The sequence below is a fragment of the Artemia franciscana genome, chromosome 2 (assembly GCF_032884065.1).
Source record: "Artemia franciscana chromosome 2, ASM3288406v1, whole genome shotgun sequence".
Lineage (NCBI taxonomy): Eukaryota > Metazoa > Arthropoda > Branchiopoda > Anostraca > Artemiidae > Artemia > Artemia franciscana.
In genome coordinates this window covers 57,485,320-57,773,677 of record NC_088864.1, presented here as the reverse complement: position 1 = coordinate 57,773,677, position 288,358 = coordinate 57,485,320, and the positions used below count along the sequence as shown (strand labels likewise).

General features: G+C 35.4%; 4 protein-coding genes across 7 annotated transcripts in view; 2 read left to right on the top strand and 2 right to left on the bottom strand.

The window, feature by feature from the left end:
- LOC136043832 (iron-sulfur clusters transporter ABCB7, mitochondrial-like) overlaps positions 1-49,344 on the top strand; it is a 96,793-nt gene extending 47,449 nt beyond the window's left edge. For both annotated transcript variants that reach the window (XM_065728766.1, XM_065728767.1), the window contains exons 3-11: positions 2,105-2,297; positions 10,919-11,187; positions 13,505-13,856; positions 17,047-17,204; positions 30,659-30,793; positions 39,146-39,304; positions 43,844-43,987; positions 45,592-45,723; positions 47,767-49,344. In XM_065728766.1, the coding sequence (XP_065584838.1) occupies positions 2,105-2,297; positions 10,919-11,187; positions 13,505-13,856; positions 17,047-17,204; positions 30,659-30,793; positions 39,146-39,304; positions 43,844-43,987; positions 45,592-45,723; positions 47,767-47,979 (1,755 nt within the window). In that variant the 3' untranslated portion in view covers positions 47,980-49,344. The remainder of the gene's footprint in view (positions 1-2,104; positions 2,298-10,918; positions 11,188-13,504; positions 13,857-17,046; positions 17,205-30,658; positions 30,794-39,145; positions 39,305-43,843; positions 43,988-45,591; positions 45,724-47,766) is intronic.
- A 2,743-nt stretch (positions 49,345-52,087) lies between these two features.
- On the bottom strand, positions 52,088-83,734 carry LOC136043831 (uncharacterized). Its single transcript, XM_065728765.1, has 3 exons — positions 83,654-83,734; positions 82,498-82,659; positions 52,088-54,705 (listed from the first exon to the last, which is right to left on the bottom strand). Exons 2-3 carry the CDS (start codon positions 82,651-82,653, stop codon positions 52,645-52,647), a joined length of 2,217 nt encoding a protein of 738 aa, XP_065584837.1. The 5' UTR covers positions 82,654-82,659; positions 83,654-83,734; the 3' UTR covers positions 52,088-52,644.
- A 7,573-nt stretch (positions 83,735-91,307) lies between these two features.
- LOC136043830 (bridge-like lipid transfer protein family member 3B) lies at positions 91,308-165,650 on the top strand. The gene is made up of 15 exons (XM_065728762.1): positions 91,308-91,549; positions 100,464-100,665; positions 104,305-104,496; positions 113,936-114,161; positions 121,175-121,341; positions 123,959-124,112; positions 131,803-132,071; positions 133,920-134,115; positions 138,302-138,394; positions 140,535-140,707; positions 145,044-145,296; positions 147,299-148,341; positions 150,995-151,132; positions 161,516-161,821; positions 165,139-165,650. The coding sequence occupies exons 1-15, from the start codon at positions 91,506-91,508 to the stop codon at positions 165,517-165,519; spliced, it is 3,837 nt and encodes a 1,278-aa protein (XP_065584834.1). The 5' UTR covers positions 91,308-91,505; the 3' UTR covers positions 165,520-165,650.
- Positions 165,651-169,791: 4,141 nt separating this feature from the next.
- On the bottom strand, positions 169,792-270,722 carry LOC136043829 (DDB1- and CUL4-associated factor 6-like). Of its 3 annotated transcripts, none has more exons than XM_065728759.1 (12): positions 270,595-270,722; positions 256,269-256,423; positions 252,138-252,437; positions 249,165-249,300; positions 239,664-239,824; positions 222,334-222,496; positions 218,462-218,696; positions 192,584-192,787; positions 187,282-187,419; positions 183,572-183,824; positions 181,210-181,318; positions 169,792-169,990 (listed from the first exon to the last, which is right to left on the bottom strand). In XM_065728759.1, the coding sequence occupies exons 1-12, from the start codon at positions 270,677-270,679 to the stop codon at positions 169,953-169,955; spliced, it is 1,977 nt and encodes a 658-aa protein (XP_065584831.1). In that variant the 5' UTR covers positions 270,680-270,722; the 3' UTR covers positions 169,792-169,952. The 3 variants fall into 3 exon arrangements, with proteins under 3 accessions (XP_065584831.1, XP_065584832.1, XP_065584833.1); XM_065728760.1 differs by having other exon boundaries at positions 181,210-181,315; XM_065728761.1 differs by having other exon boundaries at positions 218,549-218,696.
- Between the last annotated feature and the right edge of the window lie 17,636 nt (positions 270,723-288,358).

Sequence of the window (288,358 nt, the reverse complement as noted above, 5' to 3'; positions counted from 1 at the left end):
TGTTAGACCGCAGTCGTTTTCAGGGAGTAGGGTTATATACTTCTACTGAATGGTGTCTTCACTACAAACACGAGTATGGTTACTGCCCGTTTCTCTAACGGTATAAGTATAAGGCCTACTGCGTATTTGGCACTTTACTAAAAGGAATTATATAACAAACATTTTCTTTTGTTTTTATTACAACATGGTAAATAAAATGAAAATTGCTGTGAAACCAGACCAAGATTTACCAATAGCCCCACTAGGCCCTGCGGCTTTCACTATTCCCGAAGTTTTGGAGATTTCCCCGAAAATCTTGCAAAAACGGGGGGGGGGCGAAAGTGCTTGGGCCTAAAGGCGACAAAGTTTTAAATCCGGCCTGCATGAAACAAAATCTTGAGCTGGTGAGCTCTCAGCAATTAACATCATTATATTCAGTTTAATTTATTATTTCTCACTAAAACTGTTAATTTATTTTAGAATAAAAAACATTTTGAAATAGGAAATTCTGAAAAACTTGAAAATTTGGCAATAGAAAACAAACAGAAATTAATTTAAAAAAACTCCCAAAAAGAACTTTTCTAAAGAAAAGTAAAGAACTTTTCTAAAGAAAAGTAAAGTCCATTTCAAACCCAAGATCAGAAGAAACAGAAACCTACAATAACAAACTAAATAAGACAAACAGAAATTACTATTAAAGAATAAATGAAACCCAAAGCGAACGGAAATTAAGTAAACAATCATAGCATAAAAACATACAACAGGTGCTAATATAAATGAATAAATAAATCTCAAAACGAGTAAAGCTTAAGTTGAACATGCAAATCAGGCTTTAAACAAACAAAAATATTTTGCTATTTTGGCATAAATAAAATCCAAAACGAACAGAAATTAAGTAAATAACCATAGCAAAATCTTACAGTAGGTACTAATATAAATGAATAAATAAATCTCGAAACGAGTAAAGCTTAAACTGAATATGCAAATCAAACTTAAAACAAACAAAGAGATTTTGCTATTGAGCCATAAATGAAACCCAAAACGAACAGAAACTAAATAAATAATATTATCAAGCAAACAAACCATAGTTACTAATAAAAACGAGTAAATAAATCTTAATCCGAGCGAAACTTAAATTGAATATGCAAATCCAGCTTAAAACAAACAAAAATCTCTAAAAGAAGAGATAGGGTTTTGCCTCCCTCTTACAGTGTAAAAGTCTAAAACCTACTGCGTCAGTGGTGCTTTACTGAAAACTCTGTGTATCTTCTACAGTCTTGAAAAGTGCAAATAAAATCAAACTTAATGCTTGATATATAATGCTATTAATTGTTGAAAGATCATCAGTTCAAGATTTTATTTCACTGTAATTTTATTTTCGTTTTCAATGCTGCAATAACTGGAAAAGAAAATATTTGTAGTATAGTTCGTTTTCAGTGAACCACTAATGACGCAGTAGGCTTTAGACTTAGACTTCTAAGCTGGATTCGCATATTCAATTTAAGTTTCACACTTTTTAAGATTTATTTACTCATTTAAATTAGTAACCATCGTTTGTTTGTTTGTTTGTTATGATTGTTTCTTTGATTTCTGTTCGTTTTGAGTTTCATTTATGCCTCAATAGCAAAAATTTTTGTTCGTTTTTAGCTAGATTTGCATATTCAGTTTAAGCTTCACTTGTTTTGAGATCTATTTATTCATTTATATTAGTACCTGTTGTATGTTTTTTTTTGCTATGATTGTTTACTGAATTCCTGTTAGTTTTGGGTTTCAGCTATTCTTTAATAGTAATTTATGATTGTTTTGAGTTTGAGTCATTGTAGGTTTCTATTTCTTCTGATTTTGAGTGTAATATGGCCTTTACTTTTCTTTAGAAAACTTTTTTTTTCGGGAAGTTTTTTTTTAATTAATCGTATATATGGGAACCCACGTTTGTTAATTTCTGAATCTCTAGCTGACTTCATTGCTATTAACACAAATCGAATCCTTTTAGTCTATTATGGGATATTCTTGTCCTCTTTTTGTTGGGCAATTTTCTCATAACCAAAACCCCCTTATTGTGTTAAACAGGCTATTTTTGATTTTATGTCTATGATATTTTAGGGTCATAAAAGATATATTTTAGGGTCAAATGGATATAAAAGCCCGTGTAGTGATGGCGTTGTCTTTGCTGGTGGCTGCTAAAGGAACGAACGTTTTAATACCATTTGTATTCAAATATAGTATTGATTACCTAAATGCTCATACAGGAGATATATTGGCTTTCAGCGATCCTTCGAGCACTGTTGTAACTACTGCCACTGCCATCTTATTAGGATGTAAGTATTCTATTGTAGATAGCTTCTTTTGTACGTCATCGTTCTTTGCTGTACCCACTGCAATTTTTCTTATGGATTTACAGTCTGATTTTATGCAAATTTAACATTTTGCATAAATCATTCATTTTATTTATATAATGTTATGCAAATATAAAATAAAAGCTCTAAAAGAAAGCAAACCATTAAGTTTGATAACAAATATGATATAAATACTATTTTTAACATATAGGCTATGCATACATATATATATGTATTTATTTATATTATAACACATAATAAAATATAATGTAAATGTAATACATTATTATAATATAAATTTTTGCAATCAAATTATATAATATAAAATAATAAGCATTAAAGTTGTGATTTAAATGAATAAATAATATAATCAGGTTTTGCATTTTAATTTTGTTCCAGATTGAAAGTTTAAACAAACAGTTCAAAGTTTAAAGTTTTGTGCGAAGTAGAAACAACGGATTTTGCTTGTGCTACAATTTTTTGGATCGAAGTTGATAAATTAAATCCATGTATTAGTTAATATTTTAAGCAAAACTAAATTTTTTTTTCCCAGTTGGCGGTTTCGAATACAAGTTACCCAAATAGACTATTGTAATACATCTCTTTTTGGTTTTCGGTGTTTGAAAGGATTGTTTTAAATGCATTTGTTAGTTTTAGTATATAATAATATGACACGCGCTTCGATCAGGAGGATTTAGACTTAAAACTTCACTAAGGAAATTTAATTTAAGTGGCTGTAACTTTAATTTGCTCATTTTTTTCTGCGCATTGAAATATAAATTGGAATACATCATGGATGACAATTTGAGCATACCATTTCATTAAATAGATCTTATGAGTACGGTTGCATTTTATGACAGCATATTTAGTTTCATACAGGGTTGTTCTGTGGCACGAAAGTGTCTCTTTGGAATTGCTAATCTATGCAGTCCAGCCTCTACCATGAAAAAAAAGCTTTGGATAGTACCGCTGGAAGACTTCTGTTTTGAAGGGAGGGGGAGTATTCAACCCTTAGCTAAATTTCGAGTGATTCGATGTTGTATTAAACTGTCGAATCTTTATCGCGATTAATAATATATTATTCTATTTGTCACCTAGACCAGGACTCGAATATATTGCGTTGGATAAATACTATTTGCTATAAGAATTAGTCATATTATACGAGTGAACCCATTGCCTTTCGTTTACAAGACTAGTAGTTCTGACCATTGAACTATGGCGGCCCACCTACTGAAGTCATGCGTTATTGTAATTCTACTTAATATTGTGTCGAATAAAAGTGCTGATTAAAGGGAAGTCATACTCAAATTTAAAATTTTCTAAGTCTGAATCGCACAAATGGAAGTATGATGATTTCTAAAGAATTTGTAAATCATTTAGAATCAAAAAACAAACAATTTAGAAGTCACAAACACCAAAAACAAGAAGAACAATAGGGATTTTTTAGATATATTCATATATATATATATTGAAAAGATTCTTTAGATTCTTTTAGAATCAAAGGAAGATTTCTAAATCTAGAAATCACACAGATGGAACTGAGGAATTTTGCAAGAATCGTGTTGAAACCAAAGAAGTAAAGCTTGAAAAAAACTGGTCTATTGCTAGTAGTAAGTAAGAAAGAAACAACAGTAAAGCGAAAATTTCACTTGTTTACAACCAAGTATCCTGAGTGTTGAAAAGGGCAACAAATATAAACCATAACAATTTCAACAAAAAGAGGACTCTAAAATTGCGAGAGCATAAAGAGGAAAAGAAAAAGCCCACAAGACGAACGACATCTATCCAAAAAATGAACGAAGTTTTTTTTTTTTTTATTTCTAGTGTTTTCATTTCTGTTGTTTGTCATCAGACCTTTACGGTTCAGTGCTTTTTTTATCTTTTTTTTTTACGAACAATTTACCATATTTAAGTTTGAGCCATTACCAGTTTTGAAACATTTTGAGTTTTGCTTCAACTTAACCTTTGCTTAATTGATTACAAAGATAAAACAACATTTCCTGTTTAAAAATCAGAACATGATCGATCACCATTTTAAACTATGTTAGAATTTATATACTGCTGGTTCTTAATTGATTTTGATACCACATTGCCATTTCACATACAAAAGGGGGTATCTAAATATAGGTATCCTTATTTTAGCCTGATCGCTATCATCAGCCATCAACCATTTTATTTGTACTAGAGCAATACTAGTAGCGATGCCTCAATCTATTCGACAACACAGTACTCCTTTTGAATTCCGGTCCCGACACCTTTTTTTAAAAACTTTTTCAAGACGCAGGTGCATTTTACGTAATAGGGAATGTTTTCTAAAAGATGCAGGCGTTAAATCGGGAGGTTTGCTTCGGTTGTTATGAAATGGGGTTGGGATGTTATATCATAGTTTTTTTTTATTATCATGTAATAGGACGTGTTAGAGTCCGCAAGTCAAGTTGGCGATTTTTATTACGACGTTTTTCTTCAAGATGTTTTTCAAGATATTCCAGGACATTCCAAAACGTTTTTAAGCCATTTTCTTCAAGACTTTTTACAAGACGTTTCAAGCCATTTTCTAAGACATTTTTCTTCAAGACTTTCAAAATGTTCCAAGGCGTTTTTTAAGACATTTGTCTTCAAGATGGTTTTCAAGACGTTTCAAGACATAGCCGTTTTTCAAGACATTTCAAGACTTTTTCTTCAAGACATTTATCAGATATCTTTAGTTCTTACGTAATAGGTAACGTTTACTTATGTTAAGGATGACGCATTCTAACGTGACTTGTTTCTTCAGGGGCCCATGGGGGGATCCCCGCTTGTAAATCAGGAGGACATACACGTGGGATGTTACATACTTTTAGAGATTTCGTTTTCTTTTGCGGTGTTTTGTTTTTATAAGCGATTTTTTCTTTTTAGATTTAATTTTCTTTCAGTATGTTTTTCTCGGGGAACCTTTATATTCGAAAGATTCTAAGTCCACATTAGGATTCGAAAGGGATTCTCCTTCAATGGAATGGAGCACTAACCAATTGGGCTATGAAAGCCTTTCTAACGTTTTGATTCGGCTAATTCATTCTCCGTGATAAGGTGTTTCCCAATAAGTGAATTCCCTGTCTCGTTTGTTCCAATATGGCTGCAATAATTAACATGCAGATGGGAAAACCGATTACTAAAAATTGCTCACATTTGGTTTGTACTTGCATTTTAAGTAATGCTTTAGAATGTTATCAGATAATATTGGGGCTTGTTCATAACATATTATTTTTTAGTAATAGAGCCTTAATCTATTGGAACTTGAATGTGCTATCAGAAACGAAATAAGAGCGAGAGTATCATTATGGTTAGAATATGGTACGCCTTCATATACGTTGAAAAGTCTATCTTTTCTTCTTCAATACTCAGAATTTTACACTTATATTAGAGGCATTCTTGAATGAGCATACATATGTGCATAGGCTACAAGGTGCTTAAATTGCATAAACGATTACCTATCGAAGTTTTATCCCGGAACAAGAAATCGAAAGAATGAAGGCTTTTTATTACACATACATATTTTATTCATTAAAAAAACGCTATAAAATCACGAAATCACTGAAAAAGCAGTTAAAACTTAACAACGGAAAAACAAAACGTGAAAAAACTTATAAAGGATCAAATATAAGTAAAAAGAACCATAAATTATAGAAAGGTGGGATTCCTACCAACCAATTCTGACGGGGGGCCCTAGCATTTCCATCACAATGAGGGGTCCCTTAGCGAGCAATTCCAACGGGCCCCCTAACCTAACCATCGGGGCCCCTTAGCATCCAATTCCATCGGCTCCTAGAAACCAATTCCAATGGGACCCTAGTGAGCAATTCCAGCGGGGGCACCCTAGCTTCCAACTCCACCGAACCCCATAGCAACCAATTCCAATGGGAGACCTTTAGCAGTCAATTCCAACTAATCAGGTCAAGCAACTAATTAATAGCATCCAATTCAATCAGAAGGCGCCTAGCATCCGATTCCATCGGGGCCCCTTGAAAGCAATTACAGGGGGATTCTTCTTAGAGATAAATTTAAACCTTATTAAGAGTTATTTCTGAAAGCTCTTCATGAAAATGCCTCGTTTCTTTGACCGGGTGTTAGATTTCACTCCTCCGCCAAAAAATTCTTTTGAGGTAATGGTTAACAGAGACAGACGGGATTCGTACTGCGACGCTAGAGGTGAAATTCTTGGACCGTCGCAAGACGAACAACTGCGAAAGCATTTGCCAAGAATGTATTCATTAATCAAGAACGAAAGTTAGAGGTTCGAAGGCGATCAGATACCGCCCTAGTTCTAACCATAAACGATGCCAACCAGCGATCCGCGGACGTTACTTAACATCTCCCACCTTAGCCTTAAGCGGTAGAACATTTAAGTCTAAGTAATTCATGCCACCATTGCAGTATGGGAATGGCCCATGGCATCTCATTGATACATATTATCCTTCCTAAGACATTTTCCAGATATTTTCTTGTTAAAAATCGTGCATTAAAAATATCGGATCTTGTTTTTGCAAGCAACCCCCAACCAGGTCACTCCACCATGTAAATTCGCGCCATCCTGCCACACTATTACTGATTCTCTGGCACACTCTAGCACCCCCTTCATCATTCTTAATTCATTTTCCAGATGCATTCTTGTTAAAAATCACGTGTTAAATCCATTGGTTCATGTTTTTGCAAGTCAACCCTCCCTAATATACCATGTCAATTCACACCACCGTGTCACACCATCACTGCCCCCTCTGGCACTCTCTGGAACCCCTTTATCATTCCTATGACATTTTACAGATATTTTCGTAATAAAATCACGCATTAAATCCAACGGTTCGTGTTTTTATAACTCAGCCCTCCGTGATACACCATGCCAATTTACGCTATCATGACACACTTTGACTGTGCCTTCTGGCAATCTTGAGCACTGTCTCATAATTCTTAAGAAATTTTACAGATATTATCTTCTTAAAAATCTTGCATTAAATCAAATGGTTCATGTTTTCGCTAGCCACCCCACCCCCAACGTGATACATCTTGCCAATTCACACCACTCTGCCAAGCTATTACTTCCCCTCCGGCACCCCCTCATCGTTCCTATGAAACTTTCTAGATATTTTCTTGTTAAAAATCTTGCTTTAAATCCATTTGTTCATGTTTTAGCAACCCACCTCAACGACGTGATACACCATGTCAATTCACGCCACCATGCCACATTGTGACTGGGTCCTCTGGCACCCTCTAGCATCACTCACCTTATTTTCCTGATATTTTCTTGTTAAAATCATGCATTAAATCCATTGGATTATGTTATCGCAAGCCACCGTCAACGTGATACACCATGTCAATTTGCGTCTCTGTGTGACACTATGACAGTCTCTGGCCCGCATTATCATGCCCAACAGTTTTTCAACCTTTTTATAAAAAAAACGTACAAACCAAAAATGACCATTGTTTTTATTTGAACAGCGGAAATTTGCCATTTCATTGTTTAGATTACATCGTTCAATGATAATTCCCAGTCTGTGGCCCTCAATGGCTAGCCTATGGTGCCCACTGGAATGCATTATCATGCCTAAAGCATTTTCAGACATTTTCAACAAAAATAACCGTTTACACTAGAAACGATCATTTAAACTTAAAGTAAAATTTCTAACAGCCTTTCTCCTGATGACTCCTAGCAATTGACGCCAGCATGGCACACAATAGCTATCATATGGCACCCCCTGGCATGCATTATCACACCTAAAACATTTTCTTACAAAAATAACCGTTTACACTAGAATCGAACAATCAAACTAAAAGGAAAATTTCCAATAGTGTTTCTTCTGATGACTTCTAGCAATTAACGTCAGCCTGGCACACTGCATGTTGATTTTTTCTTTGTGAAACTTGTTGTAGGTTAATTTTTCTTCCTAAAACTAGTTGAAGGTTTATTTTTCTTCGTGGAACTTGTTTCATATGTATTATTCCTTCAAGATACTTCATGTATCTTGATTTATGTCTTCGAGAAGCTTGTTATATTCTTATTTCTTCTTCGTAAAACTTGTAGCATGTTGATTTCTCTTTGTGAAACTTGTACATTGATTTTTCTCCTCGTTAAATCGGTTTTGTTCGTGGAACTTGTTGCATGTTGATTTTTGTTCTTGCTGCGTGCTGATTTTTGTTCGTAAAACTTAGTTTATCCTGATATTTTCGTTCATGAAACATGTTGCATGCTGATCTATTATTCGTGAAATATAATGTACGCTGATTTTTTCCTCGTGAAACTTCTTACAGGTTGATTTTTCTTCGTGAAACCTGTTGCATCTTGGTTTCTTTTTCTTCGTGAATCAGGATCCATGCTGATTTTTGCTCGTGAAACTTTTTGTGTATGGATTATTTTTTCAAGAAGCTTAATGTATCATTATTTTTGTATTCGATCAACTTTTTTTTAATTTATTTTTCATGAAACTTGTTTCATGTTGATTTTCCTCCTCGGAAACTTCTGTTCGTGAAACTCAATATATCGTAATTTTTTTTCGTGAAACCTGTTGAATGTTGATTTATTCTTTCGTGAAACTTAATGTGTCATGATATTTTCCTTTATGAAATTTTTTGCATGTTGGTTTTTTCTTCGTGTAACTTGATGTATGCTGATTTTCTTTTCGTGAAATTTGTTGCACACGGATCGTTTCATCAAGAAACTTACTAAGTCTTGATTTAAGTTTTCGAGAAACTTGTTATTTTTATTTCTTCTTAATGAAATTTCATGTTCATTGATTCTTCCCTTCAGGAAACTTGTAAATTGATTTTTCATCTCGTGACACAGTTTTGTTTGTGGAACTTGTTGCGTGTTAATTTTTCTTTGTGAAACTTCGTGAAATTTGTTCGTGAAATTTTTGTTCGTGAATTTATCTTGATATTTTTCTTTATGAAACTTAACGTATATCATTTTATTGTATTGTGAAACGTAACTTACCATTATATTTTGTTCTTGAAACTTGTTGCATGTTCGTTTTTTCTTCGTGAAACGCAATGCATGCTGATTTTTGATCGTGAAACTTGTTGCATATTGGTTATTACTTCGAGAAACTTAATGTATCTTAATTTATGTCTTCGAGAAACTTGTTATATATTTTTATTTCTTCTTGATGCAACTTTTTGCATGCTGATTTTCCTTGTCGTGAAACTTATACTTTGATGTTTCTCCTCGAGAGAAAGCGGTTTTGTTCATGAAGCTTATTGCGTGCTGATTTTTTTAGCTAAACTTAATTCATCTTGATGTTTTTCTTCGTGAAACTTTTTTTATGTTGATTTATTCTTTCGTGATACTTAATTTATTATGACATTTTTCTTCGTGAAACTGGTTTCATGTTGGTTTTTTCTTTGTTCGTGAAACTTGTTTCATACAGATATTTTTTTCAAGAGACAATGTATTTTGATTTATTCTACTATGAAACTTAATTGACCATGATATTTTTCTTCGTAAAACTTGTTGCATACCGTTTTTTTCTTCGTGAAACATGATACATGCAGACTTTTGTTCGTGAAACTTGTTGCTTGCGGATTATGTTGCAAATTTCTTTTGTGACAATTTTGAATTTGTTTAACCATAATTTTAACAATTATTATAAAAATTATTTTAACAACAATTCAATCTCACCATCGAATATAAGTTAAGTCAATATGGGGCTGCCTGCTTTTCTGTTTAATCACAAATCTTAAAAATGGGTTAGAATAGCGAAATTAGCTTTTTTTTTAATTTGGAAGTAAATTAAGTACATATTAAACCTATATATCGATTTGATTTTATAGATATTTAAAAAAATATCAAAGTCCGTGACAAAAAAACTTCCGTGGGGATCAGTCAGGAACCCTTAACAAAAGAAAAGGTGTAATTTATGCTAATTAAAAAATAATTTATCAACAGAATAACTGAAACGGTTTGTTTGTTTGTTGAACTGAAGGTAATGTTTAGACGACATTTGAATTTCATAGAAGTAGCTCATTGGCATATTCGATTATCTTTTTCTTTGTTCTGCTCTTATCTAAACAAGAAATTCGTCTGTTTTACTTCATTGTTTTTGCTATCTTGTCTCTTGATTTTCTTTTACGTTGCGTCTAGTCGCTTATTTAGTTCCTTGATAATTTACACTAGTCCTTCTTTTGTATGCTGGGAACTTAAAGAAGTCCCGTCCGTCCTCGCGGGACGTCTTAAGGCCAGTCGTTTCGGCAAGGCAGGAACCATGGCTCGATACGGAGATCTGTCTTGTTCTGTTCTGAAGGGTTGTATGATGGCTCGGGGTTTGAAGGTATCAACACACCGCTTCCATGGTCTTGCTGCGAACTCTTGATTAACCACCATCAAATATTTGCATTAATTAAATAAACTAACAATCATTATTATTTGTTGTCTTACATGCGTAATTTGTTGTTGTTCATTTATAAAATTTTTACTTTTATAATATTATAATATTCAGTAATTTAAATTAATATTTATTAATTGAATTAAAAATCAGAATATTGACGACACTGTTTTATTTGGACGTCACTGACTTAAAATTTTCTTTCTCAGTATGTGCATAAATATTGCAACTTTCTAACCGTATGTAACTTCACAGACGGTGGAGCTCGTCTAGGAGCTGCTGCCTTCAATGAACTACGGAATGCTGTTTTTGCTAAAGTTGCATCTCATTCTATCCGTAAACTGGCAAAAAACGTTTTTCTACATTTGCACAAGCTTGATCTGAGCTTTCATCTGAGTCGTCAAACTGGAGCCCTCTCGAAAGCAATCGACAGAGGAAGTAGAGGAATAAATTTCATATTGAGTGCTCTAGTCTTCAATATTGCACCTACCATTTTTGAAGTTTCTCTAGTCGGTGCGATATTGGTGAGTCTTTATCTATACTCATGATTCCCAACGCTGCACCGGTCCCCTTCGACTGACTTCACTTTAAGCCATAATAAAAAAAAATGATGTTACATTCATACGTATATAGAGACCAAAAAAGATACATGATTTTATTGCAATGACGTCATACAGTGTGTAAAAAATGTTCTATTAATACAGTGTTTGTAATTAATAGAAAATATACCTGGAGGACGAACTGTAAAAAGATACCAATTAAATAGTTTTTTAAGCTTTTTGAATACATGTAAAATTTTAAGTAACAAACTTCAAATATCACGAGAAGGGTATCTATGCCTAGGTGGAGCATCGCCCAAGATCGGTTGGAAACCTCTGATATATACCATTGGGTACGACAAACATGGGGAGACAAAAAAGGTTGCAGGGGTGTGGAAAATGTATTATGGTTGTGCTTCTCTAAACAGATTCTGTACAATTATCTAATGCAACATACATGAAGCATTATTTTATCAGAAACGTTGTTAAATATGCCAAAGGGCGCTTGAGACCAAGTGACTTAAAGGGATACCAACCTGAAAAAGGCGAAAAATCCTTTTGTAAGAAAAATATTGGGATTGGTGTAGGTCTTTGGAGAGGCATAGAAGGGGCGAGCATAGCTTATCTAAACATATCCAATACATCTACCATTTTTAAAAATTTACTTGTTTTCTTTTTCGGTTCCCCTTTTTGTATATTCACAGCTCCCAATTTCTTTTTTTTAAACTTAGCTCGAATTGTCTGATATTCTGGCAAAATTGTCAGTTAGTCTGATAAAGCAAAGTATCTCATCCCTCTTTTTGTCTTTTTTTTTTCATTCTTCTAAGAAACGTAAACAGAGTGTTTTAATTCTGGCTTATAGTGCAAGATTTCTGGCGAGATTTTCCGGAGTAGAGGGATAAGTATACTACCAACGAGCTATGTTTGAGCCAGGATTTAAAGGGGAGTGTTTGCGTTTTCTCCTTTTGATGTGTTGTCAAAGGTGTCTTGTTGCTTCTCAATGTGGAGGGAGTCATCGTCTTTTGCCCCTCTATGGCGGGGCTCATGTTCCATTGGAAGTTAGGATTCTTTGAGGGAATGCTTGGATCTTTTGCTAAAATATTTCCTTGTTAGATATGTTTCTTTTAAACATTAAAAGAATACCTAGCTTAATAGCCAATTTGGTTACTTAAGCCTGGTTCGATTTACTTTATTAGTTAACTAATAAGTAGATGATGCCGTTTTTTTGTTATTCTTAGATAACTTTTCTTTTTTTTTTTTAACGAACGGATTCTAACTGAATTAAAAAGTGGAGTACGAAACTGCTATTAAGAATTCTTCGTTGTTAGATATCTACAAAGAATTTCTAGCAAACAATTTGAACTCCGGAGCTCATGCTTGCCTTTATTGTAAAAAGGTTTGCTCTTGCAAAACTTGAGGATTCATTCAAAATTTTGCAAATTGAATGATACAGCTGTTTATTAACAGCGCTCATTCGGTGGCTGTATTTTGAATGCTAGAGTTTACGTTTCTTCTTGTAAAAGGAAACAAGAGGTGTCAAGCTTTCATAAAAAGGTTGATTTGTTTTAAGCCAAGATGGTTTCCGCCTATTTCATTATTTTGACTGTTTCAGGCCTCCCCTTCCTAAACCTGAAGGTCTGTTCCTAATGTCCTGTATGGCTCATGTTAAACCGATTTCGAATTTTTTTTTGCCGAATCTTTTAACTAATTTTCGTTAAATCGAACGCAACTTTAATTGTGCATTTCCAGTAAGTGTAAAGAAAATTAAACTTTTCACAAATAAATTTTTAAAAAAGATCTGTTGAAAGGCCATGCTCTTTTGAAGCTTATAAAAGTTTTCAACTAGTTATGTCTAGGGCATTGAAACCATTCTGATTTTTTTTTTTTTATGCTGTATTGTTTTGTTAGGTTGTAAAATATCTTGGTTTCATAACGAAAAAATAAATATTGGAAGTAACTTTATACAACAGTCTAAAATGTGTCATTACGTCAATAAATCTTGCGTTGTTTTCCAAACCTATATTCATGATTTTCCAAACCCATAGAAAACGATAAAGAATGTTTAATAAAAGAATACATTCGAATCTCACAGTCAACAGAACGCCTTGGATGCCCTCTATAATTGGACAGTAGTTTAACCCTCTCTTAATTTGTAATTTCGTGTTGTTATATTTAAACGAAGAAATGTAGAAGCTGGTCCTTATTATATTATTTTTGAATAATTATATTTGTTTAAATATTCTGCTTCGTATTCAGTAGTAAAAATACCTTTTTTCTCTTCTTTTGGCTATTTTTTTTTCAGGGGTACAAGTGTGGGCTTGGATACACTGGTGTTACTCTAGGCTGCATCGGCTTATACGCAGCCTATACTTTGTCAGTAACTCAGTGGCGTACAAAATTCAGGATTGACATGAACCGGGCTGAAAATGAAGCTGGCAATAAGGCTGTGGATTCTCTAATCAACTTTGAAACGGTGAAGTACTTCAATAATGAACAGTTTGAAGCGGATCAGTATGATAAGGTGCTCAAGAATTATGAGAAAGCCTCTTTGAAGACAAATACAAGCTTGGCGCTTTTGAACTTTGGCCAACAGGCTATTCTCTCTGTTGCCATGACGGCGGTAATGGTTATGGCTGCAAGGAATATAATGCAAGGTAATAATTTAAGTATAGTGTATAAACTAAATTGTTTAGTATAAAGGTAGCAATATGAAATATTGGCTTTTACAATAGGACAATAATCTCTTCTATTGTAAAGTTTGTTGAAGCAGAGAAAGTTTGAAAGCTGTTAACCTAAAAAAAAAAAATGCTCATTTCCTCTAAATTGCCAAAATATCGGGCTGAAAAAGAAGCTGGGTTATTTAGGCAAACAGAGAACTACCAGGCTTTCTTTTGCCATGACGGTGGTAAGAGTTATGGCTGTAAAGAATATAAAACGAAATATACTCTTATCCTGGAAAATGTAAAAATTAAGATTAAATTTTTTGTTTAACAAGAATATTTTTTAAATACAAAAACAAACCTGTTTTTGGAGAAATTTAAGTCTCTGGTAAAGCCCTTCGTGTAAATTTCAAAGATTTCCAGGTTAAAATCTAATAACTTTATTTTGTAAAACCTGAACACGTTTAAAATTTGTATAAAATCCACTTGTCCATATCACACAACCGTTCGAAATATAAGGCATGACAATAGAATGATAAAGAGTTAAAAGAGTAGAACGAGGTAACTGATTTTTCAGACGCCGAATCAGGCCAAACCCTCTAGATACCTTAGCCGCCACCTGATCAATATGTGCTTTCCAACTCAGATTTTGATCAAGCTGGAAACCCAGGTATCTCGTCACAACTACTTGTTTGAATGGTCTATTACAAAGAAATATTTTTCCACTTAAATCAACTGGACTTCCTTTCCGACTAAGCAACATAAAATGAGTTTTTAAAAAATTCGCTGATAAACAGCTAATCCTTGTAAAAATTAAAAGACGGCTTAAAGCTTGATTAATTTTCTCCACGAGATCATCAGCATTTCTTGCAGCAGCTGAAAATACCGTGTCGTCAGCCAAAGAAGTATTAACAGCACCAGGAATATAAAACTGCATAGTATCTACATATACAAGATGTAACAAAGGACCCAAAACAGAACCTTGCGGAATGCCACAATTTATAAAAAGAAATTGTAGATATAGCATCATCAAAACATACACGTATCGACCTCCCTATCAAATAAGATTCAAACCACATTAAAATACTACCTGTGACTCTAAGTGACCTTAGCCTATCAGTTAAAATTTCAAAATCAACCGTGTCAAACGTTTTTTTAAAATATATGAAAACCGAAAAAATCATTCCACCATTTTCCATTGATGCATTCAGAAAATCAAAAGCCGCGTAGCATTAACAATAGAGTGGCCTTTCCTGAATCCAAACTGACCATGTGTTGTTAAAAGTGTTTTGTTTGTTAATTTTGTTAAAAAATCATGTTTTGTTAAATGTGCATAAAACCTTTTATGCATAATTTTTTCGTACAAATTCGAGAAAACCAACAGAAGAGAAATCGGTCCCTAGTCGGTCTATCGATCTATCGGTCTATTCGAGCCACTTTTGTGTTGAGGAATCACTCACGCCTCTAAGATTTTGCGGGAATTCTCCCGATTTCAGTGATAAATTAATCAAGTGGACGAGGCATAGTAGAAGGTAAACCATAATAAAGCTTGAAGGTCTTAAGGTTTATACCGTCACCGCCTGAAGAGTTTGACTTAATATTGTTTACAATTTCTTTACACCCCTCAATATTCATTTCTTCGGTCTCCATTATTAGTCCCGGACCTCTATCGTCAATGAAAACTTCCTCACTTGCTCCTTGACTCAGTGGCTGGTCTTTCTTTTGAACCACTTCACCAATCATCGAGAAGTAGGTACTGAAGAGATTCACAATGCTCTGTTTGCCTTCGTAGACTTTTCCATCAACAATTAGTGAAGTTGGCGTATTTTTCTCTTTGTCTACCTAACACTTCTCTCAAAACCTTCCATGTTCCTTTTGAGTCCCCTTTTCTTGCTTCAAGTTTCGATTCAAAATAGCTATTAACACAGGATCTTCGTAAAGTATTCACTTGATTTATTTCTTTTTTGAACTCTTCAAAAATATCAGCACTTTCATTTTGCCCACACTTTCACTTAGGATATTAGGGAATCTGTATATTCTAAATTTAGAAGCGTTTTGCGTATCTTTTCTATCATATCCTCCCCCAGTGTTTGCTGTTTTTCTAGGGCAAAACTCATCAAGTTCACCCAAGCATAACACAACCCTGTAACCTTCCACCATCCAAGGCCCTCTTCCTGAGCTCCACAATCCACACCAAACAAATACTAATATTGCTTCCTAAACTAACCACAACATTTGTACTGTTGTGTGTTCCTAATCGCTTGAAACACTATCAGTTATATTATATGGCTAAAAGCTTCCTAAATATTTTTTGCCTGCTGAATCAGTAGCCGCTCAAGCTCTTCACCCATTTTATAGATAAATCTTTTCACTTTTTTTTTTTTTTTTTTTTTGCTTTTAGAGAATAGTAATGTTCTTAAGGACGAATTCTTTTACTTTTATTTTCACAGGCAGGATGACCGTCGTTGAATATCTCCATGGTTTTATGTTCTTTGATGATATATATTTTTTAAATTCCCTCCCCTCCCAAAAAAGAATGTCCGGCTCGTAAAAACGTAACAAAATGCATAGAAACAAACTTTGAGGCGTTATTTTTTTTTTTTTTTTTTGTTTTTTTTTTTACTTCAAATACTGCGTCAAAGTAATTTTTTTTGCCCCTGAAACCATCCGAAGTCTATTCATAGCTGAAAATCGCGATTATTCTAGGATTTTTCTTTTTTGTCTTAACATTATGAAGTTTCTAGGGTAGTATCACATTTCGTCAGTGTTGTTGTGTTGAATCGTAAAAATAATTAAACTAAACTATTAAGTTAAATTTGACAACTCATTTTGTCCGTAAAAATCCAGACATTAACGATATGTTGCTTCCCAAAGACAACTACGCCTTAAAAAAAAGCTGCACATTTTTCAGCTGTTTAGTGCCACATGTTTTTAGGTTTTTTTTTGCTGATGTTTCAACCATGGTTCTTCTTTTTTAAAGTTGGCGCCTACTAGTACCAACAACTGCATAACTGTCATTTTACATTTTAGATTGAATCCCAGATTTTTCTTTCTATTTTTTAAACATATACACGATCATGTAAGTTTCCAACAAACAGATTGAAGCTATCATATTTCCCTTTCATTGTCCTTGATGCTTTTTGAAAGAATTGAAAAAAAAAACTCATTTTCTTTTTGTCCACAGGGACGATGACTGTTGGTGATTTGGTGATGGTAAATGGACTGCTATTTCAACTATCTTTGCCTCTTAATTTCCTTGGAACTGTATATAGAGAAGTGCGACAGTCCTTAATTGATATGCAAACAATGTTTGCCATTATGCGAGTCCAGCCTAAAATTCAGGTAAGCTGCCAAAGATTTTCCTTTCCGGCCAACCGTCTTGGGCTAAACGAAAAGTGGGTTGTCCTCGAATGGGGCGAGAGGATGTCCTAAGCAAAGTTTTAAGGGAAATGGAAACTTCTTGGGAGGGTGTAATGAGGAAGGCTTTGAATAAGTTGGGATGGAGGAGGAACATACATAGCTGTGGTGACCTATGGCTGCCTAATGTTACAGTTAGTTGGTAGTAGTGGTATGATTGGCTCCTTAATAAGCTATGCTTTACTTTTTTTACTAACTTCATAGGAGAACTTGGTCTTTTGGGTCTTTTTATAGAACCATTGATAATTTTTTTACTGTTAGATTAGCCCTCAAATCAACTTGGTTATTAATAAATATCAAAGTGATTGGGTTAGAGTTGATTAGTGTTAAGATTGGTTGATTGGAAGAGTTTATTGATTAGATTTTTAAAGTTATCAAAAAATTGCCTGAAAGTCTAATCAGTAGGAGAGTAGTTCTGTTTTCTTGCTCTCTATTCATAACGTTTGAAAAAAAGGGAAATTAATTATTGAAAAAAAAAACAAAAAAAAAACAAGAAAACGAAGGTTATTTTCAGCCAGTGGACACAAATAAGCGAAAAGACAAAAGCAAATACTTGGGCAAAAACCAAGCCATAATAAATGAAAGACTATTCACAAATTAGATTGGATAAGAGCTCTCATCTTAGCGATTAACTTAGCGTGCCTACTGAACTGATTTTTATTAATATGTTCAGATGATCTTGGTTTAAAACAAGAAAGAATATTACTCGGTTCTTTTAGTATTAAGTTATTGTAAATTTGGTTTATAGGAATATCTCCAGTATCTCTGTTCAAAGCAATATTTATGCATTTTTAAATTTCAATTGCCTTCCTAAAAGACTTTGGTAAACCATTTGCTGTGGAAATTAAACTTAAATCATCCTCGTTTTCTTGGTTATTCTTTTAATTGTATAATTTATTGTTTTTTTGTGTGTTTTTCTTTAATGTCATATATAGCCAGTGTTGTCTTAGAACGAATTTTTCTATTTATTTTTTCCTGATATGAGTCTATTGGGAATATTCTGCAACTTCAGGAAACACACACAAAAAAAAAAACAAAAAAAAAAAAAAAAAAACGCAACTTACAAGAAAAATAGGATGAATTTCGAAAAACCTAAAAAAAAAAACCCAGACCATTTTGCGGGATGGCTTTTTCTACTGTTTGTGTAGTATTTGCACGCTGAAGTACATGACTAGACTAGTTTAAAAAAAAAAGTACACATTTTGGTTAACAAAAAATTCTTTTTCTACTTTCTTAACCTTTTAGAACTTCAACCTTCTCTATCTTGATTCCTCTTAAAAAAAAAAATAAGACAAACATACAACTTTAAAAAGCATAGAATACTTATAAAGTTATGCTTAAACTTTTTTTTTATTTCTGCAATATTTTCCCAGTCTTTGTAATCCTGTCCTTTTTAATAATAAGTAAGATGAAATGAAAAAATACATAAAAACTGGCGAAACTTGAAGTAAGAGAATCTATATATATATATATATATATATATATATATATATATATATATATATATATATATATATATATATATATATATATATATATATATATCTTCTATATATATAAAAATAAGTTGTCTGTCTGTCTGTGGATGGATGGATGGATGGATCAGGTGACGTCACCTGAAAAAACTGGATCAGGTGACGTCAAAACTGAAAAAACTAAAAAAAGGCAAAAACTACAAAAAAAACTAAAAACTAATAAAAAAAATAAAAAAGCTAAAAAACTAAAAAAACTATAAAGGTAAAAACCAATAAAAAACTAAAAAAAAAAACTGAAAAAACTAAAAAAAGGCAAAAACTACAAAAAAAAACTAAAAACTAATAAAAAAAGAAAAAAAGCTAAAAAACTAAAAAAACTAAAAAAACTAAAAAAAGGTAAAAAACTAAAAAAAAAAAAAAAAAGGGAAAAAACTAATAAATGACGACACTCAAAGAGAAAGCGACCAGGACAAAAGGAATGTTCGATTAGCAATCAACAAAGCACCGGGACACAGGGAGTATAAATGACGACCAGGACATAAGTAAAAAAAAAAACTATCTATATATATAAAAATAAGTTGTCTGTGGATCTGTGGATCGTGGATCAGGTGACGTCACCTGAAAAAACTGGATCAGGTGACGTCAAAACTGAAAAAACTAAAAAAAGGCAAAAACTACAAAAAAAACTAAAAACTAATAAAAAAAATAAAAAAGCTAAAAAACTAAAAAAACTAAAAAAAGGCAAAAACTACAAAAAAAACTAAAAACTAATAAAAAAGCTAAAAAACTAAAAAAACTAAAAAAAAGGCAAAAACTACAAAAAAAATAAAAACTAATAAAAAAAATAAAAAAGCTAAAAAACTAAAAAAACTAAAAAAACTAAAAAAAGGTAAAAAACTAAAAAAACTAAAAACTAAAAAAAACAAAAAAAGGTAAAAACTAAAAGAACTAAAAAAGAAAAAAATAAATGACGACACTCAAAGAGAAAGCGACCAGGACAAAAGGAATGTTCGATTAGCAATCAACAAAGCACCGGGACACAGGGAGTATAAATGACGACCAGGACACAAGTAAAAAAAAAAATTAACAAAACTAAAAAGAAGGTAAAAACTACAAAAAAACCAAAAAGAAAAAAAAACTAAAAACTAATAAAAAAACTAAAAAATCTAAAAATCTAAATAAACTAAAAAAGAAAAAAAAAGGAAAAAAATAAAGGAGAAAAACAAAACTAAAAAACGAATGTATATACAGACCGGTACACCGGGATACAAATGACGACCGGGACACAGGGAATATAAATGACGACCGGGACACAGGGACACAACTACAACGGGGACACCGGGGGAAACAGGGGGATATAAATGACGACCGGGACAAAAAAACTAAAAAGAAAAAAAAACTAAAAACTAATAAAAAAACTAAAAAATCTAAAAATCTAAATAAGCTAAAAAAGAAAAAAAAAGGAAAAAAATAAAGGAGAAAAAATAAACTAAAAAACGAATGTATATACAGACCGGGACACCGAGATACAAATGACGACCGGGACCCGGGACACAGGGAATATAAATGACGACCGGGACACAGGGACACAACTACAACGGGGACACCGGGGGAAACAGGGGGATGTAAATGACGACCGGGACACCGGGACAGGGAATGGTCGATTAGCAATCACCATCAACAAAGCTCAAGGGCAATCATTAGAATCATGAGGTATAGATCTGAATACAGATTGTTTTCCCATGGACCATTATATGTTGCATGTTCAAGAGTCGGTAAACCTGACAATCTATTTATATGCAAAGACAATGGGACAGCAAAGAATGTTGTATATTCGCAAGTTTTACGTAGTTAAAACCATATATATATATCTATCTATATTCACAGGTGGGACATAGGGACACAACTACAATGGCGCGTAACTATTATGGCGCGTAACGACTTACGCGCGCGGGGGGGCTTGGGGGGGGCGCGAAGCGCCCCCACCAACTAGGTGTTGGGGTGGCGCTCAAACTACGTAAAACTTGCGAATATACAACATTCTTGGCTTTCCCATTGTCTGTGCATATACAAAGCCTTATATACTAATAATGACGTCATATGCAAACGCTCTTTTTACAAACAAACAAACATGCATACACACAACTCGTTTTTATATAGATAGAAGATAGATAGATACAATACAAATTAACTGCGTAAAACTTGCGAATATACAACATTCTTCGCTGTCCAATTGTCGCTGCATATAAATAGATTGTCAGGTTTACCGACCCTCGAACATGCAACGTACAATTGTCCATGGGAAAAACAATCAGTATTAAGATCTATACCACATTTTTCTAATGATTGAACTTGAGCTTTGTTAATGGTGATTGCAAATGCTAATCGAATTGGGAATTGCAATCTTTTAAATTGAAAAGGCAGATCCGTTGGAATCATGGGAATGCGAGGAATAAGAACAGCCTCACCCTCAAAAGGCCCTGTCAAGATTGTGGCCTCTATTAGGTTTTCCATTGTTTTTTTTTACGGCAAGTCGCGTGCCATTGCAAAGCTTTGGTGGGTTGATATTTCTTAAAAGTATTATTGGTACGCCTATTTTTAGTTGTAGCACATGTGGTGAAAACCCTGAAAGATCCACGGAATTTAAAAATTCAGATGGATAATTAACCGCTTCATTTGGTTCCAAAACTGTGTCGACTGACTTGTAAAGGACTGCCTGGTCTCGAATCTTGGTCAAAACAATATTGTTGATTTCGTGGACGTCTATATTTTTGGCTGCAAGCATCGCTCTTTCACTTAGCCATTTATTATTTTTATTATTGTTTAGAATATTCGGAAATACTTTTTCAATCAATTCATTTTTGGACGTCACTAAATTACAGAAATCAGCAGGTAGTTGTATACGTCCTGAAATTGAGTCTACTGGGAGCTTTCCGTTTCCAATTGCCAGCAATTGATCTGAAAATGTTTGACCAGAATCATCGTTTTGCAATCGGACACGCATATTTGTAGTTAATTTTAATGTTTTTACGTGTGTCCATAAATTAGAATTTTTCAGGCAAGCATTCATTTCGTCTGCAGGAGTTGATCTAGGTATTATAGGTAATGTTTGCCTGAAATCTCCCGCAAGCAATATTAATGTGCTGCCAAAGGGTTTCGACTTCCGTCGCAAATCTTTCCAGCATTGATCCAGAGCCTCGAGCGATTTTTTGTGTGCCATTGTGCACTCATCCCAAATAATAAGTTTGCACTGCTGCAATACTTTACCCATCCCAGATGATTTGGAAATATTGCACGTGGGAGTTTCTGTAGAATGCAAATTCAGAGGCAATTTCAAAGCGGAATGAGCAGTTCTTCCACCAGGCAGCAATGTTGCGGCTATTCCGGACGACGCAATTGCCAACGCTATATCATTTTTTGATCGAATTGATGCCAGAATCAGTTTTATCACAAACGTTTTACCAGTACCTCCTGGCGCATCCAAAAAGAATATTTCTCCAACGTTGTTATCGACACAATGCATTATCGTATCATAAATGTCTTTTTGTTCCGACGTTAACTTGGAAATGTTATTTTGTACATACGACAATAGATCACTCGTACTGTAACTTTGCTCACGATCCAATTCTACACATGTCGAAACAGCATCGATACGGTTAGGTGAAGGCATTCCCAAATCCTGAAGAGGTTTGTTTGCCATACGTACGCACAAATCTTCTATAATAACTAAAGTGTAGTTATAAATTTCTGATGTAAAATCAAAAGTCATATCTGACGTCTCTAACTGTTTTCGATGGAGTATATCTTCGGACATTTTTGACTTATATTTTTCCCATAACTCTGTAGGAGCTGATGGAGAGCAAGTTGTTAAAATGATGCCAAACAATGCACGAATTTGACTTGGAGTTGACGTTTCGCACGCGTCATTGATGCAGTTATCCCAGTGTTGGTCATTCTCCAATAAATTCAGAGCTTGGCATGCACTACGGTAAGTGTCATGTATAGTACCGTTTACAGTTCTCAAATACTCAAAGGATGTCGGACCGGGTACATTCACCAAAAGCAGGCGTAGAAAGAAGCATTCATGTTGATTGGGGTGAACGGTGTAGAGTCTTCCTATCGTGGTATCTTTGAAGATGGTAGGTTGGCCGTCGACTGACTTACCCTGTTTTCGACGTTCAAATACTTTATTTTTAGTATTCCACGTGTAATACGAAGGTACTTCAGTATACAGCAGTTTTTTGCAAAAGAATCATTTTTGCAAAGCGAAAAGAAACCGGTTAACTTTGTATCCGGTGGATTCAGGGCTCTTTGTTGCACGTTGGTTTCCGAGAAATAAGCACGTTGACCATTCTGTAAATGTACCGCTAAGTGAACAACAGCTGGACTACGTTCATGTATCAGAAATGAAAGAATTCGCCAAACAGCTTCATTACTGCTTATGTATCTTCCAGCCTGATATGGTACGATTTCGTCGATATCTTTGATTTCGGGCTGCATGCCAAAAACTGCCATGTCACTGCCTTTGTCGACGTATTTACATATGTATTTGATTGCCTTTACGGAGTTACAGTATTCAACGTTTATGTGTGCATTAAATGTTTTTGATAATAATGGGGAATATGGAACAACCCACTGGTTATCTGCTTCGATGGTGGTACCGTTACGCTTCTTTATTATTGCTGTTTTACCGCCATCTTCAGTAGATCTTCTTCTATATTGTGGGTAACCATCATTGCCAGTAATTGTGTTGGATACTAAAAGTCGAGGATATTGCTTTGTGCACCTTCCTTTGGCCATGCATGGTGAATTTTCGTTCAGTGCACCGCAAGGTCCATGTATCATATTTTTTACAATAATATCATGTAACCCCTTATCGACATTTTCATCAGGTATTTCAGCGGAAATCACATCATCAATTTCGTTCGAAGTAATTTTTTTATGTAGCCAGATTAGTATATGTGCGTGTGGCAAACCTCGTTTTTGCCATTCCACTGAGTACATCCAGCATCGCACTGACCCAAACACTTCAAAATTTACTATGTAGTTTATCAGTGATTTCAACTTTTGCCGGAAGACACGGGCCGTAATGTCATGTCTATGAACCGCCGATTGTCCTTGAAGTAGAAGCTGCAGTATCTCGTCCCAAGATTGATTACATGTAAATGTAATAAATAAATCTGGACGACCATAGAGGAGAACATACGCAATAGCATCTTGAGCATATTCATGCATATGACGGGGACTGCCAGCATATGACGAAGGTAAAATTGTTAATCTTCCAACGTTTGTGGTGTTACCGTCATTTATAACTGCATCTCGCAAATAAATGTATTGTTCAGAGCGGAGCTTGGTATGATTCAGGCGGATATATAGCAAACGTTCTGATTCAATTTTAGCATACATATCAACGACGAATTGGTGAAACAATTGACGGCATTTTAAAATATAATTTTCTTCATCCTGCCGAATCATTAGTCTATAGGAATAATAATGCATTGCACTGCATTTCTTATTCATTTCTTTGTTAGTGGCTTGATTCATCAATTTAATATTAAAGTGATAGCCGTCGGCTCCATCCCAAAAAATGATAGGATATTGTAGGGCATCGTAGCGTCGATGAGTTTCAGCAATTCTTAACAACTGAGCGTTTCGCTTATGAAGAATAATATGTCGAGGTAAAAACTGATCACCGACCATAACGATTGCCACTTCGTCGATAGTTGGAGCATTGTATCTACGCACATGTTGGCCAGGAGGCGTTTTGTCAGCGGAAATAACAATTTTATGCGTATCATTAGGCATCAAATCGATGGCTGTTTTGAACAGACGCACTAAATTATTATTTTCGTGGAAAAGATGTTGCAATTGGGAAACGATTGTCCTTTCAACGTTGGGAGAAATTTCGCAACGTGCATTCAATTCAGAATTTCTATCACTGATGAAGTACAATTGTAAAAATTTATGATTCTCGCCTGAGAATGGTAGAAGGGACCCTGCTCTATGATAAATTTGCCCTTTTACTTTGAAAGTAGACATAAATTGATCTGGATTTTCGATTTGGGCTCCAAACGACGTCATTTGGAAACATGAGTTATATTTTCTGATTTGTGACAAAAAACGCTTAGATTCTGACGTAGTTCCAGTAAGGAAAGTCTTCAATGGCTCTGGTGGTGTAGCCAATAGAGGATGTTTAGCTTTTCCTGAGGCGCAACACATGCCGATTGTTTCACCATTGAATTTCTAGGCCTTGCAATAGGGACAAATTTTAGACATAGTCCCGATTTGAACACATCTACTCAAGCTATAATCATCGACTGGGCTGTACCTGAATGCCAGGCGATAATTTTCAGGTTGCTCTGATTCCTCGGCACGCTTTCTTTTCTTACTTTCTCTATCAGCAGCAAGCCTGATCTCTTGCTGTTCTTGTGATTCCTCGGCACGCCTTCTTTTTTCACTTTCTCTTTTAGCAGCAAGTCTGGTTTCATGTTGCTCTGGTAGTTCCTCGGCATGCCTTCTTTTTTTACTTTCTCTTTTAGCAGCAAGTCTGGTTTCATGTTGCTCTGGTAGTTCCTCGGCACGCCTTCTTTTTTCACTTTCTCTTTTAGCAGCAAGTCTGGTTTCGCGTTGCTCTGGTAGTTCCTCGGCACGCTTTCTGTTCTTTCTTTCTCTATCAGCCTCAAGCCTGTTTCCTTGCTGTTCTTTTGATTCCTCGGCATGCTTTCTTTTCTTATTTTCTCTATCAGCCTCAAGCCTGTTTCCTTGCTGTTCTTTTGATTCCTCGGCACGCTTTCTTTTCTTACTTTCTCTATCAGCAGCAAGTTTTTTGGCATAGACTCTTTGAGCATCTTCCTCGGCTGTTGCCATTGTAAGTTCATCAGTCATTTTACAGTTAAACATTAATAGATTTCTACGTGAAGGCATGTCTTAAATATCTTTAATGACGTCACCGTCATAACAAAAATGACGACAACTAACTTCATGACGTCAGTCAACACACAAACATGACGTCACCCGACAGACAGACCCACACATCCACAGACAACTTATTTTTATATATATATAGATGTATATATATATATATATATATATATATATACTAGTAAAAGCTTGAATGTTTTGGTTCCACCACTGGAAGCAAAATGATATGAAATAGGCAAAGGGAAATGAAAATATATACAAACGAGTAAAACTTTTAATTAAGCTGGTGATAAAACATATACTGGTAAAAGCTTAAACATTTTGGGTCCACGACTGGATGTAAAATGAAATGAAATGATTTAAATGAAATGAAAATGGATGAAAATAGGTAAAACTTTTAATTAAGAAACTCATCCACGATTTATCAATGGAATAGAAAGCAAAAGTCAAAATTTTTCACATAAAATGGAAAGAATAAGGAATGTTTTGATTTTGTATAATCTTAAAAGGATTTTAAACTGGGGCTATCGTTTTAAACATTTTTATATGTATATGTATATTATAGCTTTTTAAATTCGATGTTAATTACTTTTTTTTAAAGTAATTTTAGGACTTTCTCGGAAACTCAAGGATTCTATAGAACCCATATTGGTTAGATTACTTTTCAAACTGTTGAAATCAATAAAAAAAATATATATGAAACGGAAAAAAAGTATTGAATAAGCAGGGAACACTTGCGAAGTTTCATTAAAAAACAGATTCTTCTCATAAGTAATAATAATAATTGTATTGTAAAGGTATTGTATTGTATTTTCTTTATAGAAAAATTTCACAATAACAGAATATAAATATTATTCAAAAATGAAGAAAAAACAAAATTAAGAAACGGTAAACAGAAAATTTTGCTGAAAAATGAAGAAGGAAAAAAATATGAAAATTTTAGCGTATATCATGTAATGCGACAATTTTATTAAATTGAATGAAAAGTAGACAAATGTGGCAATATAATTTGGTAACGTAGAAGTTAAGACAAATATAAGTAGTTTTCTGCTACTCAGCTTGGATAAACGCCCTTATATTTGAATTTTATTTTATCTATATATTGCAGATAATTTATTCCAAAATTTCAAAAATTAGGACTGTCTCTTAGTCTTTGAAGGTGTTTGTATCTTTCATTTAATAGTAACAATAACAATACCAATAATAGTAATAATAAGTCGTTACCTACTAACAACTAAGGATTACACTACCCGTAACAGTGGCACAGTGACAACTAACAGTAACAACAACAATTTCATACCCTCTGGTCTATCAGTCCTTCGCTATACCGTCGGGTTTCTTCTTTTTCGGTAGTTAAGAAGCTGGTTACCCCATGAAAGTGTTGATAGTAAAAATAACAGTATTGATAATAATAGCAATGACAATAAGCTGTTACTTACTAAAAACCAACAATAACAGTTACACAGTAATAAGCAACAGTAACAGCAACAATAACATACCCCTCTGATCTACCAATCCTTCGCTATACCGTTGTATTTCTTCTTTTCGGTGGTTAAGAAGCTGGTTGCCCCATGAAGATATTTGTATCTTTCAATTAATAGTAACAATAACAGTATCAATAACAATGACAATAAGTTGTTACTTAATAACAACTAACAGTAACACTACCAGTAACAGCAACAATTACTTACCCCTCTGGTCCCCCAATCCTTCTCCATACCGTCAGTTGTCGTCTCTTTCGGTGGTTAAGAAGCTGGTTATCCCAAGAAACTATTTATATTTTTCAATTACTAGTAACAATAACAGTATCAATAACAACAACAACTGACAGTAACACTACCAGTAACAGTGACACATTAACAAGTATCAGCAACAATAATATACCCTCTGGTCTACCAATCCTTCTATTTACCGTCGGGTTTCTTCTTTTCGATGGTTAAGAAGCTGGTTACCCCATGAAAGTGTTTTAATCTTTCAATTAATAGTAACAATAACAGTATTAATAACAATAACAATGACAATTAGTTGCTACTTGCTAACAACTACCGGTAACAATAACACAATAATAAGTAACAGTAAAAGCAACAGTAAAACCAACAGTATCATACCCCTCTGGTCTACCAATCCTTCTCTATACCATCCGGTTTCTTTTTTTTGGTGGTTGAGAAGCTGGTTACCACATAAAAGTGTTTTTATCTTTCAATTAATAGTAACAATAACAGTATCAATAACAATAACAATGACAATAAGTTGTTACTTAATAACAACTAATAAACTAAAAATTTGGACTGTCTCTTAGTCTTTGAAGGTGTTTGTATCTTTCATTTAATAGTAACAATAACAATACCAATAATAGTAATAATAAGTCGTTACTTACTAACAACTAAGGATTACACTACCCGTAACAGTGGCACAGTGACAACTAACAGTAACAACAACAATTTCATACCCCTCTGGTCTATCAGTCCTTCGCTATACCGTCGGGTTTCTTCTTTTTCGGTAGTTAAGAAGCTGGTTACCCCATGAAAGTATTGACAGTAACACAACTGACAGTAACACTACCAGTAACAATAACACAGTAATAAGTAACAGCAACAGTATCATACCCCTCGGGCCTACCAATCCTTCTCTATACCGTCGGGTTTCTTCTTTTCGTTGGTTAAGAAGGTGGTTATCCAATGAAAGTGTTCGTATCTTTCAATCAAGAGTATCAATAACAATGACAATATGTTGTTACATGCTAACAACTACCGGTAACAATAACACAATAATAAGTAACAGTAAAAGCAACAGTAAAACCAACAGTATCATACCCCTCTGGTCTACCAATCCTTCTCTATACCATCCGGTTTCTTTTTTTGGTGGTTAAGAAGCTGGTTACCACATGAAAGTGTTTTTATCTTTCAATTAAATGTAGTAATAACAGTATTGATAACAATGACAATAAGTTGTTACTTGCTAACAACCAACAGTAACAGCAACAACAACATACCCCCCTGGTTCATCAATCCTTCTCTATACCGTCGGGTTTCTTCTTTTCGGTAGTTAAGAAGCTGGTTACCCCATGAATGTGTTGGTATCTTTCGATTAATAGTAACAATATCAGTGTTAATAACAATAACAGTAAGTTGTTACTTGCTAACAACTAACAGTAACACTGCCAATAACAATAACACAGTAATAAGTAACAGCAACAACAACATACCCCGTTGTTCTACCAATCCTTCTTTATACTGTCGGGTTTCTTCTTTTCGACGGTTAAGAAGCTGGTTACCCCATGAAAGTGCTTGTATCTTTCAATTAATAGAAACAATAACAGTGTTAATAAAGATTGCAATGACAGTAAGTTGTTACTTGCTAACAACTAGCAGTAAGACTACCAGTAACAATAACACAGTAATAAGTAACTGTAACAGGAACAATTACATACCCCCCTGGTTCATCAATCCTTCTCTATACCGTCGGATTTCTTCTCTTTGGTGGTTAAGAGGCTGGTTACCCTGTGAATGTATTTGTATCTTTCAATTAATAGTAACAATAAAAGTATCAATAACTATAATAATGACAATTAGTTGCTACTTGCTAACAACTAACAGTAACGATAACACAGTAGTAAATAAGAGTAACAGCAGCAATAACATACCCCCTGGTTCATCAATCCTTCTCTATACCGTCAGGTTTCTTCTTTTTGCTGGTTAAGAGGCTGGTTACCCTATGAATGTATTTGTATCTTTCAATTAATAGTAACAATAACAGTATCAATAACTATAATAATGACAATTAGTTGCTACTTGCTAACAACTAACAGTAACGATAACACAATAGTAAATAAGAGTAACAGCAGCAATAACATACCCCCTGGTTCATCAATCCTTCTCTATACCGTCAGGTTTCTTCTTTTTGCTGGTTAAAAGGCTGGTTACCCTATGAATGTATTTGTATCTTTCAATTAATAGTAACAATAACAGTATCAATAACTATAATAATGACAATTAGTTACTACTTGCTAACAACTAACAGTAACAATAACACACTAGTAAATAAGAGTAACAGCAGCAATAACATACCCCCTGGCTCATCAATCCTTCTCTATACCGTTGGGTCTCTTCTTTTTGCTGATCTAACAATCCTTCTCTGTACTATTGGGTTTTTTCTTTTTCAGTGGTTAAGATTAACTATTAGCAAAACACCAAATTCTTTCCAGATTCACGACGTCGCTGATTGTAAAAAGAAGATTATTTTTGGTTATTTAAAGACTGTAACCAAGTGAGGCAGATATAACAGAAAATCTTTGGCTTATTTAGTTTATAGCTTATGTTTGGATTATACTCAGTTTTAATTGACCGTTCTTTCGGGAATTTATCCTATTCTTCATGACAAACATATCCGACCAATTCGATAATATTGTTTCAGTTTTTCCGTTTTATTATATATGCCTCCTAAAAACATAATATCTGTTTAGGGATTCCTCAATATCGGTTCAAAACATTTCGAAACTACCCCATAGTACCTATAAGTATATGACCACCCATAGTGCATTTACCTTTTTTTCCTTTTTGAAACTGTTTGTTTCATTTCTTTTTGTTGCACCGCTTTTGTTTTCTTCTGACGGGTTATAAATAAGTTATTATTATATGTTATATATTATCATTTTAGTAAGCTGAATAGTAAAAAAAGACAAAGGCGACTATACACATTGACGAAGTTGACGCTAAGACAAGTATAAGTATTTCTTTGCTAAACAGCTGGAATAATCGACCTTATGTTTCAACGTATCATTATTTATAACAGTTTACGTATTATAGATAATGTTTCAATAATATTGTGTAGACACTATCCCATTAAATCCGAAAATGAGCAAAAATAGTTTTCTAAATGGATGAAAAAGATATTTTTATCGTTTCAACTATAGAGTGAGGGGGTTTGCACTGTGTGGTATATATTGTTTTTATTGGAAATCTTACTGATGATAAATCTTTACAGCCCTCTCTGAACTCTATGCCCTTGGTTATTAGCCCTTCTTCAGCAAGTATTAAATTTGAAGACGTTGACTTTGAGTATGTTAAAGGAAAAACTATTCTGGATAAATTGTCCTTCGATGTGGAGCCCGGGAAAAAGGTAATTTTACTTTTTTTTTACTTGTATATGCTTTCTCTCATCAATTGTGGCGAGGAACTGATAATTGAGATAGAAGAATATACTCATGGAGCAATCAGTGAAAAGGCTGACACATATTTAAAAGGCTTAGAATAATATTAAAATTATGTAAACTAAATTTACTCGAGTTTACTAAATATATTACTGAAAAGATTCTATCCAGAAAATTTTATTTATTAGAATAGAAAATAATTTCATTGGTCAATAGTCAATATCTATTGTTTTGTTATGTCTATTTCAATTATAAAAGACAATTATGAGAAACACGAAAAAAATAAAAAAAACAACTGATAAATCAAACGAACAAATCTAACGTCTTAAAAATATATTAGCAAATCCATTTTTAATATTCGTTTGTTGCTTAATATAATCTCTTTGCTATAGGTTAACGAATACTAAATTATTTATGCGAAGTCAAAATTGACCATTTACATAAAAAAAATGGTTTTTAGTAAAAATAAAAGTGAAAGGTTAAAATTTCACGCTAAAGGCCCCACAATGCCTTCGTAAATTAGAAGTAATTTTTTTTTTATGGTTGTCTTGGCCGAATCAGAGTTTTTTTTTTTTTTTTTTTTTTTTTTTTTTTTTTTTTTTTTTTTTTTTTTTTTTTTTTTTTTTTTTTTGAAGAAAAGATAATTCTATTTGCCTTCTTTATGGAAATCGTTTAAATTCTTTAGTTTCATCGCTGCATAATTCTATATAATTCATGTGTCTAGAATCATCTATGCCTTTTTCTAGTCCTTTTTTTTCGATAATGTTTAGTGTGTGCCCTCCTAGTCGAGTGTTTTGCAAACTAGGCTTGAAATCCCTGACTTGAGAACAGGGGTTCGAGTCCTAGTGTCTCTGGTTATTTGGTTTAGAAAGGGGGTCATTGCCGTGACTCTGTAAGCTCAGCCAGAGTCGACCCAGCACTTAATGGGTACCTGGATAAATCCGGGGAAGGTAAACAGGAAGGATGTGCAAAAATGTAGGATTGCTGGCCCGCAACCCCCAATTGACCCCTATATGACCTTGCTGAAAGGTCATGAAACAGGGATTAGAGCCAACGGTAGGGAGCTTAAATTCCAGTTTGGATAATTTCAAAAACCACGCTGCCTTTCCATGACGATAAATAAGAGTTCAAATCGGGATAAAATCCTTTTAATAGCCAGTGATAGATTCCACCAAAGAAAATACAATAGATTTTTGTCACTTATGCTGTGACCGTCGTCTGCATATTTATTACTACTGATGACGGTCACTGCATATGTGACCCCAATATCTAGTATTTTTGTTTGTGGAGTTCATCACTGTCTATTAAAAGAATTGTATCCCTATTTGAACTTTTTTTTTAATTCGAGTGCCGTATTATTTTGTGTGTGTGTTTGTATTCATGTGTGTAAGCGTATGTGCTTTATTCTTATAGTATTACGTTGTCTGATCTATGCTGTATGTGCTAGAAAGGAAGTCATGTTTTTCCGATTTCTAGTACATTTAGCATCGGTTCTTAGGACATGTCTGTGTAACTGTAACTAGACCTCCTTTGCCGACGGCGTGGAATTTTGCAGCAAATCTGAATCATTGGCAACATTTGTGGGGAATTAAATTTTGGTCTGTCTTTTGGAGAAAAAAAAAACTTAAAAGTTGTACGTGGTGTTCGACATTTGGACCGTCCAACCTGCTCCAAAAACAGGGTGGAGGCAATGGGCATCCACAATAAAAAACGCTCGAAAGTACGGCGTTCTTTTGCATTTGATAAATGTTTGGAAGAATAGGAAATTAAGTCTTAGAACTAAGATTAGAATGTAACAGCCATAGTAATGACAGCTGTTAAGTATGGCTCTGAAATGTGGAGCTTCAAAAAGTTGATGATGATGGGTTAGGTCTTCCCAGGGAAATTGTTTAAGGGTAGTTTTTTTTTGTCATTTGAGTGACTGGAAATCAAACAATAAGCTATATGAGAATTTTATGGTTCAAATCTACGCTTTATGTCTATAATAAAAGAAAGATTTAAAAAGGTTAAGTCGCATCTTGTATATTAATGATGACAGGCTCCTGAAAGTTTCGCTTATTTTGAAGTTTGATTAAAAGAAAATCAGGATAACATCCAGGGGGGTTGAATGGGTGTCATAAGGAAAAATGCAAAGGGATTGTGAATGTCGTGAGAAGGAGTAAAGAGTCGAGCATATGGAGGAACGGTAAGGAGAAGAGAAGAAGTAAGGAGCAAAGAGTGGTGTAGAGGAAAGGTGTTTTGTGCCTGGTTCAGACGGCCTCGTGCTGAAATGAGTTGTTCTAGTGAGCTGAAGGAAGCGCTAAAGTCAGCTATTTTAATTTTAGCATCACAACGTAAGAAGTTTCCAAACTTCCCTTTAACTCAACTCAACTCCAATGATTTATTGTCAAACGCCCTATGCGGTCATGCCAATCAATGGCAATTCTTGTTGTAGGCAGCACAATAGCGCTGCCTAAGTAAAGAGTGATGTGGAACGAGTACTTTGTATCGAAGGAGTTGTCGTAGAAACTTGGAAAAGAGCTCATTTGATTGGAAATCGGAAGGGCTAGTGTCCTTTTTCATAGTTGAAAATGATTGAAGGGCAACTAACACCCCTCCCAAGTCTACCATTTAACCAAATACATTCAATTGAATTTTTGAGAGAGCCATTTTGTTCAATGTAGTTGAAAGGTCCGGAATGATGCCTTTGAGTATGACACCCCCCCCCCATACACACACACCTCGTATTTTCCTGAAATGTATCTGATAAAAATTATGTACGGCCATTTGTTGTCGTAGAAAATTCATAAAAGGCTCATACGATTGGAAGTTGAAAGGACTAATGCCCTTTTTAATGGTAACAAGTAATTGGAGGGCAACTAACCTTCCTTTCGTGCCCACCATTTCCCCAAGCATATCCAATCAAAATTTTGAGGTAGTCATTTTGTTCAACTTAGTGGTAAGGTCGGAAATTATGTATTTAAGGATGAACCCCCCCCCCCCCCCCTACAGCCCTCAGGGCAAGGGTTATAAGCTGTGCCCTGGGAACATAAAATGTTTATATAGAAAGAATGAGTGTATAAACTTCGTAGGGGGCTCATTGGGTTGCTAGTTTGAAGTTTTAGTGCCCTTTTTGAGATTCAAGGTGATGGGAGAGTGGACCTCCCCCCCCCACATACACACAACTAGCATTTTCCTGAAATGCATCTGATGGAAATTTGAAATTGCCATTTGTTGTCGTAAAACTTCGAAAAAGGCTCATTTGATTGGAAATTGAAAGGGCTAGTGCCTTCTAATAGTCGGAAGTGACTGGAGTCCAACTAATCCCCCTCCCATGCTCACCATTTCCCCAAACACATCCAATCAAAATTTTGATACAGCCATTTTGTTCAACATAACTGAAAGGTCTGGAAATTATGTGTTTGAGGATGACAACCCCTCAGGGCAAGGGTTGTAAGTTATGCCCTTGGTGCATATAAGGCATATATATATATATATATATATATATATATATATATATATATATATATATATATATATATATATATATATATATATATATATATATATATATATATATATATATATATATATATATATATATATATATATATATATATATATCAGTTGTCTGTGGATGTGTGGGTCTGTCTGTCGGGTGACGTCATGTTTGTGTGTTGACTGACGTCATGTTTTCGACTGACGAAATTACAGACCGGGACATCGGGACACAAGTGACGACCGGGACATCGGCACATAGGGAATATAAATGACGACACTCAAAGGGAATGCGACCGGGACACAGGGAATGTTCGATTAGCAATCACCATCAACAAAGCACCAGGACACAAATGGCGACCGGGACACAGGGAGTATAAATGACGACCAGGACATAAGTAAATAAAACTAAAAAAAGGTAAAAACTACAAAAAAACCAAAAAGAAAAAAACTAAAAAAGCTACAAAACTAAAAAATAAAAAAAAAATGAAAAATAAAGGAGAAAAACAAAACTAAAAAAACGAATGTATATACAGACCGGGACACCGGGATACAAATGACGACCGGGACACAGGGAATATAAATGACGACCGGGACACAGGGACACAACTACAACGGGGACGCCGGGGGGCACAGGGGGATATATAAATGACGACGGGGACACAGGGAATGTTCGATTAGCAATCATCATCAACAAAGCTCAAGGGCAATCATTAGAATCATGAGGTATAACTAAAAAAAATAAAAAAAAGGTAAAAAACTAAAAACTAAAAAAAAGACCAATTCAAAAACGAATGTATATACAGACCGGGACACCGGGACACACATGACGACCGGGACACAAGGAATATAAATGACGCCCGGGACACTCAAAGAGAAATCACAGACTGGGACACCGGGACACAAATGACGACCGGGACACAGAGAATATAAATGACGACCGGGACACAGGGACACAACTACAAAGGGGACGCCGGGGGGCACAGGGGCGAAAATGATTGGAAGGCAACTAAACCCTCCTTCCACGCTCACTATTTCCCTAATAATATCAAATCAAAAATTTTGAGAAAGCCATCTTGTTCAATGTAGTTGAAAGGTCCGTAAATTATTTTATTGAAGGATGACAACCCCTCTACAGTCCTCAGGGCAAGGGTTGTAAGTTATGCCCTTGGGGTATAAAAGTTCTTTATAGAAAGGGGGATTGTATAACCTTCGGAGGGGGCTCATTGGATGGTTAATAAGAAGTTTTAGTACCCTTTTTACCCCCCTTCATCTCGTATTTTCCTGAAATGCTTCTGATAGAAATTTTGGAGATGACCATTTGTTATCGTAGGAACTTCAGAAAATGCTTATTGATTGGAAATTGAAAGGGCTAGTGCCCTCTGTAATAGTCGAAAGTGGTTTAAGGGCAACTAACTCCCCTTCCACGTCCTCTGTTTCCCCAAACACATCGAAACAAAATTTTAAGATAGCCATTGTGTTTAAAATAATTGAAAGGTCTGGAAATTATGCCCTTGAGGATGAGAACCCCCCGGGCCCCTCAGGGCAAGGGTTGTAAGTTATGCCCTGGGGGCATATAAAGTATATATAGAAAGGGTGGTCCTTTAAGCTCCTGATAGGGCTCATTGTATTAGAAATCAAATGTTCTAGTTCCTTTTTTATGAGTCAAAGTGATCGGGGGCGGCCCTCCCCCTACGTCTTATTTTCCATAAAAGTATCCAATAAATTTTTAGGTAGTCATTTGTTCAAAAATCGTTCAGAGATCATATATTAAGTCTTTTGGGGTGGATAGATACCCCCAGAGGCAGGTGGTAAGGGTTAGTTATCCCTCAAGGGCTTGTCAGGTTTTTATTGAAGGGGTGGTTCTTTGAATTTTAGAAGAGGTTCATTTAATTTGAGATGTATAGTTCTAGTTCCCTTTAAGAGTCAAACATGACAGAGAACAACTAGCTCCCCTCCTTGACGTCTTCTTTTTTCAAAACACTTTCAGTTGAAATTGTGAGACAGCCATTTTGTTACCAATACTCCAAAAATCATTTACAAATGTCTTTAGGGTGGTCATCATTCCCCAGAACCCGTGGGCAAGGGTTGCTATTTATGCCCCGGAGCATATAAGGTTTTTTGGGGAACGGGCGGTTGTATAAGCTTTGGATCGGATGGAGCTCATTGGATTACAAGTCCGAAAATCTTGATGATTCATAAGATATGGAGCTGAAGCAAAGGCTTTTTCAAGAAATGCTATCTAGCGTCTCATGGGAAAACAAGCTAGTATTGCTAGCCTCCAGTATAAAGGCCGCACCACAAAGGGTTGAATATTAAATTGGTACAGCACAAGTATTATTTTAAGGTTTATAGTTACTATATGGGCTATTATGGTATTTTAAGTTTTTTTGCAAGTCTTTGGTATGCTTTCTTTCTTTTTTTCTTTTTTTTCTTTTTTTTTTTTTTAGATCTAAGAAGGCTTTGAAATTCCGCAGAAATCAGCGAAAATATAGAAATGTTCCTATTTTACTAAAGAGGTTCAGATCATCCTCTAAGACAGTGTGTTAGCATTATTATATATCTGGCTCGTTGAATGGATAGATCTCAAGCTGAAGAAGCAAAAAATAGAACTGTCTTGTCCCTTCGGTGGACGCTACAGCTGTAGCCTTGTCGCAAAATAGTGTGTTTCAGAGGGATCATAAACCCTAAGTACTTTATAATTTTCAGAATAGAATTTGACAACTTTTCCTTTCCTTACTTATTAAATTTCTTATCTTCAAGGTTTACCAAAGAAGGCTGTTTTCATCTTATCGTTTCGAAATTCGAAGATTTTACTTTTTTTACTTTGTTCAATATTCCAATATTTTATTTCAATATTTTTTTTCAACTTTAAATATCCAATATCTTATGATATGGATTTTAGGAATGTTGTTGTTCTTTTTAATTCATTATCTTTGTTCCATCTTCTCGAATTTTCGTAAAATGCCCTGTTCTACCGCTCGCTTTTAGAGTACCAAGGACATCAAAATGAAAGCGTCTTCACCTCCACCCCTCTAGCTCTATCTTTGGTGTATGTATACCTTAAAATCGGGATTTTCTACGATTTGGTTGTTTTACAATGATTAAGATTTTTTTGTTGCGAAAATTTTCCCCTTTTCTGCCACACTGAATCGTAGAAGGAAACAAGCAAAAACTTTTCTTGCTTAGAAACAAGCCTAACCAGACGGTTATAACACCCAGTTTATCTTCATCTGATCGTCCAGTAGAACAACATTCTAGCAGTAAAAACTCCAGCAGTACAAACTTCTGGCAGCTGACACCTGGCCCTCTATGGTCCGACCTCCCCCTGTCCTCAGAAAATTATTAACGATATTTTTTCCCGGAACTCTCTTGATCTGGTAGTACAAACGTTATGTTCAGTAGGGCTAATGAACAAATATAGGGTAGTGGGAAAATGTAAAAATTAAGTAATAAAAGTGATATTGTTTAAATCAGAAGAAAAGAAAGATTCTACTGATATGCCAATAGTCAACTAAAGGGACAAACATAATAGGATGGGATAGCCAAATTGGGTTTTCTAATAGATGTTTTATTGATAAGTGAATTAATTAATAATTTGAAGTGTTCAATCTAGAATAATTTCAATTGTATCCAAATTAATTCATAGCTTAGATTTATGTCAGTGTTGGTCTTCTGTATAAATTTTTAGAGCTCCATGTTAATATATTTTCTGCTGAGTTTTCGCCCATGTTTCTTATTTTCAAATTTGGTGCCCGCTAAGTGTAAAACAACATAATTGGATATGAGAGTCATTTTCATTGAACATTGAGCTCCCGGGCTGTCCTAATTTTCAAAGACATGTGTAACTTTCCACTTAACCAATTTAGAAAATTATATTTTATTTATTTTTTTTTTTTTTTTGGTAAATTGAAGTACAAACTGCCCTTTAAAAAATAATACTTAATTCGTCCATCCTAAGGGTATATATCTAAAAAGAGAGGGGGGGCGTAAAAACAGCGTTTTATGCAGAAGTCTTTGCTGTAGCATAATTTCAGGGTATTGAGACTTTTGGATGGATCCATATAACTCTAGATGAAGTCTTCAAATGTGATTTTCTCAATCTTAAACTCCTGTTATTTATCAGTGCTTTTCATATGATGAGTATCTAATCAACTTTTTAATCAATTCCTGTTACCTTTTATTGTTGACAATCAACATCAATTCAAGGTGAGCCAATACCAGTGTTTTGGAAAATTTCTGCTAAAGACTGATCCTTACTCACAGAGATGATAGAACCAAGGTTTAGAAGACATTTTGAGGATTCAACCTGACTATACAAACTACATTTTGCCATATACCCGATTTTATACATACATAAACTCGATTCTATTATCCCTGTGAATAGGGATCAGTCTTTAGCAGAAATTTGCATAATGCATATGGAGGGTTGTACATAGTAGGTTTGGAGGGGGGATGGTGTTAAAGTAATCAGAATGTGTTACTACTGATTTAAAGCAAAAAAGGAGGGCTGATCACTTAGAAGAAATGATCCATTATTGTATTTCCTAACTCAAGCCATTTAGTTTAAATAAAATTGAATGATGGTTATCCTTTGCAAGTTCTGTATTTTATATCTAGATTTGAAATATTGACATATTGAAGACTAAAAAAGTGGTTAGACCTGCAAACCCCTGAGTGGCTGAGGCTCAAGGTCGATTTCGGTGTTGCCTTTTTTCAAAGCCTTACCCCTAAAATTTTTTCTCACATCTTTATAGAAGGTCTTAAATTTTTGGATATGTTTTTTTTTTTTTTCAATAAGTCGATCATTAATTAAATCTATCGTTAGTTTCATAATTTTACAGGTTGCCATTGTTGGTGGTTCTGGATCTGGTAAATCTACGATTGTTCGACTTTTATATAGATTTTATGAACCAAAAAATGGCACAGTATATGTTGCCAATCAAGACGTTCGAAAAGTTACTCCCGAAACCCTGAGGAAGGCTATTTCAGTTGTACCGCAGGTAAATTTTCCTTTAAATGACGCCTTCAAGTCAGAGAACTGAGTGATAAGGTAACCCCCTGACATTGAGCTCCTAATATTAAATAGTTGCAATTCAATCTCTTAACATTAATCTCTTAACATTTTTTTTTCAGTTTTTAAGTAGTCAACTCGTCTTTGGCGTAATTTAATCCTAAAGCTATTACATTTTTTGCCGGGCCTGTAAAGTCTCGTATCGCCTGATTTGAGTGCGAGCTGATTAATAAGAGTAATTGGTATAAGTTTGGTTGTTTGCCAGTTACTGACACCTAGAAACATGGTTGCCTCTTGAATGAAGATAAATTGACTTACCGTCTACTAAATTCCAAAAAATTTAGTATTCAGAAGTTTACACAATAAAATTTTGAAAAAAAGCCCTGATGATTAGCTTCTCTATTATTATTATTTTTTTTTTTTTTTTTTTTTTTTTTTTTTTTTTTTTTTTTTTTTTTTTTATGTATCAAACTCTACAGTGACTTTATTTACAAGGTCCCAACATAATATTCGTAAATATATATTAGGTCGTTTGTTAGTTATTGACAACCAAGTTATGATACCTGGTTTTGACCTTAAACGGTACCAAGACAACCCTATCTTTTTGACGGTTGTGGTACCAAATTTTTTTTGAAACAGGGATTATTTTTCCTGATGGATAAGGAAGCTTCTAAGGCTTGTTTAGGCTGGGCAGGTATTAATTAACTAATTGCTCATTTTACGACTAAAAAGTTTAGTGTTTCAGTTATATTAGTACAACTCTACAGTGACTTTATGCACAAGGTCCCAACATAATATACGTAAATATATATTAGGTCGTTTGTTAGTTATTGACCACCAAGTTATGATACCTGGTTTTGACCTTAAACGGTACCAAGACAACCCTATCTTTTTGACGGTTGTGGTACCAAATTTTTTTTGAAACAGGGATTATTTTTCCTGATGGATAAGGAAGCTTCTAAGGCTTGTTTAGGCTGGGCAGGTATTAATTATAGAATACTAATTGCTCATTTTACGACTTAAAAGTTTAGTGTTTCAGTTATATTAGTACAAGTCCCTGTAGAACCGACTGATGGAGATACTAGTGACTGATATGAATTTTACTTGCAGTTACAGGAGCAAATAGACAGGGTACCAGGTAGAAATATGGTGTTTTTGCTAGGAGATTTTAATGCCCAGGTTGGTAGAAATAGGGATAGATGGTATCCTAGCCTAGGTAAATTTGGTGTAGGAAAAGAAAACATTAATGGCTACAGACTGCTGCGATTTCGTAGGTATACCTATCTAGTTGTAACTAATATGGCGTTAGGTCAAAAAATGACCCATAAGTTGTAATTTTGGAAAAACAATTTGTAAAGTTGCTGACGGTGTCTTAGGGAAGAAAGCTTGGAGTGCAGCTTGGAAAATTAGTGAAAAATCTTTGTTTAATAGGCAGGAGAAGGGATTGTACAAGAATTATCTTAGTGATAGACTATATGAAAAAAAAAAAAAAAATGTTAAGAAAGTGGAGAAAGCATTAGAATATGAACCAAGGAGGTCTGAAGTGCAGGCCATGGATACAGTTGCCGAGGATCTGGAAGATGCAGCTAGACGGCATAACAGTAAATATTTTACTGCCATGTTAATAAATTGAGAGGGAGTGGTCAATCCGGACTTGTCCCAGTTAAAGATAGGAACGGGGCCACAGTTAGTGATAAGTAAAGAGTTAAAGAGAGAGGGGTAGAATATTTTGAGATTGTGCTAAACCAAGGCAGAGTTGCAGGAAAAGATAATGAGGAAAATGAAAAAGTCTGTGATACCCTGGCCGTGAAGGAAGATTTGTTTTGTGAGGAAGAATTAGCGAAAGTACTAAAAGGATTAAGAAATAATACGGCTCCAGGTGCTGATAGTGTGTTAAATGAGTTTCTTAAATATGGTGGCTCTGAGGTTAGAAATAAGCTACTGAAGATTATGAATATCATTTTTGAAAAAGAAGAAGTACCTAGCGATTTTAGGAAACCCCTAATTAAACCATTGTATAAGAAAGGTGATAAGAGTGAGTGTGGTAATTATCGAGGCATTGGTCTGGTGTCTGGATATAGCAAATTAATTAGTAGTATGATAAAGCTTTTAGACTGAGGGATGCTGCAGACAAAGTTATAAGAGAAGATTAGTGCAGTTTTAAAAAAGGCAGAGGATGTGTTTGACCAAATTTTAACTCTTAGGTTAATAATTGACAAGTGCCTTAGTTATCAAAAACCTTTGGTCTTTATTTTTGTAGATTATGAGCAATTATTAGATTCTGTTGATTGAAGGGCTTTAGTGAAGTGTTTGATTCTGTTGATAGAAGAGCTTTAGTGAAGATCTTATCCTTGTATGGTATACCAGACAAATACATTAAAGTGATCAGGGCTATATACGAGAAAAATACTGCCGCGGTTAAGGTAGGAAATGAGTTTAGCAGCTGGTTTCATATTAAATCAGGGGCTATGCAGGGTTGCGTTCTATCCCCCTTTATATGGATCATTTTGATGGAATTTGTCGTAAGTAACACAGAAAGGCGATGGGAGACCACGGAATCAAATAGGAAGGAAAAGCTCTCTTTGGAACTAGATTATGCTGACGATTTAAGCATCCTCAATGAAAGTTTGAGCAAAATGAATGCACTTTTAGAGGTTTCACGAGTTCAGGGAGTTAGAATAGGTTTAGAAATTAATGTTAAAAAGACTAAGTCACTAAGGCTAGGAATAAAAGGTGACGTTGGGTAACGAAAAAATTGATCAGGTGGACAGCTTCACTTACGTTGGTAGTATCATTAGTAAAAACTGTGGGAGCTGTGAAGATGTTAAAAATAGAATAGCGAAGGCTAAGGGTGATTTCACAGTTAATAAAAAATTTGGAAGAATAGGAAGATAAGTCTGCAAACCAAGATTAGAATTTTGGGAGCTACAGTGATGACAATGGTCAAATATGGCTGTGAAGCGCGGGCGCTCCGAAAAGCGGATGAAAATTTGCTAGATGTTTTCGAGAGAAATTGCTTGCGGATTTTTCTGGGTACTCGGATGACTGATCATATTTCAAACAGTAGGCTGTACGATGTGTGTTGTCCAATTCCACTTTTTGGAGCTATAATGACAGAAAGGTTTAGATGCCTAGGGCATGTTTTGCGGATGAAGGAAGACGGATTGCCGAAGATTGTCCTTTTTGGCCAAGCGTCTTAGGGCTAAACGGAGAGAAGGTTGTCCGCGGTTGGGATGGGAGGATGTTATAAAGAGAGATTTAATGGAGGTGGAACTTCCTGGGAGGGTGTAAAGAGGGAAGCTTTGGATAGATTGGGGTGGAGGAGGAGCGTGTGTAGCTGTGTAGGCCTCAGGCGGCTTGGTGCTGCAGTGAGTTGTTAGTAGCAGTAGTAATAAGTTGTACTTCAGAACCAAATTTTTTGACGTTTTCCTAAAGTGCTTAAATGACTCTTAATATACTCTTTAACAACAATGATTTATATCCCAAATTGAAAAATTGTTTCGGGTGGTTAAAACTTAATAGTTTTTTGTAAAGCCAGTCTGTGTAATTTCCTATTAATACTTGCTTTTTAGATAATAATATACAGTGTAGTTGAACATAAGTATAAAAACTAACATAAAAATTGTGTTCTTTCTAATCAAACAAGCGATACATTTTCTGGTGAAAAGTGGGATAGGCTCACTTTAACACTAAACCCTCCTCCTCCCTCTACCCAATTACAATTTTATTCTTTATTCCTGCTCCCCGAAAGCGAAAGAAAACTGAAAACCTAGGGAGTGAGAAAAGGGATTAAAACTGTGGCCTAATTGCGTTTTGTTTAACTAGCACTTTTCAAACAACTTCATTTGTGAAATAGGGATGATTCATGTGTATAGATTCGTATTTAGATACATTTTTTATCAAGTTTCAATTGTTTTTTATTTTTTATTTATTACGAGTGAAGTCGTGTTCAAATTTTATCAGGATTCAAACATTTTTATTTTGATCAAAATTCAAAGATGCTACTGAAGACAATATCCCACCCTCTTTTTTACATTTTCAAAGTAAGTATGCCCGAGCATAGTGTAAGATCCATATTTTATGTGCAATTTTGAGCTAAGTTCTAATTACCCTCCCCTCCTTCCCTAAAAAAGAAATAAAAACAAATCTTTGCAAGGGATTTTCCCCGAACAAAATTTTTGTAGTTCTTCTTACTGTTTTTCAACTTTACTGTTCTGGTCAACTCTGTTTTTCATTATTATTCTTAAATAAGAGAAACCCACCTCCACTCCTCTCAGTGACGACAATGTCAATGTCAATCTGTTATTGTAATCGGACAGTAATAAGAACAGCAATATAAGTTGTGATTCATTTATTGTCCCCATTTATTAGTAGAATGGATTCCTCTTTATATTGCAAATAATCTAGCTTTATTGCAATTTAATTTCTGTTCTATTCCTCATTTTATCACTTTTCATTTTTTTTTTATTTTTATGTTTTGTTATTTTGTTTTATCAATGCTATTATTTGTTGTCTTTATCAATTTTAGGACACGGTGCTTTTTCACAATACTATTTATTATAACTTGGCTTATGGTAACTTCAAAGCATCGCCCGAGGAAGTTTTTGCTGCTGCCCGTATGGCGGGTATTCATGACTCAGTCATTTCATGGCCAAAAGGATACGATACTGAGGTGAATTTTCTGTTAAATAGGATTTACAATCCCCTAAAGTTTGTTCTCTGCGTTATCGTGCGCTTTAAATATCCCCTGAGAATGTTTTTGGAAAATTTACAGTGCTTGGATTCCGCACAAAACTTTATCTTAACTAAAACAAGCACATTAAGTTCGACGTTTCTCAAAATGTCATCATGGTATTAAGGGTGCCCAGTTGTTATTTTAGGAACTAGAGGAGAGGGGCACGTGACCTGAGTGCCTTGGAAAGGGATTGCTTATTATACGCTTGTATTTTTAATATACAACATTTTCGGACATTTTTTTTAAGACAATAACATTTTCCAACACAATCAAACATTGTATCGCCTCTTTTTTCTCCTTTTTCGTTTTTGTGTTCATGCTTGTCTTTTAGCGGAATTCGATTATAACACTCAGTTGGTTTCTCTTCTATTTTTCTTTGTTTTACTCTTTATGTTTTGAATACATAAACAAAACTGTGTTGCCCGTACAATTTTCGTTTTATTATGTATATTTATGGTTGGAAAAATGATATGACGTTTATGTTTAGATAGTTAGAAATAGCTCAGGAGACTACGTTTAAATCCTGATTAGGGGGTGGGACAGGACACAAATTTGAAGCAATATAAAAATGGCCAAAATACCAAGATAAATGAAGAATTTGTAGGAATAAATCTCGTAATTCAAAGTCTCCAGGCTGAGAAAGCCTGGAAGTCTGCAGGAAGTGAGAAAGCTGAGATAGTCTCCACCTGCGTAACATGACGTTTATGTTTGGATAGTTAGAAATAGTTCAGGTGATTACGTTTAAATCCTGATTCGGGGGGTGGGACAGGGCACAAATTTGAAGTAATATAAAAATGGCCAAAATACCAAGATAAATGAAGAATTTATAGGAAAAAATCTCGTAATTCAAAGTTTCCAGGCTGAGAAAACCTGGAAGTCTGCAGGAAGTGAGAAAGCTGATAAGGTCTCCAGCCTGCGTGACATGACGTTTATGTTTGGATAGTTAGAAATATTTCTGGAGATTACGTTTAAATCCTGATTGGGGGGTGGGACTAGGCACAAATTAGGAGTAATATAAAAATGGCCAAAATACCAAGATAAATGAAGAATTTGTAGGAAAAAATATCGTAATTCTAAGTCTCAGGCTGAGAAAGCCTGGAAGTCTGCAGGAAGTGGGAAAGCTGAGAAAGTCTCCAGCCTGTGTGGCGGAATTTTTCTTCACTTATGTCAATTTTTTAGCTTGCCATGGATGATTATGGAGATTGTGTCTCAAGCCTTGATTATTATGGTTAAAATTTGGCTGAGAAGGAAAATCCAAAACTCTTGAATTTGTTTACGATTATAGTCATTTAGTTTACGAATTTACGAAATAGAGAATACCTCCATCTACCGTCAATTGCCAAAGCTGCAGCAAGTAGGGAAGAATCACTTGAGTAGTTGCATCTTTCACATACCGGTATCTTTAAAAGAAAACTTATGCGCACGGTATCCAACTACTTTTTAGGAGATTATTCCACTTTGCACGTAGCTTATGGCTTATAATGTCTTGTGCGTGCAGTCAGGATAATGAAATTTTAGTGTCTCATATGGATTTTATGCAGGTGGGAGAAAGAGGACTCAAGCTGTCTGGTGGAGAAAAGCAGCGGGTTTCAATTGCAAGAGCTATTTTGAAGAGTTCTCCAATTCTCATTTTTGACGAAGCTACCTCCTCATTGGATTCGATTACAGAAAATGTAAGTTAAATGCCGAGTAGTTAAAGCAAGCATATAGGCGTATGTCTCTTCCATCCTTTTGAGAGTTAACTCCTGTTCTATGCAAATTAACTCACTTTTTTTGCAAGTATATATCACTGCTATTTTTTTCAGTTTGTGTGTGTGTGTGTGTGTGTGTGTGCGTGCTGGGGGGGGGGGAGAAGAACTTGTTTAGATTGAGTCAAATTATGAATCACCTTGAGCGACAAAATTAACCTACAGACTAAAGACGTTGTAAAAAACTGTTGACTTAGCTTTTGTTGTGTTTTTTAAATGGATATGCTCTGTTGAGCATGGTATGTATCCAACATTTTGATTCAGGGATTGAAAGGCGGGGGCTGAGGTATACATTTCAAACTGAAATATTTGTTGAGGGATTTTACATTACTGTTTCTTATTTGAGATCGTAGGAAGCTGAAAAAAAATAAATCTTGTAGTGCTTCTTCTGGTCTTGTAACTAAATAATCTTCGTGGTCCTGGCCCAGATCTTGACCGGAAATGTGTGTTCTTTAACAGCTTTGATAGCTCGGGTTTTCAATGCCTTTCTTAAATAACCCTAACTAAAAGGGCGTCATCACTTCGCTAGCTGCAGCTCTTGAACTTGGGGAAACAGAAATCGAAGAAGTCAGCGAATTCAAGTATCTAGATAGTTCACTACCTCAATACGGCAGCTGTGCTACAGAGATTGTCCTTCGAATTGCGTATGCAGGTGCAGCGCTCTTCCGTTTAAATAAATTAAAAACTTTACTCAAGACAAATTTTTTAAAGAGAAGTAAAGAGCTACATCAAGCCAAGAGTGGGCAAAAATAAATTCAAATAGTCTTCCAAGCGTAAAACTACCACAAATCACTATCAACAAATAAGTGAAACTCAAAAAGAACAGAAATTACTATAAATAGCCGAGTCAAACTCAAAACAAAATAAAAAATTAACATAAGTAGGGTTGACAACCCCTATGCCTTCTCAAGACGAACAATTTGCGCTTTACTGAAAAAAAAAACAAAAAACTAACAACAAACAAAATGACCATGGATTGTCAGTTAAATTGACATATACTGACATTTTAAGGTTTTGATAATTTTTATTTTATGAAAGTAAGAAAGGTGAAAACATTTCAAACGTATTTTCTATTCATTAAAGCGCAAATATTGCCCTTCAATCACTTTTGACTAATAAAAAGGGTAATAGCCCTTTCAATTTCCCATTAAATGAGCATTTTTGAAGTTTCTATGACAAAAAATGGCCATCTCAAAATTTCCATCAGATGCATTACGGGGAAATACGAGGTTTAGAGAGGTGGGGTTATAAACCCTCCGATCGTTCTGAATGCTAAAAAGGGCACTAGAACTTCTGATTAACAATCCAACGAGCCCCCTCTATAGTTTATACGATCACCCTTCACGTATATACCTTATATGCCCTCAGGGCATAGCTCAGCTTGCTCCAAGGGCGCGGGGGTTGTCTCAAAGACATAATTTTCTGTTATTTCAATTATGTTGAACAAAATGGCTGTCTCAAAATTTTGAATGGATGTGTTTGGGTGTATATATATATACGACTTACGCGCGCGGGGGGGCTTGGGGGGGGGGGGCGCGAAGCGCCCCCACCAACTAGGTGTTGGGGTGGCGCGAAGCGCCACCCCAACAGCTAGTATATATATATATATATATATATATATATATATATATATATTAAGGGACCCGAGGAAAAGGAGTAAGGATCTGTTTCTAGCCTTGCATTACCTGTTAAATTGACAAATGAATCAAACCTGACTGTGAAGTAAGTTAAAACTATTGTCTTCCCACAGGTATCAGCCAAGCCTTATTGAAGTCGCCCTTTTTTCTACTTAACTCACATGCGTTTGTCAATATAATATTCTCTCCAAGCATTGTGTTGCCCTAAAATAAAGTGAAGAAGCCTATATTTTTAGTATGAACCAAGAACTGGACTAAGTTTGATGCATTATTATGCAGCTTCAAAGGGTTTCTAAAAAATCCTAACTTATCCTTTCTACCTGTTTTTTAGACAATAATGGACGCCTTGAAAGTGGCCACATCAGGTCGTACTTCCATCTGCATTGCTCATAGACTCTCTACTGTCGTTGATGCTGATGAGATACTTGTATTAGATAAAGGCCATCTTGCAGAAAAAGGAAATCATAGAGAACTGTTAAGCAGACCGGATAGTGTTTATAGGAAACTATGGAATGCTCAACACCAAGCCGCCCTTTCTTCTTAGGTGTCCATGGGAAAAAATATGGAAATTTTGTTTTTTGGTTGATAACTATGGCATAGGTGCCTCTGGTTGGTGGTAAATGGCTTCTGCAGAGAGTATAGGAAACTGATGAGACGGGAATTTATACGAGTTTATGATATAATACGAGTTTAATAGGAATCAAGAACTGGTGCTGGCCCCACAGCGCAGTGTTACTTGACAGAGTTAGAAGTATTAAAAAGAAGCTCAATATTAAAATTAAGCGGCTTTTCCGGCTTATCAACTGTTTTACTGGCTATAAAATTGTCAGACGTAGGTTAGTAAGCCGAAAAAAAGAGCTATAATTTCATTTTGTTTTTTTATGAATTTCTTGGACTACGCCACATGGTGTTCTTTTTTCCTTAGTTTCTAATCTTCTATCAGACTCCTATACTTTTTTTGCTGAAGTTAAGGTGGCTGTGATTTGTGGCAAGTGGCTATTGCAGCGAGTATGGGAAACTGATGGGATGGCAAATTCAGTTATTTTAAATGGATTTATTAGGAACTAAAAACTACTGGTATCGCTCAAACCTCAGTAATACTTGACCGAATTAGAAATCTTCAAAATTTTGCTTGTTTTGATTTATGAACATTCGGGTTCCAATTCAAGACATAATTTTATTTGAATCTAACCTTTAATTTCCTAAAATTAAGCAGCTTTTCTTGTTTTTACCTGTCTATTTTATAAATTTTCACTTTGTATAAATTATCATTTATTGCATAAATCGGATTACAAAATGGTGAGGCATAGGGATTGCCTCACGTGTAGCCTGTTGCCTCACAGTGGGATTCTTTTATTTTCGGCTCAGTATAAAGCAAACTTGACAAAAAACAAGCAACGAAAATACATTTTTTAGGCGAAGAGCTTCAAAATCTAAGTTTGTATCATGCTCCTGTGCTCTTCATGGCGGCCTAGGTGGCTGTGGTTAGTGGTAAGTGGCTATTGGTTGTGAAAAATGGCTGCTGTAATTACTAGGTGGTATTGTTGGATGCTTCAAGGATAATAAAATTATTTTAAGCCGTATTGTAAGAGCAGAAAACTATTTTAGATATAACTGTGGCTTTAAATAAAAGTTTCTGCGTTGGAACTCAGAAGAGTACATCTTTTGTCAAAGATTTAATTGTAGATGATAAGCGTGTCGATGGTTCTTTAGATGTTTAAAGTGCTATTTGTCAGCGACGTAGTTTATAGTTGAGCCTAGTTGATTCTATGAAGTTATATGCTTTGAAATACGTGCGTAGATCTGAAAAAAAGAGTTGTTTTTATAGTTCAGTTTGACGGGTTCAAGATGTTTTGTTCTAGATGCACTATAAGATTATTTTTTTGATTAAAAATTATTTATGTATAAACCTTTTGCTATGTGTTTTTATAGGAATGTTGAATCGATTTGACTGGCCATAAGATTGTTCTTTGTGTGTGCTAAAAATGGGCTAAACATCAATACTGGTTCCCATTTATAGTTTGTTTCAAAATAGTATGGAATTGACAATCCTTATCTTACTTTATCTTTGACTACTCATCCCTTGAAATCAGATGGCAAAAGAATATCATTGATCATCTGATCATTTGATCATGTTGGAGTTGCCACAAGACTCACCTTTTTGTACGTTTTTTTTTTAAAAATATGTTTTTAAACTTTTTGTTACTAGGGCTGTTTTGAGTCAGACATATTCATTGACATACTCTGCATAGAACTAAGAAGCACAAAAAATAACCTGTTTCCATGGTACGTAAAAATTGCACTAACACAAACTACAATTACTGTATGCTGTTAAAAAGACTAATGAAAAAGTGAATAAAAGTATGCTGATAGCGCGTTGTATGGCAATAAACTGGTTCCAACTTGTTCTGTCCTCTCATAAATGTGTCCGGGGGAGAATACACCTGTGCTTTGAGCTTTCTTTAGAATGAATTATCCAAATTTGATTAGAAGATTTTGACGGCGTTTGTGGAGGGACTTAAGTCCCAGTAATGGTGCAGCAAACATCTACCCCTTTTGCACGTGCAATAACAATTCTTTACGGTTTTTTGCACTCTGGATAGTAGACGGCTGCCAAAATAAGTCAGGAGAAACACCCGGCATAGTCCTTTAGGCTTGGTATAAACCCACAAGGACTCATAGGCGGGGTCTTCAAGTTGGGGCAGGAACTTTTGGGGAATGTTGTTTCTGCAGAATATTGCTACGCCACCGTCATTACGACTTAGGTTTTTGTCTTGCCGTGTGATTTTCCTAGTGGTAGAACCTGAAATAGCATAAGTTTGTTCAGTATCGTTCCAGTATTCTGTAATAGCAACAACTAACATTCTATTCTGACGCAAGACTTTTTCCAGTTAATCCATATTGTTCGAGAGTGACTGGGTGTTGCTGAGTAATAGATTCGGCATAACTCATAGGATTGCGGAAAGTTTTTTGTCGCAATAAAGAAGGTTGGTGGTGTGACTAACTAATCAATGCAATAATGGCAGCCGGTTCCAACTTTGAGGAGAGCTCAATCAGTCAAATAGGTACTAGGTATCGTTGATTTTGGGGTTTTGGCTTGCTTATGGGACACTCCCTGTTAGTTATATCCACAGGAAAGGTTTTAAACACGAGTAATTTTCTCCTTTTTGCCTTGGTGCCGGCCCTGCAGCCACGATACCACAGACTCGTTTTGTTTGCAACATGTGCGCGATTTGTTTCAGGTCCTAAAATACAAAATGAACGTAATATTGTTTGAATAGATAGCGCCAAAACACGTGAGTTATAAGATCTAAGATTGAGCAGGCGTAACTTCTTCATGGAGGCTTCTAAGGGCATGATCGTGGTAGTAGTCACAACTTAGCCAAATAGTGTAAATCAAAAATAATTGCGAGTTAGTGCACACACATCCTGCCATTAGACTATGATGAAATGTTTCCAGAACATAACATGGGTTTTCAGTGAGTTTTCTAGAAGGCAGAAACTTTAGTCAAGCGGAAACGATCAAGCGATGTCGTTATGTTAATTGTGGCTAGGATTTCCCTAGAAAGTTTCTTGAAGAAGAAAAAGAAGAATACTGAGTTTAAAAAAAGAGAATATATAAATACCTGTTTAAAATAACGACTGTGCAATTTTCAGTATTGTACGTAAACAAAACTCTACCGGCCGAATAACCAGCTTTTCAATTTTGTTCCTAATATTCACCCAGATTAATTTATTTCGTTTCATTGATTGTAAATTCAATCCCCGGAACGAAATACAACTCCTGTCAGAACATGGCTTACGGGCCCCGTATTGAAAGGGGTCTGGTTGCTAGTCTTTTTTGCGTCATATATGTTTGTCCAGCAGAGCTTAGACTACTTGTTTCTAGCCTTTTTTTCTGGCTGGACCTTTCACTAAATTTGAAAAAAAGACCTGGAACCCTAAATATCAAAAAGATATATATAAATATGTACTTATATTTTATCTTCTTTGATACTTGTAGCATCCTGGAGCTTTTATTGATTTCTAGTTTATTTTGATTTAATATAAAAACAGTGCTGATATACAGTTTAGGACACAGTTTTTTATTACGCTGTTAACACCTTAAAAAAAAAAAAGACAAATATTGTCTATACAATATGACAGGTAAAAGAATATTTTCGAATTCTTGAATTACAAAAATAGTAAATTTCTCAAATACATAGGCTCTGGAACTTAAATAATTTGTAATTCATTAATTATAAAGACGGTATAAAAAAAGTAAATAAAACTAATGTATAACCCCGGTTCGATTGCCTGTCTCTCTAGATTTTGTTCAGTAGCTTTTCTTTACGAGGGGGGGGTTCCATTAGAGAGGTCGAAAAAACCCAAACATCTCCGCCTCTGGATTTTGATAAATGCCTTTTTTTCTCTCCGTGTATTCCGGGTATTACTCAAGGAATAGTCCTAAATCACTGACTATTAAATAATAAAAAGTATTAAAATTGATTATTAATTGAGATTGTACTTGACTGCTTTTTTATAGTATTCTATGTACTCATTTGTCGATAAAACTTTTTGGGGTCTGAAATATTTTTGTTGAAAAATCTTTTTTTTTTTTTGCCCCGTTTCCCCCTCTAATCAGGCAAAACATAAGACAAAAAATATTCAGATTTTGTTTCATGTTTCCTTGCCACTGTAACAAGAAGACTCTGGTTTGGTATTATGTAACTACTTTGGTAAAGTTGAGCAAAAAAAACAATTTTTTACAAACTTTAAAGCGGGGATTTCCCTCAATAATTATCCAGAGTACCACTCCCCTGAGAACATTTAAGCCTTGATTTTTTTTTTTTTTTTAGTCTGCTCCCTATCCCCAAATCCCATTAGGCAGAAAATACTCAGTTTTTTTCATATTTTCCCGGGTGTTTGAATAGGGAGACTCTGAATTGGTAAAACTAAGCTATTGAAACTTAATGAACTTTATTTATCCTGGAACTAATTTATGGCCAAACTAAATATCATTTAGGCGAAAAGGTACTACACCTTTTATTGTGCTTCTAGAACCCATCATAAATATTAGTCAATTTTGAATAAGTCTCAAAGCCCTGCGTCTTACCCAAATTAAGGATCCTTAGGCGTCATAAACATGCCCAAGGCTTGCGCAGGTCAAAAATTTACCCAAGAGTGTAAGCTTTTAGGTGAGAAAACTCATGAAGTTTGAGCTTCACTGTTATTTCGCTATATTTACACTGTATGACGTCGGATGGAATGTTCCATTTGATGTTGTCCAAGAAGAACTGACTGGTTGCGATTCCTTACTGTGGCCCCATGTCTTTCTCCACCAGCTTTTTGCTGTTTTAGCGTTGAAGGTGAATGCAAGAAGAATAAACACTCCTTGGGAAGCGCACAAGGCCACAAAAAAATACCACATAAATGGAATATCTGCCAGACCTGCTACTAATCCAGAGGTCCATGATAGGCCCATTAGTACAGCTAGTCTAAAAAACAAATATGCCTCCTTTCTTGACTGAGGGCGTCTGATGGAATTTGACCTAATAACATATAGAGACCAGAAAAATAAAACAAAATTTGCTGTTAAGATAATGGCAAGCGGTATTGCGAAATATACTACCAGCGCTGTCTTATTTTTTATCCAGCATATATCAGTTCCGTATTCAGGACACAACATAACTGAACAGTCACCAATATTGTCAATAAGCATAGCGATACATACAATAATAGCCGGGGAAGACCACGACCAAAGAGAATAATATATAAATCGATGGGATTTCTTGTGAGGACTGCGTAAGCGTGTCGTTGCGAGTCGCAGCGTCTTTAACAAATCAAAGGCTATGACTGATGACCAGAAGAAAGCGCTTAAGAAGAAGTAATGCATCAGTGCAGCAATAGATGAACATTGAACTGTGTCTTTGGGGATGATGGGCAAGAGGATGAACATACCGAAGGCTATTAGTAGAGAGAAGCTCAAAGAGAGCAAACACCATCCTGATAAGTTCCGAAAATCTGATGTTTTGAAACTGAACGCGATATGAATTAATAGACAAACTTCGGACAACAGTAGACAGAATATAGTGAAACCTTTCAAGAATTCACTTTCGTCATTGTCAGGTAAGCTTTTTGCACAAATCAGTATAGAAGCGTTCTCAATTTCGTACTGACCGACTTCGTAAAAACGGTTGTAGGTTTTTACAAATATTGTTCTATTTAAAAATTCTAAGTATTCTTCTTTTTCTAGCTTTAATTTCGGGCATGTTGTACTAACAGGTTTCTTTTCAGATTTTAGAATCATGGTATTGTTTTGGAAACTCAAAATTGAAATATTGCTTTGTTTATCTGGAGCTCTTGCAATACTTTTCCCCTGACTTGAAGCAACATTTGAAATACCTACGCACACTTCGTTTTGAAGGATAGTACCTTTGGGACAGTAAAGAGTTCGGCATTTTTTTAAAAAAGGGTCGAAAACACTCTTATTCCCGCATTCTTCATCCTTGTCTTCTTTGAAATCAAATAACATCGCAAATGAATTGAAAGCATTTCTTTCGTTAATCTGTGGATATCCACCACACTCAAAATTCAAGTTTTTACTTGTAGAATTACTATACGTAAGATTATTACACATAGCACAATGGACGTTCTTGTATTCTTGTTCTTCTAATATCACAGGTGCGTTGTACGCTTCACACAAACTACTGTCTTGGTTTTCGGCACTGCATTTCGAGATTATATAGTTGTCACAAGGCCGAACAAAACTGTCTATATTTTCCGGAATATATGTAACTTCACATTCGTAGTACTTTTTACCCTCTCCGTCTTGGATATTTAAATACCATTTGGATATCGATTCATTCCACTTTAAGAAATTTCTTAATAATTCTTTTTCCAGCTCCTTTTCCAGGCCTTTACATTTTAATTTTGGCTTCCAAAAATAGAGTTTCATAACATCGATCTCGTTATTACACAACGCACAGTACATATTCTTGTACGTTATATTAGTATATATTTGAGTAATCGGCGTATTTATAAATGGATCTCTGTAGTTTTCATTCTGACATAGATTTGTAACTTCTTTATCCCTCCAGTGCTCTGAACATTTATGGATCATATGATATGCTTGTGCTGAATTCTCATCGTCTGGAATATCGACGCACTGGAAGCGATTTGAATGCCTGTGAGTATATTGTGGGTTTAAGTACTTAGAGTCCCTGCAACAGTCACCGTAGAGTGCGCAACTCTTGTCACATTTACATGGAAGGTCTTCAATGTGATCCTCCTGAAAAATAGTATAGGTTAAATTAACTGCCGGTTAGAAGTTGTCTGCGGTAGAAATTGTCTGTGGTTAGATGACAAGCAAACATTTTTTTCTTTTTTTAGTTTTTTAGTTTTTCCTTTTTTTAATTTTTAATTTTTTTTTAGTTTTTTACCTAATTTAGGTTTTTTAATTTTTCTTTTTTTCTTTTTTTTTCTTTTTTAGTTTTTTTTCTTTTTTTAGTTTTTTTTTTCTTTTTTAGTTTTTTTCTTTTTTAGTTTTTTTTGTTTTTTTCTTTTTTTCTTTTTAGTTTTTACCTATTTTATTTTTTTTTATTTTTCTTTTCTTAGTTTTTTTTTAATTTTTACCCTTTAGTCTTTTCTTTTTTCGTTTTTTTTCGTCTTTTTCTTTTTCTTTAGTTTTTGTCTTTTTTAGTTTTCTTTTTTTTTTCTTTTTTCCTTTTTAGTTTTTTCCTTTTTTTTATTTTTAGTTTTTTTAGTTTTTCCTTATTTTTAGTTTTTTTTTCTTTTTTAGTTTTTTTCTTTTTTTTAGTTTCTTCTTTTCTTTTCTTTTTTTTCTTTTTTACTTTTCTTTTTTTTCAGTTTTTATTATTTCTTTAGTTTTTTCCTTTTTTTAGTTTTCATTTAGTTTTTTTTCTTCTTTTCAGCTTTTCATAAAAGATAGTTTTTAATTCTTTCAAGTTTTTTTTAGTTAGTTTTTTATATATTGACGTCATACTTAGAGAAAGACAGACGGACGGACAGACACTAAATTTGTATATACATAGATATACTAGCTGTTGGGGTGGCGCTTCGCGCCACCCCAACACCTAATTGGTGGGGGTGCTTCGCGCCCCCGCCAAGCCCCCCCCGCGCGCGTAAGTCGTTACGTGCCATTGTAGTTGTGTCCCTGTGATATATCTATATATATAAAAATAAGTTGTCTGTCTGTGTGTCTGTCTGTGGATCAGGTGACGTCACGTTTCTGTGTTGACTGACGTCATGAAATTAGTTGTCGTCATTTTTGCTTTGACGGTGACGTCATTAACGGTATTTAAGACATTTGTTCACGGAAAAATGTTTAATTATAAAATGACTGAAGAACCTACAATGGCAACAGCCGAGGAAGCTGCTCAAAGAGTTTATGCCAAAAAACTTGCTGCTGATAGAGAAAGTAAGAAAAGAAAGCGTTCCGAGGAATCACAAGAACAGCAAGAAAACAGGCTTGCGGCTAAAGAACGCAAAACCGCGCAGTTAGATGAAAATCCACCTGGACAGCGAGAGTCAAAACATATCAAAACTGAAAATGATAGCGATGATGATTGGGTTTGGGATTTTGACTTGGATAAGGTCATCAATGCCTACCAGATTTAAGTTAAAAAAACAAAGGTTCGTCGATATGTACTTCATAGTGACGCTGAAAAATAAAGAAGAAAAAGAAAACTGAAAAAAGAAAAAAGGTAAAAAACTAAAAAAAAACTAAAAAGAAAAAACACTCAAAGAGAAATTACAGACCGGGACACAAATGACGACCGAGACAGAGGGAATATAAGTGACGACCGGGAACCTCAAAGAGAAATTACAGACTGGGACACCCGGACACAAATCACGACCGGGACACAGGGAATATAAATGACGACCGGGACACAGGGACACAACTACAACGGGGACGCCGTGGGCACAGGCGGGATATATAAATGACGACTGGGACACAGGGATTGTTCGAATAGAAATTACAGACCGGGACACCGGGACACAAATGACGACCGGGACACCGGGACACAGGGAATATAAATGACGACCGGGACACTCAAAGAGAAATTACAAACTGGGACACCGGGACACAAATGACGACCGGGACACAGGGAATATAAATGACGACCGGGACACATCATTAGAATAATGAGGTATAGATCTGAATACGGATTGTTTTTCCCATGGACAATTATATGTTGCATGTTCAAGAGTCAGTAAACCTGACAATCTATTTATATGCACAGACAATGGGACAGCGAAGAATGTTGTATATTCGCATGTTTTACGTAGTTAAAAACATATATTTATATCTATCTCTATTCACAGGTGGGACACAGGGACACAACTACAATGGCGCGTAACTAATATGGCGCGTAACTAATATATATATATATATATATATATATATATATATATATATATATATATATATATATATATATATATATATATATATATATATATATTCTAAGCCGGCTTAAGCGCTTCGGTGTAGACTTGAGAAGATATGTTGGTCCCCATCCTGCACTGGTATCCGGGATCACTGCTTTTCTTGAGGCCAAAATAATTTCAAAGATTTAAAGAACATGAAAATTGGAACTTGGAATGTTACGACGTTAAAAAATGACTATCGCATCGACATTTTGACTGACGAATTCAGACGGTTTGAACTGGATTTATTAGGAGTTTCAGAAACTCATATCCCAGGGGTAGGAAGCATGAAATTAGGTGACATAGAATTTGTTTACTCAGGAAGGAAGGATGGGGTACATAGACAGGGAGTAGGGCTCATGATGAATAAGGAAGCTGCTAAGTCTTGTTTAGGCTGGGAAGGTATTAATAATAGAATACTAATTGCTCATTTTATGACTAAAAAGTTTAGGGTATCAGTTATAGTAGTATATGCCCCCATTGAACCAACTGATGGAGATACTAGTGACTCAGATGAATTTTACTTACAGTTACAGGAGCAAATAGACAGGGTACCAGGTAGAAATATGGTGTTTTTGCTAGGAGATTTTAATGCCCAGGTTGGTAGAAATAGGGATAGATGGTATCCTAGCCTAGGTAATTTTGGTGTAGGAAAAGAAAACAGTAATGGCTATAGGCTTTTGCAATTTTGTAGGTATAACAACCTAGTTATAACCAATACGGTGTTTGGTCACAAAATGGCCCATAAGTTGACATGGTATTCACGTGATGGTAAGACAGCAAACCTTATTGATTATGTTATTGTAAACAGAAGACTAGCAGGATCAATACAAGATACTAGGGTGTATAGGAGTGCCGTTATTGATGTTAAAAGTAAAGATCACCATCTAGTAGTGTCTAAGGTTAATTTAAAGCTGAAATTTCGGAAGAGTAACTCCCTCCCGGGAAGTTATGATGTTGGTAGACTTCAGGATGAAAATTTGAGAAAAAAATTCCAGGAACAGTTGAGTACTAAACTTGAGGGTTTAAAATTTGACAATGTGGAAGATGGATGGAATAATTTCAGAAAAACAATTTGTGAAGTTGCTGATGGTGTCCTAGGGAAGAGTGCTAAGACAGCAACTAGGAATATTAGTGAAAAAGCTTTAGGTTTAATAGAGAGTAGAAGGGGTTTGTATAAGAATTATCTGAGCGATAGGTCGTATGAAAACAAAAGGAATGTAAAGAAAGTGGAGAAAGCATTAAAATATGAACTAAGGAGATGTGAAATGGAGGCGATGGATAAAATTGCTGAGGATCTGGAAGATGCGGCTAGACGGCATAATAGTAAAATATTATACTGGCATGTTAATAAATTGAAAGGGAGTAGCCGATCCGGACTAGTCCCAGTTAAAGATAGAAATGGGGTCACAATTAGTGATAAGGAAAAAGTTAAAGAAAGATGGGTGGAACATTTTGAGAATGTGCTAAACCGAGATACAGTTGCAGGAAAAGATATAGATGAAAATGAAAAAGTTTGTGATACCTTGGATGTGAAGGAAGATTTGTTTAGTGAGGAAGAATTAGCGACAGTACTAGAAGGATTAAAAAATAATAAGGCCCCAGGTGCTGATAGTATGATTAATGAGTTCCTTAAATATGGTGGCTCTGAGGTTAGGAATAAGCTACTGAAGATTATGAACATGATTTTTGAAAAAGGGGAAGTACCCAATGATTTTAGGAAAACCTTAATTAAACCACTGTATAAGAAAGGTGACAAGAGTGAATGTCGGAATTATCGAGGCATTAGTCTGGTCTCTGTAGGTAGCAAATTACTGAGTAATATGATACTTTTTAGACTGAGACATGCTGTAGACAAAGTTTTAAGGGAAGAACAATGCGGTTTTAGAAAAGGTAGAGGATGTGTCGACCATGTTTTCACTCTTAGGTTAATAATTGAGAAGTCCCTTCGTTGTCAAACACCTTTGGTCCTTAGTTTTATCGATTATGAGCAAGCTTTCGATTCTGTTGATAGAACAGCGTTAACAAAGGTCTTATCGTTATATGGTATACCAGAAAAATACATTAAAGTGATTTGCGCTATGTACGAGAATAATACTGCTGTGGTTAAGGTAGGAAATGAGGTTAGCAACTGGTTTTGTATTAAATCAGGAGTTAAGCATGGTTGTGTTCTATCCCCCTTTATATGGATCATTTTGATGGACTTCGTCTTAAGGAGCACAGGAAAGGCAATTGGAGACCATGGAATCAAATGGGGAGGAAGAACGCTCCTGGACTTAGATTATGCTGATGATTTAAGCATATTAGATGAAAGTGTGAGCAAAATGAATGAATTTTTAGAGGTTTTACGAGTTCAGGGTGCTAAAATAGGCTTGAAAATTAATGTTAAGAAGACTAAGTCACTAAGGTTAGGAATAAGTGAAGATGAACAGGTGACCTTAGGTAACGAAAAGATTGATCAGGTTGCGAGCTTCAGTTACCTTGGTAGTATTATTAGTAAAGATGGTGGGAGCAGTGAAGATGTTAAAAGTAGAATAGCTAAAGCTCAGGGTGTTTTTTCACAGTTAAAAAAAAGTTTGGAAGAATAGAAAGATAAGCCTACAAACCAAGATTAGAATATTGGAAGCTACAGTGATGACAGTGGTCAAATATGGCTCTGAAGCATGGACACTCCGAAAAGCAGATGAAAATTTACTAGATGTTTTCCAGAGAAATTGCCTACGGATTGTTCTGGGTACCCGGCTGACTGACCGTACTTCAAACAGTAGGTTGTACGAAAAGTGTGGTTCAATCCAGCTTTCTGGGGCTATAATGAAAGAAAGGTTGAGATGGCTAGGCCACGTTCTACGGATGAAGGATGACAGATTACCGAAGATTGTCCTTTTTGGCCAACCGTCTGGGGCTACACGGAAAGCAGGTCGTCCTTGTCTGGGTTGGGAGGATGTCATAAATAAGGATTTAAAGGAAATGGGAACTTCCTGGGAGGGTGTAAAGAGGGAGGCTTTAAATAGATTAGGTTGGAGGAGGAGCGTGCGTAGCTGTGTTGGCCTCAGGCGGCTTGGTGCTGCAGTGAGTTATTAGTAGTAGTAGTAGTATATATATATATGTGTGTGTGTGTTTTTAACTACGTAAAACTTGCGAATATACAAAACATTCTTCGCTGTCCCATTGTCTGTACATATAAATAGATTGTCAGGTTTACCGACTCTTGAACATGCAACATATAATGGTCCATGGGAAAAACAATCCGTATTCAGATCGATACCTCATTATTCTAATGATTGCCCTTGAGCTTTGTTGATGGTGATTGCTAATCAAACATCCCCTGTGTCCCCATCGTCATTTATATATCCCCCTGTGCCCCCGGCGTCCCTGTTGTAGTTGTGTCCCTGTGTCCCAGTCGTCATTTATAATCGACAAACATGACGTCATTCGACACACAAACATGACGTCACTCGACACACACGTCCCAGTCGTCATTTGTGTCCCGGTGTCCCAGTCTGTAATTTCTCTTTGAGTGTCCCGGTAGTCATTTATATTCCCTGTGTCCCGGTCTGTATATACATTCGTTTTTGAATTGGTATATGATGAAATAAATTTTTTTTTCCTTTTTTTCTTTTTAGTTTTTTTGGTTTTTACTTAGTTTTTAGCTTTTTAGTTTTTCTCCTTTTTTCTTTTTATTTTTTTTTGTAGTTTTTACCTTTTTTAGTTTTTTTTTATTTTTATTTTTTTAGTTTTCTTTTTCTCCTTTATTTTTCAGTTTCTTTCCTTTTTTTAGTTTTTTTTTCTTTTTCAGTTTTAAGTTTTTTTATTAGTTTTTAGTTTTTTTTTTCTTTTTAGTTTTTTTGCTGTTTTTACCCTTTTTTTAGTTTTTTTTATTTTTTTAGTTTTTAGTTTTTTACCTTTTTAGTTTTTTTTTAGTTTTTTAGCTTTTTTTCGTTTTTTTTCTTTTTTTCTTCTTTTGTATTAATGCTAAAGCCAAGGTTCGAAGCTGGAACCTCTCGGACCTAGAACCTGGAACATAACGCTTTACCAACTCAGCTACTTCGGCTTGAATACATTTACCTTTTTTATTTTTTAATTTTTTATTTTTATTTTTTTTTAGTTTTCTTTTTTTCCTTTATTTGTCAGTTTTTTCCTTCTTTTAGTTTTTTTTTCTTTTTCAATTTTTAGTTTTTTTAGTTTTTGTATTAGTTTTTTTCTTTTTAGTTTTTTGTAGTTTTTACCTTTTTTTAGTGTCCCCTTCGTCATTTATATATCCCCCTGTGCCCCCCGGCGTCCCCTTTGTTGTTGTTTCCCTGTGTCTCAGTCGTCATTTGTGTCCCGGTGTCCCAGTCTGTAATTTCTCTTTGAGTGTCGCGGTCGTCATTTATATTCCCTGTGTCCCGGTGTCCCGGTCGTCATTTGTGTTCCGGTGTCCCGGTCTGCAATTTCTCTTTGAGTGTCCTGGTCGTCATTTATATTCCCTGTGTCCCGGTCGGCATATGTGTCCCGGTGCTTTGTTGATGGTGATTGCTAATCGAACATTCCTTGTGTCCCGGTCGCTTTCTCTTTGAGTGTCCCGGTCGTCATTTATATTCCCTATGTCCCGGTGTCCCGGTCGTCATTTGTGTCCCGATGTCCCGGTCCGTAATTTCGTCAGTCGACAAACATGACGTCAGTCGACACACAAACATGACGTCGCTCGACCGGGACACAAGGAATGTTAGATTAGCAATCAGTTGTTTTCCTTTTTTAGTTTTTTTTTCTTTTTCAGTTTTTAGTTTTTTTAGTTTTTCATTAGTTTTTTAGTTTTTTTTCTTTTTTAGTTTTTTTTTAGTTTTTTAGTTTTTTTTAGTATTTTCTTTTTAGTTTTTTAGTTTTTTTAGTATTTTCTTTTTAGTTTTTTTTGTAGTTTTTACCTTTTTTAGTTTTTTTTTTCTTTTTTTGTATTAATGCTAAAGCCAAGGTTCGAACCTGGAACCTCTCGGACCTAGAACCTGAAATATAACGCTTTACCAACTCAGCTACTTCGCCTTGTTATTGTTATATATATAGATTGCCAGGTTTACCGACTCTTGAACATGCAACACATAATTGTCCATGGGAAAAACAATCCGTATTCAAATCTATACCTCATTACTCTAATGATTGCCCTTGAGCTTTGTTGATGGTGATTGCTAATCGAACATTCCCTGTGTCCCGTTCGTTATTTATGTATCCCCCCTGTGCCCCCGGCGTCCCCGTTATACTTGTGTCCCTGTGTCCCGGTCGTTGTTTGTGTCCCGGTGTCCCAGCAGCTTCCTCGGCTGTTGCCATTGTAGGTTCTTCAATCATTTTACAACTAAAAATTTCTCTTTGAACGATCTTCTTAAATACTTATAATGACGTCATATACTAAGCCTCGTCATAACAAACATGACGACAACTAACTTCATGACGACATACAGCTCAATCCTTATAATGACGTCAGTCGACAGACACACAAACAAATAACTTATATTTAGATATATAGACTAGCTGTTGGTGGGTAAACCCCAACACCTAGTTGGTGGGGGCCCTTCGCCCCCCAAGTCCCCCCGCGCGCGTAAGTCGTTACGCGCCATATTAGTTACGCGCCATTGCAGTTGTGACCCTGTGTCCCACCTGTGAATATAGATAGATATATATATATATATGTTTTTAACTACGTAAAACTTGCGAATATACAACATACTTCGATGTCCGTAATTTATCTTTGAGTGTCCCTGTCGTTATTTGTGTCCCGGTGTTCCAGTCTGTAATTTCTCTTTGAGTGTCCCGGTCGTCATTTATATGTCCTGGTCGTCATTTGTGTCCCGGTGTCCCGGTCTGTAATTTCGTCAGTCGACAAACATGACGTCAGTCGACAAACAATTTCATGACGACATGCAGTTGTGACCCTGTGTCCCACCTGTGAATATAGATAGATATATATATATGTTTTTAACTACGTAAAACTTGCGAATATACAACATACTTCGATGTCCGTAATTTATCTTTGAGTGTCCCTGTCGTTATTTGTGTCCCGGTGTTCCAGTCTGTAATTTCTCTTTGAGTGTCCCGGTCGTCATTTATATGTCCTGGTCGTCATTTGTGTCCCGGTGTCCCGGTCTGTAATTTCGTCAGTCGACAAACATGACGTCAGTCGACAAACAACTTCATGACGACATACAGCTCAATCCTTATAATGACGTCAGTCGATAAACATGACGTCAGTCGACACACAAACATGTGTGTCCCAAGTTAGGTCATCGTATTTGAAGACTCAAGTGTTGTTTTTTTGTTTTCTAAGTTGAAAGAAACATTGAAACTGCAATAGCCCCGCTCGCCCTTTTTTCCCAAACCCATTCGATAAAAAATTTTAGATAGCCATTTTTTGTTTAAATTAGATAATAAAAACCCCGATGTTGCCCATAGTAAAGGTCATACGGCTCCAATGTTTTATTACTTGTTTTTTTCCCATGGGCACTTCATATAAAAGAAGTGTTCATATAAACTTCGGAGGGGGCTCATTCGATTGGAAATGGGAAGTTCTAGTGCCATTTATAAGAGACAGAACTGATCGGAGGGCAAATAGCCCCCCCCCATTCTTTCCCAAAATGCATCCAATAAAAATTCTGAGGTAGTCATTTTGTTAAAAATAGTTCAAAGATCCGATAACAAAATTTCTGGTGTCAACACAACCCTCCAGGTCCCGGGGGTAGGGGTTGTAACTTATACCCTGGGGATATATATGGTTTTTATGGAAAGGATGCTCGTATAAACTTCAGAGAAGACTGATTTATTGGAAATTGGACGTTCTAGTTGACGTTTTAAGAGTCAAAAGAGATCGAAGGGCAACTAACCCCTCCCCCACACCTTTTTTTCCCCAAACCCATCCGATAAAAATTTTTAGATAGCCATTTCGTTAAAAATGGTTTAAACATTAGATAAAAAAAACTCCGGGGTAGATACAAACCCCTAAACTCGGGAGAAACTATTTTAAAATATGCCTCGGGGGCATGCCAGGTGTTGATGCAACGGCTGGTTGTATAAACTTCCATATATATATATATATATATATATATATATGTATATATATATATATATATATATATATATATATATATATATATATATATATATATATATATATATATATATATATATATATATATATATCTATATATATAAAAATAAGTTGTCTGTGGATGGATGGATGGATGTGTCAGGTGACGTCACCTGAAAAAACTGGATTAGGTGACGTCAAAACTGAAAAAACTAAAAAAAGGCAAAAACTACAAAAAAAACTAAAAACTAATAAAAAAAATAAAAAAGCTAAAAAACTAAAAAAACTATAAAGGTAAAAACCAATAAAAAACTAAAAAAAAAACTGAAAAAACTAAAAAAAGGCAAAAACTACAAAAAAAAACTAAAAACTGATAAAAAAAGTAAAAAAGCTAAAAAACTAAAAAAACTAAAAAAACTAAAAAAAGGTAAAAAACTAAAAAAAATAAAAAATAAAAAAAAACTAAAAAAAAGGAAAAAACTGAAAAATAAGCTAAAATAAAGGTAAAAACCAATAAAAAACTAAAAAAAAGGAAAAAACTAATAAATGACGACACTCAAAGAGAAAGCGACCAGGACAAAAGGAATGTTCGATTAGCAATCAACAAAGCACCGGGACACAGGGAGTATAAATGACGACCAGGACATAAGTAAAAAAAAAAAAAACTATCTATATATATAAAAATAAGTTGTCTGTGGATCTGTGGATCGTGGATCAGGTGACGTCACCTGAAAAAACTGGATCAGGTGACGTCAAAACTGAAAAAACTAAAAAAAGGCAAAAACTACAAAAAAAACTAAAAACTAATAAAAAAAATAAAAAAGCTAAAAAACTAAAAAAACTAAAAAAAGGCAAAAACTACAAAAAAAACTAAAAACTAATAAAAAAGCTAAAAAACTAAAAAAACTAAAAAAAAGGCAAAAACTACAAAAAAACTAAAAACTAATAAAAAAAATAAAAAAGCTAAAAAACTAAAAAAACTAAAAAAACTAAAAAAAGGTAAAAAACTAAAAAACTAAAAACTAAAAAAAAACTAAAAAAGGTAAAAACTAAAAGAACTAAAAAAGAAAAAAATAAATGACGACACTCAAAGAGAAAGCGACCAGGACAAAAGGAATGTTCGATTAGCAATCAACAAAGCACCGGGACACAGGGAGTATAAATGACGACCAGGACACAAGTAAAAAAAAAAATTAACAAAACTAGTTTTTTTTTAGTTTTTAGTTTTTTACCTTTTTTTAGTTTTTTTTAGTTTTTTAGCTTTTTTAGTTTTTTTTCTTTTTAGTTTTTTTTGTAGTTTTTACCTTTTTTAGTTTTTTTTCTTCTTTTGTATTAGTGTGAAATAATTCAGACGTCATATGCGGACAAACACGACGTCACTCGACAGACAGACAGACAGACATAACCCACAAACAACTTATTTTTATATATATTTATTCATATTTTTTTAGTTTTCTTTTTCTCTTTTATTTTTCAGTTTTTTCCTTTTTTTTAGTTTTTGTGAAATAATTCAGACGTCATATGCGGACAAACACGACGTCACTCGACAGACAGACAGACAGACATAACCCACAAACAACTTATTTTTATATATATTTATTCATATTTTTTTAGTTTTCTTTTTCTCTTTTATTTTTCAGTTTTTTCCTTTTTTTTAGTTTTTTTCTTTTTTAGTTTTTAGTTTTTTTAGTTTTTTACCTTTTTTTAGTTTTTTTTAGTTTTTTTAGTTTTTTAGCTTTTTTAGTTTTTTTATTAGTTTTTATTTTTTTTGTAGTTTTTGCCTTTTGTTATTTTTTTCAGTTTTTTTTTAGTTATTAGATTTTTACCTTTTTTTAGTTTTTTTTAGTTTTTTAGCTTTTTTAGTTTTTTTTTCTTTTTAGTTTTTTTTTGTAGTTTTTACCTTTTTTAGTTTTTTTCTTCTTTTGTATTAGTGTGAAATAATTCAGACGTCATATGCGAACAAACATGACGTCACCTGATCCATCCACAGATCCACACACAGACAACTTATTTTTATATATATAGATAGATAAATAAGTTGTCTGTCTGTCAGGTGACGTCATGTTTCTGTGTCGACTGACGTCATGAAGTTAGTTGTCGTCATTTTTACTATGACGGCGACGTCATTAAAGATATTTAAGACATATATGTTCACGTAGAAATCTATTAATGTTTAAGTTTAAAATGACTGATGAACTTACAATGGCAAAAGCCGATGAAGATGCTCAAAGAGTCTATGGCAAAAAACTTGCTGCTGATAGAGAAAGTCAGAAAAGAAAGCGTGCCGAGGAATCAAAAGAACAGCAAGGAAACAGGCTTGAGGCTAAAGAACGCAAAACCGCGCAGTTAGATGAAGATCCACCTGGACAGTGAGTGTCAAAACATATCAAAACTGAAAATGATAGCGATGATGATTGGGTTTGGGATTTTGACTTGGATAAGGTCATCAATGCCTACCAGATTTTAGTTAAAAAAATAAAGGTTCGGCGATATGTATTTCATAGTGAAGCCAGTCAGTCGACGGCCAACCTACCATCTTCAAAGATGCCATGATGGGAAGACTCTACACCGTTCACCCCAATCAACATGAATGCTTCTTTCTACGCCTGCTTTTGATGAATGTACCCGGTCCGACATCCTTTGAGTATTTGAGAACTGTAAACGGTACTATACATGACACTTACCGTAGTGCATGCCAAGCTCTGAATTCATTGGAGAATGACCAACACTGGGATAACTGCATCAATGACGCGTGCGATACGTCACCCCCAAGTCAAATTCGTGCATTATTTGGCATCATTTTAACAACTTGCTCTCCATCAGCTCCTACAGAGTTATGGGAAAAATATAAGTCAAAAATGTCCGAAGATATACTCCATCGAAAACAGTTAGAGACGTCAGATATGACTTTTGATTTTACATCAGAAATTTATAACTGCACTTTAGTTATTATAGAAGATTTGTGCGTACGTATGGCAAACAAACCTCTTCAGGATTTGGGAATGCCTTCACCTAACCGTATCGCTGCTGTTTCGACATGTGTAGAATTGGATCGTGAACAAAGTTACAGTACGAGTGATCTATTGTCGTATGTACAAAATAACATTTCCAAGTTAACGTCGGAACAAAAAGACATTTATGATACGATAATGCATTGTGTCGATAACAACGTTGGAGAAATTTTCTTTTTGGATGCGCCAGGAGGTACTGGTAAAACGTTTGTGATAAAACTGATTCTGGCATCAATTCGATCAAAAAATGATATAGCGTTGGCAATTGCGTCGTCCGGAATAGCCGCAACATTGCTGCCTGGTGGAAGAACTGCTCATTCCGCTTTGAAATTGCCTCTGAATTTGCATTCTACAGAAACTCCCACGTGCAATATTTCCATATCATCTGGGATGGGTAAAGTATTGCAGCAATGCAAACTTATTATTTGGGATGAGTGCACAATGGCACACAAAAAATCGCTCGAGGCTCTGGATCAATGCTTGAAAGATTTGAGAGGGAAGTCGAAACCCTTTGGCAGCGCATTAATATTGCTTGCGGGAGATTTCAGGCAAACATTACCTATAATACCTAGATCAACTCCTGCAGACGAAATGAATGCTTGCCTGAAAAATTCTAATTTATGGGCACACGTAAAAATATTAAAATTAACTACAAATATGCGTGTCCGATTGCAAAACGATGACTCTGGTCGAACATTTTCAGATCAATTGCTGGCAATTGGAAACGGAAAGCTCCCAGTAGACTCAATTTCAGGACGTATACAACTACCTGCTGATTTCTGTAATTTAGTGACGTCCAAAAATGAATTGATTGAAAAAGTATTTCCGAATATTCTATAAAATTATAAAAATAATAAATGGCTAAGTGAAAGAGCGATTCTCGCACCCAAAAATATAGACGTCCACGAAATCAACAATATTGTTTTGACCAAGATTCGAGACCAGGCAGTCCTTTACAAGTCAGTCGACACAGTTTTGGAACCAAATGAAGCGGTTAATTATCCATCTGAATTTTTAAATTCCATAGATCTTTCAGGGTTTCCACCACACGTGCTACAACTAAAAATAGGCGTACCAATAATACTTTTAAGAAATATCAACCCACCAAAGCTTTGCAATGGCACGCGACTTGCCGTAAAAAAAAACAATGGAAAACCTAATAGAGGCCACAATCTTGACAGGGCCTTTTGAGGGTGAGGCTGTTCTTATTCCTCGCATTCCCATGATTCCAACGGATCTGCCTTTTCAGTTTAAAAGATTGCAATTCCCAATTCTATTAGCATTTGCAATCACCATTAACAAAGCTCAAGGTCAATAATTAGAAAAATGTGGTATAGATCTTAATACTGATTGTTTTTCCCATGGACAATTGTACGTTGCATGTTCGAGGGTCGGTAAACCTGACAATCTATTTATATGCAGCGACAATTGGACAGCGAAGAATGTTGTATATTCGCAAGTTTTACGCAGTTAATTTGTATTGTATCTATCTATCTATCTATCTATATAAAAACGAGTTGTGTGTATGCATGTTTGTTTGTTTGTAAAAAGAGCGTTTGCATATGACGTCATTATTAGTACATACGGCTTTGTATATGCACAGACAATGGGAAAGCCAAGAATGTTGTATATTCGCAATTTTTACGTAGTTTAACACCTGCAGACGAAATGAATGCTTGCCTGAAAAATTCTAATTTATGGGCACACGTAAAAATATTAAAATTAACTACAAATATGCGTGTCCGATTGTAAAACGGTGACTCTGGTCAAACATTTTCAGATCAATTGCTGGCAATTGGAAACGGAAAGATCCCAGTAGTGGGAAAGCTAAGAATGTTGTATATTCGCAATTTTTACGTAGTTTGAAACACATATATAAATCTATCTATGTTCACAGGTGGGACACAGGGACACAACTACAATGGCGCGTAACTAATATGGCGCGTAACGACTTACGCGCGCGGGGGGGGGGCTTGGGGGGCGCGAAGCGCCCCACCAACTAGGTGTTGGGGTGGCGCGAAGCGCCACCCCAACAGCTAGTATATATATATATATGATATATATATATATATATATATATATATATATATATATATATATATATATATATATATATATATATATATATATATATATATATATATATATATATATATATATATATATATATATATATATATATATATATATATATATATATATCTTTTTCTTTCGTTTATTGCTCCGTCTTCCGCTTTTTTTGTGTGACGGGTTTCCCAATAAATGATAATAATAATAACAATACACATATTTTAGCAACTACCAGCCATTAGGCCCTGGGACTCGGCACAGGACGTCCAATTTCTAATATCAATTTCTACTAAGCTTCAAACTTTTGGTTTTCATTTTTAATGTTTTTGAATTGTTGTAATCCCCTTGTTAAAACATATACACATATTTTTTGCAATTACCACCCATCAGACCCTTGGACTCGGCAAGCGACGTTCAATTTTCAACATCGATTTCTACTAAACTTCGAACTTTTGGTTTTCTTTTATAAGGTTTTCGAATTGTTTAACCCCCTTCTGAAAATATATGCAAATCTTTTAATCGAAAGTGAACAGATATAAAAAATTTTAACTGGATATTTCGAACACATATACAGTGTTCATCATCAGCAGTAAAACTAAAAGACATCAATAAATTCAAGAATAATTCCATAATATATAGATACTCTCCGATAACTTTTGACTCTTAAAAGCATAACTGGAACTTCCAATTTCCAATCGAATGGGGTACTTCTGAAGTATATACAATCACCCCTTACATAAAAACCTTATATGCCCCGGGCCATAACTCAAAACACTTGCCACTGGGCTTTGGAAGCTCTATCGACCCTAGAGTTTTATTATCTGATGATTGCACTATTTTAAATAAAATGGCAAATTTTAAAATCTCAAATTTTATATCGGATGGGTTTGGGGGAAATGGGCATGTGGGGGGGGGCTTGCTCACCTCTTATCTCTTTTGTCTCTTAAAAAGTTAACTAGAATTTGTAGCTTCCAATCAAATGAACCCCCTCTAAAGTTTACACGAGCAGCCCTTCCATAAGAACCATTTATGCCCCCTGGGCGTAACTTACAAGGCCTGCCCCTGGGCCCTCGGGGTTTGTGTTGACCCCTGAGTTTTTGTTATCTGATCTTTAAACTATCTTCAAACTATTTATCAGATGTATTTGGGAAAAAGGGCGTGGGGGTATTTGCCCTTCGATCAGTTTTGACTCCTAAGGAGGGCATTATCATTTCCAATTTCCAGTTTGAATGAAACCCCCTCCCGAAGTTTATGTGACCGTCCCTTCCATATGAAGTGCCTTTGGTGAACAATAAATAAACATCGGAGCCTTATGGCCTTAGGGTTGGTGTTGGGAGGCTACTTGTCATCGGATCGCTATTGACTCTTATTAAGGGAAGTAGAACTTTCAATTTCTAATCATTTGAGCCACTTCGAATTTTATACGACCGCCTCTTCCATAAAAACTGTATATGCCCCCAGGATATAAGTTAAAACCCTTCTCCCGGTTTTTTTTGGGGCGGGGGGTTATGTTGACCCTGAAGTTTTTTTGTCATCTGATCGTTGGATTACTTCAAACAAATTGGCTATCTCCAAATTTTGATCGGATGTATTTGGGGTAAAGTGGGTGTGGGGAGGGGTACATGCTCGCTGATCACTTTTGTGACTCTTAAAAAGGTAACTAGAACTTTCAATTTCCAATAAAATGAGCCATTTCTAATGTTTATACCGCCACCCCTCCCATAAAACCTTATCTGCCCCTGAGGCGCAACTTACATTACTTCCCCTGGGCTCTGGGGGGTGTCGACCCCTAAGTTTTATTTAGTTGATCTTTAAGTTATTTGGAAAAATGGCTGTCTCATAATTTTGTTCGTATATATTTGGGAAATAAAGGGCCTTGAGGGGGGCTGTGGAAGGTTGCCCTCTGATAACTCTTGACTCTTAAAAAGAGCTATATAAATTCTGATTTACAATCAAATGAGCCCCCACTGAAGTTTGTACGACTATCCTGTTCATAAAAACCTTATACGCCCCGGGGCATAATTTAGAACACTTACCCCCTGTTCTGGGGGGGGGGGACTTTGTCATTCCTAGAGTTTTTGTTATATTATATTTCGTCTATTTTGAACCAAATGGATATAAAAATCCGATCGGACGCATTTCGGGAAAAAAGGGTTGGGGGGAGGGTCTGTTGCCATTGAATCAGTTTTGACTCTTAAAAAGGGAATTAGAACTTTCAACTTTTAATCATTTGAGTTCCCTCCGAGGTTTATAAGACAACTTCTTTCATAAAAACTTTATATGCCCCCAGGGCATAATTTATAACTCTCCCTTCGGACCCTCAGGGGATGGGTTATGTTGACTCCGAATTTTTGTTATCTGATCGTTGGACTACTTCCAACAAACTGGCAATCTCAAAATTATGATCACAGGCATGTAGAGAAACAAGGGTGTGTTTGTGGAGGGGTGGGGGTGTAGATATCCTCTGATTTCTTGTGACTGATAAAAAAGCATCTAGAATTTCCAATCAGATGCGCTACCTCTGAAGTTCATACGACCAGCCATTTCATTAACACCTGATATGCCCCCGATGCATAACCTAAAACAGTTTCTCCCGGGTTTAGGGGGCTTGTGTCTACCCGGGAGTTTTTGTTATTTAATGTTTAAACTATTTTTATCGAAATGGTTATCTCAAAATTTTTATCGAATGGGTTTAGGGGAAAAAGGGTGTGAGGGGGGGAGGGTAGGTGCCCTTCGATCTCTTTTGACTCTTAAAAAGTGAACTATAATTTTAAATTTCCTATCAAATTAGTCCTCTCTGAAGTTTATGCGAGCATCCCTTACATAAAACCATATATACCCCCCGGGTATAAGTTACAACGTCTACCCCCGGGACCTGGAGGGTTGTTTTTACACCGGAGATTTTGTTATTGGATCCTTGAAATGTTTTTAACAAAATGACAATCTCAAAATTTTTATCGGGGTACTTGGGGGAAAAGAGTGAGGGGAGGGGCTCTTTGCCCTCCAATTTCTGATTTCCGAATTCTGACTCTTAAAAAAGGCACTAGAAATTCCGATTTCCAATCGAATGAGGCCCCTCCGAAGTTTATGCGAACACCTCTTCCATGTGAAGTACCCTTGGGAAAAAAACAACAACAATAAAACATTGGAGCCGTATGGCCTTTACTTTAGGCAACATCAGGGTTTTTTTTATTATCTAATTCTTGAACTATTTTTACACAAAAATTACTCTCTAAAATTTATATCGGACAGGTCTGGGGAAAAAGGGTGAGGGGGGCTATTTGCCCTCCCATGTCTTTTGACTTTTAGAAAGTGAGCTAGAACTTTCAATTTCCAATCAAATGAGCCCTCTATGAAGTTTACACGAGCATCTCTTCCATTAAAACCATATATACCCCCAGGGCATAACTTAGAACCCCAGTCCCCAGACCCTGTTGGGTTGTATCGACACCAGAGTTTTTCTTATCTGACCTCTGAACTACTTTCAACAAAATGGTTATCTCAAATTGTTTATTGGATGAGTTTGGGGAAAAAAGTCGTGGGGGGGCTATTTGCCCCCCCAGTCTGTTTTGACTCTTAAAAAGTGAACTTGAGTTTTCAACTTTCAATCAAATGAGCCCAATGACCCCCAAGGTATAATCTGTAACGCCAGCCCTCGGGCCCTGGGGGTTTTGTTAGCCCCAGAGTTTTCGTTACGTTATCTTTGAAGCCTTTTTGAAAAATGGCTACCTCAAAATTCTTATCGGATGGGCTTGAGGAAAAAAGCGTGGAGGGGATCGGGGCTAGTTGCCCTCGGATCTCTTTTAAATATTAAAAATTGAGCTAGATCATTCAATTTCCAGTCAAATGAGCCCTCTCTGAAGTTTATACGAGCATTCCTTCCATAAGAACCGTATATGCCATTAGAGGATAACTTACAACACCAGCCCCCGGGCCCTTGTGGTTGTGTTAACACCTGAATTTTGTTATCTGACACTTGAACTGTTTTTAACAAAATGGCTATCCCAAAAATTTTCTCGGATTCATTTTGAGAAAAAGGAGCAATTGGGGGGGGGGGGGGGTGGTGGTCTAGTTACCCTCCAATCTCTGTTGAAACTCAAAAACTGAACTAGATTTTTGAATACCCAATCAAAAGTGAGCCCTCTTTGAAGTTTATACAAGCATATACTTCCATAAGAACCATATATGCCCCAGGGAATAACTTACAACGCCGGCCCCCGGGCCCTGGGGATTTTATCGACACTGGAGTTTTTGTTATATAATCTTTGAACTATTTTTAACAAATTGGACATCTCAAAATTTTTATCGGATACATTTGGGAAAAAGGGGCGTGAGGGAAGGGGGGGCTAGTTACCATCTGATCATTTTTACTCTTAAAAAGGGCACTAAAAACTTCCGATTTCCAATCGAATGAGCCCCCTCCGAAGTTTATGTGATGACCCCTTTCATATGAAGTGCCTCTTGGAAAAAAAAAACATTGGAGCCGTATGGCCTTTTCTATAGGCAACGCTACGTTACCTCTGATTGTCCCAGAATAATTATTTGGTACAACTTTTGGTTTACCATTCAAATTTCGTTAAGCATAATTTCGTTATTTGAAGGATTGACAATTTTTTTTCCTTTTTTTGAGAGGGAAGCTCACGGATAAGGGTTTATATTTCAGGGGCTATCTTACCAAATCAATGCTCATAGAAAATGGCGAAACGACTCATTCTAATGGAAATCGAAACTTTTATTACTCTCTTTCAGCCACCAAAAACAGTCTTAATCCAATTTGCTATCAATTGAAAATTCTGAGAGAGCCAGTCAAATTAAAATTATTGAAAACTATTTATTGACCTATCAAGTTCAAGGAGCATTAATGCCGCATGAGGGCACATTTGTTTTTAAACAATAAAGTAGTCCATTAAAAAAACAGTTAATTCCGACACTTAATTTAAAGTAACATTTAATCAAGCTGATTCACTTGATGTCTAATAAAATTACGTCAAATGATCAATAATTTTGTAAAAGCTAGTTCGGAGGAGGACCAATGGGTCATTACGTAGGGTGGGGGGCTAATGCCTTTAAAAATGCATTTTAACACCCAAGTCTCTAATATTTCATCAGTGTTGAGGCATATATAGAAGAAAATCTGGGGGGCTGGGGATGCATTACATAATATTTAATATTCGTTCATTCTGAATAAGCCTGAATATAGATAGCACTCTTCTTATTGCAAACAAATATTTTCATTGCATCATAAGATGTTACATTCTAATAATAGGTGGCGGGCATCCTCAGAATTCGTCAGCTAATCTACCAGGAGAGGGGGGGGGGCAAGTGTTACCAGAAACTTTTTTTTCGATTTTTAAACAGGGCTGCTGGGTTTATGTTTAACTTTTATTACTTAATTACTTTACTTTTATTACTTTTATTACTTAAGAAACAATTATGCGGGAACGAACTGTGAGCAAGGAGTGATTCGTGCTTACAGTATCCAGAACTTACAAAAGAGATTTTGGTAACAACATCATACTAAAAGAATTAGTTTTTGTGACAATTCCAAAGATATAAAATTCATTAAGTTTAAAATGATCTAACAAAAGTTACGAGCCTGAGCAAATATGCTCCATTTGTGAAAAAAAGAGGAAAACACTTTTGCAACTGTGTTCTTTCATTTGCAATGTTGATTTTCTTCTGCTGTTGATTTTCTTCTTCTTCTTTGTTTCAAATGCGTCCGGTCGCTTTAACTACTTCTTACTACATATGAAACAAAAGAAACATTTTTTCAACTGAGAGTAAGGAGCAACATTAAAACTCAAAACGAACAGAAATTATTCCGTGTTTCAAACGGTGCCCCCCCTCCTCAATGCCTTGCTTATTCACGCTAAAGTTTTAGCTCTTTTAAAATAGCTTCCTATTCTAATTAAATGGTCCCTGTGTTTCAGGAGGTGTTCTTCAAAAAATTGACAAACGGTCAAACAATAGCGTAAAGAGCAAGGTATTGAGGAGGGGGCAAACCCTCCATGAACGGAATAATTTCTGTTCGCTTCCTTCCGGGCAATTCTATTCTCGCTAAAAATCCACTCCCCCCTCAGTAAAATTTCTTGCAGATGATTCAGCCTGAAAAATTCTCTTTAGCATACTTCCATTTGAAAAAAAAACTTTAGGTTCTAATTACTTTTCCGATCATTCCGGAAATCTCCCTCTCTGTGGAATTAATTTCCCAGAAATCCAAAGACGCTGAAAATTCCCCCGCAACATTGACACACATAAAATTGAGTATCCAAAGAGCAAGCAAGATAAATCAATTTCGTGTAGGGTTCTGTCAACCCCCCCCCCCCAGTGTAAAATTTTCCCTACAAAGTTCACCCAAAGCTCACAAAAACTTACCGCCACGCGAAAAATTATCCCCATGGAAACCCACTCTGAGCACACACCCCCCCCAAAAAAAAACAGGCCTACATACTTCCCAATAGCAAATACTATACGTAAGAATGGACAAACTGTATAACTTAAACACCTATTCCCAGGTTCTGGGGAGTTCATGTTATCTCCAAAGGCATAGTTTTGGCACTTTTCAACTATGTTGAATAAAATGGCTATCTCAAAATTTTGATCGGCAAGTTGCCCTCCAATCTTTTTGGCAACTTAAAAGGAAACTAGAACTCTCAATTTTCGTTCCAATGCATCCTCTCTCGATTTTCTATGACCATTGGTTCGATACGATCACCCCCCCAAAAAAAGACAAACAATAAACATTTATCCGTGATCCCACATGTTTGCTGGTAGGAGCATGAAGCATGTGCAGTAAAATTCTCTAATGCGAAGAATTTGTTGGTGTGATTTTCATTAACGATCTTCAATTTTTAGGGGGTGTTTCCCCCTTTGTAGCCTTTTATGGGCTAAATCTCATATAAGCCGATCCTTTTGATATACTTATTGATATCAAAATTCCATTTTTTATAGTTTCAGTTACTATTGAGTCGTGTCGCTCCTTACTTACTGTTCATTACTACGAACTGTTTGAATGTGTCATTTCAATTTATTCGCACTTAGTATGTTCAATTGCACGTGTAGCAAGGCCTTATTGCTTCTGAACTTGATTAGACAGGGAAGGAATTATTCCATCATAAAACCAGAAAAGTTTAGCTAATCGTAGTAGTTAAGTAAAGCTAACATAATCAAACAGTTCGTGGTAACGAACTGTAGTAAGGAGCGACCCGGCTCAATACTAAACGAAACTCTAAAAAACGGAATTTTGATGCTAAAAGATACATCAAAATAATCGAATTTTTATGCTGATTCTAGATATATAAGTTTCATCAAATTTAATCTTTGTCATCAAAAGTTATGACCCTGAGAAAATTTGCCTTATTTTGGAAAATAGGGGGAAACACCCCCTCAAAGTCATAGAATCTTAACGAAAATCATACCATCGTGTTCAGTGTATAAGAGAACCCTATAGCAAAAATTTCAAGCTCCTATCTACAAAAATGTGGAATTTCGTATTTTTTGCCAGAAGACAGATCACGGGTGCGTGTTTATTTGTTTTTTTGTTTGTTTTTTTTTTGTTTTTTTTTCCCAGGGGTCATCGTATCGACCAAGTGGTCCTAGAATCTCGCAAGAGGGCTCATTCTAACGGAAATGAAAAGTTCTAGTGCCCTTTTTAAGTGACCAAAAAAATTGGAGGGCACCTAGGCCCCCTCCCACGCTCATTTTTTTCCCAAAGTCAACGGATCCAAATTTTGAGATAGCCATTTTGTTCCGCATAGCCATTTTGAGATAGCCATTTTGTTCGAAAACCATATTAACTATGTCTTTGGAATGACTCACTCCCCCACAGTCCGTGGGGGAGGGGCTGCAAGTTACAAACTTTGTCCAGTGTTTACATACAGTAATGGTTATTGGGAAGTGTACAGACGTTTTCAGGGGGATTTTTTTGGTTTGGGGTGGGGTTGAGGGGAGGAGGCTATGTGGGAGGATCTTCTCTTGGAGGAACATGTCATGGGGGAAGAGAAATTCAATGAAAAGGGCGCGGGATTTTCTAGCATTACTATAAAAAAAAAACAATGAAAATGTAAACACAAAAAAAAATTTCAACTTAAAGTAAAGAGTAGCATTAAAACTTAAAACTAACAGAGATTATTACGTATATGAGGGGTTCTAAAAATACTTTAGCATAAAGAGCGAGGTATTTAGGAGGAGATAAATACCTTGCTCTTTATGCTAAGTGTTTTTAGTAGTTTCAACTACTTATTCCACGGCCTTTCTGATTCAGGGGTCATTCTTAAAGAATTGGGATAAAACTTAAGATTTAGTGTAAAAGGAGAGGTATTGACGAGGGGACAAACCCCCTCATATACATAATAAAAAATATAAGAGCATAAAAGTTTGTTACGCAAGTTAGTTCTTAAGTTACGTATATTTTTTACTAATAAAAACTTTCGTTAAAAATTAAGAGTTCTAGTTGCCTTTTTAAGTAACCGAAAAATTTGAGGGCAACTAGGCCTCCTTCCCCACCCCTTATTTCTCAAAATCGTCTGATCAAAACTAAGAGAAAGCCGTTTAGCCAAAAAAAATTAACATGCAAGTTTAATTTTACTAATTAATGTGCGGAGAGCCAAAATCAAAAATGCATTAATTCAAAAACGTTCAGAAATTAAATAAAAAAACTAGTTTTTTTTAAACTGAAAGTAAGGAGCGATATTAAAACTTAAAACGGACAGAAATTACTCCGTGTATGAAATGGGTTGTCCCCTCCGCAATCCCTTGCTCTTTACGCTAAAGTTTGATTCTTTGTCACAATTCTACTTTTTAAAACAATTAAAACTTTTAGCGTAAAGAGCGAGGGATTGCGGAGGGGACAACCCATTTCATACACCGAGTAATTTCTGTCCGTTTTAAGTTTTAATATCGCTCCTTACTTTCAGTTTAAAAAACTAGTTTTTTTTTTATTTAATTCCTTAATAGGGCTTGAAAAGAGAGGAATGAACTAGAATGACCACTTTAACAAAAACAGGCCTATAGTTTGACGACTGTTATCTACTAAGATGTTGTCTACTAATTGTCTGCATTGTATTGTCTCCGTTGCAGCCGACTGGGTTGTGTTAAACAAAGCAAGGGTAAAGTTACGCGGTTGCAGCAACAGGTGGAACCGTGTAAGGACCAAAACACGGTTCATAATAATCACAAGTTTAAAAATGAATTTTGACGAAAAAGTATCCGGTGAGAAAAAAATGAAATTTGTAGTTGATTCACTAATGGTAATTATTATTTCGATTAATCTAAATATTAAAATTTTGTTTCGAAAATAAATGTATAAGAATTTTGAAAAGGAGCCAAAACCCCGTAGAAAATGGTACCAGATTGAAATAAAAAGTGTACTATTAGAATCAGCAAGGTCGAAAACTCTACTCAAAGGATATCAGAATTCTACCAATATACGGTAAAATCACGAACTAATTGATCCAAAACAATTGATGAAATGCAAAATATTGTTTGTTTTAAGCTCATCACTCTGTACTTTCATCAGAATTCTTTCTTAAAAATTAATGTTCAATTTGGAGTGGACCTATTCAGAGATGTAACATAATTGGAACTGTCCGTTACCTTTCACAAAAGCAGAAAACAGATAAGAGTTAGAGGTAAAACTCCGAAGTTGACTAAGTAAAGTCGATGTTGGGGCCGAAGTTCGTTGATTTTGATTTAAAATCAAGTTGACATCAAGCCATTGGCCAATTAGAGAAAAAGCCAAGACGGATAGTCTGAGTGAGAGGCAAAGCTGGTATGAAGCCTTTTTCGGGATTGTATAAAAATAATGTTATTTTCGCTTGTTGATAGACAGTCTATCATCCATCCATCCATCCTAGGGCAGAACTAAGGTAGATAGCCTCAGAACCTAGGTGGTTTTTTCCCTGGAAACTTCGTATGGAAGGGGTGATCGTAATACTTTGCTGAGATTCCGCTCGACTGGAAATGGGAACTTTCAGTACCCTTTTTAAAAGTCGAAACTAATTTGAGGTAAATCAGCCCCCACCAGTGCACTTTTTTGTTATCTTGACGACCTTGACCCACATGTCTTCAGGTAAAAAATTTTGAAACAGCTACGTTGCTCAAAGTTGTCGGAAGACCCAATAGATATACCTCCATTGATGATATGAACCCCAAAGCCATTGGGATAAGGGTAGTAAATTACGCAAAGTGAAAATTGTTAAAGATAGGTTATGCAGTAGTACAGGGGAGAATTGTTGTGATATGTGTTTCAGATTGGCTTGAAACTTCCAGGAATCGATTCCTATATCAAAGAAAACTCACTTGCTGTATGTAGGGAACGGCTGATAGGGTCCAAAAATGGGCCAAAAAGTGTTTGTCCTAGATCAGTTCAAAATTTGTAGCCGTAGGTCCTTGGCCAAAAAGAATCTATGCAAACAAATTTTGCTTGAGGCTACAGACCCCAGAAAATTGAGTCCAAAATTACCAAAATCTATTTTTCAGTGGGTTCAAAGCTTCTATTTTAAAGTCCTTGGGCTAAGGAGATCCCAATCCAGACAGAACAATAGAGAAAGGCATTAGTTTCTCCAAAGATAGGACCGGACAAAGTGTTTATTTTTTCATAATCGGTTAAAATTTCGAAACTGTAAGGCCCTGGGCCAAAGGGTCCCTATTTTACAAAATAGTTGCATTTTTGGGACATCCTCCCTAAAAAGTGGGCCCACAGGAAAGCCACTTTCCAATCAGTTTGAAACTCGTATCCTCCTTGTCACTTCTTGGGCTATAGGTACTCCAATGCGCACGAAGAAATTGATCAAGGCATTTGATTTCCCAAAAAATGCGGCCTGGAAAATATCAAAAATCTTTTATTAATGAGGGTGCCAGCTCCTAAGTAAGGGGCCCAAGAATTGTAAAAAAAAAACTTTTTTTTCTGATTAACTTGAATTCTTCAAAAGTCATTTTTGGGCTAAGAGGACAAACGCTTTATTAGAATATGGAAAAGCGTTAAGGGGCAAGAAATGAACCAAAATAATTTTTGTCTTTGATCTGCTAGAAACTTACAATCGTAGGTTCGCCGGCAAAACAGAAACTATTGTAAAAAGAAAAAATTATTTCAGGGCACAATCCTCCCAAAAACCTGGACAAAAACTCTTTTGACTTTTCGATCCAAAACCTATATTCTTAAATTTTTTGGTGAAGGAGGTCCCAATACGGAAAGAAAATTAGAAAACAAAATATACAATTGTTTATCTGAAAATGGGACCCAACGAAGGACCAAAATCCATTTCCTATGCCAAAAGGACCTTAATTGAAAAAAAGCTATTTTAGTTTGGGGCACAGGTCCCCGAAAATACAGAGAAAAATGAACATTTTTCTGATCGGTCCAAAACTTGTATCCTCAATTCTTTGGGTCACGAATACCCTAATACACAGTTTGGCCCGATTCTCCAAAAACTGAGGCTGGATAAAAAAGAGGCTTTTATTAGTTGGGGGACTGGTCCTCTAAATCTGGGGAGGAAATTTCTCCATGAAACGTTTTTCTGGTCGGCTTGAAACTTTAAAAATCGTGGGCTTGGTAAAGGGGTAACAGGTTTTCTTAGAAGGGGATATTGCATGGAGAGGGCCCGAAAATGGGTCAAAAATCTTGTTGTCCCTGATCAGTGTGTAGCTTACACTCTTGATTCCTCAGGGCCAAGAAAAACCTAATGTAAAATAAAATTGCTTGGGGGTACGGTCCCCCAAGACCGTGCCCCATTCTCTTACTTCAAGAGAATCCCAACCGCAAGAAAAGGATACAAAAAATAATGGGTTCCCCCCAAAAAAAACCATTCTTTTTCTAGCCGCTTGAAACTTGCACCCATGAGTTCTAGGGTCAAGAGAATCATTGACCATAAAAAAGAAACTTGGACTGGGCTAACTGGGAGGACTAGGATTGAAGAAACTTAAGCTGGTTCACGGGATCCCTAAGGTATGGTGAATTTTTTTTTGATTGGCTTGAAACTTTAATATGAAATTACCTCTACCAAAGTGCTCAGTCCACAAAAAAAAATTGAAATGAAAATTGTTTTCCAGGCAATTAGCCCAAAAACAGCCAGGTAACACTTTTTTCTTAGCAAATTGAATATTAAGACCTTGAAGTCTCTGGGCCAAGTGGATCTTAATTAACAAAAAAAATATTTTGTTTGGAATTTTTGTTTTGAATCAGATGGAAGACTAGGAAAGATTGGCCTAACAAATTGGTCAAATTTTTTCCTAATCTTTGTCTTCAATAAGTTTCTCTTAGTCCTGTATATTTGTAATTTGAAAGGCCATAAAAAAACTGTGTTTGGAAGAAGAGCTTTTCGGAGTATTTTTCTGGCCTCTGTTGGTCCAAACGATTTTTGCAAATAAGGGTGCAACTTTTAAACTGACCAAGAACAGAAAAGGAAAATTTTAAGGCCCCGTCAACGCCTTTCCTGTCCCAGAAAAATATGTGTTTCCTTTAGACCTAGCAGCAGCTCCTAAAAATTTCAAATAAATCGAAACAAGAAGCATTTTTGTCATTTCTTGGATTTCACTTTTGAGAGGAAAACGAAACTTTTTGTCCCTCCTTTCAAGAATTTCGACATATTCAAAACTTCGGAATGTTCAGAATTAATGATAATGAATTCCTGCAAGTCTCAGCAGATTTCTGATTTTTAACATTATAATGATTCAGAGAAACTTTTTTAAAAATATTCTGTTTTCAGTAAAGTGCAAATGGCGCTATGACCTCTTGAGAATTTAGGAGGGGGCAGCCCTTCTCTTAATGGCGTTAATTTTTAGTCGTCTTAAGAGGGACTTGACTATTCACTTTACTCCCTCCTCGGTTTAGGATTCATCTGTTCATCCATTACAGTATGTGTTACCTGCGATTATTCATTTTAGTTTCTTTTAGTTTGGGTTTCATTGTTTCATTCATAGTAATTTCTGTATGCCTTTATTTTTCTTCGTTTTAGGTTTCTATATCCTCTTTGCTTTTTTATATTTTCTATAAATTTTTGAAATCCAGTACAAAAAAATGAAAAATTTAAGTAATAAGGATCTTAATACTAAAAATAAATCTTCCAATGATAGTAATTTCACAAAACGAAATAATTCTCATGTTTTTTTTAAGTTTCGGAAAAAATATTAGATTTGTGTTGTAATGTTATCGATTTCTCAAAACCACTAGTCAAAATGACAAATTCAGCTATTACGAGGTTTCTGATTTGACGATAAAATTAATATATGCCCACAGTATGAACATATTAACAGTAGCGGAAAGTCCTATACTCTTCATTAAAGATTTTGACACACATCAATCCAGACCTCTCTACATGACTTCGCCTTTTGAGCATAAGCAAGTTTTTAGTGCATTACGATGGGATTATGGGAGATCTATTGCTCTGACGTAGACGAATTTTCCGTTTCCAAGCGCTTTGATATATGTTATTTCTTAAGTAACTTTTTGCTACTGTTATATATTTATACTGTGATATCTGCCCTGTAGATCAAATCACTTTACCTCTGTTTCAGTACACGAATCTGCGCATTCCAAACCGAATTCCTTCTTCTGTCTCTCTATTTCTTCCCTCATTTGCGAAACTGTCAACGGGCTGGTTGCCAAAGTTAGAATAGTAGGTACATACGACATCATTCCCAAAAGAATATATAGATGCATTTTTATCTTGAAGAGTAAAAAATTATTTTATGAAAATATTACCAAAAGGAAAACATAGAAGTTTTAATACTAAATTAACTTCTGGCACAATGCTATAAGTTTTATTTAACATAAATAAAGAAACGACATCACTATGCAATTCCTTACTTGCATGGCTTGACCAAAGAAGAGAAATTGAAGGCTGGAAAATGGATTCTTTTTGCCTTGTTTGAAAAAGGGACTAACTGAATATTAACCCAAATGAAAACATTTCTTCTTTAACGAGGTGATACAGAATCCGGTAACCAAAGCAAATTTTAGCTGCATGTAAGCTTATAGATGAAAATTTTTCCACTATCTTACTCTGAAAAATTTTCTACATTTAGCGAAACCCCTTTAAGTCCACATCACGTTCATATTTAAAATTGTTCCTCCAATTGAAAGAATCCTAGGAGGTAAACTCCCCTCCCCCTCCTTCATATTGATATAAAGAAGTATAAAAAAAAATTTTGAACTTTTTATGAAACGATTCTTGCTAAGAAAGAATGTCCATTTCTTTCTATTTCTAAACTTCCTATTTCGGTTTCTAAGAGACCTCTTCCGTTTTTAGCTACTACTGGTTGATGCTTCCAAGGCTGGTCACCTTTGGAAGAAAAAAAAAATAATAAGGAAAAACAATTTAAAGACGATTTTACGCTGGAAAGTCGAGCATTGCCCAGCTTAACAATGCACAGACAAGACACGTTATTGGTGCTGTAGTCAAATGTGATTTTTGTTTCATCCACCAAACTGACTATAATATGGCCTAGGCATATGAACTTTGGCCATATAAGGCCTTGGTTGTTTCGGACATAATATTGTTTAGCATCTCTAAAAGTAAAATCGTCATAAAAAATCACTAAAAGTAACATCGTCAAATGATAAAAAATCCATCATCCTTCTAAATTTTTTCCCATCTGGCATTTGAAGCAAATGTTGAATTTATACCCTATTTTTACTTTAAAGGAAATAGTGTACTTACAGCTTTAACAAACAACACAGTTGCTTTTTGTCAAACTCCTTTTCTTTAAGCTTGCAAGACTTGAACATTCACTGATTTTTTAGTACGGGAAACTTCCTTTGGTAACCACATCCTTTCCTTTTTACTGAATTATTTAGATAAAGACTCTTCAAAAATAGAGTAACAAAAATCCCAACTTTGTCACCTTTTGTCATTTATGAGAAATTTGATAAGACTTATATAATATCATAGGCAGAGCAATACCGGTGTCTAAGTAAAAAGAGATGTGGGGAATATGTGTTATTTTTTTTTACCAAGGCCCTTCGTATTGAAGGATTTGCCGTAGAAACTTTGAAAGGGGCTCGTTCGATTGGCAATTAAAAGTTATTGTGGCCTCATTGAGAGTCAAAAGTGATTGGAGCAAAGCCCCCCTCTTAGCCCCATAGATCATTTCCCCAAACACATCCAATCAACATTTTTAGACAATCATTGTGTCCAGAATAGTTGAAAGGCCCTGCAATTAAGTCTTTGGGGATGCCACCCCACTCATAGCCCTCAGGGCAAGGGCTGTCAATTATACTAGTTGTTCATTATTTACTTTAAGGCTTTTATGAAGCTCATATAAACTTCGTAGGGGGTCATCCGATTGGAAATCATAAGTTATAATGCCCTTTCTAAGAGTCAAACGTGACCGGAAGACAACTAGCCCCCCCCCCCCTCCGTACGTCTGACTTTCCCCAAATACATCCGATAGAAATTTTGAGATCCAAACAGGGCGTTTGGGGTTAAAAAATCTCTTAGAGCCGGGGGGCAAGGGTTGTAAGCTATGCCCCAGGGGTATATAAAGCTGTATGGAAGGGTAGCCGTATAAATTTTAGAGGAGGCTCACCCGATCGGAAATTTAAAGTTCCAATTTTCTTTTAAGAGTCAAAAGTGATGGAGGGCAGCTGGTCCCCCTCCCCCGACGCTTTCTGTTCCTCAAACACATCTGATTGAAATTGTGGGATAGCTATTTTGCTCTAAATAGTCCAAAGAACATATAAAAAGGCCTTCAGGGTTGACAAAACCCCCCACAGCCCAGGGTAGGGATTGTAATTATGACCCGGGGCATATAAGGATTTTATAGAAAGTGTGGTCCTATAAGCTTCAGATGGGACTCATTTGATTGTAAATCGGAAGTTCTAGTGCGATTTTAAGAGTAAATTGTAATAGGAGGACAGCCCCCTCCTCCCCCCACACGCTCACTATTCCCAAAACACATCCAATCGAAATTTTGAGTGAGCTACTTTGTTCAACATTGTTGAAAGGTCCAGCAATTATGCCTTTTGGGATGGCAACCCTCAAAGCCCTCAGGGCAAGGGCTGCAAGTTACACAATTAGTTTATAGTTTACACATAGTATATATTATTGAAAAATGTGGACATGTTTGACCTTTCCTTTCCAAAGGATGAGGATCATTCAGGCAAGTCTTTCAGAGAATGTTAGGGAGTATTGAACTGAATCAAAACTCGTTATGTGCATTCGGGTTGTCGAAAGGGCGTGACTCAGGAATAACTGAGTGTATTAATTTGAAACTTTCAGTAAATGATAATGGAGATGATCAACTGACGAAAAAGGCACTATTCACGCGCTGCTGCTCCCACAACTACAACTACCACTACTACTACTACCGCTACCACTACCACTACTACTTTTTTTTACTACTAGTACCACTACTGCTACTGAAACTACCACTAAACTAAGTTGAACTAAGTCACAACATAGTATGTGTATAAGGATTGCTCGTACAGGCTTATCAGCAATTATTTGGAACTGCTTACCGTATCAGAATAAAACTTTTGGTATATTTCGATTAGGATGTTCAACTGACCAAAAGACAACATGCACCTGCTGCTACTGTCATTAATACTGATGCTACTACTGTTACTACTACTAGCAATACATCACCATTGCTGCTATTACTGCTTCTACTGCTACCACTACTGCTATGATACTAGTAGGCGTATTATTAAGGCTACGCGTATGAAGGTGAAAATTCTACAGAATATAGAGGGATAAACTTGAACAGAATCAAAACACACTATGTGCATGTAGATTGTCAAAAGAGCTTATCTCAAGAATGGATTTGGTTATTAAGTTGAAACTTTTAGATAATGCTTGAAAAGGGAAGATCAATTGAACAAAAGGTAATAAGTGCATGCAACTACTAACAATGCTACCTTTAGTGCTACTATTATATGCTTACTGCTACTATGCTACTCCAACTACCACTCCAATTGTAACTACTTGTAAAGCTAAAAGTATTATGATGAAAAGGGCGGCAAAAGGGTTGTCAAAAGGACACATAACAATATTTTTGAAACGGCTTACTGCATCAAGGTAAAATTTCTGGGGTATCATGAGGGGCATGTTAAAGCGACCAAAAGGAAAAATGTACATTCTACTACGGTCACTAATACTACTGCTACTGCTGTTACTACTACCACTGCTAATACAACACTACTACTGCGGCTACTTTTCCTACTACCACCACTAATACTATCATACTAGTAATATTAAGGCGAAGTATATAGAGGTAAAAATTTGAGAGATTATTGAAGAAAAATTTGAACTAAATCAAAAGACACGGGGGGACAATTGTCCCCTCAGTAATTCGGAGAAAAAATTACTGTATAGCCCGTGCCCATTGATTATACAGACTTGGACCCCTCTTGCCCCTTCTGATAGAAATGCTGGAGCTATGGCCCTGCTTCTATTTATACTACTACTGCTACTACTGCTACTATTATTACTACTGCTAGTACTAAAGCTAAGGCTACTATTATTAGTTCTACTACTACTGCTTCTACTGCTGCTACTATTACTACTGGTACTACTGCTTCTGCTACTAAAGCAAAGGGTAATGAAGCGAAAAATTTGAAGAATATTGAAAATGTATTGAACTAAATCGAAACGCACTATGCCGACACAGGTTGTCAAGATGACGTATCAGCAAAGTTTCATCGTGTGCTGAAGGGGATGTTGAAGAAAACCAAAGGTGTTATGCACATGCTGTTACTGGTTCCATTACTTCAGTTACAATATTGCCACTACGCAAGCTAAGAATATCAAGATTAAGCTTTCAAGGAATATTTAGGCAAATTTTGAGCTAAATCAAAACAATGAATCAGTATGTAGATTGTCAAAGAGGCGATAAAGTAATATCTCAAGAACAGTTTACTTTATTAAGTTAGACCCTTCAGGGTTAGTTTTGAAAATTTTTAAGTAGCCAGAAGGCACTATGTGTATACTATTACTACTGTTAGTATAACTAATGACGCTAACGGAATTAAGGTGAAACTTTTAGGGAAGGTTTAGGGGGAGTTTCAATTAAACGAAAATTCTATATGTATGCAGGTTTTTAAAAGGGCACATAAGCAATATCATAGGCAGCGCTGCTATATAATAGCTAGTAATATCATTGGAACTTTTAATGGAGCTAATTTGATTAGAAATTAAAAGTTCTGGAGCCCTTTTTAAGAATGAAAAATAATTGGAGGGCAAGCAGTCCTCATCCCAAGCCCATTAATTTTCTAAGCTCTTCCAATCACAATTGCTTTAACAATATGCTTTAAAAACTAAATAATGCTTTGAAACTAAATCAAAAGGAAGTGTATGTGTATTTGTTGCCAATAGAACATCTCAGAAATATCCCAACAAATAAATGAACAGGGGCGTGCCTAAGGGGTAGGGGGGGTCTGCCCCACCCCCCAAAAAAAAATCCAAGGTCCCACGCCTTGCTCTGACGGTACCTACTTGTTTGGGCTTTAGTTCAGGGCGTTGAAAGCCAGTATCGCCGTCTCGTCGATCCGAAAACGGCGAGATGTCGGCTTCTTGTCAGTAACCTCTAATATTATATAAACGTGAGTGATTTTCAGTTTTCCCAATTTAATTATTTCTTCAAATTAATCCATGCGACTTGATACACTAAATTAATGTGGTTCCGTTCCCAGCTTATTTGACAAGCCTTGTCAGGTTGTTTTTGAAGTGTATCGAAAATTGCGCATGCAAGGGTAAATAGATCTCTTGATACCAGGTGACATAAATAGATCACTTGATACCATTTAACATAAATAGATCACTTAATACCAGTTGTAAAAGTAACGTAAACTTTGGGTGAAAATTTTAAGACTTTTCCGTCGTAGACACAGAAATAAGTTGAGTCAATTTCTTTCATATGTCAGTGTCCATTTCCTAGTTTAACTGAATATAAGAGACCAATTAAGATTATTTTGACCATCAGTTCTGATTCTGTACTCTTCGTAGGAGCGTTGTTGAGTGCAAAATGGTTTTCTTTTTCAAATTTCTCGTGGCCAGCTTTCTGGATACAAAATCCTTTTCGTCTAAACAGACTTCTGGACAGATCAGTAGTTCTTGCTTTACTGTCTAGAAGGCTGGACAAATGGGGTCGAAAATAACTCGGAATTTCTATATTTGCACCAGATTGCTATTAGGATCACCGCCGATTTGTGCTAAAGATTCTTCTATTTTTTGGCCCCAATCAGTCAAATCTGTGTGGATTTTTCTTATTGTTAAGCCCCGTTCGATTCATCATCTTAAAGTCAGCAACAGAATAACATATTCATCCTGTTGCTTTCAGTTTGATGTCAGTTAGCTCAAAAAGTCGACAGATGCTCGCAAATTGAATAGATTTTGCATTCCCTCCCGTCATACGGCACAAATTCTCTGTCAACGGAACGACGATACGCCTTTTTTCTTTGTCGTTCCTGAGACAGCATTATAGCAAACAGAGAAAGTGTAGATCATTCTATGTCAGCGAGGAAAACCAAATCGAATGGCAAAAAGACGGCAATTATTGCCAAAGAAGCAAATCGAATTTGGCTTTAATCAAATAGTTGAGATTAACTTTTTAACCGAAATTGCTAGCTGCGCATTCCAGACAATACCAATATTTTTGGGACGGACCCAGAGTTTATGCAGTCTCCTTAGTTTTGATCATGTTTTTCTTGTTTTCTTTGTTTTCGTTTTTTCTTTTAGAAAAACTCGCCAAAAACTAGTGGGTGTTTGGAGCCTGTTGTTATAAAGAAAGATAAGCTTGGAACCGGGGATATTTTGTCAGATTTTTAAAACTAATTCAATTTTAAGGCCAGGAAAAACAAACTATGACGCTCCAAAAGACTAACACAAAGATCCCTGCCCCAGTTCTTTTGGCAAATATTTATCTCATCATCAAAAAAGGTAAAGGAGCGGGGAAAACTTGAAAGGCAATCAAGAGCAGTGAACTTCTTTGACGAAGTCACCTTTGCGACCGAGGTATCGAATCTGGCGAATTACTTTCGTGATCAGATTTTCAAACTCGTAGACCAAAGTAAGCTTTTACTGATTTTCAAGCAAGCGAGTATGACAAGCAGATGTGGAACATCTCTAAATACACTGAACAATGCAGGTCTGGCTGTAGAATGCGACCCAGGACTAAGGAAAAAAACAAAATTTTAATTGATCTGCAGAAACTTAATATATCAAAACATGGACCTAACCAGCCTGTAATTGCCTTTCCTTTAGACGAAATAATAAGATCCAAACTCTCTAAACAACAAAACGGTTTTGTTAACACCTGGTACAGCGAACATATTCACATTGAGTACAGCAATGCGAATGATCAGGCTTATGGCTTTACCTGTGTTTTGTTTTTCAGAAGGGAGGGTAGATGAATGAGAGAGATAGCATCTTTTTAAGGCATATGTTCATGGCATATAATGTTCAGTAAAAGTGATAAGCCAGGTTTACTCGCTTCCCACTTTGAGTCAAAAACTCATGAGGCTTCAGTCTTGGATTTCGCTACTTTTACCTGCCTCGAGGCTTCGTTGCCATATTCATTCGACAGTGAAAAGCGGATCAAAGATATTGAAGCAAAGAAAGAAAGAGAGAGAAATCGTGAAAATACAAATAGATGTCAGTATCACACTCCAGAAACAAGAAGATTCCCTTAGAAGAAAATGTAATGACGTTGGCAACTTCATCGAGATTGTTAACTTGCTGGGACATCATTATGTCGAGATGTCTACAATGGCTAAAGTGAAAAAAGGAGAAGCTGCTTATGCGGCTTTATTTTTACTTTATTACTTTAGTTGCTTCTCACAAAACGGTTTTTATAGACCTGGTAGGCAAAGAAGTCGTGACAAAGGCTATTAATGAAATAAACTAATCGAAATTCTACAACTACTTCGCTGGTACTACTACAGCTCTGAGTCCCAAGGAATGAATGGTTGTCTGTGTCAGATATTTTAATTCAAACGGACATGCAAAGGAATAGCTCATTTCCCTCTTCGATTGTTCCTTCAAAAAAGGAGCTAACATAAGTACAGAAACCCTAAAAGTTCTCAGAAAGCGTGAGGTGGATGTAAAAAAGTTAGTATTACAGTCGTGTGACTTTGCTAGCAATATGTCAGGGAGGTTTGGAGGAGTTCAGGCCCATATTTCACGCCAGGTTAGGCATGAAATACCATCTATTTCTTTTCTGGTTTATTGAGGGAATATTATTGTTGAACGTTGTTGCGAGAAAGTGTTTTGACCCGAAACTTGTTTGGTGGGTATGTTTTCTGTATGTAACAATTGTATGTTTTCTTCACAGGTGTCTCTAAGCAGTTTAATGTATATCAAGTGGCTATTGAGTCTATAGAAGGGGAGCTTAGCCTAAAAGGACTGTCAGAGACGAGGTGGTCCGCAAGACACGAATCACTAGATGCAGGATGAGAAAACTTCTTGAAGTAGTTAATGTCTTGTGTGACACAGGAGATTTCGAGTATCTCGACACTGCAACGAGATTGAAATAACAATCACATCTGTAAGCAGAGTTACGTTTAGATTTCGTCACTGAACTGATATTCATAGGAAATATCATGCACTAGACCAACGCCAAAATATAAGATCTGCAGACGGTTGACTTGGGTATTTATCAGCATGGTAGTCAATGAAAGCAACTTGTTCTTCACGTGAATAGATGTGCTTTGTCCCAGAATCACAGAATTTACTAGTCATGTTCAAGCTTATGCACCGATAGCAATAACACTGTTTTCTCTCACAAATCCTTCCGGCCATTTTGACAAAGTCGACAGCTCTTTGTCTGTAATAATAAGTTATTTTGAATTGGAATTCAAAGAATTCACCGTTTTTTTCATCTTCCAAGTAGATTTATTGATGAAGGTGTGAGAATAGAAGCCCACAAGGCCCCAAAAATCAATGATTGGCTACTGTACCAAAGAATCCAAAAGAGAATGTACTGGTTTTTTCATACGAACTGGTTTTTTTCAATTCACTGCTTATGACTATGCCTCTACACTGCAAGTGCTCATAGCCTAAATGATATACAATAAGAAATAAGCTTTTGGATTATAGACGCCTCCCCAAAAGAGGGTGTCGAACCCTCCATAACTAAATCCTTAGGATAAAATTTTGTGAAAAGTGCTTATAAATTTTGTCGTACGTGGGATTACCTTCATATTCATAGTTTAATTTTTTACATGAAATTTTATTTCAATTTCTATTTTTTATAAAAATTTTCATACAAGATTTCATGTTTTCGAGTTTTCTAGGTTCGCATGCTTTTCGGTTTTGACGAAACATTTGACAACTTTTTAAACCTTAACGCTAATTCCCACAGCACTTAATGCGACATTTTTGGAAGAAACTAAAGTGCTGTCATGGGCAGAGTACAAAACTGAAAAGCTATCTTAAAAAGCATGCTTTGAAGTAGATAAACTAATGGAGTGAAGCGTCTAGTCTGTTGCCCCACACCTATTCAACTGCTCTTGTTTTGGGAGTGACTGGTTTTTGACCTTGAGAAAAGTTGACAGTCGGCTAGTCAATAAATGACATGGCATCATTAATCAAAAACCAACTTTTGAAGCATTTGTCCAAGTATGATTATGCAAATAAGCTTACATATTTTAACTTTCCAGTAGGTCATGCCCAGAGTCTGAGCTGCAAGACCAGATTTAATCTGGATAACTTACAATAGCTGATAACCCAGAACATACCAGCCCAGTGTTTATAGCCCATAGAGAAAGTAATTCTTACCCAAACATTATGCCAAATTTTAGCTTATGGGCTTCTTGCTATTTTGTACAATAGCCTAGATGAGTTGGGTGAATAAAACTTGTATGGATATAGGCTTGCCTATCCAGAGCCATAATGATATCATGGGAAAACATTTGAACTACCCATCTTGACTGTCCAGAGTGCACGGATCTTTGATAAACTTAAGCAACATTTCTATGCCTGTTAAAAAGTTTACCTTTTTAAAATAGCCTAGATCTTATGCTTGAATAAGGTACAAGAACAATGTTTTGAATGGTATAGGCTACCTTTCCTTAATCCCAATTTAGGCTATATGGTTTTGCATATGTATTAGGCTAATCTGCTTCTTAAATTAGGGAAAAATCTAATTATAGGTTGAAAGTAGAGGCTTCTACAAAGGAAACTTTAAAAAAAAAATTAATTAATAATGCGTAGAATAATTATAACTAATGCATTTTCACTACAGCTTCACTATAGTTTAAACTTCCACTAATGCACAAATATAGCCCAAGCCATATACTTTCTGCTGCCCATCATTATTGTTTTTCTGATTTTTGTTCTGTCACAGTTGGTTCAATTTACCTTATCTTAAATTACACTTTCTATCAATATGGACAGATCCAGTGTAATTAATAGATCTTTTAAGCATGATATTGGTAAAATTCTACTTTAGTGACTTTTGGCTATCTTGGAAAGGGGTTAGACTAGGAAAATAAAACTTTCAGGGATGGGTCTACAGGCTAAAGTATATCTCGGGAAGGTATTTTGAAGTACCCACCTCCACTCTTTCTCCCTTTAGAGGGCCCTGAAATTTGCCTACATGACATGTCTATGCCTATTGAAATTTTGACAAAGCAACATAAATTACCTTAATTTTCAGTTACCAGTTGCTTTTTCTCTGACTTTAGTTCTGAAAATCCAATTCCTGTAATTTGAGTAGAATTCTGAGCCATATCAATGTTATTTTTTCAAAATTTAGGAAATGTATTTGCATATCTTTAAAACCTTATAAATTGGGATTGAGCAAAGTTGTGAAGCTGAAAACAATTTTGTTGTTCTTCATTCAAGAAGAAGATCTATTTTGCAAGGTTTCACTTTTATAACACACATATTTCTAAAGGTCAGGACCCTCTAGAGGGAGAAGGAGTAGAGGTGGGTACTTCAAAATACCTTCCTGTGTCATAATTTAGCCTTTAGACATCCCTGAAAGTTTCATTTTCCTAACCTAACCCCTTTCCAAGATAGCCAAAAGCCACTAAAGTAGAATTTTACCCATGATGTTTAGCCAATTAAATAAAAATTAATAGGTACTTGGATTGGAACAAGAGAACTACATTGGCAAAATACATAGGAAATATATAATTTGGCTATAAGCCTATATTTGCACATTAGGAGGTGGACACCATTAATTATAGTAGAGCTCAAGTCAAAATGTGTTGGCTAAAATTATTGTATCATTCACTTCAGCAAAATGAATCCTTGTTGCTCTTATTTTTTTTTCAGGCAACCCAATCTCTCCTGTAAATGACAAGTGAGCTCTTAGAGTCACCATTGAAAAGAAATTAAAATTCAGTATTCATTCTAAAAAGTCTGCTGCTGGTAGTATTTCAATTCTTTGGCTGGTTAAGCATACCCTTTCCACTTTTTCTCCAAAAGTCATTAGTATTGTGTATAAAGGACTAGTTTGACCCAAGCTTGAAGTTAGAATGTCTCTAACCTCCCTGTATTTTAAAAAAATAAAGAAGTTTTGGAAGACATGCCACCATAGTGGTATCTGGCATGTGGGAGCTTTCTTAGACTGCAAGAATAGCTATGCTGAAACTCCCAACAGTTGCATGCTAGAGAAATAGAGGTGATGCCATTCTAATTTAAAATTCAATGAAGGTCAACATTCCCAGCATTATTTCCTATTGTTGGTCCTAATTTAAGAACCAGAGGTCATTAACAGAAAGTTGTTAAACAGTCTATCCTAACCAGAGTCCACACTCAGTTCTTTTCCTCAAGAATTGTCAATGATTAGAATAAACTCTCTGGAGACACAGTTGCCATTGATCCAATAGCTACCTGGTCTCTAAACAACTTTAATCATCAACTCTTGGAGCTTCACAAGGAGACATCCTTAGGTTGCTCCAAGCTGCAAATTTATGGTAATTATGAAATAATATTTTTTTCTTAACTTGTTTCCTTCTCAATAGCCCATACTCTAGACCTTTATCAAAAACCTTTGATGTTGCTTAAAATTCTACTGAAATAACAGGAATTGCATATTATATAATTAAACTCAATTAAAAAGACATTAAAAACATAAAATTAGGTACTTATGTATTATACCAACCACACTGCTATTCTTGATCCATTTAAAACCAGTTTTTTGGTGTGCATTTAGAGGCAATCAGCTTAACCTGAGTGAGATAAACTACTATCCAGGTATATTTTACTAAATATTTATTGGATAGAGCTGGTTAGGTATTTAATATAATGTATTCTGGGGGTCCTTTAAGGAAATGTTTGTTTTGACACTTCAGGTCCAGTTGCATTGCACAACCCCACCCACTTCCAATGTTTATGTCAAACAGGGAGGTGAGAACTAGCTAAAATTTACCAGGTGAACTGTTGCTATGCTATGAGGTGACAAAAAACACTGAAGGCTAGCTTGATAGTGGAAAAGCTGTGGAATGAATATAATGTAAAATGGTTTTATAGTCTAGTTACAGTAGTTAGAATGTGCGTTAATGCAGACTTCCGTAAGTGCAGTAAAAAAAATTACAGCCTGTCTAGGGTGGTGATCGCCCCCCCCTGGATCTGCCTGTGATAAGAAAGGTGCTAAGAGTGAATAAATTAATTCTCAAGTCATTAGCTTGATTTCTGTAGGGTGCAAATCATTTTTTGTAATATCACATATCAGACTAAGAGATGCTATAAATAATGTTTTAAGAAAAAACAGTATGATTTTAGTATGGGGAGAAGATACATCAACCAAATTTCCAGTCTTAGATCAAACAGTTTGTGGTAACAAACTGTAGTAAGGAGTGACCCAGCTCAATAGTAACTGAAATCCTAAAAAATAGAATTTTAATACCAAGAGTTACATCAAAAGAATCGAATTTTTATGCTAATTTTAAATATATAAGTTTCACCAAGTTTAGTCTTACCCATCAAAAGTTACAAGCCTGAGAAAATTTGCCTTATTTTAGAAAATAGGGGGAAACACCCCCTAAAAGTAATAGAATCTTTACAAAAATCACACTATCAGATTCAGCAGATCAGAGATCCTTACTGTAGAAGTTTCAAGCTCCTATCTTCAAAAATGGGGAATTTTGAATTTTTGCCAGAAGACAGATGGGTGTGTGATCATTTTTTTTTCCAGGGGTGATCATATCAACCCATTAGTCCTAGAATGTCATGAGAGGACTCATTCTGACGGAAATTAACAGTTCTAGTGCCCTTTTAAGTGACAAAAAAATTAGAGGGCACCTAGGCCCCCTCCCATGCTCATTTTCCCCCAAAGTCACCAGATCAAAATTTTGAGATAGCCATTTTATTCAGTAGAGTCAAAAAACGTAATAACTATGTCTTTGGGGACGACTTACTCCCCCACAGTCCCCATGGGAGGGGCTGCAAGTTACAAACTTTGACCAGTGTTTACATATAGTAATGGTTATTGGGAAGTGTACAGACATTTCCAGAGGGATTTTTTTGGTTCAGTGGGGAGGGGGTTAAGTCGGGGGAACTTTCCATGGAGGAATTTGTCATGGGGGAAGAGAATTTCCACAAAGGGGGCACAGGATTTTCTAGCATTTAAAAAAGAAATGAAAAATAAATATGAAAATTTTTTTCCACTGAAAGTAAGGAGCAGTATTAAAACTTAAAATGAACAGAAATTATTACACATGCAAAAGGTGCACCTCCTCCTTATACTTTGCTTTTTATGCTAAAGTATTTTTAGTAATTTCAATTACTTATTCTATGGCCTTCATGATTCACAGGTCATTCTTAAGGAATTGGGATAAAATTTAAGCTTTAGTGTAAAGACTGAGGTATTGATGAGGGAGTGAACCCCCTCGTATACATAGTAAACACATACGAATATAGAAGTTCGTTATGTAGGTTAATTTGTGGGTTACATATATTTTTACTAATAAAAACGTTCATAAAAAATTAAAAGTTCTAGTTGCCTTTTTAAGTAACCAAAAATTGGAGGGTAACTAGGCCTCCTCCCCTGCTCCTTTTTCTTCTCAAAACTATGAGAAAGCCATTTAGCCAAAAAAAAAAAAAAATGCAAATTTCGTTTTGATTGTTCATGTGCAGAGAGCCAAAATCAAAACATGCATTAATTCAAAAACGTTCTGCAAGTAAAGAGCAACATTAAAACTTAAGACAAACAGAAATCACTCTGTATATGAAAGGGATTGTCACCTCCTCAACGCCTTGCTCTTTACACTATTTTTTTTTTACTGTTTTATAGAGTAGAGTTGAGAGAAAGAGTCAAACTATATACAGAGTAATTTCTGTTTGTTTTAAGTTTTAATGCTGTTCCTTAATTGCAGTTAACAAAAACTTGTTTTTCTTATTTAATTAGTAATTGAGAAGTGGCTGGATCATCAGAGCCCTTAGTCCACAGTTGTATAGAATATGGGCAGACACTTGACTTAACTTATAGAAAAGCTTTACTGAAGGTCCTATCCTTAAATAGTATACCAGAAGGAAGGGAAGTTAACAATAGATTTAGCAGTAGGGGTAAATGACGATGTAGAGATGATGGTAATCAGCAAGACAATGCTGTTGATAGCTCTACCTGTTACATATTACAAATGAAAGATTGCCAAAGAATTTGCTTTCTAACTGTGCATCTTGGGTCAAGTAAAAAGTAGGTTGAGGTAGGGGTAAGCCAAAGGCTTGTATATAAATGTACTATAAGCAGTGTGCTTAATATTGCAGTTTCTGTACTTCAACTACTTTTCTTTCTTGATATTGATTTCAGTTTGTTGTGAGAAAGTGGTAAGGGTCTAATCTCAATAGCTTTTGCAGTTTGTGTGGGCCCCTGGCTGCATTGAGGAGATATTGCATTTTGGAAAGCCATATGTAATTCTTTTGTGGGACCAAAAAGGATGGTTTCTTGCTTTAAAGCCAGAGCCTATATGAGAAGTGGGCCAGAATTTTGAAGTCAATTTCCAATAGATCTAGCTAAAGTGGTCCTGTTAAGCTTATTTTCTTTGAGCCATATTTCTACTTTCAAATGGAAAGCTATGTTTAAGCAGGCATCAGTTTCAAATTCAAATCTAAAAAGCTATTTTGATATACAATAATTTCCTGGCCCATCACTGAGAATTTTGTTTTTGGTCAGAAATACTTTTTGAAAAAAATTATATATCCTAAAAAGGAGCACTTGCTCATGGGTACAAAAATGTTGAAATTTGCATTTATAAGTCATTTCTGTTTGGGAATTTGATTGAGTTTGCGGTTTCATTTTCTGTATTTGAGACTGAGGTAGGGGAATGGTATTTCATTTGCTTCCTAGTCTTCAATAGGGGAATGGTATTTCATTTGCTTCCTAGTCTTCAATAATTTTGTCATTAGTAAATGGATGTTTTACTTGGCACCTTTCTTATTAAGAACATTAGAAAGTTGGTCCATAAAAAGAAATTCAACTTTTGAACTACAATAATTAGAATTTGCTTTTTAATACTCACCATTACTACTTAAAAATCTGATAAGGGTTTACCACATCAGTTGTTTCCCAACTGTTCATTCTTGGTATATACAGTTAGGAAAATTTTTAGGGGTTGACCACTTCTTTGTTGTGGTACACACTAAAAAAGCTTTGATCAAAAGCTAGCTGAACTGATGTACTTAAGAGGAATTTGGAGTTAAAAAGGGGGTCTGCTTCCCCTCTGCCTCCTATCTCAACTTTTTGGCAAAAAGATAAGTATGTTGCACTCCTATGAACCAGAATCACACTGATAGTTTCAGTTTACATGATAGAAGATCCAAAGGGAGGAGGGATTCTTCTACCCAACACATGACCCCCTTTTATCAACTTTTTAGCAGAAAGGTAATCATAATACACCTTGATAAATTAGAACCATGGACAAATTTCCCATTAGGTAAGGCAAAATGGGACAGTGACTATGTATCCTCCATCACTCTTTCTACCAACTAATAACACAAAGGTATGCACCTTGGTTGAAGCAAACCCATAGCCTGTACAGAAACAAATATGCAAGGGTTTTCAACTTGTAGTATTAGAAAGCACAAAGAAGGCCAATGACACCTCCAACACCACCACCCCAATGGTGTACCAGCCCTTCCACTGCCAACTTCAAGTAGAAATGTTGCACCAAATAGAATCATGCAATAATTTTCATTTTACAAGATTGGAGGACCAATGTTGTGCCATGCCACTTCAACAATGCTCCTCACCTCTCTCATGTGCTTCCCCACCAAGGTTCAGTAGGAAGGTAGGCATGATGTACCTTAGTTGAACCAGAGTCCTGCAACTATTTTAAAATCAGTATTATTGTGGGGGGATAATTGGGACCCTTGGATCCATTTTCTGCACCCACTACTTTTTTCTTTATAGGAAGACGTTTTTTATACTTTGTTCAACTGGATTTGTGCAAGATTTTTTATCTATATTAGTAGATGCCTGAAGTGACCCAAACCTTCAAATTTTCAACCAGAAGTCAAGGCATGTTGAAACTTGATTGAATCAGGAGAATATTAAGATTTTAAATTGTTAGGATTGGCTAACCATAGCAGGTTATATGTCCTTTCTATGCACCCACTTACATTTAGAACAAAGGAAAGTATTTGCAACATGATTGAACCAAAATCATGCAAGAATGTTTCATCCATATGATTAAAGGACCAAAGTGGGTCTATGGCCCTTCAACACTCCACGCCCCTCCAACCTCTAATTTATTAGGAGATAGGTAGAAAAGTTACCTCTGGTCTTAATCAAACACATACAATGTTTTCAATCTGAATTATTTGAGACACAGCCTTTTACCTCTCCTTCAAACCTCATCACCTTTTTTAGCATAAAAGTGGGTAGGAGTTTTTCTTTTGCTACTGATTGGTCCTAAATTTATTCGGTAAGTACCCTGGGTCGATGAAACACGAGAACAAAGAATTTTATAGATGTTTTCCCTTTCTCTGACTTCCAATTTGGTTGAAACTTCTTGAGCAAGTAGTGATAGCTAATGAAAAACAATGTCGTAGTTTTATAAGGATTAGCATACTATTTATGTGGCAATTACTTATTATTACACATAGAATTACATTGTTTTTACCATTAATTACATAGAAACTTATTGATAAATGTTATGTCTTGAGGGAAAGTAATACAGCCTGAGCTTAGAGATGGTGAAATTTTAGGAATGAGAACTTGGATTATGATTGGTTGAATGTTTTTGGGCTGAATAAATGACTAGTTTGTATACATAGTGCATTGTAAAAGATAATAAGGTTGGATGTAAGGAAATAGATACCAAATCATGCTTAAAAATGCTGTGTATTTTGAGACTGTTTCTTCAAAGCATATATCATTTTCTCTTTTTTTTTTGATAAAAATGCTCTCTTGATGTGGAGTATTTTTTGTGTTTCAAAGGGGTTAGTTATTTATTTATTGACAAGTACTAATATTTGGCCCTTTTTTAAATTGTAAGATACGGGATTTGACCAACGGTAGACTTCAGCAAAACTGACAAAAAGTTGCTGAAACTTATCACCTTGCCTCAGTAGTCCTAGCTACTAGTTGTAATCAATAACATGTGATTCAGTTTCTATTTTTTAGTCCATGTATTTTTATGGAAAATTTAAGTCTGAAGTTAGTTGACCAGTACTTGAACTATCCAATTATATGTAAAAACATTTAGTTCAGAATTACCATTTTTTTTTCAATATATGTTAATATTTGACCCTAAAATTTTACTTTAAAAAAAAGAAGAGATACAATGTTTAATCAATGGCGAGTGAATAAAATTTAAGTTTTGCTTCCATAGCACTTCAGGACAGCAGACCAAAAGCTGCTGCAAGTCTTCAGGTTGCCTCAGGAGTGCAAATCTATCTACCAATTGTAATCAATGATATCTACTTTCTTTTTTATTACTTGTGTCAAAGTGTTTTTGAGAGAATATATTGGGTTAAAGCTAGTTGACTGGTACTCCAACTTTCCAATTATGCAGTAAAAACAGTTTGTCCGAGTTATCAATTTTTTTTTCAATAGATGTTAATATTTGACTAAAATTTTACTTAAAAAAGAAGCATAAGATCCTACAATCTGGGGAAAAAATATCTCCATGCAAATAAATCTATAAAAATAACCTCCTTTTTTTGCTAAAAATTATTTTCTTAGGGTATCAGAATTCTAAAGCTGATTAAAGTTACTTTCGAATTTCTTGAGTACTGGAATTAGCCAGTTGTTCTCCAGATTTTACACCCCAAAGGTACCAGAAATCCAAATTTTAGTGAGAAGCAGAATTAAATAAAAGACATAAGAACTGAATATCTATTAAACGGTTTTTTATTAAAAATGAAATTTTCACGGTTTTTTATTGGTGCAAAGGTAAAAAGTACAATGTTTTGTGTAACTTTTTATTGAACATGGAATGAACACATTGTGACTTCCTAGCTAACTACAAGAACATCAGGTAACTAGCTTAATTCATACCCCAAAGATTTGACTATAGTACATCTATTCTTTAAGATACATGATTTATCTATGAGTAATGAGTAATTGATTACTTTTTTTCAGGTTTGTGAAAAATCTTTCAGCTGACAAAATCAACATTTCAGCAATAAAAGGAGAGGGGGAGCTAACCAATCTTGAACTTGACGAGAAATTATTGTCAGACCTGCTTGAGCTTCCATCATGGATGGTACTTAAAATGGCATTTTGTAATCGGGTGCTTATTAATATACCATGGACAAAGTTGAAATCTATGCCGATTGTTCTGGTAGTTAACTTTTATTCTATGAGTGTTCATGTTATAAGAACTAATTATTTCTATATAAGCATATTTTGTTTAATATTTATGGTGCTTTCATTGTTTATGTTTATTTATTTAACATTTGTTAATTTAAGTATTTCTATTTATTTTTATGAGCATATTTTTGGTATAACTTCCAGAAAATCTTCTCTATGCTATTACTGTTTTGCCAAAAAGTCATGTCTGACATTCTTCTACTTCTGAAGTAATTACCAAAAACTGTTTTCTAGGCTGTTTTCAAAGGCAGCATTAGTAGTGTAATGTAGATCAAGAGGATTAATGCATGATTGAAATAAATTGTGTGAAACTAGCCCTCAGAAACTCATTTACTGAAAACTGAGCATGATTGAGGTATTTAAAGAATTTAAATTATATCCTAAACCTTAGTGATGTAATGGCTGGCGAAATACTATTGACAACTGTATCAAATAACCTTTTATTTTCTGCAAGCTGGTTAAGGACTTTTCCACTCCGAAGAGGACACTCTTTTTTTTAGTTGTGTTTTGTGTGTTCATTAAAGTGGTGCTTTTTCAGAATTTTATATATACATGAAAACATCAACCGTCAGTTTATATTATCTAGTTTTGTAGATATGTGTTGCATAAACTCCTTAGTGAGTTTAATGATCATACCTGAAAAAAGGAGGGGACCTAGGAGAATTCCCTGAGGTACTCCATTGTGGACAGGGAGGGGACTGGAATAATGATTGTGATAGTTGACTACCTGTGATATACTTGATAAGAAGGAGGCGACCAATTAAACCATGAAATAATCAATATTGAAGGGAGTGATAAGTTTCTCAATTAATGCATTGTGGTTAACAAGGTCAAATCTTTTTTAAAAGTGAATGGAAATTAAATTTAATCAGTAATATGCTTTTCGAGAGTTTTTCCAATTGAATTGATAAGAAAAACAAGTTAAATCACTAGAAAAAACTCCTACCTCTCAAGGTAGAAGTCAATTTGATGTTCCGAAGTACCTCAGGTCACTAAAAGTAAGGATTTTTTCTCCTAGCCAATCTTCAAAGAATCCACCATATAGTTTCGAGAATATGGGAGTGATAGGAATAGGATGAACACATTGAAAACCAGGTCTTTCGTTTTTTGTTTTTAACGGGGTTATGAAGCCCTGTTTCTATGTTTGTGGAAAGTTTCCAGACTCAGTAATATCGTTGAAAAGGACAGGCAAGGGTTTCAAAAGGAAGTCACTGAAAGCACTAATAAGAGGGAAAGGGATATCCAAAGGACAAACGCTTGTTTTTCTTAGTTTCCCAATTTTCCTCTCGATCTCAGACGGAAGGATAGAGGGAAAAGAAGGGGAAAGATCATCTGTTGGTAACTGGTAAGGCAATGCTGAAAGGCTGTGGACGATTAAAGCAAGGAACTTGTTAAGATTATTGGTAGGAATTTGTGGGATTTAGGTAGGTTGAAGTTGGGCTGATCTAGACTCCAGCAAAACAACTTTTTTTTTTTACCTCGGAATATAATTTTTTTTTTGTTTATCAGTAAACAATTCTTCGACCTGATTTTTCTAGTAGGATCGAGTACATAATTCCTTTTGTTTTATATAGTTTATCATTTCTGAAAAGATGAATTTTTATTCTAGTTAACGCTTTTATGGATTGATTTACAAGGGTTTTTCCAGTGGTACCGATTCACAAATGTAAGGGGGGGTTGGCAGCAACGACCAGTTAGCCATGATAAAATAGAAAATAGCTATCCAATAGAAATAAGAATGTATTTTTCAAAGTTGGGGGGGGGGAGTAGTTGCCCCCCTGCCCTCCCCCTTTTAGGTGCCCTAGTGCCAATTCAAAATTCTGGCTTAGGAGGCCAAAATTTTGAAGAGGACAATATAGGTCATTAAGTTACTGAGAAAGAATGCTTAAAACTTGAAGAGCGGGGGGGGGCAAGAGGAGGGAAAGATAATAGCTCCCACTCAATGGGGGTGAAGCTGAAGGGAGACTGAAAAAATTATTCATATTATTCAAAATAATGTCTAGAAAGGTATTTTCCCTATTATTTGATATTTTTAACTATTTGCTTAACTTCAAGAGCGGAGCAAGTTTAATCAATCTTAAGGTAAATAGCATCATCAACTAATAATAAAGTCCAGCGTTTGAATACTTAGAAATAACAAAATCCGCACTTCTATAATCGCTGGATAGGCTAAATTTACGTTTTGCATCAGTATTTTGGTTTGGAGAGTAATAGTAGGCTGCAATTGCAATAATATCATAGGGAAAGGGGAGTACTTTTGGCCTGACACTTAACCAAGGATTTCGTCAAACTCAGAAAGACATGGAACTGTGATAATTTCGGGGTAAAGGTTGCTCTTAGTAAAAGATATAACTCTGCCACCTTGTTTTCCCAAGTGGGTTATCTGAAGCACGGAATCTACTTAACTCTTAGATAGGGTTTTAATTATGGGCTGTGGGACCGATCAGGCAGGTGCAACTGGTTTCTAGTTGATAGCAAGTGAGAACAATTACAAATGAAGCTCTAAGGAGGAGGTCGCAGCTTTTTTGACCTCAGCTGATTTAGTTCAGGGTAATTCATCAGTAGTTGCTGTAGTATCTATCCTTTGATGTGTTCTGTGCTGTGTCACCAGCTCACGACAAAATATGGGTGGGGGGGGGGATCGGCCAAGACTTTTCGACTTCTTATAAATATGTGACAAAAACTACTTTCAAAATCCGAGTTTTCTGAATTTTTTAAGTGACAATACAAAAAAAGGGTACTTTCAAAATGTAAGGGGGAATTACCCCTACTCTCCATTGACTTCCCTGATTCCCCATAGTAAAGCATTCTTTTACTGAATTTTGACATAAAGAAATAAATGGGAAACTAACGAATCGCAATAAATGGTGTTCAGAAAAATTCAGCGCCTCAGATTAGTAGAAGACGCAATACAGATTCATGGATTTCAAATCTCTTTTGCATCAGATTAGTAGAAGAGGGCACAATACAGATTTTTTGCCTCTGATTAGTAGAAGAAGAGGACGCATTACAGATTCATGGATTTCAAATCTTTTCGCCTCAGGTTAGTAGAAGAAGAGGACGCAATACAGATTTATGGATTTCAAATCTTTTTGCATCAGATTAATAGAAGAAGCCGCATCACAGATTCATGGATTTCAAATGTTTTTTGCCTCAGATTAGTAGAAGAAGGGGACGTATTACAGATTCATGGACTTCAAATATTTTTTAGTCTTTATTTCCTGCAAGATTCTCTGCCTAGGAATAATACTGATGCTGATTATCTAACTGTTAACTTTAAACTTTTTTTTTTCATTTGTTTGAATGTTGATTTATCATATTTGATTTATTTTCTTCTTTTTTGAACATTCTTTAATTTGTTCACTCATTCTTTTCGTCTTTATTTGAATTTAATCCTTATCTTTTTTTTTCAGTTTCGAATCATATCAAAACTGTGTGATGTGAAAAATCTAAAATGTGTCTAAGCTAAAATATGGCAGTTTCTAGTTATTTTGGTTTAGTCTTTAACAGCTCGCGTTAAGAGTGATTGATGTATTTCTACACACTTGATTTTTGAAGTTAAAAGCCACGTAAATCTTTTTCGCCTTGTCAATGATCCTTTTATTTTCAGCACCTAGATGAAGTTAAAATACAAATTGAAACTATACCTTGCAGTGCTCGCAATGGCGTAAGTGCAGAGAAACCATCATACGCAACTGGTGGCAAATATGGCTTTGTGGATAGGGTCATTGATGGTATCACTGTTCGAATTAACAGCGTGACTGTTAGTTTTAAGAGTGATAAGTTCCTTGCATCCTTACAGGTGAGTGGTTTCTCAGTGGTTGCTTTGTAAACAATTGGAATATAAAATTTATATAAATTTACCTTTTTTTTAGCAGTCTCTGGGTATTATAATTTATAATGGATGTTACAATATATAGCAGTGTATCTGGTATTACAGTACTGCTACTATCCTAAAATTTCAGCTGTCTCGTGAGTATTTTCTAGCAGTTCCTTGGAATCAAGGTATTACAGTATTATAGTGGATATAACAGTATATCTGGGCATTACAGCGCTGCCACTATCCTAGAATTTTTGGGGCTTCCATAGATTCTCCAAAATTTTGTTTTGGCAAACAGCGGTTGGAACGCATCACTTTGGTCTTATTAATTTTAATCTGAACATTAACGTTAATCTGAACGTTAATGTTAATCACGTTAACGTCGTTAACGTTAATTAATCACTAATGGTAATCACTGATCTTTGAATTTGAGGTCACTATCAAACTGGGGGATTACTTGAGACCTCTCAGTGAGATTGTATTTCGGCAGGGCTGACAAATCATCCGCAAATTTGAATCTTTCTTCAGTATTGTCTCGTAAAACATACTTAATATCGGCTAAAAACAAAAGGGAGCAATTTTAGTGCTTTGTGGAGCGCTTCATGTTATTTTCACCCACTCACAGTCAAGATCCCCTGGAAAAAGTGCATAGACGCACTGATATCGATGTCTCAGAAAGTGTACTATGAGTGAGGGCTTTTTGCCAATACATATCTATCTATCCATCTGTCTATCTAATATTTTATTTATTTAAATAAAGTAAATAAAGTATTAATTAACAAATTAATTAATTTAATAAGTAATAAATAATTAATTAATTTAACAAATTAATTAATTTAATTGATTTAACAATTAATTAACAAATTAAACAAAGTATATACACCATACATAACAATCTGATTCAAGGCTGTAAAAGGGGCAGTCCAGTACACGTTGCAAAACAAATATATGCTCATCCAAAATTTAATTCAATCCAAATCAAACAGTTCGTGGTAACGAACTGTAGTAAGGAGCGACCGGGCTCAATAGTAAACGAAACTCTAAAAAACGGAATTTCGATGCTAAAAGATATATCAAAAGAATTGGATTTTTATGCTGATTTTAAATATATAAGTTTCATCAAATTTAGACTTTGTCATCAAAAGTTACGAGCCTGAGAAAATTTGCCTTATTTTGGAAAATAGGGGGTAACACCCCCTAAAAGTCATAAGATCTTAACGAAAATTGCACCATCACATTCAGCGTATCAGAGAACCCTATAGAAAAAAATTTCAAGGTCCAATCTACAAAAACGTGGAATTTCGTATTTTTTGCCAGAAGACAAATCACGGTTGCGTGTTTATTTGTTTATTTTTTTTCCCCCAGGGGTCATCGTATCGACCAAGGAGTCCTAGAGTGTTACAAGAGGACTCATTCTAACGGAAATAAAAAGTTCTAGTGCCCTTTTTAAGTGACCCAAAAAATTGGAGGGCACCTAGGCTCCCTCCCACGCTCATTTTTTTCCCAAAGTCAACGAATCACAATTTTGAGAAAATCATTTTGTTCCGCATAGTCGAAAACCATAATAACTATGTCTTTGGGGATGACTTACCCCCCACAGTCCCTGGGGGAGGGGCTGCAAGTTACAAACTTTGACCAATGTTTACATACAGTAATAGTTACTGGGAAGTGCACCGACGTTATCAGGGGGATTTTTTTGGTTTGGGTGTGGGGTTCAGGGGAGGTGGCTATATGGGAGGATCTTTCCTTGGAGGAATATTTCACGGGGGAAGAGAAATTCAATGAAAAGGGCGCAGGACTTTCTAGCATTACTATAAAAAAAAACAATGAAAATATAAACATGAAAAAGTTTTTTCAATTGAAAGTAAGGAGTAGCATTAAAACTTAAAACGAACAGAGATTATTACGCATATGATGGGTTCTAAAAATACTTTAGCATAAAGAGCGAGGTATTTAGGAGGAGATAAATACTTCGCTCTTTATGCTAAAAAATTTTTAAATAATTTCAACTATTTATTCTACGGCTTTTCTGATTCAGGGGTCATCTTTAAAGAATTGGGACAAAACAAGATTTAGTGTGAAGAGCAAGGTATTAACGAGGGGACCAACCCTCTCATATATATAATCAAAAATATTAGAATATAAAAGTTTGTTACGTAAGTTAATTCTTAAGCTACGTATTTTTTTACTAATAAAAACGTTTGTTAAAAATTAAAAGATCTAGTTGCCTTTTTAAGTAACCGAAAAATTGGAGGGCAACTAGGCCTCCTTCCCCACCCCTTATTTCTCAAAATCGTCTGATCAAAACAAAGAGAAAGCCATTTAGCCAAAAAAAAAGAAGTAATATGCAAATTTCATTTTAATAATTTATGTACGGAGAGCCAAAATCAGACATGCATTAATTCAAAAACTTTCAGAAATTAAATAAAAAAAACAAGTTTTTTGAAATGAAAGTAAGGAGCGACATTAAAACTTAAAACGAACAGAAATTACTCCGTATATAAAAGGGGCTTTTCCTCCTCGAAACCCCGCTCCTTGCGCTAAAGTTTGATTCTTTCTCGCAACTATACTTTTTAAAACAATAAAAAGTAAGTGTTAAAGCACCAAGATTTTCCTTCAAACAAGTTCATTGACAAAATTAGCGATGACTTGATGCTCACAACTATTCAATTTTAATTTCCTCTCACTCAATTGAACTATCTCTCTTGGTTTCTTCTACAATTAGCCATGACTTGATGCCCACAACTATTCAATTTCAATTTAAAAGCATGGCAACAAATATAGACACATTTGCTAAATTTTCAAAGTAAATAGGAAAGTTTTCCTTGGAGCTTCCCCTCCTCGCCACCTTACAGCACACCCCCCCCCCAGAGGCTGCGCCCCTGACTAGATATTATGGTTTTAATCATTAGAATCTTGGATCTTTCACCCACGCCAGTGAACAACCAATTAAAAAGAAATCTATGGTTTATTTTATTTTTTTTAGCTGTTTTGGTAGAAGTTATACGTTCTTGAGCTCACCATACATTTCAAACATTGCTGCACCAGGAGTGAATTGACAAGAATTCGCTTTGACTTCATTTGTCTCACCTCTGTTGATCTCACCACCATGATCAGACTTAGCTGGGGACAAAAATTAAACCGTGACTTTTCTTGAAGGGAGTTTTCTGGGCGAGATTAAATACAAAAAACAAGTTTTTTTAACTGAAAGTAAGGAGCGACATTAAAACTTAAAACGAACAGAAATTACTCCGTGTATGAAAGGGGCTGTTCCCTTCTCAACGCCCCGCTCTTTATGCTAAAGTTTGACTCTTTCTCTCAGCTCTTCTTTTTAAAACAGTAAAAAACTTTAGCGTAAAGAGCGGGGCGTTGATGAGGAAGCAGCCCCTTTCATATACGAAGTAATTTCTGTTCGTTTAAGTTTTGATGTCGCTCTTTACTTTCAGTTGAAAAACTTCTTTTTTTTTATTTAATTTCTGAACGTTTTTGAATCAATACATGTTTTGATTTTGGCTCTCCGCAGAGGAATTTGTATATATTGTTTTTTTTTTTTTGGCTAAATGGCTTTCTCATAATTTTGATCGAATGATTTTGAGAAAAAAAGAGCGGGAGAGGAAGCCTAGTTGCCCTCCAATTTTTTGGTTAATTAAAAAGGCAACTAGAACTTTTAATTTTTTACGAATCTTTTTATTAGTAAAAGATATACGTAACTTATAAATTAGCTTACGTAAAGAATTTTTTATTCTCATGTTTTTATTACGGATATGAGAGGGTTCGCCCCCTCGTCAGTACCTCTCTCTTTACACCAAATCTTAAATTTTGTCAAAATTCATTAAGAATGACCCCTGAATCACAAAAGCCGTAGAATAAATAGTTGACATTGCTAAAAATATTTTAGCGTAAAGAGCAAGGTATTAGGAGGAGGTGAGCCCCTCATATGGGTAATAATTTGTGTTCGTTTTAAGTTTTAATGCTGCTCCATACTTCCAGCTGAAAAAAACTTTTTCATATTTATTTTTTCATTGTTTTTTTTTTAAATAATGCTAGTAAATCCTGTGCTCCCTTCATGGAAATTTCTTCCCCCATGACAAATTCTTCGATGGAAAGTTCCCCCAGTATATCCCCCTCTTTTCAACCCCTCCCCCCAACCAAAAAATTGTCCTGAAAACGCCTGTACACTTCCCAATAACCATTACTATATGTAAGCACTGGTCAAAGTTTGTAACTTGTAGCCCCTCCCACGGGGACTGTGGAGGAGTAAGTCGTCTCCAAAGACATAGTTATAAGGTTTTTCGACTACGCTGAATAAAATGGCTATCTCAGAATTTTGATCCGTTGACTTTGAGAAAATAATTAGCGTGGGAGGGAGCCTAGATGCCCTCCAATTTTTTTGGTCACTTAAAAAGGGCACTAGAACTTTTCATTTCTGTTATAATTAGCCCTCTCGCAACATTCTAGGACAACTGGGTCGATACGATCACCCCTGGGAAAAAAAAAACAAAACAAAAAAAAAAAAATAAACACGCTTCCGTGATCTGCCTTCTGGCAAAAAATACAAAATTCCACATTTTTGTAGATAGAAGCTTGAAACTTCTACAATAGGGTTCTCTGATACGCTGAATCTGATGGTGTGATTTTCGTTAAGATTCTATGACTTTTAGGGGGTGTTTTCCCCTATTTTCTAAAATAACGCAAATTTTCTCAGGCTCGTAACTGTCGATGCGTAAGACTAAACTTGATGAAACTTATATATTTAAAATTATCATTAAAATGCGATTCTTTTGATGTAGCTATTGGTATCAAAATTCCATTTTTTAGAGTTTTGGTTTCTATTGAGCCGGGTCGCTCCTTACTACAGTTCGTTAACATGAACTGTTATTTTTTCGCAGCAATATGTCTAGGGTTCCGTTTTTCTGAACTGATTTTCCAGAGACAAGCGGTAAGCCTTGCTGTGGTAAGTTGTAAATGCGTGAGTTTTTCCAGGGTGACTTCCTCTCGGACAAACTTTCACAGGGAGAGTTTTCAAGTTTTTGCTTCACGAGCAAAGCTACTTGATGTAGCACAAAAAACTTGATGAAGGTCAAGTTTTCTTTACGAGCATACGAGACTTCTAGGGGGGATGTTATTGCTATAGAGTTTTCCTGGTGCAAGTTTTCTTGAATTGACCTTTCCTGGAACAAGTCTCTTAGGGGATGAGCGTTCCTGCTACGGTCCTACCAAAAATCAAATTGATTGATCAGTTGATTTGACTCCCGTCAGCCAACTCTTCTCTTAACGGAAATAAGAATACAGATATAATTTTTGTTCAGTTTTAGAAACTTAAGTGCGGCCACTGATACGATGACACATTGCCCTTATAGCTTCTGGAATATTCTCAAAAAAAAGGAAAAATTTGCTCTTATTTTTATATGTTTTTGTCCTACGATTAATCGATTCTTCATGACATTTATTAACTCAATTTAGTAATTGTCTGTAGCAGCCAGGCTTTCTTTCAAGCCTCATCTACTCCTTGGTCTTTTATTGAGATGCTAAGAGCATTCCTTAGGGAAATCTCCAGTTGAACTTCCAGGAAATTTCTGGATACTAAAATTTAGTGAAAAAGAGCTAATAGATTCTTTCTCTTTTTTTAACGCTCCACAGGGAAGTCTGTGAAAACATTGTAAGAATTGTAGCCTATAATCTGTTTCTCAAGCACTTTCCTCAGTTCCAGTTAGGAAATAATGAAAAGTATAAATAGTCTATTCTCTTTCGCTATGGAAAGTTTCCCTCTTTCTCAAAATTTTTGACAATAACTTTGCTTTAAAAAGTCATTCGAACAACAATGCTTTTGACGACAATGATATTCTGAGATATTGCGTTTCAATATTTTTTCGACACTGGTTTTCTAAGAATACTTAAAGTTATGCGTCTGATGGAAAATAATTTATTAAAAGGTTAACTTTTAACAGGGTTCAAAATTAGTTATTTAGAATACTAACAGAGTACTAACAGATAAAACTTATTTTTTTAAATTATCTAACTCTGGCTTTTTAATTTTGTTTTTGAAAATAACATCAAAATAACTAGGTCATGTTTAATTTTTGTAAATTGAAAATTCAATTCGTTCCCTTCAGAAAGAGAGTCAGACTTTCAAGTGTTCCGGAGCCCTCATTTTTAATATTCATTTTAAGAACACCTTAGTAAAATTTACTTGAAGCACACACTATTTTGGACCTCATAATTAATAATGTCAATGCCTAATTCTAACGTGAGTCTGAATCAGAGTAATATTCACTGCCTGTCTACCCTATCCTTTCTACCTGGATAGGCCTATTCATCACACTTAATTTTGAATTTCCTAATCCTTGTAGGGGAGTTTCTGAATCTCATGAAAAGCCAATAAAAAAAAAGAATTTGTCAGTAAAAAAAATCAATATGATAGTTGCTTTTCATCGTTGTGACGTTATCATCGTTTGCATCGTTGTGACGATTTTCATAGTATTCAATTTAGCTAACGTTAGACCTTGACAGCCAATATTGCTGTTGGAGCAACAGTTTGGTTTTGTCTCGTTTTGTTTTTCCTATTCCACCGATTTCAGCTTGTTGCTAGGAAGTGACAAGGGCCTAGCCTTTGCGGTTCTTATGGAAAGTGTAGACCTAAAACCAACTTGATGAATATGACACTATATTTTAAAAACTTGCACTTAAGTCAAGTTTCTATAATTCGATAAAACATAATTCAATAAAAGCCAAGCTTTTGTTACATCGAGCCATGTTTCTGCTTTCAACTAGAAAAACCCGTTAAGTAGGTAAGTACCAGTTTTGAATCGAAGTTCGAATAGAATCAGAAAGATACTAAAGAAGCGCTACGGTTGCCAGGAAAAGAAATTGAGCTTTCTCATTGCTCCATCCTATGTAGTGATATTAGGAAGTTGGCCGGCTAAAAGTAAATCAACTTTTGCACCAAGACAGATCAATTTTTTTCAACGCTGATCAATAGTCCTTGGGGATCAAAGTAAACGATATCCCTTTTCTTGTAAAAAAAATTGTTATGACATCAAATGAAAAATACAAGTATTTTCAACTGAAATTAAGAAGCATCATTAAAACTTGAAATGAAGAGTATAGAATAGAATAGAATAGGTTTTATTTGCACAATCTTTCGTAGTCATAAAACTTAATGGCGCTTGTGCTTACAAAAAAGAAAAAAGCATTAAATAAAACGACAAAAAAAAAATCAGAAGGCAAATAGTTTAAAATCAACAATTGTTATACTTTGATACAAAGAAAGGGATGAATGAGTTGGAAAAACGATTTGTGCGTGAAGGAGGTGCTGCTAATCTGTCAAATTTCTTCAACCTAGTACTTCGATGTTTCACTAAAACTGGTGGTAGTATCGATCTGTATTTATCACTTCTGAGAAGATATTGGCCAAATTCAAGGATCAAACTGAGACGACGCTCTTGAAGAGAGGGAATTTGTAAAGTGGATAATGCTAACTTATATTCGGTAAAAGCATCGCACAATATTACTTTGACTGCTCTTTTTTGTATTGACTCAAGCTGGTCACTTAGGTAAATAGTGTTATTGACTTGTGGGCCCCATACGGGACATGCATGCTCTAAAATTGGTCGAATGTAAGTAAGATAGGCTATCCTTAGTTGTGTCACTGAAAAACCAAATCGACGCATTGTGTCCGCATCGCACTATTTGCCTTTTTGATAATTGTATCGACATGGAGGCTGAAAGAGCAGTCGATGCTAAACTTGACACCAAGCACTACTGCCGAAGATTCACTAGGATAAGGAGGAGGAGGGCACACAAAGTCTCTCTTCAGGGGATTAAAGCGAAGGATCTTTAACTCTTTACGCTAAATTTCGAATCTTGTCCAATTCCTTCAGAACGACTCCTGAATTACAAAGACCATTGAACTAGAATAAAAATCTCTTATAATAGGGCTAAAAACAACTTAAGTGTAAAGATTAGGGAACCGTCGAGGGGGGCGACCCTCCTCATATACGTAATAATTTTTTTTCGTTCAAGTGTTAACGTTGCTTCTTACTTTCAGTTCAAAAAACCTGTTTTTCTATTTAGTTTCGCTTATCAACCTATCAACTAACAAAAAGAGTTGACCAGTTACCTTCAACGTAAACCACCAAATACCAATCCTTTATCCTTCTCAAACCCTCCCCCCATCCCCCAGAAACAATGCCTAAATATGTTAAAATCCTTATTTTCTCATCTTCACTGTCCATTTCATTCTACAAAATAAAACCTTTCTGCATAAAGGAATCTTTGACTTGGACGTCATCGCTATTGGAGCATAGGACTTACTCTCCACTCGAGTGTCGTGACAATCAAAATGTAAGTTCATTTGAAAAAAGTACCTAGAACAACTTAGTAGTATACCTCTATTTGTTGATATATCAAAACATGCTAAAAAAAATGATTACCCATGGAAAAATATACTCATGAAAAAATATACTTAGGAAAAAATAATTCATTTGAAAAATATACTCAAAATAGGTCGGCAGCAGACCTCTATTTGTTGATACATGGAAAATATACCTGTAATAAATAATTACCCATGAAAAAGATATATCTATAAAAAATAATTCATTTGAAAATATACCCAAAACAACTTGGCAGTAGATCTCTATTTGTTGATACATGGAAAAATACCCATAAAAAAATATATATACCTATGAAAAATAATTCATTTGAAAAATATACCCAAAATTACTTGACGGAAGACCTCTATTGGCTTATACATGAAAAATATACCCATGATAAATAATTACCCATGAAAAAAGATATACCTATGAAAAATAATTCGTTTGAAAATATGCCCAAAACAACTTGGCAGTAGACCTCTATTTGTTGATACATCAAGAATATACCTATGAAAAATAATTCATTTGAAAAATATACCCATGATAAATAATTACCCATTAAAAAAATATACCTATAAAAAATAATTTGTTTGAAAATATACCCGAAACAACTTGGCACTAGACATCTATTTGTTGATACATGAAGAATATACCCATGAAAAAAATATACCTATGAAAAATAATTAATTTGAAAAATAAACCTAAAATTACTTGGTAGCAGACCTCTATTTGTTGCTACCTGAAAAATATACCCATGATAAATAATTACCCATGAAAAAGATATATCTCTGAAAAATAACCCATTTGAAAATATACCCGAAACAACTCGGCAGTAGACCTCTATTTGTCTATATATAAATAAAAAGATTTAGCTCTGACACTTAACAATTATGTATGTGAAATTAAGCTCCAGATTGATCTACCTTTAAAATGTTTTCGCTACAATTAATAGAATTTACTATTTTATTCCAGAACCTAGATAAGCACTCTAACCTCGCAATATGCCCAATGCCCAATACCCGATATACCCAAAAAATTTTCTTTTGCAGCTTGAAAAATTGGCACTAGAGTCACGAAGCTACAATTGGTTAGCCTGTGATTTGAAATTAAGTCGTTTAAAAGACATGGATCGTGGAGAAGTTCTGATTTTTAAAGAATTAACATGGCAAGCTGTTAGAATAGAAGCCAAGTCCTTGGAGGATCCCAACCTCATACCCCTCAGACTACTGACGAACCAAGCTAAAGTGCGAATAACAGTCAAAAAAAAATTATCAGGTATATTGTTTGTCTAAGTGTTAGGATAAACAACCGCTGTTCGGACAAAGTCCCTTTAATATTTTGAAGATAAGTAGTTTCTTTCTTATTACAATTTAGCCCCTTAAAAAACTGAAAAGAAAACCCCGAAAATTTTGCCTCTGCTCTTGCAGAATACATTTATGATGACTTGGACCATACTATTTTATTTAACAAAGCTAGCTTCATTTTGCACGGCAAAGGTATTGTCTGGCACTAAGACAACAGAGCTTTTACTAGCTTTGAACATGGGTTCTGGTGATTAAGAATAAATTAGTCATATTTCGGTTTTCTCAAAAGAGAAGCTGATACTTTAGTAATCCCTGAAATAAACCTTGAACTCCCTTTGTAATCACATAATCAACCGTGTCATCAACAACTTAGATCTCAAAGGGTGCCTGCAAAGACTGCTATTAATAAAACGAGAAGTCAGATGACTTAGTTCTCAAACTTATTTATAAATGCTGTTTTGTTTGTTTGAGTGAATGAATTTTTCTTTTGTTTCTCAGTTATTCGCTATTTTTTGCGAAATCCAAATTTTTGGATTTTGTGCAAATCGCGGATATTGGTGAATGCCTCGCTTTAAGGTTGTTAGGTATTTTTGGTTTCAATCCTTCTAATTTTGTCTTTTATTTAATCTTATTCATCTTTTAATTTTTGTTTTTTTATTGGCTTTTATTGGGTTTGTTTTTTCACATTGACTTTTGGCGTTTGCTTTTGGTTTTTCTTTGTCTTTTTTTGGAATTTTCTCTAAATGTATTTGTTTGTTCGCGCTGAAGAAGAGAGGCAGTTGTACTCCCGAAATATTCGCTTTTTTGTGTTTTTTTTCCAGTATTTTCGTTTGGCCTTAAAAAAACCATTTTTAAAAAGATCGTTTCTTCTTCATATTACAATTTACTGGACTCTACTCACTGGACTCTACCTTAGCCTCAAGCACTTCATCAGTACAAAGGATCAGTTGGAGTAGGCTCTCTTTGTGGTTTCTACACCATTACTTAATGTAACCAACAGTAATGGCGTCAAAAATTGAGGGACCAGAGAACTATCCCCAAATGACTTTCCAAACCTTTCAAATGTTGAAGGATCCACATAAGCTGCCTTTTGGAGAACATTAATCTCAAAATGAAGGCTTGTCATAAAATACTTTTTTGACTTCTTGACTATGAATCCTTTAAGGGGTGCAAAAAAAGGGACTATCACCGGCTCTACTCTTACGGAGCACCAAGCCACTTGAGGCCAACGCAGCTTCGCACGCTCCTCCTTAATCCCGATTTAATCAAAGCTTACCTCTTCACACCCTCCCAGGAAGTTTCCATTTCCTTAGATCTTTTTTTATGACGTCCTCCAGTCCAAGACGAGAACGACCTGCTTTCCGTTTAGCCCTAGATGTTTGGCCGAAAAAGACCATCTTCGGCAATCTGTCATCCTTCATCCGCAGAACGTGCCCTAGCCAGCTCAACCTTTCTTTCATTATAGCTCTTGAAAGCGAGTTTGGGCCATATTTTTCTTACGGCCTACTGCTTGAAACACGGTCAGTTAGCTGGGTACCCAGAACAATACGTAAGCAATTTCTCTAGAAAACATGTAGCAAATCTTCATCGGATTTTTAGAGCGCCCATGCTTCAGAGCCATATTTGACCACTGTCATCATTGTAGCTTCTAATATTCTTCTCTTGATTTGCTGACTTATCTTTCTATTCTTCTGAACTTTTTTTAACTATGAAAAAACACCCTGAGCCTTGGATATTCTACTTTTATCATTTTCACTGCTCACACCGCCTCTACTAATAATACTACCTAGGTGAGTGAAGCTGCCCACCTGTGAGTTATCACCGACTCTAGTATTACAAAAGAGCTCAAGCCCTTCTAAGACTGTATATGTTCAAATGCCTGTTGGATATGAAGAACCACTTACCATTGAAGTGGTATTGTGCATGGTAGAAAGTGTAGGAATAGCAGCTTTTAGTACAGTTCAACCATTAGACATAAGTCAGAGACTTCTAATAGAATCGTTGCATTCGTTGAATGTAAAAAAAAAAGTTCTAGCTGCCTAAGTTTTTTGTAGACTTAGTCACTTCCAATGCGCTATTCCACCGCATTTTCATGACGAGAGGGATATGAAAACAAAATGTTGTAAGAGGCCACTCTCTTTACAACATCTTCTAAAGTTACCGTGCTGGACAGATGAAATTTGAGCTTTCTAAATTATTTCCCCAGTTTTATCAATGTTCGAGTAAATTTAACGTGTCATCCGATAGTCTCCTAGTTCCCCACTGTTCTTCTCAATTGTTTTCGACACCCTCCTCCATAGACGTTGCATCAGTTTCATCAGATTCCACAGCTAGAGCATCTTTACTTCCGGAGTTTTCAGAACTAGGAACAGATAGGCCATCTGAATAATTCTTACCGTTTTCACCAGTCTTCCGTTTAACTTCCGTTAGGCATAATTTCTGGACCCTTCGACTACAATGAACACATTTGCTATCGCCAAATTTTAATCGGAAGTCTTTGGGGAAATAATGAATGTGGATGGGGGCTGGTTGCCCTCGAATCATTTTTGACTCTTAAAAAGGGTACCGTAATCTCCAATTTCAAATCAAATGAGCCCCATTTGAAGTTCGTACAACCACCCATTCCATAAAAACCTTATATTCCCCGATGTTATATGCTGTTCGGACTATTTTGAGCAAAATTGCTATATCTTAATTTTAATCAGATTTGTTTGATAAGGGGGTTAGTTGGGGGGGGGGGGGGGCTTGCTTTCCTCCAACACCTTTGACTCTTAAAAGGGAACTAGAACGTCCTATTTTAACCAAATGAGTCTCCTCTAAAGTTTGTACAACCATCCCTTCCATTAAAACCTTAAATTCCCCCGGGGCATAATTTACTGTCCTTGCCCCCAGATTCTGGGGGTTTGTTTCAACCCAAAAAGCCTTGCTTTATGATATTTAGGCTATTTTGAATAAAATGATTATCTCAAAATTTCTATTAGATACATTTCGAGACGATGCTAAGTGTGTGTGTATGTGCGGGGGGGGGGGGGGTAGCTGCCTTCTGATCGCTTTGACTCTTAAAAATAGCACTAGAGGTTCTGATTACCAATCCAATGAGCCCCCTCCGAAGTTTAGATGACCATGCTTTCTATTAAAACCTTATATAACCCCAGGGCGTAACTTGCAACCCTTGTCCTGAGGACTGGGGAGATTTGTCATTCTCAAAGACATAATTTCCTTAACTTACAACTGCTTTGAACAAAATGGCTATCTCAAAATTTTAATTGGAAGTGTTTTAGCAAATGGTGGTTTGCTAGTCCTATCAATTTCCAATCGAATGAGCACTTTTTGAAGTTTCTACAAAAATGCTTTCTATAAAAAACCTTATATGCCCCAAGGGGATAACTTACAACCCTTGTTCTGAGGGTTGTGGAGGGTTTTCATATTCAAAGACATAGTTTCCAGATTTTTCAACTATGTTGAACAAAATGGTTATATCAAAATTTTGATCAGAAGTGCTTGGAGAAATGAAGGGCATGGGGGGGGGGCATTCGCCCTCTGATTACTTTCAACAATCAAAAGGGGCACTAGCCTTCTCAATTTCCAATCGAATGTCCCCTATTTGAAGTTTCTATGACAACGATTTCTATAAAACCTTATATGCCCCCAGGACATAGTTTACAACCTTCACCTTGAGGGCTGTGAGGGGGGGGGTCATTATCAAAGACATAATTTCTGGACCTTTCAACTACGTTGAACAAAATGGCTATCTCAAAATTATGATTGGACGTGTTTGGGGAAAGGGTGGGCGTGGGGGGGGGGGGTATTTGCCCTCTAATCACTTTTGGCTATTAAAATTCGTTATATCAAAATTTTGATCGGATGTGCTTGGAGAGATGAAGGGCATGGGCGGGGCATTCGCGCTCTGATTACTTTCAACTATCAAAAGGGGCACTAGCCTTCTCAATTTCCAATCGAATGCCCCCTTATTGAAGTTTCTACGACAAGGATTTCTATAAAACCTTATATGCCCCCAGGACATAGCTTACAACCTTCACCTTGAGGGCTGTGAGGGGGGGGGGTCATTCTCAAAGACATAATATCTGGACCTTTCAACTACGTTGAACAAAATGGCTATCTCAAAAGTATGATTGGATGTGTTTGGGGAACGGTTGGGCGTTGGGGGGGCTAGTTGCCCTCTAATCACTTTTGACTATTAAAAAGGGCACTAGCCATTTCAATTTATAATCGAATGAGCCTTCTTTGAAGTTCCTACGACTATGCTCTCTATAAAAAGCCTTATATGCCTCTGGGACATAACTTACAACCCTTGCTCTGAAGACTTGGGGGGTTTGTCATCCTCAAAGATATAATTTCCGGATCTTCAACTACGTTTGATAAAATGGCTGTCTCAAAATTTTGATTGGATGTGTTTGGGGAAAGGATGGGCGTGGGAGGGGGTTCGTTGCCCTCCAATCACGTTCGACTAGTAAAAAGGGCACTAGCTGTTTCAATTTCCAATCGATTGAGCCCTTTTTGAAGTTTCTACGACAATTCTTTCGATACGAAGTGTCCGGGTCTAAGAAAAAAAAGAAATAAATAAATAATACATTGTGCCATTGTGCGCTGCCTATGATTACGAAGTTGACCAAAAGATTAATTAGAAATAAAAAGTAGAATTCATCTAAGAAAGAGATTACTCAGAAGATGAAAATAAAAAATGAAAGATGCACGAGAAAAAATACAAAACGATTCTATTTCAAACTACTTTTTAGTTACTGAAGGGTTTATTTGTGAATACATTTCTTGCTTTATTATAAATTTTTCATGAGGATTTCAGAAAGAAAAAATAGAGTAACATTCGTATAATTGGATAGCAAGGGATATAAGCCTAATCTAATAAATGATATGGTTTTCTCAGAGTCTCTGAGAGAAAAATTGAACTTCTTTGGATACCTTCAGTTTGATCAAATAAATTTGTTGGGTCTGATGGGTAAATTTGATTTATAAGGTGTCCCAAAGACTAGTTCTTTGTCTACAACTTGAAGAAGACAATGACTCATCCTTCGATCTTTCTCGGCCTGTGGTCATTAGGAGACACAGCGTATACTTAAAGAATACATTTACAGACTGATCAAAAATGACATCTACGTATCACCTACAAAATGTGAGCTAACTAGGAATGATCCTGTCTCGCTAAACCTGAAAGAAATTGGAACAAACATGGATATCTTCCCAGTCATCATATCTAATTACTTCATATATACAATTTAAAAATATATCCAGTTGTCCGTTAAGGATTTGAAATTACGAAGACACCAATAAATAGGGAGATCGGCAAGAATTTCCTAATTCTATGCTCGAATTAAAATTAGCTTGAGAGACATTGTCTGCTTGAACCTTACAACCTGAAGTGTATTCTGACTTCATGGCTAGTTTTTGTACCCTTTTTTATGTCCCCCTTCGAGAAGGTCGTAATCAAAGAACGATAATAATAGACGTACATAATAATAGACAACATAATAAATAATAAAACTAATATATACATATAATAAAACTATATATAATAAAATATAATAAATCTAAGATATAAATAATAATAATATATAAATAATATGCAATTCCATAATAATAATATTATAGAAAGGTTTATAAATAAAATAAAATATAGTAAAACTTTATATAATAAAACTAATAATATACATAATAATAATAATAGACGTGCATAGACGATAATAAGACAGCAGCAGAAACCACCTTCCTCCCTGACTCCCTCTTGCTTACATATGACGCGTGCTGTTTAAGGATACATATACAAAAACTACCTAATTTCAAGTTAAATGAGTTACAATAAGCTATCAATCAGCAGAGGTTAAAAACATTTATGTACAGAAACAGATTTTATTGTAGTTTTGGAGTATTAATAGATAGTATTTGCTCAATTTCTTCTTTTAGAACCAGGAGAAAGTTTCGATTTTTTAAGCCACTTATTTACTGTCTTGTTAAACTGCAACCACCAGGAAAAAATTTCAGTCGATACCTCCACTCAGCCACTCTTGGTAAAAAAATATATATATAAAAATGAATACATATAAAATAAAAAGTATATAGACGAATAATATAGAAACGTAAGAATAAAAATAATAATCAGAAAACTGAGTTTCTGCGAGACAACTTGTTTAGTCTTTCAAATGTGAAAAAAGTAAAATTAGTAATCATATAAAAGCCATTTTTATTGTATTTTGTCTATTTGATTCTTTTTTATAATCTAAATGACTTATTTTCACACGCATGCGTGAAGTCAAAAATTATTTACTATTAGTGTCTACTAGAATGGATAGGTGCGTTTGTTTCCCATCCAAATGATATGCTTTTCTTTCTTTCTTTTCGCAATGGACAAAAGTCAGCATTGCCAATTTTGGAAAGTCAATCTTCATGGTTACCAGAACTATATTTATTTAATGTCAAAATATAAATTATATTTAATTAAAATCAAAGTAAAATCAATCAATTTGTTTTTGAGGCAAGTAAGGAGACTGCTAGTGTTTTGAATGTTGAGGTAACAATTATTTGTCGACGTTATTGTCAAACTTGTCAGTTTTTACTGGAAAAAGATTTATAGTATAAAATAAACGGCAACATTTGACGAATGTTGTTGAATATTTTCATACGTTTTCTTTTTTTTCACTTTGGTAGAAATTTTCTTGTCTACATTTCTGGTGGTCATTCCAAAACAATTGTTTTAACTGATAATTGGTTAATCATTCCTTTCTAACTTAACTTGATCTGTTTTCCCCTAATTTTTCCCTTAATTGTTTAGCTTAGTCCCTGTTACTTTCTTACCTACCGTAGACCTGGATATACCCATGTTATCTCTGTTATCTGTGTCAAAGGAGGATTTCTTGTCCTGATTAACTTGATTGGTTAAATGATAAAACATTTAGCTTAGCAAATAAATGTTTCTAACGGGTGATAATTTAATAACTTTTTTTTTTTACTTAGATTGTTCTGTTTTGGGTGGAAGGATTGTAATACTCTTGGAGGACCTTCTTTGGGTGTTAACAGATGCACAACTTCGAGCAGCAATACTTTTTGCCACGTCTTTACTCGATGTCATTGAACAAGAAGATGAGATGAATAAGAAATTCAAAGCGGTTAGAAAGCTTCAGGTGAGAAAGTAGTAATTGAGCGTGATATTTAGAAATATTGAAACGTATCGGAGGTGCATGTTGGTCAAATTGAGTGAACTAGGTACAACGCCAAACTATGTACTATTATGATAGTCGCAGGAGGGTTTCCCTTGCTGAAACCAAATGTTCGCTTGTTAAAGTCAACCCAGGTTAAGAATACTTAAGCTGATTATTTAGATTTTGCTGGTTGTTTAAAAAAGGTTTATGGCTCATCCCTGAAGGGTGTTTGGAGCTCCAACAATTTGGGACGCCAGAATCCAGTGGTATCTTTGGGAGAGTCTCATTTTCAAATTTTTACCTGTCGTCTGTGGCATCAATTAACGAATGAGTGGATCAATCTTGGATAAAAGCCAAATAAGCTCAGGAAATGTGCGAACAAATTCATTCACACATGCGAATGCTCTAATGAACGAAGCCCCAAAACTGTTCGGCTCCTTAAAAAAAAGAAAATGTACGTTTCTTCTGACATTGACTTGTTTTTTTCTTTTTTTTTTAATAATTATAATATTTGAAAAAAATATAATAAAGAAACCAATAGATCAACCGCCAGAAGTCAGTTTTAAGGCTATACGCCCTTTATAAAAAGAAGAAATTATATTTACACTCCCTATCAACCAATATTAACATAATAATACAATATTCTCTTTTGTAAATTTGTCAGTGAACAGAATAAACAAAATATTTGTAAAATGCATTATAAATACATTCCCCATGTTAGCCACCATTCTGGAGCGCCCAAGAACCTTAAAATTACCAGCTATTATTAATTTTGCTTTTTTTTTCGACGTAAAGAAAATCCTAATTGCATTAATAAAAAAGTGAAAATAACCAAATTTTTAGAGTAATCCCTTTAATCCTTTCAATTTTTCATTGAAATAAAATAACACAATCCTCATTTAATTTCTATGAAAAGAGACTAAGGACATCCATTATGCCAATTATAATAGCGTGTATTCAGAGGTGAGGATCCTTTTAAGATTGATCCCGCCTATTAGAGTTGATGTAGGTGCCAGCTAACCTTTTGTATAAGGTTGTTTAAATAATATCTCGCGTTGTAATAGCGTGCTTGGATGTGATTCAGAACATTCTCAGGTTTATGACTATACGCCTTGGCTTTAGAACTGTGATTCCCAATGTGGGGCACGCACATGACCCGTAGGTGGGGCATGACAATATTTTAATGGGTTATGGGCAGGACGTGCACCCTTCGAATGACTATATTTTAGAGCCTTAATTTTGAATAAGACATTTTTCATGTGAATGACATCATATTCAAATGCATTTAAAGAGCAGAAAAGATACATGATAGAATTGCAATTAAGCTATGTATTGTATAAGAGGTGTTGTATTCAGAAATATTTTTCATTAGTATAAAATGTGCCTAGAGGACAACCCAACAAAAGATACGAAGTTAGGAAATACTGCCTTAGAATTTCAAGTACTATTTCCTAAAGAAAAAAAAAAAAAAAAAAAAAAAAAAAAAAAAAAAAAAAAAAAAAAAAAAAAAAAAAAAAAAAAAAAAAAAAAAAGAACAAAAGACGGTTCAGTTGTGTATTTTATTTGAATGTCTACATAATGCCAAATGGGTCCCTCTTCCCTCTTTTTAACTCAATGATGTTGGAAATGTTTCTACTCATTTCCCTTAACGATTTCCCTTTTTCCAACGTTCAGCCAGACTTAACGCTTTTATTCGGCTAGCTAACGCAAGATGTTTAGAGCCGTATTTAAGCACACGATTACAGGTTGAAATAGTTAAAGGATGTTGTATAAAAGGTGAACTTCCATTCTGCAAAATTAAAGTAACAATAGCAGAACAGAAGGTATTCTTTCTATTTTTTATTTATTTATTTTTATTTTTTGGTTGTACCAGAAAAGTGTTTTGTGTCTCTCAGTGAATAATTCTAAGTAACAAGACAAGAAATTTAAGTCCAAATATGTACTCAGAATATGATTCCTTAGAGAGGGACTGTAGTTCAGGGGGTGGGAGTGGATTTGATAAATCGAAATAAAAATGAGGCGAATTATATCAATAATTGAGTAGAACACCGTAAAATCATGGAATTTATGGGGGTAATCCCATAATTTTTGTCCCTGGTAAATCGATTAGATTGTAAAAAGCTTGTCACGGAAAATACCCCACCTTCGTAAAATTTTCCTGACAATTCCCCCCCCCCCTAAAAAATTTCTCCATATGTGAAATAACAGTTGTATTTTTGATTTAATAGTATTGAAAAATAAGTTTAGGATTGTTAACTTGCCCGTCTTGGACGTTGACTTGGGCGTTGTTTAATAATTAATATCCAGAAAATGTGAATAATGCGAGAAAAAATATTTGAAGGATAAATAGGGTCTTCGGGGGGTGGGGGCTAAAAAAATATTATACCTAAAAAGTTCGTGATTATGTACTCAGAAACTTCTTAAAGTTTCTTTGCGGTCGAATGAACAGTGTAATAATACATACTGGATACAGAGACAGGTATAAATTTGATTTTATTTATTTGTTGTGGTTGTAACGCGTTTTTCTATTTCTATTTGATCTTTCATAAATCCTTAGAGCCAAGGCTTTAATATTTAGTTTACTATGTTCTTTTTTCAGTCATTGAAAGGAAGTTTAGGACAAGAAACGAAAAGGGCGGCTGATTCACGGCCCTCAGTAGCATCGAAGATTTTCGCCAAACATGATGTGATCGAAACTTCTCACCATTTGTATGCTGGGAAAATAGATTTGCACTTCTGTGATGATCCAGGAGGTATGCTTTTTCCTGAAAAATATGGTTTTAGACTTACGTTCTGGTTCTAAACTAATACTAGAAACTCATCGCTTTGTTAACTGACCGAGGCCGACTTACTGGTAAGCCCTCTTTGTACATCTGATCTTGCTTAATTCCTCTGGTTTGGCTGACCACCAAATGGGCTTCGTAAATTAGCTTTTCATTAAAGCACATTGATCTTTCAATAAAGCCATTCCAACCATTGTTGTCATCACAAAAAATGGGAAGGTTTTATTTGGGTGGTTTCGAAACTATGAAGCCTTTAGAGCAATAACACATTTTGTCGATGTTGCAACGTCAAACCGTGAAAAAAAAGCAAAACTAGTTAAAAAATTTGACAACGCTGTTCGTCCGAAATATCCAAACAATAATCTTTTGATTTCCTAATATAACCACACCTTCAAAGGAATTTACATCTTCTGAAGCTGTTAATGCTTTACCTTTTAAGGTTAGGCCTTCCTGTTTTTACCCACGTTACTTTTTCTCAAATTGGTGCCCGCTACCACCAAGAACTGCGTATAGAGTTCCTTTTAATTAAAAAGTTAATTTCCATTTTTTTTTAGATGTGCATGGTTGTGTAAGTTTCCACTGATCTGAACCAATTTAAAGAATCAGATTTCATTTTTAGCGTCATTGGCTCGCATCCCAAACGTAAAAAACCCAAACAAGGTTCGGGTTTGTTGGTTTTTTGTCTCAAAACCCAAAGATTTAAAGCTATATTTATTGTTGGAGCCGGGCTTGATCTGATTTTTTTTGCCGGGCAATTCACAATCGCCTGCTGAAAAAACAAACTTAAATCATGTAAGATACGGCCGATGTGATCAGCTGAAAACCTCTTAGTCGTGTCGGCTACTATTTTTCCGAAAAAATTGTCACGATTAAATTTTTTCTTAATGAAAAAAAAAAAAAAAAATGGTTGTTAGAGAAGATAAACTGTCAACAAGATATTTGTCAACATGATTAATTTTAAGTAAGATACATTGAATTGAAGGAACAGCAAGGAAGCAATACCTGTCTACTTGAATTTTAAGTCAGTTCTTTTGGAGTCAATTCCATTGTTGAGGGGATGAAGTCAACATTGCAGGAATGAAAATATGATATTTAATATTTTATATAATATTTTCAAAATTACAGGAATGAAAACATAATGTTTTTTATTGTTAAATTGAAATTTCTCTTTTCTTTGTCAGAATTACAGAAAACACTCAAAATATACAAATTAAGATTGTTCCATCAGAACATCTTATTCTAAGTCAGTTCTATTGGAGTCAATTCTGGTGTTGAGGGGATGAAGTCAACATTGCAGGAATGAAAATATAATATTTAATATAATTCTTAATATTTTACATAATATTTCAAAATTACAGGAATGAAAACATAATGTTTTTTTTATTGTTTAATTGAAATTTCTCTTTTCTTTGTCAGAATTACAGAAAACACTCAAAATATACAAATTAAGATTGTTCCATCAGAACATCTTATTCTAAGTCAGTTCTATTGGAGCCAATTCCACTGTTGAGGGGATGAAGTCAACATTGCAGGAATGAAATATAATATTTAATATGATATTTAATATTTTATATAATATTTCAAAATTACAGGAATGAAAACATAATGTTTTTTTTATTGTTTAATTGAAATTTCTCTTTTCTTTGTCAGAATTACAGAAAACACTCAAAATATACAAATTAAGATTGTTCCATCAGAACATCTTATTCTAAGTCAGTTCTATTGGAGCCAATTCCACTGTTGAGGGGATGAAGTCAACATTGCAGGAATGAAATATAATATTTAATATGATATTTAATATTTTATATAATATTTCAAAATTACAGGAATGAAAACATAATGTTTTTTTTATTGTTTAATTGAAATTTCTCTTTTCTTTGTCAGAATTACAGAAAACACTCAAAATATACAAATTAAGATTGTTCCATCAGAACATCTTATTCTAAGTCAGTTCTATTGGAGTCAATTCCGCTGTTGAGGGGATGAAGTCAACATTGCAGGAATGAAAATATAATATTTAATATAATATTTAATGTTTTATATAATATTTTCAAAATTATAGGAATGAAAACATAATGTTTTTTATTGTTTAATTGAAATTTCTCTTTTCTTTTTCAGAATTACAGAAAACACTCACAATATACAAATAAGATTGTTGCACCAGAATCTCAAAAGTTTTGCGAAGCATTTGATAAGCAATAAATGAATCTATAGACACATTAGAATTATTTATAGTTAATGCTAGTATATTTGATTTATGATGAAAACTTTTTACAGCTTTGACACAAAGTCAATATCAAATTTAAACTTAATATTTTAATTTTTTCCTGTGATTTTTACGAGGGAAAGCGTATTTTCCGCTCGTTGGTTATCAAATACTGAACATAAATTTTGTCAGTAAAAAACTGGTTCACGATATTGAAAAAGAATTTGTATTTCAGCTGTTTCACTACCATGAAAGAGATTAATGAAATACATAAGTAAAATCAAACAGTTCGTGGAAACAAACTGTAAGTAAGGAGCGACCCGGCTCAATAGTAATCGAAACTCTAAAAGACGGAATTTTGATACCAATAGTTACATCAAAAAAATTGCATTTTAATACTGATTTAAAATATATAACTTTCATCAAGATTAGTCTTACCTATCAAAAGTTACGAGCCTGAGAAAATTGCTTATTTTAGAAAATAGCGAAAACACCCCCTAAAAGTCATACAATCTTAACGAAAATCACACCATCAGATTCGGTGTATCAGAGAACCTTATTTTAGAAGTTTCAAGCTCCTATCTACAAAAATGTGGAATTTCGCATTTTTTGCCAGAAGACAAATCACGGATGCGTGTTTATTTGTTGTTTTTTTTTTTTTTTTTTTTTTTCCCAGGGGTGATCGTATCGACCCAGTGGTCCTAGAATGTCGCGGGAGGGCTCATTCTTGTGTTTGTGCAAATTAAAAGTTCTAGTGTCCTTTTTAAGTGACCAAAAAAATTTGAGGACACCTAGGCCCCCTCCCACGCTCATTTTTTCCCCAAAGTCACTGGATCAAAATTTTGAGATGAAGCCATTTTATTCACCATATTCGAAAAACCTAATAACTATGTCTTTGGGGACGACTTACTACCCCGCAGTCCCCGTGGGAGGGGTTGCAAGTTACAAACTTTGACCTGTGTTTACATATAGTAATGGTTACTGGGAAGTGTACGGACGTTTTCAGGGGGATTTTTTTTGGTTTGGGAGGGAGAGTTGAGGTGAGGGGGGGAGTTACGTGGGAGGATCTATCCATGGAAAAACTTCTCACGGGGGAAGAGACTTTCAGTGAAGGGGGCGCAGGATTTTTTTGCATTATTTAAAAAAACAATGAAAAAATAAATATGAGAAGCTTTTTTCTACTGAAAGTCAGGAGCAGCATTAAAACTTAAAACGAGCAGAAATTATTGCGCATATGAGGGGTTTACCTCTTCGTAATACCTCGCTCTTTACGCTAAAATATTTTTAGTAATTTCAACTATTTATTCTACAGCCTTTGTGATTCAAGGGTCATTCTTAAGGAATTAGGACAGAATTTAAGCTTTAGTGTAAAGAGCGAGGTATCGACGAGGGCCGAATTCCCTCATATACGCAATAAAAATATACGAATATAGAAGTTCGTTACGTAAGTTAATTCGTAAAATACTTATATTTTTTAAGAATGAAAATGTTCGTAAAACAATTAAAAGTTCTAGTTGCCTTTTTAAGTAATCAAAAATCGGAGGGCAACTAGGCTTCCTCCCTCTCTCCTTTTTTCTCAAAATCTTCCGATTACAACTATGAGAAAGCCATTTAGCCAAAAAGAAAATTAATATGCAAATTTCGTTTTAATTATTTATGTGCGGAGAGCCAAAATCAAAACATGCATGAATTAAAAAACGTCCAGAAATGAAATAAAAAACAAGTTTTTTTTAAATGAAAGTAAGGAGCGAAATTAAAACTTAAAACGAACAGAAATTACTCCGTATATAAAAAGGGCTTTTCCTCCTCAACGCCCCGCTCTTTACGCTAAAGTGTTTTACTGTTTTAAAAAGTAGAGTTAAGAGAAAGAGTCAAAATTTAGCGTAAAGAGGGAGGCGTTGAGGAGGAAAAACCCTTTTCATATACGGAGTAATTTCTGTTCGTTTTAAGTTTTAATGTCGCTCCTTACTTTCATTTAAAAAAGACTTGTTTTTTTTATTTAATACATAAGTAAAATCAAACAGTTCGTGGAAACAAACTGTAAGTAAGGAGCGACCCGGCTCAATAGTAACCGAAACTCTAAAAAACGGAATTTTTGTACCAACATATACATCTAAAGAATTGGATTTTTAGGCTGATTTCAAATATATAAGTTTCATCAAGTTTAGTCTTGCCCAACAAAAGTTACAATCCTGAGAATATTTGAGAATATTTATGCATTATTTAAAAAAACAATGAAAAAATAAACATGAGAAGCTTTTTTCTACTGAAAGTCAGGAGCAGCATTAAAACTTGAAACGAGCAGAAATTATTGCGGATATGAGGGGTTTACCTCTTCGTAATACCTCGCTGTTTACGCTAAAGTATTTTTAGTAATTTCAACTATTTATTCTACGGCCTTTGTGATTCAAGGGTCATTCTTAAGGAATTAGGATAGAATTTAAGCTTTAGTGTAAAGAGCGAGGTATCGACGAGGGGTGAACTCCCTCATATACGCAATAAAAATATACGAATATAGAAGTTCGTTACGTAAGTTAATTCGTAAGATACGTATATTTTTTACTAATGAAAATGTTCGTAAAACAATTAAAAGTTCTAGTTGCCTTTTTAAGTAATCAAAAAATCGGAGGGCAACTAGGCTTCCTCCCTCTCTCCTTTTAACTCAAAATCTTCCGGTTACAACTATGAGAAAGCCATTTAGCCAAAAAGATAATTAATATGCAAATTTCGTTTTAATTATTTATGTACGGAGAGCCAAGATCAAAACATGCATGAATTAAAAAACGTCCAGAAATTAAATAAAAAAACAAGTTTTTTTAAATGAAAGTAAGGAGCGACATTAAAACTTAAAACGAACAGAAATTACTCCGTATATGAAAAGGGCTTTTCCTCCTCAACGCCCCGCTCTTTACGCTAAAGTTTTTTACTGTTTCAAAAAGTGGAGTTAAGAGAAAGAGTCAAACTTTAGCCTAAAGAGGGAGGCGTTGAGGAGGAAAAGCCCTTTTCATATACGGAGTAATTTCTGTTCGTTTTAAGTTTTAATGTCGCTCCTTACTTTCATTAAAAAAAAAACTTGTTTTTTTTATTTAATACATAAGTAAAATCAAACAGTTCATGGAAACAAACTGTAAGTAAGGAGCGACCCGGCTCAATAATAACCGAAACTCTAAAAAACGGAATTTTTTTTACCAACATATACATCAAAAGAATTGGATTTTTAGGCTGATTTCAAATATATAAGTTTAGTCTTACCCAACAAAAGTTAAAATCCTGAGAATATTTACCTTATTTTTGAAAAAAAAGAGAAAATACCCCCTGAAAGTCATAGACTCTTAATGAAAATCACGCCATCAGATTCAGTATATCAGAGAACCCTACTGTAGAGCTACCTTCAGGCTCTGATCTGTAAAAAAATGTGGAATTTTTTATTTTTTGCCAGAAGAAAGATCACAGATGGGTGTTTATTTTATTTTATTTTTTTAGCCTGGGGTTATCATATTGACCCAGTGGTCCTAGAATGTTGCAAGAGGGCTCATTCGAACGGAAATTAAAAGTTATAATGCCATTTTTGAGCTCCCCCGATCAAAATTTTGAAGTAGCTGTTTTGTTCAGCATTGTCGAAAAATCTAATAACTATGCCTTGAGGATGACTTGTGAAGTTTGCTCATTGTTTACATATAGTATTGGCTATTGGGAATTATACAGACGTTTTCGGGGGGTATTTTTGTCTGGCGAGGGGGGTTGGAGGAGAAGGCTACGTAGGAGAATATTTCCATGGAGGAATTTTTCATAGGGGAAGGGAATTTTCCATGAAGGGGGCGCCGGATCTCCCAGGATTATTTGAAAAACGATCAAAAGTTAAATAAAAAAAGCAAGTTTCTTCAACTGAAAGTAAATAGCAACATTAAAACTTAAGACGAACAGAAATTATTATGTATATGAAGGGTTTTGCCCCCTTGTTAGTACCTCGCTCTTTACGCTAAAGTTCGAATTATTTTCCGATTCTTTGATAATGATCCCTGAATGACAAAGGCCTTTTAATTAAAATTAATAGCTTTCTTGAAAGTACTAAAAAATTTTAGCGTATTGACGGGGGGGGGGGTGAACGCCCTCATATGCGTAATAATTTCTGTTCGTTTTAAGTTTAAATGTTGCTCCTTACTTTTTATTGAAAAAACCTGTTTTTTATTTAATATTTTATAAGCAGACTGACGATTTTAGATTTGTTTTACTGAGCGAGGGATGAAGGAAGGGTATGGGCTAGATTTCTATACACAAGAATCTTTATTCAGTTATCAGTTCCTTGGCAATTGCAGTCAACCAATTACTTTCATCAATTCATAGTTAGATGTTTTCAAGTATTTCAGTCTATGACTTGATATTTTTATGTTTCAAAGAACTTGCCTTATAAGGTTATTTCAGTTAGGTTATCAGTTCAGGTAGATGAGCTACCCAATAAGATTATCTCAACGACAAAATGCATAAGATGCATCTTCTGCTCATTATAAGAAAGAATTTGCTATTATAGTATTCCCTTCACAAGAGGGCATAGTCAGGATGGCACGGAAAATTAATACAGGCGTTTACCTTCTGGTCAGTGCCAAAATCCAATTGGATTCCTACTAATTTGCCACATATGTTTGTTCTTTCTGTTGATATTAGTTTTAGCTATAATACTACTCCTATTACTATAAACTAGAATCGTAATTGTCCAAACGCTCAATACAGTTGCATACTATAAAAAAAAAGAATTTTGCAGAGACACTGGCTCCGAGAGCTAGAATAACCTTAGAAATATTGTTGAATCCCTTAAAACAGCTTGAAAGGACATTACAGAATAAATAACTGTTTATAATTAAGGGCTATAACTAATAACTAAGAACTCCACAGGAAAAATAATTGCTTGTTTTTAATAAACTCGGTAGGGGTTAAATTCAACATGATAAGCTGTAGCTGTCAAAAAAAGAAAGAAAAAAAGTGCAAACTTAATTTTCATTTACCCCGTACGATGCAACAGAATAACTGACGTTTATTTCGAGCATTTAGAGCCTAGAAGGGGACTAGGGTTAAACAGGAGTCTGGAAAGCAATGTGATGTTAGAATTCATATGCATTTAGTGGGGAAAGGAGGGGGGAATAAAATGTTTTTATCAAGAGGGTGGATCTCCGGGTTAAATCCCCCTTCAAAAAATGTGATAAAATTACGCATAAATACGCGCTTCTGGTCATTCAATGGCTAGAAAAGTACCTTTTCTGTAATTGACCCCCCTCTGCCACAGAAAAATCCTGGGCATGGGTATGCCTATAACTATTTCAAATCGATTTTTATAGAGTATGTCTTGATAGAAAGTCGAGACTAATTTGACATTTTCAATCTTACCCAAATGTCAGGGTCTAGTTACAGAAATTTGTGTTCAAATCCTGCTTAGGATTAGTAATACATTTTTATTTTTAGACGGTCGGTCATGTCATCCTAGTTTGAAAAGTGGTGCATCTCTTCAGTTCAACCTGTCCAAGTTTCAGCTAGATTACTACCCATACCATCTAGCGACAGGTGATAGAAATCATTGGTTGCGTTATCAAGACGGACCTGCTAATCAATGGCTTTACAAAGGACTGCAAGATCTAAGATCAAAAATATTTGAATATGTGGGCGTGTCAGGAAATGCAGAGAAGCAAAAGGTAACACGGAGTCAAGCCATGGGAACACCTCAAGAGACAGCGGTAGGTTTATCCCCTTTTAATCTTTACTTTTTTTGTGGTGGGACTGAAAAGAATAAAAATGGGGGAAATTTTAAGGAGAGGCGAATCGGGGCGAAAAAAGGAAATGATCTAAAACAGCTTTAGGGCTGAAACATTTGAAATTTACGTAGACTTAAGAGCTGAACTTTTAAGTAGACTTAAGTAATTTTAAGTAGATTTAAGTAGCTGACATTTTTAAAGTACACTCCTATCCACATTTCAAAGTGTTCCAACTTTCATCGCTACTATCTATATTGTTTTTTACTTATTATACTTCTATTTATTTTACATTTGTATTTCATATTTGTTATTTATGTTTTGTTTATAATAATAATGATAATAATAATAATTATTGTTACCCTCTGTACACAACAAAAATGAACTAAGTGTTCATTGCCTCGGAAGTGGAGCCCGAGTTGTGTTCATAAGAAAACAGCTTCGATTTTGGTAGCAGAAAAACGCCAATAGGAAGGAAGGAAAGTAATATTTGAGTCAGCAGTGCATTCTCATTTTTTAGATCCATGTTAAAGTCACCATAAATAAATACTGACTTGTTTGATGGCCGAACCCTATGAATGGATTTAGAAAGCGAAGCACAAGCTGTGGCAAATTTACGATAAGAGGACTCATTTCGGTAGTTCGTTGGCTTATATACACATCAAAATAAAAGTACCGAAATCAACTGAAATATATACATCGGAAGATTCAAAAAAAGAGCAACAAAATTTCTTATTCACTGCAATTGCTTGGCCGTCGGAAGGACGACCAGATGTCAGTTTGGTGGGCCCAAAAAAGAACAACTGGTCACGCGAGAGCTCTAGCTGTGAGACATTATAAGCACTTAGAAGGTCTTTGGCGATGCCGACAGTTTCGTACCCCCACAACTACTAAAAAGCCTTTCGAGAGATTCAAGCTTGTCATGAGCACCGTTAATATTTTGATAGAGTAAAAATACGACTGAGTTAGGAATCATCATCACTTAAAGATTAAACACGGACAGATGAATTAAATCTTCCTGAGGCCCTTTAAACGGGGAGGTGCTTCTCTAGCTCCGGACACATTAAGCTATTGCTACGATGATTCCCTCCACACTTAGCGCACTAAACAATCGGAACTGAACATGCTTATTCCTTAATAGTGTGATCACCACATTTATTACTCTTAACAGGGTTCTTACAATCCCTTGCGAAATGCCCAATTCCTTGGCAATTTAGGCACTGCTTGGCAATTTAAATTGATGTCCACTGCCAGCTGTGTGCTATTATGGTTATAAAAGTATTTTATTTATTTTTTATATTATAATTGAAGAATTCTCATATAATCTATGGATTGGCTTAAGCAAAATGGGCAAATAATAAATTAAAAAGGTGTAACTTGGTAATTACTATAGAATGCAACGATGGTATGTACTATACCATCGGTGTACATAGGTTTGGTTCTTAAAGGGGAGTGTGTATAAGGTCGTATCCAGGGTGAGAGGAGGTTTGGGGGTTTGTAACTTCCCCCATCCGAAATGTCTGTCCGACTCATAAAAACGTAAAAAAAATGAACATGACCAATTTTAATAAGTTTTTTAATATTTTTTTTTTTTATAAATACCCTCCCGAATATAATCTTTTTTTAGCCCTCTCCCCGGAGTAAATCCTGGATACGTCCCTTTGTGTATAATAAGTCGGAGTGATTTTTAAAATTTTTCTGTGGACTAGGTAAGATAGCCTTGTATATCTAAATAAGCCCCCAAGTCTTAAGTCATACTGGAAACTAAATTCCCTTATTACATAAAAAAGTAAATATTTATGTATAATAATCAATAAAAGTTTACATTTCAAGGTGCCCAGACAAGGCGATGAGGGCCCTTCTATTCAGAGTCCAACAGAGGAATTGAAGAAAAACAATTTGCGTTCCGCCATTGATAGTCACTTGAGAAAACTGATGTCATCTTCCGTTGTTATGCGGATACATGACATTTCAGTTCATAGAATTGCGTTGCCTGGTTCCAAGGGTGTACCCAAAGAGTTTTTCACAGGTGAGTTAGTCTCTGTTTCTGTCGTAAATGAACGTATGTTGTTACTATCACAAGACCCGACCTGCCGTCCGAATCTAGCAGTAGCTATTTGCGATCTTGCCTAAATAAAATGAGGGCCATGAAAAAACCCACGAAACGATCTTTTTGCTAGACAACGGGCCCGTAGGGTAACTTTGGAGCCAAAAGAATAGCCAGAGGCTATTAATGTCTGAAATATACATATAAAAAAGACGGAAATGTGGCGTCTTAATAAAAATTCGTGAGGGCTCAAGACCCAAGCTACCGACCGAAGGGAGTGGAGTGAGACGACGTCAGGCTTCATTTGTGATGCTTCATATTTAATCCTTTAGCTAGCCGGCCATTTTTTGACTGTTTCACTGATTTCACTAACGTCCATTAAAATGTCCACTGTAAATGGCAAAAACAAAAATCCAAGGAAGAAACTCAAGAAACACACCAAGGATATTCAATTTAGATCACTAATTTTCACCTTTTTCAATTTTTGTTCACAAAATTTTTGCTTTTTCAATTTTTGTTCACGCAACTTTAGTTCAAATAGCACTCCCCTGAATACGACCCCTTACACAACATCGGTTCAACGGCCACCCTCCCAAAAAAGTAGAAAATATTAGAAGGGATAGTAAATTACATACGGTACAACAATAGAAAGTGGTAACCAATCAATCAATCAATCATTTTATTAATACTAAAGACTATTACAAACGTAAAAAAGTTATTAGGCCCAAGAAGCTTTGCTTGTTAATTGACCATACAACACAATAATAGAACACTAAAAGAACCATAAATAATACCCTAAATCAAACAATACATATGAAATGAAGATGTGGAAGAATAAACACTAGCATACAGTAAAAAAAAAAAAACTTGTAGTAATTATAATGATAGAAATAAGTAGAAACCAAGAAAGTAGAGAAACAGGAAAGACGAAGTTGACATTAGAACGTAAGAAAAAAAAAAGGAAAAAAAAGACAAATAAACATGGACATTAAAAGTTAAGAAGATTCCTGAAAACAATTTTAAAAAGAATAAGAGAGAGATGTATCAATTAGGAAAGAATTCCAAAAAGGAGAAACACAACAGGAAAGAGAAAACAAGAGAAATAAAAACAAAGGAGAGAAAGAGAGAAATTACTAAACTGGAAAGACCCGACGAAAAACTGCCTTTGCAGAAAGAAATAGAGGGACATCCGGAGGGATGGAGTTCCATAATAGAATTGATTGATATATAGGAGACCTCTGGGTTGCTGTAGATGATTGTTTTGGTAAAATAAATCGTCGAGAAGAACTACGTAAAAAAGAAGAGCACCTACCTGAGCCTGTCCGAGAAAAACATTGCTGCTGGGGCGGTGGAAGTGTACCTAGAAAAGCAAAATGCGCTAAATAAAGATTACTTTTACGTACGATACGATCCAGTGAAACTATTCCAGTATCATTATAAAGATCAGAGGGAGGGTAAAGCCGAGGGAGAAGAAAACTAGCCTTCACTACCCTATTTTGGGTTCTTTGAAGTGAACAGAGAAGAGATTTATTAGTATTACCCCAGACAGAGCAGCAATAAGAAAGGTAGGGATAAATAAAAGCATAATAAAGAGAAACCATGACATCAAGAAGAAGAAATGAGTTAACCCGGTGCAATATTGAAGACTGGCAGAGGATTAAGGAACGGGTGTGAGTTATATGCGGTTTTGAAAGAAAGAATACAGTCAAAATACACACCAAGAAATTTAACCATAGTAGCTTGTGGTATAATATCGTTCCCAGAAGTCAGGATGATTGGCTCATGTACTTCTCTCATACGGTAAGGGGTCCTGAAATTGACAATGGCACTCTTTCGGCTGTTAAGAGCCATACCATTTGGCCAGCACCAATCCTTTACTTTATCAAGAAGACCTCGAGCTATAGAAGTGGCGGATGGCAGGTCCACTGCAGCATTGAAAAAGTTACTGTCATCAGCAAAAAGAACAGGGTGAACATGGGGATGAAGACCATCAACGATATCATTAATGTAAATCAGAAACAAAAGTGGTCCAGACACAGAGCCCTGTGGGACACCTTCCAATATTGGCAAAATAGAGGAAGAAATACCATTAACAGAAACATACTGAGATCTCCCTGGCAGATAAGACCTTAATCAGTCTAGTGGGCTCCATGTACTCCAAATAAAGATAGTTTAGACAAAAGAACAGAGTGGTCAACTATATCAAAGGCCTTTGAAAAGTCAAGAAATAGACCCAAAACACACAAGGCCTTGTCCAGATTAACGCGCACAAACTCTGTTGCATCTGAAAGTGCATACAAGGAAGAGAAAGAGGGACGAAAGCCATACTGATGATTAATTATGAGAGATTTTCCAGCAGTGGTATTAGTGCTAAATACGAATGAAGAGAGTCTACGATACACTACTTTTTCAACAACCTTAGAGATGACGGGAAGAAGATAAATAGGTCTGTAGTTTGAAATTAGAGATGAATCACCTTTTTTAGGCAAAGGTACAACAGAAGCAACTGTAAATAAATGAAGAAAAATACCCGAAGAAAGAGAGAGGTTAGTTAGATGTGAGATGGGGTTAGAAACAAACTGACTAATTTTTTTAAGGACATTATTACTCAAACCAAAACTATCAACTGAACAACTGCTTGGAAGCTGAGTAATAATACTAGAAATCTCAGTAGCACTGCATGGGGAAAGAAAAAAGACTTCAGCCAAGGGAAAACAACTTACTCTACTCTGGGGTAGAATAAGAACAGAAGGAAGTGTGGTAAAAATATGAATTGAAGGCACTCGCTAAGGATTTTTTGTCCACAATAGAGCCATCAGCTTTCCTATAAAGACATGGGGAAGACTGTTTGAGTTTCTTGCGGGAAAGAGCCTCATTAACTACAATCCAAACCTTGTGCAAATTCCCGTTACACTCATTAATTCGACGCCAAAAATACAGCTTTTTTGCAGCACGAACTGAAGAAGTGAGCACATTTTTATAATGTTTATACTTTAAAATATCATCCTGTGTCTTAGTTTTACATGCAGCCTTGAACAAAGACGCCTTCATATGTGTTGCATCGATCAGACCTCTAGACATCCATGGGCATTTGGGTGTAGAATTCCTTGGCCTCTTTTTAAGAGGAAAATGCTTATCCAACAGAGTTCCCATACGACATAAAAATAATCTAGTTGCACATTCAACATCATTAGGTTCTAGAACACTACACCAATCATTACTCTGAAGACTATGTGTTAAATTAGAAATTCCTTTATCTGTAAAAGTTCTAAAATAAGACTCGCCTTTTTCATCCACAGTAATCTCTGTTTTAGGCACAGATAGTGATAGATAAATAGGGAAGTGATCAGAAAGATCAGTGAAAACAAGACCAGAAGTGAACTTCAAATTAGGAGAATGAAAAATGAAAATATTATCTATTAAAGTGGCAGAAGTTCTTGTAGGGTCAACACGAGAAGGAAAAAAATTGATTGGAGTAGTCCAGAAGAAGAAAGTACATCAAAAAGATGGTCACATTCATCACTTGATCCAACATTTACTATATTACAATTAAAATCTCCCAAAACACAACCATGACCAAACAGGTGATGTCTCCCATTCGATGTCACAAACCTTACTAATAAAGATCATAGTTTACATATAATGTGAAAAATACCCTGGAGACAGACGGATAAGAAGATGGGAGATAAATAAGATAGATAAGGAGTGCATTGGAAATCAAGTGCATAAGACAAATATTAAACTTGAAAATATGTTGCCATTGGAGCATAAATATAGAAGCGCTATTGTTTTTTTTTTTTTTTTCACGCTTCGTTTTAAAACGAAGCCTGGTGATGAACTTCTAAATAATTTTAACCATTTAATCATTTGAATCATTTATTCTAATTATTTTATTTTAGCTAATTTTTTTTTATTTTGTCTTTCATTCATTTATTTTTTTTTTTTACTTTAAGTATTTAATTTATTTGTATGCAAACAAGGAGAAATACTTCTGTTTTTTTTTTGTTTTAAGAGCTTTGCCATCCTTCCTTAATTTATTCCTTCTCTCAAAAAGTTTCATGGGCTAGCTGGCCTATACTACTTTAAACATAATCCTTATCTATATATTATCATATGCTTGTAGCTACACTTAAAGTTGGTGTGTATACAAAATTTTTAACTATTCTAGGAGATAGAGTCAAGTTTGCAACAGATTCCGATGCTCCTCTGGTACACTTCGAATACACTCAATATTTTTACGCAGGAGGAATTAATTTTCCATGTGAGTATGTTCCTTGAGCTGTTTATTCTAGGCTTTGGCTGTAGATAGACTCTTGTAAGTATTCAACTTCAAAACGCGCTACTGCACTGAAGGGGGAAAGGGAAGGATTTGGACCTAAAATTTCTCCTATGACGGTAGTCTATGCTATGTATTTATATTTAATTTTCTCGAATCAATAAATTCTTATAATTCAAGTACCATATGGAAGTTTTAGCATATTGAGTTTGGAATAACTTTGAAAATTTTATCCAGTTTCCTACTTTAGCAGCAATTGAGGTTCGATTCCACAGAGCGAGCCTGAGGAACGGCTACCATACCCAAGAGAGGCAGCAGGTGCGCAAATTACTGATTCCCAGAATGGGGAAGGATTGTAATTTTGTGCATGGAAACCTTATAAGCAATAAAAAATAAGGGGTTTTGCTGGTCAAGCCCCTTAAATATCCCCCTGAAGCCTCTCAGTAAACTCTGCTAAAACTTGACTTTTGAGAATCTCAATCTTGTTTTTAACTTGCCGTGTAAAAACCTGTGCAAAAAAGGATTCAAGCAATTTTGAGTAAGATGAAGAATTACATGGCCTACGGCATGCAACTTGACCTATTTTATAGAAGAATCAGATGGCCTACAATGGCCTATTTCTGTAAGGCTGTAGGCAAATACAAATGCCTCATATTATACATTTGTGAAATTTTTAAATATCAGTAATCATTATTAATAATCCCCATATTTTAGGTATTTTTTAACAAAATCATAAAACGGATATTCTGTTCAGTAAAAAATTACCAATAATAGTATCAATTTAATTAGTTGTGAGAATTGAAACATTCATGTGCAATATTAATTGTGATAATGTTGTAGTTGTCATGCTGTTGTTGTCTGGAATTTTCATATCTCATAGAACCCTTTCCTGAGGTGCTCTCAAAGTGAAGATCCACGAGCAAAATATGTTCAATTCAGACTTTTATCATTATTTTACTCTCCCTCCCCCCTTAGAGAACAACTTAGAAAACAGATTTTGGGAAAAATGTAAGAATATTAAATTTTTAAATGCGGCTTTTAGGGATGAAAGCTATAATGTATTGTCTTATCATCTTTATATCTTTATGTATCTTCCCAGTCTTCATTCATATACCTATTTAATATAGTTTGGTTAACGAGTAGATGATAGATTTTGCGGGATTAATTGGTCAGACCCAAAAGGCCGACCTCTTATTTTTCCAAAAAGGAATTAGAAAATGAGAGAATAGTCTGTAGTAGACCTTAAAATGAAAAAAAAATGAAAAATAGTAGTCGCATTCCATTATTCACTGGTTGAGATTATTCACCTTTTCTTGTCCTTCGTTTCTGTTTCTTGTTTTGTCTCCTTTGCAAAGACAAGTTCGCCTGTGATATATGATGAAATAAAAAAAAGTTTTTTTTTTTTTTCAACTGGGATTAAGGAGCAACATTAAAACTTAAAACGTATTTCGTATATAACGAAAGTTGGCCTTTTTCGATCCTCGCTCATAACGCTAAGGTCTTAAAGTTCTTTAAAAATACTTCTTATTCAAATTCATTGTCCCTTATGTTTGAGCAGTCTTTTTTGAAGGATTGTAACAAGAAGTCAACCTTAAGCGTAAAGAGCGAGGGTTAAGGAAGGGGCAGCCCCCCTAACATAGGGAATAGTTTCTGTTTATTTTAAGTTTTAGTGTTGCTCATTACTTTAGTTGTAAAAAACTTATTTATTTTATTTTATTTCTGACTGTTTTCAAACCTTACCAGGCAATCCCCTTCCACCTGTGTAAAATTCCGTTCGAAAAGTTGCCTCCCTACAGAAAAGTTTCTCTATCAAAAATAACCCCTTTCTCTCCCCTTCTCTCTCTCTCTCTCTCTCTCTCTCTCTCTCTCTCTCTCTCTCTCTCTCTCTCTCTCTCTCTCTCTCTCTCTCTCTTTCTCTCTCTCTCTCTCTCTCTCTCTCTCTCTCTCTCTCTCTCTTTCTCACTTTCTCACATTCTTTCTTTTTTCTCATATTATTGTGTTTGTTTAGTAGTAGCTAAGTTTTTATCCTTAAAAGTTTTTTTCATGTTTACTTGACCTTGCTTAAGTTTCTGTGCTTGAAAAATCTTAAACATGGCAAGTCAGAAAGTTTTATATTTTCTTTTAGTACCGCCGCCGAAGATATTCATGTTTGTGACCCCTTCTAGAGTCCACTTCCATATCCCGACAATACTCTGGCTGAACTCTTTTGGATTAGCTCTAGTCAATTCCTTGCCAAAAAATGTTGTTGAACCTTCAATTAGTTATGTGGATGTCAGAATGGAAGCTCTTATGTTTACTGTAAGTTTTCATCTATTCAGATTTGAAGGTATGGACCGCACCACCGTGGGTGTGGATTGTCAAAGGCTGAAAATATAGAACTTGATCTGTTGGTAGTGATGCTTGTTTGAGGGTAAATATTTGGTCAACTCATATACTAATTTAAGGAATAGTTATGATAGTTTCGACATTGAAGTGAAACAGGGTATGTTACGATACTGCAAAATCCATTGAGGGTTATGGACTTGTCAAAAGGTAATACCCGCCTAATGTAGATAATCAGTTCTCAAAGTGGGCACTTTCGTATCCTAGAGAGCACTTGAGACTCTTTGACTGGATGATGCCAATTATTGACTGAAAGGTTTGCGACGTAGCAATCTGACAGAAAATGTTTTATTTCAAGAATAAAGACCAATATTTTATCAATGAAGAGTTAAATATGACAGATAGCAAAGATTACGGGTAACTTATAAGATTAGAAACTGGCACTAGTGTTGGCAAAAACCGCCAACGCCATATAGCGTATGGTGTCTTTTGGCATTTTTTTCAAGCTTATCAGAAACTTATTACTATCCTAATTTTTGCAATTACACTGATTAGAGTATCATATATTTATTTTTATTACTACACTAAAAAAAAAAAAAAAAAAAAAAAAAAATGCAAATGAACCGCCAAACGCTAGATGCCGTTGATAGTTTTTTTTTGCCGAAGATGATGAGTATTCTTCTTTTAGTTTTAGTGTTTAGTTTATGGTTTGTTTTTTGTGTTGTCCTGTAGACTTTTATCTGTATTTTTTATTTGTTTATCATCACTGAAGACGGTGGCACAAAACAGTTTAAAAAGGTTTGCTTTCCTTTGAATGTGCGCTTTCTTCAACAATCAACAGATTGTTAATTTTTGAATTTTTACGAATGAGAAAAGTTTTAACTAATTAACTAAAATTTAAGTAATTAATTTTGTTTATTTGTTGTCATGGTTCAACGTGGTAACACTAACAAAGGTGATACTAAATACTTTTTAGCTTTGAAATAAACATAATAAAAGGTGTTAGAAAATTGTAGTTTTCAGGTTTTATTAGACCTACGATGGGTCCAGAGGCAAAAATGTCTCTTATTTTCATGTCGTTGGTTCTTTAAGGCTAGTTTAAAAACAATTTTTGAGATTCAGAGTCCAAATCCTAAAAGGCGTATTTACCAAATTTTCATCAAATTGATCACTCAATGCTACTTTCATCAGAATATTTAGAAAACACTTATACAAACATGCCAAAAGAAAAAGGGCAAAAAGAAACTAAACAAACATATACATATACTCGTTTTTTATTATTAAAAAAAAGTCACTTACGTGAAATAAGAACAATAAAGGCCCTTAAAATTGGCTTTTGAGGGACACCCTGGTCAATACTCGATGGTGAGCGAAAAAGTGGATCAACAGAAATTGTAATCATTGTGCAATAATTGTGTAATTAATAATTTTTATTAATAATAATTAATAATTGTGTAATTAATGTGTAATAAATGTGTAATCATTGTAATTAGTTTTATTAATGTATGATAATTATATGTTTATTAAATATATAATTATTTTCCAGAATTAAGGCTATAAACGAATTTTATCAAACTCACGACCTATCGTGAGTTCACGATATGGAGCTTTGTCAGTTTCTGTTTATCAGTGCATAAACAGAAAAAATTGAGACCATATAAAAGAGGCCTTAAGTATAATATACAGTGAAGGCAAGTTCCCTACACCTTCTTCCTGCAATGTTCAAATAATCAAGCCGGTAGGGTCGGGTGGCAGGGGGATAGAAACTGCGCGTTGGATGGGGTAACTTATTTTCATTTACTATTATATGGATTGAATAAAGGTTGAAATTATTTCCTTCGTTAGAATTTTTCCTGATAAGATTCCCAACTATCATATATTTGTGCTTGAACATACCCAGAAATACAATAGGAAACTAGATTATGATTACAATAACAGCCATAGTTGTACATTTATGAATCGGATAAGCACGACCACCAAAATATGTGGTCTTGGCTTATTTTTTAATTAGCTTTAGCTTAAAAGAGGCTAGTGAATTTTTTCTGTTTACGATATAGATATTATCAGGACTGCGGCACATATACCCATACAATTCACACATACTCGTTTTTTAATATTACTATTAGAATAAATTTTTACCATGGCTATTAAAAAAAAAAAGAAAAAAAATATTTGTTTCAAAATTTTTGGATAGAAAAACTGGATAAATCGAGTGAATAAATTAAACAGGGTATAATGGGTATTAAATCTTTTTGAAGTTGTGTTCCAGTAATCACCCTGGAAAAAAGAGGGGGGTAGTGCTTCCATGTTTGTATTCATGATAAACCTTTTCTTTTCTTAACCCTCACCACCACTATCTTTGAAGATGATCAGGAGGTTTGAATTGTGGTTACACCTAAATTTTGCCAATTATAATCCAATTTGTCAACCCTATTTTCCAGTTAAATTTAATCTACGTGAAGTAATTCTGATGAATGGTTAATCAATAATAAAGAGTGTTGTGGTGATTATTCCTTGTCGGCGTATGGGGACTTACGAATGATTGACTATGTTTTAACTCTGGTTTGATTTATGGTCATACTGGGATGGCCTCTGCTCTTTTTTGCCTTGTAGTGCGTATTTTCTGTATTTGTCCTAGTTATCTGTGAAGATATTCATGTTACTTTGTGTTTCGCTTTATAAACGTACTTAATAAGCTAACAAATTGAGCTTTTCTGTGCGTCGGGTAGAGTGTAAATTTTGTTGTATCAGTTTGTATTAAAAAGACCCATTAACTGAATAGTCAATTCAACAGTCTATGCGCCTTGGTGTAAATTACCCCCACTAATTCGAATCGGTTGAAGACTAGTTAATACCAAAATATGAATTAAGATTATTGCCCTCCAATTACTTTTGATTCTTAAAAAGGGAGCTATTATTTTTATTTTTAATCAAACGAACCTCCTCTAAAGTTTTTACAACCACCCCTTTGGGGTCATTGGCTTCCACTCCTTTCAAAACGACAAAGAAATCCAGGAAAAAAGTACAGTGCCAATCAACTAAGAAGGTCAGTGGATTACAGCCAAAGTTTTGTGATAAAAATCTGCACCCTCTTAAGCTCTCCACACTTATATTTAGAAGAAAACAAGGAGATAGGATTCTTGCCCACAAATTTATATCTAATAAATATAAATTTATACCTAATAATATATGTATATAAAAATTATATACGAATAGCGAAGAATGTTGTATATCCACAAGTTTTACGCAGTAAAAAATTAGCACATAACCGTTGTATATACCCATGTTGTACATCCGTAAGTTTTACGCAGTTAAAAATTATTACCTTGCATACTTGTTGCTGGGGCGCGTAGCGCTAAAGCAACCCGCGGCAGGGGTGTTACAACCTGTTGCAAACACCCCCAAAAAAGCAAGCGGTGTAGCGAAAATAGCTTTATTAGATTCATTATATCAGCGAGCCCTACCGTAGAAGTTTCTAGATCCAATATACATTACAATAATTAGATTACAATAAAATTGCAATAAAATAAAATTACAATAAAATTGTAATAAAATGTTTTGCAATACAAGGAAACTTTCATTTCAGCAATTTGCAAAAGCGAAAATTGAGGCTCTTATTAAATTATATTAGACTGTTCAAAGAGTAAAAAACTGCTAATTGTTAAAATATTTGAATATATTTTGACAATGGATTAAAGCAATTCTAAAATCTTAAAAAAGAAAACCAAAAGTTTGAAGCTTACTAGAAATTATTGTTATAAATTGGATTTGCTTTAATAATCAAATATCTTTGAAAAAACTGCAATATGAAAAGACAGCAAATTGTCTGCGGTTAGAATACAAGGGACAATGGGAATCCATATATAGAAGCATGCCGTTAGCTGTCTTTGGCTTTTTTCGGCATACATTTCATAACTATAGATTACGGACAGGCGTTTCACTCAAAAGATAGAAAGGCATGAATGAAGATAATATCATTATATGTTGTTTCGTATATGTATTTTAAAGTGATTTGTGCTCAGGGTTGCCACCCTTGGTGATTTGTCACCATTTCTAGTGATTTTTATATTTTCCAAAAAATCTCTAAATCAGCACATAAATTACTAGATTATTGAAGAAAATTACCAATTCAACTAAAAATTTTTTTACAAAGACCTACTAATTTTCACCGGGTGTCAACCCTGTTTGTACTATGACATGGTATATGTTAAGGTTGAAAATGAAAATAGTAGTTCGTTCAGTTCGGAATCAGGTTATAAGTTGGCAGTTTACTACTATTTTACAAATAGCAAAAAAGTTTGGTTTATTCTAGGTGGTTCTTGAGGTTGATCCGCCACCTGGTCCACTTCATCCAGATCGTCCGACAAGTGCTCAACTTCAAGTATCTAGGGCTATTTTGAAGAACAGACGAAGCCAAGATTGTGGCTCAAAAGCTGACCTTGCCCGATGTCTTGAGTCAATGCAAGCTGGTGGCTATCTCTTCTTTGCTACGGATTTCCCAATGAAAACCGATGACATGTCGCCAATTTCTGAAGATTTTATTCGACACGCCACTGAAGTTGAAGGTAGCTAATGAACAGTGGCAATGTTTGATTATTCGTAATTATTTGCTAAAAAAAACAACCATGGAATAGAAATTATACCGGGGGATAAAACTTTTTTCAAGAACTAGGATGTGTAATTATAATATAACTTTTTGTGTTGAATTCGAATATACAACCAGAAGTTGCTTATTGCATGCAATTTCTGCGTTACTATTTCTGTTAACTTTGGGATTTTGACTCCAAAAATTAATCTTCGTCATTCAAGAAAATTTTTTGATGCAATTTTAATAGTAAATTCGAGAATATTATTAGTTTTTTTTAACACCTCAAACCCGACTATTTTAAGAGTTTTCGTGGTAAAATTTGGCTATTACTGAATAAAACATTATGAAGCCAAAACTATTAGCTTCGGAAAATTTTCATAAGCAATTTAACCTAATTTTTATCATTCTATGGTTATTAAATTTCGCCAATAGTAGTCAATGCAGTTAATGTAAGAAGCTATGCTACAAATTAGTTTTAAAAACATAGATAATTAAAAAAGTATTGTGTTTAAGTATCCCCATGTTCATATACTAAGTTGAAAGAAGATAGAGAAACAAGGATAGGACTAAACCTGATTACAAAAGCTAGATGGCTTGGGTTTAGTCTGAACGGGGAAAAAAATAAAGAGTAGAAAATATAATCTTTTTCGTGTTTTAGTCATTAATGACAAATACAGCACCATCTCTGTGTATTGAAAACCATAAAGAAGTCGTATATTGTTTAACCCTCTATTTCCAAACTGAACATTTGGAAATGGAGCCGTCCTGGCTAAGTGGTTGGCGCGCTGGGTTGACAGTTCTTCGTGCACATCCCTGGCATGGCCATTTATTTTGATTGGGACGGGGGTCAGTGGTGCGACTCTATAAGCTCAGCAAGAATCGACCTACATCTAAATGGGTACCCGGAGAAATCTAGGGAAGGTAAGCAATAAGTTGCTGTCATACTTACTTACTTCCAAACTGAAAATCCGGTTATAACAGTAGCCCTCTCAAGAAATAACCTTGTATTTAAAAAAAACGCCCTTTTATAAGGTTAACAAATTATCAAAAGAGAAAAATAATAAAATCTTTCAAATGCAAAGTCGTCTATAGTTTTACATTTCTAGCGTAGAAGCAATGCTAACTATGTAGACCTATTAGGGGCATTCACTAAAATCAGTTGACTGCTTAATCATCTTCCCCAGAGGACTGCCTAGTAAATTCGCCCACAGGCCTGATCAGTTTCGTCAACTGAATTTTTTGCTGTTCTTGGTTAGTTTGTCTATCTCTTGAATTGCTACCTGAAGCCTTGGTGAAATAAAAAGTATGTATTGTAAGTATTGTGTTAAAAAAAAAGAAAAAAAAGTGGAATTGCACAAACAAACATATAGGAAATTTTGCTATTATGACCCCAATCGAAATGCTGTTTATTGAATAAGGAAATTATGCTGTTATGATTGCCGCAATATAATCACAATTAGCAATATATCCAATGGTGGCAACTCACAAGAATTGGAGGGATCCAGATTGTACTTTTCTATATTCTGGGGGAGGGGATTTTTTTTCAATGAAAATAATAAATAAATACTTTTTTCAATAAAAATACCAAAAAATAAGGCATTAAAAATCTGGGGGGGGAATATGTTTGGCAATCCCCATTTCCTAATAAAATCTTGGAGGGGAATACCTCATATGTGAATGCACTTAAGCAAATTCTCTAAGCTCGAACACATAAATAAATACCAAAAATGTATCACTGGCTAATTACTGAACCAATTTGGCTTCCGAACTGATCAGTTCAATCAACCAAATTATGATATTTGATTTGAAATCTCCTTTTTGTTTGACTAACCTTGAATTAATTAAATCATTAGGAAAATCAGTATATGAGTATTGAATTGAAAAATAGGTATCTACTCTGGTCATGTCATTGGAGCTTTTTTTAAAAATAATTGGTAATTTTGATACTTCTTAATTTTAATGATTTGATATTGTTTAAGGTGATAAGTGGCATGCCTCAACAATTGAACATGAATCAGTAAAGTCAGGTTTATACAATAAAGAACTCTTTTGGACAGATAAACATGACATATGGGATATGACGTTAGACCCCGTTTGGTTTGATTTTGTTGGAAAGCCAAAAAGTAATCCAGTGCCATTTATTGCGCCATTACCTGTTACGTTATGGGTGTACCCCAAGGATACCTGTACATACGTGCTAAGTCATGTTAGTAGCCTATTAAGTATTCAATTAAATCACCACCAGTACCTGTTTTTAATGCGATTGCAAGAGTTAGTGAATGAAATGAATGCGTTTTTGACCGCTGATATGGAACGTTTATGTAATGGAGTTTCTGCAGAAATGTGCATTTCCGTTGTGTTACCACAAGTTGATGTTTCTTTGCTGATGAGTCCAACTGCATCTGATTGTGGCTCTCCGCCATTTGACACGGAAAGTGTCTATCCTGAAACTGCTTCGATGTCTGAATTCAGAGTTGCTGCTCTTGCTCGTTTCAGAGAATCAAGATCAGAGCATCAATTTAGCACATTTTCAGACAATGAGAGTCTTGATTTTCAACCATCTAAAGCGATTAAGGAAAGCTGGATTGAAGCTGAGGGTGTTCAAGAAGTTACTCCAGAGTGCACGCCAGAATTAGAAGTCGCACCCCAATCAACAAAGTTAGATATTAATGAAACCCGAAAAACTATTCAATTCCAGCTACCCAAGTCGGATACATTTAGCTCTGTTAAACGTGGTTTTGCGTCAGGTTTCAATCAGGTTTTTGATACCGTATTGAAAATCACTGATGAAGCTTCGGACACTCTTTCCATTCGTTCTGATAATAGTGATGAAAGTGATGCATTTTCTCTTGTGATGGTAGATGAAAAGAACAGTAGTGATTATCTGTTTTGTTTCAATACCGACCAGGAGACTGTTGAAGTAGCGGACGAAGTTTCTGAAGAATCCAGTGAACAATTATCTTCGGTATCCTCTCCGAAAGAGGCTCAGATGAATTTCAACGGTGATACTGCTAAAAAGATGGTAAGCCCTTTTTCGTATATTTTAATCCCTACTCCTGTTTTTTCCTCTTTCATAATCCTTTTTCATAGTTATTTTTCATAATCCTGTTTTAATCCCTAGTCCTATTTCAATTTCTTAAGTATCAATGACAAATTATCATCAGTATCCTCTCCAAAAGAGGCTCAGAGTCCTATTTCAACGATGATACTGCTAAAAAGGCTGTAAGCCATATTTCATATATTTCAGTTTATGTAAATCCTATTTTAATCTCTAGTCCTATTTCAATTTTTGAAGTATCTAAGGAAAAATTATCATCAGTATCCTTTCCGAAAGAGGCTCAGATTAATTTCGACGGTGGTACTGCTAAAAAGTTGGTATGTCCTTCTTCATGCTATTAGTTGTGCCCAACTAAATCAATTTTACATTAAAGACACGAAGAGATTTGAGAAGTTGTTCGTGAATTGGACATGTTTACGTTTTTTCATAATCAGTTTTGAGCTAGAAGTGCTCAGACGGTCTTAACCCGATCATAACCACCCTTAAATATCTTTATGAGGTAAACACGACCTTGAAAATATGCCTACTTGATAAACATCCCATCGAATGCTTGTCAGTGGACAATTTGTTGTGCACTCTACCTTTTCATCTGCTTCTTCATCACCATGCTAGCAACCTTTAACTCGAAAACCACGCTAGTTACTTAATTTTGCTATAATTAACGGTACATAGACGAGAATGGCGGGAGAAAACCCCATTTCCCCTAACAAGAGAATTCTAGAATGCTCTTTGCGATTGTATCTACAGCAGAAAGATAGCTTAAAACATGTTGTCTACTGGAAGCGTTCATTTCCATTAACATGGGTTTATCACGAGTGTTTTGTTGTGTATTACCTTTAGAAATTTTAAAGCGTTTCGGTATGTCTTAATCGTTTGTAGAGTTTTACGACTGCCGTTGATTCTCAGGAAAAGCTGTGTTCTTTAGTTTTGGAGTGAGAAAGGTAAGAAGTCCTTTTAAGCCCTAAAGCGAAAGCAATTGCTTTTATAAAGTATTATCTATTATCATTATAAAAAACTATTATTTGCAAGGCAAGCCTCGCTAAATAGAAAAATTAGTTTTCTTTTCAATTTCAGCCGGAAATTCTAAGGCATTTTACAGTCTTTAAAGTAAGATCAGTGTTTAATCTTGAATCAGTTATTCATATGAAAAATATAATTTGTGGTTTAATCTTTTGGTGCCGACAAAGGACTCTATAAGATGCTGTCAATGATCTGTCATTTTTAAACTTAATTTTTAATGAAACAGTTTCTTTTACAAAAAAAGTTTGTTTTTGGCAAACGGACTCGGTCGATTGTAATTCAAGTCCGTTGATTTTGAATTAAAATGGAATAGTTTTGGGCATCAAGTCATGGCTAAATGTAGAATAAGCCAAGACAGATAAACCAATTGAGTGAGAAGCAAACCTGGCATTAATTCCCCCTTATTAGGAATGTATAAAAAGGAGGTTAGTTCATTTGTTAATAGATATGTCTATCTATTATCCGTCCATGCGTCATTGCTAGGGCAGTAGAACCAAGGTAGATAGTCATACAGCTAAGATAGTGATAGAGCCTATAGTTATATAGGGGGGTTAATTCGAAAAAATTAGAAAAATTGATTTATTTTTAACATTACGAGTCGGTGACCGGATCTTAATGAAATTTGATATTTAGAAGGAATTCATGTCTCAGAGCTCTTATTTTAAATCCCGACCAGATCTGGTTACATTGGGGGGAATTGGAGGGGGAAACCGGAAATCTCGGATAACGCTTAGAGCGGAGAGACCGGAATGAAACTTGGTGGGTAGAATCAGCAAATGTCGTAGAAGCGTGATTGACGTAACCGGACTGGATCCGCTCTCTTTGGGGGAGTTAGGGCGTCCAGTGCTTTGGCGAGTTCGGTGCTTCTGGACGTGCTAGGACGATAAAAATTGGTAGGCGTGTCAGGGACCTGCACAAATTGACTTAATAAAGTCGTTTTCCCCGATTCGACCATCTGGGGGGCTGAAGGGAGTGGAAAAATGAAAAAAATGAGACATTTTTAACGTACGAATGGGTGATCGGATCTTAATGAATTTTGATATTTAGAAGAACCTCGTGTCTCAGAGCTCTTATTTTAAATCCTGACCGGTATTAAGCCTCTGATTTTCCTTTTAAATCAGTCTATTGATTCTTAGAATTTGCTAGAGCTCATGTCATATGAGCTCTTGACTGTTCCGACCTCGTCACAAGTGCCATATGAGCTCTTAGCTCTTCTTGAACTTAATACCTAATACAACAATTTCATTAACAAAAAAGTATGTTCATAGAAATTCTTCTTGTTTAGTTTTCTATAGGCCGCCATAGTACAATTTACAGCCATGGTAATTTATGTAGAAATATCCCAGTTAACATGAATTCTAGATATGTCATTCTTAAATTTAATATTTAATTCAACAATTTCATTAACAAAAAAGAGTGTTTATAGAAATTGTTCTCGTTTCGCTTTCTATAGGCCGCCATAGCACAATTAACAGTCATGGCAATTTATGTAGAAATACCTTTTATATGTCATTGTCGAATTCTGTGTTCTGTAAAACAGTTTTGTTTGCAAAGAAGTGTCTTTCGCAGAAGCCATTCATGTTTAACTTTCATGTAGGTATCTGTTGTCACGTGGCGTCTTGGTTGTACGGAAGTAATGATGCAGTCAAGAAAGAGTGGTCAGGCTATTATGTGCCTTCAAGTCTCTTCACTTATGGATGAATGCTGTCCAAGTATCTCTCTTGAGGAATTTCAGGTAAATCTACTAAATTGCTTTATTGTTTTGTTTGATCGGATGCTTAACAGCAGGTTAATGCAAAACTTAGCAAACCATAATCAGAAAATTATGTGGACACAAATAGTATGAGCATTTTAGTGTAAAAATAACGGAATAGAAATAGCTGGGGCCATAGAACTGGCTTTAAAAAATGACACATAAGAAAAGAAGTGAGACGTTTCTAAAAATTCGATTGTTCAAAAATCATATTTCCGAGTTTTAGCCTCATTAACTATCATCACCGCTGTTTTTGTCTATCAGGGTAGCATTGTCAGCCATAATATCTTGCTCCATTCCCGGATGTTCCTATGAAGCAGAACAGCAACATCCTTAGCCTCATTAGCTATCATCACCGCCTTTTTTGCCAATCAGGGTAGCATTGTCAGCCATTATATCTTGCTCCATTCCCATATGTTCCTATGAAGCAGGAACAGCAATAACCTTAGCCTCGTTAACTAGCATCACCGCTGTTTTTGCCAATCAGGGTAGCATTGTCAGCCATAATATCTTGCTCCATTCCCATATGTTCCTATGAAGCAGGAACAGCAACAGCCTTAGCCTCGTTAACTATCATCACCGCTGTTTTTGCCAATCAGGGTAGCATTGTCAGCCATTATATCTTGCTCCATTCCCATATGTTCCTGTGAAGCAGGAACAGCAACAACCTTAGCCTCGTTAGCTAGCATCACCGCTGTTTTTGCCAATCAGGGTAGCATTGTCAGCCATAATATCTTGCTCCATTCCCAGATGTTCCTATGAAGCAGGAACAGCAACAGCCTTAGCCTCGTTAACTATCATCACCGCTGTTTTTGCCAATCAGGGTAGCATTGTCAGCCATTATATCTTGCTCCATTCCCATGTGTTCCTATGAAGCAGGAACAGCAACAACCTTAGCCTCGTTAACTAGTATCACCGCTGTTTTTGCCAATCAGGGTAGCATTGTCAGCCATAATATCTTGCTCCATTCCCAGATGTTCCTATGAAGCAGGAACAGCAACAGCCTTAGCCTCGTTAACTATCATCACCGCCTTTTTTGCTAATCAGAGTTCAAGGTGAATGCATCTATCTCAAAATCGGATATTTATGAACGAAATCAAACGAGTAAGCTTTCTCAGTGACCTTATGGATATTAAATTTTAATCCCAGTGAAGCTAGTAGAATTTGAAAAATTTGGCAAAAGATTGGTTTTAATTAAAACTTGTCTGACTGGTTTACTCCAATTCCATTGCTGGATAAAAAGATAAAAAAGGAATTAATTACAACTTTGATTGATCGATATTTCTGAGGGAAAAAGAGAGAAAAGAGTAAATAAAGAGAGAGAGTTGTTAACTTTGGGAACGGTAGAAGCGCCTTATTACGCGATAAAAGGCGAGCAGAAGAGGGAAGTTTTCTTGTCGCAAGGGCCGTTGTACCTGCCGGGAGTGGATTCTCCCTTAAATTGCGGGGATCAGGTAGCAAGAAACTACGCTTCCCTCGCTTATTATTTAATATCCATCGCTCATGATTTAATTTGCATTCAAGATTGCAATCACTGTGAGCCGCATTCAAGTTATTTCACTGCGCATTTCACGCATTTCACTGTGAGCGCGCTATAATTAGTTAACATGCACGGAGGTGATGAGGACAATTTGCATTATTCTCCGGTGTTAAATTTTGTTCAGCAAAATGTTGGAAAAGGAATTGATGATGAGATGATTAAGAAGTTTGGTACAGAATTTTTTGACGTCGATGATATTGTGAATGCGAAGAAGTGGCTTGGGTCCAAGCTGTATCCAGATGCTTTATTTCAGAAGCGAACTGGATTGAAAGCGCCACTAAGTCATTTAGGAGATATACTGGATTTTATCAAGAAGGGCAATACAGATGATTTCGACATCCCGATATTTTGTATATTAAACCCTAGTGAAGTCCCATTGATACCAGCTACAGCTTATCTTTTCTGCTTACTAGCTTATCTTCTTATCTATTCTGCTCTCTTTTCGGGAGTAAACGAGCTACGTATCCAGCTAAAAACTATTTCTAATCAGTTTGATGTGTTTTCCAATCATTTCCCGCCATTACCACAGCCTGGAGCCTCGAAACCTGGCGATAACCACTCTACTATTGTTGTCTCTAAATTGCCACCATCTATTAGAGATCCGACAAGCCGTAAAGACTTTATCGATCAATTAAGTTGTCATGATTCGGTTGCTAGCATTCGGCCGGTGGGAGATACACTGTTAGTAAACATTGAAAAATCGGTAGCTTCTGATTTCTTTGAGTCTGTGAAGTCTGTAGTCTTGGGTATTGGCACGAAGATTCTGCAGAAACGTTACCTTCGAATAATAAAAGGAATCCCGCTATCATTTAATGCTTCCGAATTCAAAATGCACTCAGGAGTCGTTGACGCAAACCGAATTGGTTTGTCCCAAACTATCAAGCTAGACTTTTCAGATTCGTTTGCAAAACGTGACGCTATGAAGAATGGAGTAAAAATAGGTTACGAGATTTTCAGAATTTATGATTTCGTAAGTGTACCGCGATGTTGCTTTAAGTGCAGGTCTCCTGATCACTTTATCAACGATTGTACCAGTCAGGTGGAAAAATGTGCGCGCTGCGCCAAAAATCACATTTTTTCGAAAGATGCGCCCTGTACAAATAGACCTAAATGTGCAAACTGCGGCGATTCTCACACTTCATATAGTCTATTATGTCCAGTGCTCAAGTCTCGTATTGCGACCGCTGTGAAAAAATGATGTCACGAAAATTCTCGGTTATTTCGTACAATATAAATGGAACACGTCAAAAAGAGCACATCATTGACGAACTTTCGAGCAACTATGACATCGTTTGTCTTCAAGAGCATCTTTTATCTTCAGATAATACCAACTTGTTGAAATGGAGTGCAAACCATATTACTTTTGTGAGTGCTGCAAGATCTACGTTTGGTAAACCTTCCGGAGGCCTCGCCTGTATACTGAGACGTAGGTCCTTTTCATCCACGACGCCTGTGCTGTTCCATAGTGACGAAAACCTCTTGGCCGTGCGAATTGCCGATTTAATACTTATTAACGTGTACTTTCCGTGTGATCGTAAGTCGGTTCAATCACTGAATAAGTTTGCCAAGACCTGTTGTGTTTTGAAAAAAGTGACAGAATACGCGTCATCTCTCGGTTATCAATTTGTTGTCGCGGGGATTTTAATGCTGATATAATGAATTCAAATATTCGGTCTGATATGGTCTTCGATTCTTTATCTGAGTTTAAGCTAGTGGATAAGAATCGTCTGTTTTCTTACATCCATCATTCTGGGAGCCTTACTAATATTGATCATGTTCTTTGCTCTCCCAATTTATCTGTTTCGACTGTTTCTGTACATGAAATAGAAAGCGATATAGACCACCTACCAATTTCCTTCATGCTTGGTATTTCTCTGTCGCAAGATAGTTCTAATAGACGTGGGAATCGTAGATGGTCTACCAGACTAAATTGGAATAAGGCTAATTGGGCTCTTTATATTTCTACCCTTACAGCTTTTTTGTCTAGGATAAAAGTTCCTTTTCAGCTACTTCAGGTTGGATCTAAATTTGTAAATGATAAGAATTTTATGAATAAATATTATTTTGATATTGTATCATGCATGAAGGAAGCTGAGAGGGTAGCTGTTCCCGAAGAATGTGTTAAATTTAATACGCGGAAGCCTGAATGGTCTTGGGATCCGGGTCTAAAATCAGTGAAAAATAAAGCCAAATTTTGGCTACGTATTTGGGTTTCTTGTGAACGACCACGTAGCGGTGTAGTATTTCAGCTTAAACAGAAAACTAAATTAGAGTATAAAAAGTATTTACGGTCTGCAAAATCTTAAATTTGCAAATTCCCGTCAAGTAATTTTGATTGGAAAAACGTGGTAAATTCAAATAAAATCGATGACTCTTCGTCAACAAGTAGCCCAATTAGTCCTGCTGCTTGGTGCATATATTACGACCAGATTTTCAACACTATAAACCATTTTGTTCATGCTACTTTTATGAGGTTTCTTATTTCTGCGCTTCCCATATCACTCCACCAGAACCAGATCCTCCCAGTTAATTTAGTTTCGGTGGCACAAGCTGTAAAGAAGCTTAAGTCTAGCTCTATTGATTGTGATGGTATAAGTGTCAAACACCTAAATGTTGATTGTCCAGCTCTAGTCCAACATTTACAACTTCTGTTTCAAATGTGCTTATGCACCTCGGTTGTGCCTGAAAGTTTTTTGTGTGGAACAGTTACTTCAATCCTGAAAAGAGGAAAGATTCCGACTGAGTGTGCATCTTACAGGCCTATAACGGTTTCCTGCAATATAAGCAAAATGTTTGAGTATCTTCTCCTGCCATCACTTAATTCTTCGGCATATTTTGGTGAAAATTAGATTGGGTTTTCAGCTGGGGTAGGTTGCCAGCAGGCTCATCGAGTTTTGGCTAATGTTCTTACTGAGGCTACTAAAAAGGGATTCGAGTTACATTTATGTGCTTTGGATCTCTCCAAAGCCTTTGACACTGTTACGCATTCCCAAGCTATCTTTTCCCTTTTTAGTCACGGTATCAACATATCGGTAATTTTTCTTCTTAGATATTGGTATTCAAATTCCTTTTTGCGGATTAAAATGGATATAAGGGTTTCAGATAGTAAAATTCCAATACGACGTGGGGTCCGGCAAGGTGCTGTCCTCTCCCCCTCTATTTTCAAACTTTGTATACCATCTGTCCTTTCCTCTATCCCGCCTACTTGCATCCTCAATTCTGTAAATATTTCTTATCTTGCCTATGCGGATGATATTCTTTTGATCAGTAGGACTAAAAAAGGGCTCTCTTTGTCTATTTCAACAGTAGCATCTAAACTTCATGCGATTGGACTTTCTCTTAATCTTTCAAAGTGTGAATATCTTTCATTTAATAGAAATATCACTACTCCTCTAATCTGTGGGTCTTTTTCTATCCCGTCGGTTTCTTCATTTCGGTGGCTGGGAATTAACGTTAGTAAAACTCTAAAATCCTTACGGACTCTCACTGTTGCTGATTGCAAGAAGAAAATCCAATTAAGTTACTCTAAAATTGTTGCTAACCGAGATAGATACAATAGAAAGTCTCTTGCTAAATTATACTCGGTTTTTACAGATCATTCGGTTTTGTTTCTTTCTGGTATTTACCCTATTTTTCATAAAAAAGATATCAGTTCAATTCGTTCTTATTATTTCCGTTTTTCACGTTTTCTATTGTATCTGCCTCCATGGTATAGGAATAGGAGCCTCATATCTAGTTATTGTTTCCCGGATATTGGGTCGAAGCTCACAGAGCTTGCTGACAAAATATCCCAGTCTACTTATAAGTATCTGCCCGCCCATAGAGGCCTTACTCGTTTGCTTTAGTTTCTTGTTTTTTCTGTTTTGTGTAGTGTTTATTTTGTTTCTTTTATTGATACTCCGCTTTGATTTTTTGTAGTGGGTCAAAAATAAATTATTATTATTATTATTGTCAGCCATTATATCTTGCTCCATTCCCATATGTTCCTATGAAGCAGGAACCTTAGCCTCGTTAACTAGCATCACCGCTGTTTTTGCCAATCAGGGTAGCATTGTCAGCCATAATATCTTGCTCCATTCCCATATGTTCCTAGGAAGCAGGAACAGCAACAGCCTTAGCCTCGTTAACTATCATCACCGCCTTTTTTGCTAATCAGGGTAGCATTGTCAGCCATTTTATCTTGCTCCATTCCCATATGTTCCTATGAAGCAGGAACAGCAACAGCCTTAGCCTCGTTAACTATCATCACCGCTGTTTTTGCCAATCAGGGTAGCATTGTCTGCCATAATATCTTGCTCCATTCCCATATGTTCCTATGAAGCAGGAATAGCAACAGCCTTAGCCTCGTTAACTATCATCACCGCTGTTTTTGCCAATCAGGGTAGCATTGTCAGCCATTATATCTTGCTCCATTCCCATATGTTCCTATGAAGCAGGAACAGCAACAACCTTAGCCTCGTTAACTAGCATCACCGCTGTTTTTGCCAATCAGGGTAGCATTGTCAGCCATAATATCTTGCTCCATTCCCAGATGTTCCTATGAAGCAGGAAGAGCAACAGCCTTAGCCTCGTTAACTATCATCACCGCCTTTTTGCTAATCAGGGTAGCATTGTCAGCCATTATATCTTGCTCCATTCCCATATGTTCCTATGAAGCAGGAACAGCAACAACCTTAGCCTCGTTAACTAGCATCACCGCTGATTTTGCCAATCAGGGTAGCATTGTCAGCCATAATATCTTGCTCCATTCCCAGGTGTTCCTATGAAGCAGGAACAGAAACAGTCTTAGCCTCGTTAACTATCATCACCGCCTTTTTGCTAATCAGGGTAGCATTGTCAGCCATTATATCTTGCTCCATTCCCATATGTTCCTATGAAGCAGGAACAGCAACAACCTTAGCCTCGTTAACTAGCATCACCGCTGTTTTTGCCAATCAGGGTAGCATTGTCAGCCATAATATCTTGCTCCATTCCCAGGTGTTCCTATGAAGCAGGAACAGGAACAGTCTTAGCCTCGTTAACTATCATCACCGCCTTTTTTGCTAATCAGGGTAGCATTGTCAGCCATTATATCTTGCTCCATTCCCATATGTTCCTATGAAGCAGGAACAGCAACAACCTTAGCCTCGTTAACTATCATCACCGCTGTTTTTGCCAATCAGGGTAGCATTGTCAGCCGTAATGTCTTGCTCCATTCCCATATGTTCCTATGAAGCAGGAACAGCAACAGCCTTAGCCTCGTTAACTATCATCACCGCTGTTTTTGCCAATCAGGGTAGCATTGTCAGCCATTATATCTTGCTCCATTCCCATATGTTCCTATGAAGCAGGAACAGCAACAGCCTTAGCCTCGTTAACTATCATCACCGCTGTTTTTGCCAATCAGGGTAGCATTGTTGGCCATAATATCTTGCTCCATTCCCATATGTTCCTATGAAGCAGGAACAGCAACAGCCTTAGCCTCGTTAACTATCATCACCGCTGTTTTTGCCAATCGGGGTAGCATTGTCGGCCATAATATCTTGCTCCATTCCCATATGTTCCTATGAAGCAGGAACAGCAACAGCCTTAGCCTCGTTAACTATCATCACCGCTGTTTTTGCCAATCGGGGTAGCATTGTCGGCCATAATATCTTGCTCCATTCCCATATGTTCCTATGAAGCAGGAACAGCAACAGCCTTAGCCTCGTTAACTATCATCACCGCTGTTTTTGCCAATCAGGGTAGCATTGTCAGCCGTAATATCTTGCTCCATTCCCATATGTTCCTATGAAGCAGGAACAGCAACAGCCTTAGCCTCGTTAACTATCATCACCGCTGTTTTTGCCAATCAGGGTAGCATTGTCAGCCATTATATCTTGCTCCATTCCCATATGTTCCTATGAAGCAGGAACAGCAACAGCCTTAGCCTCGTTAACTATCATTACCGCTGTTTTTGCCAATCAGGGTAGCATTGTCAGCCATTATATCTTGCTCCATTCCCATATGTCCCTATGAAGCAGGAACAGCAACAGCCTTATCCTCGTTAACTATCATCACCGCCTTTTTTGCTAATCAGGGTAGCATTGTCAGCCGTAATATCTTGCTCCATTCCCACATGTTCCTATGAAGCAGGAACAGCAACAGCCTTAGCCTCGTTAACTATCATCACCGCTGTTTTTGCCAATCAGGGTTGCATTGTCAGCCATAATATCTTGCTCCATTCCCATATGTTCCTATGAAGCAGGAACAGCAACAGCCTTAGCCTCGTTAACTATCATCACCGCTGTTTTTGCCAATCAGGGTAGCATTATCAGCCATAATATCTTGCTCCATTCCCATATGTTCCTATGAAGCAGGAACAGCAACAGCCTTAGCCTCGTTAACTATCATCACCGCTGTTTTTGCCAATCAGGGTAGTATTGTCAGCCATAATATCTTGCTCCATTCCCATATGTTCCTATGAAACAGGAACAGCAACAGCCTTATCCTCGTTAACTAGCATCACCGCTGTTTTTGCCAATCAGGGTAGCATTGTCAGCCATTATATCTTGCTCCATTCCCATATGTTCCTATGAAGCAGGAACAGCAACAACCTTAGCCTCTTTAACTAGCATCATCGCTGTTTTTGCCAATCAGGGTAGCATTGTCAGCCATAATATCTTGCTCCATTCCCAGATGTTCCTATGAAGCAGGAACAGCAACAGCCTTAGCATCACCGCCTTTTTTGCTAATCAGGGTAGCATTGTCAGCCATTATATCTTGCTCCATTCCCATATGTTCCTATGAAGCAGGAACAGCAACAGCCTTATCCTCGTTAACTATCATCACTGCTGTTTTTGCCAATCAGGGTAGCATTGTCAGCCGTAATATCTTGCTCCATTCCCACATGTTCCTATGAAGCAGGAACAGCAACAGCCTTAGCCTCGTTAACTATCATTACCGCTGTTTTTGCCAATCAGGGTAGCATTGTCAGCCATAATATCTTGCTCCTTTCCCATATGTTCCTACGAAGCAAGAACAGCGACAGCCTTAGCCTCATTAACTACTCTGGGTTCGTTCTTTTCACCTGATTTTCTTTTCACTAGTTATTTGATGTGATAATTTTTAGCCTCATTTTGACCCTTTTTTTTTTGCTCAAAGGAACTCTTATCAACAAACTTGTGTTTTTGCTACTCTACTAGCAAGGTATTTTTTAATCCTCCTTTGTTAGTTATAACACTGCAGTCAAGGAAAATGGGAAAGAGTAGAAGAACATCTTATCTAACAATCGAAAGAGAACAGGTAACCAAATTGTTAATAGGTTAAGCCAGTTAGTTTGGTAATTGGTTTAAGTCAAGCCAGTAAGTTATTCTGTTCACATTCTCAGATCTTGTTTGTGTGTTCTTGGTCGCAGCGATTTGATAAAGAACGAACCACGGCCCATAGTAGCCGACAATTTAAAAATATTGCAATTAGTCTCAATCGTGAAAATTAGTTCTGAAAACAAATTTATGGTAATTTCGAAAAGCAGCCTCAAACCCGCCGAAAATGGAAGGATTGAGATGAAAACTCCACCATTGGAATCACCATTTTCCGAAAACTTTTCGCAGGAAAGAGACCGCTTCAATCGTCGAATAACCAGAAAAATTACTTTTTTTCCATATGTAGCACTGATGAGTTCTCTTTATTTTTCTTCTATGTTTTTTTCTTATTTCGTCACCAGTAGTAGGAAACTGGACCAACATAGGGAGTTGTTTAAGGGCTCATTTGAAAGGAGATGTCAATCTCTGTGTTCTTTTTGTGTAATAAAATATAATATTTAAAAATATAATGCAATGGATTACAAAAAACTGCATCTTGACATGCAAGATGATATAATGCATGCATCTTCTTTTGACAAGGGATATGATATCATATTTAATGTATTCTGTTACCTGGTTGTCTGAAATGTCGTCAAGCATGTTTTTTAAATGATGACATCTATGGTAGGTTATAAGCATAAATATTGTAATTAATTAAACATAAAATAAAAATTAGTTTCTTAGAAAACTGTATCTAATGACCCCATAATGACCAAAAATAGCCTGAAACTTCCTAAAAATTGTTTTGTATTGAAACAAAAAGTACACCATTATAAATGCCTTGGCCGAGAAACTTACAGGCCTTTGGCCTGAATAAGAAAGACAATCGATTGACTTGAAAAATTGGAAAGTTACTTTCTTTTAGATGAGGTATTAAAAAGGGATAAGATATTAGTTGAAGATTTTACTCCAAATGGCCAAAACAGGGATTATGGTACCAGTAATCGAGATTGCAGTCGTAGCTGCAACCTAGTTAAAGACAAACCTGTTATACTGAAGAATTACAGCCCCATCTTGAAGAACATGAAAAACACCTTTTATATGGGAAGCTGGGATATCTTCTTTTTTTCAGAGGGTGGTCGTATCGAGCCATGATCGTAGGATGTTGAAGGAGTGCTCATTTGAAAAGAAAATACCATGTCTATAGCTCTTAAATTACAATAATTCAAAAACCAGTATGAAAAGACTTTTCAGTATGAAAAGACATTAAATTTCGTAAAGAGCAAAAAACTGGTAATAGCAAAAATATGTATATATTTTAACACGGGTTTACAACAATTCAACACTTTAAAAAAGAAAATTTTTTTGAACGCAACCAGTTATATAATGTCAGTAGGAAGGCCCATTAAATGAAAATTTACGTTGGTTTTAAATGACGATTCTCTATTTTGACGCGGGTTTAAAAAAATTCAAAAAACTTAAAAAAGAAAAACCAAAAGTTTCAAGCTTAGTACACATCGCTGTTAGAAATCGGACTAGTTTCAATAATCAAATATTTTTTAGATGAAATTTTCCGTCCGAACAAGAGGATGGCATGACTCCATACAAAGTCATTCATTAGCTCCATGTATTCGTTTGAGACAGGAGTCACATTCCACGCTTGCTCCTGGTCAACTCCAGACATTAGGTCGTTTCGAAAACCCTGCCCAATTTTCCCGAAGTCCAATGCACACACTAATTGCTAAGAGTAAAGATACTTTCTTGAAATGTAAGTTGGAAAATGTTAGCATAGAAATTCCTGCATCTGTTCAAATTGGATTGCAACAATTGTTTGAAGATGAATTTGAATCAATATATTTCCCCTTAGAGGTTAGTATAAACTCATATTTTTAATAGCATCATTAGCATGGTTGTGATGCTGTTGCCAAAAGATCTGGGAATACTTAGCATAGTTATGACAATTGTTTTCGGCGGTGACCTAACATGTTAGACGCGGAAAACAGAAATTAAAATGAGAAACAGGTACAAGCTTGCGTGAGGCTGCTTAACTTTGAGTTTATTGCGTCTGTTATTTTACTCGAGATCTGTGGAAGAAAAGATTGGGATATCTAGCTCGGTTCTGCTGTCTCGACAAATCTAGCTATAAAGAAAAAAGACGGAAATAAATTTTCAGTTGTAAAAAAAAAAAAAATCATTCCACGCGTGAATTCCAAAAAGAAATTTGAGGTATTTGTTTAAAGCTCACTATTACATAACATTCTAGCATATAGCTTGTTCTTGGCGGCTTTCCGAGGTACCAAGATGCCACCATAGAAAGAAAAAATTGGCTTTTACTTTGATCCTAAGAATAATCGTTTTAATTTAGCCCTCTGAAGAAAAATTTAGGTCACAGCCGAAAACGACTATCATGACCATGTTGAAAACTTAGGAACTTTGGTAACCATTACGAGGGCTTAGTGTAGAACATGCTTAATGAATTAAGGTTAGAAACAAAATAAATATTGCAATAAATGAATTAGCCCCATAACCTTCGTTGGTTTCTTTTTTTTGACGTGCTGGAGCTGCTGGTGTTATTTTTATTGGTGTCTCCGAACATTTTTTTTACGATTGATGGTTCTTCTTCTTTTAAAGTACGAAAGTATGTTCCTTTTTGTAGTCAAAATATAAAAATTTTATTACCGTTATTATATATGCTTTTCCAACTCTCAGTTTTTTTTAGAGTTTGAGAAACTCTCATTTTCTCAAATGTTATTTCATAGACGATAAGGGTTGCTCTTTATTACAAGAAAAAAAGGCAGTAAAATTAGATGATCAATTCATTAAAAACGAAGAATAACAAATTTCAAACTGTCCTTAAACTTGTTATAGAATGTAACTTCAATGTACTAAGATTTCAATTATATAACTGTCCTAATTTCTATTTCAAATTTGATGTCATATAAAGAAAATTCTTCACTTGGAAATGCTAGACAATTTAACTGTCCTATTTGAGGTTTGATATATTTTCAAACATATTTGATATATGTCACCCAATTCGAAAAGACCATTGTTAAATAATATGAAAGAAAAAAAAACAAAAAACGGTCGAAAACGGTAAGCCAGAGGGTGGCGACTGGCACATACAATCTTCTGGTATATTGATGAGAAATAATCAATATAGAAGTGATAAAGCAAATATAAATTTAATAAAATAAATTTTGATTATTTGATAAAATAATCAAATATAGAATTTATGAGAAATAAGCACTTCATAGTGCTTAGATATTGACGAGAAAGAGTTTATTCAGGGCTTAGATATGCTGCTGTGTCTCAATAACAGCAAAACATTTTCAAAGTGCTAAGGACATAAAATAAATTGCCCTCTAGAACTGTTTTTTCACACCTTAAAGCTAAGATTTTCTAAGATTTAATTTTTGTTTTTTTTTACTGGTGGAGTTTACAGTGGATCCCTATGTTTTCCCAAGTGTTGCTACTCTGACCCGTGAAAATTAATAAGCAAAACTTGATAGTTAAGTCTGACAATGCCTCTGGTCAACAAAGATTCAAAATCGTCAATATCTTGAGTCCCAGAGACAACTTGACTTTCAAAAAAGCTACACTTTCTTAAGCTCTTTTCAGCCTTATGGTATTAGCTTATTTTTTGCTGTTTTTTTTTACTCGCATTTTTTTATTATTACTGTTATTCTTAGCGCCAAACTGCTACAAAAACCATAATAGTGTATATGGAGGTCTGTTTCATTAAGCATGTTTTTCCCCATTTTTTAAGAAATGGATGATCATGTAAGTTTCCATTTGTCCATTTTAAACAATCAGATTACACTTTCACTGTCCTTGGTACTTAAAAAGAAATTCAATTTAAAACTTGGAGAATTTTCACATCATATTATGTCATTAAATGCCTCAAAGTACAAAAGACAAATGTGATTTGTTCCATTTGATACTCATGCGACTTATTGGCTCTGAGCACTTGATTTCACTTGGTGAACTTCATGGGACTTGATCGACTTTGGACGCTTCATGCGCTTATTTGTCCACTGGCTTCCAATCCTTACTTAATGTGGCTTATCGACTTTGTGTACTTCATGTGACTCACCTATTGTGATTTATCAACTTGGCGCTCTTAATGTGCTCATTTGTGCATTCATTTCTAAGGTACACTTCACGGGACTTTATCGACTTCCTGCACTTCGTAAGGAAATTTGCGTTGACTTATTTTTTAATGTGCATTTCATGGGACTATATCCTAGTACTTCGTATGCATGCTTGAACTCTTGTTTTTTACTCTGCACTTTGTGACTTAGTCTAATCATTGTGACTGGTAGACTCTTACACTTATTTGCCCTTTTAAAAACCCTTTTCTTGAAGCGGAGTGTTGTTTTGTTTTGCCCTTTTAAAGTGCCCTTTCTAAGGTACTTTAAAAGGATCAATTTATATACTTTAAAAGGATCCTTTTATTTGCCCTTTTAAAACCCTTTCTTGAAGCAGAGTGTTGTTTTGTTTTGCCCTTTTAAAATGCCCTTTCTAAGGTACTTTAAAAGGATCAATTTATATACTTTAAAAGGATCCTTTTATTTGCCCTTTTAAAACCCTTTCTTGAAGCAGAGTGTTGTTTTGTTTTGCCCTTTTAAAGTGCCCTTTCTAAGGTACTTTAAAAGGATCAATTTATATACTTTAAAAGGATCCTTTTATTTGCCCTTTTAAAACCCTTTTCTTGAAGCAGAGTGTTGTTTTGTTTTGCCCTTTTAAAGTGCCCTTTCTAACGTACTTTAAAAGGATCAATTTATATACTTTAAAAGGATCCTTTTATTTGCCCTTTTAAAGCCCTTTTCTTGAAGCAGAGTGTTGTTTTGTTTTGTATCAACGTTTTCCTGAATATCTAATGTTAGTGTTTTGAAGGGGAAAAGTTTCCTCTCCTAAGATTCATCAATATACCCCCAGGAAAGCCCTATGATAATTTTTTACCGAGGCACAAGTTCTCAATGGAGTTTTTCGGTTACCTAGTTTAGAATCTTCACATGAACGTGAAACATACATTTTTTTTTTCACAAACTTCCATGATTTAAATCACTGCTATACGGAATCAGATAAAGCTGAACGGATGCACTCCTACCATCCTGTAATTATTTCGGTTATTTTATAGTATAAAATTGTGATTGATCTTTAACAGCCAATGTGTATAATTTTAGATTGAATTGGTCGACATAACTGTGGCATTGAAGAACGACCATGGTGCTCATGGAGGTGGAGTTTCTAAACCCACTGTTTATAGAATAAGCCATCTTAACCTAGCACAGAACAGTGAAGGGATATTCACGGTAGGAGAATCAAAGGTGCCAATTTCAAACTCCGTTTTTAAAGATGTAACTCTGGAACAGCGTAAGCTGCGCAGCTTGGAGGAGGAGAATCAGTCTCTTAAAGCTCAGCTTGCCTCTCTTGCAGAATATGGGAATCTACGCGATGAATATCTCAAAGTTGTTGAAGAAAAGGATTCTTTAATGCATACTTTGCAATTTCTGCAAGAGGAACTGATAAAATCTGAAAGACTTCGTAGTGCCAATCAGAAGTAAGGATCATGTTGCAATATCGATTTTTGTTTTCAAGGGGGTTGTTTGTTTTAATTTAGCGTCTGTCTTTTGTTCCCTTTTTGTTTAATTTTTATGTTTTACGTTACGTCAAATAAAATCAAGTTATTTCTTTATCTTTTTTTTTCTTTATCATTGTTTTTTTCCAAGTTAAAATGAGCAACAACTTATTTTCAGTTCAACTATGTCTGAATACATTTTTTGCACATTTCTTGCTGCAATCAAACAGTCTGTGGTTGCAAACAGTAAGTAAAGAGCGATAGTAACCGCAACTCTAAAAAAGGAATTTTGACTTTTCAGCCCAATCCTTTAAGAACCACTCCTTAAACACAATAGCCGTTTAATTGGTATAAGAGCTTTTTAGAGCACTTAAAAATTTCAGCGTAACGATTGAGGGTTGAGAAAGGGGCAGCCCCCCATCATATAGGGAATAATTTATATTTGTTTTATTTCTACTCCTTGCTTTCGGTTAAGAAAAAAAAAAAAAACACTTGTTTTTTATTTATTATATTTATCTAGATAGCAAATACTTTTCATTTTCTTGGAGTTACAGCAACATTGGAAATGCTTTAAAAATCCAGAAAGGGTGAATGGGGCAAACAAATCTGGGGGGGGGGTGTAAATGCCCCCTTTCTCTATCTGCGACCACTGGATGATGGAATCCAGATCCACAAAACTATTTCATTGGTTGTCTGTCCTTTCATAATTCTATGTTAGACACTGATTTCAATTATCTTTGACTTCCTTTTGGTTATTACTGTTACCTGTGACAGGGAATGCGATAGATCTCGTGATATCTGTGTCAATTTGCATGCAGTCCAACTTCTTGATTAGTCCCATTCACTTTATTGTAAAACAGGTCCAATATATATATATATATATATCTATATATATAAAAATAAGTTGTCTGTCTGTGGATCAGGTGATTTCGTTAATAATATACCATTTAAAACACCAAAATGAACATGCTGGAGTAGTCACTCGATGAGAGAGGGTGTCAGAACGGAGAATGAAGGTCCCAGGTTCAAATCCTGGTTAGGCTAAAAAAGGTAAAAAACTAAAAAAAAAACTGAAAAAACTAAAAAAAGGCAAAAACTACAAAAAAAAGACTAAAAACTAATAAAAAAAATAAAAAAGCTAAAAAACTAAAAAAACTAAAAAACTAAAAAAAAACTTAAAAAAAAGGAAAAAACTGAAAAATAGAAGAGAAAAAGAAAACTAATAAAATTAAGAATAAAAATAAAAAAAAATAAAAAAGATAAAAACTAAAAAAAAACTAAATTAGCAATCACCATCAACAAAGCTCAAGGGCAATCATTAGAATCATGAGGTATAGATCTGAATATGGATTGTTTTTCCCATGGACAATTATATGTTGCATGTTCAAGAGTCGGTAAACCTGACAATCTAAATAAATGACGACACTCAAAGAGAAAGCGACCGGGACAAAAGGAATGTTCGATTAGCAATCAACAAAGCACCGGGACACAGGGAGTATAAATGACGACCAGGACATAAGTAAAAAAAAACTAAAAAAACTAAAAAGAAGGTAAAAACTACAAAAAAACTAAAAAGAAAAAAACAACTAAAAACTAATAAAAAAACTAAAAAATCTAAAAATCTAAATAAACTAAAAAAGAAAAAAAATAAAAAAGGAAAAAAATAAAGGAGAAAAACAAAACTAAAAAACGAATGTATATACAGACCGGGACACCGGGATACAAATGACGACCGGGACACAGGGAATATAAATGACGACCGGGACACAACTACAACGGGGACGCCGGGGGGCACAGGGGGATATAAATGACGACCGGGACACCAGGACACAAGGAATATAAATGACGCCCGGGACACTCAAAGAGAAATCACAGACTGGGACACCGGGACACAAATGACGACCGGGACACAGGGAATATAAATGACGACCGGGACACAGGGACATAACTACAAAGGGGACGCCGGGGTCCCCTTTGTCATATAATCGTCATATAAATGACGATGGCGACTCAGGGAATGGTCGATTAGCAATCACCATCAACAAAGCTCAAGGGCAATCATTAGAATCATGAGGTATAGATCTGAATACGGATTGTTTTCCCATGGACCATTATATGTTGCATGTTCAAGAGTCGGTAAACCCGACAATCTATTTATATGCACAGACAATGGAACAGCAAAGAATGTTGTATATTCGCAAGTTTTACGTAGTTAAAAACATATATATATACATATATATATATATATATATCTATCTATATTCACAGGTGGGACATAGGGACACAACTACAATGGCGCGTAACTAATATGGCGCGTAACGACTTACGCGCGCGGGGGGGCTTGGGGGGGGGGGGGCGCGAAGCGCCCCCACCAACTAGGTGTTGGGGTGGCGCGAAGCGCCACCCCAACAGCTAGTATATATATATATACTAGCTGTTGGGGTGGCACTTCGCGCCACCCCAACAAACATGACGTCAGTCGACAAACAACTTCATGATGCATACAGCTCAATCCTTATAATGACGTCAGTCGACAAACATGACGTCAGTCGACACACAAACATGACGTCACTCGACACACACACACACAGACAACTTATTTATATATATATATATAGAAGATATATATATAGATGCGTAATTGCAAGTATTTAAACAAATTTTAATTCCTATTTATATTGATACTTACTTAAGAAAGATTTAATTCTATTAATCCCACCACTGACGGTCATTTTTCTTAAAAAGTCTCAACTGCAAACTCACTACTGATGTTCAAGCTCTCACATACTTTTCCGGATTGGGGCAGAGGAGGGGGTGGTTAAGAATTAAAAGCGTTATCTTCAATTTATATGTATTTGTCTCAAGGAAAGGAAAACGGTAGACCCTGATTTCTGGTAGCCGGACTTTCAAAAGGAAATGGTTCTTTCAATGTATCAAAATATAATGAAAATGTAATAGACCACATTGTATTCATGAAAATTTACCCATCAAACGTGTAAATATCCATTATACATGTCCCCGTTCAGGTGCATAATTTACTTTAAAATAAGATGGGCCAAACAGGAACTGTATCAGATCCATGTATTTTTGTGCACAAAAATATCCTGACAGTTCTTGCCAAATTCAAATGAAAACAAAACACGCTAAATTTCTAATTTAGTACCTAAATCTGGCCGCCAGATGGCACATAATATTTTCCATTCTTTGAATTTCAAATTCACTTAACTATCTTACATACAAGAGGAAAAATAAATAAATTTGGCAATTTCAGACAAACGGCATACAATTGTGTACAGGACAATACGGATAAAAAAAAATATAAAAGGAAAAACTATGCGGAAGGATTGTACAGTCGAAATCAGAATAATGGAAATTTTCTAGCTATTCCTTTTCAATTATTTCTAAGGACCATTTCGACTTTTTTTTTACAATTAAATAGCAAGAACGAAAGTAGGAAATAGATTTTTCCCATCATTCTCTTAAAAAAAAAACACAAAATGTTTTTTTTTCAGTTTTTTTTAGGGACGGGAGGGTAAATCTACAAAATCCAATCACGTATTCTTGGTTTATTTTGTTTTACGATGTTTTGAACAACTTCAAAGGACGCTTTTAAAATGTTTTTTTTCCGGAAGCAGGTAATAACAGGTTTTAAATACAACATATAAATGTACTATTCTTTAGTGAATGTATTATACGTACACATACTATATAGTTGTACATACAATATATCATAATGTATATACTATATGTATATGTACTTAGCTGTGTATAGCCCTAAATGTATTCACCTATATTCTTGGCACTAACTGAATGTTGATTCTGTTTTGCGAGCATTTTAATGTTGCATTTTATGTTGTTCATGGGTGGAAGCATGGTTTTGAACCCATGAACATATTCTTTTCTTATTACACAGTGTTTAATTTTAATATAAACTTTTGAAAACGGACGAAGCAGATAGAAAAGTTTTCGTTTTAGAACATTTAAAATCTATAGTAGAAAACTTCAAAAATAAGAAAATTCCTTTATCTTTGATAAGCTATCCTCCTATCTGACAAACTAAACATAAAATACTAATCCAAAGAACATTTTCTACCTCCAATTTAATATATTTTTTTAACATTACCATTTGCATTTCGAGGAATACAACAAACTGATCTGATACAAAGGTTCTGCGTTTTGCTACGTCTAAAAAAATGAAGCTCTATGAAAAGTACATTTGCCTGCTAGTTTAGAGTATCTCCAAAACAGAAAAATTAGCTTTCAACAAACAAAATTATAATATTATCGAACAAAGCTACAATTCACGCAATTAAAACAAAGAAAGACAAAAGAATTACAGGAACGATCAAATGTGAGAACAGCCATTAAACAGAGAAAAAAAGGAAGAAACTAAAACTTCATTGGAACAAATGATTTTTTTTATCCCTCTTCATTATTGGATGCAGCTGGGGATGATCCTGGAAAAAAAGTATAATTAGTCAACACAATATCATTAACATACCTATCTGGAGAAAAAGCCTTAAATACAAAGTAGAATACTGAGGTTATAAAAAACGCTCACTTAAAAAAACAAACAGAATAGGAGAACAAAAAGCAAAGATACAAAAGGAGGGAGAAAGATGAAAAGAAGAGAACTGCAAAAGCAGAATCGGTAAAAGATATTGAAGAATATAAAGCAGAAAATGGAATATATAACGTCGACTGTCGCCAACAGAACAGAGAAAAAATATTAAAAGAAGAAAACAGAAGACAATCGCATTAGCAAATAGGTAAGCGATGGTGAAGAATGTATGGTAGAAATTGAACATACTACGTAAGATGTCACCAATAGAAAAGAAGGAGAAAAAAAAAGATTATTGCAACACTGAAATCGATAGACGATAGTGAGAAGGAAAGGGTGAAAACAAAATATATTCCGCGGCTTTCCAGAGCTCAGGGTTGACCCATAACAAATCCAGTGAAATGCAACTAAGCGATAATCATGAAATAAAAACACTTAATAAAAGCGTTGATTTTATTATAATTGACGAAATTCGTCCTGTATCTCCTACAATAAAATATATCGATAATCAATTAAACATACTATGAATACATAGTGCTAGTCCCCCAAAGGCTCCTATGTTTGTAAAGTAGGGGAGAGAAATACGAGTCATTTAATCACTAGATCAAAAAGAAAAGAAAAAGATAAAAATATCACTCACAAAAAGAACAGAAGTGGATAGAAGAACGAGGTACATCAAATATATTAAATAGGTTCCAATCAATACACCACAAAGAAAATAGAGAGAAAAAAAAGCAAAGACAAGAAGGTCGAATTTTTTTTTTTATTTATTTGAATAAGCTAAACGAGTGATACCTTCCAGCTGACACAGACATTTTATTTAATACTGTATGATTCGCCGCTATGGCATTCAAATCTGACCTTATGAAGGGAATAAAATGAATCTGAAATTGATTTGTATTGCGAAGATGATAATCATTCTGATCAGAATTGAAAGATGGCGGGGCAATAAGGAGTGGAGAAAAAGTAAAATCACTGGAGAGAATATGTCATTCAATATAAAGTAAAAGGATAAACCCTAAGCAATTAGTTTCTTGAATCAGGTTTAACCCATCAAAAGTTACGAGCCTTAAAAAATTTGCCTTATTTTAGAAGAAGAGCTCATATAGCACTTGTGACGAGGTTGAAACCTAAAATTGGAATCAGTACTCCGGTTTCCCAGATTTCCGTTTCCCCCATCCACTCCCCCCCAATGTCCCCGGATCCGATTCGAATTGAAAATAGGGCATCTGAGACATGACATCTTTCTATACATCAAGTTTCATTAAGATTCGATCACCCATTCGTGAGATAGACATACCTCATTTTTCACGATTTCCCCGATGGTCGAATCGGGGAAACGACTGTTATCAAGTCAATTTGTGGAGGTCCCCGACACGCCTACCAATTTTTATCGTCCTAGCACGTCCAGAAGCACCGAACTCGCCAAAGCACTGGAACCCCCCCCCCCCATCTCCCCCAAAGAGAGCGGATCCGGTCCAGTTATGCCAATCACATATCTAGGACTTGAGCTTGTTCTTCCCACCAAGTTTCATCCCGATCTCTCCACTCGAGGCGTTTTCCAAGATTTCCGGTTTACCCATCTAACTCCACCCAATCTCACCGGATCCGGTCGGAATTTAAAATAAGAGCTCTGAGACACGAGATTTTTCTAAATATCAAATTTCATTAAGATTCGATCATCCGTTCGTAATTTAAAAATACCTCATTTTTTATCCAATTTTTCCGAATTAATCGTCCTTCCACTCCCCCCTAGATGGTCGAAACGAGGAAGCAACTATTTCTAATTTAATCTGGTCTGTCTGGTCCCTGATACACCTGCCAACTTGCATCGTCCTAGCTTGTCTAGAAGTGCCTGAACTAGCAAAACCGGGACCGACAGACAGACAGAAATTGCGATCGCTATATGTCACTTTGAATATACCTAGTGCCATAAAAAAGGGAAAATGCCCCCTAAAAGCCATAAAATCTTAATGAAAATCGCACCTTCAGATTTATGGTATCAGAGAACCCTACTGTAGAGGTTTCAAGCTCCTATCTGCAAAGACGTAGAATTCTGTATTTTTTGCCAGAGGAAAGATCACGGATGGGTGTTTATTTGTTGTTTTCTTTTCCCAATGGTGATCGTATCGACCAGTGCTGCAACAAGTACTCCAAATTTTTACTTAAGTATCAAGTAATAAGTACTTTCCAAATTCTTACTTAAGTATCAAATATCAAGTACTTGCCAAAATTGTACTTAAGTATTACTTCAAGTACTACTTCAAGTATTTATTCTTTATATATATATATATATATATATATATATATATATATATATATATATATATATATATATATATATATATATATATATATGTATATATATATATATATATATATATATATATATATATATATATATATATATATATAAGTAGATAATAAAGTAGATAGTCTTTTTATATAAATTATCACTGGAAGACCGAATCCGAGAAGGCACATCTATTAAACCAAAGCGAGCAATTATTTTTCTGTTTTGGTGCCATCTAGGAAGCCGGAGGAGGAATTTGCAATATCTGAAATAAACCGCACGTAGAGTATGGGGATTTTTCTTACGAAACAGATAAGCCATGCCTGATAAAAACAAAAGCACAGGGGCGCAATAAGCCTTATAAATCATGCACGAACCATTGCGGTTGTAACGGCTTTTGTTTGGCGATATTTTTACGTAAGCGACGGGTAGGTTTTTCACGGCTTGATTCACTAGGGATGAAAAGGTAGTGGAAAGTGCTGGACCGAAAGACAGACCAAGCCAACTAACTAAAGAAGAATATGGCAGAATTGCAGTCCCAGCAACGAATGGAGCGTTGCTGGAGCGTGACTATACGGCAGAAGTTGCAACCTATCTATTTCTAGCAGCAGTTTTCACACCATGAAGTGGCAAAAACCATGAGACTAAGTCGAAAATCTTCTGAGAAAAAAGGAATAAAATAAGAGCTAAGAGCTCATATTGCACTTGTGACGAGGTCAGAAGAGCCAAGAGCTCATATGGCATGACCTCTAGCAAAATTATAAGAATCAATAGATTAATTTAAAAGAAAAATCAGAGGCTTAATGCTGGTCGGCATTTAAAATAAGAGTTCTGAGACACAGGGTCCTTTTAAATATCAAAATTCATTAAGATCCGACCCCCACTCGCAAGTTAAAACTACCTCATTTTTCTAATTTTTCCTCTCCCTTCATCCCCCCCCCTCAGATGGTTGAATTGGGGAAATCAACTTTATCAAGTCAATTTGTGCAGGTCCCTGACACGCCTACCAATTGTATTGTCCTAGCACATTCAGAAGTACCAAACTCGCCAAAGCACTGGACCCCCTAACTACCCCAAAGAGAGTGGATCCAGTCCGGTTTCGTCAATCACGTATCTACGCCATTTGCTTATTCTACCCACCAAGTTTCATCCGATATCTCCACTCCAAGCTTTTCCCAAGATTTCCGGCTTCCCCCACCAAGTCTCCCCCAATGTCACCGGAACTGGTCGGGTTTTAAAATAAGAGATCTGAGACATGAGTTCCTTCTTAATATCAAATTCAAAAATACCTCACGAACGGTCACCCGCTCTTAAGTTAAAAATACCTCAATTTTTTTAATGTTTCCGAATTAACACCCCCTCCAACTCCCCCAAAGAGAGCGAATCCCTTTCGGTTATGTCAATCACGTATCTAGGACTTGGGCTTATTCTTCCCACCAAGTTTCATCCTGATCACTCCACTTTAAGCGTTTTCCAAGATATCCGCCCCCCCCCAAATCCCGCCAATGACACTGGATCCGGTCGGGATTTAAAACATGAGATCTGAGTTATGAGGTCCTTCTAATATGAAATTTCATCCGATGAAATTCAAGATCCGATCACTCCTTCTTAAGTTAAAAATACCTCATTGTTTCTAATTTTTCAGAATTAACCCTCCCCCCAACTCCCAAAAGAGAGTGAATTCGTTCTGTTTATGTCAATCACGTATCTAGGATTTGAGCTTATTTTTCCCACTAAGTTTCATCCAGATCCCTCCACTCTAAGCATTTTCCAAGATTTTAGGTTTCCCCCTCCAATGTCACCTGATCAGATCGGAATTTAAAAAAAGAGCTCTGAGACATGATGTCCATCTAAATATTAAATTTAATTAAGATCCGATCTAATTTTTCCAAATAAACCGTCCTCCCACTCCCCCCAGATGGTCGAATCGGGGAAACAACTATTTCAAATTTAATCTGGTCTGGTCCCTGATACGCCTGCCAAATTTCGTCGTCCTAGCTTATCTGGAAGTGCCTAAACTAGCAAGACCGGAACTGACAGACCGACAGACCTACAGAATTTGCGATCACTGTATGTCACTTGGTAAATACCAAGTGCCATACAAAGTAATTTTTCTCTGGGGACGGAATATTTGGTTGAAGGTTGGCTTCAGTATGACTTATTTTGGAAAAGGGTTATTTCCTGCCTTTGGGCAAGCCATGGGTGGACGTAGTTATAGGCCCTACTAAACTGAATGAAAACTCGAATTTCTTAAAACTTGAAACCCCCTCCCCCTCGCCATATTTTAGATATGGCTTGTGTTATCAGAGCTCGATATGAGCCCTGATCCTAGTTATCTTTGGTCTAGCTTTCATTTGGATCCGTTGCTCCATTCGCAAGTTATACTAAATTAAACCAAAAGCTTGACTTTTTTCAGCACTTAAACCCTCTCTCCCTCGTTCTATTTGAGCTAGGGTTTTCATCTCAAAACTTGATGCCTGTCACGGTCTTAGGCACCTTTGGTTCAATATTCACTGAGATCCATCAATCTCTCGCAAGCTACACTGAATTAAGTGAAAAACTCAACTTTTAATTAAGCTTGGGTCTCGCATCCCAGAAATCAATGCATATCATACTCTTAGGCATCTTTATTCAATTTTCATTGAAATTCATCTCCATATGGAAGTTACAGTGAACTAAATGAAAAACTCGATTTTTTTAACACTTAAAGCCCCGTCGCCCTAATTAAGCTCAATTTTAATCCAAATAGTTCAATTTCAATACGAATCCGCTATACTCGATTGCAAAGACGGACGGACAGACAGACAGATCTCAAAAACCTATCTTGATGGATATTTTCCACTGTCCAAATAGGTGATGATATCTGCATGATGATATGCCATTGTTTTCCTTGTTTTGGATCCAATTAGCCAACATGGCTACCTAAGACGTTGTAAAATCCCTCCGTCCGTCTATCTGTCTGTCCGTCCGTCTGTGTAATCACGTATAGGGGGAGAAACGTTGGTTGGATTTGGATGAAAATTTTGATGGCCAAAATTGGTACCAAGGATCATGAGACACATCAAGTTGAAAGATGAAGACTCTAGCTCAAATAAAACAGGGGGGGAGAGGGCTTTACCTGCTAAAAACAGTTTTTCGTTTAATTCAGAGGAACTTGCGAATGGAGTGATGGATCTGAATGAATATTGAACCAAAGAGGCCTAAGACCATGACACGTATCAAGTTTTGAGATAAAGACCCTAGTTTAAATATAACAAGGAGGAATGGGTTTTAATTCCCGAAAAATTTAAGTTTTCTGTTTAATTTAGTATAACTTGCAAATGGAGTAACGGATCCAAATCTAAACTAGACCAAAGATGCCTAAGATCAGGGCTCACATCAAGTTCCGGTATCACAAACCCTATCTCAAATAGGGCGAGAGGGAGAGGGTTTCATGTCTTAAGAAAGTTGAGTTTTTCTTTAATTTAGTAGGGCCTATAACTTATGAATGGAGTGACAATTCTGAAGTCAGATTCGTCTGAATACCTGAATTTGCTGAAACGAATTTGACAAAATACCACTGCATTGGATCCTACTAGAATTACCTAGACTGGTTTATTGCAGACAACATTTAGATGGGCAAAGATTCATAGCTTCAGTAGTTTTACCAATAATATGGTCCTGAAGAAGATGAAATGGTAGAAATCTGGTTCAGTTGACGAGATGACAAAACTTAAACACTAATGTTAGAAATATAAGCCCAAATGGACTATAGTATGCAACATTTAGCACAAAACAAGGGATATTAGCTCACTGTTGACCAGTGAACTGCGAAATAATTTCAATTTTCTTTGTTATATAACTTTTAAACAAAAATTAAACCAAGTGTTAATAATACTATAATTTTTTTTTGTCAAAAACAAATGCCTTATTTCATATCCAAAAATAGGGCATGGATGTATATCTGAGTTTACTCTAGATCTAAAGGGTGTTTTCTTGTAAATTGCCAAAGCACAGACACACAAACGCTATATCTGAGTTTACTCTAAATCTAAAGGTGATGTTTTCTTGTATATTGCCGAAGCACAAACACACAAAATTTCAAACAGTTCGTGGTAACGAACACATGGTAACGTAAGGAGCGATCCGGCTCAATAGTAAACGAAACTCTAAAAAACCGAATTTCGATGCTAAAAGATATATCAAAAGAATCGAATTTTTATGCTGATTTTAAATATATAAGTTTCATCAAATTTAGTCTTTGTCATCAAAAGTTAGGAGCCGGAGAAAATTTGCCTTATTTTGGAAAATAGGGGAAAACGCCCCCTAAAAGTCATAGGATCTTAACGAAAATCACACCATCGCATTTAGCGTATCAGAGAACCCCATAGAAAAAATTTCAAGGTCCAATCTACAAAAATGTGGGATTTCATATTTTTTGCCAGAAGACAAATCACGGGTGCGTGTTTATTTGTTTGTTTCTTTCTCCAGGGGTCTTCGTTTCGACCAAGTGGTCCTAGAGTGTTGCAAGAGGGCTCATTCTAACGGAAATGAAAAGTTCTAGTGCCCTTTTTAAGTGACCAAAAAAATTGGAAGGCACCTAGGCCCCCTCCCACGCTCATTTTTTCCCAAAGTCAACGAATCAAAATTTTGAGATAGTCATTTTGTTCCACATAGTCGAAAACCATAATAACTATGTCTTTGGGGATGACTTACCCCCCCCCCCCCGCAGTCTTTGGGGGAGGGGCTGCAAGTTACAAACTTTGACCAATGTTTACATACAGTAATGGTTATTGGGAAGTATACCGACGTTTTCTTGGTTTGGGTGTGGGGTTCAGGGGAGGGGGCTATATGGGAGGATCTTTCCTTGGAGGAATGTTTCATGGGGGAAGAGAAATTCAATGAAAAGGGCACAGAATTTTCTAGCATTACTATTAAAAAAAAAACAATGAAAATATAAACATGAAAAAGTTTTTTCAATTGAAAGTAAAGAGAAGCATTAAAACTTAAAACGAACAGAGATTATTACGCATATGAGGGGTTCTAAAAATACTTTAGCATAAAGAGCGAGGTATTTAGGAAGAGATAAATACTTCGCTCTTTATGCTAAATTATTTTTAGTAATTTCAACTATTTACTCTACGGCCTTTCTGATTCAGGGGTCATTCTTAAAGAATTGGGACACAACTTAAGATTTAGTGTGAAGAGCGATTAACGTTTCCCCCTCGTATTAACGAGGGGGAAACCCCCTCTTATATATAATCAAAAATATAAGAATATAAAAGTTTGCTACGTAAGTTAATTCTTAAGTTACGTATATTTTTTACTAATAAAAACGTTCGTTAAAAATTAAAAGTTCTAGTTGCCTTTTTAAGTAACCGAAAAATTGGAGGGCAACTAGGCCTCCTTCCCCACCCCTTATTTCTTAAAATCGCTGATCAAAACTAAGAGAAAGCCATTTAGCCAAAAAAAGAATTAATATGCAAATTTTATTTTAATAATTTATGTACGGAGAGCCAAAATCAGAAATGCATTAATTCATAAACTTTCAGAAATTAAATTAAAAAAAACAAGTTTCTTGAAATGAAAGTAAGGAGCGACATTAAAACTTTAAACGAACAGAAATTACTCCGTATGTGAAAGGGGCTTTTCCTCCTCGACACCCCGATCCTTGCGCTAAAGTTTGATTCTTTCTCGCAACACTACTTTTTAAAACAATAAAAAACTTTAGCGTAAAGAGCGGGGTGTCGAGGAGGAAAAGCCCCTTTCATATACGGAGTAATTTCTGCTTGTTTTAAATTTTAATGTCGCTCCTTACTTTCATTTTAAAAAACTTGTTTTTTTATTTAATTCGTGTCAAAGGTAAAGTATTTGAAAAACAAGTACGTTAAAAGTATCTTAAGCAATAAGTATTTCGTAATCTTACTTAAGTGTCAAGTAATAAGTACACCCTAGAGTTTTTACCTAAGTACAAGTACAAGTAATGGAAAATTTTACTAAAGTAGTACTTCAAGTAAAAGTACTTCAAGTAAGTGACAGCACTGGTATCGACCCAGTGGTCCTAGAATATCGCAAAAGCGCTCATTCTAACGGAACTAAAAGTTCTAATGTCTTTTTAAGTTACCACAAATTGGAGGGCAAGTAAGTCCCCTCCCACGCTCATTTTTTCCCAGTCACCCGATCATAATGTGGAGATAGCTATTTTGTTCAGCATAGTCGGAAAATCTAATGACTATGTCATTGAGGATGACTCAATCCCCCACAGTCCCCGGGGGAAGATCTGCTGAGATAAATTAAGGGTAAGACAATTAATTCAAACTACATAATTTCTCCCTCAAATAATTTTTTTAAATTTAATCTAAGCTCTACTTTATTTCTCCCATGATCTCCAAGAGTACTATTATAAGCGCAAGAAAGAAGGGCATCTAAAGAAGGCACACTATAGTTGCTAGTACGGACATTGCAAGGTTTGGAATGACAAAGTCTACAGTAACTTATGGATTTCTTTTTTTTACCACATAAGAAAAGGTTACATAAACTGAAAATAAGAGAGGCCCTAAAACTGGTCCGTGTGGGACTCTACGATTCACTTATGAAGTTGAGCGGAAAAGTGCATCAACAGAAACTAATCTATCATATAGATAAAACTCGGCGCCCCTTGCACGAACATTAAAAAAGATTGACAAAAGCAATGGATCACGAATTTCATGAATATAGCCGCAGAAATTAATCCAGAATCGTAATATACAAATTTGGTAATAGCACATTCCATCTACAAAATGTATTCACACGATATTTCCGAAATTCTGAAAAATAAAATAATTTCAACTTAGGCAGGATTAGGAGCGAAGTGTCAGTCATACCATATTTTTCCCTTTCAATGTCGCTAAAGTTATTTACAAAGCTTAATCTTATGGAAATAGAGAACGAAAAAGAATAAGGCATTGAAATCTTTGCAATGGCGAGAGATCTGCAGCAGAAAATAATCAATCTACAAACAAACACAAAAATTGGTTGATGATTGTGTAACGGTAATAACACATCAACGTTTTATTAATTTTTAAAGACAATAAGGATTTTTTTTTCAACCTAGTAAATACCGGCACTTGTAAAAGTCAGGAAAGAATTTGCTCTCTACTCACTTAACTCTTCAAGCAGGGCGGCCAGTCCAGGGCGACCAATGTGCCTCGCTATCAGCCGCGTATTTGCAGATTATCATGCTCCAAACTGTCGAGCTTAATCATTTGACAAGGTTACATTGCAACTGAATCCTGTATAATTGATCCCCTGTACAATTTAACCTTCGAGCAGGTAAACCCTCATGCAACTAACTCTTGTGTAACTGAAACTTCGTGCAAATGAACCCCATTTAACTGAACCCCTCGGCGACAGAACCCTCGTGTAACTGAACCTGTGTACAACTGAACCCCCCTGTACTCAGTTTTCAGTATTCTACAAATATGAGGCAATATGATGGGCTAAAACACAAGCTAAAATCTAACATGTTAAACCTTGGGGGAATTGTTTGTTTTTTAAAGCCATGAAATAAATGCCTGCCAAGATCATTCATAAGAAAACTGATTTGTAGGTGACGCTGATAGACTCCAAGATAAGTATTTGAGAAACTTTCCAGGAACAATTAAACACTAAACTAGAGAGTTTAAAATCTGACAGTGTAGTGGATGGATACAAAAATTTTAAAAATATTAAAATTTTTATATTAATAACTAATGATTTTATGGTCGACTCTCACTAATTCGAAATTCATGGGACCATGATTTTTCTTCGAACTTCGACCTATGTATAGTTCGAAATATAGAGGTCATTCTACATAAAACTCGACTTAAAAAGGTAACGAGCTATTGAGGTAAACCAAATGAAAATTCGAGCTACGGAAGTCCAAAATCGCTTAATTTGCTCCAGACAGCCGCTACAAAGTTAAGACTAACTTTATTAGTGCAGCGTAGACTTGAAATATCAAGAATCGACTTTCAAATGTCAATAAAAAATTTAGTTTGCTAGGCAATAGACACCTGAACACTAACCGAATCTGATACAAAAATGAGTTACACAAAACTAATAAATATCAAAGTTTACACATGGCAGCCTGCATACCAGGGTTTCGACTAACAGAGGTCCCTAGAAAAAATTTCGAGATACAGAGGTAAAATTGACTTGTGGTGGTAAAACTAAATGACGACTTAACTACTGACTCGAATTATAAAGATTAATTTTCAGGTTACTTCGACTTCAGTAGTAAAATATAACTACAAACTTATTTCGTGTTATGCATGTTTTTTTCGACTTACACAGGTTTTTCCAAGGGGATTGAAAACAATTTGAGACATCGAGGACTTCGAGTTATCGAGAGTCGACTTTATCTGCAGCATAAAATGCTGGAGTTTCGACTTTCAATATAATATAGCCTCCTGAAACCCCCAACATTTACTCAAAATTTCAAGCTTATTTTTCCGGTAATTCTATACTTAAAAATTACCATTTCGTATTGATAACTACTGTTTCTGGAGTAAGAGAGGCCTTCACCACATCAGCACCATCAATCACGCTTCGTCCAAATATATTCCCCACGCGAAAGGAGGTTAGGAGTAAATCACCCTTCCATATTGATCTGAAGGACCTCATGGCCTCAATCTTATTTTACAGTTATATTACTATAAGATAACTAGCAGCCTTATCGAACAAGAGGTCTGGACAATCTTCTTCACACGACAGTTATCGGATTCTTTATTAAAACTGAGTTCAACATCGTTAAACTTTTGGACTTGACCCGAGACTGAATCAAACAACACCCTTGTAAAAACAAATTAACTGGAATAATTTACCGGTTCTGATTCCCCGTAATGTTGATAGCATTCGGATCATGAAATGAGCAGGTACAGTTAGGGTATCCCGTGTTTCTTCCAACATCAACGCATTCGTCTCTATTATCTGCTTGGAAACAAAATATTATTAAAATTTATAAATTACACATCAATCAGAGTTAAGTGAGTGGCATTTTAAACAAAAAAGAACTGAACTCGAAACAAGAGCTAAGAGCTCATATGGCACTTGTGACGAGGCAAGGAAAAAAAAGGAGCAGGAAGGAACAGAAGTGAAAAAAAAGAAGAATTTTTCACTGGCAATGAAAAAGAAAACTGCTTAATATTCCCGTTAGATACCGGTCGGTCGCATCAGGGTTGACAATTGAAATAGCATATGAAAATAGAACCTAAGAAATAAAAAAAAAAAAAAAAAAAAAAAAAAAACTACGAAACAGTTGAAAACTAGATACCATTTAAGAGTCATTTGAGTCTTATCAATTACGTGGGAAATTGGTGTTCCTTATTATCTTCTCCGGAAGGAGGAGGAAATAGGAGAAGGAAATCTTTATCCTTTATAGTTATCAAACCTTATCAAAGTACTCTTTTCAATGCTTAATCCTTAACTCAAAAAATCATAGGTCACAAGGAAAGGCTGTAAACTGCCAAATTCCTATAATACAGTGATTTATGGTTATTTTTTTTGGAACAAAAAGTTGTGGACATTTAAGGAGGAAGCAGAAATTCCCTGCCAACTCTTCTTTGCTCAAAAAGGTATAGTCAGAGGATAACTTTATTATTGAGAGCGACCAATTAAAATTAGATTGCAATATTGTTTATATAGATTTTGTAAATTTTAAGATGGCGAAAAACGCCACTTTCCTGCAGGACAATGTTTTTGCTGCTTAAACGAACACTAGAACTTCTAAGTTCAGTTCGAATGAGACGTTTCCCGATTTTGTAGGACCACTAGTTCAGAATAGCCAACACTGGAAAAAGAAGAACAAAGAAACAATTAAACATGCATCCATGATCCTTGTTCCCGGAAAAAAAAATGCAAAATTCACATTTTTGTAGATAAGTGCTTGAAAATTCCGCCATAGGGTTCTATAATATATCAAATTTGACGTGCAGTTTTCGTTAAGATCACTTACCCTTTATAGGGAGGATTTTCCCCTTTTTCAAAATGGGCCAAATCTTCTAGGGATCGTTAGTTGGCAGCATTGTCTGCATAAGACAACTTTTAAAACTGTCATTTGTACACTTCACAGTACTATATTTTTCTCGAATTTTGACATATTATAAGTCAAAATATCTTTCAGCAAAGATAATATCTCTTTCTGTCCTTTTGGGTTCTAGCGCAGATACTCAAGTTATCTATCCAAGAAAGTGAAATTACGACAGTAGAAAACATTTCTTAAATTCCTTAAGCAAGCTTAAAATAAAGAATTATCCAATCGGCATTTCCAAAAATTTCTTTACGAAGTCAAAAATATTGTTAAATGTCCAACTTATTCCAAAAATTACACCGGTTTTAAGGGTCAATGCTCAGTAGTTTGCTAGCCGTCGGTTGCTAAGGAACCCATTCAAATCCGGTCTACAAACACGCTCTTTCCCTTCCCCCAACCTAAAAAGCTGAAGCTGCTAAAAAGCTGAAAATGTGCATAACTTGAAAATTCTGTATTCGTGCTGATAAGTTTTATGTTTAACAAGAAACAAAGCTGTGAAAATTTTCCCAAAATTTGGAAAAAAGATCAAAAATACTTTAAATTATTTGAATATGCATTCGTTACGTGAAACCAGCCAATTTGATGCGAGATTTTTGCTTCAGTTGACGCATCATATCTTTTATTATTTCCGTCGAATAAATGATAAAAAAAAACTTTCAACATTAACTATTTCTTAATCCATCCATGATGTAGAGCTTGAAAAACTTAAAAATTTGGCTTTCATAAATATGCCCCAAAACGGGAAAATTATTCTGAATATGGACTAGCTTGTTTTTTTTTATAGTATTCGAAAAGTTGTCAAACCAATTACCTCACTTTAAGTAAGGCATGTATGCAGGAATTTCTTTTTCGGAGGGAAGAATCTAATAATAAAAAATTATCTGATAATCTGAATGAGAAGTGCCAAGAAATTCAAAATAATTCGGGTTTAGGAAGAGCGCGCTCTCCCCCCACCACCCCTGCTCGCGTCCCTGCCGTGGTATAAACACGTTTGTTTTATTAATATTATGGAGCTTGGAAAATTACAAGAAACTGGTTGTATCGGCAGTTTTTGTTTTGTGAAATTTTGTTCGAATGGCTAGTTGATTTATGTTCAAGGTATACACCAGTACATGTATCTATATTCACTGGTTCATTTCACATACACAAGAAAATACCTTATAAGCTGCTTCTTCATCGAATGTTGGCTCTTCTGATAATGGACTCCAGATTTTAATATCATGGTCAATACCAGAAGAGGCTAAAATTGGATCATAGGGATGAGGTTGAACACAATTGGTAACATGTCGGTCAGCTTCGAAAACTTTGATAAGATTCCCTGTTCTTCTATTCCAAAAGAATATTCTTCCACAATCTGAGCCAGATACTACAAAATCAGAGCCCCAAAAATTGGATTCCTTTATTGCTGTCCTATAAATGGATTAATTAGGTTAAATTTACCTAGTCAATTTGGAATAACGTTTTAAGAACACTGTTTTGATGACCCTGATAGAGCAGCTTATATGGCTTGTAGGTGACTTCATGAGACACAATTACGGAGACCATACGAGCACATATGGGGATTAGCAAAGTGAGAAATCAGCCCCCTTTTTACCTTTTGTCCATAGTTTGCAATTATTTCACTAGACAATCACACTTACTAATCCCGGCCTTGCCAGCCTTCGGTTGTTAAATAGATATTATGTTGGTTTTTGGCCGTATGTGTTTCTTTCTATTTATTTTATCAGACCTTGGCTATAACTTTCAAACATGTAGTGGTGTTATTTCGCCTACAGGCAATAGTAGCCCACAGTAAAAAATTACATTAAGAAATATAAAGAGAAAGAGCAATTAGACACTACCTTACAATATAATAGCCTTATTTTTCTTGGGCTATTTTTCTGTTTTGTCAAATAAATTCAACTTAGATTGAGACTTGGCCTAGTTTAGGGAAACTAGCTAAACTTATGTTGTTGAAGGGGTTGCAAAATTCAGTATCAGTTGAATCTGAATATGGGTAAAATCTCATCCTGAATGGAGCTTATTCAATATTTAGTTAATGAGGTAGACTCCAGCGACTCCAACATGAATCGATCTCATATAGGCATTAGCATCTCCTTTCTACATTAAATATCTAAACACATAATGCAGATATCAACATATTCAAAGAAATAACGCTGATATAGTAAATAGCTTTTTTATTTTTCTGGTCTCACCATATAAAGCCGATCTTTCAATGCAATTTCTGCCTCTGGGGAGCCGCAAAGTATCCAACGTAATCGGATAAAAATGTTAGGATAGCCGTTCCAATTAGAGCTGTCGAAAAGTCCGAAAAACGTTCTTGCACACCTACCAGGGTTATGGCAGCAGCAGGAACAAGGGCCAAGAGTTATTGAATGAACTATTTCGATTCCGATACATCTGCAATTTCACTTCAGTCTCCTAGCATTATTTGTTTTGTGTCAAAAAGAAACGCAACTCTTTCACTCCTTGGTATTTCTATTTTTTAAATGCTTCCTCAGCCCTTAGTTCTCATGTAGGCGATATCAATTTTTCTTTACCAGATCTTTGCCTTTAAGCGACTACTATAGAGGAAATATTTGAATAGAAATTAGAGGAGAAATTATTATTGATCTACTCATTGTTTAACGAATATGACCAAGGGATTTATAGCCCAAGGTAAACTTTTCAAAAGCAGCATAAAAGAGCAAAGGATCAGTCATGTGGCGAGAAGGGGGGGGGGTCGAGGATCCCCGAACTCTCCCCTAAAAATCATGAAATTGATGTATAAAAGTGCACCTCTCGGATTTATAGGATAACAAATTACTTTTCGGAGAGACAAACTGCTCTCTATTAAAAATAATGTTCATAAATCAGCTACTTCGTAGCTTTTTAAACAACGAAAAAATTTTCGTGTTTTCGTATTAGTTTTTTTTATCATACTTTCATGTGAACAAAGTAAACAAATATATGGATAATGGGTGAATGGCGAACAAACCGCCACTTGCATCTAAAAAAGTAAGCACGGCCCGGTGGGGAGAATGGCCAAGAGCCGACACGTTTCTGAAAATATAAGAACCTCTGATAAATATTTATCATTAGTTAGAACCAATACTCCCCTTTAAATGAGTTAAATCCTCTTCAAAATGAAACACTAGCTAAGTTCCAGCTAAAAAAAAAGGTACGACGAACAATTAAGTCATTGACCTTAATGATATCAATGAATATCATGACAAATATACATAACGACAACGAACAATCATGACAGTAATATCAATGACAAACAGAATCTGAAGAATTCAGTGTAATAAACTGAAAGAAGTAATTCTAGAATAATAAAGTCCTGGCTGAAAAATGTCATCAGAGAACTTTCCTACGATATAAAACAGTCTTGAATAATCGGTCCTATGAGACAACATTTTCCCGTCCTAACTTCAAGTAACCAGAAGACTACTGTAATATTCAATATAAGCACAACCCAATATTATAGTCTTTAGTAACAATAATATTACAAAATTATAGTCCATTAATTACAGTCAATAATATTAAATATAGTCAATAAAATTGTAGTCCCGGTTGTTTTTAAGCATGTCAATAAAACAGAAAACTTTGCGTCTTTGATTCATCTTTGTCAACAGTAGAGCGTTCGATTCATTCTCTGTCGTCAGAAGTTTCGCCTTTTGACGAGAGTAAAACAAAATTGCAAATCTAATTTATTGACATGTTCTGCTATTAGTAATAATAATATTATAGTCTATTAATTATAGTCAATAATAATAAATATAGTCAACAATATTATAGTCTCGGTCGTCTTATAGCCTGCCGATAGAACAGAGAATTTTGCGTTTGATTCATCTTTGACAAAAGTAGAGCGTTCGACTCATTCTCTGTCGACAGAAGTTTCGTCTTTTGACGAGAGTAAAAACAAATTGCGAATCTAATTTATTGATATGTTCTGATATTAGCAATAATAATATTATAATCTATTAATTATAGTCAATAATATTAAATATATTCGATATGGTAACGTTACATATGGTAACGCTGCACAGTATTATTTCTTTCTTAAAATGTCACGACCTGCGTAAAATCAATGAGCCATGAAAGTAGCAAATAATGAGTGTGAATATCTTAGATTTTAGTTCTTAGCTAAGCAGAATAAAATATTTCGTTCATAGAAGCACGCAAACGCTGCACAACATATGGTAACGCTGCACAGTATTATTTCTTTCTTTAAATGTCACGACCTACGTAAAATCAATGAGCCATGAAAGTAGCAAATAATGAGTGTGAATATCTTAGATTTTAGTTCTCAGCTAAGCAGAATCAAATATTTCGTTCATAGAAGCACGCAAACGCTGCACAACATATAGGTGAAATATTACTATAATATCATACCAATATCATAGGTGACATATCACCTACAGGTGAAAACAAATTTTGTTTTCACCTATAGGAGAACTGATACCTGAGGAGCCGTCCAAAAGACTTAACCAAGAGTTCAAACAGGTGGCCTTTTTTATCCAACACAGCAGATACAACAAAACCACAGAGGTGAACCTACTAAATCGGTTTGAGTCCCCCTTTAAAACACGAAAGGCAAAACTTGAGACGTTGAATAGGGTAGAAACTCCTTTATTAATTTTATTTTTCAATGGATGCGTTGTTCAAAAGGAAAGCTGAAATGTTTCAAAGCAGCAACTGAACCGTCATGATTCAAGAATTCACAACAAAAGGAGGTGAAGTCTGATGGAAAGTGTTAAAGTAACCTTTTTTTTTCTTTTTTTTTTTGCGAAAAGACAACTGATATAACAGCGTAAACAAATTATTTTTCATTGCTCTCCAAGGTACAAGAAACATCATTCAATATACTAATTAACAATTTTACCTTGCATTTCTATGTCCAATGTACTTTACAGTTGGTTTTGGACAAGAAACTTTACGAGCGTAATATTTAGCGCTTTGTTTTCCATTGTAAGAGCAGTCTAAAAACTCATTTTCTGCAATTTTGGAAGCTTCATCATTTCTAAAAAATAAATAAGAGATAATTACAAAAAACAAAAACAAAAAAAACAGCAAGAGATAAAAAAGAAACAGTCTATGTGAGTGACACACAATAAGAGAGTTAACGTTAACTATGACAAACTTATTTCAGAAGCGATTTTCACAATGATAAAATGCCGAATCCATTGACTAAAGTATACATACATATATATATATATATATATATATATATATATATATATATATATATATATAATAAATAAAACGGAACCTCGGCAGAAAATACGACTAAAAATAATTCCTTATATCATTCTCAAATAAAATCTGGACAAAAAAAAAACGACAAATTTGGCAGATTATACTGTATGACATAGTTTTTTTTTCAAAAGATCTTTGTGCTTCCAATATGAATACTTAAAGTGGATTCCAATCTACAATCTTGACAATCTAGAATTGTCCACTAGCATAGTTTTCCATGCTTTGGCCCACTTTTCCAATCATACAGATTAAGAATTCTTTCGTGATTCTGGTTCCAAAAAAGGTGAAAAATAACTAACTTTTGTAAAATAATTGTCTGGTGGGAGGTGGCCACAAGCTCACTTTCTGCCACCTACTTGTTTTCCATCGAATCAGAACTTTGGTTGACAAACCAAACCTTTCGTTTGACTTGTATAGTAAACAATCATTATCAAAAAAATTTCCGTATGTCTACCACAGCAATAAAGTTGTGAGCACCTGAAGATTTAAAGAGCTGATTTATGTTGACATTAAAAAAAAACTCAAGAAAATCTTTTTCACAAAAAAATCTCATGCAGTAGGTGTTCATGATTCTTCCATATGTTGGAAAAAAATTACAACTAGGAGAGGAGCAATGGGTAGGCTCCAATTACCATAGCAACGAGAGAAGTATCGTATTTTAGAAGTATCGTATTCTTCTAATTAAAAGATGATTTCCTACCCAGGGGAAAATGCTTTTCTTTGGATTTTTCTTTTGGACTTTTATATGTTAATTCCGATAATATTGAAACTGACACTTCCTTTCTTAGCTCCACGAGCAGAATTTTTCACTAGCAAGCATAAGCATGATTCAGAGAAACGAAAGCTTCGTATATTTGAACGATCCAAAAATGGTTTCCAGTCGAACAAAAGGTCAAACAAAACGAACGATTCGAAAGTGATTTCGAAAACGAAAGATTCGAAGAAAGGGAGCAGCTTCAGATAGTCCCTCATACATACTGTAATTCAACTCTAGCCCACAAACTCAAGGCTCAAACATAAAGATAAGGGAAAATCATCCTTTTTGGCCCAGATAAAAATTACAAACAGCTGTTCAAAATATAAATTCATTTTATAAACCAGGTTAAAGGTCCCCACTTCCCGTAAAACTGCACCTTCGCCAACTTCTCACAATGAACTAAAATAAGAACCATAGGAAATAAAAAAATGAAAACAAAAAAATGACCCAAGTGTTGCTCCCCAAACACAAAAACACAACTTTTTTGTGTTTCACAACGAACAATAGCGCAAGAAACATTTTGAAGTAAGCATCCAATTAAAATCCGTGTATTTTTAGTAGGTAATCTATTTGATTTGCATCAGTGCGATAACTATCGTTATGTTATGTTTCGCAACTATGGTTGGAGGGGGGAGTTCCGAGACCCGTCCCTTGGAATAAATTCCTACGAATGTGCCTCTATGTGACTATTCTATGACAACTACTAGATATATTGGGGTTAAAGGCACAACTACTGCAACTACTAACAACCCACTGAAGCACCAAGCCACCTGAGGCCAACACTGCTGTGCACACTGCTCCTCCACCCCAGTTTATTCAAAGCTTCACTATTTGTCCTCTTCCAAGAAGTTCTAATTTCCTTTGAATCCTTTCTTATGACCCCTTCCCACACCGCTTGGAAACAATCTCATTGCGTATAATGCTGGATAGATGACTGAAAAGGACGACCTTTCGCAATCGATCATCCTTCATCGACCAAGGGTGTCCTAGCCATCTCAACCTTTCTCTCATTTCAGCCCTAAAAAGTGGGATAGAGCCACATTTTTATTACAACTTGTTGTTTAACATAAGGTTCAAGTTCATTTATTTATTAATCACACATACATGTATATGACATAGGCCCATGGAGAGACAAGCTCGAAAAACTAGGCCTAGACACAGATACAATAACAACATACACTATAATACAAAGATAAACATGACAGCAAAGATACAATAACACAACAATAATATGAAAGTAGCAGCTAGCCCAGGATCTTTCAATACTATTGAAGAAATTAAAAATTGCAATATTATTAAATATAAATTAATACTGGAAGATAGCTGAGAGGCCCATAATCACCCAGAGCAACGAATCATACAAAAACTTTGCCTTACTAAAAAGATACTTAATTAAAAATTAAATAAAAAAAACAAGTTTTTTCAACTGAAAGTAAGGAGTGACATCAAAACTTAAAACGCACAGAAATTACTTCGTATATGAAAGAGGCTGCTTCCTCATCAACGCCCCGCTCTTTACGCTAAAGTTTGACTCTTTCTCTCAATTCTTCTTTCTAAAACAGTAAAAAACTGAAAAAACTGAAAAACTGAAACCATCTTCTAAACTAATAACTTCAGGAAAATTAGACTTACTTTCTTTTTATATAAAAGAATTAATTAGAGACCACGTTTGGCGAGGAGAATTTTGAGCTTCTTCGAAAGACTTTTTATAATACAATTGTTTCGACAAACGTATCAGTGTGGTTAATTTATTTTTGAAAATTCTAAAATTTTTAATATGATAATCAGTTGGATTCTTTAACTGCTTTTTAAATAACTGATTTTTTTTTCTTAACTGATATGAAAATGCTAGACGTTATCCATGGCCTTATAGGAATTTTTTCTCTGCAAATTTTAATCGTAACAAATGGGCAACTAGAATCAAGGCAGCAATTGAAATTTCTTAGAAAATTATCAGTTGCCATATCTGTATCCTCCGTGGATATTACCTCCTGCCAATTCAATAGTCCAAGGCTTTCATTCAGGTACTTTAATGTTATTTTATTTATTAACCGTCCTTGACGTTCCTTACTTACCTGTGGTATTTTATAAGTAAAAGCTAAATCCGAAACCAGCAGGAAATGATCCGATATATCACTTAAAACAGCAAAATTTGCTTGAATAGGTAAAGATGTAAAAATATTATCAATTTAGAGAAGCAGAACAAGGTGAAATTCTTGTAGGTATCAGGCAGGTAGGAAGCAGATACGCAGAAAAGCAAGAAGACAATAACTCAACAGAAATTTCATTTGAAGCTTCTAGAAGGTCCGGAATATTGAAATCTCCGGAAAGGATAACATCTTTACTTTGAAAATGGTGTTGATGCAAAAATCATCGAGTTTAGAGAGGAAAGACTTGACTGGAGAAGAAGGCGGTCGGTATACTACGCAAAAAAAAAACATTTTTTTTTCCAATACTAATTTCAGTCACCATTACTTCAAAAAGCATTTCCTGTCCAGAGGTGAAAAGATCCGTAAGCAATTCCTCAGTAAAACATCCAGCAGACCCTCCTCCGTCTTCCAAAGCGCTCACGTTTCAGGGCCCTACTTGACCCCTATCATCACTCTAGCTTCCATTATTCTAGTCTTGGTTCACATGCTTAACATCCTATTCTTCCAAACTTTTAAGATAAAGCAATTATTTCAACACAATGAGAATGAAAGTGGTTCCATTTTGTTGCTAACTATGGAGCCACTAAGTAGTATGGGTACAATCTTCAAAAGTCAATCTTCGTGAGACTTTCTTCAAAGCCATGTCAACAAAGAAGATAAAAAATTTAAAATCGACATAAATCAAATGAAGAGAAATAAGTTGCACTTTAAGTGAGAGGGACCCAAAGGGTTGCGCTCTGTCTCTCAATGTTTTTTTTTATGACTTTGCATAGCAACAAGCTACCTATATGTGATAATGTTGCATTTCTTCTCCTTTTATGATAATTTATGTTGCATTCCTTCATTCATAGTTCTCCTCTTTTTGCGTCATGTGGAATTTCATTGTGGTGCAGGCTAATAAAGAACAGATAAGTAAAAAAAAAAAAAAAAAAAAAAAAAAAAAAAAAAAAAAAAAAAAAATTCGAGTAGGCGAATCCGAAAAAAAAATCCGGAGTATTATTTACCAAACTTTTTGTTTGGTAAATAACAAACAAAATATGGATTCTCCGAATCTTTGTTCTAAATTATGAAAATATGACCAAAAATATGAGCCTATTCCATAATTAGAAGCCTACTGTGAGCCTGATATAAGCTCAACCCACCAATGTTTGGCTATTTTAATTTTTTGCCGCTGTAGAGCAAAATAAACGAAAAAGAAATATTCAAAATTTTCCTTTTGTAAACTGTTGCCGGAATTGTTTGGCTTGAGTGTTACCAATCGTACCACTTTTTTTTAGATACTACTACTACTACTACTTCCACTGCAGAGCCAACTCACCTCAAGCGAAGATGGCTACGCACTCTTCTCCTCTAGCCCAATTTATTCGAAGCCTTCCTCATCACAGCCTCCCAAGATGTTTTAATTAACCTTAAATCTTTCCTAACGACCTCCTCTTACCCCGTTCAAGGACCTACTTTCAGTTTGGCCCTAAATGGTTGGCTGACAAGGATGATCTTTGGCAATCTGTCATCCTCAATCCGCAAAACGTGTACTAGCCAATTAATTATTTCTCTCACTATGGTCCCAAAAAGTAGGATTTAAACAGACTTTTCGCACTACTTGACACACGGTCACTCAGAGGGATACCCAAAACAAAACGTAGACAATTTCTCTGAAAAAAATGCAACAATGTTTGGAAAAAAGTTGTTTTAATAAGTAAAAACCTTTTCAGCATTGAGAATCCATCAATGCTTTTGACTAATCACTAACATACAAACCTTCACAGGCTTCTCTTTTTAATCCTAATAGTTATCATGATCGTCCCAGCTGACACGTCATGTGTACTATCTTCAGCGCAATTCATGCTCATTTCGATAATTCGTTATTAAATTAATATGGATAACCCATCTCTTAGAGTGTGAAAAAAATAATCCATTTTTGATTGAGCGTAAAATTCACCAAATAAAATACTGAAGGACAATCTTAGATCCATAATGCAAACATAAAATTAGCCTCATGGAAATAAAAAAAATAGGGATACCTATCTCCATTAAGATCTGCATTAGAACTAAGATACGCTGACAAACTAACACTAGATCTGTTGTTCGGCAGACTTGAACCAAATATTTCCTGATCAGTCCCGGGCAAGTCTTCACTTTGATTGGCCAGCGAATCATAGGTAACTGAATCAATATTCACAGGTGCATCAGAGTGTATGGTAGATGGCGGAGAAACTGGGATTTCACTGTAAAAAAAAGTATGTATCAACAGCTTTTGTTTTTACAAAGAGAGCAGAAAACTGATAAAAGCTGAAACTTTGTTGCTTTAAAGTGGGTGTAATTAACAAAACTACAAGAACTTAAGTCACAATGCCCACTAAGCCACACTTAAGCCACAATTCGTTCTTAACACTAGGTTACAGCTATTGCTGCAACCCTTACAAATGAGATTACAGTAAAGCGGTAGCTTGCAGAGTCCTGGTGAGACATTTTTAAATTCTAATTCAGACATATCTTTCTATTTTGAGAAGGGAAATAAACAGGTTTTTTTGTTTATTTTGTTAATAAAAAGATAAAAACATTTTGTGGCAAGTGGACAAGATTCCAGTAATTTAAACGAACAATAATAGAGTCAAGCTAAAAACCTTATGTCTAAAGCCAATACAATTAACTGATTACGTTTATTCCGGAAGTCGCGTTTTAAATCTCGCACTGTTTTCTTCGAAAATCGAAACATGATGGGATGTGATGGGAGAGACAGCCAATTCCTTGTCGGAGCGATTTCTGTTAGTCTCAAGCATTGCTCTTTTCATTCATATATTAAATTGCTTCTTTTTCAATAATTATGATAATTTATTTATTGCACACTTTTAAACAAAACAAGCGGAATAAATTACACTAGCAAGAAAGAAAAATCCAATACAGGTAAGTTAAACCTTCATGACACATAGACAACTTAGACCTTTATCTCAGACAAAACACACAGCTAATATTAAGGTTTGGTACTAGGGACACAAAGACATGTCTTCTTAGATTAGCACTAAGCAATTCAAACGATTGAATATGTTGGTAGCACCATACTAATACGAGTATTACGATATGAAGTAGGAAGATACCAGCAAAAATTTGCAATATCTAAAATACACAATACGAATCAGGCGCAAATTTTTCTTTTTCAATAACGAATACAAGTTTCAGTTCCAAAAATTATAGGGAGATGTGGACTAACAACAAGTCCTTTCACCTCTTTGACTTCTTCTCCAGAAAAACTAGCCACTGGAAGCGCTATTCTCCTCCAGTCTTCAAATAATGAATATATGCAATTATGAACATTAATACACTGTTACTGATTGTGGGAAGTGCGAGTACCTGAGCTACCTGTCCCCAGCAGTTTAAGGCCACTAGGCCGGCCGGTACCAATAAGGCTCTTCCTACTCATTCCCACTCTCTTCTGCACATTCAAAAACTATAGATGAATCACGTCCTTTTAAAAATTGACTTCATCAAGCTTTAATCATTATTAAACAATATTTCTCTTCTTTAAGATATCAATTGCTGCCTTAAATATCTTACGATCAATTTCCCATGGCAGGTTAGAATCCAGGATAGCTGTATAAGTATTTGGAATCTTAGCCAAGGAGCAGAAACGCTTAAGAGCAACTATAGCTGTATAAGTACTTGGAATCTTAGCCAAGGAGCAGAAACGCTTAAGAGCAACTATAGCTATATAAGTATTTCGAATCTTAGCCAAGGAACAGAAACGCTCAAGAGCTCCTCACTCTGAGCCAGGCAATCAAATAATATATGCTGGATTGTTTAATCTGCTGAAAAGCAGACTCGGCATAAAGGGCAATGACGTAGCTTCCAATTAAATAACAAGCTATTTAGAAGTAGGGCACCTGATTGCAGCCGGTAATATAGCACTGTATTTAATCTTGTATGAAATGGAGATAAAATTAATTTACTGTTATTAACATTGGATTTTTGCCTGGTAATATCTCGTGAATTGAGGTCAGAGGAAGGACTAGGAATTAACATGGAAGCCTTTGCTGCTAGAGAATCAGCCATATCATTATATTTGATGCCTTTATGACTTGGAACATGTTGAAAATAAACCTCATTTCCTTTGATCTTAAGATTAAGAAGATGTCTTCCAATATTATATAAATCCTCGTCATTAGCAATTCTATTAATATGTTGGATCAATAGTAATGCTGATTTAGAGTCGGAGAGACAGAGTATATTTTCAGATTCCATGTTATAATTTATAAGTGCAACCAAGGCCAGGCGGATGGCACATAATTCAACAGACAAGATAGAAGATCCCAATGGGAGAGGAGAATAGATGTTCAAATTCAAGGATGGGATACATGCTCCTGCTCCAGCTTTTTCCTTCTGGACAGATCCATCTGTATATATTTTTCTATAGTTGGGGCACGCCTTTGAGATCTGTTCAGCCAAAATAGTCTGGATCTCGTAATTAGGAATCAAGTCTTTACTAATAGAGATAAGTTCTACTTGACAACTTGGAGGACGACTCATTTCCCATGGAGGGGACTCAATAAAGGGATATGCATAAAGCGAATGTTGATTCCAGTTTGGGACCTCCAGTTGAAACTGATTCCATGATGAATGGGCATTGGGACATGCTGACTTCCCAGCAAAGGTATGTGCATATACAACATGCTTGGCTCCATAAGCCTGGATTTACGAGATATATTTAATCCTTAGACTGGATGCTCTTCCACTTAGGGAGACCAGTCCCGACAGTATTTTTAACTTTGACAGAGGAGCATGCTAATGCACACCCAAAGCTATTCGAATAGCAGAATTTTCTAAAGATTCAAGGATTTTGAATGAGGATGGAGGACGAGCTGAAAAAAATTGAATCCCATATTCTATATTTGAACGAATTTAAAATTTTTTAAAATCCAAAATAATTTTTGGATGACATCCCCACTTACTTCCAGCAAGTCTCTAGAATACATAAAGCTCGAAAAAAGATTTGAATAATTTCCACGGTCAGCTACAATTTTCGCATTTCCAATCTTTTTTTTTTTTTTTTTTTTACCATCTCTCAGAACCTGGAGTTGCAAAAGAAGGTGTGTGGAATAAAAATTAATCCGTTACCACTGTAAATTCGCAATATTACGAATTACTGAACATCCACATGACATATTATGAGCTGATGATTTTGTATCAAAACTATATATTCGCATTTATCAACATTCAAAGACATATCAACATTTCCAAACATCATAAAAATATGCCGCACAGATAATGCTAAAATAGACTTGATCCGTCTTAAAACTGGTAGGTCGTCCGCGTACGTAATAAAAGACACATCAGATAAATTATAACAACACGAAGGCCTGGTTATGGATAACACATTTTAGATGCAAGCATTAAATAGATAAGATGATAGCATTCCACCATGGCGTACTCCGGATTGAACTGGTATATTACCGTAGAACCCTGTACCAGATTTCAAACGAAGAAACAAATTACTATCCCAAAGTTTAAGTAAATGTGTGACAGGAGGGTTCACTCTAAACTCTGACGACGCGAGTCACACTTGTGCATGGCAAATACTGTCGAAGGCTTTGGACAAACTCAAAGCGCAAATATGTAATTCATAACCTTTAGACTGGGCAACATAGAGAATTGAAGCTAAAACCTTATGCGCATTTTGGAACCCAATACGAGGTTGAAACCCAAATTGGTTTGAATCGTTCAGAGTTCGTTCAATATTGCGTAGGAGCAGAGCATATTCAAAAATTTGACTAATATTTCATGAAATAGTGATAAGCCCATATGAACTGCGTTCACAGAGTCTTTTCCACGTTTAAGAGGAAAAGCTACCGTCCCGCAAAGGAAGGAATCAGGCACTGACAACCATAAACAGAACTAAAAAGGTATCTGGAGCTGACTGATTAGTGCCTGGGAATCACAACATAAATGATGAGCGCTAAATCAATCGATCAAGATCAATCGATTCAGGCTTAAGTATATAATTAACAACACTTTTAGTTGATACAGGAATAACATCACGTTGCAAAACTTATTAGAAAAAAATTATTAGGTAAAAATTAGAAACTAAGCACTGAAAACGATAATGAGCACTACACTCAGTCTTTAGGGCGACTTAGACAGCTTTAAGAATCGGGCCTTCTTTCCAAATCGTTGTTATAACACTTCTAGTAAAAATTCCTAAGAATTTCTAGTAAATAAAAAAATACAGGATAGGTACTAAAATAACTTCACATTTCTGAGCCTTAGAGATAGCATTCCCTTATTGTTGTCGCGGACGTAACACACATTGATTATGAAATCGTGGCGGTAGTGGTGGCTGCAACCTAGTAATTAACAAACCACGGCCCATAGTAGCCAAAAATTAAAAACGCGATGTAGTAAAACTGGTTAGTGGGAACAAAGAGTTGTTCCTAGTGCAAGACAACAGAGTTATTAGGGTAAAAATATAAAAGGCCAATTGCCTTTGCTCTACTCTCGTTTCATACACCATTTTTTATTAGTAGCAACAGAAGGATCCTTAGATGGATCAGCAGTTAATGTCGAAGCAAGAAAGAGGGGAAGGTGGTCAAAATCACGTTCGTTTTCATCAACATAAACGACAGAATAGGGAAAATCGGCGGGGAAATACAGGGGTCAATATTGGTCATAGTGTCACTATTGTGGATATAACTGTAATTAAGAGCCTTAGGTGATATACGGTAATCAATGGACAATGAATCTTAAACTAAGTTGACACGAATAGAGGAGCTGAGAACATGACAACTGAAGTCACCTGTCACTAGTGTAAGGAAGTCACCTTACACAAGAAGTGATATGTGTATGGTCTTGTCAGGCTTTTATAGTGGCCTTGTTTCCTTTTATAGATATTAAGAAATGTGTTTAACTCATCTTCAAAAGAACAGAATCTTTATCACCTTTTGTTGTGTCCTTCAAGTCTTCTAGTCCTTTCCTTTTTTCTCTGTTAACAATTTCTAGTAAAAAAAGATACAGGATAGGTACTAAAATAACTTCATATATCTGAGCCTTAGAGATAGCATTTATTGTTGTCGCAGACGTAATACAAATCGATCATGAAATCGTTGCTGCAATGGTGGCTACAACCTAGTAAAGAACAAACTACGGCCCATTGTAGCCAAAAACTAAAAAACACGTTGTAATAAAACTGGCTAGTGGGAAAAAACTGTTACTTCTAGCTGTATCAGGAATGGCAACTATTATCTCCGTTAGTCTTAACTGTAAAATGTCCTTTCAAAAAAATAGCCTGAAATCCCTAAAAAATGGCGTCAGACCGAAAACCATTGAAATACCTATGGCCGAAAACCTTGTTCTAAAGATTTACAGTCCCCTAGTTTGAACAACAAGGAAAATTTTGCTTTTTTGCTTAGGTAGCATTGATGTGTCCTATTTTTCTTTTCTTTTTCCGCCACTGCTAGCAGGGCAGTGGGACGTCATACAGAGCAGCTGAGGGGCTCATTTGAAAGGAAATGTCTATACCTAGTATCTTTCGTAAAATTCTGACGAATTCCTCCACTGTTTCTTGAATTACACAAATTCCTCACCCTGGAAAGCTCACCCCCAGAAACCTCCCTTCCCAAGGAAGATTTTCATCGCAGTAATCCCCTCAAGCAGAAAATTTCCTCTGCAAAAAAAAAAAAAAAAAAAAAAAAAAATAAGATATCTGTTTATTTCCCAGTAACAAACACTATACGTAAAAACGGATAGATTTTGCAAATTACAACACTTTGCCCATGGCCTTTGAGGGACCATGTTGTACCCACAGACATAGTTATTGGACCTTTCAATTATACTGAACAAAATGACTACCGTAATTTTCAATGGGTAACATTAAACTTAATGAACTTTATATATTTTGAATCAGCATGTAAATTCAATTCTTTCGACTTACCTATTGTTATCAAAACTTGTGCTTTTTAGACTTTTGGTTGCCAGAGCCATGTCGTCCCTTATTCGCTGTTCGTTACCACGAACTGTTTGATATTTATATTTACCCAGTAAAACCTCTTCTATATGGGTGAATCTAAGTTTCAGAGCTATTCCAAGTTTTATAAATGATTTACCCCCCTCCCCTTCTTAAAAAAATTATAGATCCAATGACCAAATCCGGCACAGATCTAAGTGTGACTTAGTTGCACTACCATGTTATTATGCTTTTTAGATTTTTGGTTGCCAGAGCCATGTCGTCCCTTATTCACTGTTCGTTACCACGAACTGTTTGATATTTATATTTACCCAGTAAAACCTCTTCTATATGGGTGAATCTAAGTTTCAGAGCTATTCCAAGTTTTATAAATGATTTACCCCCCTCCCCTTCTTAAGAAAAATTATAGATCCAATGACCAAATCCGGCACAGATCTAAGTGTGACTTAGTTGCACTACCATGTTATTATGCTTTTTAGATTTTTGGTTGCCAGAGCCATGTCGTCCCTTATTCACTGTTCGTTACCACGAACTGTTTGATATTTATATTTACCCAGTAAAACCTCTTCTATATGGGTGAATCTAAGTTTCAGAGCTATTCCAAGTTTTATAAATGATTTACCCCCCTCCCCTTCTTAAAAAAATTATAGATCCAATGACCAAATCCGGCACAGATCTAAGTGTGACTTAGTTGCACTACCATGTTATTATGCTTTTTAGATTTTTGGTTGCCAGAGCCATGTCGTCCCTTATTCACTGTTCGTTACCACGAACTGTTTGATATTTATATTTACCCAGTAAAACCTCTTCTATATGGGTGAATCTAAGTTTCAGAGCTATTCCAAGTTTTATAAATGATTTACCCCCCTCCCCTTCTTAAAAAAATTATAGATCCAATGACCAAATCCGGCACAGATCTAAGTGTGACTTAGCTGCACTACCATGTTCTTTAAAACTAGGATACACTTCAACTGAATTTGGTGAAACTCGTTGCTTCACCGTCTTTCATATAGGTCTTCAATTTTGCGGAGTATATTTACTCTCAAAAGCTTTTTCAATTGGGAAAATTCAAGTTTCAGAGCTAATCCAGATTTTTTAAATGACTTGACACCCTCTCCCCTCCTTGCTCCATCCCAGATCCAACAAGATCTACGTTGCACGGACAACGTGAGGTGTTGCGGCAACCTTTGTTCGGCTTCGTCGAGAAAAGCGTTGCGAGAGCAACACTTTGGTTTTGTTTCCTCGCTTCGATTAAACGTTGAAGTTGTTAATCTGTAAGATCTTACAATAAATACTAGGTACACCAACTCGCAAAAGTTGCAAACCCCTCATTGCAACTAGCAAAAGTTGCAGATCCCTCATCGCTGAAGATGAATGTAGCCTAAGAGCCGATTATTACTTACAAGTCCCCTACAAGTCTTACACCTGGAACCAAATTGGTCTTACCATCAAATACACCAGAAAAAAATAGTAGGTACAACAATTAGCAAAAGTTACGAGCCCCTCATTGCCGAAGATGACTATGAGCTAACAGGCGACTGCTGCTTAAAACTCCCCTGTATGCCTCACAATTGGTATCTGCCTATTTTTGGTTTCAGTGTGTACCTTATTACTGAAGTTGTCAGCCCCTTTAAACTTTCAAACTGATATATCTCAGGAAGAAATTTTTATACGGAAAAATGGATGACATGTACTTTGATCAGCTCATCAAGAGCTATTGACTGCCGTCGAAAATCAGTCTTAGTTCAGAAGTTGACTTTTTTGCCGTAGGTCAAGTTTCAACCGTATCACTTAGAAAGGAGTAAAAGATAAACTGTAATTTCTTTAGCAATGAGAGAACTTTTAAAGTTTAAGAGGCACATCTGATACCATTTCTCTACCATAATCCCAAGTACAAGAAACCGAATGATAAACTCAGCTGAAATCACGAACAGAAATGGGTAGAAACAATACATTTTTGGCCTCAGGCAAGAGTTCTACGAAGCTTTCCAAAATGCAAAGTCATTCATCAATCCGGCCTAAGGGCCACACTTTCCGTAAAAGCCACAGAAGTTAGACCCTTACCCCTTTCTAGGAATAAGCTGAAATCGGGGTGCTAGAAAAAAAAACCGACAAAACCAAAATATTGCTCTCGCAACATAATAACCGACTCCAGCAAAAGTCAAGGAAAATTTTAGTTGTACCGTTCGTTGGTGTTTATAAGTTGGACATACAGACCTCTTTGCCTGAATCTAGTAAAATTTATTATTTCACCGTCTTTTATATGGGTTCAAAAGGCACGATGCTTAAAAAATATTTTATTTTTTCATTCAATTTTAAGGAGTAATACTCACTCTATAAAGGCTCTTCTATATGAGTGAATCCAAAGTTCAAAGCTTACTGAAGTTTAATAAACGACTTGACACCTCTTCTCTTTTTGCTAAAAGATTTAACATGACGGTTGCTGGCACGGATCCAAAAGAAATCTATACCCTTTGATGCTGTTGGATACAGAGAACCAAACTTCATGAAAATTACTATCCCCTTTTTCATATGAGCGAATCCAAGCTTTATAAAAAATCTAATAAATTCTCTTAAGATACTTTGATGTTCTATATTTTTTTCCTTTCAATTTCAAGGATTCTTATTTTACATAACAAAGTCACTTTTACATGAATGAATTCCCATTTTAGAACTAGTCCAAGTTTTATACACGATCTGACACTCCATCTCCCCTTAATGAATGACCTTACACGACAATATTATTGTTCTACAAATGTGTTTGTTTGACGAACGAATTCAAGGAGGGTAGGGGTGCACCGATCGAGGTTAATCAAAAGGTAGATATTGAGAGCCCTTGGAATAAAATCTTATAAAACTTATTATTTCACTGTCTTTTATATGGGTATTAAATTCATGTTCCATAGCCAATCCAACAAACTTTTATGATTAAAAAGTAATTTGTTTAATTTTTTGTTTGTTCCTTCAAAATTAAGGATTCTTACCATAGTTGCAGCATTCACTGCACCCTATTTAAGAACGAAGTTAAGCCCATAGTAACCGAAAGTTTAAAAATACGTTTTCAAAGAAATTTACGCTACAAAGCATCTTTTATGTGGAAGAAATAAAGCTTTAAAGCTAAATGGTATTGTAAACGAAGTGACAGCCCCTCGCCCTTTAATGACTGAATGGACATGAAAATTACAGGCACAGATCCAAGGGACGTAAAAATGAACCACTCGATGCAAATAAAAAGTCTGATACAGTGAACCCTTCAACTGAGTTTTGCTAAACCTGTTCACTCTATTAAGCCTCTTTTATCTGGGTGAATCACGCCTAATCTAAGGTTGATAGCTAATCTAACAAAATTCCTAAAATTTGGTTGTTGGTTACGTCGAAGTTTGTTTTTCTCTTTAAAATTCCAGGAATTCTTAATTATCTTTTTTTACAATTTCTAGTATAATGTTAAGTCACTAAAGCCAGGATTAAGTGAAGATGTTCTGTAACGGTAGTGTTCTGTAACGAAAAGATGGATCATGTGGACAGGTTCATTTACCTAGATAGTGCTATTAGAATGTACCCTTCGATGGACATTTAAGTCTGATACAGGGAACCCTTTAACTGAGTTTTGCTAAACCTGCTTACTCTATACTCTTTTATCTGGGTGAATCAGACCTAGTCTAAGCTTGATAGTCAATATAACAAAATTCTTAAGATTTGGTTGTTGGTTACGTCGAAGTTAGGTTTTCTCTTTAAAATTTCAGGAATTCTTATTTATCTTAATTTAAAATTTCTAGTGTAATGTTAAGAAGACTAAGTCACTAAGGCTAGGAATAAGTGAAGATGAAAAGGTGATGTTATGTAACGAAAGTATTTTTCAAGTGGAGAGCTTCACTTACTTAGGTAGTGCCATTAGCAAAGATGGCGTGTGCAGTGAAGATGTTAAAAGTAGAATAGCCAAGGCCCAGTGTGGTTTTTCACAGTTGAAAAAAGTTTTGAAGAATAGGAAGATAAATCTACGAACCAAGATTACGATATTGGAAGGTACAGTGATGACAGTAGCCAAATATGGCTCTGAAGCATGGGCGTTCCCAAAAATGGAAGAGGATTTGTAAGATGTTTTCCAGAGAAATTACCGAAGGATTGTTTTGGGTACCCGACTGACTGACCGTATTTCAAACAGTAGGCAGTACGAAAAGTATGGTTCAGTCCTGCTTTCTAAGGCTATAATGAGAGGAAGGCTGAGATGGTTAAAGTACGTTCTGTGGATGAAGGATGACAGATTGCCAAAGATTGTCCTTTTCGGCCAACCGTTTAGGGCTAAACAGAAAGCAGGGCGTCCTCAGTTGAAGTGGGGTGGGGACGTCGTAAGGAAACATTTAAGGGAAATGGAAACATCCTGGAAGGGTGTAAAGAGGGAAGCTTTGAATAGTTTGTGACGGAGAAGGGACGTGCGTAGCTCTATTGACCTCAGGCAGCTTGGTGCTGCGGTGAGTTGTTAGTAGTAGTAGTAGTAGATATATACTTCTCAAGATTTTTCAAGTTTCAATTTTTCTTCAGATATTCCAAGACAAATGTCGGGAATAATTGAACAAACTACTGCTTGATTACTTAACATAATCAATGATTTCTTGCTAGAATCGTATGCATTTAAATAAATGTATAATTTGATTATTTTCAAATATAACTAAGTGCAAAAAAAGTCTAGACACATAGTTGATTTATTCCTTGGGTTGTGTCAACTGCGAAAGAAAAAGGATAAAAATTAATGTAAGCCTCTAATTTACGTTATCCTTGTCACTTATGTAACACAGAATAGTAGCATTCCCCAAGTTCCCGCTATGAGTGAAAAATCAGAAAGGTTCATTCTTCCTCGAAAATTCTGTAAATGCGGTATTTATACAACCTCAGAAAAAAGTGAACTTTGTAGAATTTGTTCACGACGCATTCGAAGAGTGGATGTTGTCAGATATCCAATTAAAAAACAAAAAAAAACTGTCAGAATCAAATGGAATTGTGAATTAAAAAATAGAAAATCTAGATGTGGGATGTGTAAGAAGAAAATTAAGCTTACGCCCTTTGACTGTAAATGCGACAAAGTATTTTGTTTAAGACATAAAGCAAGGGAGGATCATGACTGCACTTTTGATTACCTAGAAAAAGGGAATGAAGAGTTGAGTGAGGAAATCCCTCTCGTGGTTGCTGAAAAAGTGCGACATATTTAATAACTTCCATTTTTCCAACTAGCACAAAGAAGTTCGCACCAACGAAATAGCACCGACCAGCAGCAGCATCAATGAAAATAACTGACGTAAGAGTGGTTTGGATGAGATTTTATTAATAATAAAATTGTCGATAAGTAACAATGATATTACTACATTTACACTAGAATTGTTCGTTTAAACTTAAAGTAAATTCCAAATAGTATTTCTTCTGATGTCTCATCGCAATTGACCCCAGTGTGGTACAATGTTCCTGTCTAATGGCACCTTCTGGCCCGCAATTAGACACCTAAGGCATTTTCAACCTTTTCCCTACATAGGCTTATAAACTAAAGTTGACCATTGTTTTTTTTTCATGAACCCCGTAAACTTGTCATTTTATTGTTAGATTGTGATGTTTCTTGGCATTTCACGCCCCATTCTCCTTAATTCCACTGATTTTGTAAGAAATTCTCCTTTATTCTTAAAAAGAACATGGAATATAAAACATTTTCTTAAATAGGCCTTTTTCCTTATTCCGACAACATGTAGAAATCCAGAACAATCCTTTGACCAATACGTAGAAATCCATTAGCGACGGGGTTATGGATTTGACGACACCCATAGGGGGTATACAATTGGAGCTACTAGCCCCTCAAGACGTTAACACACGCACCTGGGCCTTGCGCAATACTAAAGTGCAATACAAAAAGTTCAAATAATACAGAAATTCAAAAGTTAGAATCAACAATAGTGCAAAAGTTACAAAAGTTCATAATGTTAGAATATTATACTGGCATGTTAATAAATTGAGAGGGAGCAGTCAATCCGGACGAATCCCACTTAAGGATAGGAATGGGGCCACAAGTAGTAATGCGAAAAGAGTTAAAAAGAGATGGGCGGAACATTTTGAGAATGTGCTAAGCCGAGATACAGTTGCAGGAAAAGATACAGATAACAACGAAAAAAAATGTGATACCTTGGAAGTGAAGGAAGATTTGTTTTATGAGAAAGAATTAGCGATAGTACTAAAACAATTAAAAATAATAAGGGTCCAGGTGCTGATAGTGTGGCAAATGAGTTTCTTACATATGGTGGCTCTGAGGTTAGAAAATAAGCAACTGAAGATTATGAACATGATTTTTGAAAAACGGGAAGTACCTAATGATTTTAGGAAAACCTTAATTAAACCATTGTATAAGAAAGATGACAAGAGTGAGTGTCTTAATTATTGAGGCATTAGTCTGGTCTCTGTAGGTAGCACATTACTTAGTAATATGATACTTTTTAGACTGAAAGATGCTGTATACAAAGTTTAAAGAGAAGAAATGCGGTTTTAGAAAAGGTAGAGGATGTGTCGGCCAAACTTTCACACTTAGGTTAATAACTGAGAAGTGCCTTCGTTGTCAAACACCTTTGATCCTCAGTTTTATAGATTATAAGCAAGCGTTCGATTCAGCTGATAGAAGAGCTTTAGCAAAGGTCTTATCCTTATATGGTATACTAGACAAATACATTAAAGTGACTTATGCAATGTACGAGAATAATACTGCTGCGCTTAAGGTAGGAAATGAGGTTAGCAGCTGGTTTTGCATTAGATCAGGAGTTAAGCAGGGTTATGTTCTATCCCCCTTTATAAGGACCATTTTGATGGACTTTGTCTTAAGGAGCACAGGAAAGGCAATTGGGGACCATGGAATCAAATGGGGAGGAAAAACTCTCCTGGACTTAGATTATGCAGATGATTTAAGCATATTAGATGAAAATGTGAACACAATGAATAAACTATTAGAGGTTTTGCGATTTCGGGGTGCTAGAATAAGTTTAAATAATCACGTTAAAAAGAATAAGACACTAAGGCTAGGAATTAGTGAAGACGAAAAGGTCACGTTGGGTAATGGAAAAACTGATCACGTGGGCAGCTTCACTTACCAGGTAGTATTATTAGTAAAGAAGGTGGGAGCAGTGAAGACGTTAAAAGTAGAAAAGCCAAGGCTCAGGATGTTTTTTCATAGTTAAATAAAAGACTGGAAGAATAGGAAGATAAGTCTGCAAACAAAGATTAGAATAATGGAAGCTACAGTGAATGACAGTTATCAAATATGGCTCTAAAGCATGGGCGCTCCGAAATGTGGATGAAAATTTACTGGATAACTTCCAGAAAAATTGCCCGCGAATTGTTCTGGGTACTCGATTGACTGACTGTATTTCAAACAGAAGGTTGTACCAAAAATGTGGTTCAATCCTGGTTTCTAGGGTGATATTGAAAGAAAGGTTGAGATGGCTAGGGCAAGTTCTGAGGATGAAGGATGACAGATTGCCGGGGATTGTCCTTTTTGGTAAACTGTCTTGCGCTACACGAAAAGTAGGTCGTCCTCGTCTAGGGTGGGAGGATGTCATAAATCATAAATTAAGATTTAAAGGAAAAGGGAACTTCCTGGGAGGGCGTAAAGAGGGGCCATGAATAGATTGGGCTGAAGGAGGAGCGTACGTATCTGTGTTGGCCTCAGGCGGCTTGGTGCTGCGGTGAGTTGTTAGTAGATGTAGTAGCAAAAAGTTCAAACATAATCCAGAATAATTTCTACGAAACATAAAAATTATTCCTGCGAAATACAAAAATAGTTTGCACAATTCTAACACAGTTCTTACAGAATGAAAAATAGTTGGTGCAGAACACAAAATAATTGCTACACAAAAAAACAAAAAGTCTAACAACGCTCCCAAATGCTTCTTATAGAATACAAGAATTTCATACATAATCCAAAGTAATTCCTACAAAACAAAATAACTCTTACAAAATACAAAAATACTTTGCGCCAATTCTAAATAGTCCTAGCAGAATGAAAAATAGTTGGTGGAGAACACAAAATACTTGCTACAAAACACAAAAATTCTAACAACATCGCAAAATCTTCTTATAGAATACGAAAAGTTGAAACATTATCCAAATATTTCCTATAAAAAAGAAATAATTCTTACAAAAAACAAATATATTTTCCGCAATTCTAAAATAATTCTAACAGAATGAAAAATAGTTGGTGCAGAACACAAAATACTTGCTATTAGACACAAATATGGTAACAACATCCCAAATATTTCTTATAGAATATAAAAAGTTCAAAAACAATCCAAAATAATTCCTACGAAATAAAAATAACTCTGACAAAATACAGAAATACTTTGCACAGTGTTCACAGTATTCTAAAATAGTTCTAACAGAATGAAAAAATAGCTGATGCAGAACACAGAATACTTGCGACAAAACACAACAATTCTAACAACATCCCATATATTTCTTATGGAATACAAAAAAGTTCAAATATAATCCAAATAATTCCAACAATAGAGAAATAGCTCTTACAAAATACAAAAATACTTTACACAATTCTAAAATAGTTCTAACAGTATGAAAAATGGTTGAGGAAGTAAACAAAACACTTGCTATAGAACACAAAAATTCTAACAACATCCCAAATACTTCTTATAGAATACAACAGGTATAAAAATAATTCCTATATAACAAAAAATTATTCTTACGAAATACAAAACACTACACAATTCTAAAATATTTCTAACAGAATGAATTTGATACAAAACAGAAAAATTCAAACAACATCCCACATACTTCTAATAGAATACAAAAAAGGTTCAAACATAACCTAAATCATTCCTAAAAGACAGAAATAACACACAAAATACAAAAATACTTTGCACAATTCTAAAATAGTTCTAATAAAAATTGTTGGTGTAGAACACAAAATGCTTGCTACAAAACAGAAAAATTCTAACACCATCTCAGATACTTCTTATACAATACAAAAAGTTCAAACCTAGTCGAAAAAACTCTTACAAAAAAGAAATAATTCTAACAAAATACAAAAATACTTTGCACAATTCTAAAATAGTTCTAACAGAATGAAAAATAATTGGTTCAGAACACAAAATCCTTGCTACATAAAAAAACAAAAATTTTAACAACGCTCCCAAATACTTATAGAATACAAAAACTTCATACATAATCCAAAGTAATTCCTACAAAACAAAAATAACTCTTACAAAATACAAAATACTTTGCTCCAATTCTAAATAGTCCTAGCAGAATGAAATATAGTTGGTGGAGAACACAAAATACTTGCTACAAAACACAAAAATTCTAACAACATCCCAAAATCTCCTTATATAATACGAAAAGTTGAAACATTATCCAAATAATTCCTATAAAAAAGAAATAATTCTTACAAAAAACAAATATATTTTCCGCAATTCTAAAATAGTTCTAACAGAATGAAAAATAGTTGGTGCAGAACACAAAATACTTGCTATTAAACACAAATATGGTAACAAGTAACAACATCCCAAATATTTCTTATAGAATATAAAAAGTTCAAAAACAATCGAAATAATTCCTACGAAATAAAAATAACTCTGACAAAATACAGAAATACTTTGCACAGTGTTCACAGTCTAAAATAGTTCTAACAGAATGAAAAATAGCTGATGCAGAACACAAAATACTTGCGACAAAACACAATTCTAACAACATCCCATATATTTCTTATGGAATAAAAAAAGTTCAAACATAATCCAAATAATTCCGACAGTAGAGAAATAGCGCTTACAAAATACAAAAATTATTTACACAATTCTAGAATAGTTCTAACAGTATGAAAAATGGTTGGTGAAGTAAACAAAACACTATAGAACACAAAAATTCTAACAACATCCCAAATACTTCTTATAGAGTACAACAGGTATAAAAATAATTCTTATATAACAAAAAATTATTCTTACGAAATACAAAGACACTTTGCACAATTCTAAAATATTTCTAACAGAATGAATTTGATACAAAACAGAAAAATTCAAACAACATCCTACATACTTCTTATAGAATACAAAATAAGGTTCAAACATAACCTAAATCATTCCTAAAAAACAGAAATAACACACAAAATACAAAAATACTTTACACAATTCTAAAATAGTTCTAATAGAATTAAAAATTATTGGTGTAGAACACAAAATACTTGATACAAAACAGAAAAATTCTAACAACATCCCAGATACTTCTTATACAATACAAAAAGTTCAAACATAATCGAAAAAATTCTTACAAAAAAGAAATAATTCTAATAAAATACACAAATACTTTGCACAATCTATATATATATATATAAATTCTAAAATAGTTCTAACAGAATGAAAAATAATTGGTTCAGAACACAAAATACTTGCTACAAAACATAAAAATTCTAACAACATCCCAAATACTTCTTATAGAATACAAAAAGTTCATACATAATCCAAAATAATTCCTACAAAACAGAAATAACTCTTACAAAATACAAAAATACTTTGCACAATTCTAGAATAGTCCTAGCAGAACGAAAAATAGTTGGCGGAGACCACAAAATACTTGCAACAAAACACAAAAATTATAACAACATCCCAAAAACTTCTTATAGAATACGAAAAGTTAAAAAATAATCCAAAATAATTCCTACAAAACAAAAATAACTCTTAAAAAATGCAAAAATACTTTGCCAAGTCTCCACAGTATTCCAAAATAGTTTTAACAGAATGTAAAAATAGTTGATGCTGCACACACAATACTTGCTACAAAACACAACGATTCTAACAACATCCCAAATATTTCTTATGGAATAAAAAAAAAGTTCATACATAATCCAGGATAATTTCTACAAAACTTAAATAACTCTTACAAAATGCAAAAATATTTTCCACAATTCAAAAATAGTTCTAAAGAATGAAAAAATATTGTTGCAGAACACAAAATACTTGCTAAAAGCACAAAAATTATAACAACACCATAAATATTCTTATAGAATATAAAAATTTCAAACATAATCCAAAATAATTCCTACAAAACAAAATAATTATTCTTACGAAATAAAAAATACTTACCACAATTCTAAAATAGTTCTAACAGAATAAGAAATAGTAGGTAGAGAACACAAAATACTCGCTACAAATAAAAATCAAAAACAAGAAGAACAATAGGTAATTCTTTTCGTAAAACAGTGGAATTCTAATTTGAATGAATATTTCGGTCCTATGTCCAAGGGCCGTCCTCATCAAAACATAAATATATAAAAGAAGAAAAACAACGTACGACCAAACAAACTAAAATGATTTTATTTCAAGACAGCCCTAGCATGCTTACTTCAGTTAAGTTCAACCAGGACTGATAAATAAAGTGAGGCAATTCGTTGAAATGGAAGAAGAATAATTAAAAGTACATTTTCATGGCTAATCTTGCCTTTTTGGCAGCTCACTTCAAAGGTCTTTTTGTAACTGGTTCTGTGTTAATGTATAGTGGACATTAAAAATATTTTGTGTGATCGTTTTTAATTAAATTTGTGCATAGAACGTTTAGTGAATATTCTCTCAATTGCTTCTTGGACTACCAGCTTTATGCCTAGGTCATTGCTAATAAGGGCAGATTCTTCGAAAAGTATTTTGTGGCAAAGATTTTCAAAAACATGACTGCTTAAAGAAGAATCAAAAGAAATATTAGCAACACTAGAATTTTGAGCTTTGGTGATATCATCTTTATGCTGTTGTAAGCGTTTCTCTAACATACTAGTAAGTTAAATCTACATAGAACTTCCCACAGTCGCATGATATTTATAGGCCCCTCTTTGGCGAATAACTGGTGTTTTATCTTTAAGAATTCACGCCCAATTTTCAATATGTTCTATATAAATATTCGCCAGTAGCCTGGACAGGCGTGCGACCATCGGCAAAAACTCTATCTGCTGGTAAAAAGAATTATGGAATTGGAAATGTATTAAATGCTTCATACATAGTCTAACCAAGGTCACTAAGACCTCGCAGTCCGTTCTTGTTGTTGAAACTTCTATTGAATGATAATTTTAATTTATTTTATTTTCTAATGGTCAGATACTGCTACATCAATATTTGTATACATAGAAACAATGTCAAAACTGCTTATAATTATATTTTCTGATATACTTACGTTTTTGAGATTTTCGACTAAATCTACCGAACTACATACCTATGATTTTTGAGAATAAAGCAAAGGTTTGAAGGCTGTGCATAGCCATTTTCTAATATGGGATGTGGGCTTTCGCACAAGCTATGATAGGCCTTAAGGGAATGCCTTGCTTTTTCAATTTTGGTGAACCACAAAATTTTGAACAAAGCTAAAACAGGGGAAAAATTGATTATCTAATTGTGGGGTAATTTTACCATTTTGCTTTAGATTTTTAATCATTTTGTTTTAGAATTAAAAAATCTAAAACGAAATGGCGAAATTGCCCCACGATTATATAATAAACTAGCTGTTGGTGTGGAGCTTCGCGCTACACCAACATTTAGTTGGCGGGGGCGCTTCACGCCCCCCCCCCCCCCGCACGCGTAAGTCGTTACGCGCCGTACTAGTTACGCGCCATTGTAGTTGTGTAATAGATTGTCGGGTTTACCGACTCTTGAACATGCAACATATAATTGTCCATGGGAAAAACAATCCGTATTCAGATATATACCGCATTTTTCTAATGATTACCCTTGAGCTTTGTTGATGGTGATTGCTAATCCAATATTCCCTGTGTCCCCGTCGTCATTTGTATCCCGGTGTCCCGGTCTGTAACGTCACCTTATAATGACGGCATATACAAAGCCTTATATACTTATAATGACGTCATATGCAAACCCTCTTTTTACAAAAAAACTCACAAAAAAAACAAACATGCATACAACTTATTTATATATACATAGATTTTTCTCCCGTGGTAACTTTTGTCAAAAATTTTATGGTCTACGAAAATTACATAAGCAAGGCATCCCCTTAAGCCCATCGTGGCTTGTACGATTGCCCCGCCTCCAATATTGGAAAATGGCTATGCACAACCATCAAACCTTTGCTTTATTCTCAAAAATCATGCATACGTAATTCCGTAGATTTAATCGAAAAACTCAAAGACGTAAGTATCTCAGAAAAGACAATGTTAAGTAGTTTTGACATTGTTTCTATGTATACAAATATTGATGTGGCAGTATTTAAGCAATTATTAGAAAATAAAATTAATGAAAAGTATCATTGAATAGAAGTTTCAACAACAGGAATAGAGTTCGAAGTCTTAAAGACCTAAAAAACTATTCTCATTAAGTACAAAAATACTTTGTACAATTCTAAGATATTTCTAGCAGAATAGTAAAATTGAGTTCATCGATGCTACGAATAATTAACACATCTAGGAATAATATTTTATTTACAATTTCAATTTCTGAGGTAAACTGTAAATTTCTATTATGTATTAAGTTGATCTAAAGAACCCCTACGTTCCTTTTCCCCATAATTCAAAAGTGAAATTACGTCATCCATATAAAGTCACCAAAAGATATGTTTCAAGAAATATGAATTTAACACCTAATTTTCAATATGTTGTACATAAATATTCGCCAGTAACCCAGAGAGGGGTGCGCCCATCGGCAAACCCTTTATTTGCTAGTAAAAAGTGTGCAACAAACCCCTTTAACTGAATCCTCGTGCAACTGAACCCCTGTTTAACTGGCCCACGTGCAACCTAGCCCCATTTAACTGAGCCCTCGTTCAACTGAACCCCCATTTAAATCAAGCTTCCTTTAAATAACCTACACTTAATTCAAGCCCTGTTTAGAAGCTAAAAATTTGCTTCTCGCTTCATTTACAGTTTCTAACTTGTAATACCCATTTTAGCAAACTAAACTAATTTCGACTAAGACAAATAACCAGCAGAACCGCGATTGCAACAAATCTCTGTCAATAAAATTTGCCAATGAAAGCGGCCTATGAAAATGATTCTCTTTCGGGATGCTACTTGCAAGTATTTTTTCGTGCAATGGCAAAGTTAATAATTGCTCCATTCAAGTAGGACTTTACCCAGTTTTCATCTAAATGACCAGATTTTGACTTATTCTCCCCTTCAAATATTGATCAATATTACAATCAATTTGTTTTAAAATGCCCGAATGGCGAGGCGGGAGGGTCTTTGGATTTGGGCCTTAGTTCTAAGATGACAAATAGCTTTGTCTTTAGTCAGGCTTAAATTTTGATAGGATGTGGTGTCTAGTCTAGGAAAACACACGTTGAAGTGGGTTTCACCTTAGCTTGGTAATACATGACCTAGAGATCGAACATTGCTGTAGCAACACACTGCAGGGAAAATACATAAATTTACTTACATTAAAGAAAATACTTAAATTTTACTTTTTTAAAGAATATTTACTTACTTACTAAGAAAAACACAAAAGTCAAAATGGATTTCAAGAAAAACTGAGAGGTACTGGTAATGGGAGCATTCGAGAGGAGTTCTTGAACATTAGTTTAAGGTTTTTCGATCACGAAGATTTCAGTGGTAGACCTTCTATGGTTTCAAGCCTGATTACACTCCAGAAATGACACCTAAAATTGCATTTTGGTGTCATAGACATTTTACGACTGTATTACCGTAACAGAATTATAAAGAAAACCTAAATGGGAATATTAGCTTTTAAATGATATTAAAAAACTCTTTAAGATATTCTAGTAGAGAAGTAAAACCGAAAAACCAAAACTGATCAGCATTTCTAGTCTTTTTTAGAATTCCCAGAAATCTGTTTCGATAAAATCATTTATTATAAAATGAATTTGCGTAATAGGCTTTATTCCTGAATCGGATCTAGCGGCAAGTTTTTCATAGAACATCGTTTTTTTTAACGTGTTTCAAAGATTTTGGCTATTATGGGCTGTGTATTTTCTGTACTAGGGTGCAGCTATTGCTGCGAACAAGACCTTCAAGTGTGTTCGGGTCATCGAGTCAGACGGGTTTGGGTCAAACGGGGTTGTGATGGATGAGGATGGAGTTAAACGAGGGTGGAATTGCACGGAAGTGGACTTGAAGGAGGGTTGAAATAAATGGAAATTTGGGTTGCATGAGGGCTGACATACACGGAGGCTTAGATGAATGAGGGTTGAGCCAAATGGTGTTGAGTTGTACGGGTACTGAGTTCACTGAATATTTAGTTGCATTACAGTTCAGTTGTACAAGGGGTCAGTTGCGTGAATGTTCAGTTAAATAAGGTTGAGTTGCACGAGGGTTTAGTTAAATGGGGGTTTAAGTTGCATGGAGATTCAGTTATGCGTGGGTTCAGTTAAACCTGGGGTCAAATGCACAAAGGTTCAGTTACACCTCGGGTCGTATGCACAAAGGTTCAGTTACACGCGGGTTCAGTTGCACGGTGTTCAGTTACAATTGAAACAAATGGTTATATTGCAATAAGTTATGCACTGTAGAAAAGGTGTTGTAGTCTCAAAGTATTTTTAATTAGTATAAAATTTGAATAGAGGACGACCCACAAAAAGATGCCAAGTTAATGGCTTTTTAAGCTCCTTCATGTGAATCACAGCTTAGATATACAATACAGTTATGAAAACTCCTATCTTGCCCATGAGAAGCTTTTGGTACAGAGCTCTGAACAAGGCGCCTCCTAGATCGTACTAAAACAAAATAGGCGGGAACGCAATTTTGTTTTGTTGGTCCAATCGCTCCGATCTTTTAGATTCAGACTGCCAGTTTCCTGTCTCCAGCCGCTAGCATCACTACCGCGCACTGTGTCGCAAAAATAAATCGAGTTTTCATATAATTGTAATGTCTATCTAAGCTGTGATGTGAATACACGAAAAATTCTGAAAAACAAAATTTAAATATTAAAAGGAGGTATCAGGATTTTAGAAAGGCCTAGATGGGGCATGGCACAAAATTGTTTAGGAGCCACTGTCCTAGACGATTGGCCGACAAGGACTATATTTGGCAATGTGTTATCCTTCACAAAATGTGTCCTAGCCATCTCAACCTTTCTCTCATTATAGCCCTAGAAATCGGGATTGACCAACATTTTTTGCACAGCTTACTGTTTGAGACACGGTCAGTCAGTTAGGTGACCAAAACAACCCGTAGGCGATTTCTTTGGAAACATCTAGCAAATCACCCTCTGTCTTTAAAAGCAGCCACGCTTCAGAACCATCTTTGACCATTGTCATTACTGTAGCTTTCAATATTCTAATCTTGGTTCACAGAGTTATCTTTCTATTCTTCCAAACCTTTTACAGCTGTGAAAAAACACCCTGTGCCTTGGCTATTCTACTTTTAACATCTTCACTGCTCCTACCGTCTTGGTAATAATACTACCTACGTAAATGACGATGTCCACTTGATCAATCTTATCGTTGCACATCATCATCTCTTCACCTTCCCTTATTTCTAGTCTTAGCGAATCAGGACTCTTACCATTAACTTTCAAACATTCAAAACTTTTGAAAGTTCATTCATTTTCTAAAATTTTCATCTAGGAGGCTTAAATCCTCAGCATAGTCTAAGTCTAGGAGAGATTTACTTCCGCATTTAATTTTTGTTCTCCCATTGCCTTTGGTCCACCAAAATGTCCACCAAAATGATTTCATGCAAATGGAGATAGAAAGTAACCGTGGTTAACCCTTATTCAATAAAAAAAAACAGATACTAACCTCATTTCCTACATTAGCCGCAGCAATGTTATTCTCGTACATATCACTAATAACTTTAATGTATTCATCTAGTAAACCAATAGCACCTTCGCCAAAACTCTTCTATCAGCTGAATCAGACGCTTGCTCATAATCTATAAAACTCAGGACTAAAGGCGTTTGGTGACTCAATTATTTAAATTCCATTATCCAAAAATTTATCTATAGCATCTCTAAGTCGAAAATGTATCATCATACAAAGTGAATTGCTCCCTACAGAATCCAGGCTAATACCTCATAACTACGACACTCACTCTTATCACATTTCTTATGGGGAGGTTTAATTAGAATTTTCCTAAAATCGTTAAGTTTTATTCCCTTTTCTGTTCCCATTACTCCCTTTTCTGTGTTTGCCAAGCTCAGGCAGTAATTTTGATCTTTTTTGACAACCTATGCGGGTGCCTATTAAAGCGGGTGCACTTTAAATTCAATCAAACAAATCGTATATAAGTGCTGTAGTTTTTTGTTGTAGAGTCCGTATATGTCTCTCAGTAACTTATTTCTAATCTCATAGCCATCATAATTAAAAAACTCGTTTACCACACTATCAGCTCCTTGGGCGTTATTATTTTTTATCCTTTTAGTACTGTAACCAATTCTTCCTCACAAAACAAGTCTTCCTTGACATCTAAAGTGCCATAAACACTTTCATTCTTTTCTATATCTTTTCCTGTAACTAAGTAAATGTAATGGGATTAACGACACTTCTTGACTACTAAGGTTCCTGCGTCGGCCCTGCAGTGTGTTGCTAAAGCAAGGTTTGATCTCTATGTACCGTATCACCAAGCCAAGGTCAAACCTACTGCACCACTACAGAACTTTTCCTGTAGCTCTATTACGGTTTAGCACATTTTCAAAAAGTTCTGCTCATCTTTCTTTAACTCTTTTCTTATTACTGTGGCTCCGTTCCAGGTGTCCTAAGGAAAATTACGTTCCGATGCCCCCCTCCCCCCGATGCCATCCTAACAAAAATTACATCCTGACGTCACCCCCTACTGCTGTCATCTATTCACCTATAGTCTAAATATTTGCCATGATCACCCATGCCTCCATACGTCCGATGATCACTCCTACCTGTACCCATTAAAGGTCGCCCTTATCTGTATCCATAATAGGTCCTTACAGTTGTTCCTATCTGTAACTATTACAGGTACTATGGTTGTCCCTATCTGTAACCATTACAGGCACTATGGTCGCCCCTATCTTTATCCATAATATGTCCTGACGGCCACTCCTATCTGCAGCAATTTAGAGATCTCTATCTGTAGTCTTTAGTATATTTCGAGAAATCTACGCTTAATTTACTACTTGTTTCGGATCTATAGAGCCATATCTACCCAGTGAATGGGACTTGGGATCAGCAATGACTGATACAAAAGAAAGCTCCGAGAAAATACCTCTAAGATTGGAAAATATACTTTAGTGGATTATTAGGCAAATTGTTCGTTATTGTAGGGAAATGTCCCATCCCCTATGGCACTGTAATTTACACTTGGAGTACAATTATATCAAAAGAGGACACAGCAAATTTAAGCACTAGCTGCAAGTAAATTTACTGGAAAAAAACAGATACCAAAATGAAACCCTTTAGGGTGGGGATTAGCAGAGACGTCAATTAGGAGATGGGGAGATGGCCCTTTTTTTGTCCCTCCCCTAGATTAAAAAAAAAATTTTTGGTCTTTCCATTGAAATTTATATTTTTTTTATATATTTTCATCCAAAAAAAAAAGTGTCCTGCATTTTCACGAATTGATGCCTCTGAGGATCAGTCCTTTCTTTTTGATCTTCTAAGCTATGCTTCTGATGCTTATGAACTTCATATTCCTGATACATGATTAACTTCTGTAATGACACTTGATTAACATCAGTAATTTTCTTTTATATGCTTTTACCTTTTTTGTTTGTCCTTAGTAAAGAAAAAAAAGGTAAATACTGCATTGGAGTTTCAAGTCCCTAGAGGCGTTTTAATCTCCGTTTCATGGCTCTAAGCGCAACGGGGAAGGTTGTCCAAGGGAAAGATTTTGCAGCGAGGCGTTTTCAGTTAACACAGGACGGGGCCCGGCCCCTCTTAAAGTCGTAAATTTCTTTGAAAGTTTGGGCACTTCTTATTCCAGTTACCAATGAAATTGGTCTTTTTTATAGAAATTGAGCAAAATACAAAATTATGTGAACAAAAATTGGAAAAAAAGGAAAAAACTTAGCAACAGAATTGAACATTTATGAAACCTAAATAACAAAACTTCTGAGTTTTATTTTTCATTTTTAGTTTGTAAGCCTCAAATTCAGAAACGGCAAAAAAAAAAAACGGCAATGACCGATACAATAAAAAAGAATATAAGTATCCTCGAAATAGTATTGAAATCGATACCTCGAGACAGAATCAGGATTAGAATCATCATTGAAAAGAAGTTTGGCATGGTCCTAATACTAATACTGATTATCAATTTGACGTCAAAATATGGCGAGTTTTCGCAGGACACAATCTAGCTTTCACTAGGTTCTGAAAAAAGTTGAATTCTAATTCAGCAGCAGGATTTGACGACGCCCAGTGAAACAAAATGTCTTCAAGTACAAGAATTTAATGTTCATTTCTGTTTTGAACCGATTTAAAAACCTTTCTTTGATTTTTTTTTAGACTTCTGAGAAATTCCCCTTCAATCAGACATACGGGCCGAAATCCACATAGCAACGTCCCTCGGTCAGCAGCAGGACATGACGACACCCGGTAAAACAAAAATGTTTTCAAGTAAAAGAATTTAATGTTCACTTCTGTTTTGAACCGGATTTTAAAAACCTCTCTTTTGATTTTTTTTTCTTCGAGACTTCTGAGAAATTCCCCTTCAATCAGACACACGGGTTACAATTCACATAGCAACGTCCCTCGATTATTGTTAATGACAAAAACTTATGTCTTCAATCAGAACTTAGCCTCTAAGCGGTGTTCGAATAATTTTTCACGTGGTATCCATTTTTTTAGCGTCCATACGAACATGGAAAATTTTGCATTTCACAATTTCACCGAGGGGTGCTTTAACAATGAAAATCGGCTTTGACTTTGGAACTTTAACTGATCGCCTTAACTATTAAAGCACTTTAATACTTAAACAATTTGGTTTAACGCTGTCCTGAACATTGGAAATTACTAGGAAATACCTGCCCCGCTTTGAAGAACGGAGTACCTTAAAGCTTCATATCAAAATTACCTATCTGAGCTGACTGGAGGTGAAAAGCTTCTTGGCACAATATCTATGGGTCGTGATGTGCTTCTTAGAGAGGAAGGTCCAACTGACCTTATCTCGTTATGTGCTGTTCCCTGGTTTGCAGACTCATTTAATGTATCTTGGTCACCGATTTCCCTTGAAGACAGCCGGAGTAGAAAACTATTCATCCGTCGTAATAAGGCGCTTTGTAGGGTCGGTCGAGCCTGACCAATTTGAACTGAAAAACAAAACGGAATACAGTATTCCAGTAAATAAAAGATAACTGATTAGTATTTTTTGATAACAATGAAAAAAAAACACTAAGATTCAGTCAATTATTTGTAAAGCAGCATTTTAGGGTTAGCTAAAATCGTTTGTTTCATTTAACCTTCGTTCAACTCAGTCCCCGTGCAATTCAACCTCTGTTTCAGTTAAACCTCTATTCAACTCAACCTCCGTACAATTCAAATCTCATTTAACTCAATCCTCATAGCTAAGCATATCTGAAATCAATAATATGACTCAAAATTGTAATTTAGCCAATTTTGTAGGAAGTGATAAAAGTTGGCTCAAACTAAATGGCCTTTATACATTGGTTAATTCTAATGTAAGTTGGTCATTTTCATACTGCTTGAGTGCCAAAATATCCCCTTTTCCCTCTTCTAACACTATATCCTTGTGTATTTATGAAATTAGCAGAACTTTTGACACCAAGGGCCAGGGCGCACTTAATATCATGGCTGCATCAATAACTACAGCCTAACAGAGAAAACCACGGCCCAAGAATAGCTGATAATTTTCTTTTCTTCTTTTTTTCCACAGTTCCCACCCAGATGTGGAGGGTCACACGAGATCGTTTCCGAAACAATAGGCGCTTTGTATAGAGTAAGGAAACTTTACTTATAAATAGAAATCGTATAGCAAACTAAAAAATGAATAATCTCGATTTTTTGCCATAAAATGTAATATTGAATGCTGATAGCAAAACATGGGTGTGGCTAATTCAAAACAAAGCTTTAGTATCCAGCTACTTATTATCATACGGAATAAGAAAAACTTTAACCAAAAATACAAATTGTATCACAAACTCAAATGTGAACATTTTCTTATTTTTTGACTCGGTCATCATTAACGCTGAAAGAAATTAAAAAAAAAATACATATATATAAAAAAATCGTTTAAAAAAGGATTAAGGTTCGGTCACTTATTGGTATGCCAGTTTCTCAGGCTAAGTTAACATCGATCGGAGGTATCAACCCATCTATGAGGGTCGTTTTAAAGTAAGAATCGTTTTATAATAGAGCAAAAAAACTATAGCCGCAAATATAAATCACATCTCAAACTAAAAAATGAACGTTTTTAACTTTTTGACACAGCATGTACATTGAATGCTGATAGCGACATGGGTATGGCTTCTTATGTGTATAGCAGTTTCTCAGGCTTAGTTCATATCGATCGGAGGTATCAACCCATCTATGAGGGTGGTTTTTAAATTATAAATCGTTTTATAATAGAGCAAGAAAAATTACAACCACAAATGTAAATTATATCCCAAATTTTAAAATGAATGTTTTTTACTATTTGACACAGATTGCTACATTAAATGCTGAGAGCGACACGGGTATGGCTTCTTATTCAAAAAAAACTTTAAGATTACACAATTTTTATTGAAAACTGTTCTGTCAAAAATTACCGCTAATAGATCACGCAGACTTTACCAAAAAATGAGCACTAGAACAACTGTTTGACTATCTGCTGATCTGTAGATTTGATCCTCTCTTCTCTAAAATTCATGGAAGTGGACTCAACACGTTTATGTGTTGTCGATTAGTTTACATTTTTGCACTGTTCTTCTGTAAAACAAAAAATTGATCTGTGATTGCCATTTATGATTGCCAGAAACAATTTATGATTGCCAAGTGGGATTAGTGACAATATATCTTGGTTTTCACCACAATATTATACAGCATTGAAAATTCATATATTCTCCATTAAATATTTTTGGGACACATCAGTCGCACACCTTTCTTCGTGACTCCGCCTTCGCACAAGGGCAGTGCCTACGCTGTGGCCAAGTAGCAATTGAAGTTATTGCTGTGATGCCTTGGGAAACTTCCCAAAGCAGGCGCTGAGATGAGTCCCATTTACGAACAAAATTTTCACTACTGTAGAGTACCTATGCTGTGGTTTTCATGTATGATCAGATATCAATTTAATGATGAAACCTCAGTAAAATATAAACTAAAACACGCTGATGTTTATCCGCCGAGCAACAATGAATTGTGCAGTGACCTTTAAGACAGATTCTACTATACTGTCACAAGATGCGTGTGTTATAGTATATGCTGCATATGAAGGTTCAGTTTCTTGTCAAAATTACATTTTATTTCAAATGTTATATTTTTTTTACTTAAAAAGGCACTAGACATTGCAATTTATGTTGTTCCAGTGTCTAGTTGGCAGTGAAGAAAAAAAATGAAAAAAAGAGGACACATTCAGTGCTAACCATGCAAAAAAGTGGTTTTCCTAGTTGTTCAAGGCGCGACGCTGCAAATTTCCTGAATGGTATTTTCTACACTGGCAATCCCAATGGTGTATATTTCGTTTTATTCAGACGCCATTTTCAAGGGGTTTCAGGCTATTTGTCAAAACGCCCATAAATTACTTTAAAAATAACATTTTAGTATCAATACTAATTGAAATAATATTTACCATTTTTGAATCAGCTACCGATGGCAATTTTTTCTTACTATTGTTAAAAAAACACAGCTTTGTTTCTTAAAAAGTGGTTTTAATTTTTGGTTACATTTGGCCGTGGTTCGTTCTTTTAGCTAACCATGCAAAAAAGTTATTTTCGGGCTATTAGTCAAAACTCCCATAAATTAATTTAAAAATAAAATTTTAGTATCTAACTAATTGAAATAATATTTGCCATTCTTGAATCAAGCTACCAATGGCAATTTTTTCTCACTATTTTTAAAAAAAAACTATTTTTTAATTTTTGGTTACTATTGGCCGTGGTTCATTCTTTTAGGTATCGCTGCAACCATGATAGAGCCTGTCAAGTTGTTTGCAAAGCCATTCAGAAGCTTTAGTTTCTTGTACAAGGGTGGTTTTAAAGTGAGAACGTTTTATAACAGACTAAGAAAAGCTTCAATTATGAGTATAAATCCTGTCACAAAATAAAGAATCAACTTTTTTTCATTTTTTGACCAAGAATGCGACAACGAATGCTTGCAACAGCTTGCGCAGGACTACGTGAGAATGTTTTTGTAATGGAGTAATTATGCTTTGTAATTATAAGCATCTAATTATATTACAAACTGATGATATTATGATACACTGATGACAAAGTCATCAGTATATCATCATGAAAGACTGAAAGCAACTTAAGTAGCTCTACTTAAAAAAAAAATAATAAGATCCAGCCGCTTATTACGTCGCTGAAACCATAATTGAAATTTGCTATAGAAATCTTGCCGACGGTGAGAACAGACTCTACGGTGTTCTGTCAACTGGGCAGCTCAACCATGGATCTACGACAGTATTTGAAATGTCAAACGCCACTTTTAAAATAATATTGCCAAGGCTATAAGTTAAACTCCCATCAATAGCAAGTCTTTCATATTATATCGAATTTGCGTTAGCCTATATATTCGTCGCTAATATGTTTTTATACTGCTAGATACATACCGTATCTTTCTTGCTCAAATATAGTCTTTGAAAGCTCCTAAAACAATAAACATCTTCGCTTTCTGGTCTTGAATGTGGTCCAGTATGAAAGTTGAAAGCTCCTAAAACAATAAATACCTTCGCTTTCTGGTCTTGAATCTGGTCCGTTATGAAAGTTGAAAGCTCATAAAACAAAAAAATACCTTCGCTTTCTGGTCTTGAATGTGGTCCGGTATCACTCCAATCTCCTCGGAGCCGAAGTCTTCTCACATTCGGTGGTCCGGAGCTAGTAATATTGAGAAATTGGTATGAATCAAAGGATTCAGGCCCGTCTTGAGGTAGATCTGGTTCTGATAGTCGATATTCCTACAAAAACATTAATAAGGAGTTAGAAAAACATAAAATTTAAGCTAAAAAGAAACAGGAAAGATATAATTACCTTTTACAGACATTTTTAATTATACAATAAATCGGTGACATTCCTCAGTTTATCAGTTGATTTTATTTTACTTCATTACGTTTTTTGGTCTTAATTTTTCAGAGAGTTTGTCTCAGCACATCTTTTACAAATTCCTCCTTTTATGTTTTTTTAGAATTAAAAAGGATTTATTAATCAACAATCAACAATAAACATAGCAAAACCTAAAGCAAAGCTTGAAGCAAAAAAAAGTGGCTAAACATTAATTTAGCTTTAGATATCCTAGAAATTCAAATCCTAAAGATTGGATTTGAGTACACAAAGATAAATACACAGATTTTAATTGATTTCGAACCTTTTTCAGATTACTTTATTTAGTGTCAAAATGGCTAGAATTGACTTTCTCTATCAACGTTTTACTTGGATTTGTGTCGTTTTCTGCATAAACTATAAGCTCATCGGTTTTATTTTGAGATCTGTTTTTACAATAGAGTCTATCCATCCACCTATAACATAGGACAAATATTTAGGTTGCAGATTTAGATAGGCAGATACGACCCTGTAAACCCCTTGGATACCCACCCCATGTGAAATTTTTACATACGTTAAATTGTATGATAATCAAATTATTTGGGTTTTAAAGTTCATTTATTTGAAGTACTCGACCCCTTCCCTAGCCCATACTGGTAACCAATGCTATCCAAAGAATAGTATCTGCATGCAACCTTCACAGAAAAACAGAAAAACAAATCAAACAAAGTATACTACAGCTACTAAAAAAAAAACTATAGATAAGTAAAAAAAAAAAACAAGGAAAAGAATATTCAACCTGACTTATCTAGTAACAAATGAACTAACATCATTTTTATACAATCCTCATAAGGGGGTTAATGTCAGATTTGCCTCTCACTCAATCGGACTATCCGCCTTGGCTTTTTCTACAATTAGACATGGCTTGATGCTAACAACTATTCGATTGGAATTAAATATGCTTGTATAAAAACACAGAATAAACTGACAATAAGATAATAAAATGAAATAAAGGAAAAAGAGAAAATAAAAAAGAAATTTGAAAAAAGGAGTAGAGGCCGAGTATTTGCAGAGTATTCTAAAAGAACATTGATGTCTTTTAGTTTTACTGCTGATGATGAACACTGTATATGTGGTCGAAATATCCAGTTAAAAATTTTATATCCTGTTCAGTGTTGATTAAAAGGTTTCATCCCTATTTCGAACTGTTATACTTTCGTCATGAAAAGGCAGTGTGGTCTTCGAAGTTATCTACGTTGAATATTGTATTGTTTGATTATCTGCGAGTTTTTACGACGCGCCTGAAAGAGCTAGCTAGTATATAGCTATAATGTACTATAATGAAATATAATCAAATAGCTCTAGTTTTGTCTTAAACAGGAAGGGTGTCAGGATTACCCATTGCATCCGCTGAAGGGCCATGAAAGGAGATCAGCACCGCCGGTAGGGACTTAAATCTAATGCCGTATCCTTAATTACCATATGAGTTGTCGAATCCAGAGCCCGAATAAGAACCTTTGTGGTCGTATAACGGATCTGAATGCACCTGCTGATAGAGAGACAGACAATCTAACGTTGATTTTAATTGATTTGTTTTTTGTTTTTTTTTCAAATGAATTTAATTAGTACTGACATTCATAGAGCTGGCCCTTTTTTTTATTAACGCCTTACGTTGGTTTTTGGCAAATTTTGCTTCGTTTTCTACGTATACTACAAGCTCAGTAGTTTAACTTGCAGTGTCTGTCTTTATTAAGCCTTATCCATCCGTCCATGAGATTCGACAAATATTTAGGTTACAGCTTTACATATGCACAAGCAATCACGTATTTACTTAAGGGACCTCCACCTCGGAATATCTTAAACAGCACAAATTAAAATGTACATTAAAATAAACATATTTGGGTTTTAAATCTCATTTCTATTATAGTTATCCATCACAGACACGCCCCCATACCGTCTTGATAACCAACACCACACGTAAAATAGTGACTGCAAAAACCCATCATAGAGATAAAAAAAGAATAGAGGTCAGATTTGGAATGCGGTCCAATTTCACCGTTGAACCGGAGCAGAAACACATATAACGAACAGTAGCGAAAAGCCCTATGCTCTCCAACAAATTTTGAAAGAAAGGCCTAGCCGAAGTCCAGACATTTTACTCCCTAGTCAATTCTTTTTCAGATGCGGCAAATCGGTTAAAGACAAAGTTATCAGTTTTCTTCGCCGCTTCTAATAAACAAATATGAGAAGGTTGAACTCAGGGGGATTCTCACTCAAAATTACGATTATTGTATTATTATTCTTCGTAATTTGGTAAGTAAATAGGAAGATTGATTTCCAAAAAGACTATTATTCGAGGAGAAAATTAAAGAAATTATTATTCGAGATTTTTTTTTGGGGGGGGGGAGGTTCAACTCTTACGCAAGAAATACCAGAAAAACACGGGAAAATTAAACGCAGTGAAAATTAAGCATCTTGGTAAGTTTGGGGGAGAGAATCCCTCCCCTGCGTGCGTGCCTACGGTCTGGTCCTCATTATTTGTCAGGGTGTGGTAAAAACTTGTGGAAATTACAAATAAAAAATACATGTTTTCGGATTTTTACTTCATGCAGACCTATTTACACAAATAAAATTTAAATAATTGCTTGCAGCGAAGTGACCAATTTACTTTATTTTATTTATCTATACGGGTCCATAGAAAAATTCTAAAGCTTGAGTGCTGCTTGTGTATTTGTATATCTGAATTTGTATTCGGATAAGACAGTAGTTACGCATGACGATTACCTACAACTAGCATAATTGGATTCATATAAACGGTTCCCGTATCTCCATGCTTCTTGGCAACCTTCCGTCGACAATTTCTGGTAACAGCGGTTACAATTAACTAATACTTCACTGAATCGCTCAAGAACAATCTGAGTCGTTAGTCCCTTGGTCTAATTCATGTATTCTCACGCGCTCCGATAACAGCTCCATCTAGTGTTTTGAGGGGAATTTTTGACTTCGGAACACAAATATGTTAAGTATTTGAAGGGACTGCAGCCAGCAAGTATATATTATAGAAATAAGTTTCTGATTGTTGAATAGAATATTTTTTGCTCTATTTTTTGATGCCCCACAACAACAATGTCAAGTGTAGCAATCTAGAATGCAAACCCAAAGCAGGTTTTATAATTATTTTGGAATTGCAAAAAAAATAATTGTCGGCTTCAAGATTTGATTAGATCAAATATTCACCAGATTTTTTCTATCTGCTAAAATAAAAACCGCCGAGATCACTAAGTCAGGAACGTCAGGCAAACTCCAAATGTTTAACATGGGAGTTATAGGAAGACTCCTTGAGAGCCCGTCCTGCCTTAACCTAAGCCAGTCTTCATAACTCCACCCTCGCGCACGCGCAATGACAAATGTTTAACGCGTGCTAAGATTCGATACAATGGAAACTGGAAAGCCAAGTAGCAACAGAACCTATTGCTCTGACGGTATAGGAACCTTCCCGAACTAGCGCGCTTTGATGTATCATTTTTGGAGAAACTTTCGGTTATGTATATTTCTGCTTTGAACCGGAGTCACGCTATTTTGAATGGAAAAAAGGATTAAATAGCGAAAACTAGCAAAAAATGGCCTCAGTGTGTGTTTTCTATTTCTATAGCACAAATGATTAACATCAGAATTAGAATTACAGGATACGTACCACGCATTCATTGTTGCAAGTATTACAAGAGTTAATAACAAAAATTTTTGGGCAATAACTCTTATTCGGTAACCTTTATTATTATACATTCTTTGCCTTTTGGTATTAGTAAATTATTAACTTACAGCATGCATGTCTTATTCCATAGACTTAATGGAAACTCAGTAAAGTCCATGTCTTGAGTCAATTCCCTTTTTTTCTAGTCATAATGATTTTTCGTTTGAAATTATTTGATGCAATTTAGAGGTTTAGGCTTTTGCCTAAACTTGAGTAAATTGAGTAAATAACAAAAATTTTTAAGCAATAACTCCTATTCGGTAGCCTTTATTATCATACATTCTTTGCCTTTTTGGTATTAGTAAATTAGTAACTAACAGCATACAAGTCTTATTCCATAGACTTAATGAAAACTCAGTAAAGTCCTGGATAATGACCAACTAGTCCTAAATTGTTTAGTTTGCTTCGTTTAGGCGTTAGAACCCATGTCATGAATCAACTCCCTTTTTTTCTAGTCATGATGATTTTTCGTTTGAAATTATTCTTGATGCAATTTAGAGGTTTAGGCTTTTGCCTAAACTTGAGTAAATTGAGTAAATAACAAAAATTTTTAAGCAATAACTCCTATTCGGTAGCCTTTATTATCATACATTCTTTGCCTTTTTGGTATTAGTAAATTAGTAACTAACAGCATACAAGTCTTATTCCATACTACTACTACTACTACTAATAACTCACTGCAGCACCAAGCCGCCTGAGGCCAACACAGCTACGCACGCTCCTCCTCCAACCTAATCTATTTAAAGCCTCCCTCTTTACACCCTCCCAGGAAGTTCCCATTTCCTTTAAATCTTTATTTATGAAATCCTCCCAACCCAGACAAGGACGACCTGCTTTCCGTGTAGCCCCAGACGGTTGGCCAAAAAGGACAATCTTCGGTAATCTGTAATCCTTCATCCGTAGAACGTGGCCTAGCCATCTCAACCTTTCTTTCATTATAGCCCCAGAAAGCGGGATTGGACCACACTTTTCGTACAACCTACTGTTTGAAATACGGTCAGTCAGCCGGGTACCCAGAACAATCCGTAGGCAATTTTTCTGGAAAACATCTAGTAAATTTTCATCTGCTTTTCGGAGTGCCCATGCTTCAGAGCCATATTTGACCACTGTCATCACTGTAGCTTCCAATATTCTAATCTTGGTTTGTAGACTTATCTTTCTATTCTTCAAAACTTTTTTTTAACTGTGAAAAAACACCCTGAGCCTTAGCTATTCTACTTTTAACATCTTCATTGCTCCCACCATCTTTACTAATAATACTACCAAGGTAACTGAAGCTCCCAGCCTGATCAATCTTTTCGTTACCTAATGTCACCTCTTCATCTTCACTTATTCCTAGCCTTAGTGACTTAGTCTTCTTAACATTAATTTTCAAGCCTATTTTAGCACCCTGAACTCGTAAAACCTCTAAGAATTCATTCATTTTGCTCACACTTTTATCTAATATGCTTAAATCATCAGCATAATCTAAGTCCAGGAGCGTTCTTCCTCCCCATTTGATTCCATGGTCTCCAATAGCCTTTCCTGTGCTCCTTAAGACGAAGTCCATCAAAATGATCCATATAAAGGGGGATAGAACACAACCCTGCTTAACTCCTGATTTAATACAAAACCAGTTGCTAACCTCATTTCCTACCTTAACCGCAGCAGTATTATTCTCGTACATAGCGCAAATCACTTTAATGTATTTTTCAGGTATACCATATAACGATAAGACCTTTGTTAACGCTGTTCTATCAACAGAATCGAAAGCTTGCTCATAATCGATAAAACTGAGGACCAAAGGTGTTTGACAACTAAGGGACTTCTCAATTATTAACCTAAGAGTGAAAATATGGTCGACACATCCTCTACCTTTTCTAAAACCGCATTGTTCTTCCCTTAAAACTGTGTCTACAGCATGTCTCAGTCTAAAAAGTATCATATTCAGAGTTCATTGATTCAGAGTTCAAGGTATGAGGACCTATTTTTGGATTGAACCTGTAACTAATATTTGGTAAAGGATTATCGTCACTACCTGACCCGTAGCCAATATATTCATAATAACTAATTCAGTGACCAAATGAATTATAAATAAGCGGATTATTTTGAAACTTGAGTAAAAATTCCCTTGGGAACTGTGAATTCTCTTATTGATATTTTCATGGCTTATGTATCATAAAGGTCAGGATTAATCAGTTGCGAAAACAATTATAATTTTTGATATTATAGACAATTATATTACGATAAAGGTCAGAGGTGAATAGAAAGGTGTTAAGAAGTAAAGAAGAAGTCAAGATTATCTTGATCAGATCCATATCTACAACCAGCATTGTTTTTACTCTGATAGAGGAAAGTCTTGTCTTGTCTATTTTATAAAACCAAGAAACAAAGGCTAGTTTACTGTACTCATTATATTGTCCTTTTTCTTGTTAAACTCTCACGAAGTAAATTATAAAAATGACCCGAACAACCAGAATCAGGCAAGCAACAAATTCTTACAGTCCAGCCTTCAGTGCTACAAACAGGGGCAAAAATCCCTCAAATAGCACCACATCACACCAGACAGTGGATGGGAACCCAGTTGATTCGAGAAAGGACCCAAACCCCCCGTCTACTTCACCTGGTAGACCGATACCCAAACTCTGCTGAGTCCCAGGTGCTGTATGATTTGATTACAAGAATTGATATTTCAGTCCCACAGATTTCATCTGAAATAGCTCTGCTACGAACTGAGCTTGCCCAGAAGCCTAGCTATGAAGAAATGCATAAATATGTAGATGGTGCATTTCTGAACCTTAACTCTCGGTTGCAGAAAATTGAAGAAAAATACACCCAGACTTCCCAGCAGACTGATGAGATACGAGAAATTGTAAGGGAAGAAACCTTCTGCCATCATGAAGCACAACGGAGAAAAATGAATATTATTGTAAAAAATTTACCGGAACAAGAAGGAGTTGATGATGTAACTCAAGTGAAGCAAATAATTCAAAAGCAGCTTCAACTTCCAGTGCCAACAATATTAAAGGCAACCAGGCTGGGGGAGAAATTACCAACCACTCAGAACTCTGTTTCAAGATACCAGCCCCTTCTAATTCAGCAGCCAGAATCAGAAATTGCTCTGAAAAGACAGATTGTGCAAATGTCTTATGTGAAAAGAAAAAGCCTTCAAACATTCTTTCGCAATGATGTACCCAAACGGTTTAGAACAGCTGGTAGTATTAGTGAACCTCTCTCAAGAGGACCAAAAAACTAATTGAGCATAAGACCATGAGCAGCAGCTCTATTGCTGACAAAGGGAAAGTAAACCCGGCTAGGAAAGTGTTTGCCAATAACCCTGGTACGATACGTCACTCCTACTCATTTCCTAGAATCCTTCTTGCGAATGTAAGGTTACTAGTAAATAAAATGGAGGAACTACAAATTATTCTTGGCAAAAACCAGATTGATATTGCTTGCCTTACAGAAACATGGTCTGCTACAGAAGAATCTTGCTCGATTCCTAATTATGACTCGCATTTTAAGCCCAGATTGGACAAAGATGGTATTCCTCTATCTCATGGTGGAGGAGTTGCTTTTTTTTGTAAGTGTACCCTCCCAAATCGGATTCTATCATTTTCTGAAATAGAGAACAACTCCAAAACTGAAGTTTTATGGCTCTGGACCAGACCCAAAAACCTCCCAAAAGACGTATCTTGCATGATTTTTTGTATTATTTATTACCCTCCCCGTAGTGGATTTAAGAAGGAGCTGACGGCATATCTGCAACTTTATTTCGTGGTAACGAAAGGAGCGACCCGGCTCAATAGTAAACGAAACTCTAAAAAACGGAATTTCGATGCTAAAAGATATATCAAAAGAATCGGATTTTTATGCTGATTTTAAATATATAAGATTCATCAAATTTAGTCTTTGTCATCAAAAGTTACGAGCCTGAGAAAATTTGCCTTATTTTGGAAAATAGGGGGTAACACCCCTAAAAGTCATAGGATCTTAACGAAAATTACACCATCGCATTCAGCGTATCAGAGAACCCTATAGAAAAAATTTCAAGGTCCAATCTACAAAAATGTGGAATTTCGTATTTTTTGCCAGAAGACAAATCACGGGTGCGTGTTTATTTGTTTTTTTGTTTTTTTTTTCCCAGGGGTCATCGTATCGACCAAGTGGTCCTAGAGTGTTGCAAAAGGGCTCATTCTAACGGAAATAAAAAGTTCTAGTGCCCTTTTTAAGTGACCAAAAAAATTGGAGGGCACCTAGGCCCCCTCCCACGCTCATTTTTTCCCCAAAGTCAACGGATCAAAATTTTGAGATAGCCATTTTGTTCCGCATAGTCGAAAAACCATAATAACTATGTCTTTGGGGATGACTTACCCCCCACAGTCCCCGGGGGAGGGGCTGCAAGTTACAAACTTTGACCAATGTTTACATACAGTAATGGTTACTGGGAAGTGTACCGACGTTATCAGGGGGATTTTTTTGGTTTGGGTGTGGGGTTCAGGGGAGGGGGATATATGGGAGGATCTTTCCTTGGAGGAATATTTCATGGGGGAAGAGAAATTCAATGAAAAGGGCGCAGGACTTTCTAGCATTACTATAAAAAATACAATGAAAATGTAAACATGAAAAAGTTTTTTCAATTGAAAGTAAGGAGAAGCATTAAAACTTAAAACGAACAGAGATTATTACGCATATGAGGGGTTCTAAAAATACTCTAGCATAAAGAGCGAGGTATTTAGGAGGAGATAAATACTTCGCTCTTTATGCTAAAATTTTTTTAAATAATTTCAACTATTTATTCTACGGCCTTTCTGATTCAGGGGTCATTCTTAAAGAATTGGGATAAAACAAGATTTAGTGTGAAGAGCGAGGTATTAACGAGGGGACCAACCCCCTCATATATATAATCAAAAATATAAGAATATAAAAGTTTGTTACGTAAGTTAATTCTTAAGTTACGTATTTTTTTTTTGACTAATAAAAACGTTCGTTAAAAATAAAAGATCTAGTTGCCTTTTTAAGTAACCGAAAAATTGGAGGGCAACTAGACCTCCTTCCCCACCCCTTATTTCTCAAAATCGTCTGATCAAAACTAAGAGAAAGCCATTTAGCCAAAAAAAGAATTAATATGCAAATTTCATTTTTATAATTTATGTACGGAGAGCCAAAATCAGACATGCATTAATTCAAAAACTTTCAGAAATTAAATAAAAAAACAAGTTTTTTTAAATGAAAGTAAGGAGCGACATTAAAACTTAAAACGAACAGAAATTACTCCGTATATGAAAGGGGCTTTTCCTCCTCGACACCCCGCTCCTTGCGCTAAAGTTTGATTCTTTCTCGCAACTCTACTTTTTAAAACAATAAAAAACTTTAGCGTAAGGAGTGGGGTGTCGAGGAGGAAAAGCCCCTTTCATATACGGAGTAATTTCTGTTCGTTTTAAGTTTTAATGTCGCTCCTTACTTTCATTTAAAAAAACTTGTTTTTTTATTTAATCCCTACCAAATTGATTGTGAAATGTGCCCATTATTTAAGTGTACCTCTAACTGCAATTTTTAACCAATGTTTTGTAGATGGTATTTTTCCAGTGTGTTTTAAACCAGCTATTATATCACCTATACCGAAAAACAAGACCCCAAAAGTCCCCTCTGACTTAAGACCAATATCAAAAACCTCTATTTTCTCTAAAAATTTTGAAAGTTTTATTTACAATTTCCTCTTTGATGATATTCAAGATAAAATTAACCCAAATCAGTTTGGCTTTAGGCCGAATCATAGCACCACCCATTGTTTATGTTATATACTTGACACTGTTTTCAAACATCTTGAGTTAAGTAGTTCCTACGTTGAGGCTGTTTTTGCTGATATTAGTAAAGCCTTTGACAACTTGGATCATCAGACAGTTATTGATAATGCAAGGGCTTTAGGTGTCAGAGATTTTGTTTTACGTATAGTAGCTAGTTTTTTATCTGGTCGTGAGCAATGTGTAGTCCTCCCTAACGGAGATTCATCAGGTTTTACCTCGATTTCCTGTGGAGCACCCCAAGGGACTAAATTGGGTCCTTTAGCATTCTTAATTCTTTTTAACAATGTTTTACCAAACTTTGACAACACTTTTAAATTTGCGGATGATTTGACATTACTTAACCTTTGTCAAACCTCAAACAATTTGGGCGTTAAACTTGATTCACTCACTAACAACTTAAAGAATGCTCTTGCCAATGTTAAACTCAATCTGAGCATACCGAAAAGCAGTTTAATGCTATTCTCCTTTTTAAAAAATATACCCCCAATCAATAATTACCTTTGCATCCCAAATTTAAACATGGTTAAGCTACTTGGTGTGCACTTGGGCAATGACCTTAAATGGAAATCTCACTCTTTTCACTTATTTAAAACAGGTGGTTTTCTCCTTAGATCTTTCTCCCTTCTTAAACGGTTCTCCATATCAATCCAGAACCTTAAAATAATTCATTGTTCTTATATAAGACTTTGTCTTGAATATGCTTGCCCTGTCTGGCACCCTGGACTGACCAAATCCCACTGTTCTAAAATTGAAAGCATTCAAAAAAGAGCTATAAAAATTATACTGGGGACGTCCTATACTACTTATGATGAAGGTTTGGCTAGACTTGAACTCACTACATTGGAATCACGACGTCACTTCCTTACCATGAATTTCGGGCACAAGTGCCTTAGTTCTGACTATCATCGACGTCTTCTTCCCCCCTTCAAAGAAAACCCCCCAATCCTTCCCAATACAAGACTTAATGGTCGTAGAGCTCCAAATACTCAACTTGACTTGTGTCCCCAAATGTTGACAATGAGGTACAAAAACTCTTTCGTTCCCTATTTTGTTTCGCAATTTAATAATGGATTTAACTTTGTAACTATGTTTATCCCTTAACATTTATTTTATCATTGTAATTATAATTGTTCTGACGTGCTTATGCTAGCTTGTGTGCTATTTTAGCCAATAAATCATATTCTATTCTATTCTATTCTATATTACTCAGTAATTTGCTACCTACAGAGACCAGACTAATGCCTCGATAATTACGACACTCACTCTTGTCACCTTTCTTATACAGTGGTTTAATTAAGGTTTTCCTAAAATCACTGGGTACTTCCCCTTTTTCAAAAACCATGTTCATAATCTTCAGTAGCTTATTCCTAACCTCAGAGCCACCATATTTAAGAAACTCATTAATCATACTATCAGCACCTGGGGCCTTATTATTTCTTAATCCTTTTAGTACTGTCGCTAATTCTTCCTCACTAAACAAATCTTCCTTCACATCCAAGGTATCACAAACTTTTTCATTTTCATCTATATCTTTTCCTGCAACTGTATCTCGGTTTAGCACATTCTCAAAATGTTCCACCCATCTTTCTTTAACTTTTTCCTTATCACTAATTGTGGCCCCATTTCTATCTTTAACTGGGACTAGTCCGGATTGGCTACTCCCTTTCAATTTATTAACATGCCAGTATAATATTTTACTATTATGCCGTCTAGCCGCATCTTCCAGATCCTCAGCAATTTTATCCATCGCCTCCACTTCACATCTCCTTAGTTCATATTTCAATGCTTTCTCCACTTTCTTTACATTCCTTCTGTTTTCATACGACCTATCACTCAGATAATTCTTATACAAACTCCTTCTACTCTCTATTAAACCTAAAGCTTTTTCACTAATATTCCTAGTTGCAGTCTTAGCACTCTTCCCTAGGACACCATCAGCAACTTCACAAATTGTTTTTCTGAAATTATTCCAGCCATCTTCCACATTGTCAAATTTTAAACTCTCAAGTTTAGTACTCAACTGTTCCTGGAATTTTTTCTCAAATTTTCATCCTGAAGTCTACCAACATCATAACTTTCCGGGAGGGAGTTACCCTTCCGAAATTTCAGCTTTAAATTAACCTTAGACACTACTAGATGGTGATCTTTACTTTTAACATCAATAACGGCACTCTTATACACCCTAGTATCTTGTATTGATCCTGCTAGTCTTCTGTTTACAATAACATAATCAACAAGGTTTGCTGTCTTACCATCACGTGAATACCATGTCAACTTATGGGCCATTTTGTGCCCAAACACCGTATTGGTTATAACTAGGTTGTTATACCTACAAAATTGCAAAAGCCTATAGCCATTACTGTTTTCTTTTCCTACACCAAATTTACCTAGGCTAGGATACCATATATCCCTATTTCTACCAACCTGGGCATTAAAATCTCCTAGCAAAAACACCATATTTCTACCTGGTACCCTGTCTATTTGCTCCTGTAACTGTAAGTAAAATTAATCTGAGTCACTAGTATCTCCATCAGTTGGTTCAACGGGGGCATATACTACTATAACTGATACCCTAAACTTTTTAGTCATAAAATGAGCAATTAGTATTCTATTATTAATACCTTCCCAGCCTAAACAAGACTTAGCAGCTTCCTTATTCATCATGAACCCTACTCCCTGTCTATGTACCCCATCCTTCCTGCCTGAGTAAACAAATTCTATGTCACCTAATTTTATGCTTCCTACCCCTGGGATATGAGTTTCTGAAACTCCTAATAAATCCAGTTCAAACCGTCTGAATTCGTCAGTCAAAATGTCGATGCGATAGTCATTTTTTTAACGGCGTAACATTCCAAGTTCCAATTTTCATGTTCTTTAAATTTTTGAAATTATTTTGGCCTCAAGAAAAGCAGTGATCCCGGATACCAGTGCAGGATGGGGACCAACATATCTTCTCAAGTCTACACCGAAGCGCTTAAGCCGGCTTAGAACCGGACAGCAAGAAGTCCCTGGGACCTCCAGTAAGTTGGAGGCTTTGTAAAATCCTGGGCCCATCTTGGTCACAACATGGTTTTCAGCACTTGGCGATGCTCTTCTATCAACAAGAGTCGAAATCCTGCACAGACAGTCCCAAGCCTATTACCTCCGACTCATTATATATTCATGCCTACAAATATTTTGCTACTACGGGGAATTATTCCATAGACTTAATGAAAACTCAGTAAAGTCCTGGATAATGACCAACTAGTCCTAAATTGTTTAGTTTGCTTCGTTTAGGCGTTAGAACCCATGTCATGAGTCAACTTCCTTTTTTCTATTCATAATGATTTTTCGTTTGAAATTATTCTTGATGCAATTTAGAGGTTTAGGCTTTTGTCTAAACTTGAGTAAATTGAGTAAATAACAAAAAATTTTAAGCAATAACTCCTATTCGGTAGCCTTTATTATCATACATTCTTTGCCTTTTTGGTATTAGTAAATTAGTAACTAACAGCATACAAGTCTTATTCCATAGACTTAATGAAAACTCAGTAAAGTCCTGGATAATGACCAACTAGTCCTAAATTGTTTAGTTTGCTTCGTTTAGGCGTTAGCGCCCATGTCATGAGTCAATTTCCTTTTTTTCTAGTCATAATGATTTTTCGTTTGAAACTATTCTTGATACAATTTAGAGGTTTAGGCTTTTGCCCTTTTTTCTCATACTTGCTAGTTTTATTTTTGGCTGCGGTTAAAAGTTGTCTATAACATGTTACAAAAATATTCACTTTTATCCCCAAAGATCCTGCTTTGATTTATTTTTTTCACTTTCAGGTTTTATGAATGTTATCCTAAGGGTATTTTATATTCAGTCTCCCTCTAACAGTTACACCATATACCTTTATGTATGTGCCAAAGACTTTATGTTACCAGACTCCAAATGTGGGTATAGGAGCTCCGAGACACGAGGTCCTTTTAAATACGAAAATTCATTAAGATCCGATCACCCACTAGTAAGTTAAAAATACCTCATTTTTTCTAATTTTTTCCTCTCCCTTCAGCCCCCCAGATGGTCGAATCGGGGAAAACGACTTTACCAAGTCAATTTGTGCAGGTCCCTGACACGCCTACCAGTTTTCATCGTCCTAGCACGTCCAGGAGCACCAAACTCGCCAAAGCACTGGACCCCCCCTAACTCCCCCAAAGACAGCGGATCCAGTCTGGTTACGTCAATCACTGTATCTACGACATTTGCTTATTCTACCCATCAAGTTTCATCCCAATCTCTCCACTCTAAGCGCTTTCAAAATTTCCCGTCTCCCTCTCCAACTCCCCCCAATGTCACCAGATCTGGTCGGGATTTAAAACCCGTTCTTAAGTTAAAAATACCTCAATTTTTCTAATTTTTCAGAATTAACACTCCCCCAAAGAGAGCAGATTCAGTCCGGTTATGTCAATCACGTATCTATTACTTGTGCTTATTCTTCCCACCAAGTTTCATCCCAATATCTCCACTCAAAGCGTTTTTCAAGATTTCCCGTTTCCCCCTCGAACTCCCCCAATATCACCAGATACGGTCGAGATTTAAAATAAGAGCTCTGAGAAACGAGGTCCTTCTAAAACCAAACTTCAATAAGATCCGATCATCCATTTGTAAGTTAAAAGTACCTCTTTTTTCAATTTTTCCTCTCCCTCCAGCCCCCCAGATGGTCAAATCGTGGAAACGATTGTTATCAAGTCGATTTGTGCTGGTCTCTGACACGCCTACCAATTTTCATCGTCCTAGCACGTCCAGAAGCACCGAACTTGCCAAAGCACTGGAAAACCCATCAACTCCCCCAAAGAGAGCAGATCCGTTCCAATTATGTCAATCACGTATCTAGAACTTGTGCTTATTCTTTCCATCAAGTTTCATTAGGTATCTAGAACTTGTACTTATTCTTCCCATCAAGTTTCATCCCTATCTCTAGACTCTCAGTGTTTTCCAAGATTTCCGGTTTCCAAGATTTCTGTTTCCTCCCTACAGTCTCCTATGTCCCCAGATCCGATTCAAATTTAAAATAGAGCATCTGAGACATAAGATCTTTCTATATATTAAGTTTCATTAAGATCTGACCACCCATTCGTAAGATAAAGATACCTCAATTTCCACGTTTTCCAAGATTTCCGGTTTCCCCCTCCAACTCACCCCAATGTCACCGGATCTGGCCAGGATTTAGAATAATAGCTCTGAATTACAAGATCCTTCTAAATATCAAATTTCATTAAGATCCGACCACCCGTTCGTAAGTTACAAATACCTCATTCTTTCTATTTTTTCCGAATTAACTGCCCCCCCCCCCCCCAGATGGTAGAGTCGGGGAAACGACTATTTCTAGTTTAATATGGTCTGGTCCCTGATACTTCTGCCAAATTTCATCGTCTTAGCTAATCTGGAAGTACCTAAACTAGCAAAATCGGGACCGACAGACAGAACAACTGACAAACCAACAGAATTTGCAATCACTATATGTCACTTGGTAAATCCCAAATGCCTTAAAAACCGTAACGTTACCGTGAAAGTAATCAAAAAAATAAGTAAAATTTTATTTTTAGGAGTCTTTAGAATGTTCGTGGGTAGAAAATTGAGTCTAAGGCCTTTTAATAGTTCGTTGTTCGTCCGAAGTTTACAAAACTAAACACCTGCGACCCTCATTTTCTGCGGCTCAGAATCCACAATTGTTTTGTTTCTCACTAAATCTTCATTGCAAGTGTCTGCCTGCTCTAAGGGTAGTAAGTCTCACTCACAGATCTCATATTACTAGACTCCAAATGTTGGTATATTATATTGAGAAAATAGAAAAGATTTAGATTTTCCTCGGATATCAATTTTTATTATGTTCTTGGCTAGAAAAACCGAGACTAATCTGAGTTTGACACAATCAGCCACAAGTGAACGAAGCTTTGCACTCTGTCCATAACTTAGACTTTCTACTCTGTCTGTCTTCATGACTTTGACACATATGAGGAAGATTCGAATAAAAGATCTAAAACCTAACATACATACCCTGACAAAAGAAAAGAAGAAAATCTAGAAAATAATGGGTCTATGGGCAGTAGGAAGAAAAGGAAGAACAGTCACACAAATATTCTGCCTATCAAACAGTTAGTGGTAACGAACTGTAGTAAGGAGCGACACGGCTCAATAATAACCAAAACTCTAAAAAACAGAAATTTTGATATCAATAATTACATCGAAAGAATTGTATTTTTATGCTGATTTTAAATTTATAAGTTTCATCAAGTTTTGTTTTACCCATCAAAAGGTAAGAACCTGAGAAAATTTGTCTAATTTTAGAAAATAGGGGGAACACACGGAAATTAAAAGTTCTAGGGCTCTTTTTAATTGACCGAAAAAGTGAATTTAAGTGACTTTTAAAAAGTAGAGTTGTGAGAAAGAGTCTAGCTTTAGCGTAAAGAGCGGGGCGTTGGGGAGGGAACAGCCCCTTTCACATACGGAATAAATTCCGTTCGTTTTAAGTTTTTTATTTTTATTTCATATACAGTAATCTTTGAAGATGAGAAAAAAACCTAAAATGTAAGAACTTAACAATTAAACAGAGTAAACCAGTCATTTTTCAATTCTTCTTATTACCTTATTGCCAGTTTCTTCTGTGTTGTTCTACAAGCGTTTTATAGTGTTGAATATTCTATTATCTTGCTTTATTTTTCTTGAGTAATTATAGATTGGCTTGATTTTTTTAATGTTTTTCTTTTTTGGTTTTTGGTTCTTTTCTTTTTTTGAGTAGGTACGGTTTAGATTCGTCCCTTTTTTATCGCTGAGGGTTCTTTCTTGTATGCAGTTGAACTATTTGCTTGAATGTTCTTCTTTTCTTCCAGCTGGCCATAAACTTTCAAGATTTTTTTCGCTGGTTTGTAGTATTCCGACAGAAAGAAAAGAAACACGGCAATTGCTTTATCTATCGGTATTGGAGTTCTAGGATTCAAAAGTCTCTGGCGTGTTCAAACAGGTTTAAAAGAACATTGTATTTTTTCAGACAAAAATTTTACGCTAAACAAGGGTTTGAATGACATTTTTAAGAAAGATGACGAGCTTACTTCAACTGGGAATAAATATGTGTATTCTAAATAATAAAAGAAATGAGTTTGATTGTCATTTTTAAGAACGAAGAAGAGCTAACTTCAACTGAGCTTGAGTGGCATTAACAAGGGTTCAATGACGTTTTTTAAGAAAGAAAAGTTTGTCTTGAATGACATTAACAAGGGTTTGAAGGACATTCTTTTAAAGAAAAAAGAGGAGCTTGCTTCAACGGGGAACAAATACATGTATCCTAACAAAAACTGACAAGAGTTCGGATGACATTTAAAAGAAAGAGGACCTTACTTCAATTGGGATTGAATGACATTTAGTTCAAATGACATTTTTTAGAAAAAAGAAGAGCGTAGTTCAACTGGGAACAAATACGTGTATTCTGAACAATTTTTAAGAACGAAGAGAATCTTACTTCAACTGAGGTTGAATGGCATTAACAAGGGTTTAAATGACACTCTTAAGAAAGAAGAAGAGCTTACTTCCACTGGGAACAAATATGTGTATTCTGAACAATAGCTGACAAGAATTTCTTCACCATCAGGGCTAAACTCCACAGACGTTATTCGACGTCGTTGAGATCGAGCTTCTGGAGCAACCAGACAGGATATCAGATGAGACGACGTATCAGGGTTGAACGCTCCTGTCAAACAAGCTCCATTAAGAAAAGAAAAACCCCTAGGAGAAAAAAGAACCCATACACTTGTAAAATTGCAAAACAGGGACAAACAATTTAACAAGGCACGAATTTAATTAATAGAAATTTTTAATAACCATAAAACGCTTTATAAAATATAGACATGATGCCGATGATAGATGACTAAGAAATTAAAGTCAGTAAATTCAGATATAATACAACTAGTACAAGTAAAGTTTGAGCAAAATAAAAATCAGCATCAAGGGAGTCTGATAATAATGTAAACCAACTTTTTCTCGTCGACTCATTAAAACATCCATACTGGCCAATATTTGCTTTTTTACAACAAAAGGTTATACATTTCATCATAATATAATGAAAAGTGCCGTTCACGGCTTAGCAGAGATAGCATTGCATACCTCCCAAAACAAATCCGAGAGATAGACATTTTTCAGGGAAATTTTAAGAGACACGTTTATACATAGAACAATGTAATGATATCAAATGTTACTCTATGAAAGGAATGGTTTCAGCCCACTCAGAATTTACATCATACAAGAGCGTCTTGAATATATATCTTGATTTAAAACTCCCTAGAAGAGCTTTACTAAATAGTCAAAAGGTAGGCAACAGAACCTATAACGATCCAGATCTGGTTGAATTGAGATTTTAAAATTTGACCTAGAGCCTAACACCTTACATTTTTAGGTGACAGTGGAGAGCAAACTCAGCAAACTTAGCAATCAAATAAGCGTAGTTAACCAAAAAAAAAAAAATCTTGCACGGTTCCGAGTAGAACAACATCACGTGACCATCAAATTCAGCAAGTTGTTGTCACGAGGTGGCACATAATGTCCTGAGGTATTTAGTCATGGATGCAGCAATCGCTTAATTTTCAAATGAGGTTTAATATTCCTAAGAATTGGTAATTAAGGATTTTTAGAAGTGATTAACTATAAATTTGATTTGGAAGAACAATTTCAACGCCTTAAAACAGATCACAATCTACAGAGTATATTTTAATAAATGACGTCTAATCGCAACCAGTTAATATCGAAGGATCTTAGAACTCTATTATTATAAATATGAGTCTAATATTGTAATATAGAAGTTTAAAATGTTATCCAACTGACTTCACAATTTTGAAAAAAAAATATAATTTGAACATTTTCTTTTCTTTTTAATGTATATTTCAAAGCTGATAAAACGCAGAGTGATTGAGCCAAAAAAAAAACTTTCTATTCACGGGCTTTAAAATAAAAGTACCTATTGGCACTATGTATCTAGGAGATACAGAGGTTTTGTGCGCACACAAGAGCTATTTCCAAGCAACCAAAAATAAAAAGTAACCACAAATTTCCAAGCAATTTCCCTACGAGGTTTGGTGTTAGAATCTTCCATGTCTTGGAGGAGCGGCAGACAACAGAATATGCTAGGTCGTTCACTCGAAAAAGAAGCGAAAGTCTTTTAATTATTTCTCGATGAGGGATGGACATTGGTTCTCAATCCTCTGACGTGAAAATCAACCGTGGCCGCTTTATACTTCTTCAGGCGTGGGAGGAACTTAGTCTAATTAAGAGCTAAAAGAGGTTGATTAAGGATGCCCAACGAGTAGCAACTCGTCATTCCTAATGTTAAACAAATTTCCCCTTAAATTTACCAGTTCATTGCGCCTAAAAAGTAAATGTCACAAACCATTCACTAAAATACTGCAGTGGGCAAGTTCGGGGTCTATTTGGAAAACTAAAATCACTCTATACATTAAAACATACAAGAAAATTCCAAAACTCGGGAAACTTCCAAAAATTTCTTCGCAATATTATTATGTTTTCAAGAGCTAATTTAGTTTTACTAGTCTGCAACTAACTTAACGCGCATAATTGACAATTAATAATACAGCTAATTGTCTTCAATGTTTCTTCCTTTGAAGTGCATTCCTTTCAAAAGTATAGAATTAATTGGATAAATAACACTTCCAAATTAAGCTATATATTTATTTTCAGAAAAGCGTAAATAACTAACTTAGTCTGTAGGGAGATTTGAGGAGATACTAACAACAAAGCTATTTTTGGCCATTTCTTTACGTTTTAATTTTAGATTCGTTATCCATTATAATTTACATTCAATCTTTATTTATTATAACTTCCGTTCGTTTTAAATCCCAAATGTTACAAGCTAATTTTCCCTCTTTTAAGCTTTTTATTCGAACAAATAAATATTCAAATGGGGATAAATCCATTTATTTAGACAGCGAAAACAGAAACCAAGGTCTAAATATTTCGATCACATATACAGCGATCGTCATCATTAGAAATACTCGAACGAAAAAGCTTTTTATTCGCTCTTCTTTTCACGAGAAAACTTTTTTTAATCTAAGCCATCGAAATTCCTTTGTCCACATACTGTTTAATTTTATTTTCTTAGAAATTTAAAACAAAACAAAAAGCTCCACATATGTCCTGAAACAAACATATTTGCATTTAACCCGAGAGAACAGAGAAGCATCTGAGCCCCTGGCAAATAATTTATTTTTATTGAAAAATGTAGAAAGAAATTAATCCTGTTTCTAACTGAGAGGTGGTCGAGTTGTAGCATGGAAAGGGAGATCGGCCCTTGCTCCCAAGAAAAGAGAAAGGTTTAACAAGGACATCTTTGGTGAAGGTTGACAGATTTGACTGAAAGGACCGTTTGAAACATGATACCACTTCAATTGAGGCCAATCAAAATTATAAAGCTAAAAATAGCTAAAGTTACTTTCTTTGCACTAGCAAAGAAAATAAACAAAACCTCTACTGTCGATAAGAGCAAAATAGGTAAGTATTTTTGGTACAAGTTTCTTTTCATTGGCTTTACGTTCTGAGGAGTAGCCTTGGCGTAACTATTTCATAGTACAAAATATCATATCTAAAAAACAAAAGAATTATCCAAATTTTAGAAAATTTTCGGTGGGATTAAAATGAACTTTAAAATTTAATTGAAATTCAAAATTCAATACAAATTAAAATCATTATTTTCAATTGTTCTAATTCTACTGAGCAACGTTGCACTGCAAGCGCGGCTAGTAGTTTTTAATTCCAATTTGGCACATTTCAAAGCACAAAAATCTTCTCTTTTATCAGTTTCCTGTACTTTTTGCTTAAAACTTAAATACCAAAAATTGCCAAAAAGTGATAAAACAGAAAAGTACCAAATCCCCCCCCCCCAAAAAAAAAATTCAAAAAGTGCTCAAAACATGGCCTATATATATATATATATATATATATATATATATATTTATATATATATATATATATATATATATATATATATATATATATATATATATATATATATATATATATATATATATATAAACAATTTGCCTTTCTCAGTTATAATCGACAATTGTCAATTATAATTGTCGATTTGGCAATTATAATTGCGAAAAGGCAAAATAGAACCTCAACAAGTTGACTCTAGTTCGGAATTGTGAAGTGACATGCATGAGAGGTGTAACATAAGTGGGAGACAGTAACAACGGCAATCAAAGGGTTAAAATTAGCCTTGCACTTGATGCCCATTTAATTGGACAATCTGTCTTGGTTTTTTCTACAATTGGCCATGACTTTGACTTTTCCCACAACTATTCCCTTTTTTTAATTCAAAAATCAACGGACTCGGTCGAGTCCAGTTTAAATACCAAAAATTGCCAAAAAGTGATAAAACAGAAAAGTACCAAATGCCCCCCCCCCAAAAAAAAAAAATCAAAAAGTGCTCAATAACATCAAAGCTTCCTTTTTTCTCGGTTTCCCAACTCTTTATTTTTCACTAGCCAGTATCTTGTGAGAGAACTCACTCCCATAATTATTTTTTTGTTTGTTTATAAGGCAGAAATGATAGTCCCCACCAGTCCCCGTGGCATGTTAGTCCCCGCCCTGCAATGGTTCTGGGACCATTGCTTTTCCTGAGGCAATAGTAATTTCAACTGTTTAAATAATATGAAAATTGCAACTTGGAATGTTATCATAAGCAGCGCAAAAGCGCTGCCTAAGTAAAGAGCGATGTGGGCACACTGTATTATTTTTTTCTTTAGACCAGGGGACTTCGTATCGAAAGACTTGCCGTAGAAACTTTAAAAAGGGCTTATTCAACCAGAAATTGAAAGGGCTAGTGCCCTATTTAATAGTCAAATTGATTGGATGATAACAAACCCCCCTCCCACGTCCACCATCTCCACGAACACATTCAATCGAAGTTTTAAGACAACCATTTTGTGCAAAATAGTAGAAAGATAAGGAAATTATGTCTTTAAGGATGATACCCCCCCCCAGAGCCCTCAGAGCAAGGGTTATGAGTTATACCCTGGGGGCATTTAAGGTTTATATATAAAGGGCGATCGTATAGTCTTTGTAGAGGTGTCACTGATCCATAATCAAAAGTTCTAGAGCCCTCTTTAAGATCCAAAGTGATAGGAGGGTGGAAACCCTCCCCATACCTCGCGTTCTCCCGAAATGCATTTGATAAAAATTATGAGATGACCATTTTTGGTCGTAGAAACATCTAAAACGGCTTATTTGATTAGAAATTGAAGTGGCTAGTGCCTCTTTTAATAGTCGAGAATGGTTAGTGGGCAACTAACCTCCCTCTTAAGCCCGCCATTTTCCCAAACACATTTAATCAAAATTTTAAGACAGCCATTTTGTTTAGCGTATTTAAAAGGTCCAGAAATTATGTCTTTGAGGATGACGACCTCCCTCCTCTCATGCCCTCAGAGCAAGGGCTCTAAGTTATGTCCTGGGGGCATATGAAGTTTGTATAGAAAAGGTGGTCGTAGAAACTTCGGAATGGTCTCATTGTATTGGTAATCAGAAGTTCTAGTGCTCTATTAAGACTCAGAGTGATCGGATGGTGGATACGCCCGACTACACCTCCTATTTTACCGAAATGTTCTGATTTTAATATTGAAAAGGCCATTTGCTGTCGTGGAAATTTCGAGAACAGCTCATTTGAGTGGAAATTCAAAGGGCAAGTGATAATTTTAATAGTCAAAAGTGATTGGAGTTCAACTAATCCCCACTCTTGCCCACAATTTCCCCAAACACATCCAATCAAAATTTTCAGATAGCCATTTTACTCAACGCAAGTGAAAAGAACGAAAATTATGTCTTTGAAGATGGCAACCATCCCCCCCCCCCATCAGTCCTCGGCAAGATAAGTTATGCGCTGGGGGCATATAGACTATCTATAGAAAAAGTGATCGTATAAACTTTGGAGGGGGCTCATTGTATTGGTAATCAGAAGTTCTAGTGCCCTTTTTAAGACTAAGAGTGATCGGAGGGTAGATACCCCCCCCCGCAGACCTTCTATTTTACAGAAATACATCTGATTTTAATTTTGAGATGGCCACTTGTTGTCGTAAAAACTTGGAAAGAAGCTCATTCGATTGGAAATTGAAAGGGCTAGTGATATTTTAAATAGTCAAAAATGATTGGAGGGAAACTAACCCTCTCTCTCGCCCACAATTTCCCCAAACACATTCAATCAAAATTTTCAGATAGCCATTTTGTTCAACGTAATTGAAAGGACAGGAAATTATGTCTTTAAAGATGGCAACCAACCCCATCAGTCCTTAGGGCAAGGTAACTTATGCCCTGGGGGCATATAAGGTATATACAGAAAGAGTGATCGTATAAACTTCGGAGGAGGTTCGTTGGATTGGTAATCAGAAGTTCTAGTGCCTTTTTTAAGATTTAGAGTGATCGGAGGGTGGATAACCCCCATCCTCCAAACCTAGCATTTTGACGTCATGCATCTGATAGAAATTTTGAGATGCCCATTTGCTGTCCTAGAAACTTAGAAAAGGGCTCATTCGATTGGAAATTGAAATGGCTATTGCCCTTTCTATTAGTCAAAAGTGATTGAAGAGTAAATGGCCCCCCAGGTCCATCAATTCCCAAAATACATCTAATCAAAATTTTGAAATAGCCATTTTGTTCAGTATAGGTCTGGAAATTATGTCTCTGACAATCCCATTAATTTCTCAAGTACAGACACTTATTTGCACTTTAAATGGCCGTGGATTGTCAGTTCAGTATATATATACTGATATATGTTCCTTATAGTCTTAATAATTTTTAATTTATTAAAGTTTAAAAAATGTTAAATGATTTTAACTGTATTTTGTTTATTTAAATCATACAGTAAATAACCAAATCAAACTCAAAACGAGCAAAATTAACATGAGTAGGGTTGACCCCCCCCCCCATGCCTTTCCAATGACAGAATACAATTTGCACTTTACTGAATACAAAATATATTTAAAATATTTTCAATTTATTGTAACTTGTTTAAAGTGTTTTTACTATATATATCAGGGGGAAGTCCCCCCTTGCACACAAATTACAGCGCGAGTATCTGGTGCCCTTTTTAAGAGTAACCAAAGAGTGGAGGAAAGCAGTCCTCCTCTCAAGCGCATTCATTTTCCATGTGCATCCAGTCAAAATCTTGAGACAGCCATTTCGTTCACTATAGTAGAACGGTCAAGCAATTATGTCTTTAGGGATATTAGGGATGTCAACCCCCACAATTATGCAATTGGCCCATTATACTTTAAAACTAAATGTCACTCTAAAAATAAATCAAAAGGCATTGTGTTAAATGGTTGCCAATAAGACACCTCAGCTATATATCGAGAACGACAGGCGGTATTACGTTGGAACTTTTGGAGATACTACTGTTACTACTTCTGTTCTTGCCATTTAAATAAATAAAAAGAGTAGAATATCAATTGTTGGCTTAATGAGTCTCTCTACTTTTTTTTGAAAAACTTGTCTTGTGGAAAAAGTTTGCTAAATTAATGACGTTAAAAAACAACAATCGTGTCGAAATTTTGACTGATAAATTCAGACGGTTCGACCTGGACTTATTACCAGTTTCAGAAATTTATATCCTAGGGGTAGAAAGCACGAAATTAGACGATATAGGATTTAATTACTCGGGCAGAAAGGTTGGGGCCCATAGGCAGGAAGTAGGGCTCATGATGAATAAAGAAGTTGTCAAATTTTGTTTAGGTCGGGAAGGTATTAATAATAGAAAGCTATTCACTCATTTTAAGACTAAAAAGTTTATGGTATCAGTCATAGTAGTACATGCCCTTGTCGAACCGACAAACAAAGATAGTAGCGATTCTGATAAATTTTACTTACAGCTACGTGAAAAAATGGACAGGGTCCCAGGTAGAAATATGGTATTCTTATTAGGTGATTTTAATACCCAGGTCAGTACCTGGATGGTATTTTAGGTAAATTTGGTATAGGGAAAGAAAACAGTAATGGTTACAGACTGCTGCCATTTGGTATGTATAACAATCAAGTTATCACCAATACTGCATTTGATCATAAAATGGCCAGAAAGTAAAAACAGGGTATTCTTATGATGGTAAGACAGCTAACCTTATTGATTATGTTATTGTATACCGAATACTTTTAAAATCGATACAAGATACTTGGGTATAGAGGAGTGCTTTTATTGATGTCGAAGTAAATTCACTTTCAAGTAGCGTCTAGGGTAAATTTGAAGCTGAAACGAAGGAATGGCAACTACCTTTTAGGAAGCTATGACAGTAGTGTGCTATCAACAAATCCGAGCACACCTATAGGGGGTACACTATTAGAGCTACTAGCCCCTCAAGATGTTATTACACAAACCAGCGCAATACTATAGCACACCTGTAACGAGATAGTAAGCCTACATAATTGGGAGTGCATGTTATGTCATAGGGTCGGTTTACCTTGGTTGCTATTTAATAGGGCTTGTTTACTTTTGGTTGTTTGTGTAATATGGAATATTTTCTAAGAGATGTAGGTGTTGTTACGTAATAGGACTTGTTAGAGTCTACTGTCAAGCGGGGAATCTCCGGTTGTAACTGAGGGGGGCACAAGCGTTTGTGTCACGTAATGACAGTCCACACTAAGAATGTGACGCAATCTTGCGTGACTTAAGAATTTATTGGGGGTGACGTAATCTTACGTGATCTGCAAGATTTATTGGGAATGATGGAATGGCAACACACACGTGGGATGTTACGTAATGACGGTACACACACAAGTGTTACATAATACTTTAACGTATTTTTTCGGAATTTCAGACGTTTTCTTAGGAAAACTTTATAATCTAAAGATTATTTTTGTCATCATTGGGATTCGAATATAAGACCAGAGATTTCCCCAATGACCAAACATGAGCTTTAACCATCCGGACCAGCAAACTATTCATAATATTTTGATTCGGGTAACATATTCTACATGATAACTTATCGCACGCAAGGATAGTCCCCTGTTCACGAATATGAGAATCGTTATGTGAATTGCGTGTTCCCATATGGCTGCAATAATTGGCATGCAGAGAGTCTTGATTTAATCAAGACTCTGAGAGAGTCTCTCATGAGAGAGTCTTCCAAGAATAATTCCATAAACAGAGAAACAGGTGAATTTGGATTGAATTCAATTTATGATAATTTACTGAGATCAAATAAAGTAAATATCACCTCACCTAAGAGTTATGACCTCTGTCCACGTAATATGTCAGATAAATCTAATGAGCCGGAACTGATAAGGTCAAAGAGATTTGCTTCCGCTGTTGCATTGAAAAAAATTAGAGCAATAAACTATATGTAATTAGTTTATTAAGTATAAATTTTGTTTATTTTTATTGATGTCTTTTAGTTTTACTGCTGATGATGAACATTGTATGTGTTCGAAATATCCAGTTAAAAAAATTTATATCTGTTCCCTGTCAATTAAAATGTTTCATCCCTATTTTGAACTGTTTTATTTTCGTAAAAGCCATAGCGATGATAGTGGTCCAGCATAGTTCTGAAGCGTGGGCGCTCCGAAAAACGGAAGAAAAGTTACTACATGCTTCCAAAAAAATGGCCTACTGATTGTTTTATGTACCCGACTGACTGACAATATCTATAATAATAAGCTGTACAAAAAATGTGGTTCAATCCAACTTTCTAAGGCTATAATGAGACAAAGGATGAAATGGCTAGAAAACGTTCTACGGATGAAGAATGACGGATTGCCCAAGATTGTCCTTGTTGGCCAACCGTGTACGGCCAAACAAAAAGTAATCCTTCCCCGAACGGGGTGGGAGGATGTCGAGAGGAAAGATTTAAGGGAAAAAGGAGCTTCGTGGGAGGTTTTGAATAGATTGGGATGGAGCTGGAGCAAGCGTAGCTGTGTTGGCCTCAGGCGGCTTGGTGCTGCATTAGGTTGTTAGTAGTAGTGACAGCATAAAGAAAAAACATTTGGTTGACATTTTAGTTCTGATTCTCTGTTTTGAGATGTAAAAAAGAATCAAGTACCTGCATTGCCTCTTTTAAGCGCCCGACGATCAAATATTCTAGCACAGCTGTCGCTACACCCAATGGCAAGTTGATGTGGTCGCTTGGGATTGGTTGCCATACATGTCACAGCATTAGGTATCTTAATAATTGTGTCCTAAAACGAATATTTACAAGGTTCTATCTCCAAATAGTTACAAGGTTGAAATTCAACAATCTACCAGTCAAAGGATATTTTCCAATTCCGAAGTACTATCAGGGAAGGTTATAGATATTCCCAGATTCGAGAACTAAAAAAAATGAGACGGGCAAGGTCATTTTCAGGGGGGTTAGGAGAGATGAACACTTCTTAAATTCATGTAAAAACGTAACAAAATGTATATAAACGAATATTTTATGCGTTTTTTGGACACCCCCCCCCCCCAAAAAAAAAAGATAACCCCACCCCTCAAACAAAAATACAGGCTACGCCCTTGAGGAGGGGATTATCAAAGGATACTTTTCATGGGAACACGTTCAAAAACAATTAAAGTAAATAAATAAAATTTCAGCCACAATTTGTCCTGGGAGTTGAATCCACTTGGACAAATTTTAGGATAGAATTCGTGCCCTAGTATGCAAAACGGGGACAAACAAAAAATGATTACATGCGTCAGATAAAAAAAAATGTTCCACTGAGTAGATTACTAATTCCACGCCTAATTTGCCTCTAATGATACCCAATTCCCATTTCCAATCAAAATCAATAGATTCTCCCTCCTCTTTTCTCTTTTTTTCTTACTATAGAAAAATGAGACTCTCGCAGATTTAAAAGAAATCCTCTTTTTTTCTGACTCCACATTTTGACTACTGAGTTTTTGATTTTAAGAACTTCCTACTTTTTGAACTTTTAGTAGAAATTCGTATCTTCCATCAGTTTTTTTTATGAAAGGACAGGAAATACACAAAAAAATGAAAGAAAACGAAAGAAAATATCAAAAATAGAAAGGACTGTTAGTTAGAAATTCAAACCTTTGATCAAACTTTAGGTAAAGCTTTAGTTTCGTCACAAGCTTCCTAAACTGGAAACTATGTTGCGAAGCAGCATAGTTTATGTATCCTGATCAACTAACAATTCAACCAATCAGAATACAGACCTCACCCCGCTGCCCGCAGGGCTCATGGACTAATACACTTCGCTCTATAGTAATGGTATCTGTAAGCAAAATTGGACGTTTGTTTTTCTTCAGATACAGCTGGCTAGTTTAAACTCGAAAGTGAAAGTGAACGATCTTGGATATTAACATTAATGGATGCGTGAGTTTTAGCTATCTTTCGACTTCCTACTATACAGAAATTGCCAGTGATAACTGGAATTAGTATTTAAAATATAATTTGTACAGCCCCAACTTTTCCCTCGGCTTCAAAACCCTGCCCACTTTACACATTTTTAGTTTGTTGAAGGGGGATTTTAAAAAGCTAAAAAATGGATGAACTTCTAGAATTAGCATTTTTAGTGCTATAGTATGGAAACTATGCTGCGAAGCAGCATTGTTTGACGAAACTAAAGCTTTATCCAAATTTTATATTTGAAAAGACTAGAAATTATACAAAAAAAGAAAAATGGACAAGGAAATGACCAAAAAGAAAAAGCGTTGATCTCTAGAAATTTGTATTTTCGATCAATTTTTACAGTTGAAATGACTGGAAATATCCAAAAAATGACAAAAAGGAAAGGAGAAGGAAAACACTGGTCCCTAGAAATTATATCTACAATCAATTTTTATGTTTAAAAGGACTGGAATCCAAGACTGGACTGGACTGCAATATCCAAGGAGGAAAAGATAAGTCTCTAAAAAATTATATCTTCGATAAACGTTTATATTTGAAAGGACTGGAAATATACAAAAAAATGAAAAAAAGGAAAGGAAATATCCAAAAAGGGATAGACTTGGTCTATAGAAATTTATATCTTCGATCAATTCTTATCTTTGAAAAGGACTGCAAATAAGCAGAAAATGAAAAGAAAAGGAAAGGAAATATCCAAAGAAGAAAGAAGAGGTAACTAGAAATTTATACCTTCAACCAAACTTTGTTGATTCTCCCGAGAATTCTATGCTCTAATCTTGGAGAACAGGAATTCTCCTATTAAACATTTCTATAGATTTGCGCACATAGAGGTTTTTTTACAATTCAATAAAGGACGTCCTCTATCCACGGCATTAATTATTAGTAACAGACAGACATCATGGCATTAATTAACAGTAACAGAAAAGATAAATATACAGAAACTAATTGATTGATATACAAAAATTACACGAAAAGCCAGAGTTCACAAAAAAGTTTTTCTTAGCCAACTTTTAAACATTAAGTGGCAAAACCTTGGTAAATATAATGAATAGTATTAATAAATAGCAACACTAATAATATTAATAAATTAATTATTAATAAATATAAATTAATGAATAATTTTAGAGTAAATTATTTTATTCCAAAACATGGTTCATTGGAAAGTTTTGGCTTCTGTAAACATTAATAAATACACAATTATACTGAGTTAGGGTCAGCTCAGTAGCGCTGCCTTAGTGAAGAATGAAGTGCCTCCCAGGGATATTTTTTCCGGCCACTTCGTATAGACAGGGTGCTCGTATTAACTTTGAATAGGGGCCATTCTACTGAAAATCGGAAAATCTATTAGTCTTTACGACCCGATAGGAATAAATACGGCAACTAACCTCCCTTTTGAATCCTTTTATTGCCCCGGGCATCCCAATAATCCCCGTACCAATGAGATAGAAAACAAACATTAATTGAAAAACAAAACCAAACAGAAATTAAAATGAATAAGAGCGGGGTTACTGCCCCTCAAGTGTTATATGTTCTTGCTGAAAATAAAATATAACTTTAAAAGTTGGACGAAACAGTCAAATTCCACAAGTTTAATTATTCGGAGGGGAGGGGAGGAGGTCCGAAATGACTTAAGCCTTAAACAAGTAACAGTCATTTTCAACCTACCTCATCACAATTTTCTTTTGAGCAAGATGTTTTTAGTCGTAAATCAAAACAGCGAACTGTTCCATCGTAGCAACAACTGAGAAAGAGATTTGGGTCGTCAGGCACAGGACTAACAGCATACACAACGCCATTTGAGTGGCACTCAAATACACAATGAGACGTTTCCTCTATGCGATCAATATCTGTGTAAACTATACTTCCTTTGCTTGAACATGAAACAATTTTCCTATCGTTACAAAAGGCCAAAAACTTGGCGCTAAAAATATTTGAGTTGTGAACAGTCTTGTAGTCAATTAAAACCTGAAAAAAGAAATACTTTTTAATTTTAAGGTAAGCGTATAGCTTAGCTTGCAGGCGCAAATCTATTAAAGCATGAAGAGCTACACTGGAATGTTAATTGCTGAAAAAATTTGGTCTATTCACTTTTTTCTGCAGTTTTAGCAATTCATTTATCAGGAAACTGTTTTTGATTTATTTTCTCCACTTTCTAACCCTGCAAAGTAAAAAAGACGTATATTAAGTGTCTAGGCTATGGTTTGAAAACAAATAATTTGGAGAATTTAAGATCGGTAACAACATTTTCAAACGAATTGTGTTTTTGAATTAAATAATTTAACTCAAAAGTATCAAACATTTTGAACTGAATTTAAATATCAATATATACATAAAAAAATACATCAAAAAATTGAAAGGCTAAGCAAACAGTTTGGAGCTAGGGGAGCGGGAGCTAGTGTTTCTACAATCCCTGAATTTTACAGGGTTTTGCCAGAGTTTCCAGAAATCCCTGAATTTTCCACAGTTTTCCTAAATTCTCCTAAATAAAATTGATTTCTTCAAAATCTTTCCGAAAATTAATATATGAATATTTGCTAACATTGATGCAAAATAAAAATCATTGACCTTTGTCAACTTTTATTTTTGGAAGGATTTACGAGAATCAAATTTTCTTTTGCGGAAAATGTATCAAAATCTCCATAAAATTCAGCGACAGAGAAAGCAGTGGCAGGAGCATACGATATCTATTAATAAAGCTATAAAGTTGTCTCATAGATTCAACATACATCAGATTGGTGTACCAACGAATATTGGTGTACCTTGAGGGCGTTCTGTAGACACATTCAGAGTAAGGACAATGCTTTTGTTCTCGTTGGTAAAATTTCTCTAGCAGAGCATTTTTAGGTTGGAATATATTTATGGACTGAGAAAAAAAAAGATAAAGCTCAATTCACCTTAGAAAAAAAAACTATCACTATAGTCGTATTAAAAGTGACACTTTAATAATGAATAATTTTATAGGACACTGTTGTGATTACACAATTCATTGTCATTTACAGGGTTCAGCTACAAACCTATGAAACTATGTTTTATGCTGAAACTATGTTTCAGCTTAATTTTAGGATAAATAAACATTTTTTTTGTCACTTTTTAACACCACTCGGGTATTTTTAGTCGGAGGAGGGGGGTTACGTCAAAAGATGAAAAAAACATAACAAATTTGTTTATATGTTACGTTTTTACACGTCAGACAAAAAAAAAACTTTTTTTTCTTTGGGGAGAGGGGAAGTGTTCAAATACAGCAACCCCCCAAGTACCAATAGGGGATAGCTGTTAATAAAGCTATAAAGTTGTGTCATAGATCCAAAATTTACCATTCTGCTTTAGCCCTCCATGCATTCGACAACTCTTACAGGCAACCCTATCAGGCGACACCTTGTTCATAGTTTGTCACCAGAAATGGGTTATAACTAACAATTCTATTATAAATCCATTAATTTAAAGCAACATATTCCAAAGGTATTGATTTATTACAATCTAGTCCAATAAACTAAAGACTTCGTAAATTTTATTCTAAAATAACAAACATTTTCGTGACATCTGCATAAAATGGTCTGCGTGCTCAACTTTGTGGTAGTATTACAATAATGAAAAAAAAATTGAGTGAAAAATTTGTCGGAAAAATCCGTAAAATTTTGGAATAAGATTTACAAACTTGTATATTTATAGAAATAAATTGTTGAAAATGAATGAAAGAATTTATTAATTACCCGTCGAATTAACGAAAATGATAACAGAGCAAAGAAAAACATAAAAAGAAAAACTGAAGAAAAATCAGAAAACACGACAAAACAAAGGAGTCAACAAATAAACCGAACATTACATATAAATAAACTATACAACTAACAAAACAAATCACTCGCTTATTGTAGAAGTAAATTGTGGCACTGGAGGCTACGAACCTTTAAATTAAGATTTCGAACTTGCTTGTCAGCTGCTACATATGCTTATGTGATCTTGTAGCGTTTAATCAATTTTGCAGTTCCAGTCCATGGGGGAAGGCGAAGTAGGCACTTGATAAACTTGAAATAATTACACCAAATTCTTTCCATTTGAGTGAAATCTTCCAAAAGGGTGGACAGTAAAGAAAGTGAGCACTGCAACGGTGTTATTCAGATTTGCGAGTGTTGCTCTATAAAGCCGAAGGCTTGCTTTGATAAATGAAGCATATGTAATGCATATGCGACGGTGAATTTGAGATACTAGCTGCATTGAATGCGACGGTGAACTAGAGATTGCAGTGCTCAGACAGTGAGCACTGCAATGGTGTTAGTCAGATTTGCGAGTGTTGCTCTATAAAGGCGAAGGCTTGCTTTAATAAATGAAGCATACATAATGCATATGCGACGGTGAATTTGAGATACTAGCTGCATTGAATGCGACGGTGAACTAGAGATCTGAGCATTGCAGTGCTCAGAAAGTGAGCACTGCAATGGTGTTAGTGAGATTTGCGAGTGTTGCTCTATAAAGGCGAAGGCTTGCTTTGATAAATGAAGCATACATAATGCATATGCGACGGTGAATTTGAGATCCTAGCTGCATTGAATGCGACGGTGAACTAGAGATCTGAGCATTGCAGTGCTAAGACAGTGAGCACTGCAATGGTGTTAGTCAGATTTACGAGTGTTGCTCTATAAAGGCGAAGGCTTGCTTTGATAAATGAAGCATACATAATGCATATGCGACGGTGAATTTGAGATCCTAGCTGCATTGAATGCGACGGTGAACTAGAGATCTGAGCATTGCAGTGCTCAGAAAGTGAGCACTGCAATGGTGTTAGTCAGATTTGCGAGTGTTGCTCTATAAAGGCGAAGGCTTGCTTTAATAAATGAAGCATACATAATGCATATGCGACGGTGAATTTGAGATCCTAGCTGCATTGAATGCGACGATGAACTAGAGATCTGAGCATTGCAGTGCTCAGAAAGTGAGCACTGCAATGGTGTTAGTGAGATTTGCGAGTGTTGCTCTATAAAGGCGAAGGCTTGCTTTGATAAATGAAGCATACACAATGCATATGCGACGGTGAATTTGAGATACTAGCTGCTGACGAGTTTACTTAAGAGATGAGCCTATTGGGGATCCCAGGTAGGTTTTGTCATCTACTCGACAGGTTTGGCTTCAGAGTTTCCCAGACGGAATGAAGAGGGTCGATCCGGGTTTCTCCAGCTGCAAAAGCACTATTTCCATCAATTTAAGGCTAATTAAAGCCGGCGTTTCCGGCAGGCTTTCTCCCCTCTTCTGCTTGTTCCCAAGCCATCCACGCGGCACTATCGACGCATCTTAAGTAGAGAGAAGGGTTGAATTTTGTTTAACGTTGACTATTTGACTGGATTCTGACTTATGGCTGAAACTATTAAGATATATCTGAAAGAGACAATAAATCTTCTAGTTTTGTAACCACAGTGAGCTAAAAAAAAAATGCTCCCATTGGAAATAATAGCTGTCAGAATAGCCAAACAAAAGATAATCCTATTAAAAACATAAACCCTCAAATAATCATCCATAGGAAAATCACTAACGAGGTTCAAATTTTTCGTCCAAAATATTAAACAGGGTTTTATCCAAAAATGAGGTGATTAAACCATGCATTCTGTGCCTTTGTAATATGCTAATTGTAAAATCACCAAAATTTCGGGTTTATGTACTTTCCAATGCCTTAAATATTTAGACTGTAAGTCTATCTATCTTTGCTTCAAGTCAAAACCAAGTTTTAAGTGGCAATAACTGGTTCATTACCTCTCAATCAATCTCCATTAATACTTTTAAAACTTTTAACATGAAAACCAAGCAAACCTTATAATCAGGATATTGTGTTATAATAATTCGACGGTCATCTGAGCCAGAAAGTAAGAGATTCCCATTACTGTTCCAAACCAAGCTATTTACACATCCACGGTGATTCTTTAGTCTCCTTTCAAGAGTTAGTCTTTGGATTATATCCTGACTATCTGAAAAAAAAAAAATACAACCAACCGAAATCCTGTCCACCTGCTGACCTTTTGAAATTACTGCATGATGTCTGTAATAATAAATTTCCAGATGAACCTGTTTGAAACCAATAAAGGGCAGAGTCTTTTTTCAACAGGGGGAGGGGGATCAAAACACCGAAAATTTGGCTTATAGTCCATCCATTCTCTGAGGGATGGGTCCCCTGCATAGCCATAAGCCTAATCCAACTGGCATGATCTGCACAGATTGAGCAAACACATGCTTAATCATGGTAACCCCATTTAATCCCATAATTAGCCCAAACTTTTGAATTGTTTTTTTTTAGATACACCAATCAGTACAAAAAAGATTGCAAATAATACTCCTGATTTTTCTCCTAAAAACATACTTTACCACTTTATACACAGAAATATAGAATAGGAAGATGAAAGATTCCAAAAAGAATGTGTCCATCTGATATGTAAGGTAGGAATAAATAAAAAAAAAACACTTTCGATTTACATGTCTATAAGCATAAAAAGAATCAGTGATGGGCAATGAGATAAGACAATAGAGTTTATATAATAATCACGCTTCAATTTTAAAGTCTTATCTCTTTAATTCTTTCTTTTGTATTTCTTTTTTTTTGTTTTTTTCTCCATTATTTTGTAACTTGATTTCTTTACATTTTCTGTAAGAACTATTTAAATACTCTTTCACATTAAGTTGACTGGTGGACTTGAGAGGTTATGACTAAAGACTTTCTTAAAGAAAATGAGAAACCTTAACATGTGTGCAGTAGGAGCCTCAAAAGTTATTAGCACCACAAAGAATTAAACAAATTAGCTGAATTAAGAAATCAAACACAAAAAGGCAGAGATGCTCATAGAAACCACTCTGCAAAAGTAAAATCCCTGAGTCCCAACATTTACCCAGATATTGTGGAAATAAAATTACCTTTACAACCATTCCTACAGAAATCAAACTGAGACCTCTGTAATAATCACACTCACTCTTATTCCCCTTCTTATAATTGCAGGACTGGATCTAGGGGGGGGGCTATAGCGGCAAGTACCTGAGCAGCATGCAGGGTGGGGGGGTTGAATCTTAAATTGTAATATTGTTGGGCAAAAATCATAATATTTACAGCATTGATGGTGCAGCAGGGGGTAGTCAAATCTACCTTTGCCCCCTTAATAAAAAACGTAACACCAGCTCTGTATAAAGGTAGCCTACTTCCTAAAATCACTAGCTGCTTCCCTTTTTTTAAACCATATTCATAATCTTTCAGTTCCAAACTCTCAAAAATATTTATTTTGTTCATATATCATCTCCTAAAACTTCTTCAGGTTTAGTACATTCTTCCAGTGCTCTGCCTGTCTTTCTTTGTCATTAATAAAGACCCTGTTCCTATCAACCAGTTCATGGTAACAAACTGTAAGTGAGGGCAACGTGGGGTAATAGCAACAGAAACTCTGAAAAAGGAGTTTTCATAACAATGAAAAAATGAATTTTTATGTCGACTTCACAGTCTATATAAAATTCCTCATGCTTAGAGTTACCCATCAAAAGCATCAGAACAAAAGCCATTTTTTTATGTATCTATTGTTGTCAAAATTATATTATTTAGAGTGTATTTACTACAATATATATATTTCCTGAACGTTATTCTTTATATTTAATTAGCCTAACGAACTACCATTTTACAAGCCTAAGCTTTAGAGTATATTTGAGAGAGTGAAGTTTTTTTTAGACCAATAATACTATGCATCTTTCAAAAGTAGTGAAAAATAGTGTTTATAAAAAAAAATAGCGTTTATAAAACCAGCACTTTTGATAAATAACATATAGGTAATAAATAAATACCAGTACCATTTCTTTCTTTAAAAAAAAATGCTCAGCTTTTACTCTAAATGAAAATTATGATATTTACAGCATTGATGGTGCAGCATGGGGCAGTAAAACCTACATTTGCCCCCATGAGAAAAAAAACTAGATCCAGCTCCGAGATCATCAGCTGCAATATAGTCAACAAAAACCACATCCTAATGCTTTTTACAACTTTCCATCTGACTTCGACTAAAACAGAACATAGATCTATAGTTCTTCCAGATTCTTTGTTTTTTGTCTTGCCTTATACATGAATAAAATCAGATTCTCTCAATTTAGTTAGCAGGAGCTCTCTGATGTAGGGGTAAAGTGCTTCGTTTACCAAATACATAAGCTTTTGATGTCCAATTAAAAAAACTCACCTGATAGTACTGTTCCAACCATTGCCTTACCAACTTTATTAGTGTTCTAACCAGAAAAATGTTCTTCAACAATTTTTAGTGTTTATATCAGTTTGGCTCTTTTACAGTGGTCTCTAGGGCAAGGTACACTCAAGAATTTTACCAAATGTCCAAAGTCTTCATCTTCAGACCAACTAAAAGATACTGCAGTTGAATTAGGTTCAGTGTCAGTTTAACTTGATTTTTGTGGCTGTCAATTGTAGCATACTGCTCTACTACCTGAAAACCTTTTCCCAGTTTAGTATTTTGTTCCACTGAACACATGAAAGCCATCTACATCAGCAATGGTTGCCATCTAAAAGCAATATTACGGAGTTCCTGACAAACTAGCTAAAATGATAATCACACTATATGAGGATAGTGAATGCTGTGTATGCACAGAAAATAGGGGCACGCGTTTCTTCAAGATAATGTCTGGCGTCAAACAAGGATGTATCCTATCCCCTTTTCTGTTTGTCATTGTAATGGACTATATTCTACAGCAGTCTTCAGGCATTGGGATGAAGATTAGAAGCTGACAGGTCTCTGATCTGGACTTCACAGATGACGTTGTTAAAGAAACAAAACTGCAACTGAAACTGCTACTCGACACCATAGAGGAAAAGGCCAAGAAAATGAGACTTGAAGTAAATGTCAGTAAAACAAAGATTATAGCAACATCTGACTCCCCACTGATGTAGACGCCCTATGCACCACCCATGGCTCTGAAGGATCTAAGGTAAGGTAATATATATTTAGAATCAAGATAGGCATAGACCTGTCATGTATATAATCTTCTCAAACCTAGAAATAATATCAGGACAGGAAACATCTTAATTTCTTAATTTGCTCCAAAGTGAAAATTAAGATAATAATAGCTTGGTAATAGCCTACCTTCCTGTAAACATTTTGACCCTAGATTCATTTTGTTTACTTAAATACTATGTACTATTAAGACAAAGGAAAATAATATTTACCATTCCCAAATCAGCTACAAAAGGTAATTTTTCTCACTATCAATTTTTTGGAGAAACATGTTTTGTTAAAATTCTACTTTAGCAACTTTTGGCTATCCTGGAAAGGGGTTAGGTTACGAAAATGAAACTTTCAGGGATGGGTCCTAGGAAGGTATTTTGAAGTTACTACCTCTACTCTTTCTCTCACTGGAGGGCGCTGACTTTTAAAAATCTTTGTGCTATGAAAGTCTAACCTTCCAGAATGGATCTTTTGCTTAAATGAAGTACATCAAAACTGTTTTCAACTTCACACTAATGCTCAGTCCCAATTTCTGAGGTTTCATGGATCAACAAGTATATTTCCTAAATTTTGTTCTAAATTCTGCTTAAATAACAGGAATTGCACTTTCAAAACTAAAAACAGAGAAAAGAAACTGATAACTGAAAATTAACATAAAATGTTGTTTTGTCAAAATTTCTATAGGTATAGACTAGTGTCAAGTAGGCAAAATTCTAAGACTTAAAAATCAAAAGACGTTTAACAAGGAAGCTTGGTAATAACTTCCTGAGTATATTTTTGGCCCTGGATTTATTACTGAAAGTTTCATTTTCCAAACATAGCCCCTTTCCAAGATAGCCAAAAGTAGGACAAAAGACCTCTTTTTGGGGAAGACCACTTCCCTTTGGCTTCCCATAAAAATAGCAATGGGTTTTTGGACCACCCCTATTTTACTACAGCATGATGCAATGTGAAAGCAGTAACAAGAACTCTGCTTCTTTGACAAATTTTCACCTATAATTTGTCAGCATAAATTAATAATGTGGTCTCTGTTTTGACAAGAAATTGAAAAAAAAATTACATTGAATATTTGTGATTTATAGAATAAATATCAAGCAATAAAAGTTACATTTTCAGAATCAGAAGGAAGTCATTAATATGTCAATGGAGGAGGAAAAGACAAATTGAAACTAAAATAAACAAAATATACTCAAAATTGTTATTTCCCAAGTAAAGATAGCTCTGTGCCATGGTTTGTTGATTAAATGCCAAGAGACTCTGCCCTTGGGGTCCCTGATGCCAGTACACTCATTTAGTTATGCATTTTTGGCTTTTGGCTTGCTTTGACTGGTATTGTGTCTGATGCAAATTTTCCTAGACTCTTGTATATTGCATGTAATAAATTGCTTGAGAGTGCTTATCAACCCCTTTTTTACCCTGCTTTGAAATTTAGTGCTGTGCCTGCTTTTGATTTATTTTGCATGCTTAATTTATTATTGACTGAGGGCTCCCCCCTCTGCTTGTAACTTTTTTTTTGACATTTCACTTCTTTTTTTGATTTGATTTTGTTGTTTAACTTTATTATTTTCAACTCACTGACCCAAACAACTCTCGTGTTAGGATTTTGGCTTTAGGTCTGAAGGTCTAACTGAGACCAGCAGGTTATTGACATTTAGTAGCACAATGATTATTGCAAGAGACCTGTTTGAACACCTCCTAAATCATGAGTGCAGAAGACATTATGGTTAAATGTTAAAAACACTTGGACCAGATGGCTCCATTATCATAATAGCTGCAAACCAATCAGTAACTACTGCTATACTTTCTATTTCAGATATAGCAGTAAATGGCTGTAAAGTTTGTGCTTGGTGCTAGCTCCAACCCTGTTTCAATCACAAATAGAAAAGGTATTATTTTTATCCCATCTAAGGAGGTCATGTATCTTGATGATTTTGTCAAGGAGGTTTAAGTTGACAATAGAATCAAACAAGTGACATTGGAATTTAAAAACTCTAGCTCATCAGTTACCCCTTTGGTTTGCACCTTCAATCTGGATGTTCATTTCCCTCTGAAGATCTCTGTTTGGGGTGCAAGGTATACAGTTAAGCAGTTTATCCCCTGAGCAATACAGTACTTCAATTGCCAAGGTTTTGGCCACATGGCTTCAAATTGCTCCAGAGGCAGAAGATGCCTACTTTGTAGTGGACAACACAACCGTAATGAATGTCCCTAATCCAAAACAGTAAAGCAAAATCAGGTTTTCAAGTGCCCTAACTGGAGTGGTAACCATACCTCTGATGCCAAGAAGTGCCCAGTATTCGTGGAGAAGAAAGCAATTGTAACTAATTATTTCACCAATAATGTCCCCATGAGAACTGCTGCCAATGCCTTGAAGAAGGGCCTTTCAAAACAAGCAAAACATGTCCCTGTGGCCCATAAAGACTCTTTCCCTTCTTTGAACCCAAACCACAAGCTAGTAGCAGACCTAAACAAGAAGTACATAGCAAGTTTGAGGACCTAAACAGTTCGAAGGCTTGGCAAGATAGATATCTGATCTAAACCAGATAATAACATCATTTTGCAAACTAGTCTCAAAGAAACTACCAGTTGGTCTCGAAAATACAGCCCTTAGCCCGACCAACTTTGCTGAGAATCTAACCAGAGCTGAATCAAGCCCTATAACCAGTAATAACCCTCCACAAACCAGCAACCCTGGCAAAGTTGAAAGAAAATGTAAAGGAAAGGAGGCTATACCTAGCCAAGAAGGTAGTAGTAATAAGCTACAGAGAGCCAGGTTAGTCCCCTCAAACACCAATGACTAGCTCCCTTTAGGTGTTCCAATTCAATATCTGAGGATTCCACCAAGCCAAAACAAAAGAACTCAAAAACATTTTAGTCAGGCACACTTCTGATATTTTGTCTACTTCAAGAAACCTTCTTAAAACAGGAGAATACTTTCCATGATTTCAAAGGCTACAATATTGCCTGTTGGGACAGAGTCCACAAAACAGGTGATGACCTACTGTCACTTGTGAAAAATGACAAAATACATGACCCCAGTCCACAAGGGGAAATGGAGGTTGGAATAATTGCCATAAAACTACTTGGAAGTGACAACTGAATTAGTACTGCAAACTGTTATGCTCCAAATACAAATAAGTTTTCCCTGAAACAATTTAAACTGATTGTGAATGCATGTGGGGCTGTGAAAATAATAACTGGTGACTTTAACATACATTACAGAATATGGGACACTGTATCACCAGAAGATTCAATTGCAACCTCTCAAGCCAAATAGATCCTGGAACAAAAAAAAATAAGCTGTCCCTTGTCACCCCCAAAGACCTAATACACAGTTGAACCCACAGACAGGCAACTACTCAACCACTGATATCACCTTCACATCAATAGATATTGTTAATAGTGAAGAAATCCAAAAACCCTGTGACTTTGACTCTGACCATGAGATCGTATCATTGAAATTAGATATTAACCCAGTAAGGTCAGGGTACCAACCAGTAAAATTCTTGAAATTCCAAGACAAAATCTGGAACTCTTGGAAACATGACTTAGACCAAAAGGCTTCAGAAATTAAGACAAGTAATGAGTCAGTGGAATCATTATCTATTAAGATTACTTCAGTTATCATAGTTTCTTCAGAAAGAATATTTGGTTACAAACAACCTCATCCCAAAAGACAAAATTCTACTCCAGGATGGAACAGTAAATGCCAGAAAGCCTATCTAGAGAAGAAAAAAGCAAAAAATAATTTGTCTAGATGACTCTTAATTGAGAATAAAATAGTTTTTAAGCAAAAGACAGCAAAATTCAGAGACACTAAAGACTGAGACACAAGATGGATGGAGAAGGCTCATTGAAGACAATTTGGCCACAACACTCCTGTTTGGGAGTTATGGAGAAACTTCTAGATTCTTTCAGGCAAAAAAAGAAGAAATCCCATCCCTGCAGATATACAGATGGGAAGGACTACAGAATCTTCAACCAATGGTAAACTTAATCTCTTCTTAGAAAACTTCATGAATGTACTTACTTCAGTGCAGTACACACCCCATCAACCTAGTCCCAAAAATGGTACTTTCTCCTTTTCCCTTTTCAGCTTTCAGAAAGTTCAAGACATCATTTCAAAGCTCCAGCCTGGTGCAACTGGCCCTGGTGGAATTAACAATTTAATGCTGAAAATTTTGCCAGATATATTTGTTGAGCTACTGAACAGATCTGTCATAGAATCAGCAATACCATCAGAGTGGAATAATGCAACAGTGATCTGACTCTTCAAGGCAGGAAAAGACCCTAAACTAGTTGATTCATACAACCCCATATCACTCACTTCTTGTGTTGCAAAACTAATTGAGAGGGTAATAAAACAAAATTTTTCAACCCCATTATCAGACCATATCCAAATTGAACAGCTTGGCTTTCTCCCTGGAAGGAGCACCATCAATGCCCTAGTTAGGCTGGAGTATCTAATAAAACAAAGCTTCAAAAAAGGAAAAGCAGTCCATGTAATATTTTTAGAAATGGACTTTTTAGAAAGCTATCTGTACTGGGTTTACCAAACCTACTGGTAAATTGGATCCACCAATTCTTGATGGGTAAGGAAGTTCAGGCCTCTTTGGGGGGCTCCTGCTCAGAGTTTAATAGAAAAACTTACAACATTGGACCCCCTCAAGATTCTGTTCTAAGTCCACTTCTCTTCTCAGTTTATTGTCATGATATAAGCCTGAAAAATGTCCTTGGAGACAAGCTTTTTCCATATACTGATGATATTTCTGTTGCAGATCACAAGGTATTTGATAGACCCCTCTTTGGCGAGTAACTGGGATCTTATCTTTACCTGAATTTAAGAAATTGATGATTTTAAAATTATTAGTAAAAACAACATACAGATTATTTTTTGTGCAAATATTTTTTTTATTTTGTTGTGATCTTTGGGATGTATGGAAGATAGACAATATTTGAGGGCTTATCAGTAGCCTCACATTGTGAAGTATCTTCTTCGATTTTACAAGAATGTCTTTTTATTCTACGGTTAGTTATTTTATTGACAAAAGGAATGGGGTATCCATTACCAAAAAGAATATCTCTGATAAAGTTTATTTCTGCATTTATATATGAATCGGAGCAAATATTCAGGGCACGATCAATGAGGGAAGTTACAACTGCTCTTTTAACTTGTGGGGGGTGATTTGAATTAAAGTGAAGATATCTATTGTTTTGTGTTGGCTTTCAATATATAGTAAAATCCAGTTCATCAGCATTACGAATAATTAATACATCTAAAAACGGTAGTTTATTTTCAATTTCAATTTCTAGGGTGAACTGCAAATTTCGGTCGTAAGTGTTAAGATGATCTAAGAAGCCCCGAAGTTCAGCTTCCCCATAATTCCAAAGTGAAATTACGTCATCCATATAACGACCCTAATAGAGGTGTTTTAAAAAATAAGAATTCAATGCCCAATTCTCAAGATTCTCGACGTAAATATTTGCTAGTAGCTCAGATAAAGGTGCCCCCATGGGTAACCCATTTTTTTGCTGATAAAAAGAATCGCGAAACTGAAAATACATAGAAAAATTATTACAAATTTTAACAAGAGTCATTAAAACTTCACAATCAATTCCTGTCGCTGAAGTCTCAATCAAGTGGTAATTTTCTTCTATTTTATTTTTTAATAATTCCTCTGAAATAATTACATCTATATTTGTATACATGGAAACAATGTCAAAACTACTAACTATTGTGTTTTCTGAAATACTTGTGTTGCTAAGTTTTTTAACCAAATCTGCCGAGTTACGAATATAGGAATTTTGAGAATACAATAAAGGTTTGAAAGCTGTGCAAAGCCATTTTCCAATATTGGCAGCGGGGGCTTTAGTACAAGCTACTATAGGTCTTAAGGGAATACCCTGTTTATGTATTTTTGGTAAACCGTAGAGTTTAGGACTGAAACTACCACGGGGAAAAAATTTATTGTATAGTTGTGGGGTGATTTTACCATTTTGTTTTAGCTGCTTTAATTCATTTATAATATTATTAGCAAACTGATCAGTAGGATCATGAGTTATTGTTTTATATGTAATTGTGTCATTTAAATGCAAAAGAATTTTGTTGTCATAGTTGTCGTATTCATGACAACAAGTGAATTGCTTTTGTCTGCTTTAGTTATTATAATAGAAGAATCTTTTTGGAGATTAGATAGTATTTTTATGTCATGCAAATTTTCCGGTGTGGAATTGGTAGGAGGCTTAAACTTTTTTGGCTGTTATTTGCTCCAATTCATATATAAATGCAGAAATAAACTTTATCAGAGATATTCTTTTTGGTAATGGATACCCCATTCCTTTTGTCAGTAAAATAATTAACCATAGAATAAAAAGACATTCTTGTAAAATCAAAGAAGATACTTTACAATGTGAGGCTACTGATAAGCCCTCAAATATTGTCTATCTTCCATACATCCCAAAGATTACAACAAAATTAAAAAATATTTGTACAAAAAATAATCTGTATGTAGTCTTTACTAATAATTTTAAAATCATCAATTTCTTAAATTCAGGTAAAGATAGGACCCCAGTTACTCGCCAAAGAGGGGTCTATCAAATACCTTGTGATTGTGGAAATTACTATGTCGGCAGGACCCATCAGAATCTAGACAAACGGTTAAAACAGCATAAAAATGACATAGACAAGGCCTTAATTTCAAATAGTTCCAACAATTCCTTTGATTCTACTTTAGGTTGGCATATATTTAATAATCCGTCCCACATGATACTTTTTGAAAACTCTTCTCTCATCAGTAATGATTTGGGAATAAAACAGATGGTTCGAGAATCAATCGAAATTAATCTCAAAATAAATAATAATATTTCTTTGAACAGGGACTTAGGGGAATACTCACTAAATTCTTTATACTCAAATTTAATTAAAAATGATCTAACAAAATATTTTACTAAACCGATTTATAATAGTACTGAACCAACTACAAAAAGGCCTTTGAGAAAGGCTGCTAAACAAGCAAGATTAGCTTTAAGAAATTGCATCTAATCATTTTGTTCTCTTTAGTTTGAATAATCTTATATTCTCATTTCATTCTTTCACCAGTCCTGGTTGAACTTTGTTGAAGTAAGGATGCTATGGCTATTTTTAAAAAAAGTTTTAAAAAGTGTTTTTAATTATTTAGTTTTAATTCTCACAATCTGATGTAAGTTCATTTATATATATATATATACATATATATATATATATATATATATATATATATATATATATATATATATATATATATATATATATATATATATATATATATATATATATATAGTGAAATTTGAGCTCATTATCAATGTTGATGCCAAGGTCTTTTTCCTTATGTTTGACTGGCATAGTATGTGTTTGCCCAGCTTGTCTTGAATTGTTAGATGAGGGGGGTAGCTGTCTCTTGGTCTGCCAATCCACATTACTTTGCACTTCATGATGTTGAGTTTGAGGCCAAGATTTTAAAGGTTTGAAGTGAAAATGTTGATGTCTCTTTACAGGGTGTCTACATTGTCTTGGCTGTTGTATTTACGGTAGATCTTTGTCTTGTCTGCATATATTTTGTGGGGGCTGCTTAGCCCTGTGGTGGCAAAGTTTATGTGGAGTAGGAGCCATGTGGGCCTGGGGGTGCTGCCCTGGATGACACTGCTTTCTATGTGACTTTGCTTGGAGAAAATTCCATTGATTCTTGTTTGCTGAGATTGGCTTTTGAGGAAATCCTCTATCCAGGTGGTAATGGAGGGGGCCAGAATGAAGATTTTGAGTTGGTTTAGTAATTCCAAGAGAGGGACTGAGTCAAAGGCCTTTTTCACATCAAAGAATACTGCAAGAACAGACTTTCCACTCTCAATGGCTTCTGTCCAGTCATTTAAGGCTTCAAGAAGTGCATAACTTGGCTGCTTTCAAACTACAGGTGAAACTGAATGGACAACAGATTGTAGTTACAGAACACATGCACTTTGTGGGAGTTTTATTTGACCAAAAAATGAGATCAAAACCCCATCTTGATGAGCAGATTGGCACCCTCAAACAAAGACAAAACTTCATTAATGCTCTCTGCCTTAAAAGAAGAGGAGCCCCAACAGTCTTTGCTTCAACTATTGTCAAGTCAGTGGTGATATCCAATATAGACTACAGATCATTTATACATGGATCTGCTAAGAAATGTCTCCTGAAGAAACTTGACACTACCCTCCATGCAATCTTATGAAGAGTTCTTGGTGGCCTAAAATCTACTCCTATTGCAGCTATGTACTGTGAAGTGGGGATCCAGTCTCTTCACTCCAGAAGAAAATATCTCTTTGCAAGATATTTTGCATAGAAAATAAGGCTCAACAACAACATTATCTACAAAGAAATCATTAACCATCACAACCCTGATGTCTGCTTTAAACCAACTAAGGCCCTCTTTCCAGATCCTGTTTTGCCTTCCTGGCATGGAAGAGTTCATATAGGGTGGCAGGCTGACTCTTAATTTGGATGATAATTCTCCTAGTGCCTCCAAAAGAATTGGGGAATTTATTATTTCTAGGACCAGCATTGAAAAAAATGAGGGTCCTCCCAAAGCACTAGTGAAAACCATATTCCTGGGAGAGTTGGCAGAATATCAGGACTATATCCAAGTTTACACAGATGGCTCAAAGACAGAAACAAAACACAGTTGTGCTATACCCCCAAAAGCCTGTCTCTTTCCTACAGTTTCTCTCCCCCCCCAGCCTGACAGTTTTCTCTGCAGAGTGTATGGCAATTAAGTTTCCACTTCAAGCTTTATCAAGCCAAACTGAGATCAAATATCAGAAGTATACTGTTTGCACTGATGCACTGTCAACTCTGGATTACCTCTCATGCCAGCAACACCAAGCAAGAAATGTTGCCATTGAGATTGGAAATTTGGTTACAGAACTTGCAAAAAAGGGTATATCTGTTCTATTTATAGGAATTCCAGCACACTGTGGTATAAAAGGAAACAAATTAGCAGATCAGTCTGCAAAACAAGTGTACCAACAGGGCCTGATCACTCAAACCCCTATTACTGGTCCTGAGTTTGTCTTTTCAATCAGTTCAAAAATTTTGAGGCTTAGCTAAATTCTTCCTATACCCATCTCCTGGATCTCTATGATTATAACCAGCCATCAAAAGAATGTACCTCACAACTTGTACCCTTTCTAGTTGCATATTTTGTCTTAGATGTGGCCATGCAAAGACAAAATCAACAATATTCCATTGGAAAATGACCCCATCTCCCAACAGTGACACATTTGGAGTGTATGAAGACATATATCACATCATCTTTAACTGTAGAAAATATGAAAAAAGGGAAGTAGGCTACTAAGGAATTGCTATGAGAAGGCACTTAAAGTATTCATAATGTGTTCTGTTCTGGGATACCATACATCTCTTTTATTTTATCTGGTTAAATTTTTATATCTGGCTGTGAAAGGTTATAATGTGTAAAGTTGTATTATTTAGTGCAACTGTGCTGTAGCCTATATGTATTTTAATTGCTGTATGAGAATGCATAGTAGCAGTATTTTGATTTCTGTTTCTCAAGGCAGGCAGTTGCTGCAGGTGAATAACACCTCTCCAATAGCAAGTTAAGTGATACATATTCTGGTCCAGTGAATATTGACTGAAGTGACACCCAGGCAAGCTAGTGATTACAGAAGGCACAGAATAATTAAGTGATATGAATGCATATGACCTGTTGGTGGGATATGTCAAACCCTAAACAACAACATGTGAAAAAAAATGAAACACTAAAAGGATATATGTATCAAAATAGGATAATTGGTAATTCCAAAAAGAGGTCCTTGCAGGTAAGTCAATAAACTAATAATTTCAAGTATATGATCTTAAATAATTTTAATAATAAGGATATTGATGTACAGCTTAGATTTTACTTTTTTCTCTGATATATAAAATTCTTTCCAAATCCTTTTTGGTAACAAGATATGAGGGTTTTTGTTTTATTTAATTTTGCTCAATTGGTTAGGCCTAGGCCTACTAGTTTTTCACTCTAGCTAAAGTAGAATTTTACCTATATGGTAAAATTCTAGTTAATTGACTTCTTGCTATCTTGGAAAGGGTTTAGGTTACAAAAATGAAACTTTCAGGGATGGGCCTACAGGCTAAATGTAGGCTCCAGTATACCTTCCCAGTATGTCTGGGATAATACCTTCCTGGTATGTCCCAGGAAGGTATTTCAAAGTACCCTCCTCCACTCCTTCTCTCTCTAGAGGGCCCTGAAATTTGCCTACATGACAGGTCTATACCTATTGAAATTTTGACAAAACAATATTTTACCTTAATTTTGAGTTACTAGATGCTTTTTCTATACTTTTAGTTCTGAAAATGTAATTCCTGTTATTTGAGAAGGATTTTAGCCATATCAATGTTCTTTTTTCAAAATTTAGGAAATGTATTTGCATATCTTTAAAACCTTATAAAATGGAATTGAGCAAAGTTAGGAAGCTAAAAACAATTTTATTGTACTTTAGTTAAACAGAAGATCTATTTTGCAAGGTTTCACTTTTATAACACACATATTTTTAAAGGTCATCAAAGGTCAGGGTCCTAAAAGGGAGAAGAAATAAAGGTAATTGCTTCAAAATACCTTCCCAGGACACACTTTAGTCTGTAGATTCATCCCTGAAAGCTTCATTTTCTTAACCTAACCCCTTTCTGAGATAGCAAGAAGTCAATTAACTAGAATTTTACCAAAGTGATTAGGCTATTGAATCAAGAAAGAGTAGGGTATAAATAAACCAGCAGGTGATATATTCACTTTAATCCTAGCTAATTTATGTAATAAACTATAAATTTACTAATTGCAAAGGGACAGGACCATTAAAAGAGGAAAAGAGTGTATATGTGCTTCAAAATAGCTTCCCAGGGGATCATTAAGGATCTGAATCCATTCCTGAGTTTCATTCATCTAACTCAACTACTGTCCAAGAAGAAAATAAACCCCTAATGCTCAAACCTTTGAAAGTATATAAAATGGTCTGTTTTTGTTTTTTTCCATGGATTAATCAAGCAAAGAAAAATTTTACTCCACAGGTCCTTCTGTTCCTAGCTTCATAGGAGCAGGATCAAATACAAAGATGAGCTTAATCCCTAATGAACTTTGTACCTTTAGCAATGCGATGCGGCCGTGGTCTATTGTAGAAACAGGACTCTCTTTCTACAACTGCTGAAAAGAGATTATTTGCATACATAATGAGAATGATCTATGATTTCTTCGTAAAATGCATGCTTTATAAAATTCTATGCCCGTTTTATTCCTATTTCAGGTTGCCACTGAGTTACGTTCGTACCCTCGTATCAGGATTCCTAACCAATGATCTTCAATAGGATTTATGGTTAACTCTTTTGGAATGGTTAAGTTAGTGCTTAATACTTCAAATTGAAACCAGAACACCATATCATCTTATGATAATGGACAAATAACAAGACTCAGAACTGAGATAAAATATGTTGCATTTTTAAATGTAACAGGAGATTTTAAAATTAGACAATGTCGAAGATAGAATAATCTTAAGACAATAATTTGTGAATTTGCTGATGGTGTCTTAAGGATGAAAGTTAGGAATGCAGCTGGGAACTTTTTAAAATGCTTCATGTTCAATAAATGGACGAAGTGGCTAGTACAAGAGTTATCTGAGTTATTAGTTTTCAAGGCTCTAAAATATAAGAAAATATCACGAGTAAGCTTCTTTGTACCATTATTGTAGATATATGTTAAATAAACTGCGAAGCAATAATTTTTGTTCGTTTTAAGTTTCAGCTTTGCCCTTTACTTTCATTGGAATAACTTCTTTTAAATAGTTTTTTTGTTCTTCTTCTTTAAAAGTTTATACAATAAACATTACACAAAGGTTTTTATTTCGGTGTGATGAACTAGAAAAGTCAATTGAGTTTAAGTAAGAATTCTGAATTCGGGGGGGAGGGGGGGTAATTCTGAAAAAATAGAAAAAATGAGGTATTTTTAACTTACGAACAGGTGATCGGATCTCAATGAAATTTGATATTTAGAAGGATATCGTGTCTCAGAGCTATTATTTTAAGTCCAAACCGGATCTGGTGACATTGGGGGGAGTTTGGGGTGGGGGAACCTAAAATCCTGGAAAACGCTTAGATTGGAGAGATCGGGGTGAAACTTGGTGGGAAAAATAAGCAGAAGTCTTAGATACGTGATTTACATAATTGGAACGGGTCCGCTCTATTGGGGGGGGGGGGTAATTCCCCCCCCCCACCCCAATAGAGAAAAATTATAAAAAATTTAAGAAAATTAAAGTAAAATTATAAGAAATGAAGTATTTTTAACTTACGAAGGAGTGATCGGATCTTCATGAAACTTCATATTTAGAAGGACCTCGTGACTCAGATCTCTTATTTTAAATCTCAACCGGATCCAGCATAATTGGGGGGGGGGGCAGTTGAGGGGAACCGGAAATCTTAGAAAATACTTAAAGCGGTGAGATCATGATGAAACTGGATGGGAAGAATAAAAACTTGTCTAAGACCCATGACTTGGGGGGAGGGGATAATTTTGAAAATTGAGGTATTTTTAACTTACGAAAGGGTGACCAGATCTTAATGAAATTTGATATTTAGAAGGGTCTTGCGCTTTAAAGCTCTAATTTTAAATTCCGACCAGATCCTGTGACATTGGGGGGAGTTGGAGGGGGAAACCGGAATTCTTGGAGAACGTGAAAATTGGGGTATTTTTATTTTACGAATAGGTTATCGGATCTTAATGAAATTTGATATTTAGAAGGAATTCATGTCTCAGAGCTCTTATTTCAAATCCAGACCAGATCTTTCGTCATTGGGGGGATTTGGAGGGGAAAACACTTGGCGTGGAGGAATCGGGATGAAGCTTGGTGGATAGAATAAGCAAATGTCCTTGATACGTGATTGACGGAACCGTACTGGATTCGCTCTCTTTGGTGGAGTCGGGGGGAGGGGTTCAGTGGTTTGGCGAGTTTGGTGCTTCTGGACGTGCTCGGACGATGAAAATTGGCAGGTGTGACAGGGAGCTGCACAAATTGACTTGATAAAGTGGTTTTCCCAGATTCGAACATCTGGGTTGGCTAAAGGGAGAGGAAAAATAGAAAAAATTAGGTATTTATAACATACGAGTGGGTGATCGGATCTTAATGAATTTTGATATTTAGAAGGACATCGTGACTCAGAGCTCTTATTTTAAATCCTGACCGGCATTAAGCCTCTTATTTTCCTTTTAAATCAATCTATTGATTCATAGAATTTTGCTAGATCTCATACCATATGATCTCTTGGCTCTTAGCTCTTCTTGCCTCGTCACAAGTGCCATATGAGCTCTTAGCTCTTGTTTTTCAGTAAAGCGCGAATTATGTTCTCGTCTTGAGAAGGTTTGGGGTTGTCAAAGACATGATTTCCAGACATTCCAACTACACTGAACAAAATGGCCATCTCAAAATTTTAATTAGATGTGTTTTTGGAATTTCTGGGTGTGGAGGGGGAGGGGGCTCGTTGCCCTTCAATTACTGTTGACTAATAAAAGGGTACTAGCCTTTTCAATTTCTAATCGAATGAGCCTTTTTCGAAGTGTGTGTCTGCGTGTGTGTGTGTGAGACATCATTATGAATCACAGTATGAGACATCATCTGGTGCACCTTCCTAAGATACAAGGAGGTCGTGAATCTTAGAAAGGAAAAATCGAACTTACTCAGTTGATAAAAAAGAACTCTTGTCATGTTTATCAAGGAAGAAGGACACGAGCGATAGAACATAGCGGGAAACTTAAAAAAGAAGCTTGAAAAAATAGTTTTCTTATGCTTTGTAATTCTTATGGTGATACTTAATTTAGTTATAAAGAAATATTTTAGTTTTATATTTGGTGTTCCAACCACCATTTATCAATTTGATCGAAACGTTGAATAAACCGTATTGTAAACTCCAAGTAGTTTGATCCATCTTTATTTTAGATTCTTCGTGTGAAGAACTTCAAAGATTTGACGTGTCACTTAAGCATCAAGGCAGGACGAAGAATGGTGTTAATTTGGATAAGCGTCTGCTTAGTCTTTCCAGGAACAAAAATATTGTCTAATATATATATATATATATATATATATATATATATATATATATATATATATATATATATATATATATATATATATATATATATATATATATATATATATATATATATTTATATACTAGCTGTTGGGGTGGCGCTTCGCACCACCCCAACACCTAGTTGGTGGGGCACTTCGCGCCCCCCCCCCCCAAGCCCCCCCCGCGCACGTAAGTCGTTACGCGCCATATTAGTTACGCGCCATTGTAGTTGTGTCCCTGTGTCCCACCTGTGAATATAGATAGATTTATATATGTGTTTCAAACTACGTAAAAATTGCGAATATACAACATTCTTGGCTTTCCCATTGTCTGTGCCTATACAAAGCCGTATGTACTAATAATGACATCATATGCAAACGCTCTTTTTACAAACAAACAAACATGCATACACACAACTCGTTTTTATATAGATAGATAGATACAATACAAATTAACTGCACAAAACTTGCGAATATACAACATTCTTCGCTGTCCAATTGTCGTTGCATATAAATAGATTGTCAGGTTTACCGACCCTCGAACATGCAACGTACAATTGTCCATGGGAAAAACAATCAGTATTAAGATCTATACCACATTTTTCTAATGATTGACCTTGAGCTTTGTTAATGGTGAGTGCAAATGCTAATCGAATTGGGAATTGTAATCTTTTAAATTGAAAAGGCAGATCCGTTGGAATCATGGGAATGCGAGGAATAAGAACAGCCTCACCCTCAAAAGGCCCTGTCAAGATTGTGGCCTCTATTAGGTTTTCCATTGCTTTTTTTACGGCAAGTCGCGTGCCATTGCAAAGCTTTGGTGGGTTGATATTTCTTAAAAGTATTATTGGTACGCCTATTTTTAGTTGTAGCACGTGTGGTGGAAACCCTGAAAGATCCACGGAATTTAAAAATTCAGATGGATAATTAACCGCTTCATTTGGTTCCAAAACTGTGTCGACTGACTTGTAAAGGACTGCCTGGTCTCGAATCTTGGTCAAAACAATATTGTTGATTTCGTGGACGTCTATATTTTTGGGTGCGAGAATCGCTCTTTCACTTAGCCATTTATTATTTTTATAATTTTTTAGAATATTCGGAAATACTTTTTCAATCAATTCATTTTTGGACGTCACTAAATTACAGAAATCAGCAGGTAGTTGTATACGTCCTGAAATTGAGTCTACTGGGAGCTTTCCGTTTCCAATTGCCAGCAATTGATCTGAAAATGTTTGACCAGAGTCATCGTTTTGCAATCGGACACGCATATTTGTAGTTAATTTTAATGTTTTTACGTGTGCCCATAAATTAGAATTTTTCAGGCAAGCATTCATTTCGTCTGCAGGAGTTGATCTAGGTATTATAGGTAATGTTTGCCTGAAATCTCCCGCAAGCAATATTAATGTGCTGCCAAAGGGTTTCGACTTCCCTCGCAAATCTTTCAAGCATTGATCCAGAGCCTCGAGCGATTTTTTGTGTGCCATTGTGCACTCATCCCAAATAATAAGTTTGCATTGCTGCAATACTTTACCCATCCCCGATGATTTGGAAATATTGCACGTGGGAGTTTCTGTAGAATGCAAATTCAGAGGCAATTTCAAAGCGGAATGAGCAGTTCTTCCACCAGGCAGCAATGTTGCGGCTATTCCGGACGACGCAATTGCCAACGCTATATCATTTTTTGATCGAATTGATGCCAGAAACAGTTTTATCACAAACGTTTTACCAGTACCTCCTGGCGCATCCAAAAAGAAAATTTCTCCAACGTTGTTATTGACACAATGCATTATCGTATCATAAATGTCTTTTTGTTCCGACGTTAACTTGGAAATGTTATTTTGTACATACGACAATAGATCACTCGTACTGTAACTTTGTTCACTTTCTCTTTTAGCAGCAAGTCTGGTTTCATGTTGCTCTGGTAGTTCCTCGGCACGCCTTCTTTTTTCACTTTCTCTTTTAGCAGCAAGTCTGCTTTCGCGTTGCTCTGGTAGTTCCTCGGCACGCTTTCTGTTCTTTCTTTCTCTATCAGCCTCAAGCCTGTTTCCTTGCTGTTCTTTTGATTCCTCGGCACGCTTTCTTTTCTGACTTTCTCTATCAGCAGCAAGTTTTTTGGCATAGACTCTTTGAGCATCTTCCTCGGCTGCTGCCATTGTAAGCTCATCAGTCATTTTAAAGTTAAACATTAATAGATTTCTACGTGAACGCATGTCTTATATATCTTTAATGACGTCACCGTCATAAAAAAAAATGACGACAACTAACTTCATGACGTCAGTCAACACACAAACATGACGTCACCTGACAGAAACATCCACAGACAACTTATTTATATATATATATATATATATATATATATATATATATATATATATATATATATATATATATATATATATATATATATATTTATATAGGAAAAAGAGATGAAAAGGAATTATTCTTTTTTTGTGAAAAGAAGTTAAAAAAAATAATCCACGAGTATTTAAAAGCCCCAAACATATTTGCTAGCGACAAACTGACTCCAACTACCTTTTTTTTAAACAAAACGATCAAACAATTTGGGCTAGATAAACAAATTTAAAAAAGCAATCAATTTTAATTAAAAAACAAACACTTTCCTATCAACGAGTTTCCTGTTTAGTTCTTTAAAGGTTTCCAGTACCGTTTTTTTACTTTCAAAAATTTTACTACGCAATTTTTGCTCAGCTTATCAATACAAGCATTTGTGTTTATGGCTATACGTGGTGTTTATTCAAGATATGTAGCTTTTATTATCTTAGTCTTTGTTCCTATTTATCAGACTATCACTAGGAAACTTGAATTCTAAGAAAAAGAAACAAGTGAAGCCTGGTAATAAATTGAGAAATTTGCGAAATTCAACTAATATAAATCCGGTTTAATATCTTTATTTTCCGTTGTTATCCCTTGGTATATTTTCTAGCAGGTGAGATCAAATCATCTAGGGGATGGGGGCACATATGGAAAAGATTTATTAGCCATTACTCGTATGAAGAGCTCTGCTAGAACTGCCGTTCGGGTAAAGAACCTTTCTCTGTCGGATCACAACAATTATTTTCAAACTAACAAGGAGCATGCTGGGGTACCTCACAACAATTGTTTTTAAACTAAAACGTCCTGTTCTCCCTTGGTCCCCTTTGTCCAAGCATTGGTCCAAGAAAAATTTAAGGTGCACCGAGAGTAGTACTCTATATTATTAAGAGAATTTTAGACAGTGGGAGGACGAAGTTAAAAAATAACAATTTTTTTTTTACTTTTTGAAAACAGTAAAAAGGTTTTCATTTTAATACTCATTCTAAATGATAAGTCTTGTCAAAATGGGAGTATCTTACACAATAAATGTTTGTTTAGAAATCTCCATTTTCCGAAGAAAAAAAGCAGCTTGTTTCTGATTGTCAACTCCAAAGCTGAATCCGCTCCGTTATCACCAGGAACACTAAAAAAACCCTGTTTGTTCTTTTAAAAAAAATATAAATCCGCAAATATGGAGTGAGGACAAGAAAACTTTTGTGCTAAACCTAAAGAATTAAGCTTTCTTTTCCCATTACTTAGACCTCCCCCCCCAAAAAAAAACAGGTTTCAATTTCTTTCATAAAATGTTTTAGAGAAATTCAAGAGATCAATGCTCACAGCAGATCAAAGATCAGCCTGTTGTTGTTTTCTTTTAGATTGTGATGCAATTTGTGATGCTTTATCTTCAATCAATTTAGACATATTTCTTAAAATGAAAGTAGATGGGGGGAACATCCCATTTCACCAATTAAGTTCCTTGTACTTACTTAAACTAATATTTATTATAAAATTCGAATAGATCTTGGATGTTAAATCTTGGAAAAGTGTCCTGGATGTTAGCTTTTTGATTAAACAGTTTGTGCTAATAAACGGTAGGTGCTGTACGACTGGGTTCGCTAATAACCGTAATTCTAAAAAACAGAATTTTGGTATGAATAGATGTATCAAAAGGATTGGATTCATATGCTGATATCAAATGTATAAGATTCATTAAGTTTAGTGTTACCAAGCAAAAGCTAAGAGCCTGAAAAAATTTGCCTGATTTTTGAAAAAAAGGTGGAAACACTCCGAAAAAGCCAAGGAATTTTAGAAATCGCACCCTCAGGTTAAGCGTATAAGAAAATCCTACTACAAAGGTTTCAAGCTCACAACTGAAAAAATTGTGGAATTTTGTATGTTTAGCGAGAAGAAAGAATTTTTCGCGAACGCGTGTAATTTTTATCCAGAGGGATCATATCGAACCAGGGGTCTTAAAATGTCTAGGGAGAGCTCATTCAAATGGCAATTAGAAATTCTAGTTCCCGTTTGATATGAGCAAAAAGTTTGGTGGACAACCATGCTCCCTCACATGCCTCTTTTTACCCAAAGTCGTCCGGTCAAAGTTTTCAGATAACCGTTTTGTTCAGTATAGTTTAAAGGCTCAATAACTGCGCTCTTAGGGATAACATGACCCCTTCCCCCAAAGGTGCTGGGGAAAGGGCTCTAAGTTATGATGTTTGCTAATTGTATACGTATAGTACGTTATTTGATATTGGGAAGTATTCAGACATTTTTCGGGGGGATTCCCTACTGGATTGTTTTACATAGGGAGAATTTTCTGTAGGGAAAGTTTCTGGGGGTATAACTTTCCATGGAAAATTTGCCATGATTCCTATACGAAATTCTTTTTATATTTCTTATATAAAGAAAAATAAGAGAAATTTTAATAATTTTATAATATAAAAAGAATGCTTAAACCTGGTAAAGCTGGCTCCAACTTTGCCCCCTCTCTGCATTTTGGTGAAATTACTCAATTGTTACCCAGGGGTAACGAGGGGAACAACTTAAACACTTACCCCTGGTCTCTGGAGGGTTGTGTCAACCCCGGAGTTTTTTTTTATCTGATATTTGAACTATTTTTCAGAAAATGGCTATTTCAAAATTTTTATTGGATGGGTTTGGGGAAAAATGGGTGTGAGGGGGAGGGGCATGTTGCCCTACGATCTCTTTTGACTCAAAAAAATAGAACTATAAATTTCAATTTCCGCTCAAATGACCCACTCTAAAGTTTATACCCTTTACATTTATATCCTATACATTTTAACAGAAATTAAAATGACCATAGAAAACACAGAGATAACAGGCACTAATATAGGTAAATAAGCAAATCTATAAACGAGTAAAAATTAAATTTAAAGTTCAAGCCACTCTTAAAACTAACAAAAATTACTACAAACAGGAGTTTGGCTATTGCCCTTTTCCCCCTTCCCTAACCGTAAAAGTCTGAAGCCCTATTGCGGCATTTCACGAAAAGTAAATATAAAGTAACTATAATAATCAAGACGATTGAAAAGATAATTGATTTTATACTAAATTGAACATTTTATATGTAATGATAATAATTTTTGGAAACTCCGCAATTCAAAATTTTATTTCAGTGCAATTTTTATTTGGTAATGTTGTAAATATAAAAGAAAGTATTTGTAACACATTTCGTTCCATGGATAATACAGATACACCCTTCTGACAACGAAGATTCACATGGTAATTTTTGATTGAATATTCTGACCCTTAGCTGCTCCTAAAATATTGCAGATATAATCTGCTGATAATCAGGATGTACATAGTATCTTTTGGCTTAGTTTAAATTTCCCCTAAGCATTCCTCAAAGGTTCAAGCATGCCCTGAAAGTTTCAACGTAATGCCCTCAGCCGTCCTTGAGATCTTGTTGATGCACCCTTTTGACAATCAGCATGCATTTAGTGTGTTTTGATTTTGTTCAACATCCCCTAACACTCTCAGAAAGTAGTCACAAGTGAATGTAATACCAGTTGCAAGCAGTCGCAAATTGTCGTAGACGGAAGTAGTCACTGTTGCAGTCGCAACCAGTCGCATTTTCAACCGCAGTAGCAGTAGCAGTGGCCTGAAAGTATCAAGTTAATAGCCTCACACGTTCCTAAGATATTTCCAGAGGCGCCATTTGGGCCAAATCTTGAGGTGGACATGAACTCCATCTTGCCCCCCCCCCCCCCGAATCACTTTGTGTCGCGTAAGAAAAAATGCGGGTTTTGGCAGCACACCGATCGAATATTCTAAGTAGAAACGCATTTTCAGCACCCGTATGTTGTTTGGAAATGTACTGTAACCGAATGTGGAACTCAGCCACACTGACCTCTAAGATTAATTATAACATCAAAGATCACAATCAACGAGGTTAAGTGATTAAACTTAAAGTGGAAAATTCAACCAGACTACAGGCTGGCCTTCCTCAGCAAGAAACTTCCTTGTTTGTAAACAATATGTCAGTGAAAGTAATCTTCATTAACATGCAGAGGGTTGTAAACAAAATCTCGGTTTTCTTTCAGCAGAAATCTATGTAATTATGTAACATACAATACTCACCCCCGGGGCTGCGGGGGTTTGTCCTCCCTGGAAGCATAGTTATTTGACTTTCCAACTACTTTGAACAAGACGGCTATTACAAATTTTGATCAGATATCTTTGGAAATATTCGAGGTAAAAAGACACAATAGGGGGGTTGGTTGTTTTCCAACCGCAATTAAAGAAGGATAAATGGTATAATTTACAATCCTTGTCCTGGGGGCTTTGGGGGCATTACATCCCCGGAGACATGACAACTAGATCTTTCACCTATTTGAATGAAATCATATTTTTCAAAACTATGATCATTGTTGAGGGGAGGGGTATCTAAAAGGGCAAGTGGTCTTGTAGTCCTCCAATCACTTTTCAGCTGAAAAACTTTGTTCCTTACTCTGCACTTAAGTCACTAAATTTTACTATAGTACAACCTCTTTTTGATTATGCGGGATTGGTTTACCTAAATACATTTAAGTCTCATCTTATTTTACTTCCAAAGATAAAGAATAAGGCTACTCGTGTCCTTAGTCATTTCTACTGTTTCCTTCCCTTTTGCCAAATAAATCAAACAGTTCGTGGTAACGAACTGTAGTAAGGAGCGATCCGGCTCAATAGTAACCAAAACTTTAAAAAATTGAATTTTGATATCAATAGCTACATCAAAAGAATCGCATTTTAATGCTGATTTTAAATATATAAGTTTCATCAAGTTTAGTCTTACCCATCAAAAGTTACGAGCCTGAGAAAATTTGCCTTATTTAGGAAAATAGGGGAAACACCCCCTAAAAGTCATAGGATCTTAACGAAAATGACACCATCAGATTCAGCGTCTCAGAGAACCCTAATGTAGAAGTTTCAAGCTCCTATCTACAAAAATGTGGAATTTTGTATTTTTTGCCAGAAGACAAATCACGGGTGCGTGTTAATTTGTTTGTTTGTTTTTTGTTTTTTTTCTTTTCCCCAGGGGTCATCGTATCGACCAAGTGGTCCTAGAATGTCGCAAGAGGGCTCATTCTAAAGGAAATGAAAAGTTCTAGTGCTCTTTTTAAGTGACCAAAAAAATTGGAGGGCATCTAGGCCCCCTCCTACGCTCATTTTTTTCCCGAAGTCAACGGATCAAAATTTTGAGATAGCCATTTTGTTCAGCATAGTCGAAAACCATAATAACTATGTCTTTGGGAATGACTTACTCCCCCACAGTCCCTGGGGGAGGGGCTGTTTACATATAATAATGGTTATTGGGAAGTGTACATACGTTTTCAGGGGGATTTTTTGGTTTTGGGGGTTGGGTTGAGGGGAGGGGGCTTCTGGGAGGATCTTTCCTTGGAGAAATATGTCATGGGGGAAGAAAAATTCAATGAAAAGGGCGCAGGGCGCAGGACGAATCTGGTCACGTTAGAAAAAAACGTCAAATTCAGAGCTTAATATACAATGCTGGGTGTTCGGAGCCTCTCTATTATGGAGTATAATTTGAAAATAACACAACTATAAGAGCGATAAAACATATATACCACAACCATAACTCAACTAACGAAAGAACTGCTAAGAGATAACACAACTATAAAGCGAAAACAGGTGAAAACTAACGGGAAAATAAACGAACTAAGAGGTGGAAGGGGCCCAGAGAAAAAATATAATCCTTTTCCAATTTTGAGCCTAACTTCCGCAAAGGAGTAATAATGTCGGAAGCCCCGAAATACCGAATTATTTTCTTTTTCCTATAAGACCGGGGTAAATGAAACAGAAACTTACAATAGCGGAAATATAATATACACAATTCAGCCAGATCTTGTCTTTTTTTCAGGATAGGTGAAATGCCGGATAGGAAAAGTATTGAATGGTCGCAAAAACTATTGTATAGCAATGCAAGCGCTTTTCGATAATAATGACCACGATTAGCTACTATTTTACCATAACCCGCTTTAAGTTTTCTTTAATATGCCGTACATTATTGATCCTAAAAGCTAGTAGATTCCAATAAATATGAATGCTTGACCACCGCAAATCAGAGACACAATGGATGGAGAAGTTAGAACGCGGATCTCAAATGGGCATAGACTTTGCATTAAAGACTAGGTACTAACACTTATCAATATTCAATGACAGACCAACACTTTTGAAATGTTTTGAAATAGATGATACGGAATTCGACAGGCTAGATCTAGAACGGCTAGATCTAGAAGTATATCATCCGCATATGCAATACAAGAGACATTTACCAATTTACAAAAAAGAAAGGGCATAATTGTGTATAACACACTGCGGATACAAATACTGAAAAGATACGGTGAAAGAACACCACCTTGACGCACTTCCAAGCGGGTTGTAATATTCCCATAACAATAAGAGTGAAACTTAACCGAATATGGGAATCAAACAGTTCGTGGTAACGAACTGTAGTAAGGAGCGACCCGGCTCAATAGTAAACGAAACTCTAAAAAACGGAATTTCGATGCTAAAAGATATATCAAAAGAATCATATTTTTATGCTGATTTTAAATATATACGTTTCATCAAATTTAGTCTTTGTCATTAAAAGTTACGAGCCTGAGAAAATTTGCCTTATTTTGGAAAATAGGGGGTAACACCCCCGATGGTGCGAAAATCGCACCATCGCATTCAGCGTATCAGAGAACCCTATAGAAAAAATTTCAAGGTCCAATCTACAAAAATGTGGAATTTCGTTTTTCTTGCCAGAAGACAAATCACGGGTGCGTGTTTATTTGTTTTTTTTCCCAGGGGTCATCGTATCGACCAAGTGGTCCTAGAGTGTTTCAAGAGGGCTCATTCTGACGAAAATAAAAAGTTCTAGTGCCCTTTTTAAATGACCAAAAAAATTGGTGGGCACCTAGGCCCCCTCCCACGCTCATTTTTTTCCCAAAGTCAACGGATCAAAATTTTGAGATAGCCATTTTGTTCCGCATAGTCGAAAACCATAATAACTATGTCTTTGGGGATGACTTACCCCCTACAGTCCCTGGGGGAGGGGCTGCAAGTTACAAACTTTGACCAATGTTTACATACAGTAATAGTTACTGGGAAGTGTACCGACATTATGAAGGGGATTTTTTTGGTTTGGGTGTGGGGTTCAGGGGAGGGGGCTATATGGGAGGATCTTTCCTTGGAGGAATATTTCATGGGGGAAGAGAAATTCAATGAAAAGGGCGCAGGACTTTCTAGCATTACTATAAAAAAAACAATGAAAATATAAACATGAAAAAGTTTTTTCAATTGAAAGTAAGGAGAAGCATTAAAACTTAAAACAAACAGAGATTATTACGCATATGAGGGGTTCTAAAAATACTTTAGCATAAAGAGCGAGGTATTTAGGAGGAGATAAATACTTCGCTCTTTATGCTAAAAAAATTTTAAGTAATTTCAACTATTTATTCTACGGCCTTTCTGATTCAGGGGTCATTCTTAAAGAATTGGGACAAAACAAGATTTAGTGTGAAGAGCAAGGTATTAACGAGGGGACCAACCCTCTCATATATATAATCAAAAATATAAGAATATAAAAGTTTGTTAAGTAAGTTAATTCTTAAGTTAGGTATTTTTTTACTAATAAAAACGTTCGTTAAAAATTAAAAGATCTAGTTGCCTTTTTAAGTAACCGAAAAATTGGAGGGCAACTAGGCCTCCTTCCCCACCCCTTATTTCTCAAAATCGTCTGATCAAAACTAAGAGAAAGCCATTTTAGCCAAAAAAAGAATTAATATGCAAATTTCATTTTAATAATTTATGTACGGAGAGCCAAAATCAGACATGCATTAATTCAAAAACTTTCAGAAATTAAATAAAAAAAACAAGTTTTTTGAAATGAAAGTAAGGAGCGACATTAAAACTTAAAACGAACAGAAATTACTCCGTATATGAAAGGGGCTTTTCCTCCTCGACACCCCGCTCCTTGCGCTAAAGCTTGAAAAGCCCCTTTCATATACGGAGTAATTTCTGTTCGTTTTAAGTTTTAATGTCGCTCCTTACTTTCATTTCAAAAAACTTGTTTTTTTTATTTATCAATTACAGAATCGTTATATAATATTGAGAATATTCTCCCGGCGAGTCTAAGTGTCCGGTCTTCTTTATTTTGTTTAAAGTTAAATTCGACCGTGGTGCTCTTCCTAAACATTTTATCAAATGAACCTCTGTTCTTTATGTCCCAAAATGTTCGTTTCTACTTGATCTGGGTCTTGTCTATTAATCCCTTTTCCAAAATGTGAGAGGTCAATATTTACAGTGGTTCTATGGTTCTATGGATTTGATCAAAGTTTGTTGCATTTATAGATTAAATAAAAAAAACTAGTTTTTTTAACTGAAAGTAAGGAGCGACATTAAAACTTAAAACGAACAGAAATTACTCCGTATATGAAATGGGTTGTCCCTCCGCAGTCCCACGCTCTTTACTTACTTGTACTTGTACTTGTTTCAGGACACAAGCTCTTCAGCTCTCCCTGGCGCTATGATCTGGCAGACGGTTGAGTGCCAAGCCGCTCGGTCGTGTGTGTGTGGTGCACATATTTCAAGCCACTGCTTGTCCCATCTTCGGCCGTGTCGTCGGAAACCACCAATCGGCTCTAGGTCCGCCTTGAGTGTGTTAAGCCAGGTCTTGACTTGTCCACCTCGCTTCTTCTTCCAGTGTGCGAGGGGTTTGCAGTATAGCGCCTTTTTAGTGAGGGTGTCATCTGACCTCCGACAAACATGGCCAAACCAAGTTAGGCGGCGTTTTTTTATTAGGGCTTCAATGTCATGCTTCTGGTGGCATCGTCTACGAATTTCGACGTTGCTAATTCTGTCTCGGAGGGAGACACCGAGGATTTGTCTCAGGCAGGAGTGGTCGAATACTTTGAGAGCATGAACATCCGCTGCTTTCAGGGGCCATGTCTCGCATCCGTAAAGGAGTACGGAGCGGACGGTTGCTTCAAAGATCTGGATTTTTGTTTTTAGTAGGACGTCTCTTTGTCTCCACAGGTTCTTCCTAAGTTGAGCAAAGACTATCGATGCTGATGATATTCTGCTCTGGACTTCCGTACTGCAGCCACCGGAAATGTCAATGAGGGATCCCAGGTACTTGAGCTGGTCAACGACCTCTAAACGGGAGTTGTCGATAGAGATGCCCCTTGTGAGTACATCCTCAGAATTTGTCAGAATTTTGGTTTTATCCTTACTGATCTTCAGCCCAACCAAATCTGCAGTAGCAGCAACATTACACAGCATGGCTTGCGCATGATCTATATCGTTTTCTAGCAAGGCAATGTCATCCGCGTAGTCAAGGTCTTTGATGGAGAAGTCAGGGCTTACTTCAACGCCTCTGGCAGATTGCATGGCGCGCTTCATGATCCAATCGATAACAAAGTTGAAGAGGATGGGGGACAGGATGCAGCCCTGTCTCACCCCGAAATCGATGTCGAAGAGGGAGGACAGCTCTCCATCAGCTTGTATACAGGCACGAACGTGTTGGTAGTATGCCTGAATAAGGCGTATCAGCTTATCAGGGACGCCGTCCTCTTGCATCGCAGCCCATATGCCATCTCAAAGTTTGACTCTTTGCCACAATTTTACTTTTTAAAACAACTAAAAATTTCAGCGTAAAGAGCGTGGGACTGCGGAGGGGACAACCCATTTCACATACGGAGTAATTTCTGTTCGTTTTAAGTTTTAATGTCGCTCCTTACTTTCAGTTAAAAAAACTAGTTTTTTTTATTTAATTTCTGAACGTTTTTGAATTAATGCATGTTTGATTTTGGCTCTCCGCGCATAAATTATTGAAATGAAATTAGTATATTAATTTTTTTTTTGGCTAAATGGCTTTCTCTTAGTTTTGATCAGATGATTTTTGAGAAATAAGGGGTGGGGAAGGAGGCCTAGCTGCCCTCCAATTTTTCGGTTACTTAAAAAGGCTACTAGAACTTTTAATATTCAACGAACGTTTTTATTAGTAAAAAATATACGTAACTTAAGAATTAACTTACATAACAAACTTTTATATTCTTATATTTTTATTATGTGTACGAGGGGGTTTGTACCCTCGTTAATACCTCGCTCTTTACACTAAATCGTAAGTTTTGTTCCAATTCTTTAAGAATGACCCCTGAATCAAATAGGCCGTAGAATAAATAGTTGAAATCACTAAAATATTTTAGCATAAAGAGCGAGGTATTTATCTCCTCCTAAATACCTCGCTCTTTATGCTAAAGTATTTTTAGAACCCTTCATATGCGTAATAATCTCTGTTTGTTTTAAATTTCAATGCTATTCCTTACTTTCATTTGAAAAAACGTTTTCATGTTTATTTTTTCATTGTTTTTTTTTTATAGTAATGCTAGAAAATCCTGCGCCCTTTTCATTGAATTTTTATCCCCCATGGCATATTTCTCCAAGGAAAGATCCTCCCACATAGCCCCCTCCCTCAACCCTGCCCCCAAAACCAAAAAAATCCCCCTGAAAACGTCTGTACACTTCCCAATAACCATTATTATATGTAAACACTGGTTGAAGTTTGTAACTTTCAACCCCTCCCCTAGTGGTCCTAGGACCACTTGGTCGATACGATGACCCCTGGGAAAAAAAAAAACAACAAAAAAACAAACAAATAAACACGCACCCGTGATTTGTCTTCTGGCAAAAAATGCAAAATTCCACATTTTTGTAGATAGGAGCTTGAAACTTCTACAGTAGGGTTCTCTGATACGCTGAACCTGATGGTGTCATTTTCCTTAAGATCCTACGACTTTTAGGGGGTGTTTCCCCCTATTTTCCTAAATAAGGCAAATTTTCTCAGGCTCGTAACTTTTGATGGCTAAGACTAAACTTGATGAAACTTATATATTTAAAATCAGCATTAAAATGCGATTCTTTTGATGTAGCTATTTATATCAAAATTCAATTTTTTAGAGTTTTGGTTACTATTGAGCCGGATCGCTCCTTACTACAGTTCGTTATCACGAACTGTTTGATGTAACATTGCCACTTACTGCCATTACACCTCGGCTCTGAACATTGCTGATTCAATGCTGTAACAATTAAAAACTTATTTTGGTGAAGGATGGTGTCTTTGTATTTATCATTTTTATTATTTTGGGATTGTTTGGATATGATCTTTCTGCCCTACCTGCCCACTGTAGCCTGATGATTGGTATTATAAAGTTAGAATTGTCTCGAATGAACGTGTGTTGGCGGTAGGTTGGAGTGGCATTTCAGTGTTATTTTTTTAATAAAAAATTCAGGCAAGAATAATTGGGTTTGTTTCAGTAATATGATGTATTGTTTTTATTTATGTTTCTCGTTGTAATACGACCTCTGCTCTTCGCCAACGGAAAAAATTTATAAAAAGTGTAATTTATGCTATATTATAACAAAGAATCTTGAACATTGAACAACGTCCTCTTCAACATACCCTCTAATTTTCAACTTAATACCCTTAGTCGTTCGTAAGATATTGCTGATACGCCTTTTTTGATAACCAGCATGTACAAAATACGTTTTTATTGTGTGTGGCATTCCTTTTCAAATCTTTAGAGGGTCATTCCCATAGGCATGATTATTTGGCCTTTAGACTATTGTGAACAAAATGGCTATTTGAAAAATTGGTCGAATGTGTTTGGAGAGAGGACAACTAAAGAGGACATGGAAAGGGGGCTGGCAGCCCTCCAACCACATTAAGGCACCCCCCTCAACATGCCCATAAAGTTTCGACGTAACACTCTCAGCCACTCTTAAGATATTCCAACAACACTTTTTGATAAATAATGTGCCTTTTGATTTAGTTTAAGATACCTCTCAACATTCTCCAACGTTTCTTTTTTTCATTCTCCAGTCACTTTTGATTTTTAATTACATAAAAAAAAACTAGTTTTTTTAACTGAAAGTAAGGAGTAAGGACTTAAAACTTAAAACGAACAGAAATTACTCCGTATATGAAATGGGTTGTCCCCTCCGCAATCCCTTGCTCTTTACGCTAAAGTTTTTAATTGTTTTAAAAAGCAGAATTGTGGCAAAGAATAACCAAAGTAACAAAATCTTAAATTTTACTTCAGTATGTTATTACGTTTAATATATTTAAGGTCTGAAAACGATGGCAGAAAACATTTAAAATTATTTGAATACTTGGCGGAGGCGGTGTTCGATTTTAAAATCAGCCTCTTGTTAACTTAATAATCACTAGGCAACGCGGAACATACGTAAAAAAGGATCTTATTTTATTATATGTAAACAGTATATATATATAATGCTAGTTATTGTTGATAACTAACAATAAATATATAATATATATAAGCAATATAGAAACTAAAGAAAATCCTCAATTTAGTAATAGCCTACAAAATAGGAAGCAAGAATAGGCTGTTGAGAAGAGGCTGTTGTAGGTGCAATTTCATACACAGAGGGAGTTGAGTCCATGTCTACTAA

What these genes read in the sequence shown, in the direction of transcription:
- LOC136043831 (XM_065728765.1), bottom strand. Translation starts at nt 82,653, where the DNA reads ATGCATCTATATATTCTTTTGGGAATGATGTCGTATGTACCTACTATT. An exon ending in ATTCGTGTACTGAAACAGAG is followed by an intron (nt 54,706 to 82,497) that starts GTAAAGTGATTT and finishes ACTATTTTTCAG; the next exon opens with GAGGATCACATTGAAGACCT.
- LOC136043830 (XM_065728762.1), top strand. Translation starts at nt 91,506, where the DNA reads ATGGCATCATTAATCAAAAACCAACTTTTGAAGCATTTGTCCAA. An exon ending in CTTTTGAAGCATTTGTCCAA is followed by an intron (nt 91,550 to 100,463) that starts GTATGATTATGC and finishes ACTTTTTTTCAG; the next exon opens with GTTTGTGAAAAATCTTTCAG. An exon ending in ACCCAAAGAGTTTTTCACAG is followed by an intron (nt 134,116 to 138,301) that starts GTGAGTTAGTCT and finishes TAACTATTCTAG; the next exon opens with GAGATAGAGTCAAGTTTGCA.
- LOC136043829 (XM_065728759.1), bottom strand. Translation starts at nt 270,679, where the DNA reads ATGTATGCAAATAATCTCTTTTCAGCAGTTGTAGAAAGAGAGTCCTGT. An exon ending in GCCGCATCGCATTGCTAAAG is followed by an intron (nt 256,424 to 270,594) that starts GTACAAAGTTCA and finishes TTTTTTTTTCAG; the next exon opens with ATAGTCAGGATATAATCCAA. An exon ending in ATTACGGGGAATCAGAACCG is followed by an intron (nt 169,991 to 181,209) that starts GTAAATTATTCC and finishes CTTTTTTTCCAG; the next exon opens with GATCATCCCCAGCTGCATCC.